This window comes from Ambystoma mexicanum, chromosome 3q (assembly GCF_040938575.1).
Source record: "Ambystoma mexicanum isolate Mex_15411 chromosome 3q, UKY_AmexF1_1, whole genome shotgun sequence".
Classification (NCBI taxonomy): domain Eukaryota; kingdom Metazoa; phylum Chordata; class Amphibia; order Caudata; family Ambystomatidae; genus Ambystoma; species Ambystoma mexicanum.
In genome coordinates this window covers 1,226,799,645-1,227,038,078 of record NC_090926.1, presented here as the reverse complement: position 1 = coordinate 1,227,038,078, position 238,434 = coordinate 1,226,799,645, and the positions used below count along the sequence as shown (strand labels likewise).

The 238,434-nt window shown below is 47.5% G+C and overlaps 1 protein-coding gene and 1 long non-coding RNA gene across 4 annotated transcripts; one reads left to right on the top strand and one right to left on the bottom strand.

Moving 5' to 3' along the window:
• Positions 1-11,993: 11,993 nt before the first annotated feature.
• DNASE2 (deoxyribonuclease 2, lysosomal) lies at positions 11,994-133,058 on the top strand. Of its 2 annotated transcripts, XM_069604142.1 has the most exons (7): positions 11,994-12,146; positions 52,115-52,233; positions 69,317-69,491; positions 102,347-102,428; positions 108,360-108,521; positions 119,394-119,591; positions 128,677-133,058. In XM_069604142.1, the coding sequence occupies exons 2-7, from the start codon at positions 52,145-52,147 to the stop codon at positions 129,012-129,014; spliced, it is 1,044 nt and encodes a 347-aa protein (XP_069460243.1). In that variant the 5' UTR covers positions 11,994-12,146; positions 52,115-52,144; the 3' UTR covers positions 129,015-133,058. The 2 variants fall into 2 exon arrangements, with proteins under 2 accessions (XP_069460243.1, XP_069460245.1); XM_069604144.1 differs by lacking the exon at positions 52,115-52,233 and having other exon boundaries at positions 12,007-12,146.
• LOC138447792 (uncharacterized) lies at positions 119,942-162,981 on the bottom strand. Of its 2 annotated transcripts, XR_011259946.1 has the most exons (4): positions 162,833-162,981; positions 155,862-156,030; positions 155,468-155,563; positions 119,942-121,476 (listed from the first exon to the last, which is right to left on the bottom strand). It is a non-coding gene; the product is annotated as an uncharacterized lncRNA (long non-coding RNA). The 2 variants fall into 2 exon arrangements; XR_011259947.1 differs by lacking the exon at positions 155,468-155,563 and having other exon boundaries at positions 162,833-162,977.
• Positions 162,982-238,434: the final 75,453 nt, after the last annotated feature.

The window sequence follows — 238,434 nt, the reverse complement described above, 5'->3', positions numbered from 1 at the left end:
TTGCTCTGCTCCTAGCAGCTGGACGCCAACCGTGTCTGCTCCTGCATCCTGACTCCAGCCATGCCTGCTTCAGTCCTGGAACACCTAAAAGGAAGAAGAGAGGAAGAGAAGGTGAATAAAGGACATTACCTGATATTGCATGGGATCCGGGGCCAACACGCCGACGATCCTAAAGGAAAAAACATTATTTTTGGATTCCTCGCGTTGCTCGTTGCAGCGCTGTGCTCAACTCACCTGTCCACAAGGAATTTCGTACTCCTACGACCATCCGCACGTTCTGCCGCATTCCAGCACCTAGGAAGGAAAAGAGAAGAACAAAAGGTGAGCCAGAGAAAACATTGGGAAAAAACTGATTTGCCAGAAGGCTTACCTGGCGATTGGTGGGAGAGAATCCTTCCTCATCTCGGGTCGGCACGCCTTTTGGCAGTACCGCGCCCCGGCCCCTATGGGGAAAAAAGAACACGCGCATTAGTGGGTGAACATACAGACATTAGAAAAACCACCCCAACATAAGCTCACCTGAATTATCCACAGCGATTGTCTTCTCTATGTGGAATCTTCGCTCTGCACCTGCGCTAAAAGACTAAAAGCAGTCCATTGAAAATAAAGGGCAAAAAGGAAGGAAGAACAACCCTTGAACTTGATAAGTCATATACTTACGAAAGCGCCTTATTCATCCAAAAAACCAGTGAAGCAACTGGACCTGAATGCCCGTCCGATAACCAGTGAAGTAACTGGATTCTACTGCACCCCTGCACCAGAAGCAGGATGGAGAGCTCGTCATTTCAAATCTTGAGGTGAGAATTAACGGGAAGGTTCAGAGGTGGTTTGAAGAGAGAGTAAAAGGGGAAAGGAGGGGTTCGACTCGTCACTCCGCAGGTGATTAAAATCCTTTTCCCCATCTACAGAAAGATCTTACTACGCATCAGGCAGGCGAGGTTTGGGGGTCCGGCCCAGTCGGTGTTCCGAGTCCTGCGCATCACCTCAGAAGAGGCCGCAGCAGCCCAGGCCTGGTCAGCGTCTCCGTGGGAGTCAGGTGAGCGTTACACCCTGCAGCATTCCAGTACTTCATGAACGATGTATTAAGGGAGTTGTTGGACGCATGTATGGTGGTGTACATCAACAACACCTTGATTTACTCCGCTACAATCCAGGAGCATATATCCCATGTACGCGCTGTCCTCCTTAAATTGCGGCAAAATCATCTGTATGCTAAATTAGAGAAATGATCTTTCCACGTCACAGAAGTCGAGTTTCTGGGATTTGTGCTGTCACCACAGGGCATAAAGATGGACAACTGAAAAGTAGAGGCAATCCTCACGTGGCCCTCCCCCACGTCGGGGAAGGGAGTCCAAAGCTTCCTTGGTTTCACAAATTTTTATCAACGATTTGTACCTGGTTTCTCACAGTAGTGCATCCAATCACATCTTTGCTTCGAAAACACTGAAAGTTTGAATGGACAGCAGAAGCGGAAGAAGCGTTTCAAGCGCTGACGGACAAGTTCACCACGGACCCTGTTCTACAACACCCGCGACCCAACCTCCTATATGTAGTCAATATTGACATATCTAGCATTGCTATGGAAGCGGTGTTCTCACAGCGGAATCCAGATACCAGCCAATTGCACCCAGTGGACTTTTGGTCAAAAAGGTTCTCTGCAGCCGATCAGAATTATGCAGTTATCGACAAGGAACTACTGGCCATTAGGGATGCTCTCAAGGAATGGAGACATTATTTATTGGGGGCCAACCACACCATCATGATCATCACTGACCACCGGAATCTGCAGAACCTGCATTCTGCTAAAGCTCAGTCATCCTGGCAACTCTGCTGGGCTATGTTCTTCGCAGAGCACGATTTTGTCATCACCACACGACCAGGGGTATGCAACGGCAAGACGGACGCATTGTCTCACATCGGCAAAGGCGACAATGCTTATGTTACTCCAGATCCAGTGGACATTATACCAGGAGAAAAGCTGCTCGGGATCTTAGGAGGCACAGCCTCCTCTTTGGAAGACCTAAAAGAGGAAGTAAGACACAGTATGTTGGTTGAGGAATTGCAAGCCTGGGTGGCTAAAGGACCTCAATACAAGACAACCTGCCATTTTATCAAGGGCACCTGTACCTACCAGCGCAAACCTTATAGGAGCAAGTCATAGCCAACTACCATAGCACTCCAATGGAGGGCCATCCGGGAGTGACAAAGACCATGGAAAAGGTTAAACGATTGTATTGGTGACCAACCTGGTGTAAGGATGTCATCCATTTCATTCGATCCTGTGGGATCTGTGCCCAGAACAAAACTCAAAAACAGACACCAGCAGGCCTCCTTCAACCGATAGCTATCCCATTCATACCATGGCACACCATCTCCATGGATTTCATCACAGACGTACCCCCCTGCGCGGGGTTCAAGCCATACTGGCCGTAGTAGATCTTTTGTCCAAGATGGCGCACTTCATGGCCCTGAAGGGGATTCCGACAGCGCCCGTTCTAGCTAAAGTCTTCCTAGAACAAATTGTGGGGCGCCATTGTTTTCCATCCGTGGTGGTAACCGACAGAGGCAGTCAGTTTATATCGAAATTCTGGAGGAAATGTTGTGACCTGGCAAGGATTGAGGTGCGTTGCTCTACAAGTCATCACCCCCAGACAGACGGGCAAACGGAACGTATTAACCAGATACTAGACCAATATCTCTGTTGCCTCCTCCATCAAATAGCACTTTTGTGGACCTACTGTGGATGGCGGAGTATGCATATAACAATTCAGTGCCCTCATCCATGGGACTCGGCCCTTCTACATTCTACATGGGTGACATCCACTGACCTCAATTTATGATCTGCCAGAATCCCTGGAGATTCCTGCAGTCAAGACTCTACATGACAACATTTCCCAGGCTATGAAGAAGGCCACAACACACCTGATAGCAGCAAAAGAGACACAAAAGAAATGTGCAGATCGCAACCGCAGGGGAGCCCTGATATACCAAGTAGGTGATGCGGTGTGGTTAGCTGCCAGACACATCTCATTAAAGGGGCCAAGGAAATTTCACCCCATGTTTTAGGCCAATTCACCATCGGAGCTGTGATCAACGCTGTGGCTGTGAAACTGACCCTTCCGTCCGATATACAGATTCTCCCAGTGTTTCATGTCTCCTTGCTAAAACCTGTTCACCCAGGAACTCTGGTGCAGACCCCTCCAGCTCCAGTGATTGTGGTAAGTGAACCAGAATACAAAGTGAAAGACATACTAGATTCTAAGATTATGATATGATATGGCATTTGTAACGTGCCTATACACAAGTGTTTCAAGGCGCGACGAGGCAGGGAGGGGGGACAAAGGGAAGACAGACAATGATCTTACTAGGCCAGGTGTCATTCAGATCGCGCAAGTGCATGGGCAGAGGGGAAGGCAAAGTGCAGTACAGGGGTAGTGGAATAACAAGATAAATAATAAGGGCCAGCTGGTGGCAAGTGCAGGGTAAGTGCAGACAAGTGCTGGGAAGGGGGGCTGTAGGGATGCAGAGACAGTCCCGCAGTGCAGGGGTTGCCAAGGGAGGCAGTGCAAGGGGAGAGTGGCTGGGCCAGGGACTGAGATCGGTGAGAGTGGCCCAGTTGCAGATTTAGTGCAGTTTCAGTCAGGAATTTAGCAGGGGAGAGGGGGAGAGAAAGCAGAACCAAAGAGGAAGGTTCTGAGGTGCTTCCGGAACCAGAGATGGTTCTCCTTAAGTTTCAGGGAGGCAGGAAGGCTGTTCCAGAGGGAGGCCCCTGCCGCAGAGAGGGATCTACCCCCAACTCGTTGCTTGGAGAAGCGGCTGACCCTGAGGGAGTTGGAGGCGGATGAGCGAAGAGCTCGAGAAGGAAGATATTTAGGAAGAGAGAGTTGAAGGTATTTTGGCCCCAGGCCCCAGAAGGCCTTGTGGACAATGCAGAGGGTTTTGAACTTAATCCTCGCAGCCACTGGGGGCCAGTGCAGAGATTTCAGTCCTGTAGAGATACGGTCCCTGGGCTTGAGGCCAAGGACAAGTCTCGTAGTCCTGTTCTGGAAGAGTTGCAGAGGGTGGAGAGTAGAGGCAGGAAGATTTAGATAGAGGCTGTTACAGTAGTCCAGCTTAGAGAGAACCAGGGCTCTGGAGACAGTGAGCTTCCGGGGGAAGGAGAGGAAAGGAAGAATACCTCTGAGGAGGTGCACCTGGTAGTGTGACTTCTTAGAGACGTCAGATATGTGAGGAGAGAAGGAGAGATTGTCAGAAGGAAATTGTATTACCTGGTTGATCGGAAGGGGTATGGGCCGCAAGACCGAACATGGGAGCCCCGCGATAATATTCACGCACCTCAGTTACTCAAAAGATTCCATCAGAACCATCCAACCAAGCCAAGCCAAGCTCGGGGAATTCAGCCATCGGAGGGGACTTGGTGGGGTAAAACTGTGATGAGCACTGCCGTTCTGACAGGAAATTTGCCTTCTTTGGGCATTAGTGGTCTCCTGAGCACCCACATGGGGGCTAGATGGGTGTTAGCCTGGCACTCCTGTCACCTCTGGCTGTTACAAGCTTCTAACACTATTGTGAGTAAGGAATTTCCTGGTTCTTGCAAGATGGCCGTTTAACTGGACTCCGACCTCTCTCCGGAGCACACTAGTCTGAGCGTGGCTGCCGATTTAAGCCACGCCCAGAGATGTGTCCGTCCGTGCTTCGCGTTGTTACTGCAGTCAGCAGTACACCGCTTACCCCGTCCCCCAATCCGATCCCCATCCAATCCTGCAAGAAAAGAAAAACACATGTGAAAAGTAATCCGAACCATCGGACGTCTGAAGCAGCACTTACCAGTTACGTCGCAGGTCCTGCACTCCGCCGGGCTTGGCGATTCGGCTCCATACTTCTCTTGGGTTCCACACTCGCAGACCTCCGACGCTCTCCGCAACTTCCGGACTGCAGCCCCCGCCTGTGAAGAAATGAGGTAAAAGGAGTTATTCAGGAAAGAAACTGGCAATAATCGCGTGCACTGAAAACTCATGCTTAACCATAAAAACCTATCAGCAACGTCAATAAGATACTCACCTCAATCGTGGACATGCGCGTTTGCAAGTAACAAGCTTGCCGATCCATGTGCAGGCTGCAGAACGCTAAGCATTGCCGTCTGCTCCGCTTTGCCTGCATGAAGGAAAAACACTCTTTGAACCATAGAAACGAACACTAAAGTCTGCAAACTTGCACAAGCCCCAAGCTCGCCACTCCTAAAGCAAAGACTCTCAAGGCAATTCCCTCAGCCTCTAGAGCAGAGGTCTTCAATCTGTGGGGCGCGCCCCCCATGGGGGGCGTGCCACCATGCCTGGGGGGGGCGTGTGATGCCTGGCGCAGAAGAAGAGTAACGCTTTTTTTTGTTTTTGCTTTTGTTTTCCCAGCACTGAACTGAGCATGTGCAATGGGGAGCCACTGGCTCCCATGCACATGCTCAGCCAGTGGGATGTGCTGGGGGCGTGGCCATGAAACAGGAAACAAACGCAGCCTGGACGCAGTGCCAGTGTTGCCAGGTCCGCTTATTATAAGCGACTTTGGGCTTGTTTTTGCCCAAAGTCGCTTATAATATTTGGAGGTCGCTTGTCACGGTTTTCGTCCGCTTGTTGGACCTTCTGTGCGCGTGTAATTGGGCTTGTTTATATTGCTGTTAAGCCCATTACACGTCGCACAGAGCGTCCTGCACTGGGCTGCTGGCAGCATTTGACGGCAAATGCTGCTTTGTCTTGCTCTCGGGTGCGCCCTGTATTTTGAATATGCTTAAGTGTTTGGCACTGATGGGATCGTTACTTGCCCACCAGGTGGCCCATCAATGCCAAATGCCTAAACATATGCAAAAAAAGCGCACTTTAAAAGTTTTGTCATGCAGGCAGACACACTGACATGTAAAGATGTAAAGAAGGGGATTGGTTTAGTTTAGCAACCATCACTCTATAGCAATATTACCCTGGTGATATCCCCAGTGCTGACGCATTATCCACTAACATCCTTTATTTATTTATTTTTTTAAAACTTTTTTTTGCAAGACTGGGTTAGAGGATTATTGGAATCTATATAAAACATTTTCTCAGAAAGATGTATTCAGGAAGGCCATGTTTCTTTTCAGCTTCCAATTGGCCATGTTACAATATTATATAGCGCCTTGGATTAAGGCGCTATATAAAACAATAAATACAAATATTTCAGGGCCGTATTATTTTGCAATCTGGGACTTCTAGTCACCATGCAATAAAATATTGTTGTTCTAACACACTATGTCAGTGTTCTGTCTATGTATGTTTTTTCTTGTTGTGTTATGTTTCTTACTTTTGAGACCTTTCCACAACTTTTTAGGTGCACGCTTGTTTTTTCCGCTTATTTGGATGGGAGTCAGCTTGTTTTGGGCTTGTTTTTGAAGGGCATTCAGCTTATTTTTTGCTTCCGACCTGGCAACACTGGGACGCACGCTTTCCTGCATTTGGATCACACGTCCAGGCTGCGTTGTGGTGTCCTGTGTTCCTTGCTCCTGCTGCCGCTGCCCGTGAGAGGTAAGTGACCCTTTATTTACGTCCGGGTCCCCCGTGGCAATCTGCCACGGGGGAGCCGCATTATTAATACAATACAGTACATTATATAATATTAATACAATATTAATACAGTACGGTGCTGTATTAATAACGCAGCTCCCCCATGGCAGATTGCTGGAGCCCAGCAATCTGCCATGGGGGGAGCCGCGTTATTAATGCAGCACCAGTCCCCCAGGTGCCCCTCTCCCTCTGCAACACCCCACATTAGGGGGCATGGAGGAGAGGAGGCGAGCGGGGGACCAAACTGCTCTGGTGGTGCTGTATTAATAACGCAGCTCCCCCATGGCAGATTGCTGTCTGCCATGGGGGAGCTGCGTTATTAATACACTTCCGGAATAGCAGTTTTGGTCCCCCGCTCGCCTCCTCTCCTCCATGGGGCATGGAGGAGAAGAGGCGAGCAGGGGACTGAAACTGCCCTGCCGGTGTTTTTTACAACGCGGCTCCCCCACGGCAGATTGCTGGAGCCCAGCAATCTGCCATGGGGGGAGCTGCGTTATTAATGCAGCACCGGTCCCCCCTGCGCCCCTCTCCCCTCTGCAACCCCCCACATTAGGGGTGTTTGGCATTCACTCCTTCGTTAGGGGCACCATTCTACTCCAGCGCGCAATAACCGTTCGCAACCGAGTACAATTTTGGAGTCCATGTTTATAGGGGGGCCTGGGCTGGAGAAATTTTTCTCAGGGGGGGCTCGGGGTCAAAAAGTTTGAAGACCACTGCTCTAGAGAGATGCGCAGAGCAAGACAATCTTCAGTCCCTATAGAGCTGCACAGAATAAAGGCAAGATCAATCGAAATCACTACAGAACCGAACTGCATAAGACAAGGCAACTCCTCATCAGCTGCACAGTTGAACAACATAATCACTACATAGCTGAACTGAATAAAGACAAGGCAACCCCTTATCTACTGCAAAATTTAACAGATTAAAGACACATCATAACGGGGCCGTTTACTCTAACCACAGCAGGACTGGGTTTGAGCGCCAGTGAAGTAACTGGCAACGACCCTCCCCAAGAACACAGCGCCCTTGCATGACAGCAGGAAGGAGAGCTCACCTTACCAAGCACACAGGTGAGCAAAGGTCCTAGTGAGAACTCTAGAGAAGTGGAAAGGGGGTAAAGGTGAATCAGGGTTTTGGGACCTCTGTAGTTACCTGAATCTCTTGTTGCTTTGCAGAAGGCTGCACTGCTCCCCAGCTAAGCCGCCCCGAATCCCGAGGCTACGGCGCTCCTGCAGAGTTCAGGTAAGCGTTACAGGAGGGGTGCGCACGGTCAGAGAAATTACTCACCGAGAATGGGCTCGGATGTGACCCAATTGGCCGTAGAACATCCTCTGCTGCGGCCTCGCGCCAGTCTTTGCGGCCTCGCGCCAGTCTGGTCTTTTAGACAATTCGATGGAATAGTCATCTAATGCCCTTCTTTGTCACGTGATTTGTGAGGTCCAGGAGTTGTATGTTGCGGCCATGTTGAGTTGGGATCAGTCTATAGACTGTCTACAGTATGGACGGCTTCCTCTAGTTGGATAATCTCTTTTTATATATATACACATTGATATATTGTGGTGCCTACCCACTTGCCTGCTCCACGGTCTGACCAACGGGACAACAAGCTAAAGTTTTCACGTCTCGTTTGTTCATTTGTCACCCATTATAGTGTTGCGTCTCAGAGGTCAATTGTGGCGGCCATCTTGTTATGGGACCAACTGTGGCATGTTCCACATAGAAAACGGACTTGTCTCTCTCTTGGTGTATCCTGAAAAGTCAGAGGTATACAGTAAAATATGGTAGCTCTGGATTATATAGATCACAGAGAGAAAAGTAGACGTAAATAGCTGCAGGACATTATTTACGGTTCCATGTCATTCCATCGCCCGGTTTTATTTTGCAGCATTTTTTGCCACCAATTATTTTTATTTGTTTTGGTATGGGGTTAGCCCCCAAACTCCCCTTCCCACCTATTTACAATCCAGTCCCCACACCCCCTACACCTTATATTCCTCTACCCCCCCATATTTTTCAATGGTTTATGGCGGTCAAAGAAATCGGCGGCAAAAAAAGCTGTGAATAAAAAACGGTGATGAATGGACGTCGTGCCATTCTCTACTATCTCTCAGAAAAGGCCTCTTGGTTCTCCTCGGCTCTTGTACATTGTTATTTCGGGCTGAATTTGCTATTTAAACCTTGGTACTTCGAAACAGGTCCTTAGTTAATAGAATGCCAATCAATTGTATCATTGATACCTGACTTGAGGCTTTTGGTTAGAAAAATAAACTGTGTTTCTTCCTTTATCAATCTGTTCTTATCCAATGATAAGTTGCCGCTCTGATGGAGTTTCAGCACTATGGACCAACAAATGTCATCACAGTGCTGGTCTGCCGTTACAAAGTGGCCCACTAACGGGGCTGTGAGTACTCTGTTTCTAATCCAGCTTTTGTGTTCACTGATCCAGACTTTTACTGGTCTTTCTGTTTTACCAATGTACAGTTTCTCGCCGATTACTTAAACCCCTGAAGAATTTCCCTGAAATGATACACAAATTGAATGTTATATTGGAACGAAACATGTTGGGTTACAATAGAGTGTTATCAGCATCACTCTTGATTAGAAGAGAGCATTATTGGTATTTCTCTTCTCAAATTGATTGTTTTTGCTTAAATGTACTATATTGTGATTGTTTTTGTCTGTCTATCATTCTTTATTGTCTATTTTTAGGATGATCAATTTTCACGTCATTTTTGTAATTGTGTTTGGGTATGTGCTAAGAGAAGTGTGGTATTTAATGATTTTTTTACCACATGTATGTTTGTGAATACATATTCATTAAAACATTGTTTTAAAAAATTGAAATGAGAATATTTTTGATATGAATAATAATGTATGTGTATCAGATAAAAAAAATATTTTGAGTACTTATACAAGTGCATAGAGCAATTACTGAATAGTTAATTTCTCATATTTCCCTGATCTCCCGTTATTTGCTGTGATCCTTCTGTGTGTCAGCTCTGCTTGAGAGACAGATTTTTAGTATCAACCGGCTATTTGATTTGTACATTATGACACCAGTGACAACCGGTTTGCTCCGCTTCCCCTGGAGTTCCCCTTTGTCAGTTGTGTATCATTCCTATTACACCTGGCCAACTTGGGGCTCCAGGTTGGTACAATCAAAGGGTATCTTGCAGCGCTCTCCATTTTTAAGTGCTCCTCTGAAGAGGTATTTTTCTTCAGGATTACCCTTGTGATACAATTCTTAAAAAGGACTGACAAATACATTCCCCCAGTCCCATTCCAAGTCCCAACTTGGGACCTCAACCTAGTATTCAGATTTCTAACGGGTGCTCCCTTTGCGCCTATCCACACTTGTCCTTTAAGGTTATTAACCTTAAAGATTATCCTGTTAGTGGCCATTAGATCAGCTCGAAGGGTGAGTGAACTTCAGGCCTTGGCCTGCAAGCCTCCTGATACAATATTCTCTAGTCCTTAAGGTGATCCAACCTTCTTGCCTAAGATTGTGTCTGAGTTCCATTTAACTCAGAATATCCTTCTACCTTAATTTTATCCTCCTCCTCATCCTGGAAAGGAAGAGGAGACATTACACAGGCTTGATCCAAGGCGTGCACTGACATTTGACATCTCCAGGATGTCTAAGATAAAACACGTTGACCAACGTTTTATAGGTTACACGGGCCACAAGTTGGGTATGGAAAAAACAAACCTTGTCAAGATGGATTATTTTGGGAATAACTGAATGCTACAGATTAGCAGGAAAAGATTCTCCGGAGGGTCTTAGAGCTCATTCAACCAGGGGCATGGCTACCTCCTCTGCATTACAGAGGGGTGTCCCAATTAGAGATATTTGTGTGGCTGCCACATTGTTGTTCGTACACACCTTTACCAAACATTATGATCTGGACTCTTCCTCAAACCGAGAAGGTTTATTTGGAAAGGCAGTGCTACATTCTGTGCACACAGACCTATGAAGTAACTCCTAAATTATTTCAAACTTAAAAATACTGACTCCCTCCTCCAGGAATACCTACACTGCTTTGGGAGTTTATCATAAGATGGGGAATACATGGGAGGACACAATCCATTCAAAGAACAAGCTACTTACCCATGGATGTTCCTCCCACGTACTCCTCATCGCTCCTCCTAGCCTGCCCCGCAGTAGCATTTTCCATGTGATTGCAGTCTTCCGTCTTTCAGGAGAAGTAACTGTCGGGTGAAGCTTATCTAGCCTAGCCAAGCTAGCCCTCCTATATGAGTCGACCCTGTGTATAGTCACCTGCGAGGAACACGGAATGGTGACAGCCCAGCAAGAACAAGAGCCTGACAAGAAATGCCTCCTACTTCGGGAGGGTGCTGCCAGTAATGCGGAAGGAGATGCCCCCCTCAGCTGAGGACCCAGAGGTGCTTTTACATGATCTCAGGAGACATTGAGCAGCGTGGGAGGAGGTGAGAGGGACATGGCTAACACCAGCCCGCCAGGTGAAGCGAGCAGATGCAACAAGACCCAGCCGCTACTCCAACACAATGGCCGCTGCGCGATGGGTCGCGCTACATACTGCGAGAGAGACCCCCAACATCCACGAGGCTGAGAGGGTTTGTTCTACACAGCGTCTACCGACGATCTGTAAGTTAATTTGACATCCAATGACTGATGTAATATACTCACACTATAGCACTGCATAGGCCTGAGAAAATTGTCACGCAAGTTGGAGAGGGATGCAGTTTCTAGAGTAAAGGTCCCTAGGGCGTTTTGACGTTGCTATGTCAGAGCAACGCAGAGAAGATAATAAAAAGACTGGAGATGGACCACCAAAACGGGACAGTCAGGAGCGCATCACTACACTGATGTGTCTGTCTTATTCCTCCCTATCCCGAACGTATCACGCCAGGCCCTTCCTCCCCGAGTCAAGGGGGATCTGGTCCCTGGCAACACCACAGTTATGTGAGGGAGGAGCTACGGCTTGGGTGGGGGAAAGAGGGGAAGTGACTTGATAGGGAAGGTCCGCCCACGCATTCAGTAATTAAGAAGAAGAAGAAGAGTTCCTGAGAAATAATATAGAAATTGGAAACATCCTCCTGTGGTTCCGGTGTTTTTAATGTACCACGTAAGATTGGGGCGAGGCCCTGCCTGCGGCCCGCAACATACAGAAGTGGGAGCGGCGGGGGGTATGTCTTGCAAAGTGCGCTTTTTAAATAATATGTGCCCTGTACTCTAGGCCGGTGCGCGCCCGGAGCTAGGCTCATGGGAAAGCAAGCACGCGGCTGGACCTTGTTTTACCGCCTACTCCCTGCCTCACTGTGCTGTTGTGCGAAGTCCGAGCCCTAGGCAGGAACTCAAACAGTAGAGGGAGGGAGGGGGCGAGTGTCACGTGATACGACTGGTCATGTGACGAGCACTCCCCACACACCAAAGAAAAAATAGGTTATTAAACGAGGCACTCACTCACTGCCGCCTCCGAGGGAAGCAGAACAGACTGAGGGCAGATCGCGCCAGGACTGGCCTGCTGGACGCACCCCAGGACTGGCCGCCGCCTCAAGAAGTCAACGCTTGGAATTCAGGTGCAGTGCACGTGCCCACCCGGAATACAGACAGAGGAGGAAACTTCGGGGGGGGGGGGGGGAACCAAGATACTTTCAAGACAGAATAGCGCCTAGGGCAGAACACAGCACTACCAACCACACCAATATTCTAAAATCAATACCAACCAACGCTGGCTTTTTACAAAACTTTGTATTTTAAACTACATAAACTTAAGTAAACAAAGTAAAGAACACAGCAATACAAAACATCACTTTTATTAAGTGGGGTATGTTTTCATTTTCTAAATCACACTTTTCCTCTTTAAAGTATTACTGTAGCCAATGGACTCTCTTCAGCATTAAAAACCGTAACTATGTTTTTGTCAATGAAACTGTACTGACACAGTAACTGGAAACTGTAACCGACGTCTTCAGGGCAGCCCACGCGTTTTCAAAGAACATGTTTATTTGTATAGCGCCTCCTGCGATAGTTTATGGCGTCGCAGCGTTTTTCCTGTCAGAGAGGCAAAGCAGGAGTATGATGGACAATTTAATAATGGGAGAGGGAAGCACAGTGGGTGGGGGTAGTTAGGATGAGGGCTAGGGATAGAGGCGATGCACCCAGGAAGGCATGGGAAGGAAAAGGCAGACGAGCTGTGTGTACAATTGGACGGAACGTATCATGGGACTCAACTGTATTCTATTAGGCGCAGCTCCAAGGGGAGAGATGGCTGGAGAGGAGGGTATATCTGGAAAATACGGCATGCTGAATATTTTGCTTTTTTTTTTTACTATTAGCAAGCCATCATTGATGACTTTGTCAGTGCTGTCTAAACCACTAGTGAGTTGGGCAGAAATGCACTCCCTTCTTGGTGCTCCCAATGTTGGAAGCTAAAGCACAGCGAAACGAAATGATTTGTTAAGGATCACACGTTTCCATTATGAGGGTGAAGCCGGAAATTTGAGCCTGTCTGCAATTTAGTGAATTGACATTTGTTCCGAGCTCTAGTTGGAAAAGACACTTGTTACTGGGAAGCTAATCAAACTCTTGGTTGCGCTGTACAAATATCGTGGTTTTTTTTTAATTACATTTGTATAGCACACAGCAGCCCTTGAGCATCGAGGTGCTGTTACTTGCAGGGAGCTTAGTTACATGGTCGGTACAGCTGGGAAATGCATTTATACATACATTTGTTCATTGATACATTGAAGTACATAATTGCTTTATAAATACATTTGAACTTATCCGGCTGAGCAGGTGATTATGGTGTGTGTCAGGCGAAGAGCGCCGTTTTCATGGATTTCCGGAATGCCATGAGCGATACCTTGCCCCGAATGGAACGGGGTAGGGCATTCCAGTGTGAGGGTGTGAGGTAGGGGAAGCTAGTGCCACCTGCTCGGGCTCTCTTTACCAGGGGCACGCAGAGCATGTTAGCGTAGGTAGGGTGTTCTTGTGGGGCTTGTGGCGAGGTGGCTCCTTTGCGAAAGGTAGTCGGTGCGGAGAGGTGGATGCACTTGTGGATCAGTGTCAATGTCTTGAATATGATCCTTTCTTTCATTGGCAGCCACTGGGCTTATTTTCTGGCAGCCGTAATGTGCTCCCTTTTGGAGATGCTTTGGGCTGCGCGGAGCGCGTTGCTCCGGATGACTTGCAGTTTTTCCAAATTGTTTGTGGATGTCCCCAAGAAAAGTACATTACAATAGTCTGGCCTTGAGCCAATGATGGCTCTGGCTATGCGAGTGCAGTTATCTTTGGATAGAAACGGACTAGCTGCGTTGATGAGCTTAGCATGGTACGCCGCTGAAGAGGCAATTGCATTGACTTGTCTTTTCATGGATAGGTTGGAGTCCAGATAGACACCGAGGGTTTTGACTGCATCAGATACTGGGATTTTAATAGGGTCAATGGTGAAGTGGCTAAACTGTGTGTCGAGGTTTTTTAGCATGTCGGGGGATCCCACTAGTGGGAGTTCAGTCTTGTCAGAGTTGAGGTATAGATAGTGGCTGCCATCCATGCCTGAATGGTGTTGTTGAGGGAGGTAGTATCCTGTGAGGGTGAGGAGGATCTGGGTATCCTCCGCGTAGTTGGTGTAGGAGATACCCAGTGCATCAAGGATGAGGAAGAGGGTGAGTAAAGATGTTGGGGGAGAGGCAGGATCCTTGGGGCACTCCGCATAGGAGGGTGGTGGGTGGGGCGGTAGCCATGTCAGAGAATACTTGCATGGTCCTGCCTTGCAGGAAGGAGGCGATCCATGCCGTGTCGTCCGGGGAGAATTTAGCCGTGGAGGAGAGGTGGTGGCACAGGACATTGTGGTCTACGAGGTCGAATGTCGCAGAGAGGTCAAGGAGTAAGGGTAGGGCTGGTTTACCTAAGTCTCTGGCATCGTTCATCTAGTTTTATAGGTCCAGTAGGGCGGTTTCAGTCCTGTGCCTAGAGCGAAAACCAGATTGACGTAGCCCTAAGAGCTTTTCTTCAATTAGTTTTGCACCTGCAGGTAGGCTGCTTTGTCCAGTATAACGCATCCAACGAAAAAAGCATGGTCACCTGCTTGTAGTGATTGACTGTAGCACACAGCTTGTTATGCACCCCTTCTACTTCCTATCATCCAGCATCTGCACGTCATAATGGGCATCACACTAACGGCCATTGCCAATGATCCACTCACTGCTGTGTTTGCAGCCATCTCTCTCTCTCTAATCCCTTCCTATTTACAAGGCCCTCCTGGGGGGAAAAAAGGATGTGTTAATAACTTATTAACTGTGCTCCTCCGTTCGTTTCGTTATACTTGAAATGTAAACTGACCTCTGCCAGCCTGGGGTCGGAAGTTAACCTCTAATTGCTTTCTGAGAACCAATAATCCTGCGCCCTCGCACATCACCTACCCGCTGGTCAGCTGCCCACTTCGTCCGCTTAAGAAATGACTCTGGGCGGAGTAAACTTTCTAACTTGCGGGGTGGGGGGGTCCCTTCTCCATTGGCCACTCGAAATTAAGGGTGGGAATGAATGCCATTTTAGCAGCAACGTGTGTCATTTAAAGGATATTCAGGGAGTTATTCTGCAGAAACGTGATGGGCTTTAAAGGCAAAATGCGGGTTGTATTGGTACTTGCCAGCATGTTGCTACTATGGTTGCGATATGTTGTGCGGTTGGCTTGGTCACTTATTAGTTCATGGTGCATGTACCTCTGTATTTCACCATAATTCCATCTTTTTCTGACTGGCACTACCATTAAAGTATCTAACCGTGTTGGGTGTCATTGAGGTCGTGGAAGGGAGGCTTTGGCCAATTTACTACTAATTGCAGGCCCTGAACGTGTTCCTGGGCATAATGTACGTAAATAAAGATGTATCCCACCCTTAATGTAAACAGTCCAAACAGAAAATCTATTTAAGCATAATCACTCGATAATTGCTTTCCGAGTGAGCGCTAAGTTGTATCAATCCTCTAATTCTATTATTTATCAACGTTATAGCAGAATTGAGCTAGTCGGAGGGAGAAGAGAACAATCTTGTATTTACATATATTCTTTAATTCATATTGATAATAATGAAAAGGTGATTTAAACGAAGACAGTTGAAATTCACATTAAAATCTGTATTCCATTCTACAATAAGCATAACAAAATTAAAGAAACAACATTAATCTTCATGATTCATAATACCAAAACACAACATTTAAGCAACATGACAAACACAATTAAAGTTTCAACATGTGATCTTAGAGGCGAGTTGTACAAGAAGGAAACTTGAATGTAGTTCCCTTATTTAAACACCCTGTTCTAGGTGTCTTGAAGGGACTCCTTGGATTTTTCCTAGTGATTACTCTATTTGGTAAAAAATGCAGGAGTTGGTGAAAGTGCCAAAAAGTTAAAAAGCTATCACCCAGTATCTGGGTCTTTTAAAGTAAAAGAATTCTTTATCTACGTGGTGCTTGGTTCCCTACCAAGCTCTTCACGTTTCGGCGGTCGTTCTGCTTTTTCATACATCTGCTTTCATCAGGGCGTCTTACCTAAAGACTATGTGTGGATATACAAAAGACAGAGATTGAAGTTCCCCCTCTCATGACTAGTCAGTATGTATCTGACTCTGTATCATTGAATTATAACCTCTGATGTATCGGCTGTGGCTTTACCTGCCGATAAGCTGATCCCAAGTCTTGGGTTGAGTGTGGTCCGGAGTGCTAGGCCATCCCTTCCCCTCCCGTGTGGCTGCTGCTGTACAACCGTTGTAATGAAAGTTGGGAACCGTGGTGTCTGGTGTCCCTTCCCTAGTTATGGTGTAAGCTCTTGTCCCTGTAAACAGAGTTAGGGGAGTTCGAATTAGAGATCTCCTGGTGTTGCGGTCCCTGTATTCGAACATGTGGAACACCATTGTCGCATGTGGAGAGCCCTACCTGGTCTGATGTCCAGGTTTGTGTTCAAATGTAGAGGATGCGGAAGGAGCTGGAAGTGTATGCCTCTTGGTGACTAAATAATATTCAGCTTCTGGTTTTCCGATGGCGTCTCCCTGCAACTAGATGACGACAATTGTATGAACCAAAGTGGGGCTGTATGCTAATCTTGGCACCCAGGAAATGCAGGAAGAGGGTGCAAAGATTTAGTAGGAAAAAATGGTGGTACCTGCACAACAATGGCTTGTAGATGACGCTGTCCCAGAGTTCACTGGTTGTCCCTGGCTGGTTGCCTACGGTATAGGGGCCTGTAACACATAAGCCAATGAACGTGGTCAGGGTAATATATGTTTGCTGTTAGTGTTAGTTGTTAGGGAATTGGGTTGATAAAACTGGGCGGAATGGATTGTTAATGATACTGGATGCCGCACCATTTAACTCCATGAGTGGCCAATTCTTGTTTCTTATAAATTTTGGTGTTTAAGGAAATGAATTAATACAAAAAATGGACGGACTAGGTTGTTCGTAATATTAGTGGCCATAGCGATAAGCTTCGTATGTAGCGAAATCTCGTTGAAAATGTGGCTGGGGTTGTGCGGTGTCGCTTACCTGTGTGTCTCCCATAGAGAACCGCTGGATTTCAGATGCAGGCGAAAACGTCCGTGTCCGTCTTGGTCCGCGTTGCTCTGTATTCTGCGGTGTTCGTTGCTATGGATTTGCAGACCGTAGTTCTGCAACCTGATTGGGACACGTGACCTAGGATGGCATTGCAACAAGGCACAGAAGCAGGAGAGAATGTGTTCCCGGGAATAGTGTAACGTAGGATAGCATGATTTAGCCTAACATCTCATGATATAGCTCAACAAGGCATAGAAGCAGGCAAAAGAATGTGTTCCTGGGCATAGTGTAACGTAGGATAGCATGACTTAGCCTAACTTCACATGCTATAGCTCAACAAGGCATAGAAGCAGCAGAAAGAATGTGTTCCTGGGCATAGTGAAACCTATGATAGCACGACTTAGCCTACAACAAAGCATAGAAGCAGGAGAAAGAATGTGTTCCTGGGGTACAGCGTAACCGAGGATAGCACGACTTAGCCTAACATCACATGGTATAGCTCAACAAGGCATAAAAGCAGAGGAAAGAATGTGTTCCTGGGCATAGTGAAACCTAGGATAGCACGACTTAGCCTAACATCACATGGTATAGCTCAACAAGGCATAGAAGCAGAGGAAAGAATGTGTTTCTGGGCATAGTGAAACCTAGGATAGCACGACTTAGCCTACAACAAGGCATAGAAGCAGGAGAACAAATGTTTTGTCAGATTATAAACAAATGCAACCTCTGTGATTTTTATCCAAAGTAAATAAGTTTTCCACAATTATTGGATGCTCTTGTAAGAGAGGAAAGGCAAGCATAGCCATCTGTAAATAATGTTACCTCCCACCGTAGCTGGCGACACATCTCGCCACAACTCCAGCACCGAAAACGTCCAGGTGGCACCCAATGAAACGTACACCGCTTCAAACCCTGTTGTCTACACTAAATGTCCCTAAACTCTTAACAACAAAACTCTACAAGCTCTTTTAAAGACCACAGACAACCACACAAATGGAGGAGCTTGTATAGGTAGGGCGAGGGGAGCTCTGGAGGGGGTCGCCACCTGCCACACTGCTTCCCCACACCTCTGAACACACGCCCGTTCAAGCTCTTGTGCTAGCCACATCTCCACTTGCAACCCCCCCGCGTAAATCTCATACATGCATCCAATGTACACTACAAAGCTGAAACGCGTGTTCGCCAGGGCCGTGGACGGCGTGCACAACGCTTCGCACATCGCCCTACCTTCTCTTAAGTCTGCACAGAAACACCGTGCTCTAGTCCTACGGTGGACCTCTGCCAGACCTCCTTCAGATCCCCAATCGCCAAGACTCAATAAAGTAGCATGCAAAGAGGTCCACTCTCCTCCTGCTGGGTTGTGCCCCGCCCGGCCCAAGCAACTCGGGGAACCGGCATCAACATGGGAGGTGATGAGGCTTCTGCTGAGGTCATCCCACTTCACGCGAATCTCTGGTGCACTGGTAAGAAAGTCTATTCTCCTTTCAAATAAAGTGATCCAAGGCTGAGAAAAGATCACTGCTACAATAATGCAGCTGTCAGCAACATCTGTGGTGGCAGGGGGCATCAATGAGGGAGCACAAAGGGATAACAGTATCCCTAAAAACATTACATCTGCCCCAATGTAAGTTTTTTTAAAACCATTTTTGTTTTAACCTGAATCACTTTAGATGCTCTGTTTTTTTAGGTAAGACAACAGTGAGATCAAATCTGTCAAGGGTCTCACTCACACTTTTAAGTAGTGAAGCCGGGATTTTATCCCTGTGGGCAAGGTACTTGATCCTGCATACCTTCTGAGCGCTAGTTGGTACACATCCACATTTTTCAATTCAAGAACTACAATAATATGGGTAAAGTACAGAAATCACATAGTAAATCATTCTGACCATGTATAAGTCCTTCTAGAAACTGGTGAAGCCAAACTAGTTTCTTTGTAGCTTTATGCTCCACGTCTAAAGTTATGCAATCCTGGAAACTTGCTTTGCTCCATGGGCAAAGTAAAAGAAATTGTCATATAACGTCCCCTGCCTGTAGATATGTTTGGCAAACATCTCCAGCTGGTTATGCATGATGTTTAGACATGTTGAATCTCCACATAAAAGCAAACCTTTTTTCGTGTCAAACAAGCAGACTTCATCTGGGTGCCGAACATTCTAAAAGGTGTGTGTGTGTGTGTGTGTGTGTGTGACAGTTTTAACATATGAAAGGGTACTACTGATTTCAAAGAAATGTGTTTACGACAAGTAATTGCCAGCCTGTTCTATAGGTACTGGGTGGGGCACAGCGCAGTCCCTGAAATGGCTAATTCTGTGATGCTCTTGACCGGTGTAGAGTGGAACTTGGTCCAGTGATCAGTGGGCTAAAGATTCGAGTTGGGGAAGGGGTGTTGGCGGTCAATTACTCCTATGGTGTTACGTGCCTGAACATTTGCTAGTTCCTCACTGCCTTCAAAAGAGTCCACCACCTGGAGCACAGCTACGTTAAGCCGCGGTCAGCACATGGTAGAACCTGTACACAGGCACCCAATACTAGGAGCACATAGTGCTCCCCGGCCCCCAAACCCAAGCACCACCCAAAATATAGACGTGTGTCTTTGTCACACAAATGGACGCTCTTTAATTGGGATCTCTGTATCTGAGAAGGTCATACACGGTTCAAAATTAAGATTCAACGAGAAGGAGCTGAAACCGTCTCCTGGGTGTCGGTCGCCCAGTAGGCAGGAGTTACCGCTAGTGAACCAGAAGCGAGTAATCCACGCACCGCAAATCTCACTTCCACAAGTGAGGCAAACTTTCATATGTGCCCATTATGTATGATCTATGGAGTTTTAATGTGTACTAGATGTGTCCTAATTCTTAAGACACCAAATTAATGTCACGTGTGTGCGTAAGGCACCCGTAACCATGGGAAGCCAAAAGTAGCTCCTGGTAGCTGTTGGTGTCAGGCTAACCAGGCTATCCTAGGCTAGCAGCAGGAGCTGAATAGAAGCCTGCATACATGACCCCTTGGTGTAGCCTGGCAAGGCAGGGGCTGGGGACGGAGCAAGACATGGAACGAGGAATAGCCAGAGGGTCAGTTCTTGTTTTTAGAAGAGGAAGTCCTACAGTTCCATGTCTGAACATGTGAAAGTGCAAATACGTCCATACTTACGGTGGGGGTGAAATGAAATAGTTGGGGAAGACGGCGGATAACGCTGTCCTGCCTTCTGCGTTTCCGAGGAGAAAACGTTAGACCAAGTAGTCATAGGATCTGTGAAGGCCGCAATCTGAGCACAAGGAGTGGAGCGAGAGACTCTGGGGGTCATTCGAGGACAATAAAAATGCTATCCGCGTCTTTCATGAGTCGCAAGGTGCAGTCCAAGTGGTTGCTACTGTTATTTATTAATATTTTTTGACGTTTTGAGGCTTTTTACGTTTAATGTCCACAAAAGGTAAATGAAAGAAGCACTGGAAACAGGAAGATAATGAATCATGAAAGGGAGAGAAGCAAAGGAGGCGAAACCTTCAGCAGCTAGGTTTGATGTTTTGATTTGGATCTATATCTGATGAGGCAGCTCTGTCTTTCAGCTCATATATAAAAAATGCTTTTCCATTACATTTCTGAACCAGTGGATGGATCGTCACCAAATTTGACAAGTAACGGATCAAACCCAACCCAACCGACGGTGCCAAATTTAACCCATGCATCGGCTCAAATGTTTTGAGCAAATGTTCTCAGTTGCTTAGAATAGGGATCTTCCTAGGAAAAATTCAGAACCCAATTTCTCAAAACTGCCAGACACGTGAAGCTCGCCACCCAAAAGTATTCAAAAACAAACCAGGAAAGCGGGCGGTATGAGCCAGAATAAATCACTCTTCCACATGCGGTGTACAAATGAATACGTTACTATGAGGAATCACTCTGTAAAATTATAGGAAATAAAGAAGGGTGTGAGAGCCCCTCTACTGAGAACGACCATGGGTTAAATACCCTGTTATATGGAATTTCTTCCGGTCGGAGGGTCTGCAAGTACGTTTTAGCTCACTGCTCCCTTCACAGAGGAGAAATATCCTTGTGCATATCAGTCTGGTCCCATTGTAAGGAAGGCATTTTATCAAATGGTGAAGACCGACACTAGTGATCACAGTTCCAGGGTGTTTATTGAACTTCAGTGGGTTGGCTAAACCTAAATCTAAGGATGGGAGCAAGCTACGACCATCGCATAATAAAGCAGTCCTAGTTGTGTCTCTGTCAAGAAAAAAGGGCCTAAACTAATCTAATAAACCCTTTGACAATCCTTACTTCTAAATACCAATGGTGTAGGACAATAATGTGAGCAAAAAAGTGTTCACGAAGTAATATGCCACGATAGTTGAGCAGTTGGCTTGCCTTCCCCACGTTTCAGCACGGGGCAAGGCAGCACTTTCGAGCTTCGCACACGCTCTGGCTTCTCTGCCCCGGGGATACAGTTCAAAGCATAGATATCAGGGGCCTTCTGCCAAAGCCTCTTTCCCAAATAAAGTCTCTTGTTGCAGAGGGCATGTCTTAAGAAACAAAGAAGAAAGCATCACTGTGCCTTTCGCATCAGGATTTCACATTCACAAGTTCTTGCTTCCAGTGTTCATCGTGGATCTCCCTTGTTCGGGCATGGACCATGTAATCTCACTTTGTACGTTTCCTCTAGATATCAAAGATCAAAGACTTTCGATGTATGATGGGTTTTGCTTAAACCGTTGCAGGACCACTTTGATTCACTTCACACAATGTTCTTACTTTTGTTTCTGCCACTTCTTGGCTAGATACCTTGTAGACCTTTGATTGAGCACCCACGCTGTGCCAGATAATTCTATCATTGGTATTATATCTTTCTCCTTAAATGTTCAAAATATCCATCGGTAATTGAGCTTTCCTCGCGCACGCGTTTCAATCTTCGTTCTTGCACTCTTTATACAATGTTGCCACTTGCAACCTTGACTTCAACACAGACTGGTCTTGCATCAGTATCCCCCAACTCAACGGCTTTGCTGATCTCTCAGGTGCTGCTTTGATCTTGGAGCCAAGGTGTCATGAATCGCTGATTCCGCCCCTTCTGAAAGACGTGGTCCCTCAAACACTGTTGTATTGCATCCATTTGCACATCCAACATGGCTGACGCCGTGGGGAAACACATGGTCTAGTCTCCCAGTAATGCCTGTTGCTTCTCTTGAAAAGAGATGGGCCCCTGCGGCTCGGCACGTTTCAATGCTGAGCTTGTCCGTACGGTTCAATCCGGAAAGTTGTATCCGTAATGCCTTTCCTTTTGTCCTGCCTTCCCAAATCCTTTGGCTTCCGTTGCAGTTAGTCTTCCCTTCCTTCCCGGTGTGTTCCGTGCCGCTCCTCGCTATCTCCGCTTCGCGGAGCTGTGCAAGCTACTTCTATATCTTCCTGGACTTGTTTTTCCTCCTGGTTTGCTACCCGGCCTTTCTTGGAATCCTTCCTTCCTGGAACACTGAACGCTCCGGGCCATCGTATCCTTCCTCGGCAGGAACTGGAAATCCCATCTACATGTTACCTGCCTGCATGCTGGCGACAGAGGAGACACGCCCATTCCTGTACAAGACCCGAACTTCTATAAAGAAGGAGATACTTGCAAACGCAAGAAAGAAAAAGTCAAGAAACAAACAGGTGAGCCAAGAGTATGAGGACTCAGTATGACAGTTTGAGACGCCAACAATCTGACATTGAATCCAACATGGAGACTAATATACAGGACCTCATGAGGGGAATGCAGGAGTTATCAACAGAGGTCCAGAACATCAAGGCTGAGAATGCAGCTTTAAAACAATTTGTTCTGTCCACGGACTCGGCATACCAGGAGAGCGCATCAGTAGGAGGCATTGTGGACAAATATGATGGAACCCCTAAGGCATTGCACTCTTTCCTTGATCACACTTCACGTTTAAACCCTACTATTTCTCCAAGCCCAGGGCTAAGGTGGGCGCTTTGATCTCCCACCCTTCCAGGAAGGCACTAGCCTGGGCAACACCCCTGGTATCCGCGGGGGACCCTTTACTTGACAACTATGAAAGATTCTTAGATGTCTTTAAAGCCATGTTTGGCCGTCCTGAACAAGTGTATTGCGCCCAAGAGAACTGTTGGAATTTCAGCAAGGAAATCAAGATAAGCTGTCCTATGTAACTCACTTCAAACAATTGGCTAAGGATGCTGACTGGACCCCCGAAGTATGCTTTAGCTTGTTTCGTCGTGGGTTAAATGAGGACTTCAAAGATGAATTGGCTAGCGTAGCCCATCCATGATCCTTCCAGGCCCTTTTAGATTTGTCCTTGCAAATAGACTTTAGGATACAAGAAAGAAAAGCAGAGAAAAGAGAGACACAGACTCCTCCACAGAAACCCTTTTCAGAATATGCTAGTCCCAAAGAGCCAGCTACGTCTAACTCCTCGGAATCTGAACCCATGCAACTGGGCTCCTTACGGGGACTGATCACTTCTAAGGAAAGGACTTGTCGGATCAACAGTGGACTGTGTATGCATTGTGCTTCTGACAAATACCTGGTAAGAAACTGCCCAAAGCCCCTCCAAGACATTCAAGAAACGCTGGCTCCCGATCCTGAACAGAGCTCAGCTTCGGGAGATTGGTCCTGCTCCGAATCATCTTTCCTTGGACTCGCTTGCGAAGAACTCCCTGGTGGTACTCCAAGTATTCCTGTCAACAGCCGACAAGGAAACTCATTCCGTCCTGGCTTTGGTGGATCGTGTCGCCATGGGCATCTTCCTGGATCACGAATGGGCTTTGAAGCATCAAACCCCAAGAGAATCCAAAGGCGTCATCAAGGCGTTGGAAGGGATAGATGGGGAAACCACTATCATCAGGACCCATAACTCAACAAACCATAGAACATTTGCTTTCCATACACAATCACCAGGAGTTGCTACGTTTTGATTTAAAAAAAGCAGCTCATTCTGGGCATGCCCTGGCTGCAGAGACCCAACCCGTACATCAGTTGGGCTGCTGGATCTTTATTCCTTGGATCTCAGTTTTGCCTTTTACATTGTCTTTCCCGGAAAAGTCTACACACCATATCCATAGAACGCAGAATTCCGGAACAGCAACTTATCACTGTTTCCACCATCACTCAGGTACCTGAAATTTACCATCAATTCTTGGATGTGTTCAATGGCCATTGTCCAGTCCTTACCTCCCCACCGACCTGAGGACTGTTCTATCGATACCAATGAGGATGCAGTCATTCCCTTTGGACGGATGTTCATCCTTTCTGAACCCGAGAAAATAGCCTTGCAAGAATACTTGGATACTAATTTAACCAACGGGACCATTCGTCCTTCCAAGTCCCCTGCCGGAGCGCCTCTATTGGTGGCCAGAAACGACACACACTAAGGAGCTCTGACCATGACTGGATTATCAAGGTCTCAATCGGTGTATCCTCAAGGACCATTATCCTTTACCACTCATTTCAGACATTCTGGAAGCCTTGCGTGGTGCTGTGATTTTCACCAAGCTGGACTTACGGGGTGCTTTCCATTTGATCTGTATGAAGAAGGGCAATGAATGAAAGACTGCCTTCAGAACACCTTTTAGACATTTTCAATATCTAGTCATGCCATTTGGTCTCGCTAATGCCCCCGAGGTGTTCCAGCACTTCATGGACCAAGTCTTCTCAGGCATGTCATTTCTTTTTGTGATCGTCCACTTGGATCCAACAACCCGATTTTTCATCAGGAACACGTTACCCTGTTTTTGCAACGTTTACGAGACCATAATCTGCTGGGCAAACTCGAGAAATGCATCTTTCATGTGTCTACCGTCTGTTATCAAGTCCCCAAGGAGTGGCAATGGATCCAGCCAAGGTTGAAGCCATTCTTTCCTGGCCTGCTCCTAACTCAGTTAAACAAGTTCACTCGTTTTTGGGACTTGCTAACTTCTATAGGAAGTTCATTCTGACATTCTCATCCATTGTGCAATCTATTGTTTCTTTACTAAAGAAAGACACGCCCTTTCATTGGTCAACAGTTCAAGAAGCTGCCTTTCAGGAGTTGAAACACAAGTTCACTCAAGGACCCATCCTGGCTCAACCAGACACAACAAAGCCCTTCCTGGTGGAAACGGATGCCTCGGAGTATGCACTGGGGGCAGTGTTCAAACAAGAATCTGGGCATAATCAAGAACACCCCATTGCCTATTGTCATGATTCCTGGCCTTCATGACCCCAGCCCTCCAAGATGTCAGGCTGGAGCCAGGCCACGATCACCTAAATGGCCCTCATGGGCCTCTCCATCCCTCCAAAGACCCACTTGGAGTCGGACATGGCGCTTGTGGCACCAGACTCACTCACTCCTATGGGGTAACATTGGGGATTGGACTTGTAGTGCATTGATGGGGACAAGATGGATGCCCCCACATATTTTGGTTCCCAGAACTGCATGTGCGGTCTAGTCTTTTGGGTGTGGTTCAGCCCAGAGACACCTGGGATACCCATAGACTATTTAAGCCAAACCCAGGCTGAGAAAAAAGCTTTGCGTTTTCTGCACCTGCAGCGTGACACTCACTGTGTTCGGATCGGTCTCCAGTAGGCCTGCATCTTTCTTCTGCGCTCAGTTCCTGCAAGAACAAGAACACCGTTAGGAACAGCCTTTACCTTGCGGCGCTTCTGCCCATCATTCATCGCTCCTACTGTTCTGCGGGCATCTTCGGCGGTGTCATTCCCATCCCGGCCTGCTGCTTCCCTAAGGAAAAGGGGGAAAAGAACAGAAAAAAGGCATTAGTAAGCATTCTGCAAATCTTTGCTTATTTTTAAATACTGTACGAGCTTCACGCTTACCTGAATCCCAGCCGCTCTGGGGTAACTCTGTCTCCGGAACTTCTCATCCATCTGCAAGAGGGGAAAAGACACTCCAGGGTAAACATCGAGAGGCTCCTCATACCGCGCTTACCCACCGCATTTGTTCTTCATAACTGGCATTCACGCTGGAAGCGATGCGGCACCTAAAAAAAGACACAGAAAAAGAACTCAGTTCGATACAAATACGAAAGGGGTGCATCGCGCATCACGCTCACACTCACTGTCAGTGCTGCTCATCTCAGCCGCACACCGCCATCCCCGGACGCCGGCCATCATCTAAGGAAGGAAAGGAACGAATTTGGAGAATTGTTCAAAAGACTCATTATACTTACCTGTCGGACTCTTGCCAGTGAAGTAACTAGGCAGCAACGAGCCCACATCAATCAACGCGCCCCTGCTCTGAAAGCAGGACGGAGAGCACACTATCCAAGAAAACAAGGTGTGCTGTGGATCAAAGGGAAGGGTTGGACCCCGGGAAGAAGGGGTTCAAGCACACAGAGACAATTGGGAGTTCAACTCTATCAATCCTGTGTTTCAGGCCCAGTCTCCAGTCAAATAGCCTCCAGGGAAGGGTTTGAGGTCGTAAGAGGTCAGAACAGGCTGAGTGACATCCCCGTGGATACCAGGTGAGCGTTACAGAACACAAAGCCTCACATCAAAATCCACCTGGGCGTCATGGAAACGTCAGAAACCGACCAGTTAGCCCACATGTTGGAGCAGCTACGTTCCGAAGTACATGCAGCCAGGCAGGTGACCAACACCCTGAGGAGAGAGCTGATGGTAGCCAAAGAACGCACTGATGGTTTAAGCCGGCAACTTCTCCAGTCACAAGCAGGGCATGCACCATTTCCGGGAAGCGTGCCCTCGATGCCAGCGCCATTAGCCAATCCCGTTCAGATAACCCTTCCTGGGGCAGTTCCCTTGGCCCCGCCCGAACGATTTACAGGGATCCCAAGAGGTTTGCAGCGTTCATGAACCAGTGCTGTCTGCACTTCCTTTGTAGGCCAGGGGCCTTTCCGAATGACCAATCACGGGTAGCTTTTGTGCTATCCTACCCAAGTGGTAGCACCGCGGACTGGTCTGTACCCTTTGTGGCCCAAGACGATCCTTTGCAGGAGATGGAAAAGCTGTTCGCCCGTCGTACTCATGGGCAGGCATTAGACGGCGAACTTCTGTCCCTACGCCAAGGGAATCAAGACCTTAACATACATAGCCACGTGCAATAGACTCGTAGTTGAAGCAGAATGGCCAGTGGAGAAGGAAACCACGTTATGTCATCGGGAGTTGTGGGGGGATCTCAAGGATGTTCTCGCACAAGTAGTGAACCCCCGAGAGACTGCAGAATTCATTGACCTTGTTGTTCAACTGGATCATAGGTTGCAGGACCGAAGAGCAGATCGAACCAGACCGGACCCTCGCCCTATGTATGTGCGTTCTAAGGACAGTACTGCCCGAACGGAAGGTTCAGGAGAACCAATACAAATCGGGGGGGTGGGGGTCAGATCCCCCTTGACTAAAGCAGAAAGGGATAAAAGGAGACAGCAGCAGTTATGTCTGTACTGTGGAAGGTCAGGTCATTTCCTTAAAGAGTGCCCTGTGAAGCCACCGAGGAGGACGGTATGGGCCACGGACAAGGAAGATACCATCAAGGAATCGGAAAACTCCCCCGCCCGGCAAGTGTAAGGGTCCACTTGTCGAGCGAAGAAAGTGAACTACAGACCTCCCATTTTGCACTGTGGTCTTGATCAATCGCCAACACCCATCTCAGATGCACGCAGTAAGAGCGTACATAGACAGTGGAGCCGTTGGGAATTACATCGACCAGGATCTTGCGGCAAAGATGGGGCTTCTGTTACGCCTTAAATCAACCACCGACACTGTTACCACAGTCGACGGCACGAAAATAGCTTCTGGTCCAGTATCCCAATACACTGCAGCTTTAACCCTTCTGTGCCAGGATGGACACCAAGAATCTACATTTTCGACCTCATTAAGGCACCACAGTTCCGGTTGATTTTGGGAATGCCATGGTTGGTAGCTCACAATCCTCGAATCGATTGGCGAGCAAAAGAATTGGCCTTTCCCGAGACTTGCGCCCACATGTTATCCCCAAGAGAAACAACCAATAGACACCAGAACGTCCACGCTTGCGACTGTGGTAATCGGCACCCTACCAAGTGAATACCAGGACTTTCAAGATGTCTTTCAGAAAGAACAGGCTAATACCCTGCCACCGCATAGACCATACGATTGCCAAATCGACCTGATACCTGGCGCACAAATCCCTTGTGGGCGAATTTATGCACTCACGGAACCAGAAAACCAGCACCTGAAGCCCTATCTTGACCAATACCTGGCCAATGGGTTCATCCGTCCCTCGAAGTCTCCAGCAGCCAGTCCTCTATTCTTCGTACCGAAAAAGGAGGGGGGACTTGAGAACATGCATCGACTATCGCGCACTGAACCATATTACCTTAAAAAATCGCTACCCCCTGCCACTGATCCCTGAATTGCTTGATCAAATCTACACAAAACTAGAACTGAGGGGGGCATATCACCTTGTTCGCGTAAAACAGGGGGACGAATGGAAAACCGCTTTCGTACCAAATACGGTTTGTACGAATATCAAGTAATGCCCTTTGGCCTTTGCAACGCGCCTGCTGCATTTCAATACTTCATGAACAATGTCCTACGGGAATTGATTGATGTCTGTGCTGTAGCGTACATCAACGATATCCTAGTATATTCTGCATTAAAGCAGGACCACGTTAAACACATCGGATCCGTATTGGAGAAACTCTGTCAACACCGGCTCTACGCCAAGCTTGAAAGTGCTCATTCCACGTCTCCGAGGTGGAATTCCTGGGCTTTATTCTCAGCCTGAATGGATGTACACAAGGTAGATGCTATCCTGAACTGGCCATCCTCAAATTCATTCAAAGTATGCTGGGTTTTGCAAACTTCTACCGCCGGTTCATCCCAGGATTTTTGCAAATCGTGCATCCCATCACGTCATTACGAAGGACAAGCAACAAAAAGTTCCATTGGACAACAGAAGTCGAGGAGGCTTTCCAGGAACTCAAAGCAAGATTCACATCTGCCCCAATCTTACGTCACCCTCGCCCTGATTTCCCATACCTGGTGGAAACGGACGCCTCAGGCATGGCTATGGGAGCCGTCCTCTCACAAAAGGACCCCGAAATGGGCCAGTTACACCCTGTTGCCTTCTGGTCGTGTAAATTCACACCCCCTGAACTCAATTACGCTATCAGACGAAGAACTCCTGGCCATTAAGTCCGCCTTTAAGGCATGGCGGCACTACCTCTTGGGCGCCAGCCACACAATCACCGTAATAACTGACCACGGAACCTCCAGTACCTAAAAATGGCAAAGGCCCAATCCTCACGACAACTATGTTGGGCTCTTTTTTTTTTTTTTTTTTTTTTTTTGCTGAATATGACTGTGATTACATTTCGACCAGGGGTGAAAAACGGGAAGGCCGATGTCCTTTCCCGTATGGGGGTGGAAGAGCAATGGTATCAGACCCCTGACCCAATAGCAATCATCCCGAGTGACAAGCTCCTATGAATTACAGCAACCATAACTCAGAAAGAATTACATGAAGAAATCCAAAACCTGAGGAGTCCAGAGCAATTACAAGCGTGGAGTGCACAATGGAGAACATTACATTATAAAAGATCAGTTGCCCTACTTCAGGAATCTTTATTCTTACCAAACCAAGAACTACGAGAACAAGTCCTGTCCGGTTATCATGATTCCTTGATCGAGGGCCACCCCGGAATTGCTAAAACCCTAGCCAAGGTAAAACAAAATTATTGGTGGCCCACGTGGCGTGAAGACATTATCCAATTCATCCCATCTTGTGGAGTGTGTGCTCAAAACAAGTCATCCAAGCAGAAACTGGCTGGGCTATTACAACCATTGGAAATCCCACCAGCACCCTGGCACACATTGTCCCTCGATTTTATTACTGACTTACCACCCAGTCAAGGGTTTAACACTATTCTTGTGGTCGTGGACCTATTTTCAAAAATGGCACATTTCATTCCTCTTAAGGGGCTCCCAAATGCTTCCACTCTGGCAAAGGTATTTCTTGAAGGCCTCGTACGGCTCCATGGGTTTCCTTCAGTTTTGGTCTCAGACTGAGGTACTCGATTTGTATCTAACTTCTGGAGAAAATGCTGCTCTATGGCCCAGATCGACATCCGGCTATCCACCAGTCACCATCCCCAAACGGATGGTCAAACTGAGAGGACAAATCAGACGCTCAAGCAGTATCTGCGTTGCATGTTACACCAAGCTGAAGGAAGCTGGTTCGACCTATTATGGATAGCTGAATATGCTTATAATAATTCCCTACACACCAGCACTGGGCAGATACCCTTTTATACCATGTATGGCAGGCACCCACGTACTTCTGAGTTGGACGTTCCTACAACCCTGGAAATGCCAGCAGTCAAAACCTTGCACACAACCATTTCTCAAACCTTTAAAAGGGCAGCTGAACACCTACTTCAAGCTAAGAATTGCCAAAAGAAGTTTGCTGATCAACACCGAGTAAAGGCCCCCAACTACCAAGTGGGAGACAAAGTCTGGCTGGCGTCTAAACGCGTGTCATTAAAGGAACCCAAACTTTCTGTCCAAGATACCTGGGTCCATTCACCGTCACCTCCGTGATAAATCCTGTGGCGGTCAGACTAGCTTTGCCATCAAACAAGCAGATTCATCCTGTGTTCCACGTGTCTCTCCTTAAACCTGTTCAACCTGGGATCCGGATAGCAACGCCAACGCAGCCAGTAGTAGTCACCGGGGAGCCAGAATTCGAAGTCAAGGACATCCTATATTCAAAGTACGTCGGATGCAAACTATACTACTTGGTGGACTGGAAGGGGTATGGTCCACAAGACAGGACATGGGAGCCTTGTGAGTACATCCATGCACCTCGCTTGCTTAGACGATTTCATCAAAACCATCCAACCAAACCAGGACCAGACAGGGGCCTTGGGGGGGGGGGGGGGGGGGGGAGAATGCTGTCATGATTCCTGCCCCTCATGTCCCCAGCCCTCCAAGATGTCAGGCTGGAGTTAGGCCACGATCACCTACATGGCCCTTGCGGCGCTTCTGCCCATCATTCATCGCTCCTACTGTTCTGCGGGCATCTTCGGCGGTTTCATTCCCATCTCGGCACGCCGCTTCCTAAGGGAAAAGAACAGAAAAAAGGCATTAGTAAGCATTCTGCAAATCCTTGCTTATTTTTAAATACTGTATGAGCTTCAAACGCTTACCTGAATCCCAGTCGCTCTGGGGGAACTCTGTCTCCGGAACTTCTCATCCATCTGCAAGAGGGAAAAGACACTCCAGGTTAGCGTGGAAACATCTAGAGGCGCAGCATACCGCGCTTACCCACCGCATTTGTTCTTCATAACCGGCATCCATGCTGAAAACGTTGCGGCACCTAAAAGACACAGAAAAATAACTCGGTTCAATACAAATACGAAAGGGGTGCATCGCGCGCTCACTCACCTTCAGCGCTACTCATCTCAGCAGCATGCCGCCATCCCCGGACGCCGGCCATCATCTAAGGAAGGAAAGGAACGAAGTTGGAGAACTGTTCAAGAGACTCATTATACTTACCTGTCGGACTATTGCCAGTGAAGTAACTAGGCAGCAACGACTAGGCAGCAACAAGCCTGCATCAATCGAAGCGCCCCTGCGCTGAAAGCAGGACGGAGAGCACACTTTCCAAGAAAACAAGGTGAGCTGTGGATCAAAGGGAAGGGTTGGACCCTGGGGAAGAAGGGGTTCAAGCACACAGAGACAATAGGGAGTTAAACTCTACCAATCCTGTGTTTCGGGCCCAGTCTCCAGTCGAATAGCCTCCAGGGAAGGGTTCGAGGTCGTAAGAGATCAGAACAGGCTGAGTGACGTTCCCGTGGATACCAGGTGAGCGTTACACCAATTTGTCTCAAACGTTGAACCCTAGTGAGACGCACTATTCAGTCCTGGAAAAAGAACTGCTTGCCATTCGACAAGCCTTTATGGAATGGTGCCATCTCCTCTTGGGTGCCAAATTCCCAGTACTGGTACGGACTGATCATCGGAATCTGCAGGTCCTACAATCGATGGAATGTAGAAACGGCCGTGAAGCCTGTTGGGCCTTTTTCTTCGCTTAATACTAGTTCTGCATTCAGCACGTACCCGGGACATCCAATATAATTGCTGATGCTCTATCCAGACGACCAGATTATATATCCGAAGGAGCACGCACTTTTCCCAAGATGTTTCCAGACAGTGTTCATAGCCCAGGCCAACACGTTATTGGACAACATACGGGCTGGGACCCTGACTTCAGACCCCTGGAAGGAATACTCTGAAACCAATCAATGGTCCCTGTTTGCCAAGGATGGCTACCTCTTTAAGGACAAGAAATTGGTTGTTCCTTCTCAGATCACAAAAACAAAGATAATGAACCTTTGTCATGACACATTTCATTCCGGGCATCGTTGTATTAAGGCTACCCATCAAACCATCCAGAGAAATGTTTGGTGGCCTAGGATGATCGATGATGTACGATTGTATAAATACAGGCATGTGCAGTTTGCAATCAGAACAAGTCTGATAACAGAAAACCAGCAGGGTTGCTCCATCAACATACTCTGCCATCCGACCCTGGGAGGTGATGGCCACAGATTTTATCATGGACCTCCCTCCTTCCAAAGGTTATACCACCATTATGGTTACCAACGACCTGTTTTCCCACATTGCCCACTTTACTCCTCTGTTCAAGCTGCCTGCAGCAGCAGAAATGAAAGGGATTTTTGTGAACCACATCTTTCGGCTACCTGGCCTTCCTTCCAAAATCATCTCAGATCGTGGACCCTGATATGTCTCCGGGTTCTAGAAGCACCTATGCCAGCTGTTTGGTATTCACCGAGCCTTATCATTGGGATACCATCCTCAGATCAATGGTATCACCGAAAGGGTAAACCAAACCCCTGAGCAGTATTTGCGATGTTTTGCATCTAAAGACAAGGACGACTGGTCAGTGTTGATCCCAGTAGCTAAATTTGCCTACAACAACTCCGACCATTCTGCAACCAAGACAAGTCCCTTCTTTTGCAATCAAGGATTCCATCCATCTTTTCTGCCCACACTCTTGCCTTACCCCACCCTAGTTCCTGCAGTCGATTCCTGGATAGCGCGATTAGTCACAATACACAAGGATGTAAAGGGACATCTAGAAAAGGCCAGGGTGGACGTTAAAAAACATACTGATGTCAAATGGCGACCTGGCCCTATCTATGCCATCGGGGACAGTCTGGCTTTCTTATCAACTATTACCCACACACCTAGGACCCAACAAACTAGCCCCTCGCTACTACGGACCATTCACAGTGAAGGAAATCATCAACCCCGTGGCTTTCGACTCCGACTACCAGAATCCAGGAAGAGAATTCATCCTGTTTTCCATACGTCCTTACAGATCAAATTTGAGGTTTCCAGGATATGTGACTCAAGATATAGGAGAGGTCGTCTTCAATACCTGGTGGAGTGGAATGGTTATTCCCCCTCCAGTGAATGAACATGGGAACCAGTGTCCAACATGAACGCCCTCTGCCTGATGCGGCAATTTCATCTGACCCATCCAGGCAAACCTGGGGGATGGGAGTTTAGAAGGGGGCATGCTGCCATGAATCGCCGATTCTGCCCCTTCTGGACGACGTGGTCCCTCAAACACCGTAGTATTGCATCCATTTGTACATCCAACATGGTCAACGCCATGGGGAAACGCACGATTTAGTCTCCCAGTAATGCATGTTGCTTCCTTGAGAGACATGCCCCCCATCCCCGCGGCTTGCGCTTCTCAACGCTAAGCTTGTTCATACTGTTCGTTCTGGCAAATTGTATCCCTAATTCCTTTCCTTTGTCCCGCCTTCCCAAATCCTTTTGGCTTCTATTGCGGTTAGTTTTCCCTTCCTTCCCGGTGTGTTCTGTGCCGCCCCTCGCTATCTCTGTTTTGCGGAACCGTGCGAACTACTTCTATATCTTCCTGGACTCTTTTTTTTTTTTTTTTTTTTCCTCCTGGTTTGCTACCCGTCCTTTCCTGGAATCCATCCTTCCTGGAATCCATCCTTCCTGGAATCCATCCTTCCTGGAACACTGAACGCTCCGGGCCATCATATCCTTCCTCGGCAGGAACCCAAAATCCTATATACACGTTACCTGCCTGCATACTGGCGACGGAGGAGACATGGCCATTCCTGTACAAGACCAGAACGAAACCTGTGAACACAAGAAAGAAAACGTCAAACAGGTGAGCCAAGAGTCTGAGGATACCGAGTGTGACACAAGGACATTACCATGGCAGCTGCTTTTCCTCCACGACTCGGTCAGCTGTGCAGGAGTGCCCCGGGTATTTCCGACACACAATATAGGATTCTTCAGTTTGGTTTCCTGGCCTTATTTATTTGATTTTATATTTTGGATTTGTAAAGCGCACTAACAGCCCAGGGGCATTGAGGTGCTGTTGTAAGAAAGTGTCTTAGTGACAAGGAGAATTGCTTTGCTCAAGGTTACAGAGTGTTCAGCTTAATAGATCAGGACAGTTACATAGATAGTAGTCAGTTACATACATCATACATTTAACAATGAAGGATATATAGCACAAGGAGACGTAATATACAGCACTGGAAAAGCTGCAAAGCCCTTTGGACCACGTTTATACAAACAGCAGATTTGTGATGGCTTTCCGGAAAGCTATGTGCAAGTCAATGCTCCTGAGATGAGGTGGTAGGGAGTTCCAGTGGTTCGCGGCCATGACAGGAAAGCTGGAACCACCTGCGCGAGCCCTGAGTGTCTTAGGAATGCTGATTCGGTTGGTGTATGAGGTTCAGGTGGGTCTGTCAGAGGTGGGTTTGACAATTCTCTGTGAAAGGTACAGGGTGCAGTGTTATGGATGCACTTGTGCATGAGGGGGAGGGTTTTCAATATGAAGTGCTCCTTGATCGGGAGCCAGTGGACCCGTTTCCTGGTTGCTGAGATGTGGTCCCTTTTGGATATGCCGGTGTCGGCCCTGAGGGCATTGTTTTGGATAGTCTGGAGTTTAGTGGTGTTCTTAGCGGAGGTGTTCACTAGGAGGGCATTGCAGTAATCAAGCCGTGATCCGATAATTTCCCTTGCTATGGAAAGGCAGCTTTGCTCTGACAGGAAAGGTCTAGCTGCATTGAGCAGTTTAAGTGGTAGGCAGCAGCAGATGTTATGGGGTTAACCTGTCTGATCATCGAGAGGTTGGAGTATAGGTAAACCCCCCCCCCCCCCCCCCAGGGTTTTACCCGCCTGGGAGATAGTGATTTGAGTGTTGTCGATTTTGAAGGAGCTGTACTGTTCGCCGAGTTTCCTTAGGGTAGCAGGTGATCTAATAAGGAGTAACTCATTTTTTTCACCGTTGAGGCACACCAGTAATCTGCCATCCAGGTTTCAATTGTGGAGTAAATGGAATTGAGGGTTTCTGTGTCGGACTCATAGTCCCTGGTCAGGGTGATGAGGACCTGCGTGTCATCAGCATAGTTCGTAAATGTGATGCGTAGCGCGTCCAGAATGTTAAATAGTGGCCTCATGAACAGGTTGTAGAGGGTGGGTGAAATGCATGAATCCTGTGGGACTCCACATTTGATTGGATTAGGGCGGGCACAGGCTTGGTCAGAACTTTCATAACTCTTCCCTGGAGAAATGATGTGACGTTAGGTGAGAAATTGGCAGCGGAGGAGAGAGGGTGGGTATTATGGTCCACCAAGTCAAAAGCTGCGGAAAGGTCTAGAAGCAGAAGGAGGGTTAGTTTTCCTGTGTCTCTGAAATCATCAATTTGATTTTTGAGGTCTAATAGCGCGGTTCCGGTATCGTGGTTAGGATGGAAGCCTGACTTGTGGATACCGAGGAGGTTATCAGACTCGAGGAATTTCTGGACTTGCATATAAATTGCTTTGTTGAGGATTTTTAAGAGAAACGGGACAGTGGTGATGGGTCTGAAGTTCCCTGGGATGGTTGGGTCGAGCGTAGCTTTCTTCAGGAGAGGGCGTACCCAGGCTTTCTTGAGGCAGGGTGGGACATGGCCTGATGTGAAGGAGGCATTGATAAAGGCTGTGGGGAATGGGGCGAGGGTGGATGCACAGTCTTTGATAAGTTGAGCGCGGCAAGTGTCCCCTTTACAATTGGAGGGTATGATTGATTTTAGGAGGGTGATGACTTTTTGTTCGTTCATTTCTTTGAACACAAAGGAGGGGGAGTCACAGGTAGTGCTACTATGGAGGTCAGAAATCTGGTGGCTTAGGACCTGTTGGTTGGCGATGATCTTGTTTTGAAGGATGTTAAGCTTGCCAAGCATGGCAGCCTGGATGCTGTTACACCAGTCTTCGTCTTTAGTGACAGTAGGCGGGTGGGGGTGGGTGTTTCATGCTCTCTGAAAATGGCAAAGATCTCTTTTGAATCTAACTTGGCGTTTGCTATCCTAGTATTGAACGAAGTGGCTTTGGCTTTTTTTATGGCCGCTTTGTATTCTTTGGAGATGGTCTTGAATGATATTTTAGAGGCGTCACTAGGCTTGGCTAACCAGGTGGAGTGAGCTGCTCTTTTCCTGGTGCGCAGCTCAAGATGCTCCGATGAGAACCAGGCGTTGGTGTTTTTGGTGCGCTTAGCTTTCCTGAGGGAGAGTGGGCAATGGCGCCAACCGCTTGGGTGATGATGATGATGGTGTTGTATCCGGGTCACTTGAGAAAGGGGGTTGAAGGGCAGGCACCAAGAGGTGGGGTAAAAGCCTTGGTGAGCTGACGGGAGCTCCTGGTGAACACAGGGGGAGTGGAGCTACTTGCAAGGGGGGGGGGGGTCCCTTGGCAAAGTTGAGATCGAACTGAATGGTGTGGTGGTCAGACCAGGGAATGGGCAAGATGGATGATTGCGTCAGGGCAGTTATGGTGGTTGACCCAGTCAAGGGTGCATCCTTTGATATGGGTGGGCTGAGTAACTGCCTGTTTGAATCCCAAGGTGCCCAAGTCTTTAATGAGAGAGGCTGCTTGTGAATCGGTGGGGTTGTTTAGGCCTCGGTTGAGGTCTCCCAGGAGGATGGCTTTAGTGGGGTTTTTTTTATTACATTGTCCGAGATGGCATGAATGAGGGCATCTTGGAAATCAGTGACTGGCCCAGATGGAGGGTAAACCATGTGGAGAGCGACCGTGCAGTTAGGGGATGGGCTGACTTTGAGGAGAAGGTAGTCACTGTTGTGGCCGAGTTCACCTTCCACCATTCTGATGTGGATGGTCTCTTTGGCTATGAGCCACCCCTGTGCCTTTCCGGAGGGTGCAAACTTGTCTAAAGATGAGGCAAGGGCTGGTCCAGATGCTTCGTGGAGCCAAGTTTTGCTAATGAATTGGAGATCAAGGTTGCAGGGCGTGGACTGGGAGTGACCGGGGAATGTGGAGGACTGGGAGTGGCAGGGTTTAGTAATACGTGTGGAGGGAGCCAAAGGGGGGGGGGAGAGGGCTAGCCTCAATAGCAACTGGTAGTATTGTAGGGGCACAGCGTTGCATCATCAAAGTTAATCCTTACAAGCACAGTGGTGTCATTAAGTGGCGGTATCAGGGGGGCACACAGAGTGGCATCGTCACAGTTATCCTAACCGGCATAGTGGGGGCCGCAACAGGCGGTGTCAGAGAGGTATACATTCTGGCATAAAGGTGGGTGTCGGTCCTGGGCATGGTGATGGCTGACATAGGTGCTAGCGAGGGCGGAAACAGTAGTTTCATGAGCATTTGTAGGCAGGGTCAGAGGACGGTGATCAGCATATATAGGGGGCGGACTGCTTGTGTGGGCAGTATTCTTGAAGGGTATGCTTTGTACTCTAAAGGGTTCTGGAAACCAACAGTTTTTTGCCGGAAAGGTTCAGGGTACTTTCCCCTCCTTGCGTACCCTTCTTGGTTTGCCTTCTTTCTTCCCTCGTTCAGCTGCCATCAGCAAAGTACTGTTCCTTTGTGTCCTTTGCCTCGCTCAGTGGGTGCTCTCGTGCTCCGCCTTTTATCCGTGTGGGGAAGTTTAATGGAAGTCAGGTGTGAGTGATTATCAGTAATTGCCTGAACTTGCCTGAGCATTGTAGTGTGACATGTCTGGTACAATTCTCGGGTTTGAGCCTGTTTTCTCCCACGTCAGGCTATGCGTTTGAAAGTGTGTGTGAAGGGGGGGGTGGGGTAGAGTTTATAAATATCCTATTGGGTAGGATGGGGAAAGGTGTTACCGGGAGGTGGATACCGCATCTTGCCATCAGATGTCCCACTCCCCGAAGACCCCTAACCAAGGTGATCCTCCCGCACTGGGCCACCCCCAGGGTCTGGCTCCAAAGGCGATGGCTGTGTCCTGGCCACATGAGCGCAAAAGAGGCCCCCGGGGACTAGCGGGTGAGACGCCTTCTGGTTTCTCACACCACCCACAAGGGCAGTCTAGCACCGAAATGCTAGGTAATTCTCCTCTGAACAAGAGTACCATCATCAACCCCAGATACGTGTTTCGGCCTTTTTGGGCCTCTTCAGTGAGGTGAAGCTGAGCCTCTCCCCACGTCTGTATTACCCTGGGTTACTGGAGTGAAACTCGGTTTTACAAAAAGGGTGTGGGAGCCCCTCTACTGAGAACGAACATGGGCCAAATACCCTGTTCTATGGAATTTCTTCCACTGGAGGATCTGCATGTACGTTTTCCCTTACCACACCTTCACAGAAAATACATACCCATTTTCGTATTATTCTGGTCCCACCCACAAGGGCATAGCCTGCATTGGCAAAGCCAATACGCTTGTGTTCATTGACAAATACATGGTAAAATCTTCCATTTCTGCAAGGAATAACTCGTGTAAAAATGTACACACTAACATACATTGGCAAATACAATAGCTTTGACATTTCTAGTTGCCATTGACAAATGGTTGGTGCATTATATCGCGTTCTGTATGCTATTCCCCACAGTGTTGGCATGCACTTGAGCCTAAAAAACATAATGGCAACCTTGTGCTTTATTTTCACTGATTTATATCTATTAAAAAGTAGTCTGACGAGTAAGTAATCGGGATAAAAAAAAGTATAGCAATAAGCTTGAGAAAGTAGTAACAAGTCAAGTTCATAATAAGTTGTATGCTGTTTCATGCTGTAAACCTTTTTTCTGCAGCACCCCCTGGCTGTGTTTAGAGGGCCCCAGGTCTTTGTACTCTTGGTTTGGAGGCTGTAGGGGGAACTGGAAAGGTGGGAAGACGCCTTGCATCAGAAGTGTTGAAAGCAGCCTGATATTCTGCTCCAGTTTGGCTTGGCCAGTACTTGCCCGACAACCTGGAGTTCCCGAGAGCTGGTGCAGCACCTCGTGGCCCTTCAGGAGATTACTAAACGCCAAGAAGCCTCCTCGCGTGATGGGGGGGGGGGGGGTGTCGTGAGTGAAGGTCAAGTCCTAAAAATTAAAGTGGGGGGACTCCTCACAACAAATGCAAGGGAATGCGACATCGCCAGAAATTAGCACACCAATGTGAAATATGCACATTTCATTAAATTGGCTTTGCATAACCACCCAAACTGCACAGGACGAATGGCATTTGCCTTTCATAAAAGCAGCACACAAACAAAACCAAGAGAGGATATTTTCTTCTAATCGTGTTTTTGAAAACGTTAAAAGATGTACATGTTTTAAACTCCAAGAACCAATTCAAATGTTTACCCTAGGACTTGCAGTATCAAAATGAGACATTTTGCATTAAGTTGTCTGGTAATTTTCATCAGGTTATATAGTGCAGTGGTGACGTCCGGCCTACAAACCTGATTGACTGTGGTTCGATCCTGTGGTCTGCTTTAATGCATAAATTCAATGTTTCCCATTTGGGGGTTGGAGGGGACTGAGTCCACCCTCTGAAAAAAGTGGGGGGGACTCCGTCGCCCCGCGTGTACCCTCGACTTGAGCCCTGACGTTGACGAACGCCGGGCCAGATTTACATCTGGGGAAAATACTTTGTCGATAACTAACCGGTGTTACTTGGAGAGTGGCGCCCATAGCTTCCGAATAATTAATCTCCATCTCAACATGAGACCCTGCGATGAATCTGGGCTACTTTGCAATGTCCTTTAACATTATCGGGCCCTGTTTTCCTAGTACTTTGTGGGTTAATGGGTACCTAACTATCAGCCACTTTTACCCGTATCGGGTAATATCTCCATAAATAATGTCACCATACCTATGGTCGCCAGGAAACGGCATAGGCAACATTATTTAGGGGGATCATTTATGGGGTAAGTGGAGCTGCAAGGGTGTCCTCCGCAGTTTCCGTGGGGTAATATCGCCACAAAAAAAGGCACCATTCTTGTATGGCAACATTTTTGCAGGGATATTATCACATGGAACCCTTTTCCCCGGCTGAGAATAGCGGCCGAGGTCCCTACTGTAGGATGCGGAGAGAGGACCTCCATCGCTTCTTGTTATGGTGACTCCGGAATGCTATATTTGGGAAAGCCTGTCTAAGGCCTACGCTTGGAACATCTGGTTGGGCTCCCAGTATGCAGGTCTGCATGCAGCCAACACACTGCTCTGGCAGCTGCTAGGTACTGGGCCGGGGGCATGGCCAGAAAAGGAGGAGTTGCCTGGGTTCTGCTGCATAATTGGAGTTGGTATTAAATGGCTGTACTCTACTTAATCTTGATTGTATTTGTGGAAGTTCTTGTAATCATTAAGAACTGTATTTTGTATGATCTGGCCCACCCAACTAAGCCACTTCCTCGCGCCTCCCTGCATCGCCTGTGAGCCTTCCCTTCATTGGCAGTTTTTTTGCCTCGACTCCCTCTTATTATTCAATTTTCGACCTCCATAATCTGTTGTTCTAGGCCCTTATAACTCTTCTGTTCTCTCCTTATTCTCCCTTCACCGTGCACGAGTTGGGTCTTTTTGGGACTAGACATACCCATATCAAGTCCTCCCGCCCTTCTCAGGCGCGCGAGCCCCCGCTCCTCTTCTCCCTCGCGCGCTGCATCCCCTCTTATAACAATGATGGTTCTCGGGTGGCTTTTGCCAGGGCGTCATTGCATAATGGCATGGCAGGCAGAATAATTTTTTCTGTGGGGTTGAACAGAGCAATTCCAGAGGTTATGATTCATTCAAAACCTTGAAAGTCGTCCACATTCAGTTTGCAGGAGATGAGTGGTGCACAGAGTTGGAGTGACCGAATTAGGGGTAGAATTGAGTTGAAAGTTAGATGTGAATGTGGGGGCTGAACTGGGAGAGGGAGCAGCTGGAGAGATGGGGGGGCGGGGAGGGATAAAGAGGAGTAGGTAGATCGGACGTGGTGATGAGGGCAACCGGGAGAGACGGTGTCTGACGAAGACAGGGCTAGAATTGGGAAAATGAGGTAGACGCGATTGGTGGGGGGGGGGGGGGAAGTGGAGTAGGTGGAAAAATGGAGGTGGGAAGAGGTAGTGGTGAAGGGAGACTGAAAAAAGCTAGGTCTGGTGGTCAGCCAACAGGACAGTTTTAGATGGCTGCAGAGGGCAGCAGTAGGTGGGCCTGAGCAAGAGATGGGTTTTTGCCAGAGGTCTGAGGATGACTGCTTTACTAGTTGGGCGAGAGGATGTGCTAGAGAGTGGGAGAGAGCCTGATGGGACACAGTACAACAGTAAACGTTGAGACCAAAGAAAGGTTGCATGTTTGGGCAATCCTGCCTTTGAGTTTAATCTGGTACTATGTCCTCTCTCGCCCACACCACCATCAAACCCCAAATCTCTACCTTCCATTGCTCCCAGGCTCCCTTTGTAAGTGGATATATTAAACTCCTTTAACCCTTGGTGTGGATTTCTTCAGCTGACTAGTCCCAATACCTGAGCATGCGTGTATTGCCACCTTTGCCCTCAACCCGGCTCCCCAGAGTCCAACCCCAGGAGCACATGTGCGATGCCACCTCGCTTAATTTCATTACTGGGCTGTTTTGCACCTATGTTTGCAGCAGTGATCGCATGTACAACCTTTGGAAGAAGAGTTGGATAGAATGAGGAGTCCTGGTGACTGCCTCTGTTCCCTTCGAGCACATGCCCTAGGACCTACTTCCCTAGCCCCTGCTCTATAACCCCCCCACCCCCGCCCCCGATGAACAAAATGCATATTCAGCATCAGGTGGGGTCATGATTGGCAAAAGAGGAAGGATGAGTCTGTAGGAAGAGGAAACCGCAGCTTCTGTGCTCGCGCTACAGCCACGCCCAACGCAATCTGGCACCAGGAGCTCCCCAAGAGATGGGTCATGTCTGCTGAGACGCCCCATCACTCTTTCACACATTGGTATGGTATAATGTTTATTTGTACAGCGCCTAAACACAAGGCAAGTGTTTCAAAGCGCTCAAGGAGGGAGGGAACAAGGAGAAAAAGTCGATCAAGGCCCTTGAAATTCTGAAACGATAATAGTCTGCACAGGCAGAGTAAGTGTATGTAATACAATTAACGGTGGGGAGTAACAGCAAATGGGTCTGGCAACGATTCTGCAGTTTTTCCAAGTGCTAATAAGGTTCTGCCATGCGGAGGGTTCGGGAGGGACAGTATTTAGGTAGGGATTGTTGCAGATAGGTAGGTACCAGGTCCCAGAAAGCCTTGTGGACAATGCAGAGGGTCTTGAACTTGATTCTTGCAGCCACAGGGAACCAGTGGAGGGATTTCAGCGCCAGAGAGATGCGGTCCCAGGGCTTGAGGCCAAGGATGGCTCTTGCGGTTCTGTTCTGGATGAGTTGCAGAGGGCGTAGAGTAGAAGCAGGGAGATTGAGGAATAGGCTGTTGCAGTAGTCAAGCCTAGAGAGAACCAGGGCTCTGGAGACCGTTAGCCGCTGGGGGAAGGTGAGAAAAGGTAGAGTACCTCTGAGGAGGTGTAACAGACTTTTTATAGATGTTAGAGATGTCCGAAATGTGAGAGAAGGAGAGAGTGGAATTAAAGATGATCCCAACATTTTTGGCCTCGCAAGTGGGTGCGGGCACAGGGCCAAGGAAGGCTGGCCAGAGTGAAAGGGGGAGCAGGGGTCCCAATGAGAACGATCGCCGTCTTGCTGGCGTTGAGGCAGAGGTCGGTTTCGGCACACCATGACTGAATGGCGGACTGACAGATATGGAGGAGGAAGAGGAGGAGGAGGAGGAGGAGGAAGAGGAGGAGGAGGAGGAGGAGGAGGAGGAGGAGGGGGATGATGAGGAGGAGGACCTGAAAGTTATTAGTCATCCACATAACACTGGAAGTTGGAGGCGAAAGTTGCATCACACGTGCCAAGGCAGCCATGTAGACATCGAAGAACCAGGGGGATAGGTTAGATCCCTGGGGAACGCCACAGTTTTAGAGAGCGATAGTAGAGCGATAGTAGAGCGATAGTAGATAGTAGAGAGAGGCTCAAGTTCCACCTGGAATGGTCGGTCAGAGAGAAAGGAGGTTAACCATGCCATAGCCTGACCTGTAATTCCCAAGGTGTCAGACATGCGATCAGGATGTTGTGGTTAAAGGCAGAGGAGAGGTCAAGGAGAATGACCACAGAGGGAGTGTTGGTGTCAAGATTTGAGAGCAGGTCTTCACGGGTGTTCAGGAGAGCAGTTTCCGTGCCTTTGGATGCTCTAAAGCCAGACTGATGGTCATGGAAGCAAACAATAGATTCAGTGTGAGAGCCAGTTTCTCCAGGAGTTTGCCTCGGAAAGGAGTGATGTAGATAGGGCTGTGGTAGTTTGAAGTGTAGGGGTCGGCAGAGAGTTTCTTGAGTAGAGGGTGCACAAGGGAGTGCTTAAGAGCAGTTGGGAAAACTCCAGTGGCAAAAGAGATTGCAGAGATCAGCCAAGGCTGGAGTGTGGGAGTCCATGTTGTCCTTGATGGTTTCGAGAGAGCAGGGGTCCACCTGATTGTACTTGTCTGGCGACTTTGAGTGGGACGTGTGCGAGAGAAGAGAAGGTAAGTTGAGGGGGGGCCCAAGGGAGGCTCTAGTGTTGGTGTATGCTGTGGTGTGGAAGAGGGGGAGGGAAAGATGTCTTGGATTTTGGTGATTGCGATGAAGTCTGCAGCCGGGGCCGAGCAGAGGTCCTGGGTGGGTGTGACAGAAGAGGCTGCTGCAGGTTTGGCCAGTTCCTTACAGACTTTGAAAAGTTTGGCTGTTTTGCTTGATGCCACAGAGATGCGGGCTTGAATAAAGCGGATGCACAGTCGATATTTGCTTTGAAGGAGGCGGCAGGCCAGTTTATCAGATGATCCAGTCCGCACGACGAATTCCATTTCTGCTCTGATGCTCCACACTTGTGTTTAAGGGCAGCCAGGTCGGAGTCGTACCATGAGTTGCACTTTTTGGAAGGCTTCAGTCAGACCCTCATGACTGGGGAAAGAGTATCAAGAGTGTTGGAGATAGAGAGATTGAAGTTAGCAAGGGCTTTGTCAGGGTGGGAGTCAGCCGCAGGAATAGGAGGAGGCAAATGCAGCCGCTGTCGCTCTTTTCATCGGTCTGGTGTCTTTGAAGCCGAGTGGCCGTGCCGTGTGTGCTGCTGCAAGAGAAGAGCTTCAAATGTGATGAGAGAAGAATGGTCCGTCCAAGAGAGGTAGTGAGAGGGATAGAGAGAGGCATGTCAGTAGAGATGAGCGCATCCAAAGTGCGGGCCGCAGTGTTAGTGGAGCCAGAGGGTAGGATGGAGGAGGAAGAGGGAGTCGCAAAGGTTGCGGAAAGGTCCTGAGGAGTCAGTCCAGATGGATGTTGAGATCACCCAGTAGGAGGATTTAGGAGGAGGAGGAGGAAAGTGGAGAGGAGGCCAGGTCAGCCCATTCCACGAGGAGGAGAGTGGACTGACCTGGTGGCCGATAGAAGGTGGCCATAAGGAGAGAAGATTTAGGAGAGAGTGAGAGCCTACAGACATTCACCTATCCTCTTGCTCAGTCTTCCCTCTCATCCTCTGAAAACAGTAAGCATTGTGTGTAGTTGGGGTAATGGGATGCGCCATCACACTTTTACACATTCACCCATCCTCTTCCTCTATCTTCTCTCTCCTGCTCTATATACAGTATGCACTGTGTCGAGTTGTGATACCACTTAACTGCAGATTCCGGAAGACTTCTCTGGAGCAGTGATTCCAGTTCTTCATCTCTTGAAGCTTTGGGAGCGGGTCGGTGTGGTTTCTGGAGATAGACCCCTTGAGTTGGTATTGTGGTGGCTCGACCATCCAGTTGACTGAAAGGCAGCTTTCGGAGCTAGGCTGTTTTTGTATTTTGGCAGCCAGGTGGTGATCGACTGGATTTGGGTATTGGACTGGCAATATCATGTAGAAGGCTGTAGGGACAAGATGTCCAAGGTTGGCGTGGCAATAGGAGTCAGGCCGTTTAAGAGGTAGGGTGGTGCCATGAGGCAGCATGGCATCAGTATGACTTCAAAGCTTTCTGAATCTTCAGTAAATCTACTTTGTCTTATGTGGAGGAAGTGGTTTCCAAATGCAGAGGAATGGCATCCTGCATATTGGCTGCGAGAACTTGGTGAGGATATGTTCTGTTTAGGAGAGCGGCATGTATAGGCAGATTCAGAGCTTAGAGAGAGCCAGAGTCCGGGGCTGTGGCCCTCTGAATTGATTGCCTGCAACACTTTCTGCTGTATGTGCAAACTGCCTGTATCCTCTGATTTTTTCAGGCACAAATTTCTGGCAATTTAAAAGTAAATTGGTTACACATGTGCCAAGACGGGCACTCGGGTCGGAGCCTAATTAAGATAACCAGGGTTAAGAAAGCAAATGGTTTGGGCAAAGCATTCCACACCAAGGACGCCATGATGTGGAACAATCTTCCCCTCCCTATCAGGTTAGACAAGCTTTCAGGAAAAAACTCAAGACCCACCTCTTCAAATAATCCACTACGTACCAGACAAAAACCCCAACCACATACTTGAGCAAATTGTCCCGTGATTACTTGTTTTGTACCAACTATCTATGTTAGAGCCTTGATGCTTGTGAGCGACCAGCACTATATAAATAAACAAATGAACATGTATTGGACAGGCCATCAGCTTAGATATCCATGCGATGCAGAGAATGTGTTGGGGGAGTTCTAGGTCTGCTGGGAAGGGCGTGTGGCACGTCCTGAGGGACGTGTAGACCAGTTGAGGGTCCCCCGCATTGGTCTCAGAATATGCTGCCTACTTGTTCTCCTTCTCCCTTTGCCCTTTTCTCTATTACGGGCCTGTGAAAGGTTGGTAGAAGTCTGTGATGTATGTTATGCCAAGAAGTCCTTCAACCAGATCTTGGTGGTGGACAGAAGCTAGAGAAATGTTTGGTCATCATGATGTTGATGAACCGCTTTGGATAGTGGTGCCTTGCGTTGAAGTGAGCGCATTACAACCTTTGGTCTAAGGAAAACGCGTATGTTCCTGGCATATCATTGAAGGAACTCAGCAGGGAAAGCTATAATCCACGTCCCAGATGTAAAGTGAACAAAAGGGCCCTTTGCTGGAATCCTTTCATGGATTTCCTAGTTTGTGATCTCGGAGAAGCCATGGATATTCCCGCGGCGGGATCAACGAATGAGTAGGGAAAAGGAGATGTCTGTGCATTGAGCGAACACCAGAAGATATTTTGACCATAGTGATGAATCTGATGGCAGGGTAGAGGAGAGGCACCTGCCGCAGGTTCTTCCCCATGTCTGCTTATTTAGTGAAGAACTCTGCGATACACCACTGTATTCCTGAAAGCAAGACCATCTGAGGGGACATTGCCTTATCACATGCACACCTGTGACTGGGCCAGTAGCCTGACTCTGGCGAGAAGGGATGGGGACTCCTCTCAGCCTGGGGTGCAAGGCCTCCTTGTGGAAACCGGAGCCATTCCTGGCCCAGAGGGGGCGGTGGCAGTAGAGGGTCCTAGTCACTATTTCATCTCTATCTGCTTGTATAATTGGGGGAGGCCGGGAAATATTGGCCCGGGGAACCAGAATGGGAGAACCAGTTAGAGGTGGAAGTAATGGTCAACGGGAAACGGGATGGGGTGCATTGCTCAGGTGAGGGAGGAGGAGGAGGAGGAGGAGGAGGAGGTAAGGTGTAGAAGAGCATGGAGGTGATTTCTTGAATAGGTGAGGCATTGTCTGGTGAGAGAAAGTAGTGCAAGTTGTGTGCGTGCAAGTTGTGCGAGTGAGATTTAGGAGTAGGAGAGTTCAGAGTGAGTGGAAGGGAGATTAAGGGAGTGAAAGGGTGACTGAGAAGGGAGGGTGGAGAGAGTGGGTAGGTGGGAGGAGTAGTGTGTGGAGGCTGGAGTAGTGGTGTGGAGGTGAAAAGGAGGCATAATGTGTAGAAGGTAGAGTATGGGAAAGAAGGATCGAAGTGGCGGGTGGAGGTAGACCATAGAGGGAGAGGAAGAATGGAGGAAGAACTAGGGAGAGACGAAGATGGAGTGATAGAAAGGTGCCTCGGAAAGGAACATCAGAGTGCAGAAGGACCAGAGAGGGTGACCACTCGAGTGTTTGGGAGGTACCCCCCATGCACTGTACCTCGGGGAAAGTTGTTGGATAGGAACCCCAGATTGTTCCCCGAGAGAGAAAGCGCATTGACTTTATGCTATCCCGAAAGCTAATTAGCTTTTAGATAGTAGGGGTTACTGATCACTAGGACCAATATGGGGTTCAGTGAATTCTAGGTCAGGGTGAGATTGCATACCCTAGGTTAGAGGGAAAGGGACGTCCGGCTACTAGGCCCGTTGGAAATCAAAACAACCAAATGAACCTTATCTGTGAGTATTTGTTTTTGAGGCCATTTTTGACCCGCCCTTGTGCCCCGTACCACAAGACTCCTGGAATATCTGTACCCTATCTGCTGAGAACTCTCCCTTTCTTGCAAACCATAGAAGAAAGTAAGAGAAGCCTTTGTGAAGGCGGGGCATCACCTGTGCATAGGCTGCAACCCACCCCTTTATGCAGCCATCTTCAGACCTCCAGCTTGCTGTCCCCTGGACTAGGCTGGGTGCTTCTTGCAGAGCCTCGTGCTCTGTCCTTGAGTGCATGGCTTCACCCGTGCACAGGTTGCAACCCACCCCCTTGTGCAGGAATCTTTCAGACCTCGAGCTTGCTGTCCCCTCCTTATGCAGCCATCTTCAGACCTCCAGCTTGCTGTCCCCTGGACTAGGCTGGGTGCTTCTTGCAGAGCCTCGTGCTCTGTCCTTGAGTGCATGGCTTCACCCGTGCATAGGCTGCAACCCACCCCCTTATGCAGGCCTCTTCCAGACCTCCAGCTTGCTGTCCCCTGGACTAGGCTGGATGCTTCTTGCAGAGCCTCGTGCTCTGTCCTTGAGTGCATGGCTTCACCCGTGCATAGGCTGCAACCCGCCCTCTTATGCAGGCCTCTTCCAGACCTCCAGCTTGCTGTTCCTGGGTCTAGGTTGGATGCTTTTTGCTCTGTCCTTGAGTGCTTGGCTTTTCCTATGGTTTTTGGGGAGCTACTCTGGAGGGGTAAAGTAAACTTGCTTCCTTGCATATGTTTTTATTTTTTAGCAGCAGTTTTCTGTTTGAGCAATGTTTAAAGATGTAAAGGCAGGCGCTCTGTTACCAGTCTTTAGCTTCTCCTCAAAACACAAGTTTTCATGACTTCATCAATCTTCAGGGAGGCTGAGTTTCTTAGTTATTTCAGGCAGGGCTGTATTTCTTTTTCAGGTGTGGCAAGTTAATTAGCTCTGAGGATTCTGGTACTTGTATGTTTTGAGCAATGTTACTGTTCTGGATTAGCCCTCGTCCTAGTTTGTTTATGATTGAGATCTCTGCTACAGGTTTACCATTTAGGTTCCTCCTCGTCTGTTTAGGTTAGGCCTCCTCCTCGTCTGTTTAGGTTAGGCCTCCTCCTCGTCTGTTTAGGTTAGGCCTCCTCCTCGTCTGTTTAGGTTAGGCCTCCTCCTCGTCTGTTTAGGTTAGGCCTCCTCCTCGTCTGTTTAGGTTAGGCCTCCTCCTCGTCTGTTGAGGTTAGGCCTCCTCCTCGTCTGTTGAGGTTAGGCCTCCTCCTCGTCTGTTGAGGTTAGGCCTCCTCCTCGTCTGAGGTTAGGCCCTCTCCTCGTCTGTTGAGGTTAGGCCCTCTCCTCGTCTGTTGAGGTTAGGCCCTCTCCTCGTCTGTTGAGGTTAGGCCCTATCCTCGTCTGTTGAGGTTAGGCCTTCTCCTCGTCTGTTGAGGTTAGGCCTCCTCCTAGTCTGTTTTATGATTCAGATCTCTGCTACAGGTTTACCGTTGAGGTTGGGCCTCCTCCTAGTCTGTTTTATGATTCAGATCTCCGCTACAGGTTTACCGTTGAGGTTAGGCCTCCTCCTCGTCTGTTTAGGTTAGGCCTCCTCCTCGTCTGTTTAGGTTAGGCCTCCTCCTCGTCTGTTTAGGTTAGGCCTCCTCCTCGTCTGTTGAGGTTAGGCCTCCTCCTCGTCTGTTGAGGTTAGGCCTCCTCCGCGTCTGTTGAGGTTAGGCCTCCTCCTCGTCTGTTGAGGTTAGGCCCTCTCCTCGTCTGTTGAGGTTAGGCCCTCTCCTCGTCTGTTGAGGTTAGGCCCTCTCCTCGTCTGTTGAGGTTAGGCCCTCTCCTCGTCTGTTGAGATTAGGCCTTCTCCTCGTCTGTTGAGGTTAGGCCTCCTCCTAGTCTGTTTTATGATTCAGATCTCTGCTACAGGTTTACCGTTGAGGTTAGGCCTCCTCCTAGTCTGTTTTATGATTCAGATCTCTGCTACAGGTTTACCGTTGAGGTTAGGCCTCCTCCTAGTCTGTTTTATGATTCAGATCTCTGCTACAGGTTTACCGTTGAGGTTAGGCCTCCTCCTAGTCTGTTTTATTATTCGGATCTCCGCTACAGGTTGAGCACCGTCATGCCTAGGAGCCGTGTTTAGCGGGTTGATCGCTGCCGTTCCTCCATCATTCTAGCATGTGGCTCCCTCCTTCTATGCAATGGCATATTGCATCCTTACCAGATCTCTAGTTGGCAGTCGGAGGGCCCTGCCCCGAGCACTGGGTCCAGTTAGAGTACTGTAAATAGTCGGAGCCAGGCAACCACAATTACACAAGAGGAGAGTCTCTGGAATGAAAACTGTCCTCCTTGGAGGAGAAGCGAGGGCGAGGTGGTGATGAGACTGTGAGAAGAGAGGACAGAATAGGAGACCAGAGGGAGGTTGCCCGGGAGTAAGAGGTGTCGATGCGAGGGCGGTGGATGTAGGCTCCGGGGCCATAAAGCCCTGGTCTGGGCACACCGTACAAGGCCGTATATAGGATGGAGGCGGGGCTCAGCAGTGAAAGGTAAGACTGCCTGTGTTCTAGCTACATAGTCGCATAATGCAGCACTCCAGTTCCATAAGGAGGTGGTCTGGGAAGGCAGCAGGCAAGAAGGCGGGGTGGTGTGGAAATGGGGCCCCGCTCTGGAGCTTTGATATCTGCCTTGAAGCGATCGCATAAAGATCCAGCAAGCTTCTGGGAGCTGGTGCATAGGCGCGCCTGCTCTCTGGGACAGAAAACACTGCTCCTTCTGCATAAGCCGCGGGGTACCCTGTGCCCTCAAACATGCGTTCGATTCGACCTTCTGCCATTGGCAAGTGTTGCGGCCAAATGGCAAAAGGGAAGTTTAAATCATTGCATGTCAGGTACAGACACACGTGCTCCTTTTTTCATGTTTTATTCTTAGAAACAAATGCCGTATCCCCTGTATTTTAAAACCTAGGATGCGGTGCTCGTGTGATGCAAACTTTACGCCTCGCTACCACTACTGAATGCTCCATCATACTCCTCCTTTGCCCCTCTGACGGGCAAAGCGCTTCGACGCCATGAACTATAGCAGGAGGCGCTGTACAAGTGGAGAATACCATAACATTAGTCTTTTTTGTTTTTTTTTTTACAGCTTTTAATGAGTTGGGCTGCGCATTTATTCGGTATCTAGTCTTTTTGATTGTGCCAGAGCTTGCGAAAGAGGCATATGCATTTGGCTATTAAACGTCATGATGTTCTTTGATATAAGGAACTGGAACTTTGAATTGCGTTTTGTTGCACTTTAATATTAACGTTTTTGTGAACTGAAAAGTGCCTTTTTTAGTGTATTGGAAGGACGAGGCGCATGCCCAATGCGAGACTCGGGGTGGAGCTTGTGTAGTCGCTGGCATGTGCCATTTGGGGTTAATAATATGGAGTAATGGGTCCCTTTCTGCTGCTGCAGGGGTCGGCCTGGTTGTGAGGGGTCAGATTGTGGCACTTGACGCTAATACCTAAGTAAGAGGTGACGGGTGACATTGGTGTAGGCCTACACTCAAGAGGGTGCAATAGGCCAATGGTGTAGGCTTGGTAGAAAGTGGTTATGATAGGAGAGCCTCTGGAGTAACAGGGCATAAGCGAGAGGTTACGATAGAACAGCCTCTGGAGTAAGGGCACAATAAGTAGGAGGGCACAAGTGAGAGGTTACGATAGGACAGCCTCTGGAGTAGGGGCACAATAAGTAGGAGGGCACAAGTGAGAGGTTACGATAGGACAGCCTCTGGAGTAAGGGCAGAATTAGGCGATGGTGGATTCTTAGGAGTGAGAGGTTATGATGGCAGGGCCTCTGGAGTAAGAGGGCACATGTGAGAGGTTACGATAGGAGAGCCTCTGGAGTAAGGGCAGAATTAGGCGATGGTGGATTCTTAGGAGTGAGAGGTTATGATAGGAGAGCCTCTGGAGTAAGAGGGCACATGTGAGAGGTTACGACAGGAGAGCCTCTGGAGTAAGAGGGCACAATAGGACACTGGCGTTCAAAAGGTTCCTATATGTCAACAATGTAGGCTTGGGAGGCTTTTGGTTAAAATAGACTATATTCACCGAAACCCCCATTTCTACAAGAATCCATGTCTAGCGTCATTAGTGGAAACGAAAAGCAGGAACCGGGCCCATAGAAGTCTGGTGCTGAGTGAGCATACTGAGTCAGCTGGCGGCCACGTGACGTGCGTGCTCAGGAAGTGGACAGGCAGAATGCATACGGGTGCATTGTGCATTGGGATTTCTCTATCATATGTGTCTGCCTTGAGGTTTGGCACCACTTCCCTGGCAGCACATGATAAACCGCAGCTTGCGCCTCAGCCCGATCCTGATTGGTGGGCTGCTGGGCCTGTGTCTCTGCTTTGAGCCCTCTCTGCCTTTCTTCCAGGCTTTTGACGGCAGTCTCTTCGTCTGCGCCATGTTCCTGGCCCTCCTGCTTCTGGCTGGACTCGGCAGTGCCAGCGCCGCCATCTCGTGCTACAGTGATGATGGGCGCCCGGTGGACTGGTGAGTTGAACTCCATTGGGGTGCTCTGACTATGAACCCCCCCCCCCTTTCTCTCCTAAAGATCTCATCTGTCATTGTAGTGAAACAGAGCAGCACAGGAAACCCAATGCATCCGAGACCGCTTTCTGGGGCACTGGATCCTCACCTGCCTGTGATGGCACGAGTGCTCAGTTTAGGGGAACATGACACACTGAGGGTTGGCATGGAGATTTGCCCTAACATACACTGGTTCATCTGTGCAGTGGAGGCCTACTGCTGCTAGAATTGGGGTGTTGAGGGGCTTGGGGACAGTGCATGCATGCTTTGTGTGCCACAGTGCTTGCGGAAATGTGCTTCCTTCATGTTGCCATGCCATGCACGCTTCTCCTTCGGAGCAGATTTGCTTTTTGTTTGCATTCATTTTTCTCCTCATCTGATTTATTTATTTTAGTTTTTTTTTTCTTTCCACTGAATTTGTCAACTTATAAAATTGCTTCACTTGAACATAAATAAATACAGACCGCATGGAAAAGATGCCACATTTTAAGGACCCCTATTGGCATTTGCTCTATAGTATTATGCCCACGGGCTTTGGCACTCCAGAAATGGATAAATAATAAATAAATGTGTGCTAAATTGGCATTTCATTATTTTACTGTGCACAATTTGTGCTAAATAAAATGGCAGGATGTTCCTGGATAAACTCTTAACAAGAGTGGAATTTAGGAGGGAAGACACATTGTGCCTCTGTTCATTGTGCACGTATGTAGGCTATAACATGCTTATTTTTATTGATGAACACATGCTGCCTTGTATTGGCTGGTGGCAGTACACGCATGTATCGAGATGGGCAAATATCACCAACACTAATGTAAAATGAAAAAAAAATGGAGACCTTCCTAGATGTTTTGACTGTCGCTTGGGCATTAGTGCAGTCTGCCTGGGGGGTCCAACGTTTTGTTTTCACCCCATTGACGGCCACAGCTTTGCCTGATGGGCAGCATGTGTAAGTCTTGGAAAGTGAGGTCGGCCTCATGGAGATGCAAGCATGACGCGTCCTGCACCATGGAAGCTCTGCATTCGGAATGTTTACGCAAAGTGTATGATTTTCACTCTGATCTCTGGGCCTCTGTTTCAGGTCTGGGGGGGGCGGGGGGGATTCTCAAATAATGGATCTAGCGTCCGGGTTCTCATAGGTGGCTGGAGAATAGTCAGCAAATGCTTTCCTATTCGTCCCTGTGCCATCTGCTGGTTTCTAGCCATGCCACAACGCTTCTGCCCAGGGGTGCTTCAGGCTGCGCTCCCTAGGCAGTGGTGCTGGCGGCGAGGTTTTAGGGCCCCAGGTGTGAGTGTCTGGGACCCCTTGCGAGTCGGACTGGCCCCTGCTAGCGGCATTGGAAAGCCAGGCCCTCGGGTGCAGCAGACTACTCTGGCCCCATTGCCCAGCTCCCACCGTTGCCCTATACTACACTTCTGCCACTACCACATGCTACACACACTGCTCCTCTCTCCTCTGAGACGAGGAGTACGGTCTCTGCTTTTCCAAATCTTGGCTTTTGCTTGGGCCATCCAGGGTTTGTGGTCCATGGGGCCAAGCAAATGCAACGGGGAGCATTACAAAAATATTCAATGCCACTTAGTTCCCCTCAACACAACAAATTCTTTGCAGATTACGCAAAGCGCTTAGAAACCTGTGGGTATTAAGCGCGTTACAAATAACCAATCATAACAAATCGTCTGATAACCTGGCGGGAGTATGTCGTTGCTACGAAAATGAGCAAAACTCCCTTACTTTGACAATGGATTAATACATCAAATTGCAAAACGTCTTTAAAAAACAAAATACATCGGGTTCAGAGGAAGGCTTATTGTAAGGGGTGTTTGATTGTAATAACCCCTTCTTGCCACCCCTATACTGCAACGGGAATGCTACAGAGCGTGCAGAATCGATAGTCGCAAAAACCTCATTCGCAATAACCTAGATGCCTCATATGAGGTCTCGACCAAACCAAAACCATTAAAGCGGAAGTTCCTCTTGTGATATATCGGTCACTCTGCATCTGCAGAAAACCTGGAACTCCTGTAAGCACATTTAAGCGGCAGTGCTGACTCAGGCTGGAGCGAGCTGTCCTCCGAGAACAGCACAAATAGAGTAGAGGCAAGAACTCTTCCCAGCCTTGGGGATTGCCCTCTCCACATTGCAACCGGAATCCTTCAAATTAACAAGATCCAGCCCACGGAGTCGATGATATTGGATTTCTGTAGAGTGCCGTTACAGCACGAGTGGTCTCTTTGCGCTCTGGGGGGAAAAAGGTCCAACAAAACCTAGGAGGAGGATGGCTACGGCCATGTTTGAATGCATTTCGAAAAAGAGACAACCTCTGGACTAAAAGGCAAAGCCAGTGGAAAATGACTGCACACTTTGCGGGAGAGTAGAAAAGTCCCACCTCTCGCAGTCCCCCGCTGTCTCCAGAGTTCTGGCTCTTTTCAATCTCGCACAACCCAAAGGTGTAGTGAGGCTGAATGGATGCACACCAATCAGGAAAGTAACACCTCAAAATGGAAGCTAAAAAGGAAGGCACAATGTTTAAGAGTGATTAATGAACCTGACCGAGTGTCTTGAGCGGAACAAAGTTCAACTGGGCGCCAAGGTCATGTTTGCTAAAATTGGGGAGGCTCGCTCCAGCCGTCTATTGTCAGTTGCGATTGGACATTGTGTACCCCCGGCAGATTGTCGCTAGCTCATAGAGGGCATATATATCTTATCTAATGGACCTATGCCCATTACCTTCAACCTTCAACTCTAAATATCTTCCTTCTCGAAATCTTTGCTAATCCTCAGCCAACTCCTTCAAGGTCAGTCACTTCTCCAAGCAACGAGTTGGGGGTAGATCTCTTTCTTCTGCTGGGGCCTCCCTCTGGAGCAGCCTCCGTGCCTCCCTGAAACTTGAGGAGAACCATCTCCGGAAGCACATCAGGACCTTCCTCTTTGCTTCTGCCTTCTCTCCTCCTCTCCCCTGTGATCTCCTGGCTGAAACCAAAACTGCACTGGTCACCTGGCCACCTTCTGCTCTTGGGCCCAGACCCCTCCCCTGCCAGTTGCACACCTGCACTGCCCTCCTCCTGGCAAGCCTTGCACTCTGGGGCTGGTTCTGCATCCCTACAGCCCCACCACCAGCACTTGACACCTGATGTCTACACTTACCCCTGCACTAGCCACCAGCTGGTCACACTTCTTATTTATTGTTTCTATTTATCTACTGTTACCCTATGTACTGCACTTCACCTCCCACCTTGCACTTTTCATCTCCCTCTCCTCCGCCTCCCCTCCTGCACTTGAGTAATCTCAATGTCACCTGGCCTAGTAAAATCATTCTGTCTTCCCTCTGTTCCCCTCCCTTGCCTCCTCGCGCCTTGAAACACTTGTGTATAGGCGCGTTATAAATATCATGTCTAATCCTCTCGCTCAATCTTGACCTAGCTAATCCTACAATATTTCGTGTGCTTTCGACACAGCCTCAATTTCCAGGGATCCAGTTTCAGAACGAGCATTACCCACAATATGGTACTCACTTTATCTGGTCCTGCGACTGCAACGTTTGCAAAACCTAGCAGCTCGCGTTGTCACAGGCCTGCCCTGTGGGGCTCATATTTCGCCAGTTTTGCGGGCCCTGCGCTGGCTTCCGGTGGCTCAGCGCATCAGAATTAAGGCGCAATGCATCGTCCATTGGGTGCTGCATGGTCGGGTTGCGGAATATCTTCGCACAAAGTTCACCCGTTATTTCTTTAAGCGCTGTTTGCGATCCGCCTTGGCTGATCTGCTCTGTGTGCCTCCCTTCCATTGTGTGCGGACTGGGGGGGGGGGGGAGGGTCGAGCCTTTTCCATAGCGACGCCTCAGCTATGGAATGAGCACCCGCATGTCATTAAAAAAAGTATCCAACTATTTGGCCTGCAGAACAGGTCTGTTTAGGTGACTGGGTGCATTGGCTGTGTGCTTTTCCTCTCCAGCGCCATGATATATTTGAGTGGCTGTGTGCTTTAGAAATTACCATAACATAACCTGAGAGAGACTATGTGGGATGGGGGGCAGTTACGAGCTGCATTCACCTGTCCTGGGGAGGGGCGGGATTGAGCCAATGACAAAAAGCACTGGACTGATGCCAAGGTGAGCATGTTGTGCTTGAGCGATTGAATCTACAGATTGGTATATTCTACCGACAGCCAACCAGCGTGATTTTATTTTTTTTGTATTTATGGGGGTCCTCATTCAGAACCCCAAGGCCAAATTCCCGCCATAGTTTAGTTACCGATGTATAATGTTGGGTATGCCCACCGAGAACGTGGCAACTCTCCCTCTGCATCCCCTTGACATGCCATGTACCAGCATTGTAGGTGGTGGGGGGGCGACGGGGCATGAGAGCGAGCCACAGATGCTTGCTCTGCCTGCTTCAGGTTTAAGACAGAGGGAAAAGTGAAAATGCCGTAACCTCCGACCCTACCAGTAGGTTGTGAGTTCCATAATGCTACTTTGAGATGTCATTGCATGAGGTTCTGACCTTTTTGAAAGGGGAATAACTGCTGTTGGTTTCCTTTCAAAGCAAAAACAAAGAGGTGATGGCTGGAAGGTTTAGAATTAATCTTAACCACTGGCAATGCTCTGGGCAACCCTCCAGACCACCGTTCTTCGCCTGCCAAGCCATTACAGAGACCCAAGCTACTCCTCACTGATGAGGCCCAAAAAGGCCGATACATGTTTGGGGATGCTTGTGGTCTCGTGCAGAAAGGATGTGACCTAGCAGTTTGGGCTGGACTGCCCCTTTTGGGGTGGGGCCAAGTCTGATTTGCATGTGGTCTTTCCCCTTCTGTAATGGCTTGGCAGGCGGAGAACGATGGTCTGGAGGGTTGCCCAGAGCAATGCCAGTGGTTAAGATTAATTCTAAACTTTCCAGCCATCACCTTTTTTTGTCTTTTTTATTTTTTTATTTTTTTTATTTCATGTAGTTTATACAAACTTTTGAAATACAAAGGTTAGCACAGTACTCACACAATTCCTACATTAAAGTTAAATTTGATCATAAACTCATGAAAAGAGAAAAAAAATAACGAACAGAAGGATAACGTCTCTGCATTGTGTAGGAGAACATTTGTTATGGAGACTTGTACTCTGACCATCACTTCTCAATCACTGTTCACATTTGGTGGCACCAGCTCGAGCATCAACTGTAGTTCAAGAAATTTCGTTATTGCTATCAGCGGTTTGCTCTCGCAGTTATGCAGTTGACACCACCATTCTTCATCACAGTAGGTCTGATGCTTATCCATCTCCTTCCTCAAACATTTCTCATGTTGTTCTCTCAAATTACTGCAGAAGAGGACTAGATGTTTTACATTTTCGTCTCCATTTGAGCAAAATCTGCAGATTATATTTCTTAAAGAAATCATCCGCCGATTTCTCAAGATTTCTTTGGTTTCGAATATGTTAAGGCGGAATTTTAGGAAGAGTCTTCTTAAACGCTTGCATGGTGCAATGGTCAGGTATTTTGAAAGAGTACTAACACTTCTGGCTTCTGTTGGTGAGTTTCGCATTGATTTGTGTGTTAATCTTCGCTCACCAATTTCTATCCCTTCAAGTCAGCACCTTTTTTTTGACTGCATCTGGATTGTGCCATATTGTATCTCCATCAGTACCCAACTGGTTTAGAATATCCTTGCTGTGTTGTCTCCATTCCAACAGAGTCGTTTTCCTTAATAGTTTTTTTTATCAATTAAGCAGATCTGCATCTTCATTAGTCTTTCGGAATAGAGCTAGTTTATTCCATATTATTCTGGCGTTTAGTGTGGAAATCCCAATTTCATACAGGACACAAGCTGTCGGAGTGCTTTGTGGAATCTGGAGGATTTTCTTCCAAAAATAGCCTGCGCATCTTGACCAGATCTTGGAGTCACATCCGAACATGTTTTCAGCTCCGTAAGTTAGTACTGGGATGACTTTACTTTGATAGAATTTTCTAACTGGAACAAAGGAGAATTTTCCATATTTGTTTTTGTGAATGATACCCTGCGATGTTAATTGCTTACAGTTACTGAAAAGCTTCTTCATGGGTTCATCATTAATACTGGAATTGATAATCGTTCCCAGGTATCTCGTGTGAGGGACCTTGTTTAGCTTCTTTGTCCCCAGTTCCCAGCTCGACTTAAGCTTATTAGATTTCCTTCCTCGTTTGTTTTCTAGCACTAGAATCTCAGATTTTGCTACGTTAATTTCAAGTCCTAGTTCTTCTGTGAAGGTTTTTAGAGCTGTTAGTTTTCGTTGTAACCCTATATGTGTGTGGTCTAAAATGACCATATCATCAGCATATCAGATATGGTTAAGTTGATGTCCATTCACTTTTGGTGGAAATTACTTCATACTTGTTAGTGCTTTGCCGACTTCTGATATATAAAAGTGGAAGAGCGTAGCTCCAAGTAGGCACCCTTGCTTCACACACCGTTCAGTTGGAATCACATTTGTTAGATTTCCTAAGTTGTCTAACCGAACTTTGATGTGGGTTTCAGAATATAGTTCTTTGATTGCTTCAATTAAACTGCTATTGCAGCCTCTCATTTAATTTTATCCACAGGATTTCGCGATTTACACCATCAAATGCATGAGCCATGTCTATAAAGGCTAAATACACTTTTTGGCCTGTTCTGATGGTTTCCAACTTCAGCAAATTCAGAATGAGGAGGTGTAGGCTACAACACACTCCTTTTATGAATCCGGATTGGCGATCATCAAAGATTTCCTGTTGTCGGATCCATGTCGTCAGTTGGGAAAGCAGTAAGCTTGCAAACACCTTCCCTACTACATTAAGTAGGGCTATTGGCCTATAATTCACAGGGTTGGTGCGAATACCCTTCTTAAAGATCGGTACTATAATTCCCGATTTGATGCGATCCGTCCGTCTTTAATTATTTGTTGGAACAGGACGATCTCGTATAATTCGGTCCACTCGTCGATGTTGTCTTTCAAATTGGCATCGAAAAGGCCATCAGGACCCACTGCTCTTGAAGCACTGCTTTTTTTGATAGATGTTCGAATATCCTCTCGATCGATCTTGATAGAGGGCTCAAGTGAGATGAATTTTTCATTTTTTTTTAATACATTTCTGAAATGGTTTTCCCACTATTTTTCCATTACTATGTTCGTTAAAACAGCCTTTTCAGGGTGTGTTGATTTATTATTGTCCAGAACCCTGCAGAATTTTTATGGTTTAGCGCTGATAGCGTTGTCTCAGCATCTCTCTGCTCCATCAACGCACTGCACGCTTTACACCAATTATAATATCTATTCTTCGCTTTTTTTATTAGACTCCTGCCTCCAAGTTCTTTTGAGGCACAGATTCCTTTTTTTTGTTTTTTTTTTTTTGTTTGTGCAACCTCTGGATCGTATTGATGTTTTTGATGACTATGTCTATTATGTGAGAGCTTCTTTTTAGTTTTATAGATTTCGAACAAATGATGATATTCTATAGAATCATTTAGATAGACGCTATGTTTTGGTCTTAGAATATCTGTTATTGCCACAATGTCATTGTTTCTCAAACGTAGTCTGTTGTGACCAGGTTCCACCGCTATTTGATGATTCCATTGTTGGCGCTGTATTAGATTTTGCTTGTGCTATTCCGTTATCAGCACATTATGGTCGCTTTGTTTAGTCTTTGAAACTCTGAAGGATCAAATTTCCTGCAATATATTATCAGAAACAAAGATGTAATCTTGGATGGAATTTTGGGAGCCTCTTTCCCAGGTCGATTTTGGTGGCATATCTCCCCTTATCATGCCATTATGCATTGCAAAATTTGTTTTCCATTTCTTCGAGCCAGCTATCGCTTTTGCACTTCTCACCGTAATTTACTGATGCTCTTGAATTTTCCACTTCCATCAACTTCATATTGAAGTCTCCATAGAGCATTCTGATCCATTGTTAGGATGTTATCAATGGTCTCAAGTACTTCGTCCTCAAATCTTTGGTGGGTTGCTATGGTTGTATTCCAGTATATGTTTAATAAACGTGCTGTCGGCGACTGCTTGTTTTTTTCTACTGTTTCAAGACATGTCGTCTGTAGATGGGATTCAATTATGTCAGATGACTTAATTCTCAGCCCACAGTTTCTTTTCACCAGAATCAGTTGACCTGACATAGGGCGGCCTTTTTTTCCTTGAATTGCTGGATTTATGGAGACGTCAAAGCCCTCAACACATGGCGTTTTAGTCAGCCACGTTTCTTGTAAACATATCAAGTCGGCTGCCACTAGAACTTCTGGAATCGACCTCAAGAGATGTGAGAAGCCTCTCATATTCCAGGAGGCAAGTACGACATTGTGCGTTTGGCTTTGGCATTAGCTCCGAGATTTGGAGCATTTAGTGATTTTGCTATCCATGACCAATCATTTCTCTCGCCATTTATACTTTGAGTCGCTTCTGTTGTTTCCCAAGCTGTTTTCTTAGATAAGGCTTTCTCCACTGTTATTTTGATCTTTATTTGCTTTATTTCTTCAATTAAGAACGAAGAAATGGATTCGGTCTCCTCGGTCGGACTGATGCCTATGACCTGTATAACTGGGCTCATTTGCATCGGTGGGGACTTGTCTGTCACAGATATTTTGGTTCCTTGTTTATGGTGTCTCCTTGTACGCCAAGGTGTTATCCACCACATATACTTGAAACCCTGCCTCAAGCAGCTGTCTTTCACACATCATTATTATTTGCACATCCTTCTTATCTCCGATATGCAGCAATACAAATTTTTGGTTCATGTTGGCGATGATCTCTACTCGCTCAATCCGTGAACATTTTATTGCTCTCAGTGCTGGAATTGATTGAAAAAGCTGTAGTATGGAATATCTATTGAGCGGCGCATCTTTTTTCCTGTGTTCAATTCTTTCTACCAAGATTCTATATGGCTGAGGAATAATAAAAGCGTTCGATTTTGGTGGAGGAGTTTGACACTCCTGTTTATCTGACTCCTTTGGCTTTTCATTATTGACCTCATTTATTCTTTTCATGTCAATTGGTTCATTTCGAATTTCTTCGCTGGAGTTATTTCGCCAGGGAGCTTCGCTTGCGAGGGTCCCTTTGTTAGCACTCAAGTTAGATTCCATTTTCAGTGTAATTTTCTCTCGTTTCTCTTCGAGAGTTTGGAATCTTCGCATTTCTGAGACTATCTCATTTTTGCTCGAGTTTTGGGGCAGACTTTTGTCAGCGTCCTCTGCCACGATATTTATTTCTTTTCAATTCTGATCTCTTCTCCTTCTTGGTCGCACTTCTGCGGAGAACACTGTGAGGAAATCAAGTTGTCCACATGTTCAGATTGACTCGATTTATCATCTCTCAAGCTCTTTTCAATCCCCAGGTTGTCACCATCAGTTTCGTCTTCTATCGGACTACTGTAAGTTGATAAATTTAGTAGTTCCTTGGGAGTGACTTTGTTGTCTTCGACCACTATTCGATCACTGCTCTCATTTAGCCCTTTGTCTGTCCTTAAGTTTATTTCGTTTTGGTCCATAGCAACAGGCTCCGTTGCACTTCTTTGTTTTTGTTTTTCATTTGCTCTGTATTATTTACTGTGATATTTCTGAAAAAGTTTGCAGTGTTTCTAGAATGTGTATTCTTTTGTAGTTGCAAGTTTTAAAAATTTTATTTTTTTTTACATTTTCCTTGCTTTGTTTCCACGACAAGATCTTTAGATATTTTTGCAAGTCCTGATTGGCCGTTTGGTTTGTCAAATATGTCAAACCACTCGCCATCTTTATTCTTTGACAAAGGTGACGTTAATTTGTTTCCATGTGAAACATTTTGAGGATCACTCTTCTTTTGTTTAGAGGTCAGGTCCTCTAGCGTAAGTTGATTTGTTTCCTTATCTTCTGTGGTTAACAGCTCATCCGATGACTCCTCAATTACTACTCGCTTGGACGTAGGGCAGGGCTCTATAGTACTCTCTGGCAGAGTTTGATCTTCTTTCTCATCCTCAATTGCCGTACTCTTCTTGCTATCCAAGTAGATTATCATTTCCTTCTCATAGCAACAATTCTGGTGTACATTTTTCCTGTGCTTCTGTCGTTTCCTCAAGCCGCAGTTTGTTGGTTATTTGACTCTGGGTATGTCCAGTTAAGTCTAAATTAATCACAGTTTCTGTGTTTGGGCACTTTTTTGACACAATAGTTTTAAGTCCGTTTCGCTGGAGACTTCTCGTTCTTTTTGCAATGAAAAGAGTGCTTGTTTCGTCACTTCAGCTAGGAGTCTCTTATCTTCTGAGTTGTTTCTTAGGGACTCCTTTAAAGCTGTTATTGATATATCGTTGCCTCTTCTTGTCGTCGCAATCTGTGACGTCATTTCCAACAAGTCAACCTCTGATTTTACAATTTTCTTGTTGAGAAGTGCAATCAAAGTTGTTTGATCGCGAAGATTCTCATTTAGATTTTCCTATAATTTCAGCAGTGGAGCAACAGCTATCGAGGTAGCGGACATACGAATTGGGCTTAATTTCGAGATTGTATTCTCAACAAGGGTAGATGTTGTTTGAACGGGACCTGCTTCTCTTCGCCGTCTGACATTAGTCACTTGCGAGTTCTTGTTTTGCATCTCGGGAGAGCTGTCTTCATCATCTGTCTCAGCTGACGCCATATGGTCAAAAACCTCGTGCCTTTTTAGGCGATACTTCCTCCTCAGCTGTATTATTTTCGGTTATGCTCATTTTGTTTCTACTTTGGAAGTAGTTTATTCAGACCACACGCTTCCCTTTCAGCGCTTTCGGCGCATCTAGATCTCTTCTGTGAAGCCAAGATCTCATCATTACGGGCCTCAAAAGACTGGGTATTTGATTCTAAAGTCAGCATCTCGTGAGTATTCTTGTCCTTGTACTGTGACCAGTCGGAGTATGGTGGTGTTCTTCCACAAGAGCTTGATTGCAAACCTCTCTTTGGTTGAAATAATTCAGAGTTTAACTCTGCAAGATCTTTTAGCACTTGCTCAGCAATCACAAGGGAAACTCTACGACATGGGGGCTGTATGTGGATTTGCGCCTCGATTCTCATTTTCCAGGCCTCTGTGTGAGCCCAGATATCGTCGGTTTCTTCACTCATTGAATCCAATCTTGGTGAGTCTCTTGGCGACATCTGGTATTGGCTGCCATCATGTACCAGCCTGTCCTTTATAGTATGATCGTCATTTCGTGTATTCATAATTCTTTTGTTTTCTGGGTCGGGTTCCTGCATCTCGGCGACCCTTAACCATGCCAACAGTTTTAATGAGGATCCAGGTCGTGCCAGTTTTTCCATATTTCGTGATTGGGATGAAAGATCTGTCGTTGATATTATACTCCGTACATTTGAGTTGCCTGAGGACTTGTGCTTTACGGGGGACTTGTCGCCCTCAAGGTGAGTATCAATACACTGAACACTATTTTGAGTATTAGTATTCTTATCACCACTTGTTGGATTCTTTAATTGAGTAACAACCTCTTTAATGTGGCATAAAGGTAATTTCTCCATTTGTTTAGTTTGCGTTCCCAAAGGGGCATGGATTTTGCCAGGGTCCAACGTACAGTCCAACGTGGTGCTTGCCGGTCTCGCTGGATCGGTGTTTCCTTTTTGTTTTCCCACTGTATGTTGTATATCGATGTCATCGTATTACCCTGTGTTTTTTTGGGCTTAGGAAGGGTAGGGGGAGTGAAAGACATGAGGCTGCCGGACGCATGTGGGCGGTGTATCATTACAGAGCAGGTGAGTTTGGAAGATCGTATCAGACACCCCAAGCCACATTGTTCTGCCGCCTCAGCTTGTGGCTCCCTGGCAAACTCACTAGCAGACTCATGAGAATCTCTTAGCTCGCAACTCTTTGGTCCGAGTAAGTGCACGGTTTCACCTCCACCCGCTTCATCCACTTCCCCTTCGCTATCATTTTTGCACTCACTCTCACCTTCTTCAATCTCTTCACCATCCTTGTTTCTATTAGAGATCGTCTGTCTACATCCTTGCAGCGCTCGCCCTCTAATTCCTCGCGTTTTGACATACGCGAAGGGTAGCTGGAACAACTCGTGGAGTCGCAGACGCAGAGAGATTGGCGTTTCCATTTCGGTGCGATCCTCGCTCTGAGGCAAGTCGCTCGTTCAAGCGTTCAATGTTGATGTCAATGGGGATTCGTATATCGTGGCTTTCTCTAACCCGCGTTTCACTTGGCCGTGGGTCTTAGTTGAATTTCCAGTTCTCATTTTTGGAGGCTAAGTGTGTGTATATACCTCACTGGTGGATCACCCATTACACACATGGGGATGACACAAGAGCCACAGGGACACCAGGGAACACAGGAAACACACTCCAGCACACTCCGCTATGCTCCGCATAGCCTTGGGGTTCTTAAAGATGAGCTCCTCCTTCTGATTAGCAGCAATGGCAAACAGACTCTCCAGCAGGTAACAGGAAACACACTCACTCCAGCACACTCCGCCATCACCTCTTTGTTTTTGGTTTCCTTTCAAAGCCATACATAACCCTTTGCAGTAGTCTCTTATATATATATATTCGGGCCGTAGTCCAATCAGACTATCGCCAGTTTTAAATCGGAAGGAGCAGCAGAAATCTTAAAGTCCATCTGGAGATCAAATTAATCTGCATATTAATTATTGCCAAAATTCATGCACTGCAATTGGAGAGGGGTCCGAACTCCAGCACCTTATTACCATTAGGTTACCCATGTCGCTTCCATATCCCGTGGTTTCACCGACTGATTTAATTTCAAAGTAATTTACTTTGAAATGATTACTTCGAATTATGGATTCAGGGATAAAAAGTGGGTGGGAAAAGTTTGAATAGGGGTAGTAGTGAAACGGGCCATGCAGGGTGTCGGTGGGGAATTCAAATCTAAAAATGAATAATTGAAGTAACATTTCACGGTAATCACTAATTACTTCAAAGTGAGTTCCTTCGGTGAAAGGATGTGGAACCATCATAGTTTGTCAAACTGGTTGGGAGGATCTGAGCAGCTCCAGAGAAATCTCCAGCCACCCTGGCCATCCACTGCATGTCCGTGGCGTAACTGGAATAACCCAGCTCATGTGGGGAGACCATGGGCTGAGTAGTGTGGACCCCCAGGCTCTGATTCCTACCCCCTGTCTTGTAATAACTACACATACCATTTGGTGTGGAAAATAATTTGTTGGCCCTAGGCATTTATTTCTTACTCCTATTCATATACAAACCAAAACTTATAAAACAACCAGGTGTGCTTTTGGGCACACCGTGTCCAAAGTGAGTGCCATGCTTCCGCTGGCAAGTCTCTCGATCCAATTGCCATCCTTTCCTAGACATGTGCCGCTACTGCCTACGACTTTTAACCGGGTATCGAACCTGCTGACCAGCGTTCATTGTGCTCCTACTTCCTTTTAAAAGGGGTGGGTTGGGCGGGAAATTCCCAACGTGGTTCTTCTACAATAAAGCGGTACCCGTGGTGGGTGTGCTTTTCGTTTGGGTGTGCCTAGCCTCGCCAAGAGGCTGCTTTTAAGCCCCTCTCTCCTTTTGTTATTCTAGTGGGGGCCGGCCCTCCCACCGGTTTCCTTGTCACCTTTGCATGTTGTGGGGCCATGTTTCCATGACAACCCAAGGGGCGGCGCCTCCTGGCTGCCCTCCCACTGTGTTGGCCCCTCCTCTGCCCCCACCCTGAGCTATTTCCCCCCTCCTCCCCCGTCCCTCATTCCCTCTATTGTGTCGTATACTTTGTACGTCCCGGGGCCTGTGGCCTACCTGCCACAGGACGGAGGCGTTACCTAAGTATGGCTATCTACTGATGAGAAGGGCCGCTATTTGAGGACAGTGCCTACCAATCCAGACTGGACTAGCCGGGCAAGCAAGGTGATCTTGGTCGAAGGTGTCAAATGCAAGAGATGCATTGTCTCAAATTTGGGCACTGCCACCATCCCACCAGCTTGAGCTGCCTGTCGTGCATCTTCTACGAAAGCCTCAAGCCACAGGCCAGGCTCTGTATTGCTTCTGGGTTAAATGCCTGCTTGCAGTAGAACTAGATGGTGGTGTGATGGTCACATCTGAACAATTATTTTGGAAACGCTACATTTTGCTTTGGACTGAATCGCAGACCTTTACTTTAATTTATACTGCGCACCTCGGGACCCGAGGCTTATGGGCGCAACAAACAGAAAGGAACGAGACAAACATCATAAAGCTTAGCTAATAGGAGGGGGAACAGGAGAATTCCAGAAAGAAGTGACTGCTCAATTATCTAATAGGTGCGTTTACAGGCCATTACACTGGCCATCTAAATAGGTGTGTTTTGCACAAGTCTTAAGATGGCCTGGCCAATAACACGTTGTTGATCGGGAAATAAGAAAGCAAAGGCATGCAAAGAATCGCGATCGGGAGAAGTGACATTTGGGTTCCTCCAAATTGCTGGGAAAAGGGACCCTTGAAGGTACACTTCGATGACGTAGCCCAACAGGTTGAACACTCGGATGTATCAGCTCTAAAAGGAAAGGGGAATGCAAAGAGGGTGGAAAAGTCCCCGAGAAAAACTAAAGCATTAATTCAAGAGATAGCCGACTATTTGAAAATTACCAATTAGGGCTGAACAGCCTATCTTGGCAAAGGGAGTCATTCTCCTGAACGTTTTATTGTTTTTCCTTAGTAGTAGGGCCAAAAGAAATGAGCTTTAAGATGTTTACTTTTTTAGACTTCACTAGTGACGATGAGCACACTAGTTAGTTTTGTAGGTAGGGTGTTAGGGAGAATTCTCATAAATGGCTGATTTCCCTTACCTAATGAGTCCCCAGCAGCTTTGCTGGATTTCTAGGATTTATTTTTTTCACCTAGTGAGAGTGTGAGCCTTTTTTCCCACTCTTACATGTGGTTTTACCATTTGTGTGTTCTTGAGCTCTGGAGCCTCACCTACCCCATTAGCACTACTTTTTGTGTTACACAGCACCTTCAGTGCAGTGACACAGGGTTGTCTTTTAGACTTCCCACTGATTCCATTTTTCTGGGGCTGACGACTGTCCCCCAGAAACATGTAAAGTTGCCATTAACTTTGTGTAGTCTCTGTAAACCAATGACCCAGTACACCCCATCTTACATGGAGTATTGGAAAGGGTTAATTCTTATTCCTTTTTGTCTGTTTCTCTTGGAGCACTGTTTCGCTCCCTTTTCATCAAGACTTGACTGGTGGCAGTGGTAACTACCGTATTTTTTTCTACCGCGGTTATCTTATATAACCATGGTATTGTTTTAAGCTATCATAGTAGCCTCAAACTTAAATCCGCTTGACCATATTGATTTTAATATTACTCCGGCTGGGTTTGTTCGCCATTTCTTATTGTAAGTCTTTCTCCTGTTTTACTCTGCGTGCCAAACCAGGTTTGGTTCCTTTGTTTGCCGTCTTTTCGCTGTCTTCTGCACAGAAGCCCTCCTTAAGGCACCTGAAAGTCTGGGTAGGCAGGATATGAGGGAGGGGGTCTTAGGACCCCTGCCATGGGTTCCCTTGGTAACCCAAGTCGCACTCCTGTTTGTTTGGCTGGGTGACTGTCCTTGCCAGGACAGCCACCCTGCTGTGTGATTGACAGCGAGGCTGTGTGAATGGGGGGAATTCTGTATAAAAAGCAGGTCTCTGGGACTGGAAAGGCAGAGTCGCCACTGGAACGAAAGAACCAACAAGGAGTTGATGGAAGAGGACCCCTACAACGACTGAACCGCCTGGTGAATCCCTGCTGCAGGTCCGAATCTTCAGAATCTGACGACGGAGAAGATCTTCCAGGAAACCTCTTCCCTGGAGCTGGTGGGACCAACTAGTTCACCCAAACTTCAAGCCAGGACCCCTCCTCTGGTCGAATTCGCTGTACAGAGCTACAGTGGGCCGGATAGGCAGAAAGGTCAGACCCTGCTTGGGTTTTAAGGAGCGCACCTTTTATTCGTTGCTTTGCTCTGCTGCTGGTTTCTTCCCTGGGTAGTGCAGGACCCTTAAGTCTTCCTACTTCTTGTCAGTCTGACAGTTTCTTCAGGAACCGTGAGCCTGCAGGAACTACCAGGAAGATCCACCTCAGCCACAGCTCCTTCTCCGTTTTAAGGTACTGTGCAAACCCGGTTGTTCGTTCCGTTCAGCCGTGGTGAAAGTGTGTGAAATCGTTCGCCAAACCGAGGCTTGTCTTCTCTTCTTTTACATTACCTTTTCTGCCGACCAACTTCGTCAGTAACCCGTCGCACGAACTTTCCCGCGAATTACATTGAACTGTGAATCTTGCGCAAAAGACTTTTATACCATTGACTTTGGCTCTAAGCCTTTTCTAGCTGATTCTATCTATTGACCTGAGTACTTACCTGTTGGTGTGGTTCAATTTCTGCTAACCTTGTCTTTCCCTCCCTTTTAAATTGCTAGAGTGCCATTTTGCTCCTACTTCATTTTGTGAGCTTAACTTGTCTGGAACTTATTGGGAGTGGTGTGGTGTGTTAAGAGTATGATTTTTAGACTGCTTATAATAGTGAAATGTTATACAACTGTTGAGTAAATAAATGTATATTCTTTTACTCAGAAACCTTGAGTCAGTGTTTGTTTGAATCATAATAATTGCTGTCCTTTGTGTAACTATTGATACTGCTCACTTACTCTTGAGATAAGCCTTGCTGCTCAGCCATTGCTACCACTTTACTGTGTAGTACAGGCTTGTACCAAAGGTGAATTTGTACTGTCACTTGTAGGCTTAATTGTGTGTGGTGTTCCCAAAGGGCACTGCATATAATTCTGCCTAACGTAGGGAAACCCATACAATAGGGAGAGATGGGTCACTTTCTTCTTATTTCAATAAACAATTGTTGGTTATGACACTAACTAGTCAGTCTCCATCTGTCTAGCTACACTGTGCGCTCTGCTATTCTCTTCGCTTTCTTCTCTTTCCAGTAGCTTCTTTTCTCTCTGACCATTCCCTTGTCTGGCCTCTCTCCTAGCCTCGCTCTCCTTGCAGCTCCTCTCTCATGCTCCTCAGAACTTGCTACTGAGCAGTTCCCTACCCAAACCTTTCATATCCGAATTGCTGCCATTTTACAGCTGTCCTTTCGCCACCTCCCTCAGGTTTATCATTTACAAGCTCCCTAGGCCCACGAGGAGCCCGCCGGAGGATGGAATGAGGTACATGTACCAGGACAGCTCCACGGGAGGCTGGGTGAAGGGCAAGTCCTTGATGAACAGCACAGAGGTAGCAGTCGGACGGACTCTGCTCCAGCTCTACAAGTCCACTCAGAACCAGGTAATGTCCAGCCATGAGGATGTACCAAGTCCACTCAGAACCAGGTAATGCCCAGTCCCCAGGGGGGGCGTGCATTAAAATGACATATGTGCCACAGACCTGGATGGAAGGAGAGGTGCAGTGTTGTTGTGTTAGGCGAGATATGGCCGCGCAGAGGCGATGTAGATCCAAGTTTACGTTTCCAGATTTTAATCAGGATCTTTTACCTGTTTTATACTTGATGGAGAATCTGCACTTTAGACTCTTCTGTCGAGTTGTGCAATAATTGTATGTACTAGCCTAGCCGGGTAGCAAAGGAGCGCTGTACATATGGGACCTACCCGGCGGGGGGGGGGGGGTTATAGGTAAGGGTGTGGTGGTAGTAGAGGAGCTGGGAGGGATGGGGGGGGTATATGGGAGAGGGGGAGATGCAGAGTGGGAGAATTCATTCAATTTAGTGATTGGGGCCGGGTAAACTGCTTAGTCCACATCTGTGGCCCTTGAGGCCTTGATCCAAAAAATCAAAGGATCATACGAGACATAAGGAGAAGTCAAGGTTGTTGACGCCATCAGCACTTTTGACGCTCGCCAGGCCCTCTACATCGAAGCCTTAGCTAACTGCGCCACACTTGCCAGCCGTCAGTGCCAAGCACCCATCCAAAATCGGCGCTGATAAAGAAAATATTGACAACTTCGTTGTCGAAGCCTGTTAGCACAAAACCTTACAAAATATATGCTCCACTCACAGAGTTTTTACATTTTTGAAGAGGAGGAGCATTCTGAGAATGATGAAGCCCTATTTGGCTTACAGTACGGCACACCCAATGTACCATCTCTGAAGAATCCAGAATGCAGGACCTGTAACAGAACTTGCAAACAGCAAGTGTGGTAGATACCTCGCCAGTAAATTGGAAAGCCAGAGGCAGGGGAACATCCAGACTCCTTTTATAGTCAGCTCATGTCGAGTGGTCAAATACTTGGGTTGGAGTAGGCCCCCATTGCCCTATGACATTCTGGACAAGGGTCCACAAACGACCCTATTTTACCTTTTCATGTGGCACTGCAAAAAAAGGGTGGCTAGGAACTGGGAGACTCCGGAATCTAATCCGGCAGTTGACAAGAACTTGACACAAAAATAACGCCCCTCCATTAGTGACCCCAACTGCCTGTCGAAATAACCCACTCCGGAGAGTCTGGTGGTGCCGGCAGCTCCGGCTACTTCTAAACAGGCAGCGTACCCTACCATCACTCCTGATAGGGACGACAAGCGCCTAGCTGGACGGGCGAGGAAGGTATTTTCTGCAGAGAGCATGGTACTAAAATCTGTCAACTCCACTTGTTCCCTTGCAAAGTTTTCGTATACTCTATAGGACTCTATCTCCATGGCGGCAGAGCATATTCCCGAAGGAGATGAAAGGGACAGCTTCTTAGCTATTGTCAAGGTTGGCAAAGAAGCCATGTGAGTCCCTTTAGTCGGTCCGGATTCTGCTGACAGCATCAGCGGCTTCATGGCTACCAGCACTGTGATGCGCAGATTTGCGTGGTTGAGGAAATTGGGGTTTGCACCTGATGTGCGATCTAGGCTTCTCAACATGCCTTTTGACAGGTCTCATCTTTTTGGCAGCAAGGCTGACGAGAGCCTTGAAGTTGCAGACCTCGAAGGCGTCAGGCAAATCTTTAGGTGCCGCTATTAGGCAACCTCAGCCTTTTCGTAGTAGTGGACTTCCTTGGAGGGTAGATCCTATTGCTACTTCTCCTCAGTTGGAAGGGCGAGAGGAATGGCCAGTCAAAGAGGCCAGAAAAGATTCCCTGATGGTGGACGAGGTAGAGGTGCAAAGCCAGCTCAAGCGGCAGCCTCCTTAGCATTGGTTTCTACATCAGCCGCCACAAAACAAACCACTCTGAGGGCTTCAGTCACAGCTCACCAGTGGGTGGCAGACTGAGTCGGCATCTAAAAGAATGGCTAGACATTACTTCAGGTGCTTGGTCTCTGGAATCCATAGCCCATGGTTACTTCCTTCCTTTATAAAGAGACCTCAGAACAATCCACTGGGGGAACCGCTTTTTGATGATTCCAGATCCACTCCTTGTGCAGGAGATTTTAACCCTGCTAGAGAAAGGTGCCATAGAACCAGTGCCTGTAGCGGAGCGGAACGAGGGATGCTACTCCCCATATTTTTTGATACCCAAGAAGGACGGAGGACTGAGACCCATCTTGGACTTGAGATACTTGAACAAGTTCCTCAGGAAGGACAGGTTCAAGATGTCACACTTTCTCAGATCCTTCAGGCCCTCAACACCAGGAGTGGTTGGTGTTATTGGACCTTCAGGGTGCTTATTTTCATGTGCCAATCCATTTCAAGTACAGAAAATACCTGAGGTTCGCAGTTGGCGGTTCTCATTATCAATTTCAAGTTGTGCCAATTCGGGCCGACCTCCACCCAAGGGTTTTCACCAAACTGGTGGCGGTAGTGGCAGCGAGTCTCAGGAGAAGGGGGGATCCACGTCTACCCCTACCTGGGCGATTGGCTGTTCAGGGTGCGTTCTCGTGAACAAGCCCTGGATCTTCGCAGTCACCTGCCACTCTCTTCAGACTGCTTCTCCCTCAATTACAAGAAGTCCCATATGACACCTTCTCAAATGCTCCTGTACATCGGACCTGTACTAGATACATCCTTGGGGAAGAGCTCGCCACCCGAGGTGAGGGCTCGAGACACAAAATTTCAGAATGCCCACAGTCTACCGGCATTCATTTTTTTTTTTTTTTTTTAAATTTATTTATTTATTTATTTTAATTTTATTTTGTTTATTTATTTATATTTTTAGGTTGCCTGGCCTCATGGCATCCGGCATTTTTCTGGTTCCAGAGGCCCGCCTGAGAAAGAGATCCCTTCAATGGGCTCTAAAAACTCAATGGTCCCAGTTATCAGGAAAGATGGCAGACCTACTTCTGGTTCCAACCAGGGTCTCACAGGATCTTCTGTGGTGGGCCTGCAAGGACAATATTGAGAAGGGAGAACCCTTTTGGCAACCATGGCCGGAGATTACAGTAGTGACGGACGCCTCACTCACTGGGTGGGGAGCCTATGCCAGCGATCTGACATTGTTGGTCTCCATCAGAATCCAAACTACATATCAATCTGTTGCCATGCGCTATCTCAACAAAAGAGGCAGTGTAGGGTCACTACCACTGTGCAGAGAGGCAATGCAGCTCTGGTACTGGGCAATTCAGGAAGCAATCTCTCTATCAGCAGTTCACCTAGCCGGGGAGGAGAACACGGCGGCGGACGCTCTGAGCAGAAAGAGCACAGTCTCCCACAAGTGGGAACTAGCTCAGGAAGTCCTTAAAGAGATCTTCACCCTTGGGGGAACCCCTGAAGTAGATCTTTTTGCGACCGAGGTCAACCGGAAGTGTGAAAGATATTGCTTCAGGGAATTTCCTCTGAAGGGAGCTCTAGGAGACTCGTTTGTGGTGGACTGGGAGTTTCCACTCCTGTACGCGTTTCCTCCAGTCCCCGTCATTCCTCATGTAATCAGGAGGTTGAGAAGGTTCGGGAAACGCACGATCCTAATTGCCCCGGAATCCGTTCCATCAATGCGGAGTACAGTCACTCCTGTGTTTTACGGGTATCTCTGCTGCAAGAGGAGGAAAAACCGAACTGGGGCCAAACGGCGCTGTGCGTGCTATATATGCCTTCGGTTACATCATCCTCAACTGAGGCCTTCGAGGGACATCGACATCACCTTGACGCACAGCGCCCTCTGCTGAATTTCTTTTTTTTTCCAAAGCAGCTCAAGCTGGACAACAAGTGTGAAAGATGAGGAGTACGTGGGGGGGAACATCCAGTCGAAAGAACGTTACCAGGGACAAGTAACTTGTTCTTCTTGACCAGGTAGAGTGGTTGTAACTGCTTTGCATGCAGGCTGTCTTGAACATTATGCATCCCTGACGGGGTGGCCAGTGCAGCCCCTTGTGGATGAGGAGCTGTGGTTGAATGTTCTTAGTCCTTTGAGGCATGAGGCATGCTGGACCTCTTTCACAGGGGTCAAGGTAGAAACTGGGACTTTTGGCGAGTATGGTGTTGCCACTATCCAGGTGGGTGACGACCGGGGTTCGAGCAATGGTTCTGAAACTCGGGACAGCGTTTATTTTGCAGAAGAGTGCAAGCTGGTACCATGCTCCTCTTGGCAATGTATGTTTTGAAGGAGAGGTCACAGTTTGTGTTCAAGTCTAGAACGTTTGAACTGAAGAGTGACTCTGTGGACCTTCATGTCAGTCTGGCAGTTCTGACCTTGGGTATGCTTGGTGGGAATAGCTAGGGGAATGCATTGGGCCTTGCGTAGGTGCTAGATAGCCAAGTTTGGATTGGGGGGGGGGGCGCGCAGTGCTTGAGTCGATAGATGCAATGTATCTTTAGGTAACGCTGCATGTCGTTTGTATATTGGTGCATCATGCCTGTGTTGGTTAGAGTTTTCCCTCAGATATTCCATGTAGATATTAAAGATGGTGGAGTTGTAGGAATGCTATCATCCTATTGGTGGATTTTACTATGTATTAGCTGAATATTTGATTCCTTTGCACATTTCCTCTATTCTCGCGTAAGCTGTAATGGGGCGTAACAGCAGGTAGGTGGTGGCTCTCTGCACCCTAGGAATTGTGACTCTGCTTCATGCAATGAGTCCTCCCGTGCAGCAGGTGGCGCCTCCTTGCAGGTGGAGAGGGTGGCTTGAGTGATGCCTCTGGTCCAGGGTTGGCTGCTTGGCTTCACCTTTGTTGGTCTGGCGCCAGGAAGACCTGCTGCTAGTTGTTTTGGTCTCCACCTCTGGCGCCTTCCAGTTCTTTGCGAGGCCCCCCTAGGCATGGAGGAGTATGCCGCAACACATGGGCACCAAGCTTCAGGCTCTTGAGGGTCGATCTCCATGGTAGCCCTGGATCCCAGGCCCAGCCATTGCTGTGGGCCGCCCTCTGAAGAAGAAATCCTTCTACGCCTTGTTGAGCAGCATGCGTGTGACACCAAAGTGCTATTTCGAGGGGATTGGGTCCTCCGACGTATTCCATATCTATGACAGTAATCACCAAGCTGTGCTGCTTCGGAAACTTTTTCGGCGTCTGCGTCCTGCGTCGATGACGTCGATGCGCCGCCGTCGAGGACCTCCTCCGACGTCATCCGATGTGATAAGTAGGACGCACGACGCCAGTAGCCTCAGTTCCGTTTTTTCCGCGAACGTGTTGCTTCGTGTTTCTCGGTTCTAGCCTCGACTCTTTGGAGTTCTGTTCTTTCTGGTTCTTCGAGCCTGTTCGTTTGTGAATATTCCTTCGCAGCGATGTCTTCCACTTCGTCTTCAACCCCGCGTCCGGGCTTCAAGAAGTGCGGGGTGTGTGGGTCCAAGATGTCGGTGACTGACTCGCACGACGCCTGCCTCTGGTGCCTCGGGGAGGCCCACGACACGGATGACTGTGTCGACTGCCTGTCGCTCACTTCCAAGGCCTTACGCGAACGTAAGAAGAAATTGTCGGTAGGTCGGGTGTCCAAGCCCCGGAAGTCGAAGTCGGCGGGGCTTTCGACGGATGATTCGAGGGGTGACTCTCCGCGTCATCGTCGGAGGTCTCGTCGGTCTTCTTCTAGGAGTCGGTCTCGCCACTCCTCTGCCTCTTCGAGGCGTTCTCGGAAGCGCCGTCACCGGTCGCCTTCCAGGTCCTCTTCCGAGGACTCTGCCCGGCACGTCGGTTATCCCACCAGCCGTGCGACGCCGGAGGAATGGGCTTCCTTCGGGAAGAAAATGTTGGCGATTCTTGAGTCGCAGGGTACTCAACCGTCCGCGCCCCCGAGTGGGGTCGGCCGTGTGAGGTCGAGAGACGCCGCTCGCAAGAGTGGTCGGCACGAGTCACGGGAGAGGTCCCGTTCGGACAAGGAGGCTCGTTCTCGCCGTACCCGTTCCAGGTCCCGGTCCTCGACGCGATCGAGACCGTGTGCACCTGTGATGTCTTCGAGGAAGACATCGACGTCTGAGGCGTCGAGGGCGTCGACAGGCTTTCTCGAGGCTCCGGCTCCGAGGAAGTCGTCGAAGCCGTCGACGTTCAGGTCGTCGAGGGACACGCTCGGGGCTCCGGCTTCGAGGGCTGTGTCGACGCCGCCGATATTGGAGGCGCTGCATCTGACGTCGACGCCGATTTCCTCGACGTCGACGCCGATCCTCTCGGCGCCGTTGCCGGTTTTCTCGACGGCGGCGCCGATTCGCTCGACGCCATCGACGCCTTTCGTGTCGGAGGTGCCCCGTGTCTCGGGTGTACCCCCTAGGAAGGCTCTGGCTAAGAGCAGGCACTCTCAGGTGCCTTTCCACCTCTTGGATTATATTTCGGAGGCGGATGAGGATTCGGTTGGCCTGGTTCCTGATCAGGTGCCGGATGACATTGTCTCGGGCCATAGTCAATTTGACGATTTGAGGCAGTCGCTGCATGATGCTAGTGGTCTGGACACCTCTCCGGAGGTGGAATTTGGTCGGCCTGAGCCTGGCTCCCATGCTGATTCCTCATACCGGCGCCTTATGGCTAGGGTGTCTGAGTATCTGGGATGGTCTGCTCCCCCAGGGGAGTTTGTGCAGGATGATCTGACGGACATCCTTGATGTTGGTCCCCCATCTGACCCGGTTCTGCCATTCCATATGGCTTTACAGCGTAGGGTGGCGGCGGCTTGGACTGCTCCGGAGAGTCTCCCGGCAGTGGGCAGATCCTTGTCGCGGAAATACCGTCCAGCCGGTGGCGACCCCTGCTACTTGACCAGGCACCCCACTCCGGAAAGTTTGGTGGTGCAGGCGGCCACGGCCCCGGCAAAGCAGGCGTCGTACCCTACCATCCCTCCTGATAGGGACGACAAACGTTTTGATGGCTGGGCGAAGAAGGTGTTTTCTTCTGGTGGTATGGCGCTTCAGGCGGCCAACTCCATTTGTGCCTTGTCACGTTTCACGCACACTCTGTGGAACTGTGTTGCGTTAGCGGCTGAACATATTCCCGAAGGGGACGAACGGGTTGGTTTCCTTGCTTTGGTCCAGGATGGTAAGGATGCCATGTGTGAGTCCGTTCAGTCGGGTTTGGACTTAGCTGAATGCGTCAGTAGGTCCATGGCGGCGAGCACCGTGATACGCAGGTTTGCGTGGTTGCGGAAGTCGGGGTTTGCTCCTGATGTGCAGTCCCGGCTCCTCAACATGCCCTTTGATGGTGAACATCTTTTTGGCAGCAAGGCTGACGAGAGCCTTGAGAGGTTGCAGACCTCAAAAGCTGCAGCGAAGTCGTTGGGCGCTGCAGTTCGCCAACCTCCGCCTTTTCGTCCTAGGGGACAGCAGTGGAGGGGTGGCTCCTTTCGCTATTACTCGTCCTTTGGTAGAGCGAGAGGAGCTGGCAGTCAAAGGGGCCAACGCAGGGGTACCAGAGGTGGACGACAGGGTACCCGTGGTGCCAAGGCCGCTCGGGCAGTTGCCTCTTTGCCCTCAGGTAACGCCGCAGCCGCTCCTACTCAGTCATGAGGCCTTGTCCCATGGTTCGCCGGTTGGGGGAAGGCTGGCGCAGCATCTTGTAGAGTGGCGTGCCATTTCTTCGGATGTGTGGGTTCTGGAGATCATAACCCACGGCTACTGTCTTCCCTTTCGGCACAGGCCTCGCGACAATCCACCGGGGAACCTCTCTTTGAAGTGTCCGGATCCGCTCCTTGCGCAGGAAATTCAAGCCCTGCTGGAGAAAGGCGCCATAGAACTGGTGCCTGTAGCGGAGAGGAACAAGGGATGGTATTCCCCTTATTTTTTGATTTCCAAGAAAGACGGGGGATTGAGACCCATCATGGACTTGCGTGGTTTGAACAAACTCCTCAGGAAGGACAAGTTCAAGATGGTTACTCTCTCTCAAGTCCTCCAGGCCCTTCAGCTTCAGGACTGGTTGGTGTCACTCGACCTCAAGGATGCTTACTTCCATGTGCCGATCCATCCCAAGCACAAGAAGTACCTGAGGTTCGCGGTTGGCGACTCGCACTTTCAGTTTCGGGTCCTGCCGTTCGGTTTGACCTCCGCCCCGAGGGTTTTCACCAAGCTCATGGTGGTGGTGGCAGCGCATCTCAGGCAAGGGGGGATTCACGTCTACCCCTACCTGGACGATTGGTTGATCAGGGGGAGCTCTCCCGAGCAGGTCCTGGATCATCTGTCCGTCGCCTGCCACTCCCTTCACAGGCTGGGCTTCTCCCTCAATTTAAAGAAGTCCCATTTGACGCCAACGCAGAGGCTCCAGTACATCGGAGCAGTGCTCGACACTTCCCTGGGGCAGTGTTTTCCTCCCCAGGTGAGGGCTCTTCACATTCAGCAGATGGTGCGCAAGTTTCAGCATGCCCAGACGCTCCCAGCGTTCGAGTTCTTGAGGTTGCTCGGCCTCATGGCATCCTGCATTCTTCTGGTGCCAGAGGCTCGCCTGCGAATGAGATCTTTGCAGTGGGCACTCAAGATGCAATGGTCGCAGTCCTCCGGCAGGATGTCGGACCCGATTCAGGTGCCGCCCTCGGTCGCCCGGGACCTTCTGTGGTGGGCCGTCGAAGGCAACTTGATGAAGGGGGCTCCGTTTTGGCTTCCCTGGCCGGAGGTGACGATCGTGTCGGATGCATCCCTCACGGGATGGGGAGCTCATGCCAACGGGCTGACAGTCAGCGGTCGTTGGTCTCCGTCGGAGTCCAGACTCCATATCAATCTGTTGGAGCTGAGGGCCGTCAGGCTAGCCCTGAAGGCTTTTCTGCCGACTGTGCGAGGGAAGAGTGTCCTGATCCTGACGGACAACACGGTGGCCATGCACTACCTCAACAAAAAGGGGGGGGCAGGGTCACTTCCTCTGTGCAGGGAGGCGATGCAGCTCGAGTTCTGGGCCATCCAGCAGGAAGTTTCGATCTCGGCAGTTCATCTGGCCGGAGTCGAGAACGTGACGGCGGACGCTCTGAGCAGGCAGAGCACGATCTCTCACGAGTGGGAGTTGGCTCAGGAGATTCTCCTGGAGATCTTCGCCCTTTGGGGGACCCCTCAAGTGGATCTCTTTGCCTCCAGTGTCAACCGGAAGTGCGAAAGGTTTTGCTCGCGGGAATTTCCTCCAAAAGGAGCCTTAGGAGACGCGTTCGTGGTGGAGTGGTCGTTCCCGCTGCTGTACGCGTTTCCTCCGGTCCCCGTCATCCCGCAAGTGCTGCGGAGGTTACGGAAGTTCGGTTCCCGGATGATCCTCATTGCTCCGGCGTGGGCTCGGAGGACGTGGTACCCGGACCTTCTCGACTTGTCCATCTGCCCTCCACGTCGTCTTCCCTACCGAGACGATCTGCTCTCACGGGAGGGGGGTCAGGTTCTCCATCCAGAAGTCGGATCCCTCAACCTTCACGCTTGGCTTCTGAAAGGTTGAGGTATAAGGATTGGGACCTCCCTGAAGACGTGATGGAGGTGTTGCTTTCGGCCCGAAGGCCCGCAACTAAGTCTCTGTACCGTTGCCGTTGGCGTAAGTTCTGCGACTGGTGCAGAGTTCAGAATGTGGATCCTTTTGCATGTGACATCCCCATGGTTCTGTCCTTTTTGCTTTCTTTGGCCCACAGGGGCTTGCAAGTGGGTACCGTTAAGGGTTACCTGGCGGCGCTGTCCATCTTTAAGCGCTCATCTGAAGAATGTTCTTACTTTAAAATCCCTTTAATTTCACAGTTTCTGAAAGGGCTCACTAATGTGTTCCCTCCGTCGCCTTTCCTGGTGCCCGGTTGGGATTTGAACCTTGTTCTTAGGTTTCTTATGGGTGCTCCGTTTGAGCCGTTACATTCTTGCCCTTTGAGGCTGTTGACTTTGAAAACTGTGTTTTTAGTTGCGGTTACTTCCGCTCGCAGAGTGAGTGAGTTACAGGCACTTTCTGTTAAGCCACCCTTCACTGTATTTCACAAGGACAGGGTTGTCCTTCGAGTTCGTCCTTCTTTTCTTCCGAAGGTAGTGACGGAATTTCATTTGGCCCAGAAGATTGTTCTTCCGGCATTCTATCCTCCTCCGCATCCTGGTAAGGAAGAGGAGAGGCTCCATAGGCTTGATCCTAGGAGAGCTTTGAGCTTTTATGTTTCTCGCATGTCCCGGGTCAGAGTGGACGATCAACTCTTTATTGGTTACGCTGGTAAGCGCTTGGGGCAAGCTGTGACGAAACAGACTTTGTCCCGCTGGATTATTTTGGCCATCTCGGAGTGTTACCGCTTGGCGGGCAAGGACCCTCCGGCTGGCTTGCGGGCCCATTCTACCAGGGGCTTGGCTGCATCTACTGCCCTGCAGAGGGGTGTTCCTATTCGCAACATCTGTGATGCTGCCACCTGGGCTTCAGTGCATACATTTGTGCGGCATTATTCCCTCGATTCCATCAGAGGGCAGGATCTGGCCTTTGGCAAGGCGGTCCTTTGCTCTGCTATTTGATTGGCTATTCTAAATTTTGTTTCTAAATTCTTTCCCTCCTCCTTGATTTGGTACTGCTTTGGGAGTCTGTCATAGATATGGAATACGTCGGAGGACCCAATCCCCTCGAAGAACAAGTTACTTTCTTACCTGGTAACGTTCTTTCGATGGGATGGTCCGACGACGTATTCCATATCGCTCCCGCCCTGCCTTCCCCGCTGCAGAATTTCTGTTGCGTTTGCAGCTTACGTTCCGCAAGGCTTTGTGTCGGACTGGCAGTTGACTATTGTCACACGTTCTGGGGGAAAAAACTACAACTGAGGCTACTGGCGTCGTGCGTCCTACTTATCACATCGGATGACGTCGGACGTCGGAGGAGGTCCTCGACGGCGGCGCATCGACGTCATCGACGCAGGACGCAGACGCCGAAAAAGTTTCCGAAGCAGCACAGCTGTGGTGATTACTGTCATAGATATGGAATACGTCGTCGGACCATCCCATCGAAAGAACGTTACCAGGTAAGAAAGTAACTTGTTCTTCTGGTTGGACCCCCTCGCCACCCCCATCCCCCGCCCCTCCTCCCTGGAATTCTGAGCAGAGTGGTGCAGGACCTGGCTCGCTTGTATAGAAGGTTAACACCGAGGGGCACTGTATTCCAGCCTTGGACTTTCTTGTAACTTTGTTCCATTCATTCAATTCAGCTGACCTAAGACTACAACTCCCAGAATGCAGTTGGTAAAGACATGAATGCCCATGACTGGGGCATTGATGACATCATCTGGTAACCATACCTGTATAGCTTCCATGAGAAGGGCAGACAGTGATTAAGAGAGTCTTGGGGATTTCTCTGCAGCACCTTTTCTTAAGTGTGTTTGTTTAGACGACTGGACCTGTGATGGGACGTTGTTATCTGGAAGAAGACACACCCAACATTGGGCCTTCTTCCAGTGTGAGTCACAAATTAAAACGCACTTTTTCTTTTAAAGCTTACACTTTATATATGTAATGTATGCTTTCTAGTTTGAGACCCACAAAAAGGGTCTGCTTGTCCGTGGACATTCACATTTTCTTAACCTAAATACAAATAAGCTGGAAATTTTTGCAAAACATTGCTATTGCTATAGACAAGTGACCGTATCACACGATTTGACTTTTATTGCTGAGAGTACGGTGGTGTCAATCCGATTTTTCGGGCTTGCCTTAATTTATATTGAGGGAGTTTTAGTCTCGAAAATAAAGCCCCAATGATACTCTTCTGCCTTACCATGGTTCTAGAAGGATTCATATATTTCCAGGTTGCTTTGCTGTGCTGTGCGACTTGTGTATTTTGCAAGTGGTCTCAATGACGCAGTTGTATTGTAGTTCTTGAAAGTCAGAGCTTAAATCGGATGACGTGTGCCTAAAATGCTAAGTGGTTAAGCATTCGATGCTGGATTTTAACCCACAGTGCGTGATCTTAGCCAAATAATTTAATTTCACTGTCTTATCTGTAAACTTTCGGAGTGATCTAAGTGATTCAGGTCATACATAGTGGAAATGTCTACCTAACAATGGGACAGCTATTCTGTATTTAGGGCTAAAATGCTGTCTTCATGGTCCCTTGAGGCTGTTGCCTAGAATTGCATTATTCTAGCACTGACCCTGCCCTACTGATTGTGCAGAATGATGTGGACGCCTGGCAGCCAGTCTGGGCACAAGGGATTGTAGCATAGTGGGCTGCCACCAGGCACCTCGGCCAGTCACAGGATTGGCTCTGCCTTCCTGGAGAACGAGGGACCTCTTTGCTCTGCCCTCTCAAGCTATGGTATTGGGTCTTGCACAGCACACCTTGGATCATTTCTCTGGGTGTTGGTGCTTCATGATCTGCAATTGTTGGGTTTAGGGGGCTGACCTAGGAGTCAACGGTGCCAGGCAGGATTGTTTTGTTGCAAAATTGAGATGCGGGATCTGAAAAGGTGGAGCTCTCGGTGGTGTGTAAGTATTTGCCATGTTCCCTGAGGCAGTAGTCCGTGTGTGCTCCGTGTGTGCTCCTGGTTGGTCTTGAAAATTGTGTGATTTGCAGTGTCTGGGAGTTGTCTGAAGGAGTGTGTGAAAAGTTATTGATTAGTGTTGCCACAGGTGTCTTGGGGTGTCTTGGGGTGCTGTACTTCCATTGTATACACCTGTTGTGTTTCGATCGATCTGGTGTCCGTTTCGGTGGGGGGTAAAATGTGGACAACTTTTTGGACTTTGGAAACATTAAAGAGGTCGCATTCATTCCTTTCTCTCCACACAGCGTTCTGTCACCAACTATGGTGCCCTGGTATGCTATATTTGTGATGTTAGGAAAAGTGACGCTTTGTCAATTCAGGCTACCTTTCTGGGTACAAATTCCAAACCCACAATCTGTAGGCCAATGCTCGGACCTCAAATCTCCCCCCCCACCCCCTCCTCTCTTGGACATCACCAAGACACCAAGGGCCGCGTCCACAAGGGCCTGTCTGCGGCTGTCCCCAACCCAGTTTGTCCGCTTCCTTGCTGGATGGGCCGGAGCCCCCAGCAGCTGACCTGATCCATCTCTCAAGATCAGCAGATTGCGCTGATCTACGACTCAACGACAACACAACAGGATCATCTGCCTTTGCCCATGGTAGTGCAGCTCCATCAAGTTTGAATCGCCATCTCTTGCCCTGAATTCACAACTTCTGTGAATATAATCATTCGGGCAAGCGACTGCCTTAAAATGGCCGCCGTATTCTCACCAACCCACTGAGGAGTTCCCCTGACACCCTTGCTACCTTTTGATTGGTTGCAGCCCTCAACTACAGGCCGAGCCCCTGACCGGAGGCGGAAGCCAGCCGCGTCCACAAGGGCCTGTCTGCGGCTGTCCGCGGCAGGGCCGCTAGGGGTCCGCATCTCGCCTATACGCACGAACTCTGACTGTTTCCTTGATCTTAATAGGCGGAAGATTACATCCGAACTGTGAGTAAAAGCAGAACTCTGTGAGCACATTGTATGTACGACGCACTACGACAAGATTTAATGCTCCATTGTGAACCATAACGGTGATTATGCAAGAACCGAATATCGGACCCAGATCACTAGATGACCAGTATGATTGTGTATTATGTAACTGATAGGATCACCATAGCATAAGATTGATTGAATAGTCCTCATAATCGCAACGTGTACGTTATCCCTACTGGAAAATTACACCTCCCTGCTTTAGCCATTCACATATGCATGAGCCAGTTATACTAAGAAATGTATATATGCAACGGAATAAGTGTTTAACAGTACTGTAACTTTTATCAACTCACCCATGTCATACTATACCAATTAATGACTACTACCAGTGCAAGTCCTTTTGCAGCCCATTGTATGCATAGCCCATGCTGAAACTTGCATTTTGATTTAACTAGCCTGTGCTGATACCTGCATTTTGACTTAACTGCCCCGTGCCAGTCCTATTGCAGCCCTCTATATGCTTTGCTTCTGTTTGAAACCAGCCCACTGCTCCAACTGCTACTGTAGACACAGCTCTCATTTATAACCAGCCCATTGTGCTTTCTTTAACTCAGCCCCTACCCTTCTACTCACCCTCAGCCATCCGCTATGTCCTCCTTCCATAGAGCCACGCTAGCGCTTGCCTCTCTCCTACCTCTAGTCCACCCAGGGACACCAGCACTCCCCAACTACTCCCACGCCACCTCACCCCTACCCACTCTTCCCTCATCGCCCATCCCATAAACCATGTGGACCCACTCAGCCCATCTGAATGGTTACGACGTTACGCCACACGTCTTGTCCCACTCCACACACGTAACCTAAGACTTGGTACACGGTTTACCAAAGCCCAAGCTTCTGCTAAGCCTAAAAATATACCCAGCCCCTCCTCTCACCCTCCTCCCCACACGAACACTAAAATCACTAATCCCCCGCTAATACCCCCCTAACATCAAAGGAGCCCTTATCAACGCTTGGTCCCTCGTGGCACACGCCCCAGAGATCTCGGACATTATCTCTCTCAACAGCTTGGACTTCCTAGCAGTAACCGAAACCTGGCTTCACCAGGCAGCAGGCCCTGCTCTCCTTAGCTCTACCAGAAGGCTACACCATCATCAGAGCCGACAGAACGTCCAACAAAGGCGGGGGAGTGGCCTTCATCGCCAAATCCCACCTAGCACTTAGAGCCATACCCTAAATCAACTTCCACTCTGCAGAACTCCTATCTGTGAAACTTTCATTGACGCCAACCACCACAATACTCGTGCATCTTGTCTACCGGCCCCCCAGCCCGTCATCCACTTTCGAGACCGACATTCTTGATCTCCTCTCCACACATACCAAACTCGCATCAAAAACTATCCTCCTAGGAGACCTTAACCTCGGCCTCCATGACCCCAACGACTCACATGCCCTATCTTTGGCCAACTCTATATATAACCTTAGTTTCGCACATAGAATTTCCACTCAAACCCACTCCAAAGTCAGAACCCTGGACTGGATCGCTGACCTTAACTGTGCTATCACCATCACCCAAAACGACCCTGTTGCATGGTCCGACCACCACCTCATCCAGTTTTCCATCCCTGGACCACCCCCCACAAAAGCCAACATAGAACTTCCTTCGCTGGCCAGAAACTGTCAAAATATCTCCATAGAAAGCCTCCAACCACTCATCAAAAATATTCTTGACGAGCCAAAAGCTAACAACCTCAACCCAACACACCTAGTTGACCTCTATAACACCCTCAAGTCAGCCTTAGACATTGTCGCACCTCCCAAACTCAGGAAACATAAGCCCCAAGCTCACCTTAACAAATGGTTTACTCCCGAGATGAAAAACCTCAGAACCTTAAAAAGGGCCGCCGAAACCATCTGGCGAAAATCGCCCTCTAACAGAACAGCGTTCACGCTAGCATCCGCGACTTACAAACAGCCATCCTGTCAGCCAAAAAAACATTCCTACGATACCAGAATCCAAAACGCCAACTCCAGAACCAAAGAATTATTTAGCATCCTAAAAGAGCTAGAGTCCCCAGCACCCCCCACCCAAGACTGCATCAAAAATGCAGAATGGTGTACCATAATACAGCAAGCTCTAGCAGACAAAATCGCCCTCCTCCAAAACAAAATCAAAGCTAAAAAGGCTAGCCTTCAAAAGGACCGCCAATCTGCCAACCTCAACTACGACAGAACAACCCCCCCATGTCCACCTTTCTCCTTCTCCCAAGTAACACCTAAGGAAGTCGAAAACATTATTAAAAGTCTAAAACCCTCACACTGCCAAGGGGATGTCTGCCCAGCCACCATCATTAAGGATGGAGCTAAAATCCTAGCCCCCTTCATAACCGCTGTGATCAATTCCTCATTCGCCTCCAATCAGGTGCCCCAAAATCTCAAGGAAGCCTGGGTCATGCCACTACTAAAGAAAGCCAATTTGGACCCGAACATTCCCACTAACTATAGGCCTATCACCACGGTCCCCTTTCTCCTAAAGATCCTGGACCGGGTGGCATACTTGCAAATCCAGAAACACTTAGATGAGAATAACCTCCTCGGCCTTAGACAATCCGGATTTAGATCTATACATGGGACTGAGGCTGCTCTCTTAGACCTAAAGATTCAAATGGACGAGGCAAAGGATAAAGGCAAACTTGCAGTCCTCCTATTGGACCTATTTGCAGCCTTTGACCTCGTCGACCACCAAATCCTGGCCAAACACCTCTCCACTGCTGCAGCTTTTCCCCCTAATGCATCTGATTGGATTCAAATCCTTCCTAGCAGACCACACTACCAGTCTTTTCACCCTCAGCCTCCGCAGACCCAACTCCAATCCTGTGCGGCGTCCCGCAAGGCTCCTGCGTGTCACCCACTTTATACAATATCTTTACGAAGCTCCTCTTCGACCGCCTTGACAACTTGGGTGTCGTCTATACTAACTACGCTGACGACACTGGCTGCTATGACCATGATTCCAAATTACTCAACAGTATCTATCTCGAAATCCAAGCCTGGATGGCTGACAACGGCCTTTGTCTCAATGACGACAAGATAGAGCTGATGATCGTAGGCTCACAGGCACGCCTGAGCAAACTCGACCGCAGTTACTCAACTTTCGTCATCGACAACAACACAATTAGCATCTCCAAAGAGATAAAAACCCTGGGGGTTTACCTCGATTCAACCCTCTCCCTTAGAAACCAGGTCAACAGCATTGCATCCTCCACAGCCTACACAAACAAACTAATATATAGTTGCAAATCTTTCCTATGCACAAGTAGCTGCTTAACACTAGCCAGAGCACTCGCCCTCTCCAAAATCGACTACTGTAACACACTATTCCTCGGCACCTCGGAACACAACCTCAACAAACTCCAGGTGCTCCAGAACAACACACTACGAGCAGCACTTAGCCTCCCGAGATCCTGCCACATCACCACACACAGACAACATGCCAACTGGCTGCCCATCCGGGACAGAATAACCCTTTGTTCCCTGGCCATCACACACAAATGCCTCACCAATTCCGCCCTGAAATATCTCGCAGATAAACTCTGCCTCCACCAACCCACCCGCATCACCAGATCATCAAACTCTTCAAACCTAATGATCCCAAGATACAACCTAAAACAGCAGGCGGCGCCAGCTTCCCAGTTCAAGCTGCCAAACGCTGGAATCCCATCCCCTCCACCCTCAAACGGGAGACAGACAGACTGAGACTGAGACTGAGACTGAGACTGAGACTGAGACTGAGACTGAGACTGAGACTGAGACTGAGACTGAGACTGAGACTGAGACTGAGACTGAGACTGAGACTGAGACTGAGACTGAGACTGAGACTGAGACTGAGACTGAGACTGAGACTGAGACTGAGACTGAGACTGAGACTGAGACTGAGACTGAGACTGAGACTGAGACTGAGACTGAGACTGAGACTGAGACTGAGACTGAGACTGAGACTGAGACTGAGACTGAGACTGAGACTGAGACTGAGACTGAGACTGAGACTGAGACTGAGACTGAGACTGAGACTGAGACTGAGACTGAGACTGAGACTGAGACATTGGTGAGGGCAGGGACAGCATTGAGGCCTTTCAACCTTTTTCAGGCTGTCCGAGCAATTGCCCCTATGCTGCCAGTCAGCAGTGTTGTGACACAGTGATATATATATATATATATATATATATATATGCTTTGCTTTGCGGCACACCTTACAAGCTGTATTTTTGGGAGGCCTTCGGGCTATCCTCTCTCTCTCTCTCGGGCCTCTGCAGTACCTTTTTACTCTGTCAGCAGGGGGGAAATGTAGAGCAAACAAAGGATTCATAGCTTTTAAGAGGGTGTTTAGTGTTTCAGCCTCCTGCTGCCTGACCCCTCGTGATCATCGGCGGCTATTACCCCCCCCCCCCCCCCCCCCCGCTCTATTCCTTTATAATGTATACACCCCCACAGGTGACTCAAGCTGCTGCGCTCCACTCTAAGCAAGGAGGCCTCCCAACCATGGTGAAATGGGCTCCCACGAGCCGAGACACACATTCAGCCAGCCCTGGGCAGGGGGTGGTGTCGTGAGCAAGTCGAGCTCAGTTTGGTTTTGACAAGCAATTCCATTTTGTATTAGCCATTTAAAAAAAAAATCTGACTTCTTTGTATCTGTTGGGCGGCACTTCCACCATGAGGTCTCTTTGAGGTACTGCAACTAAAACCAAAAGTGGAAAATGTACGCTGTCTCCGGCAGCCAGCAAGCTCATCACTGACCGCAGGAGGATTGATGACCGTTAGGAAGGAGGATCTAAAATGCGGATTCCTACTTTCGAGGCTTTGGCTAGCACTCAGGAGTGTTGCCTGCTCGGCTAACTCTTGACTGATGGGGCAGAGTTTTCTACACCCAGGCAGCAAAGTCTTAAAGGGTGGCACAGTTAGAATCGCTGCTGGAAATGGACAATATTTACCGGGGGAGGTGGGTCGACACTAACAGTGCTTTGGCAAGACAATTCCTTCCCTGGCTCGAAACAAGTAGTCCGTTTTTTGTTCTTTTGTATTGTTGGGAGAATTTTCATTTCTTGTGCCAATTCCCTTGAACCTGAGAAACCTCAGCACTTTTTGCTGGACTTCTGGGACTAATTGTTGTATTTTCCTGAGTGAGTGGGACTTTTTAACCACCCATTCTTTTGCCGAAAGATGGGAACCCTATTTTTCCGCTACTGTATTCCCTACTTCCTCCATGTATTTCACTACAGGCATCTGTAATATATTGTTGCAGCGCCCAGCATCCTACGTGCGGTGCTGCCGGGGCGTCCCTTGGGCTTCCCTCCCTAGTCTAACTTTTTCCTTTTAGAACTACTGTTCTGAAGGATAGGAGGATATTTTCACCTTCCCTTTACTTTTGTTAGAGTGGAGTGCTGAGGGCTACATTGTAACTGCTTTCCCACTGTCCCTGTAACCTTTAACCTATATGGTTGTTGGCAGATGTGATGCCGGAAATGCATCTGAGGGACAGGGCCTCTGAATCCTTGTCCTTTTTCTGTTTTTACCGTGTGTTCTGTCATGTTTTCTGCCCAGGAGTCCATGAGGGACTCCTGGCAGTGCAGCTCTCTTTTGGTTTGGTGAACAGACCCATGGGATACCCTTATGGCACCCATGGGTAGGGGTACAACCCTGTGCCCCTAGTGTATGTTTTTGGGCACCTGTGGGTGGCCCACAGAGCAGGGTATGGGCTGGTGGCAGCTCCATGCTAAACTTGACAGGTGCTCTGGGTGTCCTCCATTTTGGGATACCCAGGCCCTGCCATTGGGATCAGTTGATTCCTGATAGAAACAAGATGGCCCCTGTGGCCTCTTGCTTTCTATTGCCTGTTGTCTTGTTTTTCCCAAAGTCCTGGGAAGCCCTGGCTCTGTCCCTTCCCCCTGACTGGCTGTTGGGTGGAAGTTCCATATATGGTGTTGTTGTGAAGGCCCAGCTAGACTGACTGGAGCCTTCCCAGTGACTGTATGTTATGGGTACCTCCTGTGGGTGGGACCTGGGTGAATGGAGTGTGTGACCAATATGCATTCCTTGTTGTGGTTGTCTGGTTTCTGGCATGAGAGACAAAGACTGAGACAGCCCTGCCCGAAACTGGCCTGAATGCAGTGTGTAGTGTTGAATGGCTGGGTACTTGTCCCAATCCACATTCCTTGTTGTGAGTGTCTGAAAGGGAGGAGTGTGGCCTGAATGCACTGTGTGCCTGATTGGCTGACTGACTGCATGAATGCCCTTCTGTGTGATTGGCTGCTGTGTGTGTGCCAGCAGTGTGGATGAGAGACAGAATAGTATATCTGGGGACCTCTCACCACTGGAAATTGTTCAGAAGCATTCAGAAGCTGAGTCTCCACTCAAGAGTAACTGGATTTGCTGATCCTTGACGTCCAGCTGGAAGAAGAAGACTTGCTGTGGCATTTGCTTCGACGGAACTGAAGGTTGTCGAAATCGTCGAGGACTGACCCGAGAGAGGACCTGGTAAGGCGCCCTCTTCCTGTGCTCCGAGGGACCATCGAGCACCGCTGAATCTTCGCCGAAGCTCCCTGGACGCCAGACCATCGAAAGGCTGCCGACCGGAGAAGGGGACTGCCGAGGAGACCGAAGTAAAGCACCCGGACATCGACGCTGTCGAAGTCCATTGCCGTCGACCAGGGTTCGCAGGTCTGTGCAACCGCTGGAGGCCCGTCGAAGTTGTGTTGCCCAGCCGTGGGAACCACTTGACGCTGAGCCGCCGACGACCGGAGCCGTCCGCTCCTTGCCTAAGAACATTTGACTCGAAGGACTCCCTCGTCCGCACCGTCGACCGCTTTTGCCCTGCCGGAGAAAGTCGAGGACGACCAACGCGCCGAGGAGAATCCGCCGGTGGGTTTCCCGCCACCTCACGACCCCAAAGACTCGAGCGACTCGACGCCCTTGCTGGGCTCCCGTCTCTACAATCTTTGCGGTCCAGAACTATTGTCATCGAGGTGCCCCGCACACCTCCGCCTTGCAGGACGCCGACGCCCCGACGCCGACGAGCACCGCTCGGACGAAGCTGCCGCCTCTTCGACATCGTTCTACCTCGTTTGTCGACGGACGTTCGACGCCCCGTGCCTCCCGCTTGAAAGGGAAGGCATTCAAGAAGGGCCGTCGATTCCCCGTCGCCGAACCCCGAGGTCTTCGACGTTTTTCGACGCCTCTCGACGATCCGTGACACCTGCTTTAAAGGGGGTCATTCAAGAAGGATCTGTCGACGCCTCTTCGAAGAACTCGACTCCACCAGGTACATTGGGGGGGTAAAAAACATTATAGGAGAGAAATAGACTATTGAACAATATATGGACTGGGCTGGTGTTATATCTCTTTATTTTGCAGGTTGCCCAGGTGGGGGGGATCTCCACACAGAACTGTGTCCAGTGGTAGGGGCCAGTATTCTGCCTATTGTTTTCAATCATCTGCTATCTCTCCCCTCTCTATTGCTGGTTTCCTTCTTATTGATCTGTGTGCTATTTTAACATTATTGTGAATGCACTTTAATGAGGTCTAATATTAGTGGTACCACTTTAGAATTGTAGATATTTACCATTGCTGATTTTCCTGAGCACAAAGTGCGTTATTGTAATAAGTGTACATAACCTTTGAATATTAATTATATAAAGACTGTGTTTTCAGTAATACAGTGTGTGGACATTCCTTTGTGGGGGCTTGGGGATACACTGTACTTAAGAACCAGCCTGCATCACCTCCTGAGAAGCTAGGCCTTGATTGCTCGTCCATAGCTACCGTAATCGAGAATCTTGGCTGGGGTCTTCTGTGCCTCTCCTCTACCATATAGAGAGCGGAAGTACAGACCCCCCCACCGGTCTTGACAGCAGAGGATACTTTTTTTTGACTTTTTTGTGTTGGTTACTGGCAGGATGTTTACACACTGCACTACAGCACCCACGGGTGACCTCTTTCCCAAAACAGCCCCGGTCATCTTTTATCAACATTCTTTGTTTGTGTTTCCTCTTTGCCAATCTTCTACCATTCCAGGTGGGGGTGGGTTTTGCCTTTGGCGGGATCCCTTTGTAAAGCCTGCCAAGGCTCCAGTGTGCCTGCTGAGGCAGGAAGTGAGGGAGGAGCTCAAAACGTCTCTGGCCTTTGTCTTAGGGTATGCCTGGCTGGAACCAGTTTGAACTGGGTGACTGGCTGTCCCACCCCAGATGATTGAAAGGTCCATAGGACTGAATGAATGGGTTCCTGCATAAAAGGCAATGCTTTTGTGACAGAAGGCTAAGTCGACCACTGGAACTGAAGCTCCGAAGACCACGACCAGAGACTCCTGTACTGATGCTGTCCTGGCCCCGTTTTGAAACGCAAAGGAATCTCCGCCAAGGACGACTTCCTCCTCTGGCCTGGTGGGCATAACCAGCCTCAAGACATTCTTCCATTTGAGCCATCCCATGACCTCCTGGGCTACAGAATCCCAATACTTGGGGCACCTCGACCACTTTGAAGTGCATTGCCTTGCCGTATCTTGCTGGAACTTCAGTGGCACCCATGTATCCTCCCCTCACCAGAGTGCAAGACCGGGAAACAAAGAAGATTCCAACCGGCAGTGATCAGTAGCTACTGATGCTGAGAAAAATGCACTAAAACCCCAAACCGACACGGGAGTATGAAGATTTCTGTGCTGGTGATTCCCTCTCGCGACTACTGCTGCAGGAGCCCATCCAGGGTCCTTCTTTTTGTCACCATGACCATGGACTAGGAGACCGTGCACCCAGAAGGTGTCCGGCTGCATCAGTTTCTTCACTCTCAAGGTACTGTGGGGCTTAAGGGAAACTTACCTGAAGCCGTTTGTGTCGCTCCTTTGTTTTTGGATCACTGTTTCTACTGTTTGGGTGTCGCCCAGGCCTAACAAGCCTGTGCCCCTCCAGGAAGGCTTCTCCTAAGCTCCTGACCTTTTGTACCAAGACCAAATAACTTGTTACTTACTTGTGCTAAGATTTGCATCAGAACTGTCTCATTCCTATTGACTTGGGCATTGCTGGTTTCCTAACAGAAAATCCTCTGTACCTCTTGGCTTGGGCAGTGCTGGGTTCCCTCCAAAACCTAAACTGATTAACTCCTTGCTTGTTCAGGAAAAGAGTGCCTAAACCTTATAAGGGTTGCTACAAGTATTGCTTACCTGGGATTGTTGCTCTTCACATTCTTGAACGTATCTAAAGCTTGAAAAATGCAGAGTTAATTTAAAATAAGATTCACTGGCCTTAACTGAAGTTAAGTCACGCTGTGTGTGGATAAGAAAAGTATATAACCATTTACTCACCTGATTTATTTCCTTACTATTCCAAATGAACGTTTGGTATGCTCTGATTTCCTTGTACTGATTTACAGCTCACATCACCCCTCTTAAGATAAGCCTGGCTGCTCTGCCACTCTACCAACCTTGGTTAGTACAGGCCTATAATTAGAAGTTGGGGCCTTGAAACCAAGGCATAAGTCTTGTAGAATCCAAGACCATTTGGTATGTTGAAAGACGCACCTAACATGTATCTTTCAATTCAAAGGAAATGTTAATATCTGTGGAGTAGAAGGTGCTGTGACTCCTGCCTTTCACATGATGGGCATAATGATTTAGGACATTCTAGATCAATACTGCATGCTTGATGAATCCTGCTAGAGTGAGAGGCCTCTGCTTTAGAGCCAGGACACTAGTCTTTCTTTGGAACTGTGCGGTCAAGTGTCAGGGCTAGGTGGTTCTACATTGTGCGGGTTTATTCCCTATGCATCGTGATTGGGGCATTTCTGACTGAGGGAGGTGCTGGGCTACAAAAGGTTAGGATGGGAGGGAAATGTCTGTAAAGCATGGATTGTAAAGATCAGGTAGGGGTGGGTTAAAAGAAGTGCAAGGAAATGTTTAAGTTGTGCGTGATGCCAGACGCCAACCCCTAAGATCGGGGAGTATCCAGCATTCGGTTCGGGAGGGGGTGGGGAGCCACGAAAAAAGTCCTGCTACTCCCCCTCCCCTCCCCCCTCAATGCACCTTGTACAATTTAAACTGGCACACCATCGTTCCTGCCCCCATATGATGACTTGACTCCGTAAACCCCTCCCCGCAACTTTCAGACAAGAGTGGGACCATGGAGCTGTGTGCGCCTGCTCTGCATCTGCCCCTTATTGGGCCTGCAGTGCAGTGAACGGTCTGGAGTGGGACACAGAGCGTGCTCCTACTATGCCCTGCATTGTGCATGGAGGCTGCAGAGTAGGAGCATGCGGCCACACTGCTGTCTCGGACTGTAAGCCCAGAAAAAAAAATCCACAATAAGAAGAGGCTAGACTGGCTACCCGCAAATTCAAGTCTAGGCAAGAAAAAAACACATCCATACATGCAAATCGTCTAATTTACATGTGGCTTGCACCAACAGAAGTGACTTCACAGAAAAGGACATTACTTGGAGGCCCCATGGAAGTGACTTTAGAATAAGTTGCCATAAGTAAACCAAGTGGCAAATAACTTTGTGGTGCAAAATACCTAAAGTGCACTATTATATGGATCAACTATATAGTCACTAGGCTTTTTTTTTTTATAATAGCATGATGTATATTAACATAAACTATGAAGTGAATCCCTTACGGACCTGCAGATCATGCAAAGGGCGATTATTTGTCCAGGATCACACACTTTGGTTAAATGGTGAAACTAGTATGTGGTGAATTTTAAGCAACTGAACACATCTTCACAGGTTTAGTTGATATAGATATTTATAAAGTTTTGCTTTGCATTTAATGTGATTAATAATGCCTTGGAAGCAAACCATATTGCATAATAAGATAACTTTATATACATCATCATATAAAAGTAAGGCTTTATTATTCTCCCCATCCTACATGCAAAGTCACAATATCGTCATGCATATTAATGTGAGCCTAACAAATCCCCCTTGGGTTTTAAAGCCATAGTAATTATTTCATAAAGCATGCAGCATTATCACCCCATTATCATTTCTTAAGAAACAAAAGTCCCAGGTCCCTGCTAATAGTCCTCCCTCCCTCCCATCAGGATCTAATGGCTCCCGTTGTAATGATCTGTTGACAGAGAGCAATGTCTGTTCCCTGGGAGAGCCACAGTGCTGCCCGGAGCTCGACTGTCACACGATGGGGGGAAAGGAGTCCCCTTCAATAAGGGTGCTGATCAGGATTGGTCCGTTTCTCCAAAGCAATGGGGGGGTAGGGGTGGGGGGGGTGGGGGGAGTATGTACCGAAATGGCTGTGCTTGTGGAATGAGTCATGATTAGGATTACCACATTTGTTTAAGGCGATAACTGGACCTGAAGGCCCACCCCCCCCCTTGACACGTCCCTTTTTATAGATTTGAAAACTAGTGAAGAGAAAAAAATCATGCTTGCATTTTTAGCTTTGGCTATAAGCTGTCGCAAGCGACACCTTTTGATAGCCCAAACTATCGCATTCAAATATTGATTCATGTGTACATAGGGAGAAGAGCTTTTGATGAGGGGCACACATGAATGACATTTCATGAGGGACACACAGTGTATTAGGTGTTGTTTAGTTATTGTCATGATGACTACCCCGGGGCATCAGGACCAAGCCCATCAGCTCCGGAAGCAGGCATCTAGATACTTACTAAAACCGGCTGTTTGGGTTCAGTCCTGGCGCCACAGGCGCCAGGCTCAAAGACTTTACTTACCTGATGCAGACCATGCTGCTAGTGAGTCCAAGCCAACGTGAGGCCTGGATGGGACTATTTTTCTACAGGGACTATTTTTTACTCGGGCGTGTTTCTATGGAACTTCTTACCTGGAACTACTTTGGAGGCTATTTAAACCACGCCCGAACAGCACACACTTCGCGTTATTCTGCATCCAGCAGCATAACGCTCACTGTGCCTGTAGTCTGCATCCAGTCGTCTGCCACGCCCGCCTCGAATCTGGAGCTCCTAAAACCAAGAGTAAAGAAAAGGACAAGATTAGAAAACAAACTATTTCGAATTCCTCACCTGATTTCGGATCCATCTCGCCTCCGGGCCTGGAAAGAACATCATTTCAGTACGTGTCGCATCTCCAGCTGCAGCGCCGCGCCGCGCCATACTCACTAGTCCTCGCAGCATCTTTCGATTCGGCGCTGCCTCCATCATTTCTTCGCCGAACTCCGGCACCTGAGGGACAAAAGAAAACAACAAGGTGAGCCGAGAAAACCAACAAATAAAACACTTATCATAGACTTACCTGATTACCACCGGAGGCATTATTCTTCATGTGCCGCACCTGCAAAGAGAGAGAAAACAACACGTTAAACACTGGCAACATTTACTGGACGGCGTCGGGTAATACAGACTCTTACCTGAGCGCCACCAACTGCCACGAGGGGTATCTTCTCACAATCTCAGTTGCAAGACAAGGAAGGAAGGGGGGAACAAGAGTGAATCATCGGACATATTGAACTCTATGTACTTGATACTTACCAAACCTTGCCAGGAACCTCAGAGTCAATACTCTCCGGAACGCTCCCACGCCTTCAAACCAGTGAGGTAACTGGCATCAACACGCCCCTGCAATCCACGCAGGATGGAGAGCTCATCATTTAAAAACATAAGGTGAGGTTCCTAAAAGGGGATATCGGAGGTGACAAGAAGGGAGAACGAGAACAGTGGGAGGGGGCCATCACTCATGTCCACTGGTGGCTAAATCCCTTTCTCCACTTGCAGGAGAATACTTCTACGGATCAAGCAGACGAGATTAGGCGGTAAGTCCAGACAGTCATCTCGGCATTACGCATCACGTTGGTGGAGACCGCAGCTGTCCGGGTCCGATCGACGCCCCTGTGGGAACCAGGTGAGCGTAACAGTTATTGATCCTTCCCATTAGCCATGCTAATCCCTATGGCTAATGCCAATCATTCCTGCCCATCTTTGGAACTCTTTGAGCTCTTCCATGGTGGGGGCCATCTTGGATGACTGTCTCTAAGGAAGCTCTGTGGAAACCAGCCAAAGCTAGCAGCCATCTTGAAAGTCAGGGTTGTTTAATTATCATGTGACGTATGAAAAACATGAATTTCGCTAGTGAAATAATCTTGGAGTTCTTCTTTGCTTTCCTGTGTACTTTTTCACACACAGCTACCTGCTTGGTCTAATATTTTAGTTTTAGGCTTTTCTAATGATTTGGAAAAAACGATATATGGGTTGTCAATGTTGCCTGCTTGGTATATTTTAGTCGCTTCATTAACTTATTTTGTATAATTTGGTTTTACTTCTGGCCTTATTACAGAAGAATATTCTTGTTTTGGGCCTTTTTTTAAGTGGCGTTGGGCTTGATTTGTTTCCCTTGAGACCTGGAAACATTGCTCTAGAGCGGTTAGAAGGAGGTAGTTTGCACCGCAGTTTTTTGCCGTGCTACTTATGCTTTGGTTTCTACACCTGCTCAATTTGTGTCATTTTTCCTTACCCTCATAGGACCACTGTCTTGCCTAGGTTTTAATGAACCTTCCCACCTTGTTGTTTCCGTCCTCTCCTGCTGCAGCGGCAGCTTCCGCTTGTGACATTCACTTCCTCGGTGCAGCCACGGCACACGGGTCCTATAACTTAAAGCTGGGGAATGTCCCCCCCTGTCCACTCAATTTCCTCTACTCTGTCCCCACATCCACGCTTTATCGTACATTTAATTTAAGCTTTGACAAATGTCGTCATAACGTTTGGAGTGTGTGCGGGTGCAGTTTGCAGTCGCTCTGCGTCAGCAGGCCGCGCTAGCTCCACCCTCTTGAGTTTATTGCGCCGAGTCTATGCCAGTGGATTGGCAATGCTCCAGACGTGCAGTGACAAATGCTGGGAAGGGTTGGTTCCTTTGCCTGCAGCGGTGATGGATGGATGGATGGATGGATGGATGGTTTGGCGTGATCGGATACGTGTTGTTACTGCTCTGTGCCAGTCTCACCAAAAATTCACTTCATATAGCCTGCTTTATGATTAAAGGCTTTATGCGTCTCTTGTCATCTCGCTCCATGTATAGGGGTGTGCACGCTTCCCTGGAGTTTGGACTATCGTTCACCTCCTATAACGCACTCTTGCTCCAGTAACTGCCATCTCGGCGCTTCCCCTGCTAATCTACTAGCTTATAATCAAACTTGTCCAGGCCCTAAATAACCCAGAAATATATACAGATGGACATATCCCAAGATTCAATACACAGTCCCGTTTTTGTTTTTTTTTCCCCCTCCATGCTTTCTGGGACTGGTTTGTTGGCTTTTCCTATTAGAAACCCAAGACTACAAATCCCAGAATGCAAATGGGAATGACTGATGGGCAGCTCCGCATTGACTCTGCGCAGGTGCAAATGGCCCACTTACTCTCTAAAATCAGGAGTCCTTCATCGCAGCCAGTAAGATAGCTCAGCGTGTTGAGCACTGATGTGTGTGTGTGTGTGTGTGTGTGTGTGTGTGTGATCTTTCGGGCGTAACGGCTCCTGCCTGTAGAGTTTTCACAGAAGCACTGACAGTTAGCAACGCTGCCGGTGCTTCCATCTTCCCACTCACATTTTCCGCACTTGACATCCTAGGCTGGCGGGATTTGTAGTGTCCCGGTGGCACCGGGATCTCAGGCGGTGGAAACAGTGTTACGAGTCTGGTGGCAACCCGCCGGTAGCACCGGCGGGTTACCGCCGGACTTATGAGGCCCATGGACTGTGTAGAGGTGCATTTCTACATCTAGTGATGGGAGTCTGTCTTGGTCTGTTAGTTTGGGAGCATGAATGTTGCATGTTAGTGCCACACACGTGTTATTGAGTGACAGGCTAGCTAGGAGACGCTGCCGCGCAGCACACCATGGGTTAGGGGAAGCAAAATTAATTCATAACGTGGACATAGACGGAACAGATGCGGTTGTGCTGTTCGTGGAGGTTAGTGCGTGTTTCTTTGAAGAGGTGGGGCTTCAGTCCTTTCTATGATACATAACATTTCAGTCTATTGCTTTGCACTTTAAGCAGTTCAAATTGACAAGCAATCGTTTGGGAAAGAGTGGCAGTCATTTCTCATAGACCTGTGCAGTGCAGGGTTCTGCTTGGTGTGGGATGCTGGCAGCGGAAAAAAACCTGCCTCCACAGTAATCTGTAAATGTCCCCATGTTGTACCTGCTGGAGGGGCTGGTGCAGTGACCTTCACATACCAGGCATCATGGAAGAATGCCAGTCACTGGATCTGGTCTAAAACGTCTGATTTGCAGAGAGTAGGAGCTAGATGAGCGAAGCACTCTAGAAGTGAGATATTTAGGGAGAGTTGGATATAGCATGTACCGTTGGCCCCAGACAGCCTTGTGGATGATGCAGAGGGTCTTGAATTTGATCCTCGCAGCCACCGGGAGCCAGTAGAGAGATTTCAGGGCTGGAGAGATTCGATCCCTGGGCTTGAGCCAAGGACAAGTCTTGCAGTCCTGTTCTGGATAAGTTGTAAAGGTCGAAGAGTAGGGTCAGGAAGTGTTAGAAAGAGGCTGTTGCAATAGTCCCTCCATGAGAGGACTAGAGCTCTGGAGACGGTGAGCTTCTGGGGGAAAATGAGAAAAGGAAGAATACCTCTGAGGCTGCATCAGGAGTTGAGGTGAATATTGAACTCCAAGGAAGAGAAGCTTGGAGCAGGAGTTCACAAAAGAGGAGGTGAGGTCAGCCCATTCAGAGAGGAAGTGGGAGACATGGCCAGGGGCCTGTAGATGGTGGCCACAGCCAGAGGGAGGCCAGGGGACACATTGAGCCTGCAGACAAGGGCTTCAAAAGAGTAGTAGGACAGAGTTGGTATAATAGTAGCAGGGACCCACTCAGGGAAGAAGGGCCACTCCGCCCCAAGGCCTGTTAAGCCTGGGTTTAGGGAGGATTGGATGGTTCACAGACAGTTCTGTCTCGAGTGTTGACACAACCCTCCCTGAGGGTTATGTCTCAGTGAGGGCGAGGACATCTAGCTCAAGGTCCTCATGGAGGAGACTGATGTCAGAGGAGTGTTTGACAGCAGAGCGAGAATTGAGGGTAGCTAAGTGGAGCAGGTTGCCACTTTGAAGGTCTTCGAGGAGGGGTACAGGAGTGTAGTACCACTGTCGGAGATGGCAGGGGTGCCAGAGCGATGGCAGAGAGGGGAGGAGGAAATTAGTGAGTTGGGAGATGCCTATCAAGAAGGTTAGGCTGAGGGCCCTGGGCTAGGACCGTGCAATTCTGATAGACATTAATAAGGACCCTGGAGGAGACGAAGGATGCTTTCCCAACGGGTGCCACCATTAATGGGAGAGGAAGCAAAATGGGAGAGTACAGACACCATATGAGCAACCTAAAGGGCTGGAGAGGGAATGGAAAAATAGGATGTTGGTGAGTTTCTGCCTGGAGGTGGCGTCGACATAGGTGTCACAATGGCAGGCCAGGGTTGGAGACCAGGAGTTGCTTTTTGTTCCAGTCTTAGACAGAGGGGTAGGATAGGTGATGGAGAAGCAATTCAAAAAGCTGGGGGAGCTAGAGAGCATAGGAAGGAAGGAAGGAAGGAAGGAAGGAAGGAAGGAAGGAAGGATTTGGCAGTCACATAGGAGAGGAAAGGGGAGACCTTTTATTCAACCAGGATTAGCAGATTGCATTTTCAACTTTCCTGCAGGTGAGTGAAAAACATATATATATTTTTTAATACAGCCTGCAGAAGTAGATGGACAGATCCAACTTTCCAACAAGTGAATAGTGAGCATACATTTAAAACACAGACCAAATTGGCAGATGGGCTGATGCACTATCTTGCCTGCGAGGGACCAGCATACTTTTTAAACACAGTTGCAGTTTAAGAAGCCAGGCAAATTCGATGTTTCCTACAGGTAAGTAAATGCCAGGATTAGACTACCATTTAAGAAGTCTAACAGATACAGGGGGACAGGAATGGCATTCGAAGTATTGGCGAGACCAGCAATTTGAACCCTGTAGTCAAGTCGGGTGTCACACATCTAGATATTGCTAGCCTCAGTGAAAAGTTACAGCTGAGGTTAGGCAGTTAATACAGAGTCTGGTAGCGTGTAGAAAAGCAATAGTTTAGATCAGGCCGGGAAGTGCATCGAGTGCGTGAGGCTCAGCAGGAGCAAAGGCACACTTAGGCAAGAGAGAGCAAGATGCACAGAGATTTGTGGCAAGGAAATGGTACTACACAAGGGTGCAGAGACCTGAGCATTACAGTAGCAGTGGGGAGGGGTGAGCCGGCTATCTCGATGCGTGCCTAGCCTCCATGGCGGAGACAGATTGGCAGCAAGACAAAGAGATTGGGGCTTACCCAATGCAGTGGCCGATGGCAGTGGTAGTCGTATACTGAGTTGAAGCAGAAGGCCCTATCGGCCTACTCAGCCCTCCCAGGCTCGGACAGGGAATATCCTGACCCTTAAAGGAGGCCCTTTGAGGGGGCCGGCGTCACCTGCCGGCTGCGCGGCCAGATGCTGGTGAAAGGAAAAAGGACCAATCGGGTGTGACCAAGGGCCGTGTAGGTCGGCTTCAGGCTCATGATAAAACCGGCGGCCACCATGGAAGGTCCACCGGTGGGTTTCCTGCCACCAGAATCCACCAAGGACGTCCCAAGTGTCCTGACTTAGTGAGGGTCCATGTTTTACTCCAGTGGTCGAGTCCTGGTTGCCAGAAACCATCCAGGAGGGGTACGAGCCAGCACTGGCATTGTGGCTGACCCGAGTCTGCCCCGAACTATGAGCTAATGGGCCCAAACTGAGACCAGCCTCTTGCCCCAGCTGCCTCCTTCACCATGAGTTAAAAATAAAACCACAGATGGGTGGAGGAGGAGGAGAAAGCTGTTCTTGTTCTATGCGCTGGGCATGTAGGTGGTGTCTGTCTGTGTAGCCCCCTCCTCGCTCCCTGTGGACACAAAGGCAGGCAGGCAGGCTTCATTCATCCATTCTGGGACTGGTCTCCATATAAAAAGTGCCTGTCAGGGTCCTGCTTCTAGTGCATCCTTGTTAACAGGTGAAAATGTTGTCCTCCAGGACGCTTTCATATGTATGTTGAAGATCCTCCCCCAGCTCAAATCTCGGCTTTTAACTGAGGTTTCAGTCCATCCAATCTCTAATCTGGTTTCAGGTGCCCCTCTCAACTTCTCTCATTGTGCCTTCCATGGTGTAATTAATTTGTTTTTCCTTTTTTGGTTTCCTTTTTCAGAAACCAGAAAAAGGTGCTGTTGTTTTTTTTTTTTTTTTTTTTGTTTTTTTTTTGTTCTCTTGAATGTAGATGGGTTTAGGCTTTATCGCTGTCGATTTGCATTATGATGCTTGTAGTGCTCCTTCAAGTTGAGGAAACTAAAAGCTTGAAAGATACCAGTTTACAGTAACACTGAAATCTGCATAATTTTCAGGTTGATGTAAAATCTGACAAGTAGTGGTTTAACTCTTAAAGCCCATAAATGAGACTTTTGCGTAAATGCTAACCTGTCCCTTTCCAACTTGCTGATGCTAGATCAGCCCTGTTTTTTTAATTCTGGCTTTCATCGTCAAAAATCTAGGATTAAAGTCCCCAAATGTAAACCATAAAAAGAACAGAACAGGACTGGGCTACCATCTCCTGAATAGAATGCAGCATGTTGGTATTTATATTGTGTTATGTTACTTGATATTTGTATGGCATATATTGCCACTCATTTGGCCTCCGAGCGCTGATATACAATGAGTTGCTTACTCGACTCGTGTTTGGCCCTAAGAGCCAGGCCAGATGACCACCCCCCCCCCCAGTCTTGGCTTTGGCTCAGCCGTAGGCATGATTTCCGGGGCACTCCCACCTCCAACAGATCTGTGTTCACGGCTCTAATGTGTGTAAAGGTTTTCCTACTGCAAGTTGTACCTGCCCTTAGTGTTGTGGGGTACCTGGTTCTCTTTCACTCTTTTCTTGTGGAAGCTTCAGTGCAGAATTCCAGATCTTACACTTTTCCCAGACTTCCCTCTCTCTTCTCCTTCAGCTCCCAGGCAAGCTCTACTATCACCTTCCATGCATATTCACACCCAATCTCTCCACCGTGGGAACAGATTTGTGTATATGCCATAGACCGTTCTCTCAGGACATGGTCGGTTCTTCGAACAACAATGAATGATTCTTGTGATTCAATAAATTACCATCTATAGGCTCCCTTTTTTACATGGAAAATAACTTGCCCTGTTTTCCTGCTTTGTCCGCAGGATATACACCTTTCATGTGCCAACTTCTTTCCATCCTTCACTACATAGTTCCTAGGTCCCCCCACTTCATGCTCAGTGCCAGGCCTTGCTTCCTTGTTTCTTTTGTGCCATATAGACCTAGAATGATGAAGCGGATTCAGCTTAGGACAAAACCTTTTGTTGTCAGAAGGGTGGTGGTTGTGGGGGGGAGGGGGGAAGGGGTGAGGGTCGTTGTACGATCAGTAGTTCTATGAATAGGGATACGGATGGCAGAACTATGTTGTTGTAATTGCTCACCTGCTAACATGCTATTTGCCCTATCTCTTAGAGTGAAGAGTTGGCCTATGTGCTGTACAATGACCAGCCCCCAACTGATGAGCTGTCCAGTACTATACGCGGGCACACCAAAGGTAAGGTAGACCCTGGGCAAATTTGCAGCGGGTTGTTAGTACTCCTTCTCTCCGGGCAGTGCAGCAAAGTTTCTTACCCGACCTATGATGATGCTGTTGTTATGTTATAGAAAGTTGTAAAGTGCCCATTCATCAGGTCATCTCTTGGCTTAACTGACAGAGTTGGGGGGCGGGGGGAATGAGAAGAGAGGAGAAGAGAGATTGTAACTTGGGCCAGGAAGACTGATGATGAGAAACGGAAGAAAGATAGTCTTGTTCCATCCTTGGGCAGCAAGCACAGAAAAAGATCCACAGCCAGTGCGGGAGGGGCACAATTTAAGAAGAGGCGCTGGTGAGAGCAGACAGTCCAGTGTTTGGTGTACGTTTTGAAATGGGAGGTCTAGAATACTGAGCTGGATTGATAACAGAATCTGTGACCAGTACAAGAGTCTTGAAATACATGGGAGGAAGGGAGGAAGGGAGGAAAGGAATAATTGGTGTGATGCAGTATTTAGTGGTTTAGACAATCGGGTTGTGATATGACCTTTATAACGCGCCTGTACACAAGTGTTTCTAGGTACGTCACGATAAGGAGGGGGGGAAACAAATGGAGGCCAAAACAACGACCTTACTAGGCCTTGTGCCATTCAGATCACGCAAGTGTGGTGAAGGGGAGAAGTGCCCAGGGGAAGGGGAAGGGAGAAGTGCAGTTAACTCACAAGTGCAGCCAGCCGGTGGCTCATAAGTGCAGAGAGAAGGGACTGTAGGGTTGCAGATACAGACCCTTGAGTGCTGGGGAGCCCGGAGGTAGTGCAAGAGCAACTGGACACGTAGGAGCCTGGGCCAGAGTTCAGAGGGTGACCAGTGCACGGAGCAGTCTGGTGCATCAGCAGGGGAGAGGAAGAGAGAAAGCGGAAGGTCTTGAGTTGCTTCCTCAGGTGTGGCTGCTCAGGTTTGAGAGGCAGGGAGGCTGTTCCAGAGGGAGGCCCCAGCTGAGGAGATAGATCTGTGCTGAACTCTCTGCTAGGAGAAGCGTCTGACCCTCAGAGAGGGCTCGAGAAGGAGGATGTTTTGGAAGAGAAAGTTGGAGGTAGTGTGGTCCTAGGCCCCAGAAAGCCTTGTGGACAATGTAGGGGGTCTTGAAGATGATCCTTCCAGCCACAGGGGGCCAATGGGGAGATTTCAGGGCTGGAGAGATTCAATCCTTGGGCTTGAGGCCAAGGACAAGCCTCGCAGTCCTGTTCTGGATAAATTGTAACGGTCGAAGAGTAGAGTCAGGAAGAGTTAGAAAGAGGCTGTTGCAATAGTCCAGCCTAGGGAGGACTAGAGCTCTGGGGCCAGGGAGCTTCTGGGGGAAGGAGAGGAAGGGAAGAATACCTCTGAGGAGGTGCAGCTGATAGATTGACTTCTTGGAGACGTCAGAGATGTGAGAAGAGAAGGAGAGGGTGGAGTTGAAGATGACACCAAAGTTCTTAAGCCTCACAGGAAGGTTCAGGAAGAGGGCCCACAGTGGGCGGCGAGAGGAAAGGAGCGAGCGGGTGTCCCAATGAGGAGCAACTCAGACTTACTGGCATTAAGGCAGATCTGATTGTCGGCACTACATTCCTGAATTGTAACCAGACAGTCTGGTATGATAGAGGGAGTAGAGGTGGCTGAGGGGTTCCTGAAAGCGAGCCGAGTGTCATCCGTATAACATTGAAATTGGAGCAGAAAGTAGCGATGCGGTGGGCAAGAGGTGCCAGGTAGTGGTTGAATAGCCAGAGAGAGAGGTTAGACACCTTGGCAATACTATAAGTAGAGAGAGGGAGAGATGGAAGAGAGGAAAGACCCCATTTGGACCTGACCGGGTTGGTCGGTGAGAAAGGAGGTCAACCAGGCCAGGGCCTGATGAGTAATACCAAGGTTATCGCCCAGACGATTGAACAGGATGGCATAGTTGACTATGTCAAAAGAAGGGGAGAATGAGGACAGAAGGGAGGTTAGTCCAGATTGGAGAGTAAGTCTTCACAGGTGTTCAGGAGAACAGTTTCCGTGCTGCTGGCAGCTCTGAAGCCAGACTGGTGGTCATGGAGGCAACCAACGGATTCAGTATGTAGATTAAGCTGGGAGATGGCCAGCTTTTCCAAGAGTTTGCCCAGGAAAGGAGTGATGGAGATCAGGCAATAGTTAGCTGGAGAGGAAGGCCTGGCCGAGGGCTTCTTTAGAAGGGGGGTGAATAAGCGAGTGCTTAAGAGGGGGAAAAGGGGACACTAAGATCGAGAGTTGCGTTAATCTGAGATTGCACGGGTGCGGTGACAGGATGTTCATGATGTGGGGGAGTGAGGAGAGGAAGGATCTGGCAAAGCACGCTAGGGTTGATGCAAGCAAGATGGAGCAATTCTGCTGCTCTGTGGAAGGAAGGGGAATTGAAAGAGACCACATGATGTGACCACATAGTAAGGGGGGCCCGAAGAACATATCCTCAGACTTAATCAGTTGAGTTCCGACAAGATTTAGGCTATGCAGTTTTGAAAGTAGATTGTAATTGTAATGGGTTATTTATAACGTGCTTAATACCCAGTGCTTTCTAAGCACAGACCTGGGGATCGAACCTGTGTTGCTTCGTTTTGCTTCCAAGGCGAGCACATTGCCCCTGAGCTATCCTCCCGAGACAAATGGCTGAGAATTTGATAGTGTTGTTGAGGTGAGCAGCAGAGGTAGAGGATGACGGGCCATGAGATTTTGAGTGATGCAAAAGGTTGGATATAGAGGTTCAACAGGAAGGGGGATGATGAAGATCCCTGGAAGACACCACATTTGAAGGGAGGAACTGAGACTGCCTGAAGGTTGTCTGAAAGAAACGAATGAAGCCAATGAAGGGCTGAGCTTCTAATGCCTGTGGAATAGAGACCATGGCCTAAAATCTTTTGACCGACCGTGTCAAAGGCTGTAGAGACGTCTATAAGGACTAGGGCGATACCTGGCGGTTGCACCGAGCTGTTTAACTGCTACATCCAGCACTGACTCGGTGCCCAGACCCTAAGTGACTGAAGGAGTTGGTACGAATCCAGGGCATTTGTCCCTTCTCCCCAAGGGTAAACCACCCCCTTTGAGAGATTGGAGGTGAGCCCACTATGCAAGACTCTCACTGAGAAGGGGGCCGGGGGGTCACGACAAGCAGAATCCCACTGGTTGTGACCCCCCAACCCTTCTGGGGACAAGGAATGCTGAAGTCGGTTTTCCATCCCGTACTCCCTATTCCCCCCCACCCCCCGGACCATGCCGCAATGTTTTTTGGTTATATACGCAATCTCCTGACCTCCCAAAGCACCCGTCCACAGGCCTGATCACTCGGGTTGCTTAGTGGAGCCCGACCAGCCTTACTAATTGCACAAAATGCCCATCATACGCCTTTCCCACATTCTGGACTGCGGTCCCGAGGGCGGTCACCTCCCCACAAGCGCATTCATACCATAGTCATTGAAAAATATGCCATATACATGACTACTACAATACAACATGGGTTGTGAAGCTGATAATTTATATACAGGGCCCCTTTCAAGCGAATGGCTGGGTTACTGACCTCTATTCTATTCTACCTCCTGGAGAAACATATGACCAATGGAATTCTCCCGTCCGCTCCAGGGATGAACTTTAAGACCAGTGGGCAATCAGCTGGGAAAGAGCATCCAGAAGAGAACACTGAACGCTGGCCCACGCTGAGATGTGGCGGAGGGAGTCTGTCTCGCAGATGAAGGAAAGGGAGCCACATAAAGGACGTGGTGGGCAGATAGCAAAGGCTCTGCAAGGAACATGGCTGCTTCAACAAAGGCAGAGGCCCCAACCAGGAAGGGGCTGCTGAGGCAGGAAGTGCGCCAACAAGCAACCAGCATAACTGACGTCCTGTCTTGGAAGCCCTTGTAACCACTCTGCTTCAAGAATATTTTTAAAGAGAGATAGGATGGAAATGAGATGCCACGGCTGGATGGAGTGAAGGCTTCTTGAGGCGGCGTGGGAAGACAACAGCAGGCGAGTGGAGCCGAGTCTGAGTCGATAGATTTATTGAGATGGTTCGGAGGGGGGAGGGAAATGGCAAGACCCGGGACAGGCCCTACTCCCTGTTATGGCAGGAATTGTATGGTAAGCAGTTTTTACTGCGAGATCTGGATACCAATGTGCGAGCTGGCTGTTATTCAGTTTCTGACATACCTCGTAGCTTTGCTCAACACATCTGGTGGTCTGCCTAAATGTCTCTTCATGTATGGTATGTCCCTACAGTCTTAGTCACAGCGGGTTTCTGCTTGCTGTCGATCTACACTGGGTATGTCCTGGTTGTCTGTTCTACTTATGGATGCTACCTGCCTTAAAGTACATCTAGGTTGTGGTCTTTGCAGCTTCACTTCATTGTTATTGCTTCTGAACAATCTGCCTCATAAGTCAGCTGTTCCGGTGATAAAGTGCTGGTATTAATGAATACTGGCACTTTACAGGCCTGGCCAACTCTCCATATCCCTGGTCCTCTAGGCTGGACTACCACAACAGTCCTTCTCAATCTGCCTACTCCCACTCTCCGACCTCTACAACTCCTCCAGAACAGAACCGCAAGACTTATCCTTGGCCTCAAGCCCAGGGACTGCATCTCTCTGCCGCTGAAATCCCCCCACTGGCTCCATGTGGCTGCAAGGAACAAGTTTAAGACTCTCTGCATAGTCCAAGGTTTCCTGGGGCTTTGGCCTGCACTACCTACAATGCTCTCTCCCTAAAACTCTCCTTCTAGAGCCCTCCGCTCGTACTCTACCAACTCTCTGCGGGTTAGCTGTTTTCCAAACCGAGATTTGGGGGTAGATCCTTATCCTCTGCAGGTGTTTACCTCTGGAAAAATCTCCCTGCCCCTCCATCTTGAGCCTGATCACCTCAAGTTCCGGAAACTCCTCAAGACCTTACTCTTCTCTTCCTCCTTCTCTCTTCCTTGCTAACCTCCTCTCTTTTCCCTCCTCCTTCTCTTCCCTAACTCCGGGACTGGTTCCCACACTGGTGTTTGCACTTGCCCCCCTGGCCTCTGCTCAATGCTCACCGCTACTGCATGGAATTAATTCCATGAGAAGGGTAACCTCTCTACACTTAACCCAGATCACTGCTTGACTGTGCGCACTTGTTCCCCCTCCCCACTCCATTTCACTTCCTGTCTGCGCACTTACATTACCTTGAATGCACTAGGCCCAGTTCTCCTGGCCTAGTATGGTAGTTTTTTCTTTTTGTATGTTCCCCCCAACCGCCTAATCGCCTCACTCTTTGTCATGCACTTGCGCTATCTGAAACGTCGCTGGCCCAGTACGGTAGTTTATGGATTGTATGTTCTCCCTCTCCTCCCCGCCATGCACTTCGCTAGTAGTAATGCCGTCAGGCCTAGTATGCTAGTCATATTTTGTTAGATCATTTGGAAAGTTCAAGGCCTAAAAATGAGTCGTATTCCCTTGTTCCTTTCCCGCTTTGGAGCACTTCACTTATGTATAAGCGCTTTACAAATAAACAATTACAGGTTTACCGGTGGGGCACTTGTGTTGGCTCCAGACAGGCACCCTACCGGCAAAAACAGCCACAATTACCGGCACCAGTATTGCAGGTGCCGGTAATGACCGCAAATCCCCTCATGGAGGTTCTATGGAACTCCATGAATGGGGATTAACACTGTCACTGCGGCACTTGTAATACCGAGTGCCGGAAACTGTAATAACATTTGGTGGTATCCTGGCAGATCTACCGCCAGGATACTGGCAACCTTATGAGGCCCAATCTGTCTTTTGCTTATGTATTACTTGCCTTTCCCCATCCACCGTTAGGCTTCTGGCTAATCACGCACAGCTGGTGTGCCGCACATGTGGCCTGGTTACTACTTGCACACCTTCCTGTTCTCTGATGTCCGTAATGTTTTTCTGCTGTTCTCTGAATGCTGTCACTCCTTCTGTTTTGTAGGGGTAATCCTGTTAGATAAGGCTCAAGGGATCTGGCTGGTTCACAGCACCCCACAGTTTCCTTCCCCAGCTGGAAAGCAGTACAGCTGGCCGAAGAATGGACTGCACAATGGGCAGTCCTTCCTGTGCGTCACCTACAGCTACGCCCAGTTCAAAGACATTGGTAAGTGGTCACTTCACCAGCTTTTTTTTTCCTTTGCAGCTGGGGAGCAGGCGTAAGTGGATCTAGATCACCTGGCCTAAGCCCTGCCCACATGGTGCCTTCCTGGTTGCCACTCTTTTTCACCACTTAGCAAGCCCCGCCCACCTAGTGCCTTCCTGCTTGTCGTTCTTTTCCCTACTTAAGGAGTCCTCCAGCCTCTTTTCCTTTGCAGCTGGGGAGCAGGTGTAAGTGTGTTACTACTGGCTTCTGCAATTGTATTTGCTCTCCCCTCTTGCTTCTCCACTCATGACTGCTTTCTCTCTGTTCTCTCCTCCCCCTCCCATCTCCCTTCTATCTCCTCCCCTTACTTTCTTATATGCACTTACTCTATCAGAATTGTCCCTGGGCCTAGTATGATAGCAACCTCGTCTGTTGCTCTCCCCCCCCCCCACCAGCTCTGACACGTTGTCGGGCCTAGTACAATAGTTGCTTGTTTTGTTCCTCCCCTCCCTTTCTGCACCCCTCTCCCTCACCTTTTCTTTTTCTCCGGCTCTACCAGAAATGTCGTCAGGCCTAGTACAGTAGTCGCCCGTCTGTTTCCATTTCCTTCCCACTCTCCCCTCCCTTCCTTATCTATGTCTTAGCTCTTGCACTATCTGAAATGTCGTCAGGCCGAGTACAATAGTTAATTTCACATCCTTACTGTTCATGGCCTGCAAGAATGTCATTGTATTTTCCTCTAGTTCCCTCCCTTGCCTTGAAGCACTTTGAAACACATTGAGTAGGCGCTATATTAATAAACTATCTAATCAGTTCCTTTGGCATGGGAGAAGGGAGTATAGGGTTCATTTGACACAGCTGTTTCCCAATTCTCATCAACACGTGGAGGACCTGGGACCATGGGAGGCACCGCCAGCTTACCAAGATGTTTCCCCTGCTCTGCATTGCTTTATGGGCACACATGATGTTCCTTATACTGCCATCTAGTAGCTCCATCTTTCTCAAAACGTAAGTCCCTATAGACCGTATGACATTTACTGGATTCAGCAGTGCGTCATCTTCAAATTGCCTTTGTTCTCCCACCATCATGTTTGGTCTGAAGCAGCATTACCAGAGGATTTAGGAAAGACAAACATGGCGACTCAAGGTAACCTCAAGAGTTGAGGGGATTTTTTCAAAGACCAATTAATCAGGAAACGTATTGCATGAATTTTATTTTGATTATAATTTCTACATTGGTATAAATCTCATGCAGTCGGGCTTTGGAAACATGGCTGTTTTCAGCGCTGAAGACCCCTTTGCGATTGACTTGACGGAGCGACGCAGCTTGATTTTTGGTTTGCAGCTTCTGGCATAAGGTGTGCTCGACATGGGTATTGCTTGCACGGGCTTTCACGCTGTACAGACTGTGTATGCTCATCGTATGGAAGCTCTGCAGAATTTGGCATTTTGTATTTTTATTATACTTTATATAGCGCCTTGAACCAAAGCGCTTTACATAGAACAGTCAACAGTACATTAAAATCAGCAATGCAAGTCAGTGTTCAGGGTCAGCCAGTATCAATCAGATGATGGAAGCAAAATGAGTTTTGAAGGAGGAGAGGAATAGAGGATAAGTAGTATGGAAAGAAGAGCATCTTGCATGGTTTCTTGAAAACCAGGAAGAGGGCCCTTCTCACCCCATAGTGGATCAAAACCTGGGCATCAACTTCATCATAGTCGAACTTCAGCACCGTCCAACCAAAGCCCCCAGTCATGTCAACTGTTTCGGCCTCAATAACCTCCTGTGACATTTATAAGTGGTTACCAACAACGGCCAAACCTTGATTTGACCAAAGCGGTAGGTAGTAAGGGAAGAGGCGCCATCCCAGACAAGTGGTGACTTCCAGAAAATGTGCCACTGCAATCTGCCATCTCCCCTATTCAGTGCTGCATGTCGGTTTTGGGCAGATGGGCACTCTTCTAACAACCTCCCATCACCGTCAAGGCAAATGAGTGGGCGCTAGGCACCATATACAACCATTCTGTTCAGTTGAACACAATGTCAACAAATACATCATCAGTCATCTGATGCTTAAGGTAAGAACCTTGTTATAAAAAGAAAGGATCAGGGCTGTGCCAAAACAAAGCATCTCATCTCTATCCTTTCAGAAACCTGCTCAAGATGGCGCAGCAAAGTTTCCCCATCGCTGCCGATCAGGAGGGCACATTCTTTTCCTGGGGTCTGTACCCTCTGCCTCTCCTAGTGCTTTGGGTTAAAACTCCCATGCCCCCTTTCCATTCACTATGCTGGGTAGGGCTGGTGAGAGTTGAGTCCAAAACATCTGGCAATCCAAAGGTTGCAGACCCTGGTACTACAGAAACCAAGCGTCTCTGAATAATATGTAAAAGAACCTTTCAGTTCAGGGACTGCTAGCAAATAGCCAGTTGCCACAGCACAGCTCACAAGGAAGCTCGTCCATGTTGACCTGGAGGACCAGCTGTTCGGAGAACAAAAAATAAATGCGACCACAATATGGTTAAGATGTTATGAGTGTCCTGCTCTATGTAGTAGTGTCCAAAAGCTGTTGAACATTTGTACTGGAGGGTTGTCTTCTGACTTGATGATGGGATTTCATTGCTCATCCTGGGCTCAACGTTGGCCATAGCTATAGGTTTTATGACGCACTATGTCTAGACCACTGTCTTTTAGGTTCAGCATCTTCAGGTACTTGTGCAGTGGTCTTATAAGGTCTGAAGCATTGTGCCAGGGAACATGGGAGCAAAAACCAGTGCATGGAATGTATTTGCTTATGTTTCCCAAGAAAGAAATGTAAAGTTTCTCAGGATAACTCTCCAACACCACAAATATACCCGGTTTATGTGATAGCGACGGAGGTCATAACAGCATTGTCGATGGCGATTTAGTCGTTCATCTAGAGTTGGGTTGCCGACAAAACCACCATCCCAGAAGATGGGCTATCATCAGTGCCTCCGGGAGATCGGAGGATCTAGTGGTTGATGGTGCAAGAGTGATGGCGCCCGTTCAGTGTCAAAACCCAGTTACGAGAGGAAGGAACAGTTGGAGATCCATGACAAGACTGACCATTGAAGGTTGAGTCGACTAAGATCACCTGTGGACCAAAAAAAGGGTTCATAAATCTCTGGTCTACGCATTTTTTGAGGTCCTAGATTCCTCCAATGTTGCACAAGTTGCCTCCTATGAAGCAGTTTTCCTTGTTGCTAGGACTTCTGCCAGAAGGATGAGTGAACTACAAACTGTTGCTTGTCTTCGCTTATATCATGAAATCTGCCTTCTGACCTTTTCCGATGCAGTCCCTGAGGTAGTAAGACCTTGTCACAACTTGCAGGTTTCAAGAGCTCTGTTTTTATTGGAATCGCATAAAATGCATGTTTTATTCCTTTTCTTGGTCGAGCAGAAGAAATGATACAGATAAGGAATCGTGGATTAGCTTTCACGGTCCCATAGACTTCACTAGGCAGCGCAGATTGAAATTATGGATAAAGAACAGCCCAGAAGACTGTTCATTCTCAAAGTGGAAAAAATATAACTTTAAAGTGTATTGGCTAATGGGGGGGGGGGATACGCAGGTTAGGAATTGGTGCCTTTTCTAAAAGCCCATAAAACTCCTAGTAGGAGGGAACACGTGCAATGGTTTGAAAGTACTCCACATTTCTAGCTGAGAGTTGCTTTTTAAGAAAACAAATCTTGTTCATGTGGAGTTGAATGTATTAGGTTTCCAAAGATAGCCGCAGGCAGGCGGAAAAGTGGGCCCCACTAATGTCCAAAAATTAGTGAGGTTATTTTACAAATATGTTGAAGTGAGGGATTTAAAACTGCATAATTGTAAAGCAGGGTCAGTATTGCATTTTCCTCACACAGTCTTAATGTGTGTTTTTCAGCCTCTATGTAATGTCAGGACATAGTAGTGATTTCAGTGCAGCAGCTAAGGTTTTGTGGTTGGTATACAATGTGACAATACTAGATATGTTCTCAAGATGTACTGGGTGGCATCGCCAATGTCACCTCATTGTGCCTCGAGCTTCACAATGGCTTCCAGGCTTGTGTTCAGTAAGTATGGCAGATACAAAATGTTATGTAATTTTTGTTAATCGTACAAAGCTCGCTGTTATTTCCGTGTGTCTCTCATGCTCTGCAATTGGTGCCAACCACTTGATCGTAGGCAGCAAAGATTGTTGTTGATGTGTGCCGTGCCCCCACCTACTAGGGGTCCTGAACAGTAGTGTCCAAAAGCTGTTGAGCGATTGTACCGAAGGGTTGTCTTCTTACTTGATGATGGGATTTCATTGCTTCTCCTGGGCTCAACGTTGGCCATACATATAGGTTTTATGATGCACTATGTCTAGACCACTATCTTCTAGGTTCAGCATCTTCAGGTACTTCAGCTCCCGCGTTCTTCTGTGCTTGGCTTTTGAGAGGTCTCCTTTCAAAACCCTCACTGATTGATCCTGCAATGTGTGTCCAACCGGTATGTGAAATGGTGACCTTTTGGCTTTTATTATGTCTATTGCAGTAAAGACTTTACGTGTTTTTCATAACTGTTTATTACTACTGAGGTCCTGCCTCTAGTAAAGAGGCTTTGAAACCTTTTACCGTCTCTTAAATACTTGTACATGCTATTCTGGGTCATAGGCCTGCCTATGGTCTGGCTGTGATGCTGGAAATGCATTGGAGATACAGGGCCTCCCTGTCCTTGTCCTGTAGTCCTTTTTCATTTGTGTTCTGTATTGTTTTCTGCCCAGGAGTCAATGTGGGACTCCTGGCAGTGCAGCTCTTCCTGTTTTTGGTTTGGTGTACAAACCCATGGGATACCCTTATGGCACCCATGGGTGGGGGTGCAACCCTGTGCCCCTAGTGTGTGTTTTTGGGCACCTATGTGTGGCCCTCAGAGCAGGGTATGGGCTAGTGGCAGCTACATGCTGAATTTGACAGGTGTTCTGAGTATCCTCCATTTTGGGATACCCAGGCCCTGCCATTGGAATCAGTTGATTCAACAAGATGGCCCCTGTGGCCTCTTCCTTTCTATTGCCTGTTACCTTGTTTTCCCAAAGTCTTGGGAAGCCCTGGCTCTGTCCCTTCCCCCTGACTGGCTGTTGGGTGGAACTTCCATATATGGTGTTGTTGGGAAGTCCAGGCCAGACTGGCTGGAGCCTTCCCAGTGACTGTATGTTGTGGCTACACCCTGTGGGTGGGACCTGGGTGAATGGAGTGTGTGACCAATATACACTTCTTGTTGTGGTTGTCTGGTTTCTGGCATGAGAGACAAAGGCTGAGACAGCCCTGCCCGAAACTGGCCTGAATGCAGTGTGTAGTGTTGAATGACTGGGTACTTGTCCCAATACACATTGTTGTGAGTGTCTGAGAGGGAGGAGTATGGCCTGAATGCACTGTATGCCTGATTGGCTGGCTGACTGCCTGAATGCCCTTCTGTATGATTGGCTGCTGAGTGTGACCCAGCAGTGTGGATGAGAGGCAGAATAGTATATCTGGGGACCTCTCACCACTGGAAATTGTTCAGAAGATGAGTCAACACTTGAAGAGTAACTGGAACTGCTTATCCTCTATGCCAAGCTGGAAGAACTGCTGCTGCATTTGCTTCGAACCCGATATGAAAGCTGTCAAGTTTGTCGAGGACTGATCCAAGAGAGGACCTGGCTAGGCACCCTCTTCCTGTGCTCCGAGGGACCATCTAGCACCGCCAACCATCGCCAGAGCTCCCTGGGAGTCAGACCCTCGAAAGGCTGCCGACCAGAGACGGGGACCGCCGAGGAGAACGAAGTGAAGCACCCGGACATCGTCGAAGTCCATTGCCGTCAACCAGGGTTCGGAGTATCACCGTAACCGCTGGAGGCCCGTCGAAGCCGTGTTGCCCAGAAGAGACCGCTTGACGCCGCGCTGCCGACGACCGGAGCCGCCCGCTCCTTTGCCTAAGACTGTTGAATCGAAGGACTCCCTTGTCCGCGCCGTTGACCAACTTACCCCGCTGGAGAAAGTTGAGGACGCCGACGCACCGAGGAGAATCCACCAGTGGGTTTCCTGCCACCCAAAGACCACAAAGACTTCGACTCAACGCCCTTGTCAGGACACAGTTCTTCAGAAACTGTTTGCGGCACTTAACTATCCAACGCTGAGGTGCCCCGCACACCTCACCCTCGCAGGATGTCGCCTACGAGCACCGCCTGGATCGACGCCGTGGTCTCGGCACCCTTGAACTTTTCATTGTCGACGCCAAGTTCACCTTCTTCGACTCTCTCGACGACCCGTGGCTTCTGCTTTAAAGGGAGTCACTCAAGAAGGATCCAGCGACGCCTCTTCGAAGATTTCTGCTCTACCAGGTACATTGGGGGGGTAGAAACATTAAAGAAGGAAATGAGACTTGTAGAACAATATATGGACTGGGCTTGTTGGATCTCTTTATTTTACAGGTTGCCCAGGTGCGGGGGTGGGGGGGGGGATCTCCACACAGAACTGTAGAGGCCAGTATTCTGCCAATTGTTCTAACCAACTGCTTTCCTCCTATGTCTATTGTTGGTTACCTTTTATTAGTTGATTTGTGTGACATTTAACCAGAGTACAGTTGATGCACTTTAATGAAATCTGATAATTGTGGTACCACGTAGAACTGTATATATTTTCCATTGTAGCTTTTCTGAGCACAAAGTGAGTTATTGTGATAGTGTGTACATAACCTTGAATATTAATTATATAAAGACTGTTTTCAGTAATAGTGTGTGGTCATTCCTTTGTGGGGGCGTGGGGACTACACTGTACTTAAGAACCGGCCTGCATCACCTCCTGAGAAGCTAGGCCTTGATTGCTCGACTACGTTACCAATAATAGAGAATCTTGGCTAGGGTCCTCTGTGCCTCTCCTCTACCATATAGAGAGCAGGAGTCCAGACACCCCCCCCCCCCTCCAGTCTTTACACTGGCCAAAGCTGAATGTGTTTCCTTCCAAACACTTACAAACGGAGGCTGACAAATGAGTCCATCCAAATCCAAGAATAGCAGCCCATCCAAGGCCATGCTCTAATCTGCTAAATGTGGCACCGAAGGATTCACCTCCTAATGTCGTAGCCACAATACAACATGATGATGGGTCCCGAGCACTAAAGTGATATCAGCAACTGCTCTCACTACAGCAGGACATGGTGTTTTCCATGCATGAAATTAGGGATTCCCTCAGAGATCTCACACACACTTCTCAAGGAACGAGGCAGCCTCTTACATTCTGTGAATATGAGTGCTGAGGACACTTGGAGGAGATCCTTTGCTGGTGACTTCCCTCGGTAGTAGGGTGTATCATGTGGAGGCCCTCTGTAAAATCAGGTTGGAGTAATCCCATCACATTCAGACTGACTGCAGTGGGCCAAGGAATTATTGCTGGTTGGTCTGTCTGGCTTGCCTTCAGCTGTGCCCGTTATGTTTGCGGGAAGAGGGCAATCCATGGGGAATCTATAGTGCCCGACCTTTAGTGCAGAAGTGTGTAGAAAGTTTGAGGGAGCAGGGGTGAGACTGTTGTACCAATCTGGAAAGTAGTGAGAGTGATGCAGGTGCCGTTCAACACATGGAAGAATGAGTGGCAGATAAAGTGTTTGATCAAGTGAGAAAAATCTCGCCTCTTTACAGAGCTCGCCCTCCACCTGTCTGCAGGACTCTCTTCACTAGTCTGGACTTCCTCTCTTGTGCGCCTGACTCGTCTGCACCTGCCTTGCTGCTAGGCTGCCTGCTGAGTTTGTTGTGCAGTTTCTCCATCCCTCTTCACCCTTCCACCTCTCTCTCCCTCCATGGTGCTTACCATCTCCTCTATCTACTCTAACTGCTACTCTATCACCTTTCCTATCTCTCTTGCGAAGACTGGAAGGAAAAAGTTCAAGAAATCTCTCATGCTCTGTATTCCAGGCCGGCCCAGTGCTGACATTTAACGCCAACACTTCTTCCAGGCAGTCTGCCACTGACAATCCTCTGTCGTTCCCTCTCCGGACCTTTTGATTCCCCATATGGTCTTGATCCTCTCCCCCTTCTCTTCTTCGCCCATTAATGGTGGAACCCGATTGGAAGTTCTCTTGGCATACTTCTCATTCTCTAGGGGCATCATTAATGTCACCATAATGGCGCTGTCTTGGTCCATAGCTCTCAGATCAACCTCCTCCTCCTCCTTCTTGATAGATATCTTCTGTCATCAACATCCTCCATTCTCCTACCAACTCCCTGGCCCCTTCGCCACCACCGACATGCGGTCCTCATTCTTCTGCCTCTCCTCAGAAGACCTTCAAAGGTGCCAACCAGCTCCACCTAGCTACCCTCAACTCACGCTCTGCCGTTAAACATCCATGAAGACTTCAACCTTGATGTCCTCGCTCTCACTGATATGTAGTTCACTGTCAGCTCGGTCACTATTTTTGTCACACTCCTCCCTGAGGGCTACAAGATTCTCTTGAAGCCCAGTCCTAACCAGTTTGGGGGCGGAGTTGCCCTGATCTTCCCTTGAATGGGTTCATGCTACTATCATATCAGACCTACTCTTCCTTCAAATGTCTCGTCTGCAGGCTTTTTAAATAATAATAATAATAATAATAATTTTGCATTTATGTAGCGCTACGAACCCTCGGGCATCTGAGTGCTGCTTTTTATTACCCACAGTGTGGTGCTCATTTATCGACCTCATAAGGATGAAAGGCTGAGTTTGGCCCTGCCGGGCTTCAAACAAGCGTCCGCAGGCTCTGGACGCATGTCAAAGCGAGTGCTCTACTTGCTGTGCTATCTGACCAGCTTGTTGTGGTATCTGACAGGCTTGTTGTTTTATCCAATCCTATCGCAGACTGTTGCCACCATCTACAGGACCCCTGGTCCGTTCTCCTTTGTTTTAGAGCGGTCTGACCTCGCCTCTTCTCCCCTGGCCTCCACCTCCAAGCTTCTCTTCCTTGGAGATTTCACTATTCACCTTGATTACCCTGATGCAGCCTCTGTGACTCTTTCGCAGCCTCTGTGACTCTTTCCCCTCACCATCCTTCCCTCTGGTCTGACGCACTTAGCCGGTCACCCCTTGGATGTTCTCATCTCAGCATAGATCCCCATCTCCAACCCTCTCACTACACCTCTCTCCTGGTTTGATCATGCTCTCCAGTCCTCTCACCTGGATCTCTTTGGGTCCCCCGGCTAAGCCTCTGCCTACACTTCCAGTCTCCTTCTCCGTCATTCGACCAATGAAGTGGGTGTCTGTTGCTGCATTTGCCCCCACTTTTATTCCCCCTCCCACGCCGGCCGCTGACTCACACTGACACAGCCCTTGCTAACCTTTGCCTCTTCATCTCCAACACTTTGGACATCCTTGCCCCTGTCATGAGGATCTGCATGAAGCCTGCACCCAAGGGCAACACCTGGTATGATTCTGACCTAGCCTCTCTGAAACGCAAGTGCAGTGTTGCTGAAGTGGCAGGCTTCGAGCACATCCTCTGACTGGCCTGCTGCATGCTCCAAAGGCAATGCAGGCTCTCCATCCACTCAAAGAAGGCGGCCTTCCATCCGCTCAAAGAAGAAGGCCTATATGCAAGCTCGTCTCTCTGGGGCCACTAACAACATGGCTGAACTGTTCAAAATCTGCAAGGAACTTGCCATTCCTGCTGCAGTCTCCACTACTCCTTTGCCATCCCTGACACACTGCACTGGCCTCATTTTATAGCCACCACTCAGGACATCTTGTCCTCACTCTTCTCTACATCCCTCCCTTCTCCATCACCTGCTCTCAGGCCTCCCTTGGTGCCCCTTTCCTCCTACTCTCCTCTTTCTCGCCCATGCCACCAGGGGAGGTCTCTAGACATGTCCTCCCTATAAAGGTCTCCTCCAAACAGGTGCTCTTGCTCCTCCAGGCCTATCGAGGACAACCTTGCCTTCTGCAATCACTCCTTTGCCACTGGCTCCTTCCCGCTCCCGTCGAGCACTCCCCTCTCAAAAAGCCTTCTGCCGACCCCTCCTGCCCGGCTAACTACCGCCCTATCTCCTTTACCCCCTTTGTGGGAAACTCTTGGAGAAGCTGGTCATCCCCTAGCGGATCCACCACACTGAATCTGTGGGCTGTGTTCACGACCACCAGTCTGGCTTCAGAGCTGCCAGAGGCACGGAAACTGCACTCCAGAAAACCTGTGAAGATTTGCTCTCAAATCTTGATTCCAACTCTCCTTCCATTCTCATCCTTCTTGACCTTTCCACTGCCTTTGATACGGACAATCATGCCACCTTTTATAAATCGGCTCTCATACCCTTGGCATCACAGACCTGGCACTGGACTGGTTGCCCTCCTTCTCTGACCGACCACCCCAGGTTCAACTGGGCCCTTTTCTCTCCCCATCACTCTTCCTGCGGTGTCCCTCAGGTCTCTATCCTCTCGCTGTGGCTCTTCAACATCTACCTTGCCCCTCCATCCCATTTGATCTTGGCCTTCTCTCCTCACTTCCAGCGTCATGCTGACAACACGCAGCGCTGCTTCACACTTCCCCTCCACTGCTATTCAGGCTTGGCGGGCTGCTAACGATCTCTGCCTTAATGCCAGTAAGACTGAGATCCTTTTCATTGGGACCCCTGCTCCCTCCTTCCCGTCTACTCTCTGGCTGTCCTGCATGGGGTCCCCTCCCCGTCACCCTCTTGTGAGGCAAAAAATGTGCAAGACTGACGGTCTGAAGGACCAGGAGTACATTTATGAAAATACATTTGGGGGGGGGGGGGGGGGGGAAACGTGAACCAGGTCTGTTCCTAGGACTAAGAGACCTGAAATGACTTCATGGATTTACTTAATGGGGAATTCTCATGCACAGGGTCACCTTCATGCCCTTGGACTTCCAGCCTGTTTTCTAAAATAAGTCTCCTTTCTTCCAGGAACCCAACTCTTGTACAATGACATCCGAGTGTTTGACCAAAGCGTGCCCGATGTTTTTGCTCAAGATCTCCCTGACCTGTACAGTGCGTCAAAAGGGGAGCATGTCAAGTCTCCTCCCTGGGACCGGCAGGCGCAGCTCACCTCCGTAGGGGGCACCGAATTCATCAGCTTTTCCAAGTACAGCCGATTTCACGACGGTAAGCTGTGGCGCATGATAAAAGTCGCCTTTTTAGTTGCGCCTTTCCCCTAGTTGTTGTACTTCAAGTCTCTCTCTCTCTTTCTTCTCTCTCTCTCTCTCTCTCTCTCTCTCTCTCTCTCTCTCTCTCTCTCTCTCTCTCTCTCTCCTTCTTTCTTTCTCTATTTCTCTTTCTCTTTCTTTCTTTTTCTTTCTTTCTCTCTTTCTCTCCCTCTTTCTTTCTCTCTTTCTCCCCCTCTTCCTGTTTCTCTTTCTTTCTCCCTCTCTCTCTCTCTTTTCTCTTCTCTCTTTCTCGCTTTCTCGCTTTCTCTCCCTCTTCCTGTTTCTTTCTTTCTCTTTCTCATGCACAGACACACACACACACCACTGTGTCCCCGAGTCAATTAGCCAAACTCGTTTAGGCTCCATTAGTTAGACGTTCGCTAGGCGCACTATTATGCTCTGCTCTTAAACATAATCCCTTCAGATGCTTTAAGTTACAATTGCATATGTAGTTGCCGATAAGTAGAAGTCACACTCTTTATTTTGATCTACTCGCATGATATCACACACATAGTGACGCTCTGACATTCCCAATCGCTGACTTGGTCTAGAATTCATGGCCAGACATTTTAATCGTCTGTCATAATCGTGCTTTTGATTGATGTATCGTGTCTGTATAGCACTCCAATATGCAGGGAGGCCTCCTTGCATGTTTCACAGAGGTCTTGACTTGAGGCCAGAAGGAAAGCCGGGTGCTTGCAGACGTGTACCCAACAGCAAGGTACTCCAAATCCTTTGTTGTCTGAACAGCAGAGCGATGCCCACCTTTTGGAGGTCGACTTAAATATGGGAGGTTGAAACAGCAGTTGACTAGTATCTTTAAAAGGAGAGGTTCTCTAAAGGTTTTTTTTAGGCCAATTGACAAGTCATGTATTTTTGAGCACATATCAAACAATAAATTTTTTTTTCTTTCAATGCATCTTATCTTAGATTTCCAGACATTTACACTTGCAAACCGAAGGGGTCCAAAACCACCATCTTGTGATAATCCTTAGATACCAGTTGATCTATCCCCCAAAGCTCAAGTGCCCTTGCAGCATTACATCACACCTCTGCCCCTCGAAGTGATCCCTGCATTTCAGACGGCTATGTTATGCAACGTGTCACGACATTTGGGCACAGTGTAGCCATACGCGCACTGCCGGCATCTACGCAATCACGTTTCCAAATGCAGAAGAGACTCGTTAAATGTACACCCACACATGCTTAGTTTTAGTCGCTACTCACAAAAAGGGGATACCATTTCTTTTTTTTTTTTACTTTACAATTATTGCTGCAGAGTTGCACATTTAGTATATCGTTATATTTTGTATTGCAACAAAAATGTTTAACTACATAGATAACGGTTGAGGTACATAACCGTTAAAAAGACAGATCATCCATAAATCGGAATTTTGGTAGTCCAAGCAAAGGGAAGCATGTTATGAAACCGATTACATTCTGATGTTTAGATACAATCATTGTTAAACGTTTCCAAGTTTTCTTGTAGTATTTCTTGAATTGTAAATGTAAATATTCCATTGACTCGCATCAAAATCCATATTGGGGGGGAAAAAACATTTGTCCTTTAATTGAACTTGACCTCCTTTTGATCACGAAGCACATGACGTTCCCAAACACGGTTCGTCAACATTCACGAACCGGCTGTAGTCTCCAGCTCTATTCATAACGTTCTAACTGGCATGTTGGTTCCTATCATGGGTACTGGACATGGGCAAACTGGAGCGGCACGATCATCCCATAATAGTGCAATGATTGATCTGTTGGTGATGCTCCTGCGTTGGAAATAGACTCCATCCACGGGAACATGGTTTCCATGACACGCGCACATTTTTGTGACGTAACTAGGGATCAAGACAAAAAAGGTTTTAATTTGTTAATAAGTGTAACATTTGAAACATTTTTACCTACACATTATTTTGATTCTGTAGATAGACACCATGTGCCTGATTCGTTTTTTAACAGGATTGTGCCATTATAAAAGTCTTCTGCTAACCGGGCACCATGCCAGTTCAACAAGTATTGCTCGGTTCTGGTTGTGTAGTAATTTCTGGCAGATACAATATCTTTTTACATTCAATGCAATACTGTTGGTACAAAATAACTTTTTATTGGCATATACTGCCAAACATGCGCACTATCAAACTATTATTCATTGCTTGCATTTAACGACATGCTGAAAATGAAATCGTACAAAAATGTCGACCTGGGAACTGCGACGGCTGAAAATGCTGACTTTTCTTTTTAACCCTCCCTTACACTATAATATTAATATGGGGGGGGGGCTGCAGGGGGGTCTCCTCCCGCATATATATATATATATATATATATATATGTGGTGTAAAGGTTTAAAAAAGAAAGTTGGCATTTTCGGCCGTCGCAGTGATCACATAGATCCGCTGAAAATCACTTTGTTATATTAAAAATAAATAACATCTTACCTTATAAAACTCAGTGGCCCTCATTACGGGGCTGCTGAAAAACCTACCTATAGGCAGCGGTTTTCTGGCACCCCTGTAACAGCCGTACCGCCGCCTGATATGCTGGTGTCACCGGGATATCACAGGTGTCACCTGGATATCACAAGGGCAGCAGTAACGATTACTCTCCATTTCCATGGAAACGGGGACACGGAAGCACCGTTGCTAACGGTGCTGGTGCTTCTGTAACAACCTTAACGATAGGGGCATGAAAATCCAGCAGGACCGGCCTCCCGGAGGGATCCATCACCCCTACCAGCATCGTTGTAATATGGTGGTCCGTAAATGGTGCTGGTACGTTGCTAACGGCACCCTTATTTCCAGACCGACATACTCGGAATGAGGCCCAGTGTATCCATTATGGATCTTTAGTGGAGTTTCTCTTTCAAGAGCAAGTGTGCATTGCAGTCTATGCTGTTTTTTTGTAACAGATTGTCCATTATTTGCCCACTTCCATAAGAATGTTAGCATCGGAATGTGTAATCCCTAAACATCCAGGGTCAAACTACGTGAACACAGTTTGACAAAGCCACAGGCCAAGGTCAAAATTGCTTTTGTTTCTTGGTTTGTAAACTTTTCAAAATGTGCTTTGCCGAAGCATAGTATGACATTTTTTATTTTATATAGTTGGACAACCAACTTTTAAAATATCACATCACAAACCATGCATCTCAATTGTACATTCGATTCCTTTATAAAACATCAGAAATCAGCCATACCTCATAGAAGGTATGATGGTACATGCTCCCCCTCATCCTCCTACCCTCGAAGGTGTGGCATGACCAGTTTAGTGCAAATACACATCACAGCTCCCTATGTTGGGCTTCAAGAATCCGAACAATTTTCCTCCCTAGAATCGTAAGATGGTATAAATACACCTCATGGTCCCCACCCATAAACAAGCGCCAGAACTCGCCTGTCGGCCACGTCAAGTTGTTTGAGCGACTCACTGGCTGTTAACATCTTGAGCTGACTCGTGCATGCGTCCCCACACAGTTGACATTGCTGGCAATCAGAAGGTGTGCTAGCCCAGGCCCCATAATTTAATTTGTCTTGTATTGTATTTCCTGAATGGCCGACTCAGAACATTGTCTGGTGCCTTCGCAAGCCATCTCATAGCCACAGAGCAGATATTCAATAGACTGCTGTTTGGCATTCAATTCGCTCTGCTTGATATCGTTGTGTACAGGGTGCCCAGCAGAGCGTACCTTCCGGAGAAGGGGACAAGCACTTCAGTTGAAGTTTGGGGGCAACATTGAATTCTAGGTATGGGCAGTGGCACAATGCCCAGGTCTCCACCCTGTATAACATGACCAACATAATCTTCGCCTGGTATAGTTGTAGGGATAAGTCCAAAGAGGAGGCTGCACCCTTCGAAGCAAAGGAACCAATGGCACCAGCTGCTGTTGCTGATTTTAGTTAAATATATTGTAAGAGTCTTGTCCCTCGAAATTCTGCCTCTAAATGGATACCCACGTATTTAAAGACCTGGAACACTTCAATTGGTTCGCCCTCCAGCTTCCATTGTAGCTTTTTTACCTTCATACCACTTGGACAGAAAACCATGATTTTTGTTTTGTCAGTGTTTGACGAGAGAATTGCGGGAGGCGTAGTCACCATATTTATTCAATGACGTCTGCAGACCCCAAGAGGTGGAATTGAGAAGAGCTAGGTCGTCTGTGTAACCCAACCAGTGCATAGAGCTATTAACCAATTTTGAAGGTTTGGCAGAGCAGTTGGACATGTCCTTACCCAGCTTGGATAAAGGTAAAATAACTTGGGTGCCAATATACACCCCTGTTTTAACCCTTTGGATGTTCATATCCATTCAGTTGTCCTCCTTGCCTGGTCCGTGTGCACCTTCACCTGAGTACGGTCGTGGAGAGGAATTATCTTTAGCAAGCTCAGGGGTATACCAGCTGCGCGAAGTTTATTGCACAGCCTCTCTCTATCGACGTATATCCAAAGCTGCGCTAAAGCCAATAAATGTTGCGTAAACTGGTGCATAATGATCTTCAAAGCAAGGCAACTGATGGTCGTATTTTAACTTTTACGCAACCCAGTCTGATTTCATGGGATGATATTCCTTGCCTCCGACCAATCCTCGAGCTCAGATAGCAGGACTCTGGCAAAGTCTCTTGCGGGAATATCCAACATTGCCAGCAGGTGATAGTTTTTAGGGTCAGTATGGGTGCCTTTCTTGTGGACTGGGACATTTATGCCTTCCTGCCAAGAGGGCACAATTGTTTGTACCTCGGAGATCGAGCCAAAGAAACAATGAAGAGCCTCTGCCCAAAGGACCAGATCAGTTTTAAGAAGGGAGCTACAAATCCCGCCTGGGCCAGGGGCACAGGAGGACTTGCAGGGCATGATGATATCGAGTATTTCTCCAGTGCTTTACCCATACAACCATCAATAGTTGGCAACCTCGGAGATGATGTTTCTCTGTCGACACCCACCAAAGTGATTAGCCAAATGGGTTTCCCGCGTTTTCCCCGAGACTCCATTAATGTCTCTTAACTCTGGAAGTGTTGCCATTGACTATCCTCCGGAATAGAGTCTGGTTCATGGGATTGAGAAGCGTGAACTAAAAGGTGCCATGTGGCCGATTCCTTAGTGCGTTTGGCTTTACTTTACCACTTTGTATAGGATTATATATTTTCTTTTATAGATTTTGCCTCCAACGCATATATATATATATATATATATATATATATATATATATATATATATACACACATTTTTGAGGCTTGTGGAATCTGCTTTGATATGTGGTTATACAATTGACAACCTTTTATCATGTTAAACAGATTAAGAACAATTTCCCTGAGTTTACTTTGCCTGTTAAGATCAAGTTCACGAGTCTTCAAGAGCTGATAGTTGTTTCTGTATGGCACTGGAGAATCTGACCACAGCTAAGGTTATTGTCGTTTTTTCTCCTGATTGTAGCATTTTCCACCATCATTCTTTTGATTTGTGTCCATACTTTGTGATAATGGGGATCATGGAAATATCCCTTTGTGGCGATGAAGCTGGGCAGACCATCATCAAGTGATGCAGATTTTCTGGTGACTCAGGATTTTTACATAGGCTACAATTCGAAGGACCAGCGTGGTTTCGAGGCCAGGTGGTTTCTCTTGTTTTGATTAAATTCAGCTGAAATCTAAGAAATTGGTCCCGGAAGTACCATTGAGGAAACAATCTTAGATAGCTGGGTAAGGAATTTGGTTTTTTATTGTCCTCCCATGGTTTTCCATATATTTTGCATGTTGAACATTCTTTTTCAGTCCTAAACCAATCACAGGAGTAGAGCTTTTTTTTTAAAAAATGTTTTTAACTTTATCCGGGTTGTTGATCGAAGTATCGGCCTGCTCTCCTGTAATGTCAAGAAAACTTCGGCAATCTGTTTGCCATAAGGTCAATATTTGATCTTGTTCTTCCATGAGTGCTTTTTTGAGGCATTTAAAACCGCGTTTGGGGTTTTCCTCCATGCATTTTCTGTAGCATGAGTGTCTTCCACTCTACAATAGCTAGCATGGAGGTTAAACCCAGCTCTCTTCGAATTGCTTGTATTGGCGTGCCTTTAGGAAGGCGAAGTGTGTTTTTCCAAAAGTGGCCTTCTAGAGCTGCCCAATTTTTAGTTTTGAAGTTGAAAGAGGTTTCAGCACCATAAATAAGAATCGGGACCACCTTGGCTTTGTAAAATTTGATTAATGGAATTAAGCTGAAACCACAGTGACGTCTCAGAATGGTTTTTCCTAAACCTGTCAAATTCATTGCTTTCTTTTTTAGTGTTTGAAACCGGGCAGCGTCGATCCTACTTGAGTTGACACATACCCCTAGGTATAGAAAGGATTGCACTACAGGGATTTCCGTTCCCAGTAGTGACCAACGCATCATTTTTGTTCGCAGATGGCTCTTTTGAACACCATGGGGTAATACGGCAGATGTTTGCATATTAATTGTGAGTCCATTCGTTTTCACATAGCGTTGTAGAGCATTTAACTGTCTTTGGAGACCTATTGGAGTCTGATCTATAAGGACCACATCGGCATAAACTAAGCGACTGGCTGGGATATTTGCTATCGATGGAGGAAAGCATCTTATGTTGTTTGCTGCAGAGTCTGTCAGATATGAAAAGATTAAATATTTCGGAGGCCATCAGGCAACCTTGCTTGATGCCTTTATTAGTTGGAATGGGCTTGGTTAGTAGACCTGTTTTGTTCAACCGAACTGTGAGAGTGGTGTCTTGATGAAATTCTTTAATGGGGTCCATGATGAAAGCAGGACAACCCCATTTTCTCAGTTTGGTCCATAGCCTTGGGCGTGAGATGCTGTCAAATGCTTGTGTTAAGTCAATGAAGGCTATGTACATTTTTAAGTCTGTACTTCTCTCTGTGCGACTTTTCAGCAGGTTTAGGATAAAGATGTTAAGTGCTGTCCCGATGCCTCGCACAAAGCCTGATTGCCATGGATCAAAATGGCCAGAGGATGTTGCCCATGCTCACAATGCTTGAAGTACAAGGGTATCAAAAACTTTGCCCATGGAGTCCAGCAATGCTATAGGGCGATAGTTGGCTGGAATTTGCTGATTGCCCTTTTTATGAATGGGTATGATTATTGATTCTTTCCATGAAGTTGGTATCTTTTGGGTTGTCGTGATGTCATTGAATAGAATTGATAAAAACTTCGCCCATAGATGTGGGTTTTCTTTAAGGGTGGCATTGCTTATCCCGTCGGGTCCATGTGCATTTGATTTTGACAGCTTGATAATGACATTCTCAATGGTATCCACTGAAGTGTCTATTAAGTGCCATTTCTCGTTCTTTTGTGAAAATGACGTGTCCTCATGTTCTTGTTTGAAAATTGTTTTGAAATGAAAGATCCAAGCTGCGGGAAGGATTGATGTAGTTGTCAAAGAATTTTGATCCATCTGTAGCTGGTTTATCTGTCTCCACATGTCTGCGGTATTGGATGATCTGATGATGTGAGCATTTTCTCCGCGTCGTTGTAGTCTAGTGCCTTTTTGTGACGACGTAACCAATTCCGATAATGCTGCCAAATTTGTTTCCTTTTACTTATGGCTAGTGCAGACTTATCTCGTTTTAAACTCTGCTTCAGTTAGGCGCTTATAGAATAAGAATACACTGTAACAAAGCGCCCACAGGGCAGGGAGGGCGGGTACATTACAACACAATATTTAAGAGCTGAGGGGAAGAGGGACGAACCTACTATGCCTTGTGAGTATTCAGAATGTGTAAGTGCAGAAAGGAAGAGGGGGTAAGTGCTGGGGAGTCCGAACTCGTGGGACAGTCATTGAGGAAGTGCTAGGAATGTTGTGCTACATGGCTTGAGCCATGGGAGGTGTAAGTGCGCGTCTCCAGATGCATACAGAGTTGATGAGTCTTCGGGATAACTCGCTCCGATCTTGCCGCATGGAACTTTTTTTTCTCCCTAATCTCCATATCCGGACATTTTAAGTGTTACCTTGCGTTATAAAACACAATGTGAGTTGGTAATGCAATTATTAATCTGTTGACACAAGATACAATTATTTTTAAATCTTAAGTTCATTTAGTTGTAACTATTGATCAAGAATAAGTCTGTATTAAAATATGCAAGATTAGATTATTTAGTTATTCATTGTGGTTGTACTTTGTTACACGGCTTTGTCTTTCACATGTTTTCCTAGTGAAACATTATTCTCTAACTTTGTACACACCTTTTCTTTTTAAAACGGACATGTTACCTTTGTAACATTGAGAAATTCATTTTGATGAAAATAGACATTTGTGGATAAAAGTGTGATGTATTTAAATATGGATTGATGGGGTTAGATTATGAGATTCTCATCTCTTTGGACAGGGAGAGGAATGGGTGTGGAGTACAGGTGGACGGTGAGGACGTAGGCAGGACGTAGCACAGTAGACGGACACGCTGATGCCTGCTTGCGGGGTGCAAATCTGATGTATTGCCTCCCGGGCATTTGAACTTAGGGCGATGGATGACTTATCTTATTACAAGATGGCGGTTTCAGACCCAATGCCTTTCGCGTGTGTAAATGTTTGGAAATCGAAGGTAAGATGCATTGATAGAAAAAGTGTAAACGATCGAATGCTTAAAAATACCTCTCCTTTAAGAGCGTGCCCTGGGATGCAGTGCGTCATTCTTTTTGCCAGATAAGTCTGAGCTTGCAAATCTAAATATTTAGATATTGGACTAGCCCATCTGTAACACCCTTTGGCTGCTGAAGTGCAGGCGTATTTTCGTTAGCTGCTTATTAGTTGAATTTCCGCCTTCTGCGGCCTAGCGAGGAAGTCTACGGACACATGGCCACACGCTGCACTATTCGTTACATCCTGGCACATGGTCCTACTCGCCATTGGTTAGGAGTATTCACAGTCTCACACACACAATGTTATTCATGCTCTCTGTCCTGCTCTTGCAGGTAGATCCACTCCTCCTCCGCGTTTATCTATCAGCACTTAGTGATGCTGTGGCATTGTTGATCACGCGCTTGCATGCTGTAATGGGATTTCATGCCTTTTTCCTTTGTGTCCTCAGATCTCTACTCTGGTTGGCTGGCTGGTGCCCTGAAGCATGATCTGCTTGTCCAGTTCTGGCCCAACTCGCGTGGCATCCTGACATCCAACTGCTCCCAGCCCTACCACGTGTTCAATGTTCAGGACCTCCGCTTCCCCTCCGGGCCAAGCTTCACCTCGCACGTGGATCACTCTAAGTGGAGCGTCTCCCTCAGTGATGCCGGGGGAACGTGGACCTGCGTGGGGGACATGAACCGCGACCAAGAGGAGGAGCAGCGAGGTGGCGGCACAGTGTGCATCTCCAACCCCAGGGTCTGGAAGTCTTACCGGGCCCTTGTGAGCAGTTATGAACCTTGTTAATGCAAGCCCAGGTTCTCGGAGGAGAGGAGAGCCTTTCTGTGAGGGGCCTGGGATCTGGTGCTTGAACGCCCACACTCCTCGTGGGTAGTCTGGTTCATCCTTCGGTGACGTGCAGGCTTCATGAGTTGAATACTCTGAACCAGGCTCCTCCACTGAGGTGCCTGTGCCCATCAGACACCCATCCGGTATTGCACTTTCTGCAGTCCACAATAGAAGGTCCAACCTTGCCTCGAAAAACTGCAATAACTCATTGTTTTATTTTTCTTCTGATTTTAATCACTGCCTCAAATACTGTTTGCAGGACACTGTGCCTGCCACCTCTTGGACTAGATGGGTTCAAGGGATGGGAGCAGGGGTGCAGACTCGGCCAGCCTGCCCCCTCCAAGACTGAAGAGGCTCAGGATGCAGAACCTGTCTGGTCTAGAGCTGAATGTGCACATTATACAGAGCCTGTCACCTCCCAGACTGAATGAGCTCAGGATGCAGAACCTGTCTGGTCTAGAGCTGAATGTGCACATTATACAGAGCCTGTCACCTCCCAGACTGAATGGGCTCAGGATGCAGAACCTGTCTGGTCTAGAGCTGAATGTGCACATTATACAGAGCCTGTCACCTCCCAGACTGAATGGGCTCAGGATGCTGAGCCTGTCTGGTCTAGAGCTGAATGGGCTCAGGATGCTGAGCCTGTCTGGTCTAGAGCTGAATGGGCTCAGGATACAGCGCCTGCCACCACAGTGATGGTCGAGTTTACATCTCCACACAATGGTACTTGGTCCTTCCGCCGCAGGCTGAGGATGCACTGATCGCCTGTACGATGTACCACCTCCTTAGAGGATGTAATCCTGCTGGAATATCTCGTACTGTTACCAAAGACTGCCTATCAGGGTGGCTCACACCGGAAGGGCCTGTGGTCATACACCCAAACCGACCACCCTGTCGCAAACTACTTCTTATAGTTTCCTGATCAATGTGAGCATTTTGTGATAGTTCCATTGTTTCATCTTTTTATCATGTGGTGCTGCCTGGTGACGAACTGAATATGCTGTGAAGATAGCTCACCGAGGTAGCCCACCCTTGCAGAGAGCGCTGTATAACTCCTACCAGAAGTCCCTTTCACTGTAAGGCTGTCTCCGCTCTCTTTCTTTGTTCCAATGAGTAATATGGAGTTGGTTGAGGCGTTTTTTTTAAATGTTTTATATGGTATAGCATTAGATGCTTTGGCTGTTGATGGAATGACTATAAACCGTTGATGTCAAGTGTGTTAGTGTGGCCTGTTGGAGGCCAGGCCGGCTTGCCGGCTAATTGACCATCACAAAGATGATCTTTTGCACATGACGGTTGGTGCAGATGTCGGCGCCAAAGTTCCCCTGTAGCGCAGCAATTTATGATCTGGCCACAGCTGTTTGGTGACCAAATACTGATGATTTAACTTTAGAACAATTCTTTTTTTCAGACTGAAAGTCAGTTTACTTTAGCATCTGAAATGTAAAAATGTACTTGTTGCAAAATGCACAGCGGCGAAGAACTAAGTTTGACTTTTAGCCACCACAACCTTTTGTGCACAGAAACGGGGGAAATGCACATTTATGCGATGAAACAAAGTTGGCCAGCACAGTATTAGAACAGAATAATGACAAAACATGCATCTGGAGACATCAGAAAAGTCTGGTAATTGCTGCTCGCTATGTACTGGGCGCGCAGGCTTCGGATCCCGCGTCTGCTTGCATATGACGATGCTGTAATGTTGAGTGTGAATCCCTGAAATACCTTGTTGTGGAATGTCCGGCTTTATCTGGCTATCACCATGAAACTTTTTGTATTTTCGTGCACGTCCTTTGCTAAACTGGCAGACTCTGTGGTGGCAAATATTAGTGATTCCTAATGATAAGACTGATAATTAAAGGGATTTTTTTTTTTAAAAAAAACTGGTTGAGAATGCATGAAATTTCTCTGTTTTAAAAATGATCATGCTTTTAGGGATTAGTACGAAAAATGTAACATTTTTGTACTGTTTACGTGTTTTTTATTATTGGAATTGTATTTTACTATTTTGCTAAATCTATTGATTTTTCTTTGCGTGTACATGTGTAACGTTTCTACTGTACACTATATCACACTAAATAACATGACAAGAAATGCAGCACATCGGTGGAAACGCAGACTCTGAGTGCGGTTCTTTCAAAGGAAAGCGAGCACTGGCAATGCCAGTAGGGACTAGTTTTCTAAATGCAAAGGAGGAGCTTCCTCACAAGATCTAAAAGGTTTCCCCTTTGCATTGCCAGATGGGGTTGAAGAAGCACAGGCCTAGCTGGGATGACAGTAGAGCACTGTACCAGCGGCTGCTAGTAGGCCGTTCCTATTGCTTGAACTTGCCTTTGAAGAGAATGGCCAGTGGACACTGCTGCCTTCCTCTCATGATGCCTGCTAATCCTTGTTTGGTGTGGACATTGCTACCTTCCTCTCATGATGCCTGCTAATCCTTGTTTGGTGTGGACACTGCTGCCTTCCTCCTGTAAATCATGATGCCTGCTAATCCTTGTTTGGTGTGGACACTGCTGCCTTCCTCTCATGATGCCTGCTAATCGTTGTTTGGTGTGGACCCTGCTGCCTTCCTCTCATGATGCCTGCTAATCCTTGTTTGGTGTGGACATTGCTACCTTCCTCTCATGATGCCTGCTAATCCTTGTTTGGTGTGGACATTGCTGCCTTCCTCTCAGGTTGCCTGCTAATCCTTGTTTGGTGTGGACATTGCTGCCTTCCTCCCATGATACCCGCTAATCCTTGTTTGGTGTGGACATTGCTGCCTTCCTCTCATGATGCCCGCTAATCCTTGTTTGGTGTGGACACTGCTGCCTTCCTCACATGATGCCTGCTAAGCCTTGTTTGGTGTGGACACTGCTGCCTTCCTCCTGTAAATCATGATGGCTGCTAATCCTTGTTTGGTGTGGACACTGCTGCCTTCCTCTCATGATGCCTGCTAATCCTTGTTTGGTGTGGACATTGCTGCCTTCCTCTCATGATGCCTGCTAATCCTTGTTTGGTGTGGACATTGCTGCCTTCCTCTCATGATGCCTGCTAATCCTTGTTTGGTGTGGACACTGCTGCCTTCCTCCTGTAAATCATGATGCCTGCTAATCCTTGTTTGGTGTGGACATTGCTGCCTTCCTCTCAAGATGCCTGCTAATCCTTGTTTGGTGTGGACACTGCTGCCTTCCTCCTGTAAATCATGATGCCTGCTAATCCTTGTTTGGTGTGAACATTGCTGCCTTCCTCTCATGATGCCTGCTAATCCTTGTTTGGTGTGGACACTGCTGCCTTCCTCTCATGATGCCTGCTAATCCTTGTTTGGTGTGGGCACTGCTGCCTTCCTCCTGTAAATCATGATGCCTGCTAATCCTTGTTTGGTGTGGACATTGCTGCCTTCCTCTCATGATGCCTGCTAATCCTTGTTTGGTGTGGACATTGCTGCCTTCCTCTCATGATGCCTGCTAATCCTTGTTTGGTGTGGACACTGCTGCCTTCCTCCTGTAAATCATGATGCCTGCTAATCCTTGTTTGGTGTCGACACTGCTGCCTTCCTCCTGTAAATCCTGATGCCTGCTAATCCTTGTTTGGTGTGGCCACTGCTGCCTTCCTCTCATGATGCCTGCTAATCCTTGTTTGGTGTGGACATTGCTGCCTTCCTCTCATGATGCCTGCTAATCCTTGTTTGGTGTGGACACTGCTGCCTTCCTCTCATGATGCATGCTAATCCTTGTTTGGTGTGGACACTGCTGCCTTCCCATCTTTTACTGTCCTATAAGATTGATGACAAAGCGTTGATGGGATGGACAGTGTTGAGGATAAATGCTTTTGAGAAATGATGTACGCACCAATTTATTATACTCCGAAAATGCTTGTTCACTGCATTACACACATGCAAAATTGACAACCTGCCTGCTTGAATGCACGCCATCTTCCCGACCATCCATGGCGGGCTGGGCTATTCACGCACTTTCATGCTCAAAGTTGGAATAAAATGTGTGTTTTGACTTCTTGACATAATTGCTTTGGTTTTACTTTGTATTTCAAATATTTTATTAAGAAAATATTTTATTGCTTTTCATAAGGCAAACCTATCTATTGTGTCCTAAAGTACTGTTTACATTTGCCGTAGTTTGGCCTTTTAATGTTAGTGCGCGGTACAAATGTCCTTTAACATTATCACCACCGGAGTGGTCCCCTGGCGCTCTGGCAGCTCTGAAAGAGGGAGGGAGGGAGGGAGGGAGGGAGGGAGGGAGGGAGGGAGGCTGAGTTAGTGGAAGGAGGATGGAAAAAGTGCAAGAGTGAACTGATGTGCTGTTGGCGGCCTCAGCCCGGTGGGTCCGTTGGCTGGGCCTGGGATGTTTGCGGCCGGTAACACCAGGAGAAACACCCAGCTTGAAACATGAAGACCGAGCCAGTGCATCTCACGCCAAGGGCTTCAGAAGCTGAAGGTTTCTGGTTAGAGTCAAGAACCCTACCTAGGCCGTAACATTCATGCTCAGTCCGTCAAGCCACACTGCCAGCTAAACCAATCGCTGCAGCCGGTTCAATCTATCCAGAGAGCAATCCATCGTTCTCTCATTTGTCTGTAAACTAAAGTGACTCACAAAGGCCCCTTTAGCCATAGCTGCAACTTTTTACATTTGTAAAGCCCCCAAGCCCAAGGGCATGAGGGTGCTGTTGCAATCCGTTTACGCTGATATTGGAAGAAACAGAAAACACTTTGTGCAAAAAGGTACAAGCTGAGTTTCAGCTTGCAAATAGCTTCTTGCGCGTCAGATTTAATCAACCACCACTGGAAGGGAAGGGTATAAACTCGGGTGATATTAGGGTCACCTCCTGCCAGATGGTTCCTGGGTCGAGAAACGCTCCACAGCCCCCAATTGACACATTTTTGAAACTTTGAAAAATCTCATCCAATGTCCAAGTCTTATCGATTCCCTCCAGCACAAATGATCAGCAAGCGCATGTGCCTACATCAACTTCTCTGAACCCTCCAGCACAAATGATCAGCAAACGCATGTGCCTACATCAACTTCTCTGAACCCTTCAGCACAAATGATCAGCAAGCATGTGTGCCTACATCAACTTCTCTGAACCCTTCAGCACAAATGATCAGCAAGCATGTGTGCCTACATCAACTTCTCTGAACCCTCCAGCACAAATGATCAGCAAGCATGTGTGCCTACATCAACGTCTCTGAACCCTCCAGCACAAATGATCAGCAAGCAGGTGTGCCTACATCAACTTCTCTGAACCCTCCAGCACAAATGATCAGCAAACCCATGTGCCTTCATCAACTTCTCTGAACCCTCCAGCACAAATGATCAGCAAGCGCATGTGCCTACATCAACTTCTCTGAACCCTCCAGCACAAATGATCCGCAAGCACATGTGCCTTCATCAACTTCTCTGAAACATCCAGCACAAATGATCAACAAGCGCATGTGCCTTCATCAACTTCTCTGGATGTATCGGGAGAGTCGGCTCATATATTGGCGCATCCCTCCCAACAGCATGTTACCAACTCTAACTATGGCCTCTCCATATGATTACGCATTAGTAAAACCTCTATGCCCCCAATTGTTGACGATGTTGTGAGAAAGAGCGTAATGGACCATAGAAGCCTTACCTTCAGAAATAAGGTGCTGGCATGGCTTTGCCAGAAAACTGGACTTTGGGTTGTCAGAATGGTTGACCTTCAAGTTTATTAGAAGGATTAAGGTTGAACAGTGGTGTATTCAGCCTGGCAGAGATTGCATCTTGGTGGGGTGTGGTAAATGTTTTCTACTGTCCTTCCTTTTCTCTTAGTGATTGTCAGGCAAGATTGTATGCAGTACCCTTTAGGTGCACTACAACAACCCTGACCTCCTGGCAATAAGAACCCAACCTTTGGTATAAGTCTGTACTACACAGGTTGGTAGTGAGGATGAGTAGCCAGGCTTATCTCAAGAGGGGTCAGTGTGAGCTGTAGGGGAGTTACACAGAGATTCACAGTGACAAGTATTCAAATAAACTATTGTACACAAGGTTTCTTGATTAAACAATTATTTAACAGTCAGAGTAAGCCTTCTTCAGAAGGGGGCAATGTAATGGTAACACACAAATCCACAACAATACACACTCTTGATATTTCTAAATCAGCAAGTACCCATTTGGGATGGCGCACACATTTCCTACACCCTCGGGTGACTTTAGTAAATGGCACACTGTGTACATTAATATACCACTGTTAGCATTTAGAATCAGACTTATAAGTATGCCCAAGGAAACAGGTTATTAGAGCAAACAAGAGATCTCACAAATATTCTGAAGCAGGGAAGTACTTTTGGTAACCCTTCAATGCAAAGTTAGTTCACCCCTTCCTGGAAGGAAGACCAAACACGTCAGAGGGAAGAAGAGTCATACAGGAATCCAGGCTAGCCCTAAGTCAATTGGGCAAAAGTCTAGGTGAGCTGAAACATTTCTTGCAGGTATGTTTAAGTCTTGCTCAATGTTTTAGAAGTCTTTCTTTGTAGGAAAGAAGAAATTAAAGCAGGGCCACAAGACGATTAGGTTTGTGAAGTAAAGAAGCTGTTAGTAACTCTACAGAGCAACCCAGACAATAGGTAAGTTCTCTTAGACTGTACAGTACCTTTGGTAAGAAGAAAATGGGCTTTGGCTGGCTTCTGTTCCTGGACCTCAGTCGTGGGGACAAGAGGGGTAGGATGTCTGGAGGACTCCTGCACTGCAACGGGAAGATTGGCAACCAAAAAGGACCAACTTCAATTCAGCGGCACTTCACGATTCCAGCTCCTTGCGTCTAAGCAAATAGCAGTACTGCAGACGCTTGGCTGTCGAGATGGGATTTCCTTTTATCTGGGGTCCAGCACTCTGTTGGGGGTGGCTCAAGCTTGGTCAGTCCTGCTTCCTGGGATTTCGGAGGATCTTCCTTGAGCTCTTGGGCAACTTAAAAGCAACTCACAATATCTGGTGTTCCTCTCCCTGGCTATTTGGTTTCAGCAGCAACTGCAGTGGAATTTCAACCAGCTCCGAGATGGATGTCCAGGTGGCTTACTTTGGAGTTGATTGGTCCCACCAACTCAAAGGGAGAAGTCGTCCTTACAGGGCTTCTCTAGTCTAAACAAAATTGGAGTTTCAGCACAGCAGCAGGGCTTCACTGGGCGAACCAATGGTCCAGGAGTTGCAGCAGGAGTCCTCTTCAAGTTCTTCTTTGGGTTCCTTCGTCCAGTGGTCGACTCTGCCTTCCAGGCCATAAAAGCCTTGCCTTTTATGCATTTTCTCTCATTCATTCCAGCCTAGCTGTCAGTCACCCAGCTGGCCAATCACCTAAGAGTGCATTCCTGTCTCCTAGGAGACTAAGCACAGGGAGTTTCAGGCACCTCCCTCGCTTCCTGCTGCCTCCAGACACCCGGAGCCAGAGGCGGGCTTCACTCGTGAATCCCGCCAAAGACCAAACGAACAAAGGGACCAAACCTGGTTTGGCGCGCAGGTTAAATCAAGAAGGCCCTTTCTACAAAGAAATGACGGAAACAAAAGACTGGCCTTTTGGTGCTTTACTGCAGCTGCGAACGCAGCCCGCGGTAAAAGCACACCACAGTAGTTAAAAGTAAACCACTGCCACCAACCATTCTTTGAGGAAAGGGTAACATAGAAATGTTACATGAGAAGCTAGACAAAGGGGATACCAAGTAACCACAACCACTCTAGCACCCTATTGTAAGATAGTGTGGGCTGGGTCTAGAAAGTTAAAAGTGTAAGTAAAGTCAATTTCACTTTACTGCTCTTGGAAACAGTAGTTTATCCAAGAGAAGGTATTTAAACCTTCGACAATCTGAGAAGACTTCCCCGTGCCCCTGCACTGAAGGTGCTGTGCGATACAATGTAAAAGATGATGCCTATGGAGTTTGTCAGACTCCACAACTAATAGAAACACAGTAAACGCATAGAATTAAAAGTACACAGTCCCAAAGTTCAGCAAAAGAGCTGGGGGTCTCTAAGGTGGGCGGAGTTTAGCACTACGTCAGACCTGAACGTAGTAGTTGATCCCGTTCTCCCACAGCAATGTTGATCAGGTGGAGATGACTGTATCTTTTGCCTTTTTTGTACTGTTAGTCGCATTAAGCGTTCGGTGTGTTAGTTTCTGAAAACCAGATTTATATGAGTTTACCCGAATAATAGTCTCAATCCTGTTCTTTTTTTGTTTCACATATGTATTTGATGTATGTAGATGTTTGTTTTATAGCGCTCTGTTGCCTGTGGGCTCTGGCGTGATATAAACAAATAACTAACTAAAGTGGGGATGAATGACCACCTACCCCTGAGCCTCGAGCCTTTCTCCAGGCAACGACTCTCCCTCTGATCTCAGGGGATGGTAGAAGCTGTACCTTGATTGTCAGATAGGTGGGTGAGGTACAGTACAGAGTGCTGATTGCTTCCTGCTTGTCCCGCTCGCCGTGTGCCTAGGCTTTCTATCTTCAGCCCTTCGAATTGTATTGGATCCTATTTTCACCTTGGAACAGCCTTGTACATACAATATGAATAATTTGGACTCTGTATTTTCTTTTATCATGCTGATATTTGCTTAATTTTCTTTCTCTTACTCCGCCACGCCTCCTATCACGTGACCACCACACAATCCACCAAGCGCATGCTCCAGCATTCGCGCACCACCGGAGTGCTTACTGTTGACCGCAGTGCTGCGGCAGTCCCCTCTGCCTCTCATTCATTTTGCAGTTCCTAAAGTTCAATTATCCCTTCACTCCTTTGCTAACTTTCATTTCCCTCCGTTCAAACCAGACTCACTCAGCACGCTTGATGGTATCCTATCGCCTGAGCAAACAACATAATCTCTCGCCAAAAACCTCGGCACACCATGCCCTGCCACGTGCTTTACGCGCTCATGGTAATCTCAACATTAATGCTGACATCAGAAACCTCTTAGCTTCCAAGAAGATCTGATAGCGCTCTTAAACAGAACTTCTGCTAAGTTGTCGAGTCACGAGTCAACCTCCGTTACTTTTTCCTTGAATTCTCGTTTTACTCCTGACACTGATTCCAACCCGCTTCTATCAGACCTTACCATGCAGTCATGTGTGACTTTGACTGACTCAAACCCAGACCCTGAGATCTTTCACACCCCAAACCTCATGACTGAAGCCCCATTTGGGGGGGGGGGTCATCAAGTCCCTGCCATTATCCACATTGTTGCCTCTTCGTCAATCCCTCGGCTCTATTTCCAAGTTCTAAAACAAAACACGCTACCTATTTCCTCCAGTCTCCATACCACGCCTTCCAGTACAATGCCGCCTCAAATTCCACTTGCTCAGATTCACTCTACTCAAATCCCAGCCCCCTTTGCTCAAGCCACACATGGTCTCCCCTTGCAGCAGGACACCGCTGACGGAACAATGAGACTTTCGCATTCGCCTGCTCTCTATACCAACGAAGGGTCATTTCCTAATGACTCTTCATCTGAATCTTCTATGGTAGCTTCCTTCTCGAAGCCAACTCTGCGTCCCTCTTTTGGCTGCTCCTCTAGCTCCACTGTTGGCCTTGACGCAACACTTACGACTGTTGACGCAAGCCTATTCATTCTGACTAAACTGTATGAAATACTAGATCAGAAGCTTCATCCCATACGATCTCTCTCTACAATCTGTAATAGCCAAAGTTGATTGGATAGCCTGTAAACTGTCTGAATTGAGTATCGCTCCTCTGAGTGACATATCCAATCTACCAAATCCAGTCCAGTCATAGCTGCCGATCACCCACCCTTGGAGATGCCAGAGACCAGGACGGAGAGCACTTTGATCCCTGTGGCTTCATCGCCCAATCGGTAATTGTATTAAATTCTCCTCTCCATTTGCCATCGGAAAACCTCAACTCCGGCTCTGTTCCTTCAGAAGTATAAGAAACTTCTAATTCTGAGGTTCCTCTCTACGACGTATTTCCTCCATCAATACAAAATAAGAAGAGGAAGAAGAAAAAGAAACAGGGAATGTACCTCCTTGCAGTTAACTGACCCCCAAACATGTCCATGCCACCCAAAAGAAACCGCAACCAAAAAACCAGAGCATTTATTGATAACATCACAAAACCAGTTGGAGCCCAATCTTCCCCGGCACCGGTCTGCACTGAAGATAATGATCAGGCCTCCATTTGCCTTACCTTTTTATATCTGGCTGTGCACGGTGGGCGGGAGTAAGGCTTGTGGGGCTTTGAGTTGCCAAATTAGAAATCTGAGTATCACCTGCCTATGCATTCAAATGCATTGCAAATCTAGGGAGAAGGTTGGTCACTGGGTTGAGGTCAAATTTACGTAATAGCAGTACAAGGGCAGAGCCCTGAGGTCGACCACTCCGTAAGGCAATATTTCCGATTGAGCAGAGTGGAATGCCGGGTAGCGGGTTTGTTTGAATGGAGAGATTGTTTTTATGGCACAATGGCAATGCACTTGTCCTGGAAGCAGGTCGATGCCGAGCAACATAGGCTTTGGCCTACTTTGGTGGCCTTTGCACGCATGTGGAGCAACCGCTTATACAATGTTAGGAGACCGCTTGTTGGTTAAATCCATACAACAGTGCTTAGCTCACGGGTTGTGCTCAGTGGCTGGCCAAGGTATGATGAGTAAAACAATCAACATTAGGTTAGAGGGATTTTGTGTTGATTCTATGGTAACACAAGTGTATTTCGCGGTGTATTCTAGGGGTTGTAGTTCTGGTGCCATGTAATCCACCAAACATGTAATAAATAACGTGCTCTTGGGCAGTTCTAGGTGATGGCCTCCGAGGCCACCAACAGATGAGCACGAGGGGACATCATTGTGTTACCTAAATCATTAAATCGGCTACACTGTAAGAAAGGCTTTATCTAATAGGAACTGAATCACTTCTAAGAACACACAATGTTGCAGTTAAGTCACAGTAAGTTTAAATTATTTGCACAGCATCACGCTGTTCCCTGTAAATAAAAATGGCGAGGGTAAAAATGGAAAAGCGGTACAAGACCATACATGTTTACTTAAGCGTGGAGTTATGCAAACAAGCTCTAGGCACAGCATACATAAATAACGCAATGGAAGGTTATTCACTTTCAAGGAGCAATTTACATGATTTATAAACACTAGTGCCGTCGACGAAAGGCACGGCACCGCTACTTCCAAAACAAAAAACGAGCGAATGCAACATGAACAAACGGCTGGATGGGGGGGGGGGGTTGCATTCTCAAAGTGGGCCTCGGATCAGTGGCGCACACTGATGGATACCTCGGCAAGGATCTCTAATTTCCAATCTAATGCTACTATGATGGTTAACATAAGTCGTTAAATGGGAGTAAGTGACTGAGGTGAGATTCTCTGGTCAACAGAAGGCTTGTTTAAACCGAATGTGTTGTAGGGGTCTCGCGCTACAATTCCTTCCGGTCCCAATTTTTGAGAGTACCAGTTCCACATCTGGGGCTGCTCAGTGGCTTAGTTGAATTCTTGACTTACCCGGCACCACCAATTGCAGTTTCTTTTCTGACGATTACCTGAAGTTCCTTCACATGGCGTGACAGGCAAGGTATGTGGGGTGTTGTGCTGAGCCACCTTAGGCATGTTTAGGGCATATGTTTAGTCGGTGCCCCAGATATGCTTTGGGAGTGGGGGAGGAGGTTGCACCCAACGATTTAAGGTAGGGATCACTGCAGAATCTCAGGAGATTATGCAACGCTGTTTCCCAATGACAACAATTTATAAGTGAACAAATTCATGCCAGCGGATAAACAAAAGGTTTTGGTAATATTAGTTCCTTACACCTAGTTATTGATACCTTAGCTTGTACGTGAGCATAAGTGGCCTTCAGGAAAGGGCTACTGGCCCAAACATATCCATGGAGTGGCGAGGGGAATGTTTGGGTGAAAGGCCATACAGGGCCTTTCCTCATTTCGTTGGGAGTAATGTCAGTACATCATTTAAAGGGGGGGGGGTAGACCTGGCCATGTATCTGGGGCTCTGTGATTTACATTATGGAGATTATGGTAATTTTAGCATAGTACCTTCGACGAGTCATGACACATTTCGCCCACAATCTTTGTGACTGTATAGCTACCAGTCAGGTAAAGCACCCATCGCTTACACTCCTGGGAGATTTGAATATCTGGTTTGATATGCCCAACAACCCCATAACCCATCCGCTGGTCGACAGTCTCAATGCTCTCAACCTCTCCCATGGTACCACTGGCCCAACTCACTCAGGCGGGGCATACCCTTGAAATAATTTTCAGCTCCTATGACCATGTCTCCATATCTAGTCCCAAGTCACTTATCTGCACAGATCACTTTGCCATCCCTTTCTCAATCCACCAGCTCCTCCTCCTACAGCGCCCCCACCCCTCCTCTGCTCACAAATGCTGGAACAAAGTCAAAGTACTTCCTGACTTAGCTGAAGCCCTGCTACTCCGTCCCCCTTCCACTCTGTCCTGTGGTAGACCCTTAACCATCAAATTGTTAGACTCCTGGCTTGAAGATTCACTAATTCCGCTCACCCCCTTTTGCCCTGCATGCTCACGCAAAGGACCATCCCCCCCATATGGTGCACGCCCGTCCTGAGGATACGCAAAAATCAAAATAACTCCCTTGAACGCAAATGGCGAGCATCTGAAGCCAATCTCAACAGATCCATGTTTGCCCTCCACCACCGTAATTACAATTCTGATGCTTGTTAATCTGCTTAGAATCACATGCTGTGCATATGTTCCGACATCATGGAGTATCCAAAGATTTGTCCGCGGCCTGTCCCATGTTTTTTGGCAGAAAAGGAATAAGCCCAAACGCCGAAGTAATTCTCTCGAAGCTGTCTACGATTATCCAGAACCCCGGCCAGTGGACAATGGGAAGATATGGTAGTTGTCTCGCCAGCCCTCGTTCTCTCTCTGCAGTGGTGGTCAAGAGAAAACCGCTTGAAGGGGAAGACCTTCACCACCCCTGCAGTGGAAGCCACTCTCACGACAGACGCATCTCTCACGGGGTGGGGGGCTCACCTGCTTCAGCAGACAGCACATGGAGTGTGGTCCCCTCAAGTAGCATCCAACCATATAAATTTACTGGAGCGATTAGCGGTGTTCAAGGCATTAAAGGCCTTTCAGATGCAGCTACAAAGGAAGACAGTGCTGATTCTAAAGCGCTACAGCCATGTATTACCTGAACAAACAAGGGGTCACACACTCCCCATGGCTATCCAAGCGGTCCCAAAACATTTGGATATGGGCTCTCAGACACAAGATGTTTCCGTTATCCCAACATGTTCTAGGGGAACTCAATCTTCTGGCAGATGTGCTCAGCAGAGATTTTCTTCTGCCCGAAGAATACGAATGGCGTGTGCACAAAGACATTGTGTCCAACGTCTTTGCAGAATAGGGCTTCCCAGAGATCGACCTGTTCTCAACTCAGGAGAACGCCCAATGCCAACACTACGCCTCCAGGTACCCCCAGAACCGCTCCAAGGGGAACGGTCTCTGGATAACATGGTCAGGGAAATTTGTCTATGCTTTTTCCCTGACTCCCCTTCTTTTCAAGATAGTGCACAAGATGCACCAGGAACCAGTTACCATGATACTGCTGGCCCCAATGTGGGCCCGCCCACCCTGGTTCGCTCATCTGATGGAAATGTCCCTCTCCCCACCAGTAAAACTACCCTGCCCGTACAACATGTTGTCTCAGGACAGGGGGGAGACCCTACACCCATGCCCACAAACTCTGAACTTAGCTGCCTGATTCCTGAGATCATAGAGTTTGGACACCTACAGCTCCCTCAGAGGTGCATGGACATACTCTGGGAAGCTAAAAAACCTAACACACATTACTGCTATGACAGCAAATGGAAATGTTTTGTCATCTGGTGTAATTCTAAGGGTGTCAATCCCTTCGATTGCTCACCCACACATATTGTGCTGTACCTTACCCATCTGTTAGACACTGGGTTGGTCTTCAATTCCCTAAAGGTTCACCTGGCTGCGCTCTCAGCCTACACCACATCACAACAAAAGGTGTTGTGGTGGAAGATACCAGTGATCAAGGCCTTTATGGAAGGGGTTAAGAGGATTTATCCTCCCATTTCTCCCTCGGCTCCTGCGTGGGGACCTAAAAGTAGCTGTCACTTCTATTAGAAGGTTTAGCGAACTACTGTTCTAGACCCCTTTGTTACAGTCCACAGGGATAAGGTCAGTCTGTGCACTCGCCCCAGATTTGCACCTATATTCATCTCGACGTTCCATGTGAACCAATCGATTGAACTACCTACCTTTTTCCAGAATCCTACTAGCATGGCCAAAAGAAGCCTACACACACTAGATGTGCGCAGGGCACTCATGTTCTACCTGGAAAGAACGAAACCGCTGAGGAAAACAAACCAATTTTTTGTTTCAGTGGCAGCTGGTAGAGAAGGGGTCCCTGTCTCTAAATCAGCAATATCAAGGTGGATTGTCAAATGCATCACACTATGTTACACTCTTGCTAAGAGAGAACTGCCCTTCAAGCCTAGAGCACATTCTACTCGAGGCACTGGGGCATCCATAGCATTCATTGCAAATGTTCCCCTTGAGACCATTTGCAAAGCGGCAACCTGGAGTTCTTTACACTCCTTTACAAAACACTATTGCCTAGACACTCATTCTAGGTCTGATTCGCAGGTGGGACAAGTAGTACTAAGACATATTTTTTCTACTGTTCCTTCTTACAACCCAACTCCGGGTACTGCTCGCTAGTCTATGCACAGCAGGTGATTCTAAGCAGATTAACAAGCATCAGAAGACATGCATTACTTACCGTAATAGCATTTCTGATGATTGTATCTGCTTAGATTCACATGCGCCCTCCCTACCTCCCCGCTTGGGGTGGAAGGATCATAGATGTCTTACTACTTCTGTCTTCATGTACTCACTCACAATAGCGTTGGGCTCCCTCATGGCAGAAAAAAATACAATCGGAGGTACCTCGGCGCCTGAGGGATTTTGGGTACACTACACGTCACGATAGGGATAATGTTACAGACACGCCTGTGCCGACGTCTCCTTTCGGTCCCTGAAAGATAAGATGCAATACTCTGCGGTTACCACTGGATGTCAGACCATATGCACAGCATGTGAATCTAAGCAGATACAATAATCGGAAATACTATTACGGTAAGTAATGCATGACATCCGAGATCTGAAAGGCCAAAAAAGCCTATTACAATAAACAGATTCTGTCCTGTGGCAGCAGCAGCAAAGAACTTCACAAGATCATGCCAGAATTTGTGAAACCTACTTGCATCTCTGCCTAATCCACTCCCACACAATCACTCTGCGGCGCCCTCTCGCTACATTTCTACACCACCACATGTGACAGAACGGCAACCCTTAACTCCAAATTGTTCTCGCTGAAACCCTACCCTTCATTGACCCCGCCTGATCCCATTGCCCAGACGACCACTCGACCAACCTTCGATTCTTTCAAACCCACCTCCAGAGACAAGTTCCTGTACCTACTAATAGCTAGGATCCCTCCAGATCACACCTCGGCCCCCGCCCCGCCTCTGTTCTGAAAGAAATATTCTCCTCTACCTGCGCAGGAGAACATGCAAGAGCCATACTAAACAACTCCTTTACCTCTGGTGTGTTCCCAGAAGCCTTTAAAACAGCGCATGTCAAACCTCTTGTAAAAATTGCATCCCTCGATCCGCTTGAACCCAAGAATTACAGACCAAGCTCCAACACCAGATCCCTAGCAAAACTCATTGACCAGACTCCATACTCCCAGCTCAACTACTTTGTAGAATCCAACAATCTCCTTGACCCCACACTATCAGGCTTCAGGCCTCGACATGGCACAGAAACCACTCTGATCTCAATCTAGGATGATCTCAAGATGACGGCAGACTCTTGAGAGTTGCGCAGCACTGATGCTCCTCGATCTCTCTGCAGCCTTTGACACAGTGACCGTTCAGTCCTCCTTGACCGCCTCCATTCCATAGGAATCTGTGGCACGGCTCTCAAATGGATTGCCTCTTTCCTCAGCAACAGAAAACAAACCGTCTCCCTCCCCCGTTTTGTCTCAACTGCTCGCCCCGTGAATACTGGAGGGTCCCAAGGTACATGTCTCTATGCCCTCCTCTTCAACCACTATCTCAACACTCTATCAGGAATCATTTGCGCATGCATCATCTCCTGCTCTTTGACCCTCCACTGGCTCCCCGTCGTACGAAGAGCCACCTTCAAGAGCCTATGCATTACCCACGGAGCAGTGCACAAGATGGGCCCAACATACCTTCAATAGACGATGAAACCCTACCTCCCATCATAGACCCTAAGATCAAGCACTGCCCTCTTCCTGGTGATTCCAACCTCTAATTGGATCCGCTTTTTCAACCTTGGCCCACTACTCTGTGGCACTCACTCCCCCCCCACCCCCCCCTCATATTCGACACAACCATGACTACATGGCCTTCGCCAAACTTCTAAAAACCTGACTCTTTCCGTATATTACGATTATGACCATCTAAGACTGCTGGGACCTTGCAACTTGATAACAAATGTTCTGAGAGACCCCGAGCTATAACGCCACTGAATGTGGCTATTAAGTTCCAAATACATTCTGCAGCACTCACAAACGCGGACCTGAAATCCGGAACAGCAAGCTTGTTAGATCACCTCCTCCTCCCAGACACTCGCCTTTCATACCGCCACGCTCCCTCTCTACTCTACACCAACACACAATTGGAGCGCAGCTCCACCCCTCAATCAATTTTGGCATATCTGCTCACATATGAACAATACTTCATAAGCACCTAAACACTCTGATAAAACACAGCTATACCCCTCGAAATCGGCCTAGCTGCACACATAAGCGTCCTACACAGCCTTAACACAGTCGGAACCCAGTCCTGGTGACCATCCTCTAGACTGCACACATTCAACTGATATCAAATACCACCTGAGCTAATGCTATAATGCAGCTACCATCAGGAAATTGCTCCAGCTGCACACATAATCGGTGCACCCAATGACATCTTATTCTCTCGACTGGGTTCCTGAGGGCATTCAACCTACCAGCGCTTTGTGGTCATAGCAATGATCTAGAGCGCGCTATATAATTGCCAAATAACATTGCAGGCCCAGTTCTTTGAAGCCCAATATATTAATTTTATTTTAACACATTTTGCCGTAATGTAGGTAGGGGGTTGGGTTAGGGTATTAATGAAGGTGAGGGATTATGAGGTTTGGGGGCGGGGGTTCGTGGGTGTCCCTCCAGTTTGGTTTGCAGTGGAATGTAATATTCTCACGCAAATCCCGTAGATCCGGATATTCAATACATCTCGAGAAATTCTAGTCTTACAGATGTGCTCTCCAGTGGAGATGGGGGGCAGTGTGGTGGGGGAGGGGCGCAGGGGGTTGGAGGGACATCACTCTTAAGATCTTGGATCGCCCACCTGGGAGAGAAGGAGATTCTTAAAGGAGATCTGTCCTTGTTGCAATTTCCATTCATTTTTTGGGGTGAGAACCACAGTGGTGGGGAGCGAGGAGTATAATGAGGCAAACGTGGGTAGGCATAAGGGGCTTTGGAGCATAGAGTGCTGGGGTTGTGTGATTCCAAACCACATGACTACCGGCAATGAGCTAAGGATGTGTGATGTAGCTGCTCATCGAGGGCTTCAGAGCCATAGCGATCAAATGTGTTACCCATTGGCCACGGTTCCTCGTCTTAGTCTTTCATTTCATGAGGTGGCCCACCACCCTCGAGACAGACACTGTTGCTTGAATTTAAACAATACAATGTTCACTTGGTGCCCCAAGCTCCTTCCACAAGGTTGGGATAGTTAACCTGTGCAGCGTATGCACCCCCAACTCCCACTGTTGTTTCTGTGTCGCTTGAAGCATGTTTTGTGCGGGTAAATATGGTGGTAATGTTCTCTTTTTTTGCTTTTCTCAATAGCAGCTCAGAAGGGCGAAGCAGCTTCTACTCATAATGGCATCAGCGCCAGCACTCACACAACCCCCATCTTTAAAGGGCATCTCACCAATCACTGATCACTCGACTCAACCCTACTTCTCCCACTTTGGAACTCCCTGCCTTGGGTTCCATGTGTTAGAATTGTGGCAAAAATGGCTGTGAATACAAAATATTGCCGTGGTTTTTGCACCACAATCATGTAAAGGATGCGGGGGACACCCCCCTGCAGCCCCCGGACCCATTATACCATTTAAGGGCAGCGGGGGGACACCCCCGCAACCACCACGCCCCTTAAATGGTATAATGGGGAACACCTTTATGGGGTCAAACCGCAGCATTCGCAACATAAGAATCCAGGGGCTGGGATCGCAACATAAGAATCCAGGGGCTGGGATCGCAACATAAGAATCCAGGGGCTGGGATCGCAACATAAGAATCCAGGCGATGGGAATCGCAAAACAAGAATCTTTGCTCCCTCTAAGGAACTGGAACTACTGGATTTTTGGAAAGACATTTACTTTGTTTTTCCAAAACTGCATATTTCATGCTCATATTTCAGGCCCTGGATTCTTGTATTGCGATCCAAGGCCCTGGATTCTTGTATTGCGATCCAAGGCCCTGGATTCTTGTATTGCGATCCCATCTCCTGGATTCTTGTATTGTGATCCCATCACCTGGATTCTTTTATAGCGATCCCAGCCCCTGGATTCTTGTATTGGGATCCCAGCCCCTGGATTCTTGTATTGCGATCCCATCCCCTGGAACCTTGTATTGCGATCCCAGGCCCTGGAATCTTGTATTGCGATCCCAGGCCCTGGTTTCTTGTATTGTGATCCCAGCCCCTGGAATCTTGTATTGCGATCCCAGGCCCTGGATTCTTGTATTGTGATCCCAGCCCCTGGATTCTTGTGTTGCGACCCATTCCTTGGATTCTTGTGTTGTGATCCCATTCCTTGGATTCTTGTATTGCGATCCCATTCCTTGGATTCTTGTATTGCGATCCCATTCCCTGGATATTGTCTTTCAACTGGTCTTTTATTTCTGAGTGAGTAATTCAACCATCCAGGTTCCTTGTCTTCCAAATTGTTGCTTGTATTTTTATTTATTTGTATTAAAAACATGCTTTACACCAAAGCAGGAATCAAATTTTAAAAGAATTGTACGACAAATGTATATAATGAGGAAAATATGACATCAACCAGTCAAATGGAGAGAAGGTAGTGTTTGAGGTGAGAGAGGAAAAGAACCCCTGAGACGTGTGCTACACGCGCCCGCACACCTCATTAAGGGTCTACGCAGATACGACCACATGACCCCGGCCTCCTCGACCTTTGCTGGCTTCCACTGCACGCACGAGTCACCTTCAGGTCTTGCTGCATCTAGCAGGCAGTCACCCAGCTACCTTGCGGAGAAACTCAACATCTCTGACAGACAGCGCACCACCAGAAGCCAGGACACATGCAGACTTTATATCTGCCGCTGCAAAAAGAAAAGGACCACAAAACAAGCCTTCTCCGCCTATGCCCCAAGACTATGGAACCTCCTCCTCCTCCTCCTCATCAGCATCAGACTTGCCCCCACGCTCCTACAACTCAGGAAAGAGCTCAAGACCCAGCTCCAGTCTCTCCTCAACACCTAGGCCATCACGTCGCCCCCCCCATCCGACTCGCTCGATGCCGCCCGTCCCTCTGTTCCCTGCCACCAAGTACAGCTGTACTCCTCCTCTGTGCCCCTCTGTATCCCCCACTGTATTTCTGTTCTGTTGTTACCTCTGAAAAGCACATCGTAATGCATCTGTACACTTGTATACCTCTGTAAAGCGCCCCGTGGCTTCTCGAAGCGAGGCACACGCTCAGAAAATTCCATAATAGCATGAGGTGGTAAGATTTAAAAAAATAAAAAAATAAATGCAACAAAAGTAGAGCAACAGAGTACCTGTTTTGTGTGGGTGGAGCCACCTCGTGATATTAAGGACTGTGAAACACAGGAAGGGCTCTGCACGGGCAGTAATTTGGGCATTTTAGCACTTAACCTATGATGGTCGCTTGTTTGTTCCTCCCCCTCCCGCACTGCCTGAAATGTCGTTAGGCCTAGTACGATAGTCGCTTGTTTTGTTCCTCCGCTTACTCCCTCCTCCGACCCCTCCCTCACCTCTTGTCAATCTCTGGAACTACCAAAAATGTCGTCAGACCATTACTCCCTCTCTCCATTGTCAAAGCTCTTGCACTATTTGAAATGTCTCCAGGCCTAGTACGATAATTTCACATTCTTAATGTCTCATGGCCTTGTAAGAATGTCATTGTATTTTCCCTTGCTCCCTCTCTGGCTTTGAAGCACTCTGAAACAGGTGTGTATAGGCGCTATACAAATAAACTATCATTCATTCATATCCAGGATAGAATCTGTGTCCAAAATGCAACGGGATTTTAAAAATGTATCTGCGGACAGACGTCTCACTACCCCCGCAGCCTATCGGGGAATTTATTGCTAATTATTGAAATATTAAATGTGGCTTACAGAGAAAGCTCCTATGATTACTCTACGCAAAGTATCGAAAATCCTTCAGAAAGGCTCTGGTGCAAGCATAGCGCCCAGACACCATGGCGCTGTGAGGGAGGGAAAGGTGTGGCAGGCCAAAACAAGTTATTCCAGTTCGGAAGAGTAACTTTGCTGAGAACTCGCTTGGCCAGCAGGTGGTGGTCTAAGCCCGCGGTTCTGACAGGCCGAGGCCTGCTGCGTCTTCCTGCACTTGGGGAGCTTCTGGCACCGCCTCGTTACTTGTATCATACCTGCTATGGGTATGTTCTAATCTAGTCCAGGCCAGCTGCTATGTAGAACCTTTTATAAGTTTAAATATGGCCTGTAACCCGCTGTTTTTTTTTTGTGTGTGTGTGTATGTATGTGTGTGTGTGTGTGTGTGTGTTCTTTTTTTAATGAAAACACTGCTGGCGTCATTTTCTAACACCACATAAAGAACAACCAGTCCACCCCAAAAATAACCCGCTCGAAGGGCTTTTGCTGTGCTGTTAAGTGCATAATAGCAGTGCGGGCCCGTTCTTGCGGGGGGAAGGGCACGCCCTATATTTCCTACTAGATGGCGTTGTTGAATGTGTGACTTGGTTCTAATACTATAGGGTGACCAGATAAAAACAAGTTTTAAAAAACAGGACAGGCCAGACACATAGAGGTAGGACGAAAGTAAACACAAATACAACTGTAGTCCTACGTCTATGACGCTGGCCTGTTATGAGGTGTGTGTGCTCACTGGCACACTCCTGTCATTGGAAGAGAGTGGCCGGGAAGGTAATGGGGAAGGAAATTGGGGCGTGAAAAACATTCAAACCCCCATTCACGCGCAGAAAGTGTCGCACCGGGCTCGATTTCAGTATTTAGAAATTTGGTCCTGGCAAAAGGGTAGCCACCCACCGTTCCAATCCCAGGACTGAGTTTATTAAATTAAAAAACTCCCAGGACTCCAGGACGTCTGCTCACCCTATTCTACTATATATACATATATATATATATATATATATATATATATATATATCAATTAAAAACTTTGTTAAAGGGATGTTATGGTTAAGTTTTTTGTAATATAAACCTCTGAAATTCATTGAAAAAACATTGTTAAAGGGACGTTATGGTTACAAGTTAAACCGAAAAACCGAAGAAATACACCAGTTATGGTAAGCTAAGCAACCATAACTCGCGCCACCACCATGCACTGCTAAGACTAACACCCAGGACATCAAAGATGAAATCACAAATGTCATTAATGACATCACTGATGACACCACATATCTGGGCCACTTGTTTTTGTTCACTGACATATCTAGGCCAGCTGGTTTTGTATTCGGACAGTCAGAATATTAAAATTGAAAAAGTGCTATATATCTAGACGTTAACCTTGTGGTATGTTCTTAAAGTACGTTCCTTAGGGTTTAGTCTCAGCTAATGGTGCACAGAGATGGGGAAATAAGCAGGCCTCAAACACTGTCACGGTGCTTGCCCCTAGACATCAGGAGCAGACCAGTCTACCCAGGGTACTGGCACCTATGGGGACCTTTAAGGCCCCAAAGGATTGCCTAAGGGCTTCCTGGACTCAGTCCTGGGGCCTTTGGAACCAGGTTCATACTGCGTTCTCAGGCAAGGCAGGTTACCGAGTAACAGAACCACGTGCAGCCCAGTCTGAGGATGGTTGAAGGGACTACTTTACCCGGGGACTATTTGATAGGGTGTGGTTGAAGGGACTACTTTACCTGGGAACTACTTCTGGGAAGCTATTTAAACCACTCCGCAGAACAGAACACTCTTCGCGTTATTCTGCACTCCTGCAGCGTAACGCTCACTGTGTCTGCAAGCTCCAGTCCTATCTTCAGCCACGCACGTCCTGGTCATTGTGATCTGTGCCTGCAAAGGAAGGCGAGAGTAAAGATTAGAACAAGACCCTTACCTGATTCTCCATCTTGATCGTCCGGGAGTCTCAGCATCTACAGAAAAGGAACACCAGGTTAACCGCGCAGAGTAAGAACCACTTTAAAAACATTGAGCATTGCGCAGCGTGATACTCGCCTAAATGTTGTTTGTTCTTGCGATCCAACGAGGCCCACGCAAGCGATCGCCGTCCCGGAGCTGCTGCACCTGCTGAAAGGAAAAGAAAACATCAGGGAGCTGTGCCTCTCTAAAGACATTCAATCTCACGCAGCATAGATACTCGCCTGAAGCTGCATTCGCTTGAGGTTCCACGAGTCACCATCACACGATCTTCGCTCCGGAGGAACCGCACCTGCAGAATAGAAGAGGGACAGCAGATTAGTTGCACAGAAGAACAATATTGCATGTTTAGATATTATTGCATCGTGCAAGTATAGAAACTTACCTTGGCATTCTTACCATAACTTGCAAATTTCTGAGGTTTTCCGGTTTTACTTGTAACCATAACGTCCCTTTAACAAACTTTTTTCAATTAATTCCATAGGTTTTTATTAGTGAAACTTAACCATAATGCCCCTTTTTAACAACGTTTTTTTCAGTGAATTTTATAGGGTTTTTATTGGCACAGCTCAACTACAACGTCCCTTTTAACAAAGTTTTTTCAGTGAATTTAATGGGTTTTTACCAGTGCATGCTTTTTTCCTACAACCTACTGTCATACTTACCCAATATAACAACATTTGTGTGCCATTTACAACCTTTCACCTTAAAACTCTGCCATTTCCCACCTTCTAGCATTATTTTTAACACTTCTATACGCTTTTTGCAATTTCTTCAACTGATTTTGCATCCGTAGACGTCCACAAACGTCTGACTTCATCGTGGACATTCAGGACAGTGCCACATGACCATACGCTCGCGCGCGGCACGATGATGTGTCGTAGAATGCGTCTGCACTTCGCAATCAGATCCGTGCTTAGTGCCTCGGAACTGCATCTTCTACTGATCTAGTAACTTTCAACTTCAAAATTTCCCTTGCACAGCTCCAACACCTATTCCTACTAGTTATCCATTAACAATCTAGTACACAGCACATACTTGGAAGAATTTTAGCAAAACTGCTATTTATCTTAAAAATGGCATCAGCTATTGCCATCCCTCCTCCCCAAGAGCCACCACCAGCTACAGGACCTACACAACAAAAAAAGCGCAGTGCTTATGAAGAGGACCAAAAAGATGAGGTACGAAGTGCCTACCTCTAGCACCCAGAGAGAATCGTGGGTGTGGCAGTTCTTTACCACCGTTGGGAATGTAGCAAAGGTGAAAACTGTGAATGTGAAATGCATTTGTACTCAGTTGCAGACTCCCCATACAGTACTCCTACGGGACCACCGCCATGTGCTGCCACGCCAAATCCAATGAACGCAATGCTCTCAGAAAGGTTGTTCCTTTCTTTGCAAGTAGGAGGCTGTCTTCCTCCACCTCATCTTCCTCAACCAATACTGTAACCACACAGCCCACTTCTGTGGTACACAAAATCCCACCAGCTACCTTGCAAGCGATAGAAGAGGCTGTTCATTCATATCTTTGGAAGAAAACATTCCTCTGTATATACTGCAACACACCACTCTGCAGAGGCAAGCAATTTCTAAGTGATTCTGAAGCGGTAATCAAGGAGCATGAGAAACACAGCCCCTACCTTAGAAGTAACATATGTGCAACATCTTGCCCTGTCCACCTGCCCCTCCATATTAGTGCTTGGTGCCTCTTCCCTCTTTTCCCTCCCCACCTTTCATTCTAAGCTCACCTGCCATTAAAATAAATACATCAAAAAACAACTAAAGAAATGTTCCTTTAGGAACCACCTTTCACAGTTAAACAATAGAACTAAAAAGAAACTTAGACTCCATCTACTTTACATTTCTCAGTAAAGTACATAGACTCAATAGGATTTTGCAACATTTCCATTAGCATGTTGTGTTATGCTAATGGAAACATTGTGGCGTTCATCGCCTGTTCCAGGGACTGGAACAGTGGATACCAGCCCAAGTTATCAGCCCAAGTGAAGCGAGGGTGGATAACGAGGTCTCTGGACCATTATCCCCCCATTCCAGCCCCTGCAATGGGGGATGAAGGCCATTAGCACCCCAGGTTGCCAAAGCGGTAACCCAGAGTGCTAAAAAAATGGATTTTTCTTCCTACACCGAGATATGTAGGAAGGAAAATCCTTTTCCAAGATGGCCACCATGGAAAGGGAATGCAGGGTTCCATACAGGGCCCCTCTTTGCTTTCCATGGCAGCCTGCAGAAGCTGAAGAGAGAACCCTATGACGATATTACCACAAGCACATCACATTTTTCATCCCTTTCAAAGCTATCCCACTTTCAAATAACTTTACCACAAAGCCGGTCCCAGGTGGACGTGGCCACTTTAACCCTGTGTGTTGTCCCTTGTGGTCGTGGTCATGGCCAGTAGCCAGATTGTCTGGATCAAGACTTTATTCCATGACCCAGACAATGTGGCCACTGCCCATGGCCACAGGCTACCCCTCAGTCACCAAGGTATATCACAATTTTATGTACCTACATTATGACACTTGGCAAAAAATAAACCACGGGCACATTTGCCAAACCATGCTTTAAGGTCCTTGCCAATGCTCCTTACACAAGTTTCCTAAAAATGCACCCATGTTTAATTTTTTTTAAAGCGACAAATGTATGCACATACAATAGTCACATAACTTGGCCCCCACTTGACAAAACACATTCAGACGTTTTATATCTATAATCTTTTTGCAAACCTTTGTGTAGATTTGTCAAATGGTACCACATTTATAAGCCTTTACAATATTTTGGGACCCCTTCTCTAATTTTGACCCCTCTTGACAACATCCCACCAAACTTTGCAAACTCATTCAGAATCAGGTTTGGGCTTTTGTGTAGGCATGGGAAAGGCACTTGCCAGGCACTGCCGTAGTGCTATTAACTACCCATTGTTGGTAGCAGGTGTAGAATGGTGCAAGTACCTGGGCATCTAATAGCAGTGCTTGGCAAAAGCTTAAAACGTATGCGCAAGCCAAAAATGATGGCTTTGCCACTGCTTGTTTTTAAGAGGACTTCAGTGAAGGACAAGCAAAGTGCTTATGCATTGAGTGGCTGAAGGGAGCCCTGGAAAGACCTTTTTATTAAGCCAGTAGCGTGTTTACAATTCACATTGTTATTAACTGTCAGAAGACTGCTTTGAAGAAACACTGGCAGGCACTTTGTGTGCAAAGCCTGATGGTAGCAATGTACACACTAGCGTACTCTTAGCACTATATCCAAAATGTAAATACAAATGCAGGCACTAGTGAATAATTAATATCACTATATACAAAAGGTCAATGCGGATATAGGCAACAGCATACTATAAATAGTACTACATAGAAAATGTGAAGACAAATGTTGGTAGTAGCATCTAATTTCCTTACTATTGTAATGAAGATGTATATAAAGGAAGCAGTCGTTTTTAATAGTAATAACATATAAGTCTACTTTTACATACTACCTCCATTTCTGGTGATTTTCGTAGTGATACCCAGAAGAAATTGAACAAGTACACAAAACTGTTCATATTACAAATTGAACCTTTAATTGCTATTTTTCAAAAACATATTATACATAAAATAAAGTTTAATTGGAATTTTTAAAATGTTATATTTGATATTTGCAATTGGACTCTTTTTCAAAGGTTCTTATTAAAATTGGAGGTAGGGGATGGCTAAGGGGTGTGGAGGCCATCATAAAAATTGCATGTAAATTTTTTCAAATATAAATAACTTCATCAAAATAACACAATTACATTCATATATTTCAATTTAATACATTACAACACATAATATTTCATATTTAAAGCACTTAAAAAACATTTTACAAACAATTACAAAATCTTTCAAAAACATAGGAACTTATTTTTACAAAAGAGTTAAGGTTAAGCCAATAAAAACTTGAAATTGTCAGAATCAAGATAAATATGAGTAACTGCCCACTTACCGCCTTGTGCGATGACGGAGAAGGCGCTTCTTTATGATGTACTGAAGTTGTGAGCCGAGTGAAACCGTATCCCCCCGCTGGTTCCAATATAGATTTCTAGAATCGGGGAGAGGGAGTACAGATGCTAGACCCACGAGGGAAAAGGCAAAGCCAGAGAAACCCTCAGCAAGGATTGTAGCCGGAAGCGGATTGGTATAGCTTCTAGTAGAGGGGTGTGGATTGTACATCAAACAGAATAAGTCTTTGGAAAAGGTAAGTGCAGGTAGCACGCCAAGCAGACGATTCTGCAGGAAAACGATAGCATGAACAGAATGCTAGGCAAGGGTATTCAGAGGAAAGAAAAGCGAGAAAGGTTAAACCGGAGCTGGAAGGAGTGTTGGAACAGGGATCTTACCTGTTTCAAGACGCAAAGTCTTCTCTGTTTCACCTCCTTTTACTCGGAGGACGAGATGAGTAGCGTTGGGTGCCATATTGGAGAACAACTAGACCGCAGATGAAGGATCAGTCTATGCCGGAGTGCAATAGCATGACGCCAGCATCATCATAGCGACCAAAGGGCACCTCTGACAAAAGTGTACAAACAAAGAAAATCATAATGTTAAGGTAACAACATAAGAATATATTATCAATATACATTTAAAAAAATTATATTTAAATCAAGTATCATCTGCCCTCCACCTAATGGTGGGGTGTCTCCCTGCCTTTCCCTCTTCGTTCCTCGCCCCTTCTCTTTCCTTGATGCTTCCACTCTCTCTGTGTTCTGATGACCCTCCTTCACCTTATGCTCCCCTTTTCTCGCTGGATGTTCCATCTCCTCTGTGAGTTTCCATTTGTTCTGATATGTATCCCCTGCCTGCTTCCCTTTCTCCTCTCTCCTCTCTTTCCACTCTCTCTCCTCTCCCACCCCACTACAATGCTCCAATATATACCGGCCTCACCACACTCTGACATATCCCACGTCATTAGCTCGGCAGGGCTGAACCCAGGTCTTTTAAGTGTATTATTGGGCTCAGCTGTGTGAGACGTGCACACATGGCCATGAATGGGCTATGCAGGATATCAATTCCCCAGGTGTTTTGTGCAGTGTAGTGGACTGATCTGCATCTCTGGTTATTGACTTTACCAAATGTGTGTCTGCCATCTTACATGCTGTCAGACATTACCCCTGGCTCTGGCAACCACTTCTGAAGACCCCACAGGGCTATCCCGCCTAAACCTCAGTCTAGCATACCTCCAGACTTCCTCCTGGCAATTGTGGGAGCCCCCACGCAGGTATGAGAGGGCCACCTTGACAAGTCGGACTTCCTAAGGGGAAAAGGTGGCTCACAGACCTCTGCTTCCGGTTATATATATATGTTCAATATTGTATGTAAGGTTTTCAGACCGCGTTATGGGCCTTGTGTTAGTGGGGCTTCTTCGTGAGGCTGGGGATGGGATGGGAGATCCTTCGATGTTCCCATATGAGTCCTCTGGGACTTGTATCGTGCACAGGGTGGCAAGCCCTGGTCCCCAGAGTACCCCACCTCCTAGACTCCTACATATGACTTTCTTACAAAAACACCAGGGCCTCATTACAAGGTCCCCGGTCTGGTAAAAATCCCAGAGAAATTGACGGTAATGCCGGCACTGACATTTTTACAGGACCGGGGAAACCCAAATTTGCTGGTGATAGCTCTGATCTACTGGTAGATCAGCTCCCTACCGGCAAATAAATGTCGGAATCACTGGCACCGGTACTACTCATCCGGCAATTCCTATGAGACTCCATGGAATGGGAACTTACCAGTGTTTCCACCGCCCTTAACCTCCGAGTAATACCGGGATATCGGGCGCCGGAAACGGTAAGGCAGCTATGCTTGCATCCCACCCGTAATTCCTCCGGGATACTCCAATGAGGGCTCTCGTCTCCCACAAGTACAGCTGGGCCATTCTATAGAAGATGGAAGCATGGGTGACAACTGGCCGGCGTGTCCTGAACACCACGAAGGTGGACAAGCTTTGTGAGCAATGCTGGCCAAAGAAGCTCAAGGCAAGCTTCCTAAACCAGGCGCCACGAAAGGGACCATTCTTAAGCGCTTCCTAAACCAGGCGCTACGAAAGGGAGCATTCTTAGTCTCCCCCTGGAAAGAACCAGAAGGGTGGCATGAAATGACACCCACCCCCCAGCCACAGCACTGCTGTACCATCTTCCGGATCACCTCCAGGCACTAGAGCTGGAACTACAAGATGCCTGTGTAGCAGAGTAGAGAATCACCAGGAGCCTGCTGAGGGCCTCACTCCTGCAGCCAAGGAACTGTCAAAGGATCATGAATGAATGAAAGTGTGGTGCCCCCCTGCCAAGGAATGAGCCCTCAGTACCACTGAGGAGATTCAGAGTCTACCATGATGGCCTTGCCCGGGCACTCAGAGTTGATCGCAATATAGGAACCTAAGAAGGAATGGGACGCGACAGGAGCATCTGTAGCGGGCACGTTCACCCACAGAGGGGCATCTTGGCACCATTGCACGTGACAATTGTACTAAAAGAAAAAACCTATGTTGCTCGCTCACGGCTACACACACTCTCTAGCCACACTGTGACTCAATGCAGATATACTGCCTGCACCGCTACATGCATATCCACTGCATTTTGCTCCTTTTTGCCAAATTGGAATCTAGGTAGCGGGCCACTGTTATCCATTGTTGATGCACTGCATTTTGCTCCTTTTTGCCAAATTGGAATCTAGGTAGAGGGCCACTGTTATCCATTGTTGATGCACTGCATTTTGCTCCTTTTTGCCAAATTGGAATCTAGGTAGAGGGCCACTGTTATCCATTGTTGATGCACTGCATTTTGCTCCTTTTTGCCAAATTGGAATCTAGGTAGAGGGCCACTGTTATCCATTGTTGATACACTGCATTTTGCTCCTTTTTGCTAAATTGTAATCTAGGTAGACTGCCACTAATATCTTGCTATGTACTCTCTTCCTGTCCACACCTGCTTAATTAGCACGCTACTCACCTTGATTACTTCACCACACCCCTCCACTCTAAAGCACCACCATCAAACCAGCCTGCACAATCGATCACACACAATAGACCCCGTTCCCATACCATCTCACACTCCACATAACATAGCACTAATGATACCTAGCCTCAACCTCAGACTAGACAGACTCCGAGCCCGCACCATCCCTACCCACCACTATGCCACTCCTACACACCTACCACTCAGAAACCACAGACTTAGCTCACGCACCCATAAAATGCACACACCCCACTTCCACAATAAAACACCCACTTGCCAGAAACTTAAACACGCACTCACCACACCGAGCAGTAACTCCTACTCTCATCACACCACTGGACCTAAAACAGACTCCATCACCACACCCTCAAAAATCTCTTGCCCGTGCCCAACGCCGTACAAATGCGCCTTAATCAATGTTCGGTCACTCAATGCCCACTCATTGGAAGTAAATGACCTAATAACTACTCAAAACTTAGATTTACTCGCTATCACAGAGACATGGCTCAACGAAGTCTCCGGCCCAGCCATTTCACTCGCCCTTCCACAAGGATATGCCATCCTCAGACAAGACAGGACAGCCAAAACAGGAGGGGGGGTAGCCATTATTCACAAAGAAACCCTCCCCATTAGAGCCATACCCCACCAAGAGGAAGGCAACCTAGACATCCTATCAGTCAAACTAACGCTCTCTCCAAATAGCACTATAAATATCCACACCATATACCGTCCTCCTGGCCCAACCGCTAACTTCATAGGTCAAATCAATCACCTCCTAAGAAACAACCTTAAAAAAACTACTAAATCACTTCTCATAGGCGACCTTAACTTAGGATTCAATGACTCCAAGGACAAAACTGCCATCTCTCTAGCCAAGGACCTCCTAGACCTAGGCTTTTCTCAAAAGATCACCACACCCACCCACTCTAAAGGACGCATCCTTGACTGGATCATTGATCACAACTGCAATACTACCATCACCGCCAATACCAGCCTCCCATGGACAGACCACAACCTTCTCCTATTTGACATCCCTACCTTAACAAGCGCTAAAGTGCCTATTAAAGCTCTAGCTACCTCAGCAAGAAGCGCAAAAAAACTCACTGCAGATAATATCATCGCACTCCTCAATCTACCCTGCCTAGCGCCTCCATTCTCCGATGACCCCAACATCCTCGCAGAAATCTTCAAAGACACCATCACTATGGCTGTCAACACTGCGGCCCCTTTAGAAACCAAAAAAGAAAAAAAATCCTTCCATTCCAATTCCTGGTTCACCCAGGAACTCCAGACCTTGCGCAAAGACAAACGCTTAGCCCTAAACAACTGGCAGCTTAACCCATGTGATGCCACAAAAACTAACTTTAAAGCCATAGCAAAAAAATACAAAGATGCAATCCTCCATGCTAAATCAGAAACTTACAACAACCGCATCGCCAATGCCAACTCCCACACCAAAGAACTCTTCAATATATTCAAAGAGCTAACCGTACCACCCACATGCCCTGATGAGATCGTCAAAGACGAGGCATGGTGTACAGGCATCCAATCAGCCATGCTTACAAAAATAGACCTCCTCCAAAACAAAATATCCCACCACCTCAAAACCCTTCCCAAACATAATGAACAGGCTCAGATAAAACCTCATGCTAAAGTAAAAAACGGACCCAAATTCACATTTACCGAAATCTCAGAAACTGAAGTCATTGACATTCTCAGACACCTCAAACCATCACAATGCAAGGGTGATGTATGCCCCCCAAAAATCATCAAAGACTGCGCAGAACCACTCGCCCCCCTTCTCACAGCTTTCATCAATGCATCCTTCAAAACCGGCATAGTCCCAAACAGCCTCAAAGAGGCTTGGGTCCGCCCTCTCTTAAAAAAACCGACACTAGACCCTTCCAACCCTAACAACTACCGTCCCATCACCACAGTCCCCTTCCTTCTGAAATTACTCGACAAGGCTGCCCATAAACAGATTCAACTATACCTGGAACAGAACGCAATCCTAGGTAAAAGACAATCCGGATTCCGCAAGGGACACGGTACTGAAACCGCCCTTCTAGACTTAAAAAATGAAATTACTAACATCCTAGACAAAGGCAAGCCTGCCCTCCTCCTCCTCCTTGACCTCTCAGCGGCTTTCGACTTGGTAGACCACACCACTCTTACTAGCCATTTGACACACGCAGCACACTTCTCTAAGGACGCAGCATCCTGGGTAACATCATTCTTAGAGGGAAGAGCAATGAAAGTGTTCTCTAACACAGCACATGCTGCACCCTCCATCATCCACTGTGGGGTACCACAAGGTTCCTGTACTGCCCCTACACTCTATAACCTCTTTACCAAACCACTATTTGACAAACTTGACACGCTAGGAATCACATACACAAACTACGCCGACGACACACAAGTACTCCTCCCCCTGACAGGAAACTATCTCCAAGACGCATCTACCTTACAGCAAATCTACTCCACCATACAGGCCTGGATGGCTACCAACGGCCTCTGCTTGAACGGGGACAAGACCGAAATCCTCATCTTAGGACAGAAATCGACCCTCGCCAAACTCAACCCACTGTACATCAATTTCAACATAGACAATTGCATCATCCCTGTCCTATCCTCAGTCAAAACACTGGGGGTTCACATAGACGCAACACTGTCCATGGACAAACAAGTCAGCGCCATAGTCTCGGCCTCAGCACTTACTACTAAACTCATTAATGCAATAAAACCATTCCTAACCAAGGATAGCTGCCTCTCCATCGCCCGAGCAACTATAGGAGCTAAGCTAGATTATTGTAATGCCCTCCTAGCCGGAACCTCCCAAAAAAACATATCTAGGCTCCAAACCACTCAAAACAATGCCCTCAGAGCAGCCCTCAGCATACCCAAAAGAGAACACATCACACAAGCCAGAATAGCTGCACATTGGCTCCCAGTTAAAGACCGTATTTCATTCAAAATCCTCACAACCACCCACAAATGTATCAACCGAACAGCTCCCTCTTATCTATCGGACACGATAGAGAGATACCAATCCACAAGACCTAGACGAGCACAATATACGAACCAACTAGCAATACCTCGCATCAACAGAACCAAAGCAGGAGGTATAGGCTTCCCCTTCCTCGCACCTAAACTCTGGAACTCCCTTCCCACTGACCTCAGAGCTGATACATCTCTGTTCTCTTTCCGAAAAAAGCTTAAAACTGCACTATTCAATTAATCACGATTATATGTACTCCTGCTGCTTCTGCACATATGCAAAAAATGTATCTACTTGAACTGTATGTAACTAAGTAAGCAACTCTGTAACCAGCGCCACGATGCCTTCGGGCTGATGTGCGCTTAACAAATGCGAATAAATAAATAAATAAATAAATTGCCAGAGAATAGATGTTTATTGTTACCCAACCTAATGGTACTCCTGTTAACCTCGGGAGGATGAAGGGCTGAGTGGACCTGCCGGGATTCGGACCTGTGACCATGAGGTCAAGCACAGGCCTCTGTAGGGGATGCATAGGCCAATGAGCCACAGACCCATGTCGGACCGGGACAGAGGGAGGGTCCTACTCTAGGGTCTGCAGGCCATGATCCAGTTGAAAAGCAAAAGCTGTGTGTGGGTGGTATTCCATAATATGCAATATCTACCGTAAGGGCGTCCTCCTGTACAGTGAGGTCCAGATACCCTGAGAAATGTGCCCGCCAGCGGCTGGTGGTGCCCCTGAGCCGCATCCTTCCTCAACATGGCGTTCAGGAACCTAACCCCCCCCCCCCACCCCCCTGCCCTCTCCACGGGGCGAGGTAGCTGATTATGGTTTTCGTGGATTTGATTTGCCCGAGGTGGTAGTTCCCCCCCAGAGTTTTCCTACACACACCTTCAATAAACCTGGCCAGGCCCCTCTCACTCGCCGTCCCCTACATCCCCTTGCCTCCTCACACTCCCCCTTCAAGCCCGTTTCTCCACTTCCACCCACTCTTCTTTCCTTCATGGCTGCCGTCGACCCTTGACCTTTCATGCTGCTTCTCCCCGCTTTCCTCTCCTCCTTCCGTCCCCTGTTTAACCCCCTCCCTCGCCCCTTCTTTTTCTTCTCCCCCTTTCTCTGCCACATCCCCTCTGACAGTGCCACCGCCCTCTTCTGGCCCTCCCCCCACCCCATGTCCCTTTCTGCTCTGTAATCTGTGCTGCCCGCACCCCTCCCCCCTTCCTCTCGCAGTGCATAACAGGCCTTGGCGGGCTTATATAAGGCTTCTTATGACAGCCCGCGCCTCCAGGCTTTATGTAACCTGGCCGTTTACGCAGCGTCCCTGGCTGGCATGGCCCTCGCCCTGCTGCCGTGACTCACTGTTTCCTCAGCCTGTCCCGCGCTGCCCTCGCCCGGAGGCGGCCGGGAAGCCATGCGCAGTGACGCCCAGCGAACACCGTGTACCCTTCCTTCCACCACCGCTCCAGAGGAAAAAGAGTAGGCCAGGCGGGCGTGCGCTGGGAGACAGCATGCCGTTCTAGGTCCGGCTGGAGGGTCTTTGGCAGAGCTGTGTGTGTGTGTTCTAGTATTCGAATAGTGGGGTGTGTAAAGTGGGTGGGGGTCCTGCAGGCCACCCCATTGCCACAACCCCTCCCACACAATACACCCCCCCAAACACGTGCACCTGCTGTTTAAGTGAGAGAGAGAGAGAGAGAGAGAGAGAATGTGTGAGAGAGAGAGAATGTGTGTGTGAGAGAGAGAGAATGTGTGAGAGAGAGTGTGTGTGTCCCCATTTTTTTAAAAAATTGTATAAACCCAGTCCCCAGAATTGGAAAGGTGGGTGGCTACGATCCTGGTTTTTGCCGGGACCAGATTTTGAAATCCCGAAATTGGGCCTGGTGCGTCTCATCCTGCGCGTGAATCGGGGGTGTAAATGCCCCCACCCACCGCAACAGACCAGCGACATAGAAGTAGGACTAAGGGCTACCGTTTTATTTGTGTGTACTTTAGTCTGACTTCTATGCCTATGGCGTGTCCTGTTTTTTTTTTTTTTACCTGGCCCCCCTACCCTACTCAGTGTACTCAATGGTAAGGGATCATGGGAGTTGTAGTCCGAAACATCTGGAGAGCCACAAGTTGCCTACACCTGATACAGAGATAGGGGGACCAGGAGTGAAAGGTGGCCCCAGTCTGGATTCTGCCAACTAAATAGAAAAAGCTGCAGAGCCAAAATGGAAATTCTGCATCCTATAGTGTGCAGGCTGTGAGCACTACCAAAACAGTCCCTTCCTTCACATTTGTACAGATTTTAAAAGAACTCACAGCCCTTGAAGAAAACGCACATTATTTCCCTAACCATTTTCGGTAGCAACAAAGACATGCATTCTAAAAGAGCTATGGACTAAGGAGGTAGCCACAGGATGCAGTAAACCACTTCTCCTTCTTGACAGCACGCAAAGCCTACATTTTCTGTGGCATTGTTCGTTTAAATAGATATGGACTGAAAAAGTGGATCTCCCCAAGGGCTTTAAGTGGGCTGGGCTCACTGGGACTCAGCCCTCGCCACTGCCGAAAAATTGCTCTTGAGCTGCAGCCGCTGCTGGGGATCCCCAATCTGATTTCCTAAATGTCAATGAAAAGAAGAGTGACGCTACTGCTCTTTCTCAGTAGATGGGCCTACTGCCCATTTTCTGCTATTGCATCACGGGTGAGAGGAGTTTGATGTTTTGTTTTTTAATGCTCTGAAGGGAACACTTAACAAAGGAATACAATGTTTGACTTTTGCAACCGATTATTATATGATTAAAAACTATCAATAAATACAGAGAATTAATTTCCTTTAAAAAATAAAACGGATGTAATGGAAACTGCATTGATTTTAATGTAATTTTTATATCTGAAATGTTTTATTTTATTCTTTTTTTAACTTTTGATTAGTATACATCATGGCAAGAATTAACTTGCGGCTGTGTCTATTTGGCCAGTCATGGGGTCACGCGTCTTTTCAAGGTTCCTTACCAACTTGCGTTTTTTATGTCGTTCCAGAACCTACTTAGGCTTGTTGGGGAGAATTCTAAAAAATGTGCCAATTCCACCCACCTTAGAGCCCTCCAGCTCTTTTGCTAAACTTTGGGACTTTGAACTTTTCAAATCAATTTGTTTTCTGTGTGTGTTTCCTTTGGTTATGGAGTCTAACCAACTCCATAGGCATCGTCTTTTTCACTTGTGTCACACAGCACCCTCAGTGCAGTGACACAGGGAAGCCTTTCAGGCTTTCCCAAGGTTTAAATACCTTCTCTGGGATAAACTAGTTTCCCAGAGTAAGTAAAGTGAAATTGACTTTACTAGTCTTTTAAAATTCCTAGACCCAGCACACCCTATCTTAAAACAGCGTGCTGGAGGGGTTACTTAGTATCCCCTGTGTCTAGTTACTCATGCAACAGTTAAAGGTTACCCTTTCCTCTAGGAATGGCTGGTGGCAGTGGTTTTACAATGAACTACCATGATTTTTCATGACCGCAAAGTATTCGTAGGTCCGGTAACGTTAAATCGCGGGAGCCATGTTTTTTGTGGAAAGGTCCTTCCAGAGTTTTTATCTGCGCGCCAAATCAGATATGGTTTCTTTGTTCATTTGCCTTTGGCAGGCTTCAGGAGTAAAGACTGCCTCTGGCTCCAGAGTGTCTGGGTAGGCAGGAAGTGAGGGAGGTGCCTGAAACTCCCTGTGCTTAGTCTCCTAGGAGATCAGAATACACTCTGTGAGGATTGGCTGGCTGACTGTTCGGCAAGGACAGCCACCCTGCTGGGTGAGTGGCAGCTATGCTGGAATTAATGGGAGAGAACTGAATAAAAGATGAGTCCCTTGGCTTGGAGGGCAGAGTCGACCACTGGAACGAAGGAAATGAAAGAAGAGCTTGAAGAGGAAGGCTACTGCAACTCCTGGACTGTTGGTTTTCCCGGTGAAGCCCTGCTGCAGGTCCGAATCGGCAAGTTCACATCAACTGAGAAGCCCTGCAAAGGATGACTTCTCCCTTTGAGTTGGTAGGACCAATCAACTCCCAAGTAAGTTACCTGGACACCTATCTCGGAGCTGGTTGCATTTCCTTAGAGTGCTGCAGGAAACTATAGAGCCAGGGAGAGGGACACCAGATTGTGTGCGTTACTTGTAAGCTGGCCAAAAACGTTTGGAAGATCCTCCGGACTCCCACGACATCGAACTGACCGAGCCTGACCCCCCTCAGTTGAGTTTGGGACCTCAGAAGCAAGGACAGTCCACTTTGACAGCCAGGACCAGCGTTGTTACCAGTGCAGAAGCTGAAACGCAAAACAGCCACTGAAATTGAAGTTTGCCAGTTGCAAACTTTTGACCAGTCCCAGTGCAGTGCAGGAGTCCCCCGACGTCCTCCCTCTTGTTCCCATGACCGAGGCCCAGGAACAGCGAGATCTGCAGGAACTGCCAGGAACAGAAGTCATCAGCTGCCTTTTAAGGTACTGTAAAACAAGACTGAGAGAACTTATCTTTCACAGTGAAAGTGCTTGGAACTTTTGCAACTCGCAGGCCTAATCAGCTTGTGGCCCAACATATGATTCTCCTTTTTACAAACTACTTCCAAGAACTTGTGCAGAGAACTTTCCGTTTAACTATCAGAACTGCTTTATCCTATCCAAGGCTTTAGCCCATTGACTTTGGCCTAGCCTATTGAATTGAATCGGCTCTTCGGGTGAACTCAAAGTATCTGCACAGTCTAAGAATAATTGTAACCTTTCATGTTCTAATAAACTTTGCCTTTTACTCCTCTTGAAAAGTATTCTGAAATAGTATTGAAGGATATTTGTGTTATTATATAATTGTCTCCTTCTAATGAATGTTTTATAACTGGCAGATAAATAAATCAAAGAAACGTTGAGTGCAAGAGTTTATTTGAACACCTGTGATTGTAGACCTCTGTGTAACATCATTACTGCTCACATTCTCCTCTTGAGATAAGTCTGGCTGCTCAGCTCCGCTACTAAATACTGTGTGGTACAGACTTATACCAAAGGTTGGTTTACTTACACCTGTAGTTCTAGTTGTGTGTAGTGTTCCCAGAGGGTACTGCATACAAACCTTGCCTAACAAGGCCCAACCCCCCAAATATTGTTTTGTGACTTGTTAGGGCCTCCTCTTGATTTTTTACCCCATTCAAATCACTGATCTCACCTGTACTGCGGCAAAAGGGCGGTGGGATCTAGCGCAGTACCTGCACCTGCCAGGAAACAGAGCGGCCCGGCTACTACACTAGAGAAAAGGGCGACTTCCTGTACACTAACATACTTCAGCAAATAAAAAGCCTAAAAAACGACATTTAATCTTCCTACCCTCACACATGACCTATCCTCCTCGCTTGCTCTCACTTGTCCATTTTAATATTCCTATCCTCACACAACCTATCCTCCTCCCTTGCTACTGCTTGTCTATCCCAATCTTCCTATCCTCTTACAACCTCCCCTCCTCCCCTGCTACCACTTGTCTATCTTCATCCTTCTATCCTATCCTTACACATAATCTGCCCTTCTCCCCTGATACCACTTGCCTATCTTAATATTCCTATCCCATCTTCACACATAACCTATCCTCCACCCATGCTACCACTTGTCTATGTAAATCTATCTATCCTCGCACAGAACCTATCCCCCTCCCCTGCTACCACGTGTGTATCTTAATTGTCCTATCCTCGCACAGAACCTATCCCCCTCCCCTGCTACCACGTGTGTATCTTAATTGTCCTATCCTCACACATAACCTATCCTCGTCCCCTGCTACCACGTGTGTATCTTAATTGTCCTATCCTCACACATAACCTATCCCCGTCCCCTGCTACCACGTGTGTATCTTAATTGTCCTATCCTCACACATAACATATCCTCGTCCCCTGCTACCACTTGTGTATCTTAATTGTCCTATCCTCACACATAACCTATCCTCGTCCCCTGCTACCACGTGTGTATCTTAATTGTCCTATCCTCACACATAACCTATCCTCGTCCCCTGCTACCACGTGTGTATCTTAATTGTCCTATCCTCACACATAACCTATCCTCGTCCCCTGCTACCATGTGTGTATCTTAATTGTCCTATCCTCACACATAACCTATCCTCGTCCCCTGCTACCACGTGTGTATCTTAATTGTCCTATCCTCACACATAACCTATCCTCGTCCCCTGCTACCACGTGTGTATCTTAATTGTCCTATCCTCACACATAACCTATCCTCGTCCCCTGCTACCACGTGTGTATCTTAATTGTCCTATCCTCACACATAACCTATCCTCGTCCCCTGCTACCACGTGTGTATCTTAATTGTCCTATCCTCACACATAACCTATCCTCGTCCCCTGCTACCACGTGTGTATCTTAATTGTCCTATCCTCACACATAACCTATCCTCGTCCCCTGCTACCTCTTATCTATCTTTTTTAAAATTATCTTTTTATTGATTTTAAAATACAACAAGGATCAACATCGAAAACATCCCTCCCTCGTACCCTTCCCCGTTACCCCTGCCCCTGATTCCCTTAGGCTCGAGACGACTTAACATTGCAACCAGTCTTATGCAAACAACACTAGTTTAGGCTTCAAAACATATTGAGGATACAAATGTTATGAGGGCACCATTGGAGCATATCGTCACTCTGAAGATATTGTAGAATTGGACCCCAGTAGTTCAAATGAAAGTTCTCGGTGGTTCCCTGCAATTTACATGTTACCCATTCCATAGTTATAAAGTGCCATACCGTTCTTGGCCATTGGAGTTGTGTCGGTGGCATCTGCTGCTTCCAGCCTTGGGCTATGACCAGCCAGGCCGCCACAACCAGAACCATAATCACCTTCCGTTGGCGCTTGGAGTGTGTTTTCTGTGTGGGGTCCCATATGCCGGCCAGCCAAATGCTGTCCCCTAGCTTTTCGGCCCCCTGGACCATTTTCCCCACTTGCGCCTTGACCTCGTTCCAGAAGGGGATGATGCTCGGGCAGGCTTTCCAGATATGTTTCCAGTCTCCTCCTTGACGACATCCACACCAGCATAGACCGTCCCTGCTAGGATGCATGTCCTTCAGCCTCTTCGGGGTAATGTGCCATTGCAGCAGAACTTTTTGCCACATTTCCCTCAGGTGGATGGAATTTGTCAGAGTGGCGACATTCCGCCAGATTCCCTACCAGTGAGAGCGCGGAATTTCCACCCCCAGCGTCCCCTACAAGCTCTTCATGTACAACCAGCATACTTCTTCCCCTTGCGAGTTCAGGTGTGCGTAAAGATTTGATATCAACCTGCGCGTACCTGGGTCAGTTATCAAATAGGTCTCAAATTGCATAAAATCTCTTGTTCCTGCTTCTTCGTTGGTCCGGGATGATAGCCAATAACTCAATTGAACATATCAGTATTTCTCTACCCTCGCCACTCCCAGTTCTTGTACGCATTCTTCAAACGACCTGATTGTCCTGCCTTTGTACATGTTTCCAATTCTGGTACAGCCCGCCTGTTTCCATGACATAAAGGCCTTTGGGTTCATCCCCGGTGGAAAATTGGGGTTGTGAAAAAGCAGCATAAATGGAGAGGGGTGCGTCGTCAGGTTTCCTCTCGTTACTGCAGAGTCCCATGCATTGAGAGGAGCGCCCAGAATTTCACTTATTCGTGTGTTCATGTGTCTGACCCTCTTGTGAGACCACAAGAGGTTCGAGAGCAGGCCCCCGGCCACAGCTATGTCCTGCATTACCCATTTGGTCTGTGGATAATCTGCCACCCACTCTTTAACAACGCGCAGCTGTGCTGCTTCGTAATACCTCTTAAAGTGTGGAAAGGCCAGGCCCCTCTCCTTAACAGCTGCTGTCAAAGTGGCCATTGCCACCCTTGGTCTTCTGCGCTGCCATATGTTTGCGGATGCCATTTTGTTTAAAGAGCAAAAGAAAGACCTGGGAAGCCTGATTGTAAGGGCCTGGAAGTAATACAAGACTTTAGGGAGGATTGTCATCTTCACCGCCGAGATGCGCTCCCACCACAATGTGGACAGTGGCGTCCACCTCGTCAGCAGCTTTAGGAGGTGGATGAGCAATTCCGGGTAGTTTGTAGCGTATAGTTGACTCGTCTTGGAGGTGAACTTTACTCCGAGGTAGGTGATCTTGCCTCGTGCCGCCTGGACTCCCTGCTCCTGGGCCAGGTTTGAGATGGTCACGGGGTCGACCAATAGATTCAGTATTTCTGATTTATTTTTGTTTATTTTGAGGCCTGAAATGGCTCCAAATGCCTCCAGCTCGCTCATCAGTGTGGGGAGGGATCTGGTCGGGTCGGTCAGTGCTAGTAGCATGTCATCGGCGAATGCCATGGTTTTGTGTTCCACCCCGCCCATCTGCACACCCTTAATTAGGTGCTGTTGTCGAATCCTTGCTAGGAGAGGCTCTAGAAACAAGGCGTACAGGAGAGGGGACAGCGGGCACCCCTGCTTTGTGCCTCAGGTCTGAGTGACAGTTTTGGACAGGAAGCTATTGACGGCGATTCTTAGGGACGGACTTCTATAGTTTGCTTTTAACATCCCCATATAGGAGTCCCCAAAGCCCATGTGTGTCATTGTTCGAAAGAGCTGCGACCACTCGACTCGGCCGAAAGCCTTTTCAGCGTCTAAGGCGACTAATATAGCCTCGATGTCAGTGCGTTCGGCCTTTTCTATTATGTGGCACACTCTCCTGGTGTTATCCGCGGCTTGCCTTGTAGGGACGAAACCCGACTGGTCCACATCCACCAGAGAAGACAGGTGCTCTGTTAACATATTAGCTAGGACTTTGGTAAAAAGCTTTGCATCAAGATTAATGAGAGCTATCGGTCTATAGGATCCTGGGAGGGTGGGGTCTTTATCTGGCTTCAAAAAGAGCACCAGGTTTGCCTCATTCATTGATGCTGTGATATTACCCCTTGATTTGAAGGTGTGAAAGAGGCTTGTGAGCCTGGGGGCTAGGGCATGTTGAAATCTCTTATAGAAGGCTTCAGTATACCCATCCAAGCCTGGTGCTTTGTTCTTGGGGAGTTGTTTGATGGCCAGTAGTACTTCCTCCTGCGAGATATCCAGGTCCAGTGCTTCCCGGGCTTCCTCAGACAGACGCGGAGGGGATACCCTCTGAAGGTATAGTTCTTGGTCCTCCTCTGATGGGGCACTGGTGGTGTATAGGTCCTGATAAAAGGATCTCATAATCTCAACCATTTCATTGTTGGTCATTTTCCGGGCACCAGAGGGGTCCACCAGCGCCAAGATGGATCTTTCCCTGGTCACCTCCCTGAGCTGCCGAGCGAGTAGGGTATCCGCCTTGTTGGCAAGGATGTAGTATCTTTGTTTCGTTCTCATGAGCGCATGGCTCACCTTTCAGGTATGCAGGAGCTCCAACTGGCCCTGAATGTGTTGAATGGCCCGCCTTTTAGCCCTGCTAGGGTTGGCTGCTACCTCCTTCTGCGCATCAAGCAGTTGAGATTCCAGGTCTCTCTCCCATTGCTCTAGTTGTTTCTCTCTCTTGGATTTCATTGCTATTAATTCACCCCGCAGGACTGCCTTAAAGGCATCCCACAACGTGTCTTGAGGGGTCTCCCCCGTGTCATTTTCGATAAAATGTGTTGATCCTTTCTTGTATTTCCTTGACCAGCACTGGGTCCTGCAGGAGCTCCGAGGGAAAACGCCAGGCCCACACCCTAGACTCCCTAGTTTTGAATGCCAGGGAAAAGGTTATTGGGGCATGATCGGAAAGGACGATGGGGCCCGTTTCCACATCTCTGATTGTGCCTAGAAGGGCCGTAGAGACCCACATGTAGTCTATCCTCGATAGAGAGTTGTGGACGTGGGAGTAGTGCATAAAGCCCCGCCGGTCCCCATGCTGTGCTCGCCAGGCGTCGGACAGGGAGAGAGAATCAAATGTCTTCTTCAGTGCCTCCGAGGGGGCCTTCGATCCTTCGCTGGTTCTACCCAACCTGTCCTGAGTGGGGTTCCAAGCCAGGTTCAGATCCCCTCCCAGAGTGATTTCTCCCGTCGCAAATTGTTCAAGAGAACTCATTGTGTCCTTCAGGAAAGCCTCTTGGCCCACATTGGGGGAGTAGACCGACGCAAGGGTGATCCGTCTCCCCTCCACCGTAATGTTCAGGAATACATACCTCCCCTCCCCTCCCCGTCGGATCTGTGGTCATGGATCTGGACTTTCAGAGTGTCCTTAATGGCCACCAGGACCCCTGCTCTCTTCCCCTCCGCATTTGATTGGAAGACATGTCTCGCCCCCTTTATCTTGATGCAGGTTTTGTCACTTCTCTTTATATGCGTTTCCTGATACAGTAGAATGTTCGCTTTCTGCTTCCAGGCCTGTCTGTCCAATTTGGCTCTTTTTATGGGGGTGTTCATACCTTGTACTTCTGCGAGAGCACTGTCACCGGGATCTTATGTGTTGTGTTCATTGTAAGGTTGGTGGATAGACTTGTTGTGGTCGCCTTTTTTTTCAGATGTAGTTTGTGTCCTGCCGAAAACTCATCTTGTTGCTTCTAACTTGAAAGCCCCTCTCCCCCCACCCCCCAACAATACACGTGAGGTCAGGGCCGGGTTGCTACATGCTCTGAGATGGAGTATCCAGAGCTCCCAGCTCATGGTTTCCCTCATAAACACATCGTGGGGAGTCCTACACGCCACTAGCGAGTTCTATCGCGTTTTTCCTGGTTCCTCTCCTTGGCCTGCTGTTTATCCAACTGGCGCATCAACCGCTTTCCTCTTCTCCAGTTGGCGCTGCATCAGTGGTCCATGGTTTATTCTGGGTTCAAAGAGTGCTTGGCGTGCCCCTGGGCCTACCTTACTCTTCCTTTCTTGTGTATCGTCTCCCATCCCTCTTGCTGGTCTGGCCCCTTGAGCCTCCTCTGGGGATCCGGGCGTGCCCCATCCTCACTACTCGATATGCTCAGTAACCTTTCTCCTTCTTCACAGGATGTGATCCTGTGTTGGACTCCCTCCCATGTAAATAGGAGACCGAATTGGAAAGTCCATCTGTATTTCACCTGGGCCGCTGACCGGTGGCGGACCACCAGGCCCATCAGCCGTCTTTTAAGCAGGGTAGACTGGGCCAGGTCCTGGTATAATTGTACTTCCTGGCCGTTCACTCTTATCAGTGGGGATTGCCTGGCCTTCCTCAATATCTGCTCTCTCTGGGTGTAAGATGTCATGGCCACCAGCATTCCCTGGGTCTAATTCCCGGTTTAGCCCCTCTTTTTGGACCCACTTTGTGGATATGGACGATCCCTATCCCTGGGTCAGCTTCTTCGGCCAGGATCTCCGTGAACAGTTGCGTGACTGTGGACTTCAGGTCTGGGTCCCCTATGGTTTCCGGTAGGTTTTTGATTCTGACATTGGACCTCCTCGATCTATTTTCAAGATCCTTGCATTGCTGTTCGAGGTACATGGTAGTGTGGGCTATCCTATCTAGTGTCTCTTCTGACTTTTGGGAGTCTTCCTCTACTTGCTGGAGTTTTCTTTCCAGTGTGTCACAGTTCTCTTCCCCCAATTTGGTAATGTCCTGTCTGATTTCCTGGATTGATTGCACCATCTCTCCCCGAAGGAGTTTAAATTGCTCTTGGACAGAAGTGAGTAGCTGTGATTGCAGTTCTTTAAAGCACGCTTGAATGTCCTCTTTATTCATTATGCTTCCCTCCATCCTTCCTCGGGTTGAGATGGGGCCTAGCGGGGGAGGGGGGAAGTCTTCCGATGTGGACGTGAGTCCGCCCTGGGTCCCCCAGAGCTGCTTCAGATTTTTTCCCTGGCTTCTCGGCAGGGAGGATCACGTGGAGGAACCGGCCCGCATCCTGGACATTTATGCTCCTTACTGGGGCTGATGGTGGTATGCCATGGGGGCTTGCTCCAGTAGTCCCAGGGGGAACCTTAATTGTTGACCTAGGACGGGGCTCGCGGGGCTGCCCGCCGCGTCTCAACTACGGTCTCCGCCCGGGGGGCCCGAGTCCACACATACCACTCACACGGCCCATCCTCAATGTGCGTGTTCACTGCCACACGGGCCGCCGCTCCTGCTCTCCTGGGGCACCGCGGCCCCCGCCACCGTGGACACTCCTCCGACAGGCCAGAAGGGCAGCATCGAGGAGAGGCTCGCCGACCACTCAATGAGTGGCACAGCTCATCTGTCTCACGGAGCTCCCCTCCAGGTCCGGAGTGCCGTGAGTCTTAAGTGGTCATTCTTCCGGGGGTGGGGGGTAGCCCTGCTATCGTGTCCCGCTAATGCGTTTTCAACCGCGGGATCGCCCGTTTCGCATTGTTGATGAGCTAAGTTTTGCAGCCTAGGGAGGAGAGCCGGTCAGACGCGTCCTCCTTCAATGGCCGCCATCTTGGAATCCTCCCACTTATCTATCTTAATCTTCCTATCTTCACACAACCTATCCCCCTCCCCTGCTACCACTTGTGTATCTTAATCGTCCTATCCTCACACATAACCTATTCTCCTCTCCTGCTACCACTAGTCCATCTTAATCTTCCTATCCTATCCTCACACATAACCTATCCTCCTCCCCTGCTACCACTTTTCTATCTTAATCGTCCTATCCTCACACATAACCTATCCTCCTCCCCGCCACTACTTGTGTATCTTAATCTTCCTATCCCACCCTCACACATGACCTATCCTCCTTCCCTGCTACCACTTGTCTATCTTAATCTTCCTATCCTCACACAACCTATCCTCTTCCCGTGCTACCACTGGCCTATCTTAATCTTCCTATCCTCACACATAACCTATCATCCTCCCTGCTACCACTGGCCTATCTTAATCTTCCTATCCTCAGACATAACCTATCCTCCTCCCCCGCTACCACTTGAGTTTCTTAATCGCCATATCCTGAAAATATTTAGTAACTTCTGTTTCACCACCCAACTTTTCAACCTTTGCAGCATATAAGGCGCTCCGAGACCCTCTGGGTCATGCCAGCCCTGAACAAACATTCGGATAAAATAAACATTATAAGTAGCCAGAAAGAGAGCTGTAGTGCAACGCACAATGCACTCACCTTGCAAACAGACGATACATGCGTCATGAGATACCATGGCTGGGTCGACTCAGCCCTTCACCCCTTGCAAGCCACCACATTGATAAATGAAGAACAGCAATGTGGGGAATAAGTAGCGTTAGTTACAAGAGCCTTGAACCTGTATTCCCTGTGACAGGCCGACTCTACAAAGTGAACACCAAGTTACAGACATCACCATTGTGAAAAGAATGACACTGTCATTGGTCGTGATATCCTTCGAGAAGTGAGGGATGAACATCGCTGGGGCTCGGACACGCCGCCCACATCGATGATAGTACGCTGACCCTTCGGCCGTGCGGACCCGGGCATCGGACCTGACCCTTAGGACGTGCGGACCCGGGCATCAAACCTGTGTTGCTCCGCGTCATTTTGCTTCCAAGGTGAGCACGTTGCCCCTGAGCTATCCTCTCGAGAAGGATAGCGGCGGGAGATCTATAGTCAGTTTCAATCGTTTTTGATTAAAGGATTTATTGGATTTATTGGCAATTATTTGCTGTTTTGTGCGAATATGCCACCGACGTGCATTAGAGCACAGAACAAAGAAACATATATAATTAAAATAAAATAACAATAGCAGGAAAATACAAAAACAATTCAACTAAATTCCAATACAAAAAATCCTAACACTTAAGAAAATATGCAAAAAATGTATTCCATTACCAAGCTTTTAGCATTTTTCTAAATCTTAGAGATTAGCAATCGAATAAAAAATAGGTGGATTGGCATTCGGACACATGCCGGCTACTAAAGATCTCTTAAACGAAAAGCATTATTCGAAATGCAATTGTGTGCTTTACTGTAGTCTTATTTGCCTTAACATTACTTTGTACACACACACATACACACGCCGTGAATATTTAAAGCGCCTGTGTTTGTTAACTTGTGTATGCTAGCCTTTCCAATAAAGCAGCTGTAGTGGAACACGTTCTTCGATGTCATATTGGGAATTTGTGCCACTGTGAGCTGATTATTTCTATTGTACCTGCCTGACTAGATCGGACCACATTAGTAGCACAGAGTGTGTACTAGACTTGATTTAACACCAGCACAGAGAGTGCTTTGGAGCAGGAACTACTGTTCTCAGCAGCCCCGACCAGGCTCTTTAGGAAACGCCAGGTGCTTCAGAGCCCAGACGGTCTTCAGCGGTCCTCACCGTCCTCGGTGTTGGAGGCTAATCACTTGATCTCTCCGCCCTCCTGGGCAGAGGACCGTCTCCTTTGGAGGTAAAGATGGAACACACGAAAGGCAGGAGGATGTTACTTGACTTTCAATGCCTGCATCGCATGGCTGATGTGCAACATCTCTAGCTCAGAGACACCTACACGACCTAACTCATGGGGAAATCCAGATCCCGGCCAACATCATTAACGTAAACCGAGAAACTCATAGAAAACACAAGAAAAGGCAGGAGACTTATTCCTGAACCATGGAAAGCCCTACCACCAAAGTAAAAAACGCTTAAGAGCTAAAAGTTTGCTTATTAAATACTAGATCCATGAACAATCTCATTGTGGAGGACGACCTGGACATGATGACATGCTATATTTAATTGAAACATGGCTCCAAGATCCCAGCGGCCCAACAATTGACAAGGCAATACCCAGGGGCTAGACAATTTTCCATAACAGGGAGACTGGAATTGGGGGAGGGGTGGCTGTCATAGTACGGGATTCAATCCATATGTTTCCTTCTACTATATCATGTAAGGGATGCAAACTACTACCTTTAAAACATACCCCAACAAATAACAGCTGCATCAACGGGATAGTGGTCTACAGAGCCCCCTTCTCTAACGTCGGATTTCAAGGAAGAAATCCTGCAGCGGTTAAATAATCTCATGGTCCCCAATTCAGCGACCCTGATGCTGGGGGACTTTATCTTTAGGTTTTCCCCTCCACCTGTTAAAGAGGCAATCAACCTCGAAAAAGGATTGAACAACATTGATTTCAGGGTTGTCAACACAGAACCAACTACATCCAATGGGAATCAATTAGATTGGGTAATTACATGCAACCTTGAGACCTGTATGGAAGGGACCACCCCGTGCATAGGGTCTGACCACTTGAAAGTGAAATTCAAGAATTCCAACTGAAAAGCTGCAATGAGCATAAAAAGATTCAGAACAGAAATTGTAAGAAAATATCAACAGCACAATTAGAGCAGTACATCAACAAAATCATGACAGGCAGACACATGTGAGGAAATTATCCAAATATATAATTCACAGGCACAATAATTAATAGACCATTTAGCACCCATCAGGAACAAACTAGTCATGGCTAACAAATGCCATCAAAAATGGTTTAACTCCGAGTTAGCCCAACTGAAAAGAGAAAAGAGGAGAAGAGGGGGCATATGGTTGAAAAAACCCTTGCAGTCTAACAAAGATAACTGGAAGGACACTGAGATACTATAGAAAAAAGGGATTGTTGAAGCAAAAAAAACTTCTTCAACAATCAGATCACATCGGCATCCATTTCGACAAGTAAGTTGTTTGAAATTTTTAAATCAATGGAGAAGCCAAAGGCCGTGACTCCTCCCTTTTTACCATCGCAGGTAGTCTGCGAAAAGGTGTAGGAGGACTTTGCCAATAAAATAAAGAAAGCACGCGAGAAAACAACATCACAAGCTAAATCACAAGACCTTCTAGGCTCACCCAATCCAGTTAAGTTACAGAACAACCAGGAAAGTTTTGAATTCCAGCCTATCACCATTGAGGATATGGAAAGGGTACTGACATCCATGAAACCCACCACCTGTGCAGAAAATATACTTTCCCAGAAAATGTTATTAGAGATCTTATGAGGATTGTGAACTCCTCCTTCAGGGACGGGATGATACCTAAGTGTATCAAAACGTCACTATTACACCTCAGTGAAAAAACCAGGCCTGGATCAGAAGGACCCGGGTAGCCTTCGCCCTATAACCAATTGTAACTTTTTACTTAAAGTTATGGACAAGGTAGCGACCGCACAGCTCCAAACCTTTGTTGAGGCTAAAGACATCCTGCATAGACAACAATCAGGCTTCAGAGTAGTTCATAGCACCGAGGCAGCCATGCTGGATTTACAAAGCCACATGCTGTTACTTACCAAAGGGAACTGCCAGGGACCGTTACCGAGTGCTGGGAATTGATTGTAGAGCTTGGGTTGGAGCCTCCTACCCGAGCCTCCTCTCTGTGAGGGAAAAAGACCTTTTTAATGATATGACCCTCAACTGATAAACAGTGAAAAGGATCCGATCACTCAAAAGAGCGAGGAGACCACACCGCCACGAAACCAGCTGCAAAGAAATGGCAGAATGTAAGTAACAAGCTGTAACAGAGGAGTACACAAACCTAACATAAGATTTCCATGGTATACCTGATGTGTCCGCTCCTAGACCGTATACAGCGAATCCCGGAATGGACTTCCTACCTATTATACAAAGCACTGCTATAAAACTTATACGTAACCTGGGTTATTTAATATAGTAGAAAGAACTGGTGTCTTACCATCAAGAATACTGGACTCTTTTCTTTTAGGGAAACGGCGGCAGGTGTAAAACAAAAAAAAGGGGAGGTTAGTAAGGACCGTATTCCGGGCGGCACGAGGAGCGCGTCTAGATACGGGTTGGTGCATTTAACCAGCGCAGCGTCTTTATGCACTTTCACAGATGGTTGGATGTACTAGGAAGTACACATGATGGAGGCACCAGGAATAAAGACCAATGTAAGGGGGTGCTGTGGTTTGCCAATCAGGATGGAGACCTCAAGGGACAATCACCCCCTTATAACTGGAGCCAAGGTAAGCAGGCACATAGTTGTTGGAATAACTTGTGAAAACAGCAGAGGAAGGAGTATCAGCAACAAAGAAATATGGTATCTGCCGTGCGGAGTGGGTTGTGTTAGCAGCAAGCGTTAGGCAGAGCAGTTCAGAATGCAGGCAAAGGTCCTGTTACACGAGCAGGCTGCGTATTGACCAAAGGGAAAGGCAGAGCAGTCCAGAAGACAAACGAAGGTCCTGTTACACGGGCGGTCAAGTATTCCAGGGTGGCAAACAGGTCCGAATACAGTTGGGCGGAGCTTGAATGAAAAGCAGATGTAGTCCCAAGATGGATAGGAATCCCGCAAATGTGAATGCAGATGAATTCTAAACGGAAGTAACTTCCATCAGAAGCAGCGAGGGGATTCCCTCAGCCGCGTTTGTAGTCGGAACCCCAGAAAACGTATGGCAGAACGTCAAGGATCACCTGATCAGGACACAGGCACCATGGGAACTGTAGTTCAGGTTACGGCACAGGCTTCCTTGTTTTCCCCTGCAATCTCCAATAGGAGAGAAATGGTGCAATGAAACGCCTGACACCGCAGGGAAGACTTACAAGCCTGCGCCCGCTCCAGGTGATTTCTGGGTTTGCCTGTTAGGAGATCTGACGGGGCCCTGGCGCCTGGCGCCACGAAGTGTAACACATGCTGAGCATTATGGATAGGGGTAAAACGGGGCTGCTAGTGCTATTAGATAAAAGCGCAGCATTTGACCTTTTAGACCATCATCCGCTCCAATGGGCTCTGGAAAATGTGGCCAACTGTTCTACAGAAGCCACCAGATGGGTAGTCTCATTACTATCAGTCGGGAAGTCAAAGATTCATTGGCGGGAAAAATTCTCAAGCGAAACACCTATTAACTGTGTTGTACCACAAGGTGCCAGTCTATCTCCACTCCTATTCACACTCTACCTGAGGTGTCTCTGCATAGTGCTCGATAACATTGGAGCCTACTTTACGAACTATGCAGACGACACTCAGCTGGTGGTAGAGCCGAGTGGTTGTTATACTAGTGATTGTATGAGGGTGGCAGCCCTATACAATACCATCGAAGTCTGGATGGAAAAGAACTGGATGTGCTTAAATGGTAGCAAAACGGAGATGGTGATGATCTTTGGCTCCCATCAAGCTCGAGCCAAGTTAAGCCAAGAGTACAAATCTTCTACCATCAAAGACTCTCTCATCCCAGTACCTGAGAAAGTGAAAGCCCTGGGGCTATTCTTAGAAGCATCCGCGGGCTCTGAAGCACAGGTTACGTACCTCCACAAAAATTGCCAGTACTACCTACGCCTCCTTAAAACCATCCGACCCTGCCCAAGTAACGAAAACTGTGCTACCATAGCTAGGGCCACGATACTATCGCAGCTTGATTATGGCAATGTACTCTTGCCAGGTGCAAGCAAGGGATGCCTAAATAAGTGGCAGGTCATTCAAAACAACGCTGTCAGAATAGTCAAAAGTAAAACAAGGAGAGAACGTATTACATCTGGCAGGGGGGCACTCCATTGGCAATCCATGCAGGACAGAATACATTTTAAGACCATGACGGTAGTTCATAGATGTTTATTCGGGCATGCCCCGGCCTACCTTAAAGAAAGGATACTACAGCACGTACCTAGGCGATCACTCAGATCAGAGGCATAGGGACAGATTACATGCCCAGTCTACCAAAGGGCGAACGGCATGGGCCGTGCTTTCCCTCTGAAAGCAGCCCAAGTATGGAACCGTCTACCCATGCAGTCAAGTCAGGAATGAAACTACACCACTTTCAGAAAAACCTTGAAAACACATTTATTTAGGTGAAGGCTTTTGACCTAGTAAATCTGCTTAGACACTCGGCATCTGTCCTGTTTTATATGCAAGTCCTTTGTCTTTGTGTGTGCGCCCCGATGTTCGCGGGTTTTCAGCGCATTGTAAAGAAATACATAAATAAATAAATAAAAGAATCCTATCGAAAACTGGAATCTTCCAAATGAAGATTCTCCCAACTGCGAAAGCTCATAGCCTCCTAGAAATGACCAATTTGCTGGCCAACTACGTGGCTGTCTCAAAGTGAGCCGCACCATGAGTCAGGCCTTCCATCTTAATCAAAACTCTGGTGCCCAATGGAAGCCAATATTTCAGGATAGGGGAAATTCCCAGCAAATAACCCGGCTGCAGTGCGGAGGACCACCTTCAGTGATGGGGGGGACGGAGAAAAACCAACCAAGACAGAGTTCCCAAAATCAGCTGTGACAGAAGTAAAGCTGGAACTAAAAAGCCAAGGTGAAGCGCAGAGACGAAAACCTTAATTGCTTTACAAAAAAACCAGATCAAATGTGGAGCCTTTGCCACCGACTTTACATGAGGAATAAAAGGAACGCCGGGTTCCAAAGTAAAACCATAAGATCAGGCCGGAGAAGAAAACCGCAATGGGGACCTGGGCCTGCAGCATCCGAAATCCAAGACAGAGCGAAAGCCCATCGACTAGAGGAAGACAAGTAAAGAGAATCTGTCTTGGACGTGTCCAGGTTTAGAAAGTGGGAGGCCAGTCATGATTCGATCCTCGAAAGGCAGTCCTGGAGTCGTTGGATATTGTCCTCCAATTTAATGTTCAGATAAAGCGGGAATGCATGGGGATACATATCAAAGATCATGGGTGACAAGATCAATACCTTGGGCACCCAAAAAAGCCAGGGTAGGCCTGCCTCCCACCCCCATAACCAACAAGCAAGCAATGAATGGCTAAGAAGGAACGCAGCCACAGAATGACCCAACCGCCAATTGTTGTAACAGAACGGCAAGGAGCACCCCACGATTGATCAAGTCAAATTTCAGTGGGATACCCAGCACCATCAGCAATTACATGCCCCCCTTAGATTCCAAAACGCGACAGTGGCCATCCAGCCCCTGCAAAGTGGTGGTCTTCGTGCTGCAGCCAGGTTCAACACTGTTCCCTTATCCAAGTATCAGCTGTTCGGAAACTACTCTATCCATACATTGTTCCAACAAGGGAAGCGAGTTGACAGGAGGAAAATTGGATAAACCCCATAGGATCAATGGTTGATATATTTATTTTTTAAAAAGTGATCTTACGCACCCTGCCTTTAGATCAGAGGTCTACAACCTGGATGTTTTGTACTACAACACCCATGAGCCATAATTAGAATAGCCAATGGTGAGGATCATGGGAATAGTAGTCCAAAACATCTGGAGCGCCGAAGATTGCAGGCCCCAGCTTTAGAGGGCCGAAGAAGAAGCTTTGGCTAAGAGATAAGTTCCCCATTTGCAAAACCAAGGGAGAGGATATGTTCAAGACAAGGACCATCCAGGTAGAAAGCGGATTTCCTCTTTACTATCAAGGCTGAAAGTTATCCAGTGGTCAACATTTCAAAATGAGCAAACATTGCAGAGAATTTACTCCTCAACATCTCTGTAGAAGTTACACAAGGGATGCGATTGGGAATGTTAAGGATTCTGTCCCAAAAATACAGAACAAATTCCTAACATTTATCAATGCCCACTGGAGACGGTCTGGTGAAATTGGATTGTTAAGATTTTTGGGAGGACAAGTGCAGTTTATTGGTTTGATGAGGATTCAATCAAACTAAAATAATTCAAGTTTTTGACAGCGCTGAAATACTACTGGAGCCCCACCTATCTGCATTCTTTAAAAGCATGAGTTGTTCAATGGAAGCTTACACCGCCTGTGTCTTTCAAGACGACGAGTTAATTGAGGAGGTTTAGGGTTGGCCAAAGGCCGCAAGGGCCGGATGCATGCCCGGTTTTCAGTATGCCCCTCATTAATATTTATGCAGGCACATTTTTCTCATGAATATTAATGAGGGATATTATGAAAACCTGCCAGGATTCCGGCCCTTGAGGCCCGGAGTTGGACAATAAATGCCAAGAGTGAGCGGATTTAGTGCCAAGTTCTTGGATTGCAGCACGGCACTCAAATCTATTACAATGGAAACACATGATATACGTTTCTCCAGCATGGGGTCTGGCATGGATTCACATGCTCATGAATATTCCCCGTTGTCAGGCTGGGAATCATCGGTAAAGAAAAATCAGTATCAGTTTCGTTTCTGATCTGTCTTTCGTAGTAGTAACCAATTACTGATCTCTGCGTCATACTGACCACAGCCAATGACTACCATCTCCCTAAGCCCCGCCTCTGGCAGCCATCTTCAGATTTTTACCGCACGTTCAAGTGTTGGGATCCTCGTGCTATTGCTCTCGAGCTTTAGTGCCTTTTTCGCACTTTTTCTTAGGAACATTTTCTCTTTTTCGGTCAAAAGAGCCTCAAGCTCCACCATTTCTTTATCCGATCAACGGGGACCCGTGTCGGATTCTTCTACGCCCCTCAAGGGTGAAGATTTCATCGAGCCACGCTTTTGGAGGACTCCAGAAGTTTCTCAGGCCCATCTCGGCATGGCCAAGGAGAAGGGAAGCTCGACGCCCGGAAAGCTGTTCAGGGTCTGCCCTGGATGCCAGCTTCAAAATGTCTTTAAGGACGATGAACACTCCCTTTGCCTCTACTGCCTGCATGAGGGCAAGACGCACGTGGAGAAGGACTGTGCGTTTTGCTGCAATATGTCTGAGCGGACCATGAAGGACCGCCATCTGCGTCTTGCCAACTGGCTGGAAGGGAAGAGCCCGTCAGGTGAGAAAAAGAAGAAGAAGTCCGAGCGGTCTTCTAAGACCTTTGAGGGTGCCCCGGTGACGGGGGCCCAACAGAAGGCCAAGCACCACGAGTCCACTGGCACCGGGAGCGCCGAACGGTCGGGCTCTACGGGTGCCAGGCAGGGCGCATCCTCCCCGGCGCCATCAACCACGAGCCAACGCTCTGGCTTGGGTAAGAGGAAGGCCGAGCACCCGGCGAAGCTCCTGGAGAGACCCCGGTCGAGCTGAAAGGCCCCATCGGAGGGGGAGCGAGGCAGTGACCCTCCCCCCAAGGAGAAGCCGGTGAGCGCACCTAAGGTGGTGAAAGCCTTGATCCACCTGGCCAAGGCCTCTATCAAGACAGTCGCGGCGGCCCTGGCTCAGCCTGTGGAGACTACACCAGTGGTGGCGACCTCGGGGCCCAGAGTCTTCCTGCCACCGCGGAGGGAGTCCTCTTTCATGCCCATTGACAGGACCCCCGTGAAACCTCCTACGGAGAAGAAAAAGGGGGGGCAGGAGGTCGTCGTGGATTCGGCCTCAACCTCTGAGGAGGAGCTGATCGAAGTCTTAAGCCACGGCGTTGGCGTGGAAGAAGACCAGCCCGTCGGGAGGGACCCCGACGTCGGAGATGACGATAACGTCGAGGGTGCCGACGGGGCTCCTGACCGCCCGTCGGAATCCCCTCAACCAGTGCCGCAAGACAACTCGGCGGCCATTTTGTTGGCTATACAGTCCTTATGCTCGGAGATAAGGACGAGGCTGCCGTTACCACCAATGGAGGAACCGCTCCCGACGGGGGACCGGAGCCAGGCCCTTCTGGGAGCCCTCCTCCTAAGAGAATAAGGATTCATCCTTCACCTCCTTTTCAACCATCGCGCCCTGCTCAGTCCTCCTCCCCGTCCACGACCCGTGGGGATGATACGGGGACTGACACGGCCGCGACGGGTACAGATGACAAGGTTTATGACAAGGATCTCCCGTCGTCACCTCCTCCCCGGGCTTCCCCGCCCGACGAGATTGGATCGTTTCATGCCATGATCGCCAGGGCATCCAAGCTTTTCCAGCTCTGCCCGGAAGAGAAGAAGAAGGAAGGTTTCCTTTATCAACGGCGCGAGACCAAGAGGAAGACGGTCCTCGCTGTACCTCTACTGGACGATATCTGGGATGAGGGTCTCGCCCTCCTCAAGAACCCATCCACAACGCCTGCGAGAAGGGATCGGTACGAGAAGAAGTACCGGGTCCCGGACGCGGCCCCCTTGTGCCTTCGGGCACAGCTGACCCCAGACTCGGTCATCTCTGCGGCGGCCAGGAAGAAAGCAGGGGGGGCCTCGGCCTCTACGTCAACCTCCCCGCCGGACAGCGAGGGAAAGAAATTGGACACGATGGGACACAGAGTCATCTCATCGGCAGCAACGACGATTAAGGCTGCCAACGCCTTGGCTATCGTAGCCCGCTACGACAGGGAATGGTGGTACAAAATCGCCCCCCTGCTGGACTTCTTACCAGACAAGAGGGCGGAGGCCCTAGAGATCTTGCAGGAAGGAGAAGTGGCGCCGGAACCACGCCATTATGATAGCGATGGACATCGCTGACACTGGATTTCGCCAGTTAGGCAACGGCATGTGCCTTAGACGGCGTGGATGGCTCAAGGCAACTGACTTCCGGCAGGACGTGCAGACCAGAGTCTTGGACATGCCGTTTGACGGGAGCAACCTGTTTGGGAACAGGCACATTTAACAAAATAACCCATGTTCATCTATCGGTAAAAAAATGAAAACAAACACAGTGGACGATTCCCTACAAGCCATCAAGATGGACACGGAGACGGCCCAGGCTCTTGGTGTTCTCCAGCAACGACGGCCGCCCTTTCGGAGCGGCGGAGGCAAGCAGGGTGCCTCCAAAGGTTCCGGCGGCAGATTTTCCACCTATCGTCAAGCGTCCCGTTCGTCGTCACAGGAAGCCTACAGGGGACGAGGCAAGTCGGGCGGACCCCGCCGTCGTCGCCAAGGAGGACAAGGCGGCAAAGCCTTGTCGAAGCAGGACTGAACCGGCCGTGGGGTCGGGCCCCCACCGAAGCACCCCGGTGGGAGGCTGGCTGGCGAGCTTCGTCAGCTTGTGGGAGTACATCTCCACCGACCGTTGGGTGCTGGACGCCCTGGCCCAGGGTCACGCGCTCGAGTTTCTAAAGAAGTGCCCGCACGTCCCCCCCGTGGCCAGGAAGGAACATCACGTCCCTCAACTTCTCTTGGAGGTAAAGGCGATGCTCAAGAAAGGCGCCATCGAGCTCGTCCCAAAGAGGCTTTGGGGCTCCGGAGTTTACTCAAGATACTTCCTCGTGAAGAAGAAGACGGGAGGATGGCGTCCCATCCTGGACCTACGACGACTGAACAAATTCATCAAGGCACAGAAGTTCCGGATGGTCACCCTCCAGCACGTCCTGGGTCAGCTGGAGGAGGGCGATTTCCTGTCGTCGTTGGATTTGGAGGATGCTTACTTCCATATTCCCATCCTAAAGGGACACCGAAAGTTTCTCAGATTCGTGGTCCAAGGGTGTCCCTACCAGTTCAGAGCCCTTCCCTTCGAATTGAGGTTGGCACCCACGGTGTTCACCAAGTGCCTCGCACCGGTGGCGGCGCGGCTGCGCCTGGAGGGGATCCACTTCTACCCTTACCTGGACGACTGGCTCATCCGAGCAAAGACAAGGGAACTCGCCGCGGAGCACACGGCGAGGACCGTCCAACTACTCACGGATCTGGGATTCTCCATAAACTACGCCAAGTCCCACCTGGTGCCCGCACAAGACGCGCTGTTTCTGGGAGCAAAACTCGACACAGTGGCGCTTCTGGCCTCTCTGTCGGAGGAAAGGACGAGGGCCATCTTGGGCAAGGTGCAGCGGATGCTGGTTGCGGACGCGGCCAGGGTGAGGTCCATCAAATCCCTCCTCGGAATGATGTTTTCTTGCATTTATCTCATCCGCCTGTGCAGGCTTTGGATGTGCCCGTTACAGGAGTTCCTGGACGCGCGCTGGATTCAGACGACGGGCAGCTCCGAGGACAGGATCACACTCGACGAGAGCTTCCGACGAGCCATCCGGTGGTGGGGCACCCGCGCGCATCTGACGGCGGGTATGGACTTCCAGACCCCGGGCCACCAGAAGACAGTGACCACGGATGCCTCCCTGGAAGGGTGGGGTGCGCACACCGAAAATCTGCACGCGAGGGGCCTTTGGCTCCTGACGGAGAAGTCCCTCCATATCAACGTCCTGGAACTCTGTGCAGTGTTTTGGGCCCTCAGGTCCTTTCTTCCGTCCCTCAAGGGCAAGGTGGTGAGGATCTTCACAGACAACACCACCACCATGTTCTACATCAGGAAGCAGGGCGGTACCAGATCCCCAGCCCTGTCCAAGGAGGCGCAGGACCTGTGGCATTGGGTCGTCGCCCAAGGGACATTTCTGGTGCCGTTCCATCTGGCAGGAATAAAAAACACCATTGCCGACTCGTTCAGCAGAGAGCTGCGCTCGTGCCACGAGTGGGAACTACAACAGGATCTAGTGGACCGCCTCTTCTGACGGTGAGGCACACCCCAGATCGATCTGTTCGCGACGGCGATGAACTCCAAGTGCCAGAGGTTCGCCAGCAGGTTTCCCCAGCCGAGGAGCATGGGCAATGCTTTCTCGTTCCCCTGGGAGGGCCTGTTCCTATATGCGTTCCCTCCATTGCTGTTGCTGATCCAGCTCATCAACCAGCTCAAGAGGTCACGGTGCAGGATGATCCTCATCGCACCTGCGTGGCCGAGGCAGATATGGTTCCCGGACCTTCTGGACTTGTCAGCGTCCCCGTCAATCAAGCTGCCAGTGGACGCCGATCTTCTCTCCAGGGAAGGAGGCGCCATCCTCCATCACGACCTGAGGTCGCTGAACTTGCAGGCCTGGCTCCTGCAGCGTTAGAGTTTGGAGGTTACGACATACCGGCCGACTGCAGAGAGGTTCTTGCAAAGGCCAGGGCGTCCTCAACTCTTAAATACTACGGACACAAATGGAAGAGGTTCTCTGTTTGGTGCCACGCACAGAAGATTAACCCTCTACGGATTACGGCTCCTCAAGTACTGCGGTACCTGCTTACGCTGGCCAAGGCTGGACTGGCGCACGCTTCCATCAAGATTCATCTTGCTGCGATCTCCCGATACACCAGAACCGCGGGACGGACGTCTTTGTGGTCTCATTGTCTAGTGAAAGAATTCATGAAGGGACTATTCAGATCGTTCCTGCCGGTGAAGGCCCCGGCCCCGGCGTGGGAGCTCAACGTGGTGCTGACAAAGCTCATGGGACCTCCGTTCGAGCCTCTGCACTCAGCTCCGTTGAAGTTCGTGTTGTGGAAAACAGCGTTTCTTGTGGCCATCACCTCCGCACGACGGGTGGGAGAGGTCCAGGCCTTTTCCTGCAAGCCCCCGTACTTGACTTTTCACGACACGAGGGTAGTGCTCAGGACGCACCCCTCCTTCATGCCCAAGGTGCCGTCGGACTTCCACCTCAACGAACCCTTGGTGTTGCCTGTTTTCTTCCCGTCGCCTTCGTCGCCGGCTGAAAGGACTTTGCACTCGCTGGATGTGGCTAGAGCGCTGAAGTTCTACGTGGACCGCACAAAGAGTTTTCGGAAGACGTCACAACTTTTTGTGAACTTTGGAGCTGTCAATCAGGGGAAGGCTCTCTCGAAGGCTTCCATTTCCAGATGGCCCTCCGGCTGTATCATGTACTGTCATGGGTTGGCAAACCGACCGCTGCCTGGCCGTCCGAGAGCCCATTCCACCAGAGCGATCGCAGCTACCACGGCGTTCCTATCTGGTGTGCCCTTGCTGGACATCTGCAGGGCTGCTACGTGTAGGTCGAAGCACACCTTCACGAAATTCTACTGCGTCGATCGGGATTCCAGGGAGGAGTCCAGGGTCGGCCAAGCAGTTCTGCGCAACCTGTTCGCCTAAGGTGAGCCTGGTGAGGAGGTAAGAATTGCTTAATGTTGAGTTTTGGATTTAATGCTTAATGTTGAGCCTTTGCCACCTCCTGTGGTTGTGCATGTGTGTACTGCTATGTATTCTTTTATTCATGAGCATGTGAATCCATGCCAGACCCCATGCTGGAGAAGGAACAAGTTACTTACCTGTAACTGTTGTTCTCCAGCATGGGTCTGGCATGGATTCAAATGCGAACCCTCCCGCCTACCCCTCTGCGGCTCTTCACTTGGTCATACTGCCACTTCACGTGCTACCAAATCTGAAGATGGCTGCCAGAGGCGGTGCTTAGGGAGATGGCAGTCATTGGCTGTGGTCAGTATGACGTAGAGATCAGTGATTGGTTACTACTACGAAAGACAGATCAGAAACGAAACTGATACTGATTTTTCTTTACCGAGGATTCCCAGCCTGACGATGGGGAATATTCATGAGCATGTGAATCCATGCCAGACCCATGCTGGAGAACAACAGTTACAGGTAAGTAACTTGTTCCTTCCTAAACACATCGGTAATAGAGGAAGACCCAAGATTCAGAAGGTAGACCCTACACGTAGCTGGGGAGAGTCGTAATATCTTACAAATCTAAAATACAAGGGGCCTCATTAAGGACCCTGGCGGTCCTGTAATGAACGGTGCCAGTACGGGACCGGCACCATTCATTACGGGCTGCCCTATTACGAGGACTGCTGCGGGACCCGCTAAGAAATGCCTGGTCAGACCAGGCGTCCTTAGCGGGTCGCGCTAGCAGTCCAGGATGCAAGCAATGGGCCCGTCACTAACGGGCCCGTTGTTTGCATCTTCCCCATTCCCATTGAGCCCTATGGGGCTCAAATGGGAATGGGGAATGGTTCTTTCCCGGAGCCCAGGAAAGGGCAATAACCGGGCCCACCAAGGTCGGCATGACCCGGTTATTGCCCTTATCTGGGCCCTGGAAATAAATCATTACCGGTGGAAGCCGTGCCCTTAGTAAGGGCACGGCTACCGCCAGGGTCCGAATGAGGCCCAAGGTTTCCTATCCTGGTCACCCTAAGTAACCAGTGGCTGAGCTCCACCCTGGTGCTGGTGTGCCGCCCTTGGCTCCCGCCATTCATTTGAATGCGGCTGGACGCACACACCAACACTCGTCTCTGGTGCTGCAGGCAGCTGCTGCTGTGTGGCGACACCGGCGAGCTTCCGAGCCCGAGGGTGAGTGGCTGACTGCACACGCAACCCCCCCCACCTGTGTGTGCTGATTGAAGTTCCACTTCCAACAGACAGGTACAGTTCCTGTTCCATCCACTCCTCCCGTCCCCGCCACCCTTGGCCTGCCCCAGCCAGCCTGTCCGCCGCCTGGGAATGATGATTGGTCCTGTCCGTTAGTTGGTAAAACGGACGGTATCATAATCATTCCCATGCAGGCTGTGGGCAATAGGCAGCCCTAGAGAGTTGATATCACTGCCATCCCCACCGCCGGTGGCGCCGGCCTGGAGGTGGAGGCGGCATAGGTGCAGGTGCCATAATTGCTGTTTGCCTCCTGCTGGTACCATGATTTCAAATTCAAAAGCAGAAACGGGCATGACTGGAGTGGCAACCACCCATCTGCCTACTAGTGCAAAGTTTGCAAACAAGTATTACTGCAGACTTGCAGAGAGGATTCCTGCAAGCACGATACCCCTGGGTCAGGCACGCTATATAAATAAAATAAACAAACGCACGCGCCACGCAGAAGCATGCAACAAATGAAAAACTAGAACCCAGGACATGTGAAAAAGCCTTGGTTAGTCAATACAGTGTAGCCTTTGACGAGGCGACCTAGGGGAGGCAACATGATGGCTTGTCAATAGTGAAAGCAAGTGTTTCCGTTACAATACATACATCACCATACACCTACATTCTCAAATGAACATGTACATGTGTCGCAGGCTCTCTTGGTTCATGTTTAAAAACATGTATATTATAACAAGGCAGCAGCAGTAATGCCTTCGCGACAACACAATCCAGGAGAAGACTACTTTATTTGGAAAACGAGTATCCCAGGAGAATTTGGGTTTATTTGCAACATTGGCCATGTTGCTGCTGTTGCTTATTTCGTTAATCAACAATGTACCTGCTGCAGTGCTAGATCCACAAAAAAGAAAAGGCATATCAAGCATGCTTAATGGCTACAAATTCAGGACTAAATATGGAAGGTTTTCATTATAATCGCTCTGTGCACGAGAGGAGTGTAGCGTATTGTGTCTCTTGTTGATAGAGAGATAAGTGGAATGGATGGATACAGGGCTTTCTGTGGAAGGGGCGCCGGTTTTCAATTTTCATGCTTTCGTCAACTCGCCCCCACCCCTAACCCGGGATGCCGCTTCTCCTGAAGGAAGGAGGGCTGTTGATGCATACTTTCATTGCCTGCAGCAGGCTGCATTACTTATGCAATGGAAATCGCACTGTGGACACACTGCCGCAACACTGCTGCATTGCCTGCAGGGCAGGCTTCCAGGCAGGGGTGTTGCTAGGCATGGAAAAGATCAGGGGCTAAGCTAATATTGGGACTGGCGGGATTCGGGGCTAGCTATATCCTTTTGGTTCTAGCCCCTGACCTTCTATCCGGGGCTACAACCAAAAGACCCGGGGCTATAGCCCCCTTATCCCCCCTAGCAACGCCTCTGCTTCCAGGCACCTGATGCTCGCTCGACTCATTCAATGAAAATCGCACTGCCAGGCCAGACTATCTGGAGCCGGGAAAAAAGCAACCAGGGCACATTTGCTACACATGTAGGAAATCTGTTTGCCCAGCCCAGAAACAAGTGACGTGCCTTTACGTTACTGGGCCAGCAGTCCACGAAGTACGCGCACGTGCACGTACTTCAGTCAGCATCAGTCAGCCAGCTGAGTGAGTGAGCCAGCCTGCCTCCTTGATCCTCTCTGCTCCTGGCCGGCCAATGTGCCGCGTGTGTTGTTCAGAGACACTGCTTCCTGGCCTGCAGTGCCGCGGCGCCCTGCCTTGCATCTGCCCTCCCGGCTCCCGACCATGCCATTGTGAATCCTTGTCTCGTGACTGTGACCCCGCCCGCTGGCTGGCCTGCTGTTGCCCATGCTGCCTTAGTGGCCGCTGCCCCCCCAGCATCGGAATCGGACTGGAGAGTGTGGCACTGGGACTGGCTCTCTGGGAGTCTGAGTCAACTTAGAAAGTAAGTGTAGTTGTGTGTTTTTTGTAGCAGGATGCGTGTGTGCAGTGCTTCTGTGCTGCGCCACAGACCTTTTGACTAAGTTCATTCACCACCTCTTACCACAGGTGGTGTGTGTCTCAGTGCCTGTGTGGCCCGATGGACCCCACCCAGAGTCCCGACCCTTCTGACTGGGCTACGTACGGTAGACCGTGGTGGCGATGTGACTGGTGCTCTGTCTTTCTTTTCTTGAATGATCTCAGTCTGAGACTCGACTCCAACTGTGTGAGAGCTGAATTCGCACCCGCCCGTGCGCCCTATTTTCTAGGGGTGCGGTGGAACACATGCGGTTGAGTTTTGAGTTGTTAGAACAATAGTTGCTACCAGACAGCAAGGCAGTAGTAGTGTAGTAACGAAGAAGCATGCATGCTCCCTGCCTGGCCTACACTTGTTGCGTGTATGTGTAGCTAGCAACAGGACCGAATTGAGGAACAAAATGTTCACAATGAAAAAGTGGCCCACAGTAGTTGCAAATGCCTATTCATTCCTTTTGTGGCAGATTAATTGAGTAACACCCATGGGGAAGGTATTTGATAAAATGTGATGTAAATTGTGCATTTGAAAGAATATTTATTCAGTAACACGGGTCTAAACTACTAGCCGCATGCTGAAGTAACTTATCAAACTGGCCCACATGGGTCAAAAAGGTGGCTCACTTTGACCAAAAAAACTGGCCCTCGCTAGCATTTTGTGTTTTTGGTTTGGGCATTGCCCTATTGCCAAATAGGCCAGTCCGAGCCTGGCTAGCAACTGGATGGACATTTGCAAACCCAGCAGTCAACTCTGAGTGTCAGTGTGAGTGAACTTGAATCGCTCGCTACTACTTGTTTTACAAACTGTCCTATGCAATTGTTCACTAATTTTGCTTGTATGTCTTTTCTTTTGTGTAACCAAGTTCTGATCACTCTCTGTAACAAGTGCCACGATGCCCCCGGGCTGCTGCGCGTGCTACAAATACAAATAAATAGCCAGCGTATCATAGCCGCACAATAAAGTTAGTTGGCACTCAGCAGTACTTTTTAAGACTAAAAGACCTAATTAGCCAGTTGTGCCCTATTTTCTGAGGAGGGGTGCGTGGTTGAGTTGCGTTCTACCTACCAGTGAGTGTACGAAGCATACTGCCATTTCGACGGCCAGGCAGCCGCCCAGACAGGCAGGCCTACCCTAACCTAGCATCGATGGGCAGCAGAATATTCATTTGCAAATGCAAACCCAGTAGTCCCAGCAACTGCGAGAGAGTGCTGTGTGAATTTTGGTCGCCCGTAGCATAGCCGCACAAATAAAACGTCGTCTTCGACATTGCTGTCTCTGTATTTTTCAATCAAGACTAAAGATTATATGCATTAAATCTGAATCATAGTTTTCATTGTCAAAATGTCCAGTGTCCCTTCACTAGAACACTTTAAATTTCCCTGTGTCGTTTTATTTATAAATGGGGGGGAGATAATAAACACACACACACCCGTCACCCTTTTCTTAATATGTGGAACTGGTAGTGACCCCGAACCCCTCTCTGAAGAGCACTACGCCCCCCCGTTCCGCCACTATAAGTGACTGCCTGTGACTCTTAAAGAACGAAGTAGGCGGGCCAATAACCAGATAACAATATGGCCCTTAATGTGGATGGCGGTTAACCAACTTTGCGTTAAGTTTAAAGAACTGCTAGGATTCCCGTAACATGGATTTTGTTAGCGCTCTGGAGCGCGCTGTTGCTCTGCAGCCTTTTAATAGTGCGGACACCATGATTGGCCGGCCGCATCATTGATTTTAATTAATCAATCTTTCATTACGCGCTTAACACCGGAGACCAGTCTCTAAGCACGGGCCGGGATTGGAAACAATCGTCGCCGCCCGCAAAGGTATATGGGAAGTGATGATGACGCCTCCCACCGACGTGGGTTTGACATTGACATCTCACCGGGGGGAGGGGGAGATTGCACGCCATGTGGTGCTATGCTGCTGCACAGAGGCAAGTAGCTGCTGCAGGTCCGGGCTAGAGAGATTTACAAAGCAGCTCCCACAAGAACTTTACCACAGCAAATCATGGGTTATTATTTGGGTATTTATTGAGCGTGAACCCAGCTTCGGAAAGCAACCGAGTACGTTACAGAGTAAAAGGCAGAGTGCTTTAAATGGAAAAAAAGAAGTGCAGGTACTCACCAAGCTACGAAGCTGGACTTGTCCGTTGTAGCCCTTTCCATGGCGGCCGTTTCAGCCTGGTACTTTGGGCACAGGTCCCTTTTAGGCACACCCTGTTCTTTGCAGGCAATGCCCAGTGAGATTAAATTATGTGCCTAGGATCCGAGGAGTGCAGTGGCGAGTGCTGTTCAGCCACGTTCAGCCCGTTACTCTGCTTGTCCTACTCGTGCCTGCGTTCATAATCATCAACACAGGATACTTTTCTCAGCTGATTCTACATGTACCTAACGGTACTTGGACTCTTATTTAGACTAGTAATTACATATCCTGTAATTCTACTTGTAAGCAATATTTATAGTGGCTAAAACCCTTCAATTTCTTTGTTACTTTAGCCACGCCCACACACAACGTGCACATCTTTAGGAATGCACCAGCGAGTGTTGTTCCGCTGTTCTGCTGTTCTGCTGTGCCGCCCATGCCGCCCGTGCCTCCTTGGATATTCATTTTGCCTAACGAGTTTGAGGGCTTTGAGTGCTCTTGTAGCTACATTTAGTTGATTTATTGCCTTCACGGCGGTGTATAAACTTACGACCGCAATGCCCCACACCCCCTTCGGTAATCCTGGCAATCAGAAAAGTACAGACATGACGATTCCAACTTGCAGCCGTCCTCCCCGCCAACAATCCAAACGAGTCAACACAGCAGAAACAGATATCCGACAATTTTGTTTTATGCCCAAGGATTCAATTGGCATCCGTTCGTATAATCACTCATCTGCGCTTTCCCTGCAAACAATGACAGCTCCGCATTCATTGTCCTCCGCTAGGCATCCGTTACCAACTCCTATTCACAATGCTGAAGTATTGGACGCTACATTCGAAGCATGCATAACTCCTCATATGGCAGAACCGCCTCAAGAGCTATATAATACTCCTCCCGCTATATCTGAAAACATGCAGGATCCGCCTGTGCAGGTTGCTATTCACACAACGGACTCCTCACAAATTCCGAGGCTATATTCACAAGTGGTTCAACAAATATCTATAGCAGATGATCTGATTCCTCCTAGCATCCCCTGCACTGTAACAGTCTCGACTAGTGCAGCCTCACATGCTCTTTTTCCACCCCCCATCTCTTCATCCCAAAAAGCTGATGGAGTTCCCGGTAAAGATAAGATTTCAGGTCCACCACCCACCAGACTCTCTATGTCTCCGGTACTTTATACGGATAAAACCATTGCTGAAAAGACCAATTCCTCTTTTTCTGAAAATGCATCTGTTGCCTCTTTCAGCAAACCAACACTGAGACCTTCCTTTGAGTTTCCTCAACATCCCTCCTTTCTAGTGGATACTGCTCTTGCTGCTCTCAACTCAAACATCATCATGCTGGCGAAACTCCAGGACTCTATGGATGAACGGATCACAGAGCGAAATAACAATGTTCTTACCCTAATCGTGAAAATAGACTGGCTGGCCTCGTAAATTGTCCAGCAAGACAAAAACTATTTGCCTCGCATCATCGAACCAGCATTGACCAATGCTGACATACTGAGGCATACCAAGACGACCCTGCCGGTGATTGCATTGGAGTCTGACTCTCCTAACCAAATAACATCGCTGGGGATGGTGATCTCTTCTCGTGCATCAAAATCTTCCTCATTAGCTGAAGAACAGCAATTAATCGAAAATCGGGAAATTATCGAGATTGACACCACTGAAAAGCCTCTATATAACGTTTTTCAATCAAAGAATAAAAAAACAAGAAAAACAAGAAAAAATAGATGAAATAATGAGCCTTATTAATAATAGAGATAATTGTGCTGCAGCTTCTGTCCTACTCAACTCAGTATCTGAACAAGAGTGGGTTTCTCATTTTACATCATTGTTTGCGAATTATCCTACTCAAGATCCCCAACACTTTTTTGATGAAATTCCTGATCTTAAAGTCTGATTTTTGATAGATTGGATCTAATTGTCCTAATAAAAAAACTAAGTCCATCCCGTGCTCCGGGACCTGATGGCCTAGCAAATGCCATGCTAAAATCTCATCCATCTGAATGGGCTACAATTCTCGAAATAATCTTCAATAATATTCCACTTTCATGGCAAAAGTCAGTAATAATTCCAATATTTACAAAAGGCATGCAGTCAGACCCCCAAAACTATCGCCCTATTGGATTATCGGGCATACCGGGAAAGATATTTGCTAGGCTTGTTTTAAGAGACCTAAATTTATGGCTTATCACAAATAATCTCCTGGATGAATACCAATAAGGTTTTATAAAAGGATCAGGCACTTCCCCCCCAATTTAACCTTATTGGCAGCTATTAAGAAACACGCAATAGAATGAAAACAACCTGTGTTTCTAGCTTATTTGGACTTCAAAAAGCTTTTGACTCGGTCTCTCGTAACATTTTATGGCTAAAACCTCTTAAAGCAAATTGTCATGCATATATTTTTTTATCTCATCTATCAATTGTACTCTGAAACCAAGCTAAAAATAAAATTAACTACGGATGGTCTCTTAACAAAAGATATTTTAACATCATCAGGTCTTAAACAAGGGTGCATCTTTGCATCCATTTTATTCAATTTTAATATAAGAGATATTTATGAAACATTTAATTCAGTCCGCTTATTCCCATTAAAGTAAGCGATAAAGAAATATCTTGGCTGCTATATGCAGATGGTTTTATATTTTAGATAAGACCCCTTATAGGCCTGCAGAGAAAATTGTCAGCTTTGGATAAATATGCCTTAGAAAACCAATTCATTTTCAATGCTAAAAAATCAAATATGATATTCCAACACAAAAATTCTAAATAAAATAGAAATGTAATTGGATTTTAGCTAAATCATCACTTGACTGACCAAGTTTCAACATATAAATAACTAGTTCAAAATGTAAATACTCATCCTCAGGACTTGCCATACAAATCAGAATTAAGATTTAAAATGAAATATCTTACAACTCAAGCCATAGCTATCCAAAATAAGTATGGAAAATTCTCCATTAAACCAGCGATTATTTTTTTACAACCAAAAAGGAGTCACAATTATAATCTAGCGAAGTTACCAACTAACTGACCTAGCTGGTATTTACTTGAGGGGCTATATTGGAGAAAAGAAATCTCTCCCCTCAAGTATCCCGATTGCGATTATAAGATTTGAGCTTGGACTTATCTCAATAGCTGCCAGAGTAGCTTGGCAAACAATAGCAGGTTATCGGAAAACTATCATTGATGTCAAACCGCAAACCATTCTATCCATATTTGGATCAAATCAAATCTCCCAGAGTTGAAACCCATTGAATCCTTGGTAACTATATTGCAATTCCATCTTAGCTGATGCAGTCATTTCACTGCAATTACTGATAGAGAATTCTGCCAAGGCAAAGCTTAAGTTGTGGCAACATGACTAGCTGAATACATGGAAAAGATGTAACACATATCAGATCTTTCGAATGATTGTTTCCAAATTAGGCCCATACATGAGCTACCTTTATATCTCACTAAATATCCAGAACCAAAATGTGCAACATCAATCATGAGACTTTGTTTAGATCTTTGGCCTGCAAAAACTCATCTAGCGTGTTATAATAAAATCACCTCAGTTGAAGTAACACAATGCACTGCGTTACTACAATTTAGAAAAGGCACATCTCAAATATTTGGAACCATTTAAAACTATGACAATTAATGATATGTGGATATATATATATTCAACTCCACAAATATTTCCTTAAATATAGCAATCTGGGATGCATTGAAAGGCCCTAAACCGAAATCTCTCTTCACCTGAAAAAACCGCATTGAAACTCTTCACCAAAAACGGCTGTGCTTTGCTTTCCCGGTTACATGAGTGGCAAGCATTGGAATACCGCATCCAAAAAACAGCCCTGCATTGTCTTATTCCACCTGAATGACAAGAAGTATTAACTACATTTTAAAAACAGCACTGCGTTGTTTAGTTTTACGTAAATGACATGAAGTTATGCTCTGCATCCCAAAAACGGCTCTGCATTGCTTTTGTTTCCCTTGAATGACATGAAGTTATGCACTGCATCAAAAACAGCCGTATTGTACTTTTCATTCACAGGAGGGGCAAGAATTGCAATCCTACAACGAGACACGGCTTTTGCTTTCCATTTCACGTGAACATCTGCCCTTTAAAACATTGCAAATGAAAAACAGCTTGGCTTTTTCTTTTATTCAGTGTCCAATCAAAGAACCCTGGGGAAAGGGGCCTACCCCTCACTGTCAATGGACCCACAGCAAATGCAAACTCACTCAAAAAGGACAAATTAAAGAATAATGTGACATACAAGACAGGTGTTCAAGCATCAGGCGCAGAAACCGCTTGCACAGGTGTAAAAAAAATAAAGAAATGACTTTAAAAACACACTGTGAAAGGATAGCTGTGCTCCCACAGAAATGTCAGTGAAATATGCTGTGGGGCTAGGGGAGAGTTGACTAAGCGATGCACCGTATGTTTCCACCCACAAGACTTCAATCACCTTGGAAGAGGCTCACAACCCGGAAAAACGGTTTTTGGGCTCAGGCAGGAAACTTCTTAATTGAAAGCCCTGCTCTCCACTGAAAGTCACACCTACTAGTGAATCAGCCTGCAATGACATGGAATGTACTGATGGCGTTATAATTCCCTGTTCTCAGGGACTTCAAGGAAAGCAAGTGTGGCTAAAAACTTGACTGGGTGGTGTGAGTTCCTCCTGCACCCACTGCCAAGAACAAACTGACACCTTCAAAGGGGATAAAGCGCTCCTCCCACAGAATGGGGGAAAGATCCTCCAAACTGACATTAAAGGACAGAGTCCATTTTTAGGCATTTTTGTAACAATTAGAATGAGAAATAATTTCATTTTATGCTATGTTTTTATGTAATTTCCAGGCAGTTTTTAAGAGGTATAGTGCATTTTCCTATAACCTTAGGGACAGAAATGGCCAGTTAAGACAAGTTTCTGACTGCTTGAAAGATGTGGCAAGTATGATGTGTGATGGAAAGATGGAAGGTGAAATTAGGAATATGCTTGATCATTCATTTGCAAAGTCATAAATAATATACATTTTATTAAAATGACAAAAATGTGCCAAACAGCCATGCTACCTCATACGGAGTTGGTGATCGTCGTCCCTAACTCCCTATGACCCCATCAAACCGCATATGTAATGCATATGTCAGGGGTTAGTAGAAATATGAAGTTCTGAGTCATAACTGGGTTTTTCTCAAAAAGGGGCCAAGCGAACAAAGAAGGGTAATAAAATGCCAATATACAGATGGTGATCTCTTCCCTTGGAACAATCATGCCAGGGGGCAGAGAGAGGAATGGTAAACTGTCCGATCCGAGGGGTAGGGTAATTGTAGAGTACTCCCCCTGGATTGGAAAGTGAGTGATGTCATTTGGGCTATATTAGGGGGACTGTACTAGGTCAGAGGACACACAAAAATCCGGGGAGACAGGAGAAGTAGGATGGAGAGGAGGCAGCTGAACCATACCAAGGAGATTGCAGTGACCAGACCCCTTTCCTAGCTGTCCAGAAGGTCCTGAGATCCAGCTGACTTTTCAGAATCCCAAACCAGGGCTTACTTTGTAAGTAGCAAATAACCCCAGCCCTAAATTGTGTAAGCCCTTCCTTTTGTAGCATTGCACCTATTGAAAACCCATTGAAAACCTAATTGAAAACCTCACATTGCTAGTGTAAATCAGTCACCTTCCCATAGAAGAGCCTGAGTTTAGCCTGTTTATGTTCGCATATTCCTTTTGGTAAACGTCTCAGTATCTGTGTAAATCCTTAGCATATTCTTAAGTAAATCAATTAATTCCCCATTGAAATTCACGGTACAAGTTGGTTAAATTTCGAAATTAACCCCCTTGTCCCTAGTATCTTTCTTGAATAATTATAGCCATTAAGGTATAGCCTCAAAAGAATTAGTCTCTTTGTAGCTGAAAAACGAATTTGCCCGTGCATTGTGTGCATTACCCCACAAATTCCTATTTGCATCATTCTCTGTCCATGTCCATGAAAACTGATTTTCCTATTCTGAACTATACCCCTTCCCTGAGCTGCCTGTCATTGTAAATCCTTTGTAAAACGAATTTCCATTTGCCATTGTATTTTTCCTTTTGCATTTGCTTTCTCCCCAAAACCAATTTTCCTACTTTATATCTACATTGCCCTGGTGTGCTGATTAGTAGGCTCTAACCTTCCCCATCTCCTCAAGTGTAGCAACACACATTTCTTTTCATTCTGTCCCATAGCCGTGTGAGTGATAAGCAAGATCCAATTCTGCTGTTTTGCTCCAAAAACAGGGTTTCCATTTCTTTGCTGACCTCCCATCTTGGGGTGGTGGGCTCTACTCAAAATCCTATGTTCTCTCTCTATCCCTACTCCTTGCTACTGCCTTCCATTCAAAGGAACCAAGTTACCTAATGTTTGGGGGTGAGTGTTTCAGGGGCGAGTGCTAAAACATTGGTGTCATCTCTTTCTAAAATTGCTCTTTTACTTTGTTGCCATTAAAGATTGTGAGAATTGTAACAGGATATCTGAACCGAATTGTTTTGTAGAGATTAGTGCAATTGTGTACCACAGCATTAGTGGCTGTAACATTGTTTGATTTTCCTTTTTCACTAAATAATAAATTAATAAATATCTATTGATACACCGGCCTGATTCCTGAAGCATTGTGACACGGGGTGTTTGTGGAGGTTGGGTGAGAGACGGGTTGGAGGCCTACTCAAACAGAAAAGAACCTGCGGTTTATTAAAAATAAAAAGCGTTTTATTGTACGCTACATTCATTGTCTGGAGAAGGAGTGCCTGGCTGGATTGTGCCATATAATAGAACCGTGACAAAGTGGGGGCTCGTGCCGGGATTGCGATTAGAGTTTTCACCCGTGACAGTGCAACACAGCAGACTAACCCATTGAAGGTAGTGTGACTATTAGTGGCTAGAAAGCTGGGTTGCATTGTAAAGGCGCCATACAAACACGTGTATCCACAGTTATCAGGCTTGTGTCTCAAAATAAAATTCTGTAACCATAAATTAGGCAGGAGCAGGGTAGAGATTGTGGCCTTGCATAGATAACCCACAAGCAGTAGAACACTCTTCATAATGAGCACAGTGGAAATTACCATGGCTAAGTAGCAACTTCTGTCAAATTATTAATTAGAGGGGAATGGGCAGAACAAAAACATGAAACCTGGCTATCTAGTATGATGCAACAGGTGACCTCTATAAGTATGGATGTGTGGCAGGACAGTGGCCTGTTACATCAAGCCTTGACTAACGTCTATATGATGCAGAACGTCAAAGATGAACAAATTAAAATGGTCCAACTCACTGCATACATGTACTTCCACATGATAGTCATGGAAGAAAAGTACCAAGAAAGTGTAACCTCTGTGCGAAATCAGTATGAGCTTTTAAATCAAACACAGAGTGAGTAAAGGCAGGTAGAGGAGAAAATGCGAGAGAGCCAAAATTCTGAGTTAGAATTAGGAAGCCTCACCAAGCAGCTAAGGGAGGAGTTGGCAGTATAGGATCAAAATACTTCAGAGCAGGAAGCAGGAGTCCCAATTGTCTGCACTGAATGAGGAGTGCCAGGAAAGGGTTGATTCCCTGAAAGAGAGTCCACTCAAATTGAACCAACAAGTGACATACAATAGAGGAGAATAGTAAGTTAATCATAAAAGAGGTCCATTGCCAACAAGAGTTTGACTTGGAACACCAGAAGTTGGGTGCTATAAAACAACAGAGAGATGACCTTACTGAACAGAATGGCACCCTGTATCAGGAAGAAGATGCAAAATGTCAGGGAGTGTGCAAATTAAAGACAGACCTGGAGAAAAGTGAGTCATGTTTTCAGGAACTGACTAACATAAAGTTAGAGAATGAACAATTAATGGGGCACATAAGACAAATAGAAGGTGACCTAGAGCAGACAATAAAGACCAAAACTTTGCAGGGTGAGGAGATGCATCTCTTGCAAAAAAAATGGTTTGAGTAGTCCCAGACAATACAAGAAGCACAGAAGGAAAATGAGGACCTTTGTGATGAGAACAGGGGATTCCAGAGCCAAATAGTAGCACAAGGGAAGGTCATAGAAGTCAGTCAAGCCCTGATAGACCACAAGGCTCAGGTATTTGCATACTATCAAGAAATAGGGGCTGAGAAAGAGAAATTTGAGAGGTTAGAAAAAGAGTGTGCTTGATTTAATAAGGACTTGAGGACCCCGAACAGTTAGAGAGTGGCAGGACAACCCCTGATCACAGTGTGATGCCCTCTGTACCAAGGGCCTCAAGCCAATTTACCACACTGTATGCGCAAAGTGCTTCTAACTTCATGTCCACAGGTTCACAAGAACCGGGAACCATGAGGTAGCCAGACTCCATTAGGCCCAGCATGATTGAGCCGGCAGGCCAGCGTCCATCGGAGATTGATGGGCATGCATCCCTGTTCAGGTTCAGAAATATTATGGCCAATGTATCTGACCCAGAAGACCCCAATGAAAAACAGGGAGTTAGACTGTCAGAAACATCAGCTACAAATGAACCACCTGGTCCACTTTGCAGATAAAAAGGAGTTTGAGTTTAGGCCGCAAAAGAGCATCTTGAAAACCTCCACCCAATCAGAGAGTTGGGAGGATTTCTTGTTATGCTCACCTGATATCCCCGGGGGCGTCTGGAAGGCTCTGAGATCTGGAACCCTGGATGCGTAGTTGCCCAGAGCTGAATAATGAATCTGCAATTACAGAAGGGAGGATTTGAGATGCCTAGTGCTGGATGGTGTTTTCTCAGGTAACAGAATAATCTTGTTCTTTCAGGATTACAGGAAGATGCTGAAGACCAGGAGCCGAACACGGTGAGCGTCACGCTGCTGGTTGCAGAATAACACGAAGCATGTTCTGAAGTCAGGGTGTAGTTTATATAGCCCAAGTAAAGTAGTACCAGGGAAAGTACTTCCAGGCCTGCCACACCCAAAACACTAGACCGCATGGCTTGGTTCTTAGAACTAGACTGTGTGGGTGCTTCCATGTTGGATTTAAAGGCCCATGTACCTAAATGGGACCTAGTTTGAACAGCCCTTCCTTCCTATATATGAGCCTGGTGCCAAAGGAGCCAGGACTGACTTCAGGAGTCCTTTTGCAGTGGCTTTAAGGCCCTCAGGGTTCTGGTGGGAGCCTGCTTGTGGCACAACTTGTGCCCCCTCACAGTGGTCATGACGGCACTCCTCACCAAGGCCCCTCTCATGCTATCCTTCCTGTTCGGTCTGGGTTTGGTGGAGTTATCCAGGTAAAACCTCTTAATCAGACGTGGTGCGTGAATATGTTCACTTGGTTCCCAAGTTCTGTCTTGAAGCCCGTACCCTTTCCAGTCCACTAAATAGTATAGCTAAGATCTGGTACGTTTCGAATCCAGGATGTAACTTCAAATTCAAGCTCTCCATCAACTAGCACAGGTTTTGGTGGTGTTAAGACTCGGGTTCCTGGTTGTGAAGGTTTTACAAGTGACACATGGAACACCGGATGAATTTGCATGCTTGGTGATAAGGCTAACTTGACGGCCACTGGATTTATCACCGATTTGATGGTAAAGGTCCAGGTACCTTTTATGGGCACATGTTTTGATGCCAACCAGACTTCGTCACCAACTTGGTAATCAGGAGCTTTCTTTCGATGCGGATTCAAGATTTTTTTTGTCTGTCTTTGGCTTGCAGTAAATGTTCATTTGCCCTTTGGAAGGCTTGGGTTATGCTTGTGTGTAGAGTCTTTACCGCTGGCATTTCCAAGGTCATGGGGGAGTCTACTTCAGAGGTACGTGGATGTCTTCAGTATATTGTGTAGTACGGGCTTTGTCCCGTGCTGGTGTGTATGGAGTTATTGTATGCGTATTCCGCTATCCATAACAAGTTTTTCCAATTCTCTTCCACTTGATGCAGCCAGCAACGTAGATACTGTTCTAATGTCTGGTTTGTTCTTTCTGTTTGTCCATCCGTTTGGGGGTGATGGCTAGTGGATAATCGAACATCGATTTGTGCCATGGTACAACATTTCCTCCAGAAGTTGGATACAAATTGGCTTCCACAATCTGAGATTAGGAGCGGAAACCATGCAGTTTTATTATCTGTTCAAGAAATGCTTTTGCCAGACCGGTAGCGTTAGGAAGTCCTTTGAATGGAATGAAATGTGCCATTTTAGAGAACAGGTCTACAACAACCAGAATGGTATTAAAACCTTGACATGGAGGTAAATCCGTAATAAAATCAAGAGAAAGAGTATACCAGGGAGCCGGTGGAATATCCAGTGGTTGTAGGAGGCCAGCTGGTTTCTGTTTTTGTGATTTATTCTGTGCACATATCCTACAGGATAGAACGAATCGAGCAATGTCCTTACGCCAGGTTGGCCACCAATAATTCTGTTTAACCTTAGCAATTCCGGGATGGCCTTCGATCAGGGAATCGTGATAACCAGACATGACCAATTCTTGCAGATCTTTACTTGGTAGACATAGTCGTTCCCTGAAGTAGGGTAATCCATCCAGAACCGTGTAATGCTCATTTTGGGAATTCCATTTCTGCAAGATCTCGGGGTTCATTAAGGTTCGAATCTTATCTTGAAGTTCACTCAGAGTCAATGTGGTGGTGAGTTCCAGTAGTTTATCACTTGTGGTGATGGCAACAGGGTCCAGGGTACTGTTCGTTTTCTCTTCAACACCCATACGAGACAAGGCATCGGCCTCCCCATTCCGAACTCCCGGTCGGTATGTTATTATGTAATCGTATTCTGTGAAGAATAGAGCCCACCGCAACTGTCGTGACGATTGGGGTTTTGCTGACTTTAGGTATTGAAGGTTTCGGTGATCTGTGATTACTGTGATGTTGTCTGGCACCTAATAGATACTTCCGCCAGGCTTTGAAGGCTGATTTTATTGCCAACAATTCTTTGTCTGTAATTGCATAGTTAAGTTCTGGTGGTGAGAATTTACGTGACCAAAAGGCCACGGGGTGTAATTGGCCTGTCTCTGGATCTCTTTGAGAGAGAACTGCTCCCAAAGCTACGCTGGAAGCATCAGTGTCCACTACATAGGGGAGATCAAGGTGAGGAAGTCGTAAAATTGGCACAGAGGTGAATCGTTTTTTGAGTTCTTGAAAAGCCTGTTCTGCCTCTTCAGTCCATTTGAATTTTTGGTTGTTTTGTCTCAGTAACTATATGATTTGATGGACTATCCGTGAGAAATCTGGAATAAATCAGCGATAAAAATTCGCAAAGCCGAGCATGCTTTGGGTTCCTTTAAGTGAAGAAGGTGACGGCCAATTAAGGATGGCATCTACTTTGTATAAATTCATCTGGACTCCCTTTGGCGAGAGAACAAAACCGAGGAACTCAACTTCGGTGACATGGAAGGAGCATTTCTCAAGTTTAGCGTACAGTTTGTGCTGGCGAAGTTTTGCAAGGACTGAGCGTACATGTTCCACATGCTCTCTTTCAGAGGGGGAATACACCAGGATGTCGTCAATATAGACCAGGGCACAGACATCGATTAATTCCCATAATACATAATTCATGAAGTATTGGAACGCTGCGGGAGCGTTGCAAAGCCCGAAAGGCATTAACTGATATTCGTACAGGCCATACTTGGTGCGAAACGTGGTTTTCCATTCGCCCTCTTTCTTAACACATACAAGGTGGTATGCTCCTCGAACGTCTAGTTTGGTGTAGATTCGGGCATCCTTGACTTTGTCCAACAGTTCCGGGATAAGGGGCAAAGGGTAGCAGTTTTTTACTGTGATTTGATTAAGTGCGCGGTAATCGATGCAAGTCCTCAAATCTCCTTCCTTCTTGGGTACGAAGAATAAGGGAGAGGCTGCCGGTCACTTCGACGGGTGGATAAACCCATTAGCCAGGTATTGATCCAGATAGGACTTCAAGTGGAGATTTTCGGTTTCCATAAGTGCATAAATTCGACCACAAGGAACCTGTGCGCCAGGTATCAGGTCGATCTGACAGTCACAGGGCCTATGTGGCAGTAATGGGTTAGCCTGTTCCTTCTGAAAAACATCTTGATAATCCTGATATTCTTTTGGTAACGTGTCCATTGGTTCTGCGATCCCCAATGCTATTCCTTGAACAGATTTCAGGATTGGCTGTGGTATAGATTTCGGGGAGCAAGTGTGGGCGCCTTCGTCGGAAAAGGCCAGTCTCTTTGCATGCCAGTCTATGTGGGGATTGTGAGTTACTAACCATGGCATCCCTAAGATCAACCGGAACTGAGGAGCTTTGATGAGGTCAAACGTGATTGCTTCTTGATGTCCATCCTGACACAGAAGGGTTAATTCTGTTGTGCATTGAGTTACTGGTCCCGAATCAATTTCTGTACCGTCAACAGTAGTTACCTTTTCATTTGTTGGTTTTGTGCTTAAGGGAAGTCCCATTTCTGTTGCCACATCTCAATCTATGTAATTACCAACTGTTCCGCTGTCTATATATGCCTCTATGGCATGCATCCGTGACGGTTGTTGGTGATTGATCAAGGTTACTTGTAGGGCAAAATGTGAGGTCTGTGACTCATCCTTCTCGCTCGACAAGCAGATCTCTACGCTTGCCGGGCCTGGTAGTTTTCCAATTCCTTTCCATCATCTTCTTTCTCTGTAGCGCCTACCACCTTCCTTGGATGTTTCACTGGGCATACTTTGAGGTAGTGACCCTATTTACCGCAGTGTAGGCATAACTGTAGCTGTCTCCTCTTGTCTCTTTCAACCTTGGTTAAAGGGGGTCGTACTCCTCCAATCTGCATGGGTTCTGTGGTATTTTCTGATGGAAGTTTAACATTATCTTTTGAACGTACGTGCATGGCACGATTTTTGGGTCTTCTTCGGTCTGTTCTTCGATCCTGTAATCTGTGGTCCAGCTGAACTACCAGGTTAATAAACTCTGCACAGTCTTTAGGTGGATATAACTGAAACAGTCTTTGGCTGATTCCGGCGCTCCCCACTGTGTCCAAATGAAGTAGATGCAAAGCAATCTTTAGGTGGGTCTAGCACTTCAGCAAGGACATCCTTCAGGTCTCCTCGTAGGCCCCGATGAAACAACGTGGCTCTTTTATCTTCTGGCCACCCCGCTTCTACAACCAGTCTATTAAAGGTGGGAATATAAGTCAGCAAATCTTGATTCCCTTGGCAGAGGGACAGGAGGTCATTATCAAGAGCTTGTCCATGCAAGTGTCGAGCAAATACATTTTCCATCTCCTGTTGAAAACCCCTGAAGTTCTGCAGTAAAGGGTCATCCCGGCTCACTAAAGGTACCGACCAGTCTGCGGCACTTCCACTCAAATATGATAACACGAAGGCCACCCTCGCATGGTCATTTGGGAGAGCCCCTTGGCTACAAAGAAAATGAAGGTGGCACTTGTTCATGAATGTTGCGTACCTTCTGGGGTCTAAATTAAACCGTTCTGGTGGTGCCAGGGGTACTGCTCCCAGCAACGTTATCTGTACTGGATTGACTGATGATGGTGTAGTGACGGATGGGCCGAATCCGGGCAATGGAACCTGTCCCGCCTGTGTTTGTAGTAGCTGTTTGCTTAGTTCATCAGTACGTTCTTTTGTGACTATTAACTCTCGTTTTAAGGCATTGGTTTCCTGCCGGGCTGCGTGTACCTCGGCGCGTAATTGTACCAAACGCTGGGCTAACTGATCAGTTTCAGATGTCTCCATGATGCCCAGGTGGATAAGGTTTAAAGGCTTGTGTTCTGTTACGCTAACCAGATATCCCTGGGGGCGTCTGGAAGGCTCTGAGATCTGGAACCCTGGATGCGTAGTTGCCCAGTGCTGAATAATCAATCTGCAATTACAGAAGGGAGGATTTGTGATAACTGTCTCTAATGGGTGAATCTCCCACCTCCATCTGACCGATTCCCTTCCCACTGGGTTCTTTTCTCACCTTAGTTATTTGTAGGGTGAGCTATCCGTCCTGCGTTTCTTGTGCAGGGGCGCTTGACGTTTGTTGGCGAGCTGTCCGAGTTGCTTCACTGGTGCAGTACGCCTTCCTTGGGCCCAGGCCTGCTGTGACCCCGAATCTGCTGGTAGGCAGGTAGGTTTGTTAATTGGAAGTCTTTGTTCTGTTTATGGTGGGAATTTGTTAATGTCATCTCCTTTTAAGGGTGCAAAGGTCTTGATCCTGGCATGCCGGATGGAGAGGCACGTTTCTAGGTAAGAGAAAGCACAAAGTGCAGCACCTTTATTGTCTATTGAAGCTAACCTGTGTTTTCTTCTTCTTCTCCTCACAGGCCGCTGTGGTGCTGCGAGTGGATGAGAGCGTGACGAAAAACAGGCCCCTGGAATCCGTTAAGGTAGTACAGCGCTGTGCGGTTGTTTAATATTGAAAGCCACCTGAATATGTCTCTTTTCCTTTGCAGATGTTGCTGTGGTGCTCCGGATGGAAGCGTGGCGTAGCACGATGAAATTCAGGTAACACTGATGGAATTCGATGTTTTGGAAGCGCGTGTTCTAATATTGTTTTTCCCTTTCTCGTTATTGCAGGTCGCAATGTTCGAACAGCAGCTGTGGTAGCACTTCACCAGAAGTCCTTAAGCTAGTACTCACAGGTGAGTGATGTTTCTTCTATTCTCGGTTTCCACAGATTGCAGCCCAGTTGAGATGCTGAGTGCTGGATGGTGTTTTCTCAGGTAAGACAGAATAATCTTGTTCTTGTTCTTGCAGGATTACAGGAAGATGCTGAAGACCAGTAGCTGGACACGGTGAGCGTCTCACTGCTGGTTGCAGAATAACACGAAGCTTGTTCTGCAGTCAGGGTGTGGTTTATAAAGCCCAGGTAAAGTAGTACCAGGGAAAGTAGTTCCAGGCCTGCCATACCCAAAACACTAGACCGCATGACTTGGTTCTTAGAACTAGACTGTGTGGATGCTTCCATGTTGGATTTAAAGGCCCATGTACATAAATGGGACCTACTTTGAACAGCCCTTCCTTCCTACATATGTGCCTGGTGCCAAAGGTGCCAGTACAGGCTCCAGGAGTCCTTTTGCAGTGGCTTTAAGGCCCTCAGGGTTCTGGTGGGAGCCTGCTTGTGGCACAACTTGTGCCCCCTCACAGTGGTAATGACAGTTCTCCACCAACCCTGGAAGAAGGGAGGAGTCAGATGAGTACTCCCCTGTGCGAAAGAGGGAGTCCAAGGGAAGTGACCCAGAGAGCCCATAATACGACAGGGAAGAAGAGACTAGGCCCCGTCATTCTGGGAGAGGCTTTCAGTCTCCAAGAATCAGGGAGCGCCTAGAGGATTGGGATTGGGATAAGACTTCAAACAGAAGCAGCAGTCTGACGCCGAATGGACTGAAGTGCAGCAGAAAAAGAAGGCTGCCAAACAAAAAAGAACTTGGTAACTTTGGTAAAAGACCCCATTAGACAAATAAAAGCCATTAGGAACTTCATGACATTGTACCATAGAAATGCCAAGTACGCAGTCTGGGAGCATATGGAGCTGTATGACCAGATGATGACATCATTTGGCATTAAAAATTATAAGAATTCCGTGTAGTTTGCCAAATGGACATTATCCCCAGAATATTCCAGCTTCTTTGCTGGGCTGGAGGATCAGAACCATTCAAGGTGGTCTACCTACAAGACGGCTATCTTGAAGCACTTCTCTGTGCACAAAAAAACCCTCAGGAGGCTCACAAGGCGGCCTACAACCTGCAGTGCGGAGAGGATCAGGCCCTGAGGGAATTTGTCAAAGAATTAAAACGGGCATTTGCACAAACCACTAGGCGGGTGCGCACGAACAGTAGGGAGATCATCAATACCTATTTCCATGCACTTCCTAAATACGTTATGACGCAGCTGGTTAGGGACTTCCATGATGAAAGGACCCAGGACTGAGTAATAGAGCAAGCTGCCTGGATCTATGAGTTCCAAAAGCCAGAAGAAAACCAGAGTTCCCCCAAAAATCACAAACCAACCAACACCCCCGCTGCTGCCAAGGTGGCAGAGATGAAGGTTACCCCCATTTTGGACCTAGAGATGGGGGGGCCTAAAAATACACCTCCCACTAACCAACCAAACGAGAGGCAAAGAGGACTCTCTGAGCAGTCCCAAGCAGGTGGTAGCCAGGCAGGGTACCCCACAAATGCATCACCCGACTCTGCCACCTACATAAGCCTGGGGTACAAGGGGAACTGACCCATCTTGGGGTACGTATGGACTCCCCTGGCTTAGGGGGATGGATCCAACCAGGTAAGTACAGCCCCAGGAAATCTTCCTCCCAACTTCCCTTCCAACTACCCTCCAAACTTCCCTCATGAGGCCAGTAATCTTTCACCCTCTAGTTTAAGTTTCTTCCCCAGGTACCCTCAATACCCCAACATTCAGAACAACGCCTCTTTCTCTCCCTGCTTTCAGGGGTCTAGACCCCCCAAATCAGTGAGAAGGGAGGCCAAGAATGGAGCGCTACCGGGGAAATCTTCCATATCAAAGTTACTCTGGGAGAAGGGACAGTTACCCTTCCAGACAGCAGCAAAGATTTGACTCCAGACCCCTGTATCAGCCAGAGAGGGTGTCACAACTGGAGCGCCAGGTCCAGAGCTTGACCCAAGCCCTGAGTCGAATGTTGAGGGCTCAGCAGAACCCTCAGATGAACATGGCTGCTCAGAACATCTCGAACCAAGGGTCTGGAACCCCGGAAACAATGACGGGGAGAGAAACCAGACAACCAGCTGGTTCCAGAGGAGGAGGCTTGGGAGGAAGGGGGATGCACAGCCCTAGAGAAAGCTTCCTTCCTCACCTGTGAAAAGCCCCTAGAAACCTATGAACCTGAACCAAAGTCGCCTACCCCCGAAAAGCTGCAACCTAGGGAACAGAGGGTAAGTAGGAGAAACCAAGGGACAAAGAAGACCCATTTTGTGGAGATGTCTGCGTCCTCAAGTTTGAAGACGAAGCATCCTTAGAGGATTCTGGGAAGGAAGTCTTCTCTTCCAAGGATGGGGGGGGTTCCTCCCAAGAAAAATGGGTCCCAAAAGACCATAACTCAGACTGGGTAGGTATGGGGACTGACCTAGAACCGTCTATCCCTGAACTCCAAAAATGTCATCCTGAGAAATCCGAAATGGATGAGGGATCCTCCTCCCAAACCGGGTTCAAGTGACTGTCTCCAGGAAAAGGGGACAGCACAGAATCAGGGTAAAAAGGGGATTCCAAAATTCCCCAAATATCAGAATTGCAAGTTTTATTTACAGATTCCTGAGTCCAAAATAAAGAAATTAATTGCCCACCAGGCCCAAAATGCCCATTTCCTTTGCCCCCTGAAGGAGAAAGAAGGTAGGTTTTATGCCCCCGTCCGGGTGCAAGGGCAGGGTGCATTTCCGGCACTGGTAGATACCGGATCCCCTGTCTAAAAAGGCATTTGAGCAAATAAATTCTGGAAGGGGGAAGAGTCACCAAATACTCCTCACACCTCTTCCTGGACAACTCCAGAACTTCGGCGGGAATGACATTCCCATCGAGGGGACTGCAGATCTGGAGATCAAAATTGGGCGACACAAGATGAAACACTTGGTCATAGTCGTTACTCCAGAGTGAACCCCATGTCTTTTAGGGAATTACCTCCTCCTAAGGTTGTCACCACTAATAGACTGTGTGAACAAGGTCTGACAAAATTGAGTTCCATTTTAGGAAGAAATCAAGTCCCCGACATTACTGTAATTGCTGTAGGACAACAAACTGGTGATGGGAACCCTTCCCCATTCCTGAAATTCAACCTTCCCTCCAGTTCCAGGTGACATTCCACACTGGAAGGAAATACCCTGAAATGCTGATACACAATTTGAAAACCCAAATCCCATGATAAAAAGTGATGAAAAACCAGCTCAAAGCTTGGCTGATATTCAGAAAAAGGGTGAACAGCTGTTCCTCCCCATTCAGGTAAATGAGGGGGGGGCCTGTTCTCACCAGAGTAGGCCTGAATACTCAGGAAAGCTTAATCAGCGAAGCGTTATTCAGGAAATTCCCAAAAGATCAGACTACTCCCACAGTTGAGTTGTTTTGTCAGAATTCCCTATTCCAAACATCTGCTGCTTAGTAGGTGCATGCTAAAAATGTCTATTTGTGGTAAAAGCATAGAGCATAATTGTTGTTGTGCAAGATGTTCCCTTTGCCTTCTACTTAGGCAGTGACATTCTCAATCGACTCACAATTAATTTGGACCTCATTAATTGTCAAGTTCGGTCCCAACTGGAGGGTAACCCCAGGGGCTTTGACAAACCTGAAAAAGCATTTAGGTCAGCTCCATTGCTACTGTAGGCAGTTGAAGTTCAAAAATGGAGAAGAGGTCACCATCCCAGAACGGGCCTGGCAATTCAACATCCCCCTAAAGATTAAGAGAGCAGGGCGTGTGGCTGATTGAAGAGCCCCGTGAGGGTAGAGCCCAGGGATCCGCCAAAGAATACAGGTAAGTAACTGGAACCCAGATGGAGAAAATCTTATATAACAAAAAGTTGATGTCATATAAAAATTGCAAGTGTTTTTGTTGTAAATTCTTTGTAAATCTACTGGGAAAAAAAGTCTATAAAAAGTACTGAAACTTGTTTTATTTTATCTTTCATTAGAGAACTAATATCCTTAAATTCCAGCCTGGAAAGGAAAACCCCGGGGACCTGGAAGGAAAAGAGGAAAGGGGAGGGCCATGCCACACTCTCCAACCCAAAGATGGAAGGGGATACTGGAGTACCTGCTCCCAAAGAAAGGAAGGAAAGGGGGTGCTATGCCATACCCCCAACCCAGAGATGGAAGGGGATACTGGAGTGCCCACTCCCTGAGGAAGAAAAATTATGCTGAAGGCAACCCCACTCTGCCCTACTCTTCCTCAACAAAAAGTCATGGAAGAGCAAGAGGGGGGTGGGGATTTGTGGGGTGCATTTAAAGGCCCTAAACAGAAATCTCTTTTCACCTGAAAAAAACGCATTGAAACTCTTCACCAAAAACGGCCGTGCTTTGCTTTCACTGTCGCATGAGTGCCAAACATTGGAACACTGCATTCAAAAAACAGCCCTGCGTTGTTTTATTCCACCTGAATGACAAGAAGTATGAACTACATTTAAATACAGCCTTGCATTGTTTTGTTTTACCTAAATGACATGAAGTTATGCACTGCATCAAAAACAGCCTTATTGTACTTTTCATTCACATGAGGGGCAAGAATTGCAAACCTAGAACCAGACAGGGCTTTTGCTTTCCATTTTACTTGAACGTCTGCCTTTTAAAACATTGCAAATGAAAAATGGCTTGGCTTTTACTTTTATTCAGCATCAAATCAAAGAACCCTGTGGAAGGAGGCCTACCCCTCATTGTCAATGGACCCACAGCATACACAAACTCACTCAAAAAGGACAAATTGAAGAATCCTGTGACATACAAAACAGGAGTTCAAGCATCAGATGCAGAAACGGCTTGCACACTGGTACAAAAAATAAAGAAATGACTTTAAAAAGCCACTGTGAAAGGATAGATTTGCTGGCACAGAAATGTCAGTGAAATATGCTGTGGGGGGTGGTTGACTAAGCAATGTAGTTTATGTTTCCACCCACAAGACTTAAATCACCTTGGAAACGGCTCGGCATACTGGTAAAACCAGTTTTTGGGCTCAGGCAGGAAACATCTTAATTGAAAACCCTGCTCTCCACTGAAAGTCGCACCTACTAGTGAATCAGCCTGCAATGCCATGTAATGTACTGAGGGCTTTATAATTCCCTTCCCTGCCAGACTTGAAGGCAGGGGCTCAGGGACTTCAAGGAAAGCAAGTGTGGCTAAAAACCTGACTGGGTGGTGTGAGTTCCTCCTGCACCCACTGCCAAGAACAAACTGACAACTTCAAAGGGGATAAAGCGCTCCTCCCACAGAGGGGGACAGATCCTCCAAATTGACATTAAAGGACAGAGTCATTTTTTTTTTAACAATTAGATTGAGAAATAATTTCATTTTATGGTATGTTTTTCTGTAATTTCCAGGACGTTTTTAAGAGCTATAGTGTATTTTCCTAGGACCTTACAGACGGAAATGGCCAGTTAAGACTAGTTTCTAGCTGCTCAGAAAATGTGACAAGTATGATGTGTGATGGAAAGATGGAAGGTGAAATTAGGAATACGCTTGATCATTTGCAATGTCATAAATATTATACATTTTATTAAAACGACAAAAATGTGCCAAAGGGCCATGCCTCCTCTGAACGGAGTTGGTGATCGGCTTACCTAATTCCCTATGACCCCCTCAAACCGCATATGTAATGCATATGTCAGGGGCTAGTAGAAATATGAAGTTATGAGACATAACTCGGTTTTTGTCACAAAGGGGCCAGGAGAACAAAGAAGGGTAATAAAATTCCAATAGACAGATGGTGCTCTCTTCCCTTGGACCAATCATGCCAGGAGGCATAGAGATGAATGGTAAACTGTCCTATCCGAGGGGTACGGGTAGTTATAGAGTACTTCCCCAAGATTGTAAAGTGAGTGATGTCAATTGGGCTATATAAGGGGGACTGTACTAGGTCAAAGGACACACAAAAATCCGGGGAGATAGGAGAAGGAGGACGAAGAGGAGGCAGCTGAACCATACCAAGGAGAGTGCAGTGACCAGACCCCTTGCATAGCTGTCCAGATGGTCCTGAGATCCAGCTGACTTTCCAGAATCCCAAACTAAGGCTTACTTTGTAAGTAGCCAATTACCCCAGCCCTAAATTGCATAAGCCCCTCCTTTTGTAGCATTTCACCGATTGAAAACCCATAGAAACCCCCATTGAAAACCCACTTGAAAACCTCACATTGCTAGTTTAAATCTGTCACCTTCCCATAGAAGAATCTGTGTTTAGCCTGTGTATGTTCGCATATTCCCTTTGGTAAACCTCTCGGTATCTGTGTAAATCCTTAGCATATTCTTAAGTAAATCAATTAATTCCCCATTGAAATTCCCGGTACAAGTTGGTCAAAATTCAAAATTAACTCCCTTGTGCCTAGTGCATTTCTTGAATAATTATACTCATTAAAGTATAGCCGCAAAAGAATGAGTCTCCTTGTAACTGAAAACCGAATTTGCCGGTGCATTGTGTACATTAGTCCACGAGGGTAATGAAGCACTTTATTAATTGTTTTTCTTGATAACTGCGGGTATCAGATGACTACAGATAACTGCGGCTATCTGTAGTACATTGTTTTTATACCCACGGTTATGGGGGAAAATATCACCAAAAAAAGGCAGTAATTTTACAGCTACAGTGAGGTAGGAGATGCAAAGTGGACACAGCCGAAAGGCCCTGGATAGTTGGCCAAAAAGTCAGCACATGTCTTAACCATGAAAGTACATATTGAGAAATAAAACGAACCTTACATTCGAAGGTTGAAGGTTGGGGCATTACATGGTCAGACATTTAAAAATGGATCATACAGGTAATATTATAAAATCAATTGATAGAATAAGATGGATAAAAGTAAAAATCATTATTACAAATGCAAGTACTATGGCATGTAGTCACAAGATAAGAATAATTCAATCACTACCTAGGGTTAGGTGAGGAGAGAATATTCTCACAGCCTCACCCACTTTTCAAAAGGACACATTTAACATCACGCTTCTTTACCAAGGATGGTGCTCTGAGCAACCAAGCGATATGGATGACGTGGGCAGTTGCATAGGCAACATGGAAATCTACACATTGACCCAAGAACCTCATAGCCATCATAGATAGGCAGATCTTGGACGCTTTCAAGATTGGTTTTAATTAGATTTTCCTCAGATGGGAGGTCCAGCCACAGAACAGCAAAAAGTGCATAACAGTCTCACTGCACACCTTACAAAGCGGGCACAAACCTGAATTAGTAGTGTGCCAGTTGCAGTTGAAGGAAGCCACTGGAAGAATGCCTAATCTAAGACGTAAATACGCCTTTTCATACACCGGGTTAATCACATCCAAATATGTTTTAGAGCTAGGGTGGATAACATTAGGGTTTCCCCCAAATCGGACATGTCTAGGTCTTGAAAAGAAGATTTGACATGTGCTGACCATTTCAGGCTTCTGCCACCCTCCATTGCTAAGAGATGCAATGCTGCACCCCGGTACCTTTCGAGCATGTGTTGCTCCCATCGCCTTGTCCTAAAAATTATTGGTCTAGAGGGGAGCATCAATGTGTAGTGGACACGTCCGAAGGCCGTTGTCAATGGCCATGGTAGTGTTTTAAAACAGAGAGTGGCCCTGGTTAGTGGGCTGCAACACATATATAGTGGGCAGGGCTGTAGGCCGTGGCTAGTGGGCTCAAAAGAGGGGGAATGTGCAGTGGCCATGGCTAGTGGCCCGGTAGTGTTCTAAAACAGAGAGTGGGCATGGGCTAAGGCCGTTCTCACTAGCCAGGGCATAAGGCTTAAGGCCCGAAACACATGTATAGTGGGCACAGCCAGGGTTGAAGACCCTAGCTAGTGGGCTCAAAAGAGAGGGGGAACATGTGCGGTGGACATGGCCTAGGGCAGTGGCCAATGGGCATGGTTGAAGGCCATGGCTAGTAGCCCGGTGCAGTTTTAAAATAGGGAGTTGGCCGTAACACATGTATAGGGGACACAGCCCAAGGCTGTGTCCACTGGCTAAGGCCCAAGGCCATGGCTAGTGGCCTGGTAGTGTTGTGAAATATAGAGTGGGCACGGCTGAAGGCCCTGGCTAGTGGTCCCAAAAGACAAGCAGATCATGTGTAGTGGACACGGGAAAAGGCTGTTGCCACTGTGCATGGCTAGTGGCCAGGTAGTGCTTTAAAATAGAGAGTGGGCACAGCTGGCTAGTGGGCTTGAAACCCATGTATAGCGGACACTGCCAAAGGCCGTGCCCTGTCAGAGTCAAAGGCCATGGCTAAAGCCTCCCCTTCCATCTTCATCTTGAGCATTGCTTTCTTAAATTCCAGAAGCTTCTCAAGACTTTCCTCTTTACCTCCTTCTCCCCCACCCCTCTCCTTTGCTAATCTCACAGTTGCTTGTTTGGTGTCCAGGGCCCTTATGCATCCTCAGGGTCCTGACCTCCCACACCAATCGGCCACAGCTTCTGTCTATCCTCAGACGTGGACCCCTTGCTCACTATTCTTAGAAAGGCACAGCTCCACCCTACTGATGAAGTCCAGCCAGACCGAAACACATGTCTGGGTATGCTGTTGGTACTCTTGTTCAGAGGAGAATTGCCTAGCATTTCGGTGTTGGACTGCCCCAGGGCAGGACAAAGACGGATATGGTTTGGATATTTCTCCTCTGTGAAAAGATAGTGACCTAAAGACTCTGGGTAAGGCTCTCGTAACTGGGACTAATGTCCAGCAGAGGGGCTCCCAGGACCCCCCTTGCTTATTTTTTATTCTCAGCACTTGTATTGAAACACCCTGCACCCTGGAGGCTCGCATTTACCATACATTACACTTCACCTTTTTGCTCACCCATGAGCACCCCAACACCGAATCCATTTCCCCTCCTTTCTGCATTTGCTCTATTTGAACACTCAGAAGGCATAGTCAGTTTGCCTCCACCACTCTATTTAATATTTTATACGTATTTTAATGTAATAATATTTTAATTTTTTCATCCCCTTGTCCCCTCCTGGTTGCCCTGTTGGCGATTTGAAACATAATTTACTTACAGTATGAGCTCCTAATAAGCAAACAATAAATAAATAAATAACAATAAATAAATAAATACATAAATGAAGGCCTGGTAAAATAGAGAGTGGGCCCAGAATACATGTACTAGACGAATGCTTTGGCTAGTGGGCTCACATGAAAGGCAGAACATGTGTAGTGACACTGCTGAAGGCCGTGGCTAGTGGCCTGATAATGTTTTAAAATAGAGAGTGGGCCCAGAATACATGTACTAGACAAATGCTTTGGCTAGTGGGCTCACATGAAAGGCAGAACATGTGTAGTGACACTGCTGAAGGCCGTGGCTAGTGGCCTGATAATGTTTTAAAATAGAGAGTAGAAAAGGTCAAAGACCCTCCCTGGCTGGTGGGCTCAAAAGAGAGGGGAGAACATGTGCAGTCGACACGGCCGACACGGCTGACAGCCCAAAACAAATATTAGGAGAACAGGCCAGAGGCTAGGTACTGTTGCAGAACATCCAGTGGACACAGCCCAAGGCTGTGGCCACAGGCCGCGTTGGCACCGAATGAAACTATGGTATAACAAAGCCCTTAAAAACCTTTTGTTAAGTTGATCAGATTTATTGCGAGAGAGAGAGAGAGAGAGAGAGAGAGAGAGAGAGAGAGAGAGAGAGAGAGAGAAAAGACAACAGTGTTATGGTGGGTTGACAAAGGCTTGAAAAAAGCTTCCACCTGATGTGCGAAATTGGAATGAACCACTTGAGCCAAGTCACACATGCCACAGCACCACCTAGTAGTCATCACTGGAAGTTCACTTCGAGCTCAGAGCCACATTTGCAAGGCATTGTGGGAATGCAAAATTTCTCAAAGGCAAGCCTTTAGCTCCCGAAAATGGTCTTTGTCTTACAGGGCAGTCCTATTGTATACATAGCTTTTTCGTTCCAAGACAAGGCTGCAAACAACTGAACACGTTTCACAACCACCACCCACCACCAACGTTATGGGGGGTGTGTCATGATTTACATCATACCGTGCATGTCAGAGCTTACCCTCCACTTCAACGGTGGTCTAAATACCCATCTGGGGCTATGGTAGGGTTTGCAGCATAAAACAGTGCTGTACCCAAAGCAAGACTCTGGAAAAGGTTGGATCTCTGTACTTGACTGCCACCCCATAGCCCCTGACAGGCTTATGATTGGACAGACATGTTGTCATGTGTCTAGCTTTAGAGTATCTAAGTACCAATGCGTATTACCCATGTGTGTATGAAGAACTTTAGATCCTATAAATATCTCCCCTACATGGTTTTATCACTAAACCAACAAGTATTTGTTTATGTTTATTGAATTTATATAGCGCTTTAAGCCAGAGCGCTTTACAATATAACAACAGATACAAAAGTGAGAGAAGCATATTTACAAACATGAACAGGTCATTAGAACAATGGGTAGAACTATTTACAAGGGGAAACATTGCATTTATTTGCACTGGAAACACAGTGTCGTTTACACCTATAACTAGAAACACATTCTGGGAATGCTCTCACTCTCCTGTTTAGGATGTATGTATATTTATTCTCTTGTAAAGATAATGAATGAGCATTGATAATATTATAATCAATTTACAGTTATTAATATTAGCAATAAAGTAGTTGAGTAGATAACCTGAATCCCATTCTTCTATGCACTTCTAAAAGGTTAGGATTACCTTCAACCAATCAATGCATGTGTTTGCGGCCAGAGTGGCCCAGCAAAAGCTAACATCATACTCACAATTGTGATGCTGAGAATTGGCAAGCCAGGGGATAAGTTAGGTTATACAGACCACCGTCTGTATAACCCATTAGGTGGAAAGGGTTAAAAACGTTGTCAAAGGTCCATGGCTTCTAAGGGAATTTAACTAACGACCATCTAAAAGCAAATAATCCAAAAAGATTGCACATAAAGGATTTGAAATCCTCATGTAACGATTCCTCTTGCCCTTCCTTCCAAAGAAGTACGAGGGGCATTACAAGTTATATTTGGGTGCTTTGCCGAAACTCATTACCATTCTAAAGTCAGTGTGTCACAAGAACAGTGTTAATTGAAAGGCTTCCCTAACAAAATACATCATTGTGTCTCTTAATGGTGAAACATAGAAAGCACAACATGTTGTGCAAATTAATGCTTATTACAGTTCCAAAAATTACAGAAACAGTCAAAAAGATAGAATTTGGAACAAAGCCCTATTTGCAGATTACCATCTCAAGGTGAAGGAATCTGGAAGTTGTTTGCTTCTTGTTTCCAAGTCTTTCAAGCTCTGTAATTTAGTTTATTCTCCAAATTATTAAAACAAGCATTTAAAATCAGAATTTCGAAACACTGGCAAAGTGCTATTTGTTTTAGGCCCGTAGACTTGAATTACAGTCCTGGCCTAGTCATTCATTTTCAGCTTTCCTCCTTACCCAAGCCCTCAAAATCTAGTGGGTCCGCTGTTGTCCTCCAGGATCTGCCGTCTCAGGATCCACAGTGCTGCAGCCTTCGGTGTAATTTCAGAAGAAGCATCCCAGCTGTCTAAAACAGCTGGTTTATAGAGAATTAGCCCCTCTGCTCAGCTCCATATGTTCCACCAGTTTCCTGTGTTAGCCAATCCAAACATAACAAAGAGGTGTCACTCATGTAATCAGTTTGCACTGACTATCCCGTTTCTTTACATTTGACATGAAGCCAGCTTTTTGTTGTTGGCTGCCTAAATGCAAACTGGCATGATTTGAAAAAGAATGACCTTTTCCAAAGAGTGCAAAGTGACAAAAAATGAATGTTCATCCATCGGCTTATTTCAGTTAAGCGCTTGCGCTGGTTTGGTTTTTATTTCCTTTAGCTTGCAAGTACATTTGGTTTTAAAAAAAGCATCTTCGGATGTGGACATATGCAAAACCCTATCATGTGTGCAGCCATGCAATGCGTGTTTTAGAATTGCTGCACTCTTTGTCACTATATGTCTATAATAATGCAATTGAATAAGTAATAGAATGGCTACACCTGCTCATTGTGGCATAGCACAGAGCATTGCTTTGAAAGGCAATTTGCAAACAAGACAATTTAGAAATGATGTCTTTGTGTTGTTCGTCTGGATCTAAGCTTTTTGCATAGAAAACAGTGCATTTTTAATTGCACAGACCTTTTATGGCTTACGGTGAGCACACGTTTACCCTATCATGCAATCCGAATGGGTCAAATCATGTTTTGTATATTTCCCATTGTGCTTGAAAGGAGATGTGCCAAAGCCAGCAGTTTTGTATGCTCATTTGTGAAAAGCATCCCTGTCAAACTCACTAGGAATGATCCAGGCATATTGTGACTAACTTGGATTGAGAGCTGTTCAAATTACAGGTAATTTGTGCAATTTACTGTGTAGTGTTTAAAAACTTTACACATTCCACAAATCATCTAATTAAGTATCATAATTCATGCAATTTATGACGGGTTTATAAAGGCCTTAATAACAGCTTAAAAACACATTGCCACTTGAAACATTAAAGAACACTTTAGCTGGTACGTGTTACCATGCATGACACCATTGAGATGGCGTATTCTGCTACACACACACACAAACACACATATGTAAATGCATATTAGAGAAATAATATTTAACATAATGCTATATTAATAATACATTTCTTATATAGCACTACAAACCCATAGGTCTCAGACCACAGAGTGGTACTCAATTTATTGACCCCGGAAGAGTGAAAGGCTGAGTTGACCCTGCCAGGATTCGAACCTGTCACAGCAGGCTGCCCACAATAATCAGAGACGACACTTAGCTCATTGCGCTATCAGACCATCTATCTTGTTTCTAGGGCATAATACATGGTATTGAGTAAGACAGTTGCATAATGGGAAACATTTGGCAGATTTATACTTTGGAAATTTGCATTAACATTGCCTGCAGAATAGATTAAGAAATCAGCATTATTTAGTAGACCATCCCTCACTGGCACTTGGTAATGATAAGGCTGCAATATATTGTTGCAATGTGGTTGGCTATGTTAGCTGCTAGTGCATGGGCCGTGTCCAGCAGCATTGCAACATCCCCATTTAAATATGAATGGGAAATGGTTGGAATATGCAAGTGGTGGCAGTGAGCCATCGAAAGACAGACCCTGGACAATTGACTACGAAATACAGGTCCGGCTTTTGCACCCTGACATAGTGTGGCCTAACACAGTGCGACACAGTTTAGCATTACATAATATAGCCTAACAATGTGTAACAATGTGTTAACAAGGCCTGGGATGGCACAGTGAGACATACAAGGCATAGGAAGGCATAACAAATGATGACAAAGCATTAAAGGTTCCACTTTTACTCTCATGTTGCTAGAGCTAGCCTCTCTCTCTCTCTCTCTCTCTCTCTCTCTATTTCTCTCTTTCTCTCTCTCTCTCTCTCTCTCTCTCCCTCCCTCTCTCTCTTTCTCTCCCTTTCTCTCTCTTTCCCTCTCCTTCCCTCTCTATCTCTCTCTCTTCCTCTCCCTCTCTCTCTCTCTGTCTTTCTCTCTCTTTCTATCTCTCTCTTTCTCTCTCTCTCTCGTTTCTCTCTCTTTCTCTCCCTCTCTCTCTCTATCTCTCTTTCTCTCCCTCTCTCTTTCTCTCGCTCTTTCACTCTCTCCCTCTCTCTCTCTCTCCCTCTCTCCCGCTCTCTCTCTCTTTCTCTCTCTTTTTCGTTATCTCGCTCTCTTTCTCTCCCTCTCTCTCTATCTCTCTCTTTCTCTCTCTCTTTCTTTTTCTCTCTTTTCTCTAATGCATTAAATGAGAGCGGCACTAGGGTTTTTTGGAGGCATGCCATTTTACTCATAGAATCTTAAGTTCGAACCCTGAAGTAGCACTAACACAATTGTCTGCAATCATCTGCAGCAAAAGGCTTGCATTTGGCTTCATTTGCATACCCACAATGCCTTGCTAACGTGGCTCTGAACTGGGGGTGGACCTCCATCGGTGTGACATGGTTCAAATAGATTAGTATATATATATATATATATATATATATATATATATATATATTATATATATATATAATATATATATACAGTATGTTAGTTTGCTTTCATAGTGGGTAGTTATGGCCCTATTTGTGTCTCTCTATGTATGTGCTGCATGTGTATTGTGCTTAGCGGTGCATGTATTATTTCTGTGTGGTGTCTGTGTTTCTATTTGTGTGGGCCTGTTTTATGTATGAGTCTTTACTGCATATATGTTGTGTATTGCTTTTTGTGTTGTGCATCATCCTTGTTTGGGGGTATATGGGTGCAGGTTGGGAATCTATGATTTGTGGTGCGTTGCTTTTATTTATGTGTGTGCATGTATCTTGTATGGTTGGTGGTGTGTGCCTCTGATATGCATTTGTAGCATGTGTTTGTTGTTGTACGTCTGTTGGTCTGCGCCTGTATGTATGGTGTGCAGTGATAGTATGGGTGAGTGCTCATAGTCTGTTAAGGGAGTGTCGGGTGTGTCGGTCTGTTCTATGTGTATGTGCTGAGCCTGTCATTTTGCAAATGCTTTGTGCGTGGGAGGTGGTGCAGCATGTGTATTACTTGTGTTGGGATGATGTGTTGTCTCTCTAGGTGTTTGTATGTTGTGTGTGGTGTATATGGCGTGTATACATCTCTGTGGATGGTTGTGTACATGTTCATTATTTATCTGTTCATTTTATGTTAATTGTGCGTAAGAGTATTTGTATGTTTGTAGTTTGGTTTTGTGGAACACTTGTGAAGGATTCAAGCCCACCCAGTGCCACTGCAGTAGTTGTGAGCTGTGATTGTGGGTTGCTGGTCAGTGTGTCTGTAGGATTGGATTTGTGTGTTTGTTTATTGTTTCCCTGGAGGTGATGGTGGTGCAGCTGGGATATGGTTATGGTGACCAGGCTGTAAGTCCCATGTTTATGTTCATGGAGGACTAGGCATCACCTTGTCCCCTTTCTATGTTGCAGACCAACAGGGGTTGGTCACGTGTGTAGGCGGAGTTACCGTCAAGTCTCTAAACCAGGAATTATTGGTGCACAACAATTTTCAGATTTCACACTCTAAAAGACTTTATCGCTCAATTAAAGACTATTTAAGGTGCAGGGGAGGAACTGTGGTCCTGGTACGGATCCACCACAAAATACAGAAAAAAGGAGATCCAAAGGTCGAATCCTCACGTTCCCCGACACACTTTAAGATACTGTACAAAACAGTCAAGAAATTAACTAAGACATTTTCCATATACTATTTCTGTAAATAAATCCAACAAGACATGTCTATCCAATTTTTATAGAAAAAGTATACATTTTAATTATAGACATTTTTAAGCAAACCAATCTGCACGTCCGGTTTCTTTGGCTGACGCGTTTCGAAGTCTGTACCGCTTCTTCCTGAGCTTTACGGACTGCAGAGAGAATATCATACAAAAGGACATGCCAAGTATAGATTCCGTCAAGTTGGTGTATAGTCTATACAGCTGGCGAAATTGAAGGTATTGTGTTTAGAAAGTAACTCAACATGCATTCAACCATGCATTGTAAGCACATAGTTCACTCATGGAGCCATCTGGATGTGTCCCAATTCGTTTGTATTGATCCTCTTACCAGCTAAATTATTAGGTGATACAACTCAAATTTCATCATTCTCATATCCAAACAAGTCTCGGCAGTTCAAATTAAGATAAAGAAGTGAGCACACCACTACACTGGTTCTGTGTCGGTATTGCATGGTCTCATTTGTTCCGACACATTTAATATATAACAATGGCGACAAGGATATATCACCTGCTCGTGACGTGGTGAGAGATATTCTGCTTCCCGCTCATTGGTACTCTAGCTCGAGGAATGCTCTGGCGCGACAGGCCTCAGTAAATTACTTGCGCACTTCAGAGAAGGCCTGTAAGCCCGCCCCCTGTGGTGCAAGCAACAAACACAAATCGTTGTGTCCTTCGATGCGTGCACACCACCCACAGCGTGGGCAATGGATCTGCACGCACACAACCGGCAACAAGTTTCCACTGCAAGGTCTGTTGGCCTCAAGCCTGGGACACCAAATGACCGGCGTCAGAAGACTCAAATCATCAGCCCATTTGCAGGCAGAACCTGTGAAGGACCAACAACGACGCATCTGATGAGTTGAGAGAGCACATCTCTGCCTGCTTTTATTGCATTTGAAGCCTGTTTTCCATCGTCAAGCTCCCTTTTGAAGGCTGTTACCATGTCGGAGGAGGAAGGTGTTAGCAGCTCCTCTGCACAGAGACCACACCACCCTGCATCCACACAACCCATAAGAGAGGAGGAGATTCATGAATTACTGCAACTCCAGGCAGTCCCGCCTTTTGATATAAGTGACACAAGCAGCCTGGCGCCACGCAGGAGCAGATGGCTCAAAGAGCTTCACATTTACATTGATGCAACTGGTGTACGAGAAGAACGCCGTCTCAGATGAATATTGGTGCATTCACTGGGTCCAACAGTACGGGACATTGGGCCTCATTCCGAGGTGGGCGCAAAGGGATTACCGGCACCGTTAAGGACACTGGTGCCGGTAATCCCTTTGCGCCCTATTCCGAGGTCCCTTAGCGGGTCCCGACCCTAACGCCTTTACCAGGCGTTATGGACGGGGCCCATTAAGGGACTTCAGAGCTAATAACAGTACCGCAATTTGCGGTACCATTATAGCGCCTTCTCCCTTCCCATTGAGCCCTATGGGGGCTGAAATGGGAATGGCTTTTTCAGTGGGGACTTACCGGTCCCGCAAAAGTCAGACTAGACCGGTAAGTCCGCAATGAACGAGGGCAGACACGGTACCGGTATTGGAGGTAGTCATGGCGCCTACTGACACTTTTCAGGGCATCATTATTATTTTGCTCCACAAAGGAATGTTGATTACGTACACCATATTTTTCACACGTCCACTCAGGAGAAGGGTGAAACCTTGGACAATTGTGTCATGCGGTTATGCAAAAGAGCCAAATACTGTGACTTTGAACACTGCTCAACATTGGAAGCCCTCGAATCTGAAACGATTGCTGGCTGTTAATCCGCCGAATTCCATAGGAAGCTATTACTAAATACCAGATCTCTAGATGAGATATTACAACTTGCCAGGGTAGACCTGGCACTCTCAATGCAAACGGAATCCCTGGTAAACCCAGAGGTCCTTTAAGACGAGGTAACAGTATCTGAGATGGATAGGGATGCAGATCTTACTCGTACATCAATAATCAGACTGATTCAGGAGGTTTGGCAAAAACACGACTGTTTTAATTACACTTGTTAAAACAGGGAGTACAACAGGCATCAACGGACGCCGCACAGCATTCTCTCCGGAGAATCTCGCGGAGCATTACACAGAACTTTATACTAAACGTTTGTCATGTTATGCACGGTTTGTAATTCTTTGTTTTCCCTTTCAGCAGCCGATGCAGAAGCGTGCCGTCTGCTGTGAGGAGCTTTGTCAATGGTGAAGAAAGGAACGTTGCTTTATGCTCACGGATGTCAGAGGGGCTGCAGCTGTGCAGGCACGAACGCCAGTTCAGAAGGTAAGAATGGCTCTGAGGGATGCGGGGATATCGTGTGGTAGTAGATGGCTGTTACCTCACTGTTACGTCTCTTCCTTTCATATGAATGCTGCAGTGAAACCTCTGATCGTGTGACCAAGCGGCGGAGGCTCTCGAAGGGGACACTCGTTCTGGGTAAGTACTGCAGGAGGCGAATGAGCCAGAGAGCAAATAAAGCACTGAGGTGCTGCAAACCAGGCTAAGAGAATGGACCTACAAGAGTCTGGAAACAGCAGGCATGTGGGGGCCATAGTTACAGGCAAGCGCTACACAACTTTCTGATGCAGGGGAAACAATGCTAAGCAATGGGTGTTGCCCAGGGTGGGGTTTTTATAGCCCTGGGCTGCACCCTTCCACTAGACCAGCAGGTGCACTTTCAGTTTGGACAACTTGGGGGGCCATCTTGAGTCCCAGGCTGTATCCCAACACAGCAGCCATGTTGGCAGGGGCAATCCCAGTCTGTGTACTGGTGCTCACACCATCCTGCAACCCTCAGTGTCCATTGCCTACCAATACAGCCTGGATGTTTCTGAGGGTTAGATGAAGGAATGCCTGGTGCTTTGCTAAGGGTCATGAGAGGTTGGCCTGGTCATGCCTCCCCACCCAGAGAATAAAAGGGAGTGAAGGCATGGCCTTATCTTGTGGTCTCGGTGTAGCTCACCCCGAAGTCTATTTTCATCTGACCATGTGACTGGAGACCACGTCTCCAAACCAGGCACTTCTAGTGTTTTTCCATTGCACCTCAAACAGGAGCTCAGATCGCTTTTCACGTTCATTTTATCTTCTCAAGTAGATAACCAGGCTCTTGGCGGCCCTGACGCTTGACAGTGGGCCAGGCAAGCCTTATGAAATCTTCCTTCGCCATCAGCTATCCCATTCTGCTGCTCCACACTTTCAGCCCTTTCATTCACGTTGTCCAAGTTTGCTAAAAGGAGTTGTGGAACATACAGATTCTATAAACAAATATATATATTGGCAGCACCGCCTGCAGTCTATTCACTACGTATAGCCAGCCTTATGATTACTGCGTCTACTTGCGTTACTGCATCTGTACATTTATGGAATGGTTTTGCATTTTCTCCAGTGCTTCTTCACACATGCAATCTTCATTCCGCACATGAAACGTTGCTTAATTCTTTACTTCACCATCAGATTTTATAAGGTCTATATTCTTTCTTCATTGGCATCTCTTCTGGGTGCATCATTTCTGCTTCATGTGACGTCCCCAGTCTTCTCTTTCATTCATCTTAATACGTCTTCTGGAACTTCCTTCAGAAGACCGGCATTTCTTCGCGGATACATAAAGGGTTTTCTCAAGGGATACCTTGTTTCAATGACTCTTCGCGGCATAGGTACCATTATAGGTGTTGCGAATGTCGCAATTTCTGGCTGCCAACATATAGGCTGAATGGAGGCGGGACTTCTGGTAGAGGTACTTGGCTCCTCCTCTACACTAAGGTACATTGAAATCACTCAAGGGGCATCCGCAGCCTCACTATATCAAATTAGGTCACCTGAGCGGACTATTAACAGACTATCAACAAAGATCAAAAGAAGGGCTATCGCTGCAGATATAACTTCCCACATATGGGCCTATCTCCAGCCATTGGCCACTCTTGTGATGGGTGTGGTGGTGAGAACCATTTTCAATCAGTATGCAAAAACGCCAAGTATCTTCAAAGAAACGCCAACCACATAGAATCCAATCGAAAGAAGGAATGTCCTCACCATAGACAATGGAGATCTCCCACCAACAGAAGAAACCGCTGGTCAAGAAGACAGAGAGGATCCCCACACAAAACCAGACATCAACGGGATAGAAGGGATGAACCTGACGAACACTCACTTCGGAAGATACAAATAGAAGGTCAACACGCCACAAGGTGAGATATGTAGAAACATCACCAAGACATTACACCGAGTCCGACTCATCATTTTCCAGTAGTGACCGTAAGTGAGGATACGTACACGTGATAGGCAACAAAACGGCTACATAATACAGCCCAACATGATTATTACAAGTCAAAGGAAAGGCCCTTGAATTCCTGATTGGCACAGGAGTCACCGTTGTTGTGCTCAATGAAGACACATATCAAGGACTAGGAAACAAGAAAACATTAAATCCAGCTGACATTGACATTTATCCATATGGAGCACATACACAACTAGACTACAAAGGCATGTTCAAAGCCACATTTACCTATAAAGACAAAATGGCAAGACTGAACATATACGTAGTAAAAGGTGATAAACCAGGTGGCAGCGTCCTCCGTTTTAAATCTGCCATTCAAATAGGCCTGTTGCACATAATGTATCAGATCATGACGGCGTACACAACAAGCCCAAAGGACATGATAGTCAAAATGTTCCCAGCACTATGCAACGGGCTAGGAAGACTCAAAGGAAAACTGATTAAACTACACATCAACCCAGACATCAAGCCCTACAGCGGAATCCTGCTAAATATTCAAAAGCAAGTGGAAGACGAACTTCAATCACTTCTCAGCCAAGACATCATCGAACATGCCACAGGACCCACACCCTGGGTCTAACCCATCGTCCCAGTCCCCAAGAAAGAAAATGAAGGAAATATTTGGATATGTGTGGGCATGAGGGCACCAAACGTGGCAATTGAGAGAAAAACACACATTTTCGCTAGAATGACCGACATGATGCACCTACTTCATGGGGTGAAAATCTTCTCCAAATTAGATTTAAATAAAGCTTATCATCAACTCAAACTACACCCTGTTCAGTTTTCACACAGAACCCTCTCTGTGAGGTCACCCTTTTCTCTGACCCTCTGTCCCATGTGTCATCTGTCTATTGCAGGCGTTCACCCTCTGAATAACGTCCTGATGACAGTTCGGACCCTTCACCTGCGACCAGTCGACTCCCAGTGAAGGCTCACTCCATCCCGAACCAGAAACGCCAACATAATTTTGTGTCGACAACAGTAACATACTACCAGTTTAGAAGTAGTATGAAAATTGGCACCATATACTAACCCTCACTCATTCAACTGTGGTGAAACATTTTGCAACTCTAATTGCAAGCCCAATAAGGCTTAAATGTGATTTTTAAGGTTCCATTGTTTTTTGTTTTTTGCTTATGTGAACCTACAGATTTTAGATGTGTGACCGAATTTATGAATAAAGTGTACTATCATATAACCACTTTGGAAACTAGTCTGTGACCTTCTATAGCCAGTATTTGTATAAACTAGCTACCTGTCTTCTACCAGGCCTACCTTCTCTACACGGTTGAAAGGGGTGACACTTCTGTTCCCTTTTATGCTAAATTGCCTTTAGGAGTCAAGCCCCCCTTTAACAAAAAAGAAGGCTTTTCCTTGCCCTATTTTTCTATTTGCTTCCTGATATATTACATTTTTCACACATCTGGGACTCTTTTGCTACAAACAACTCCGTTTGGGAGTGTCCTCCGCAGTGAGATCTTCCAGAATGAAATACATCAAATAAAGCACATTACGCAATGTCTAAATTACAGTGACGATATAGTAGTATTTGGAGTGATGCTAGAAGCACATGAGGGTGCCCTACGTTGAGTGTGCATGGCGTTAGAGGAGGCCAATCTGACTCTAAATGCAGCAAAATGTGAACCTAGTAAAACCACACTCAAATTCTTTGGGCACATATTTTCACAGGATGGACTAACACCTGACCAGGTACAAGCCCTCATTGACAGCCCAACGCCCACATTAACATCTGCTGTGAGATCGTTCCTGGGCCTGGCCCGCTATTGTACGAGGTATATACAAGAGTTTGCCTCCATAAGTACGCTGTTACGTCTCCTCACAGGAAAAGGGCAAGAGTTCATGTGGTCAAGAGACTTGGAAGAAGCGTTCCAAGAAATCAAAACGTGTGCACCGCATGCATGGCTTATTATCACCCAGACATGGAAACGGAATTGACCGTGGACACAAGCCCCGTCGGTCTAGGTGCTATCTTAGCCCAGTTCAGACTGGGCTCTTCCTCCTCCTCTTCCCGCCACATTGTAGCATATGCAAGTCATTGCCTATCTCCGGCAGAGTGCGCATATTCACAACCAGAAAAAGAAAGTCTGGCAGTTGTATGGACCTGCGAGCACTATCATCAGTTCTTATATGGCCAGGGGTTTACTATTGTCATCGATCACCATGCTCCCACAACCATCTACGGCAAATCAAACGCCAATAGGCCTCCTTGCATTTCACGCTTGGGGCTACAGCTACAGGAATACTTGTTCACAATAATACATCGACCAGGGAAGGACAACAACCTGGCTGACTTCTTGTCCAGGTACCCATTGCCAGCAAAAGAGGAAACACAATCCACCAAGGCAGACCAATACGTCAACTACATTGTAAGCAATGCCCTCCCCAAATCGTTGACCATCCCCGAAATTCTCAACAGAATGAACCAGGACCCAGTGCTCATGCAAGTCAAGGCCAGAGTGTCCTCAGGCAAATGGCATGAGTTGAACAAAAGGAAAGCGTCCACGTCCGAAACAGAACAGAAACTGCTCCGAACATTTGATCTGCTCAGACATGTGCTGTCCATGTGGCCGCAAGGACTATTGTTGAAAGAAAATTTAATTGTCATTCCTGAGGCACTGCGGGTCAGGACAATCAGTATGGCCCACACCGAACACAGGGGACTCGTGTCCATCAAGAGGCAACTCCAAACAAAGGTGTGGTTTTCACATATGGACACAAAAATTGATTAGACTCTTGGAAACTGCATCACATGCAAAGCAGTAGCACCTCGCACATTCCCGGAACCACTGAAGCTGACGTCCATGCCACTGCAAATGTGGGATGAAGTAGCGGTGGACATGTTCGGACCTTTATCAAATGGGAAACATGTTCTAGTCATCCTGGATGAAATGTGCATTTACTACACTCAACAGCAGCGCATGCTGTCATCCCAGCTTCGGACATAACATTTGCAGACTATGGCATCCCCACCATTGTAAAGTCTGACAATGGCCCACATTTTAGTGGACATGGTTTTGTGATGTTTGCTGAACACCTAGGTTTTCAGCATCGGAAAGTCACCCCTTTGTGGCCACAAGCTAACGGCACTGTTGAAAGGTTTATGGCCAATTTGAAGAGGACCCTCCAAAAATGCTCCATCACAAAGTAGCATTTATGCAAGCCATCCATTTGCACCCTCCTCAGAGACTATTGTAACCAGTGATAGAAGTGTACCAAAAATGTAGTGGAACTGTGACTCCGGTGGGTGACAGAGTAGGAAGGAAGGAAGCAACGCACAGCACATTTTTCAATGGGTGCAGTCATGCTGGTTGACAGCTATTTGAGTTGGAACAGATTTCAGTTTAGCTGTAACTGATACCGGTGGTAAAAAGAAGAAGTGTGCTTTAACTTCACAAAGAACAGTTCCGGAATGGTGAAAATGGTTACAAAAAGTAGTGGAGCTGTTAACGGTAAAAAATGAAAGTATTGGCACACCGCTCCCGACCGTTCACGATCACTTCGATCACTGATCGTAACACACCATATAGCTCCACTGGAGTGTGCCCTTCAGAACTGATGTTCGGCAGAATCATAAAAACGCCTTTACCACATGGTGGTGGCTGCAGACATGGAATCAAGAACTCAAGACAAAGATGAAGGAAGTAAGGTAGAAATAAAGAACTATGCTGACACCAGAAGGAAGGCCAGAGAACCAGAGATGCAAGTAGGAGACCGAGTATTGGTGCGGCAATCGCAGGGATCCAAGAAAAGCCCTGACAGTCACACACATCAAGGGGTCCAAGATAACAGTGGCGAGCCCTGATGGACACATCACCAGAAACTCTTCGTTTTTCAAGAAGATGGGAAAGGAAACATGAGAAAGTGAAGAACTTGCCATCCCAGAGAGCTTGTCAGACAGCTGCTCTGATGTTATGTACAGGGACATAGATATGATTGGTTATTTATAACGCTCTTAAGAGGTTTCTAAGTGTGGACCCGGGGATCGAACCCGTGCTGCTCTGTGTCGTCTTGCTTCCAAGGCGAGCAAGTTGCCACTGAGCTATCCTCCCGAGACAGCGACAGTGAAAGAGAAGCGGGTACTCCAAGGGCTCGCAGCCTGTCAAAAAGAATAATTTGCAAGCCCACAAGATGGATTGAGGAAATGGGCTAGATGAAGACATTATCCTGGGGTGAGATGTAATGCCCCATGTAAATGTTCATGGAGGACAAGGCATCGCCTTGTCCTTTTTCTATGTCGCAGACCAATGGGGGTTGGTCACGTGTGTAGGCGGGTTACCGCCAAGCCTCGGCAGTCCGAATTGAGATAAAGAAGTGAGCACACCACTGCACTGGTTGCGTGTCGTTATTGCGTGGTCTCATTTGTTTCGACACATTTTAACACAGGCGTCCCGGTCTTTGGTGCTCTGTGCCCCTTTCTCAAGATAATGTTCCCATTGGAAAATGCAGTGGTCCCGGTTTTTGGTAGCAGGTCTTCATGGCTGGCGGGCAGGATGCACAATCTCACACAGACGAAATGCTACGCTTTACGAATTAAGATTGTGGTAGTTTGTGATAAATCAATTATAATATGTGTTTATTTCAACAGTAACACTTAAATCTCCTTCTCTTCCAACTACTGGCGTAACAGGGGCCCCGAGGCCCCTGCGGTGCAGGGGGCCCCGCTTGCACATGTCCTGGAGTGGGGGGGGCCCACTTTAAGAAAAGAAAATGAATAAAAATATTTGTACATTTTTTTATAACGTTTCTTTTTGAATTCACTGGACACTGTGCACCCTTTCACCATACACTCACACAGGCAGCCACCTACACATTTAAGTGTACATTTTGAAGTCACTCTACCTTCATAAAGAAATTATTTCCGTTAATGTTCGGTCCTTAATGGAAATAATTTCTTTATGAAGTCAGAGTGACTTCAAAAAGAAACTTTCTTTTTGAAGTAATAGGGCTCCCCTCAACCCCATGACATGTGCGTGTGTGAGTGTATTTTGAAAGGATGTACACTTAAATGTGTAGGTGGCTGCCTGTGTGAGTGTATGGTGAAAGGGTGCACACAAATGTATTGGTGGCTGGGTTTGCGTGTATGGTGAAAGGGTGCACACTAAAATCTATGGGTGGCTGCCTGAGTGTGCCTGCATGGTGCAAGAGTGCACACTTAAATGTATAGGTGGCTGCCTGTGTGAGTGTATGGTGAAAGGGCGCACACTTAAATGTATGGGTGGGTGCCTGGGTGTGTGTGCCTCTATGGTGAAAGGGTGCAAAGTTAAATGCACAGGTGACTGCTTGGGTGTGCCTGTATGGTGAAAGAGTGCACACTTAAATGTATGGATGGCTGGGTGTGCGTGTGTGTATATGGTGAATGGTGTGTGTGCTTGTGTTCAGGGGTGCAACAAAACCTACATTTCGGGGGGGCTAATACTTCAAATGTTAGGAAAGGCGCTAACTTCACAGGTTGGTGGGGAGGGGCAAACTTATTTGTGTGGGGGCATCCAACTTATTTACGCATTTTAATGAGACTATTCTAGTGCAGCTTCAATGTTACAAGCAGTTAACTCTCTCCTTTAAGTCGGAAAACACCCACTTATGGACTGCTGTGAGAATGAGTGGCCTCCTAGTCCCTCTCTACCCTTCCAATCACTCTCCTGGCATGCAAGTACTAAAGCCACATCACAATTTAAATTGCCTAAAAACTGTGGCATTTGAATGCAGGTACTAACAGTGAAATGATTTATGTCAGTAATTGCTGGGCCCTTCTTAACAGCGAAACTCATGTGCCATTTAACATCTGTGTCCTGTTCTGTCCAGCAACTGCTCTGAAGGTCAGCCAGGTTGAGTCAACATAGCCCAAAGTTTCAGGGGGGAGGGGGGTGCTGAAGCCCAGTCAACTCAATGGTTTTATGCTACTACTTGTGTTTAATCCCTTGATTACTTATTGGTAATCGTCATTACTCCTATGTCATGCCCTGGAGTAAGTGGCGCATTTGGGATCGCTGGAAAGGGGGACGCCATTGATAGTTCCATCACGCTTCCCCCTGCGTCACATTGCCGGTCTAGTTCTTTTGTCTTGCGTCCGTCACCGGTAGTTTATTACCAGCTAATTCCGGGTGACGGACGCGTTGCAACTTTGTAGGTTTCCTCCTGTGTTGTACCACTCCGTATCATTTCTCCTTGCGGATTCCGCCTGCTTACCTGTAGTCCTCTAGCGCTATTTGTTTCCTTGCAGCCTTTCTTTTCCTCTTCTCTCTCCTATGCTCTTTGAGCGGCTCCTCCCTCTCCTTCTGTGCTCCTGCTCGCCAGTGCCTGTCGCCCGCATACTTACTTCCCAGCTTTTGCCTTTTCTTCCCGGCTTCTGTTGCATTTACCGCTATCCCTCTTTTTCTTCGGTCTCCTTCAGGGTATATTTTCCCGGAGCATAGCTGGCCTTTCAGTGGTTTATCCTGTGCGCTCGCCAAGCCACTGTCCACCTCACGATCCATTGGGTGCTGTTCAAGTCTTCTACCATCTCAAATCATTCTTGGGGTGTTTTGTGCCTCTGGCTTTTTCCCCATTTCTCGTGGTCATGGAGGATCGACCACAGTCCACCGATTCAGTGGCGCTGTGGCGTCCTTCCGTGGCTGACCCTACATTCCGAAAAAAAAGGAGAAGCCCGGTCTGAAAGGAAGAAAGAAGACAGACCCCAAGTGGAAAGCTAAAGGTGAGGAGGAAGGGGAAGGAGGAGCGACGGAGTCCTCTTCGGAGGAAGAGGATATTTCAGACCCATGTGATATCCTAGCCATATTGTTCCTTGTCCCTGAACTTGTGTATGTGACAGTACTTGTGTATGAGGCGCTCTGCCTCATACACAAGTACTGTGATGAGGTAGAGGTAAATGGAGGTAATGCCTGATTTAGCTACATGTAATCTTCATTACCCCTAGTCCTACTCTTCCTCATCCCAGTACTTACCTATGAGGCAAGGAGCCTCATACGTAAGCTCTGCGACACGGAAGAGGGATGTGAAGGTAATTCTGGGCCAAGGAGCTGATTTTGGAGGTTAGAGTAGGGGGTTGTGGGGAGGGGGGATGTGTGGGGGCAGGATTGTGCGATAAATCATAATGGTTGTCCATTTCCAGGCTAAGCAGGCATGATATGTGGTATTGAGGGCTAGAGAGGCATTTTGGTGCAGCCAGTCTAATCATTCCTCAGTTTGGTATGACTTTTTTTTAACTGTGCATTTCTGATAAAGCAGTCCTGCTAAATGTAATTACCTGGCTAGAATGGTATTTGGGTGCTGCCAGTCTAGCCATTTTTGTGTGCGGAATTGTATATTTTTATGGGCATCTGTGATAAAATGATGTGATACGATATGATATAAGTCATTTATAACATGACTGTACACAAGTGTTTCTAGGCGCGACAAGATAAGGGGGGGAAGATGGAGGGAGCACAAGACAAATGATCTTACTACGCAGTGTGTCATTCTGATCGTGTACGTGCAAGAATGAGAAATGCCAGCAGAAAGGAAGGGGGAGGAGCAAGGAAGAGGGAAGGGGAAAACAGGGCAGTAATGCTGTGAGTAAGTGCAGCTAGGGCAAAGGGGCTGTGGGCAGTGCAAGGAGAACAAGGGACTGTAGGGTTACATTTACAGCCCCTAAGTGCGTGGTAGGCCCGGAGGCAGTGCAAGGGTGACTGATCAAGAAAGAGCCTGGACTCAGTGAGACTCTGAGCCAAGCAACCAGTCGGTACAGAAGACAGGTAGGTCAGCAGGGGAGGGAGAGAGAGAAAGCAGAGGAGAATAGGAAAGTTTTGAGCTGCTTCTGGAACTTCAGGTGGTCCACTCAAGTTTAAGAGGGGCAGGGAGGCCATTCCAGAGAGAGGCAACTGCAGAGGAAAGAGATCTACCCCCTACTCTCTGCCTGGAGAAGTGTCTAATCCTTCGAGAGTTGGAGGAAGCTGGGGGAAGGGGTCGAGGAGGAAGGTATTTTGGAAGAGGGTTTTGGATGTAGTGTGGGCCCGACCCCAGAAAGCCTTGTGAACGATGCAAAGGGTCTTGAACTTGATCCTTGTAGGCACCGGGAGCTAGTGGAGAGAAGTCAGTGCTGGAGAGATATGATCCCTGTGCTTGAGACCAAGGATAAGTCTTGCAGTCTGCTCTGGATTAGTTGCAGAGGGTGGAGAGTAGAGGAAGGCAGATTGAGAAAGAGGCTGTTACAGTAGTCCAGCCTAGAGAGAAACAGGGTGCTGGAGACAGTGAGCTTCTGGGGGAAAGTTAGAAAGGAAGAGTCCATTTGAGGAGGAGCAGCTGGTAGTGGGACTTCTTGGCGACGTCTGAGATGTGAGGAGAGAAAGAGAGAGTGGAGTCGAAGATGACACCAAGGTTTTTTGCCTCGCAGGAAGGCGACAGAAGAGGGCCCAAGGAGGGTGGCCAGGGTGAGAGAGGAAAAGCAGGGACAGGGGTTCCCAATGAGAAGGATCTCCATCTTACTGGCATTAAGGCATAGATCTTTGGAGGTGCACAAATCCTGAATCATGGTTAGACAGGAATGAGCGAGAGAGGAGAGGAGAGGAGAGGAGAGGAGAGGAGAGTGAAGGAAAGCTGAGTATCATCCACATAACACTGAAAGTTAGAGGAGAAGGTAGAGATCATGTGGGCCAAAGGGCTCAAGTAGAGGTTGAAAACCCAGGATGAGAGGATAGAGCCCTGGGGAACGCAACAGGTAGAGAGAGAGGTGGCAGAGAGAAAGGGACCAAGTTTGATTGGACGTCTGAGGGGCAGTCCAAGAGGAAGGAGGTCAGCCACTCCAGGGCCTGATCCGTGATGCCCAGGTTCTCACATAGTCTACTGATAAGGATGGCGTGGTTGACTGTGTCAAAAATAGAGGAAAAGATCAAGGAGGATTAGGACAGAAGGAATGCTGGAATCCAGGTTAAAGAGCAGATCTTCACGGGTGCTCAGGAGAGCAGTTTCTGTGCCTCTGGCAGCTCTGAAGCCAGAGTGATGGTCATGGAGACAACCAACAGATTTCGTGTGGAGAGTAAGCTGGGAAATGGCCAGGATTTCCAAAAGTTTGCCCAGGAAAGTGGTGATGGAGATTGGGCAACAGGTTTCCGGGCAAGTAGGATTGGCAGACGGCTTCTTGTGGAGTGGGTGCACAAGGCAAAACTTAAGGAGGGAGGCAAACGTTCCAGTGGCGAAAGAGTGATTACAGAAATTGGCCAAGGCTGGAGCGTGGGTGTCAATATGGTCCTTGGTGGTACTGGAGGAGCAGGCGAGCACCTGTTTGAACGACACTTTCATAGATCGGACTTGTCTAGAAACCTTGTCAGATGTTATCCTAGAGAAAGGCGTGAAAGGAGGAAGAGAGGTAGAGATGGCCAAAGGGGGGCTGAGAGAGGAAGAGGGAGAGGAAGAGGAGATAGAGGACAGGATGTCCTGAGTTTACAGGAGGAGAGGCCAGAGCCATACAGAGGGCCTAGGAGGGAACAGAAGAGGTAGCGACCGCAACAGGATGGACCAGATCCTTGCCGATTTTAAAGAGTTTGGCCGTGTTGTTAGAGGCAGCAGAGACCCGGACTTGAATGTGTGATCTCTTCTTGATGAGTGTTATTGATTCGACTTGAATTTTGGTGCGGGGGGGGCTCAGCATGGCTCGCGGGGTGCTGTGGCGCTGGCCCTTTAAGGGCGCGCACGCGACGGGGTGACTTCCACTCCGTTGCCTGCCCTGTTAAATACACAGGGCGTGCCCGGTGACGACACAATAACCGGGGAGCCCACACGAGTAACATCTCTGTCTCCGTGTCTCTGTGTCACGGGGGCTGGGGGGCTCACGGACGGCAGTGTCTGAACACTGCTAACAGTGGCGACGAGGACCGGACCACTCCCTGGGACAGGCGGAGATAATCGCTTGCAGCGCAGATGATCCCACGTGAGCGCTGCAGCGAAATCTGACCGCGGAGAGGGGAGAGGCACACGCGGCCTTGATGAATAGGCCTCGGATGCTCACTGCTTCATAACAAAGCTTCTGTGAGCCATCCGGACACAATTGTAGGACCACTGGAAACAGCATGTGTCAATTTTCAAATGATTCATTGACATTTTCACTGTTTTTCACCGAGTGAATGGGTGAGACTCCATAGGAAGCCTGCCAAATCCATGTTGGGGCCCGCCCTGCTCAATTTTTGGACTCTTCATTTTCCTGCCTGCTCGCCGGAGCGGTGCATCTACGAGGGGCACATCTGAAGATTGGTGGCATTTGGGACCGCGTCAGGAGACTGCCTGCTGAGGAAGGTGCTGGTGGCATCTGGTGCTGAGTTGCGGCCCCATTACTCAAATACTCTGGGGTGCCTGTGCGCTGTCCACCATGAGCCAAGCTGCTGCTCCTCCTGCGGTTCAGCCTCCGCCCGCCCTCCTGCCAAGACCTCTGCTAAGCCACCTGGGTCCCTACAGCCAATGCCTGAGTTTGATATCTCGGGTACACCATCAAGCCTCGGACAGAGGTGGAAGATGTGGATAGACAGGCTCGAGATGTACTTCAGGGCCACGATGGAGACGAGTGACGACAGTAAGCTGGCTACTCTCTTGTATTCGGCTGGCCCGGCTGTGCATGAGATTTTTCTGTCCCTACAACCAGCGGATGGGTCGTTTGCGGCAGCAAAGGATGCACTCCATAATCATTTTCTGTCGATGGCTAATGCTGATTATGAACGTTTTCTCATGGGGACTGCTCGACAGAAGGATGACGAGACTCTTGACGTGTTCTATGGGCGGCTGCGCAGACTGGCGGCGCCATGTGCATGGAACGACCGGGAAGTCATGATTCGCAATCAGCTCATTCAAGGGAGCGCCTCTGGGAAACTGCGGCGCCAAATACTGCGCGAGCCTGGCATCACCCTTCCTTGCATCCTAGAACTTGGAAGATGCCACGAGGTGTCTGAATTGCGGGAAACTAGAATGGAA

What these genes read in the sequence shown, in the direction of transcription:
- DNASE2 (XM_069604142.1), top strand. Translation starts at nt 52,145, where the DNA reads ATGTTCCTGGCCCTCCTGCTTCTGGCTGGACTCGGCAGTGCCAGCGCC. An exon ending in GATGGGCGCCCGGTGGACTG is followed by an intron (nt 52,234 to 69,316) that starts GTGAGTTGAACT and finishes CACCTCCCTCAG; the next exon opens with GTTTATCATTTACAAGCTCC. An exon ending in CGCCCAGTTCAAAGACATTG is followed by an intron (nt 108,522 to 119,393) that starts GTAAGTGGTCAC and finishes CCTTTCTTCCAG; the next exon opens with GAACCCAACTCTTGTACAAT.